Source organism: Pectinophora gossypiella, chromosome 13 (genome assembly GCF_024362695.1).
Source record: "Pectinophora gossypiella chromosome 13, ilPecGoss1.1, whole genome shotgun sequence".
In the NCBI taxonomy this organism is placed as follows: Eukaryota; Metazoa; Arthropoda; class Insecta; order Lepidoptera; family Gelechiidae; genus Pectinophora; species Pectinophora gossypiella.
This window is the reverse complement of record NC_065416.1, coordinates 2682392-2932723: the sequence shown is the minus strand read 5'-3', so window position 1 is coordinate 2932723 and position 250332 is coordinate 2682392. Positions and strand designations below refer to the sequence as shown.

The following is a 250332-nucleotide window of genomic DNA, read 5'->3' as shown; positions in this document are numbered from 1 at the left end:
CGGACCCGCATTGGAGCAGCGTGGTGGAGTATGCTCCATACCTCCTCCGGTTGATTGAGGGGAGGCCTGTGCCCAGCAGTGGGACGTATATAGGCTGTTTATGTTATGTTAAAAGAATCACAATTCTTCTGTCGATAAGCAGCTGAACGCGAGGGATGGTAAGTATAAACCCACAAGGAATGATGCAATGAAAGCTCGATTGTCAAGTTTTCCCCGCCTTTTTGATCAGCACACCAGAATGAGGGACTTTCCAGGCTACGTTCCTCAAAAACAATATAGAGTGCGCTGTACAGATTTTCCTTAGTTTTACCTTTGATAACGGATAAAGATATATGCATCTTTTATCTTTGTTTTTGGGTATACATGATGACCCATTTTAAGTATTACAACCAGCCACAGGCACAATTACATCTTCCTCCCATTATTATTCTGATCAAAATATAGAGAAGCAATTTATTTATTTTATTTATTTATTTACATAGGACACGCATTCGCAGTATAGGTAGTAACATAATACTTCTTCTCTCATTCGGCAGATTTATTAATTAACGCATCGCCTATAACTTGGGTCGTACCATAAATGTTTTATAAGGGTGCGCTTCAAAATTTAATTTTGCGCGCTATGTTCACGATCTGGCTCATTGTTTTTGTAAGCCCTAATTTCGGCGACGAAGCCTTGTCAGGAATGAGGAACTGTAATGCAGGGGCCAGAGACGGATTTAGGATATACCCACATTCACCCGTGCTAAGGGTATCCCGGTTAGAATCCTATCCGAGTCAAGTTTTTCGATCTAAGTACTTTTTATACTCTTTTCAGGATTTAGATTTGGAAGGGGATTTGGCCAGAAATTGTAGTAGGAAGGTACTTGTAGATCTTCTCCGAGCCCACAACCTACACGAGAGACGATGGATCAAGTCAAATAGGTAGATACTTGATTGCATACAAACAGATGTATTGAACCGTTTGGGGAAAAATTATCAGCGTGCGAAAGGACACAATCCCTATAGGGCAGCACGGCAGTGCCTCCGCCAAGTCGAGCATCGGGTGTCCAATGAAATTAGGGTTTGAGAGAAAGAAATAATGATCCTACCCTTAGGTATGTTGTAAATTTTTCACCAGCACGTACGAAGCACTTCGCTTCCTCCTTCCTAATACGAACGAGTAAAATCGGTAATTCTCTACCTATGAATCTGTTTCCCGAAAAAGAAAAGAGAAAAAAATATTTATTATATAAATGGACACCACATACAATAACAATACAAAGACATCAGACTTAAAAACGTTCTTTCAAAAAGCGTGTCCCATTCTCGACCACATCTTATCATCAGGTGAGATTGTGGTCAAATGTTTGTTTTTTGTATCTACCAGAAGAAAAAGTATTAAGTTTTAATTTCAGATATGTCAGGATATTGACCCTCTGGATACGCCACTGTCAGGGACTGGGCTAAACTGCGCTTCCACTTGAGTAAAAGTGTAGCGTAAGTGCCGAGCGCCCGTAAGACTTTCTTGCTTTGTATTCTTATGGGATTGCTACAACTAGGTAGATCGACAAATTCGCGCCTGTTGTAAGTAGATTCCAGGTACGTGTGGTGACTTATATCCCTGCCTATTCTAGTAGGTAAGGATCAAAGACGTTTGCGTCAAAATCTTGCGATTAGGATGCTGGTTTTCCCTTCGCGGATTGGTAGATCAAACAGGCAGTCCTTCAGAACTCCGATACAGACCTCGCTGGCGTCGACAATTTCCCTCATTCAGCGCTTATCGCTATCGACCCACTAGGGTTGATTAATTCTTTAAATATTCTCTCAGACCCGAGGTTCGCGAGGTTAGCGCCCAACTGGGAACCCTCAGGCTTGTTGTCTTAAATGTTGTAGCGGGTGAGAGCCCTCAGCACTTCATTTGTCCGGCCACTTGGCCTTGTTCAATGCCATTTGCGGCACATCTGCAATAAGTCACGTCAAAAACAAAACAAAAAAAGACAGGCAGTAGTTTCTTTAAAAAGTCGGATCTGTCAAATCTTCAGATTAGGGAAGCGGGCCCCGTGAGAAACGGAATAACGCTAAATGATGTGTCACAATAGGATTAAAGCAATTTTCTTCGTTTAAGGGCAATGACTTATCATTGCTTGCGAACGTGAGAGGGTATCAAACAACAAACTTGCATTTGCGAGTGGCGTCTCCTTAAAACAATTTAACACGGTGGGTAGTTAAATGGAATTAAAACAGAACGCAAATAGATCAAAGCAGAAACCCGGCGGAAACTTGGTACAAGTTAAACTTTACCCAAACTGTATGAGGTGTACCTAGATAGGTACAGTGTGCCAGAAAACTAGGTATCTACATCTCCGCTTGGAACGTTGAATACAAAATTGCAACTTGTGTCGCAGAGTGTAAAATATGATATTGGTTTTGTTCTCGTGAAGTTGGGTTGCCAGCCTTTACAATTTTCTTTTACTTAGACATAATGAAAATGGTATTATGAGTCATGTCAGCCGAGGAGCGACTGAAAAACAGCATCTATTTCTCCGGTAATAGACACAGTAGGCTATTTGATAATTTAGTCAAATGAGGTACTTTTAATCTTTCGAACGCTGGAACGCGGATCTCGACCAGACACAATGTAAAATCTATTGTGTCTGGTATCGCGGCATATGAGAGGTTAAACCGGACCTGTCAAATCTTCAGGTTATGTAAGCGGACCCCGTGAGAAACGGGATAACGCTAGGGAGATGATGAGTCAAATGAGATACTTTTTACGAAACGTCAAAACGAAAATGTTCTATAGCTCTGTGTGGAAATACTGGCATGTGACGTCATCAGTAATAACCGTCAACGTCGTACTTATTGTTACTTAATTTATGAATTAAGTTGACGTTTTCGTAATTATGATTACATTTCGAAAATAAGTCGAAAAGGAAAATGAGATTGATTTTTGTTCATTATACTGGCTTCTATTTCTAGATTAGCATTTTATAATTCTTCTGTCGTGTGGGTTGGAGGTGGATGACCAACCTCATCAAGCCTGGTGTCCGGGTTATTATTGAGCCGCCATAGGCCCCTGACGTGATTCAAGTACTTACCGACTTTATAATTTATCTTTGACCCAGTCAAATTACCCTATGCTAAGTTTTGTTCTTTTCATTGTTGTGCCTCATTATGTGCCGAGTAAATCTGCATATTTTTTAAATTCTGTTTCATCAACATGATGAACAATATTATCTCTCTCTTTTTCACTAACACAACTGGCTCGACCGTTAAAGACAGCGATACGGCTCACCATGTTGGTGTAACAGAAAGCTCGGTGAGGCGTGAGTACTTAGTTCATCTTATGGTGGATGTACTTCTGACTACCCCAAATGGCTTTGTGCCTTTCCACTTTGATTGACCATGCGGGGTTGGTCGGAAGTCAACTCTTTTAAGTCTACCTTTTGTACCCATTTTTTGTCATTCATCATCATCAGCCAATTAACGTCCCCACTGCTGGGGCACGGGCCTTCCCTATGGATGGATAGGCGGGAGATCGGGCCTTAAACCATCACGCGGGCCCAGTACGGATTGATGGTTGTTAACGACTGCTAATGCAGCCGGGACCAACGGCTTAACGTGCCTTCTGAGCACGGAGGAGCTCGAGATGAAAACTTTTTGTTTGTGGTCACCCATCCTATGACCGGCCTTTGCGAAAGTTGCTTAACTTCAATAATCGCTGACCGAGCGCATTAACCGCTGCGCCACCGAGCTCCTCTTGTAATTATTAACTGTATTAATATGTACAGTGAAGTGTTTTTAATTGGGATATCGAGAGCTTATGTTATGTTTTCTTGTGGTAACAGCATCCGTGGTCTAGTGGTTAGAGCGTTAGGCTCACGATCTGGAGGTCCGGGTTCAATTCCCGATGGGGACATTGTCGAAATCACTTTGTGAGACTGTCCTTTGTTTGGTAAGGACTTTTCAGGCTTGAATCACCTGATTGTCCGAAAAAGAAAGATGATTCCGTGCTTCGGAGGGCACGTTAAGCCGTTGGTCCTGGCAATTAGCCGTAAAAACACCTCCACCAACCCGCATTGGAGCAGCGTGGTGGAGTATGCTCCATACCCCCTCCGGTTGATTGAGGGAAGGCCTGTGCCCAGCAGTGGGACGTATATAGGCTGTTTATGTATGTTATGTTTTCTAAAGGTTGCGGCAACCCTATAGAAATCAGTGGAGCGACGAGCATTGCGCGCGTTGATCGCATATTCAATATCTATTGCAACCGCTATGTACACACCGCGCACTGATACAACATTGTCTTATTATAAGCAATATTCTCATGATTAAAATGTATCAGCTGTTTAACAGAAAGCTCGATGAGGTGTGGGTACTTTAGTTAATCTTGCGATGGTTATTCCTTTGACTATCCCGATTGGGATATAGTCGTGATCTTATGTAATGTTATATTAATATGTATCGTGATTATGTATTATATTTTAATTATTAATTTATTTAAATCACAATGCAAGAAATTTCTATAGCGTTATTCCGTGTTCACGGAGTCCGTTCACTCCAGTTTTTACAAAAGCGACTGCCTGTCTGACCTTCCAAAAACCTTCCCAACCAAAAAGATACCTCTGAAACAAATTTCTCGGTCATGTGGGTTTCCTCACGATGTTTTCGTTCACCGCTGAGCACGTGATAAACATTTAAGATTCAAACATGAATTCGATTCGCGGTAGAGACTCACTTTGTGATTCCCAATTTGGTTAGGACATTTAGGACACCACCGGACATGGCAGGCTAAGCCGTTGGTCCCGGTCACTACTTTCTTCCTGATGTAAGTAGGTACCTAGTCGTTACAAGACCCATTGCATGGGCGTGTCACTAAAATCGCTGAGACCGAGTTGATGAGGTTGGTAGGTAATCCTCCTCACAACCCACACCATAGAAGATAAGTAGTCCAATTCGCTGGTATACTTACCTAGGTACATTCTCCTGCATGAGCCGTAGAGCTTATCAACTATCTGCAAAGGATAACACAAGTCAGTACGTCATAACAAAAGGAGTGACAATTTGACAGAAGACAATTTGTCAGCCGAGAGGAATCAGTATTCGTCATTTGTTTTGTAAGAATAATGCTCAGTTTCGATCATCACCAATGATAAAAGCAGAATATAGAATGGTAGATTTTATAACATAAACATAAGCTCATGACTATATCCCCATTGGGGTAGTCAAAGGTAAATCCATCGCAAGATGATCTAAGTACCCACACCTCGTCGAGCTTTCTGTTAGGCCAACGTGATAGTACGTGCGCCGTATCGCCGTCTATAATCGTCGGCGTGTTAGTAGATTTTATAATTTAGTTTATTTCGTCCACAAATTACGTAAGTGATTGAAATAAATATGAGTACTTACTTATACTTAAAAAAAAATTTCGTCATCTGTTTATCTTTTCTAGACTTTTCTACTTAGTCTATAACCACCGGACAATCAAAACCCTTCTAGTGACACCTCATTTGTTTAATTCTGACAGGTAGTTTAGAAGTTAGGTTGGAACAGATGTGCATGCATACATACACATACACATAAATAGCGGTCAAACACATATCCCTCCTTTTTGGGACACGAGAATCAGATTTTTTGAAAATGTGCTTTCCAGATTATGGATATTGGATTTTAAAAGGACATTCGGTAGACCGAATATATATTATTAGAATACCTGTTAGCTTAGCACCGTAAGCACGCGACTCTTTCACGCCGCGACAGAGATCATCTGTCTCTTTCTGTGCCGTACTGTGAGAGAATGACGGGTGACGTATGTCGAGGCGACAAAGAGTAGCACGCTTACGGTGCTAAGCCTGGTAAGCTGGTGGTAATTAGGTCTTCTACCTACCCTACACTATATTTTCAACTTATATATTTTTTATGTAAAGTTATTTAGAGATTGTGTATAACTTGCGCCCATATTTGTTTTGTATTTACTTATAATATATAATAACGCTCATTATCTCCCTCTATTGGGGTGGGTTAGGGGTGGGTAGAGACTCAAGTCACCAGAAGAATTTGCAGCTATTTATGTAAAAAAAAGCTGTTACAAATATACTGCGCAGTAATTGCAGAAACAAAATCTTTATAATTTAGTCAAAATCTACCACTCTGCATTTAAAATATTAATATCTTAAAACTACTTATTTTATATAATTAATTTAGTGTACTTAACTTATAAGAAAGGATCCTTTATAAGGGTACGGAAGTGCACGGGACAAGTTCTTGAGACATCACAAACACTTCACGAAGTTTATAAAACGTTTTAAAACAGTGCTCAAATAAAAAATATTTTATAATTTAGAATTAAAAATAATTTCATTTAAAACTTATGACATAATGCTTAATACTTATACTTAACAAATAAATAAAGGTCAAAGTTAATTATTCCACTAAAAAAATATCATTAAGTACTACTTAAAAAAATATGTTCTAAAACTTTTTATATAGTCAGTATTTTTATTTTTTAGTGCAGATGTATTATTTAGTTCTGTAATATTAACATTATAATAAAATTTATTAGGTATTTATTTAGGTGTCCTTTTGGGATACCCTTGTATAACGGAAGACTAACGGAAATTGTATAAAGTTGTGTTTTCCGCTGCGTTCATTTATAAGCAGAGGTTCGCTTTTCAGATCCATGTTGCAGTGCAACTCTGAAAACAGACCACACAGAAAGAACCAACTTCATGCTGGACCAGATACAAACCTGTAGTAGATACAACATTGTATTACAACATTTTAAAGAACTTCTAGACTTCTATGCCGAGATTTTTATTGTTAAACTTGCCAGTCGCAGATAATTTTATTTTACGTTGGATGGTAATGTGAAAATTTTAGCGTTACTTATCATGTGACTTTTTATTTTATTTTTTATTCGTTTAAATTTTTGTCATACTTAATTTAAAAAAATATATGTTGAATTTATTTATTTTCCATAATTGAGGTTTGCTCTGTTAAACAATGTTTTTACTATTTTAGTATTTCGAACACAATTCCTAATTGTTATGCGAATAACTTCAGTCATTCATTTTATCACCACCACTGTCGAATCTCCGGCTAAATAGTTAAGTTAATGCTATTCAAAGGCAAATCTACAATAAGTCAAGAAAAAATACCGTCGTTTGTCATAATCGTTTCACTTATTATGGAATTGAAATGTCACCCTGATATTTTTTATCATTGTCACTCCCGATTGTTATATTCGTTTGCAACTTGGTTAAGGCCCATGGTAGAATTAGGTCGTGTAAGTACTAGGTTAAAGAAAAATTATGTGATTACTAAATAAAGATACTCTTTTTTCTATTTACTTAGGTATTTATTAACTTTATCAAGATGTAAAATTAAGTCCGACATTTTATCACGTTTCTCTATGAAGTCGCAGTGTGCTTTTTCATACAAACATAGTAATTTCGTGTTTTGACGTTTAGTAAAAAGTAACTGATTTGACTAATAACTAGCATATTAAGCATCTCTTATTTCGAAGTGGATTAAAAATAAATACATTATAATATATAGAATATAGAAGTTGTTGTATATGTTGTTGTTATAAACAATACGTTTCAACAACTTCCATATTCAACAGTGAAACTGCAACATACTCGTACTATCGAGTGACTCAGCAGTGAGTTTCCCGATAGGTATAACTCTCAAAGTGCAGTTGTGTTGGAGTTGTGCAAATTGTGCAATATTGTTCAATAAACAATATTGTGCAAACGATTATCTTGTATAGAATTTCTCAAGTAACGATACGATCGGAGTATTAGTCCGGCCAAGTAGTTCATGCCATCATAATCACTAATTTAAGAGCCACGCTCTTGTTGGTGTAGCATTCTCCATTATTGTCTCATCATCATCATCATCAGCCCATTAACGTCCCCACTGCTGGGGCACGGGCCTTCCCTATGGATGGATAGGGAGATCGGGCCTTAAACCATCACGCGGGCCCAGTGCGGATTGATGGTTATTAACGACTGCTAATGCAGCCGGGACCAATGAATTGCCGGGACCAGGGAATTATTGTCTATCAAAGGCAAATTCTTTCACTTCCTTATAAGACACGACGTTCACCTTCTCTTTAATCTGTTCCATGTAAGCTCTACTTGGGCTTCCCTTTCCTCTCTTACCTTGTAGATTCCCTTCTATGATTTTTATAATAAATTCGTCGTACTTATTTTATTAAGTGTCCAATCATCTTGCCTCTTCTGTCCTCAATAACTCTTAATATTTGCGGCAAATATACAATAAGTCAAATCAAAAAGAAAAAAGAAAAAAGACGATCGGAATGTGATTTTCGGGCTTATCTTCTTGGTACCAAAAGAATTGCATTCTTATTCATGTGTTTTCTTTTTAGAATTAACGAAACGTCAAAACGAAAGTTTTCTTGGGAGTTTGTATGGACATACTGTCCTGTGACGTCATCAATAAAAGCGGTCAAACGTCGTACTCATTGTTACTTAATTCATAAATAAAATTCGAAAATAAGTCGAGTAGTAAAATAAAATTGAATTTTGATTATCATATACTGGCTTCTATTTTTAGTCTAGCATTTTATAATTTATCTTTGACCCAGTCATCTTTTATCGTGTGGGGTGTGAGGTGGATTACCAATCCCATCAACCCTGGTGTCAGGATTATTATTGAGCGGCCATAGGCCCCTGACATGACTCATGTTTTTTTTTTGACCTGACTGATTGTAGGTTTGCCGCAGATGGCATTAACTACTTGGCCGGACAAATGGGGAGCGCTGAAGGCTCTCACCCGGTACAACGTTTAAGACAACAGGCCTGAGGGTGCCCAGTTGGGCGCGAACCTCGGCTCAGGGCGTCGTCTGAGAGGAAGAATATTGAAACGATTAATCGACTCTAGTGGGTCGATAGCGATAAGAGCTGAATGAGGGAAACCGTCGACCACGCCGGCGTTCTGAAGTGTTTGGTGTCGCGAGCTGATTGGCCGCGTCTACGGCTAGAGTAATCGGGTCGTCGGGATCGTATATTACGTCCTTCGGACGCTAAGCGGGATGTATTCGGAAGAATGACTCATGTAACGACTACGCACTTACATCAGTAAGTGATAACCGGGACCAACGGCTTAACGTGCCTACCGAAGCACGGATCATCTTACTTTTGGACAATCAGGTGATCAAAAATAAAAAAATAACTATAAAAAAGTTTATTAGCCAGCCGTATTAGTTTAGTTGATGAGCCTGTAGTGTCCTAATTGCATTGCATTTTTGGCACTTTGATTTCCCAGAGGCAATCTGTGTTAGCAACAAACAGAATATGCAACATGTCGCCACACACTCCACTGCGCTCTAAAAGTTACAAATGTCGGTAAAAACTTGTTGATAGGATTTCTAAAAACTTCTTCTTCTATCGTGTGGGTTGTGGGTGGAGTACCAAGCTCATCAACCCGACTACTTACTTACATCAGCAAGTAGTAACCGGGACCAACGGCTTAACGCGCCTTACGAAGCACGGATCATCTTACTTTTTGGACAATCAGGTGATCAGCCTGTAATGTCCTAACTAAACTAGGGATCATAAAGTGATTTTTGTGTTTTGTCCCCACCGGGATTCGAACCCGGGACCTCCGGATCGTGAGCACAACTTATTTATTTATTTTATTTTATTCGGGGAGCTTACAGCATTATTTACACAATCAAAACCTTAATAATAAATAAAGGCTAATTACAAGCTACCACAGATAGAGAAAAGACAGTTAACGGAGGTGAGAACACCACATAATAATTACTTACCCTATTATTGCATAATTATTGGAAAATAAAATACGTAGGCGAGTTTCCTTTTAAATTATGACAATACATTATATTGCGCAATCAATTTAGGTAGGTTAGGAATTACACAACCGAAATCAATAGTGATTCACTTTGTGATAAAATATGAATAGCTTTCAAATTCAAATATACAAACTCACGCTTATTATCCTTGTTAGGGTCGAAGCACTGATTGAGGGAAATCGTCGACCACGCCGGCGGGAAAGCTTATAGCCACTAACCGGGCACAAATACTAGAAACCACGTGATATCAATTTTGTATTATCCAAACGTGAATAACATGTCATTAAACATTTTATTTAGCAACATATTATTATCATTTAGAAGTAGGTACATCGCTTTGAATGGGTTATGCACAGGTTTTAGGATATAACATATCTACCTACAAAAACCTGCGCCAGTATTCGCTTAAGAAGTGAGCTCATCCGAGTATTCAGAAGGCATCTTGCAGCCAATTTTGATAGGAAGTCCTAAGATGGATATTATTAGGATATTAAATAACCAAAATTAAAAAACTATCATCAATGGCCAATGAAAAGTGATAAATATAATGAAATAAAAACAAAACCAATTTCAGGAAATAATACCTGCTAACTTTGTAAGCTAAATATTGTCAGCTCTATAATTGCGGCAACAAAATTGGCAGGAGTTAAGTAACACTAATATTAAATTACCAAAATTATGTTTCATTACAAATAAAACGTTTAATTTGAAACAATGCATTGATGTAAAGTAATAACCAATACAGGGTATTGCTAATTAGTATTAATATTTAGTAAATAAATAATCTAAATATATAAAAGGAGAAACTGAGTGACTGACATATCAACGCACAGCCTAAACGGCTAAACGTAGGCACTTGAAATTTGGAAGGGACGTAGCTTAGGTACCGTAGAGGTGCACTAAGAAAGGAATTCCCGGAATTCTCACGAGAACGGGAATTAGCGGGAAAATCCTTTTACATGAAAAATCTAAACCGCTTAAGTTAGACGCTTGAAATTTGGCATGCAGGTACCTTAGTTAACTTAAAGCTTAGTTGCAACAGGATATTGCATAATTCCCACGGAAACGGGAGTTAGCGGGATAAAACATTTGTATGAAAAAATCGAAACCGCGTAAGATAGATGTTTTCAATCTAGCATGCATGCATACCTTAGTAAATATAAAGTTTAGTTTAGTTGTGTTTAGTTTCACGGCGCATTGGCGCTTCTGCACTGTAAAGTCGTGAAATGTAAATAAATAAATAATAAATGGCTGTAGGTATTTTGAAAAATGGGAGTTAGTGGGAAAAAAAATGTATGAAAACATCTAAACTGCATAAGTTAGATGCTTGAAATTTGATATGCACACACACAAAGATCTCTTTTATAACACGCCACGCGGACGAAGTCGCGTGCAAAAGCTAATAATAAATAAAAAGAGTAAATATTGTCAGCCCATAGCCCATTGCCTTTAGGTACTGCAAAACATTAAGAGAGCTTCGTCATTGGAGTCCTTTAAAGGGCAAGTCAAGGCGCATTTCCTTACTTCTATTTCCTCTTCATCTATATAATCTATCTACTACTTTTCTTCCATAGTATATGTAGTAGTTTAAGTATTGATATTTATTTGTTCTTAATTATATGTGTATTATTATTATGTAGTTTATGTACTCGTAAGTGTATCTAGGTATCTTTGTATTTATTTTTATACGTACAAGTATTCCCATGCTGCACTATCCCGCTATATTACATAATATTAAATATCTCCTATACTTAAAGGTTGCCTGGAAGAGATTGCTACTTAGCAATAAGGCCGTCTATTGTACTCATTCTATTTCTCTTTTGCATCTTCCTGTTTGTGCAATAAAGTATTTGTTATGTTATGTTACTGTGATGATGTGACCGCTTCCAAGTAGGTTCATTATCCTGGCTGATAGACGCGTTAGCGGGATTTTGTGTTGCTCCATGGCGCTTTATTGTAATTTAATCTTTGAATGACGATTTCTTCTCTAACGACCTCCATGGTTCAGTGGTTGAGCGTTGTACTTACGATCCGGAAATCACAAAAATAACTTTGTTATAGTTTGGTTAGGACATTACAGGCTGATCACCTGATTGTCCAAAATTAAGATGATCTTCGGAAGGGACGTTAAGCCGTTGGTCCCGGTTACTACTTACTAATGTAAGTACATAGTCGTTACATAAGCCATGTCAGGAGCCTATGGCGGCTCAATAGTAACCCCGACACCAGTGTTGATGGGGTTGGTAATTCACCTGAGGTTCCTGATTCCAATCGCAGCACTGGCCTATACCAAAGATTTATGAATTTGTTGTTGAATTCTTGTTTGGATCATAACCTATTATCACGCGCTCACGGTGAAAAAAGAGATAAACGTGCAAAACAACATTCATTATTTTTATTGAAATTACAAAAACAATTTATCAGACATTGTACGGTCACGAGCATTAATATGTATACACTTTGGTACCATGTCACATTAACTTTTTTGACAAATTGAACTGTAAGTTTCACTAAATGTCAAATATGTTAATGCGACAGAGTCCTAAAGTGGGTACATTATATTGCTCATGACTGTACTGCATTCATTGACACATCAACATATTATCACGGAGACGTGGTGGATGTAATATTATTGATATCCTGTGCTTGGTTTTCACTTTCTCCACCATTTATACCTTGAGTACCATTATTGGAGTGTGACTCAGGACCCACATCATTCAACTCACTAGCATTATTGTATATATTAAACACAAAGTATATGCTTTTCCCCGAAGTTTCGAAAGTAGCTTTAGGAATTTGCGCATCTATTTTGATCCTAAGCATGCCATTTTCTAGCGCGTCAATGTTACTACTGACTCCAGAATTGTCAGAATTGGGAAGACGAGGTTCTGCTGGTGGAGCACAGTATTCCCACGAGTTATATTTCGTGTAACACCAGTAGTAACTTGTAGTATCTCTGGAGCAAACTCCAAGGCACGGCGCGTTGAATATTGTCTTCGATCCATTTCTCACGTCAGAATTACAATAATCCCATCCATTCGTCGTAATGCACTTTTCGTACGGATTTCCAAAGGTTCCACAGTTACTCACGCAATTATAGCTCTTGTCATCATTTTTTCTACTAGTGTGGAATAAAGGTGGTGGTCTATGTAACCGTCTGCATGGCTTTTTTGTGCCTTCCCAGTTGTATATGCATTCGTTGTTCACGCAATCATTGATACACGGCATGTCTTCAACGGTCAACGCCTCTTCAGTATACTTCCACGACTCCGCTCGCGTCGTCGCCGCTACAGAATATACTAGCAGTCCCCATAGTAACATTGTAATTATTAGGTTTATTCACGTGCACTTTATTTCAGAAATGAAGATATATCAGAGAACGAACATAAATTCACAGTGTTGAGTCAAACTAAGAGGTAATCTTGTGAATGTTTCTTTATTATAACTTACGTATTATCACTTCGTTGAACTAGGGTGAACTACGACATTTGCTTATATAGAGTGATTGTATGGAAGTAGTGACTGACTGAGAAAACCGTATTAAAAGAAAACCAAAACCTTTATTCTTCAATATCACTAACTAAATATTTAAGTTACATTGTTAATTAGAGTTTTATTATTATTATATTTTATGTTTGATTCTTATGTAATTGTAGATGCATATGTAGCACAACAACATAAATTTGCATGCTTACTTGTAAGCTGAAAACACGGACTACTGTATACAATAACATCTGTAAACACTGTTTTCTGGCAAATAAATTATTCTATTCTATTCTAAGTTTTTTATTCAAAACAAAAAGTATAACTCAAAGAGATTCGCCCAATCCCGTCAATCTCGAATGGGATCTACCGTAGATAAACCGTAGTGTGGGTATTGTATGCTTTTAAATATTAATAATTGTTTGATTTGATACTAACTTACTTTATTTAATTTACTAAGACATGTATGGATGGACGAAAGTTTGAAACACCTAAAAATATTATTTTTTTTATTTATTTATTGTAAGTGCTTAAAAAACAAACATCAATGGACAAACATTTTATTCAGTGTGAAAAGAAATTACACAGAAATGAACATGTTAAATTCCATACACAAACCGTTGCCCACATACACAAGTGTTCTATACATAATCGCCCGAACATATAGAAGAAAACATTATTTGGGTGAATATCAAAATGTGCCAAGTTTGGTGGCGAACTGTCACATAACTTTTTCGCGAAAAATTGGGGAATTTGGGAATTGAAAAATTCCTTTTTCATGTCGGAACCGAGGATCCTTTTGGATCTTTTTCATGTCGGAACCAAAGTTTTCACGAAAAAACAACATGAAATTTCGCCACCAAACTTGAAATTCTGAGATTCACCCATTTAAGTTATTACAAAAAATGAACAGTTTTTTAAATATGTATGGATTTCTAGTATCATCATGTAAGTGTATGAATCGTTATCAGTTTTGACTTGTATTTTCCTTCTTGTGATAAATGTGGTTGGAAATATTATTTACTCCCCTTTCTACAATTCTAAAACCTACTAAATAATTACAGAATGGTTGTTAGATAATTATCGCACTAAACGTTTGCCTCTTCTTTTTGATGCGAACAGCAAAAGACTGGAATTGTCTGCTGTCGTCTGTTTTTCCAACTCGTTATAATCTGGGAGTCTTCAAGGCTAGAGTGAATAGGTATTTGCTAGGTAAGCGTGATCCATCCTAGACCACATCGTCACTTACCATCAGGTGAGATTCTGGTCAAACGCGAGCCTATTTTATTTATAAAAAGAAGTTACCACCGTCATTACCATATAACCATACCAATTAGGGAATGCAATCCCGATCTCGCGAAATCTCGGAATTGGGCGGATCTCTTTGAGTTGTATACTTTTTGTTTTGAATAAAAAACTTTAATATTTAGTTAGTGATATTGAAGAATAAAGGTTTTGGTTTTCTTTTTAAACCTCACTAACACAAACAAGCAGTTTTCATCGTTTTCAGCCATCCTAGTTTTTCATTTTTTTATGAACTAGACGAGATCTCGAAAATTTCGGGATCTCGCGGGATTGATATTTCCAATCCCGCGGGATCTCGAATTTGTGATCTCGAGTCGGGATTGCATTCCCTTATATCAATATAACAAAAATCAATTACCCGCTATTACCACTACCACTGAATAGGCTTTGTGAGTTTCAATTCATGTTTGGTTTATTTATAATTGATATCACGTGGTTTCCAGGATTGTCCTTTGTTTGGTAAAGACATTGCGGGCATGAATCACGTGATTGTCCAAAAAGTAAGATAATTCTGTTTAAATTTCTTAGAAGAAGTGTCTTTCATTTTATCAGCAAATCTTTTTAAATTTTGTGAAGAATTACCAAATAAACCTTTAAAATACCAAAGCAAAAGCAAAATTATTTTTGTCATTTCACTGAACCAATTTAGGGATTTGTTCAATTCACTAGATTTGTTTGTTCGCTAGATTTGTTTGTAGATAATTCTGTTTCGGAGGTCACGTTAAGCCGTCGGTCGCGGCTATTAGTCGTAAAACACCTCCACTAACCCATAGTAGAGCAGCGTGGTGGAGCTCCATACCCCTTTCCGGTTTTGGGGATTCGATTGAGGGGAGGCTTGTGCCCAGCAGACGTATACAGGCTGTTTATGTTATGTATGTTATATTTTCCAGGATTTGTGCCTGGCTAATGGCAATTCATTAGCTTTACGTGTCTGGTTGCCGGAGTATTAAGTATGTTGGATACATAATGTCATAAAACCGGAGTATTCATTACAGTAATTAGGTTAAAATCTGGGTTTACGACTAGGCAACGAGAACCATTAAAAGTAAAAGCTGATTACTTATCTACGACTCACACATACACCTCTACCTACTACACTTACTATACCTACATCTCTGTCCCTGATCATCTCGCGTGATGCTAGTTATGTTGTGCCTCTAGTTTTGTTTTAACCCGTTTTGACAACAGTCCTCGCGGCACGACAACTGCACCGCGCGGGACGCGATTTATATCAACGGCTTTGACCAATAGCCATACGACGTCTATCCACTAAAAGGCGACAAGTCCCGTAATAATATATATATATATATTTTTAACACTAGTACTATCGATTGTCTCAATCGTTTGCAACTTGGCTACACCCGGCTATTGATATTTAAAAAAAGTTAGATTGCTGGTTTCCAACTAGTCAAATCAGTTACTTTTTGCTAAACGTCAAAACACAAAATTACTATGAAAGGAGATTGGGCGACTCTGGTCCAAGAACCTCCACTGATGAGACTTATATGTAATGAAAGCTTATCCTTTCTCTATGATTCTGGCAAAGTTCTATCAGATTCTGTCTCGGGGTTCTTTTTCTACGGCCATGTTTGTCCTGGCTAAAAATGTGATAAAATACAGTGGGAGCTAAAGTCGACTGAAGATTTGTTGCTGAATAACTAAGTCTACATAAATAATTATGTATCATAATGTATAATCATAATGCAGAATCCGAAATATAGAAAAAAAAAACAAAAACAAAAATGATCATGTAAGCGAATTATAGTCAATTTACATCTGTAGCGCCATTATTTCTCGGAAGTTAAGTTCGAGTTTCGTACCTTTTACCCCTAAAGCGCAATCCGTGACGTCATAGAAAAATGTGACAAAATGTCACACTTATTATTACATTTTCCTTTCTTAAAATTGATAAATAAGTTAAGTAAAAAAAAAAGAAAAACTTTTTTGCCATCTTTAGATCTGTCTTTATTTAGTAATCAAAACATAATTTATCTTTGGCCTAGGAAACTACCCAATTCTTTCCGAGTTATGCAATTGCCAGCATAGTTCATCCAAGCTTATCTTAGATAAAATACTTTATTGAGCACAATTGGCACAAGATACAGAAAGAACTTATAGCGCGTATTAACGTTTCCATGGTCCAATGGTTGAGCGTTGGGTTCACAATCCGGACATAATTATCACAAAAATCACTTTGTGAGTCATGGTTTGGTTAGGACATTACAGGCTGATTACCCAATTGTCCGAAAGTAAGATGGCCCGTGCTTCAGTTAGCTTTAAGTCCCGGTTACCACTTCCTGATGTAAGCACGCATTCGTTACATGCATTTGCTAGCTCAATAATAACCCTGACACGAGGGTTGGAGAGGTTAGTAATCCACCTCACAACCCACACGGTAGATATAAGATAGAAGATGGTATCTGTGTACTAATGATTACTCGCTTACAAAGCAACAAACGAGAATGAGTAGGTAATTAAAATGTAATCAAATACCGTGGCGGGTGACAGCTGTTAGCTGTGATTGATGTAAACGAACTTTAGTAGCGGATTGCTTCGTCTCTGTAAGTAAAAGACGAGTACACACTCATACATAACACAATTGCATCGACCATTAGTAAAAAAGTAAAAAGTAAGTAATATCTTTATTTACTCTACAAAAACACATGGATACATAAATACATACGAAAATACAATATTTGTAGAGGCTGGAGCCTAAACTAGGATACCCTGTGTTTTAGGACTCCAGGCCTCCACCTCCAGAAAGTCATGGTCTAGAGAAAAATTATTGACGACTGACGGCCATGGTATAAGAAAACCAGGTATGCTCAAAACTGACAGCTAGCATTTCAAGCTTAGCCCAGATAACGTCATCCTACCCTACGTCGCCATTTCGTAAAAAATAAATTACCCACAACCAATGTTTTTATATTATTTACTTTGTAAGGAAAATTTGTACTTTTTAAAAGTACAGTTTTAATGTTTTTTATTTACGTGACAAATAACAGTAACTAAATAATTAGTCACTAATTCTCTTAATTTTCGATAATAAAATTTACGTCCTTGAAATGTTTGAGATACTAATTTAATGGTAACACTTATGTCATCAACGGCTAGTAATGGCGGCTTGTCATAGGATTGAGCATACCTGTAGGCTCTGCACGGAATTATATCAAAGCCTTCGACCAATAGCCATTTGACGTCCATCTACGTAGATACTCGTAGCATTCGTATCATTTATTGGTCAAAGCGCTCGATATAATTCGCGTCGCGCGCGGTGCGGGTATCATGCAGACCCGTCAGGTCTTTTTATACCATGGTGTCTACAGGAAACAGCACCATTATCTAGCTATCACTACGTATATTATGTATTTGTTACGGTAAATCTGATAAATTGAAAATAAATAACCACATGTTTTGGTAAATGTGAATAATCGATCGAAACAAAAAACAAACGCGTCAAACGTTGAAACGTAGTTGCACGGTTTGATATTTTAGTTTCTATTCTGTGTGCTTTGTGAACGTGTGTAGGTAATGTATTACTTTAGTAGTAATTATTAATAATTCACGACACATATTGGTAAAAGTTATAAAGTAAATAAAAACCTAATGTTTTTTGACCAGCCGGTATTTATCTTTAATATTAAACACAGTCTTACAATTATATTAATTAGAGATCACACAAACAAGGTTAAAACTAAGCAAACAACAAAGTAAGAAAGTCCTTCGTGGTACATAAAATTGTAACAAAAATAAAATTAAACAATTATTGTTTCATTAACAAAATCAACACGAATCCTAAAATCAATCATTAACAATCATATTTGATTTGCCTGTAAATCATCTGTAGCACCTATAAATGCAACCTTGGCCACTTATTACATTTATCACTACTAGGGTTAAATTAATAATAATAACCGACAAATGTGATTAATTTATCACTTTAACCTCGACTTTCGGTAAATATTAACAATAATAGATAATTATTAATAATCTTCAATGAGGAGCTCGGTGGCGCAGCGGTAAACGCACTCGGTCTGCGATTGTTGAAGTAAAGCAACTTTCGCAAAGGCCGGTCATAGGATGGGTGACCACAAAAAAAAGTTTTCATCTCGAGCTCCTCCATGCTTCGGAAGGCACGTTAAGCCGTTGGTCCCGGCTGCATTAGCAGTCGTTAATAACCATCAATCCGCACTGGGCCCGCGTGATGGTTTAAGGCCCGATCTCCCTATCCATCCATAGGGAAGGCCCGTGCCCCAGCAGCGGGGACGTTAATGGGCTGATGATGATTAATCTTCAATTATTCGCTCTTACCGTGACATATCTATTAGGTAGAATGATTCTTATCTAAATGTTACCATGAATAAAAAATAAATAAATCAACAAACAAATAAATAGAATCAAAGCTTTCGTCGAACGACAACGATCCCTTTCCTTTGAGCAATCAAATCAAAAGGACAATCCACTTACGACGTCCAAAGTGAAAATGGAATAGGTAAGCATCTTTTTTCTTCGAATCACATCAACAAATCCAAGAATTAACTGATGTCAAACAGTAGCTACTTGATACAGTATGGTTTATTAAGAACAGCCTCTGTGGTCTAGTTGTTAGAGCTAATTCTCTACGCTCACGATCTGGAGGCCCGAGTTCGATTCCCGATGGGAAATTGCCGAAATCTCTTTGTGAGACTGTCCTTTGTTTGGTAAGGACTTATAGGCTTGAATCATCTGATTGTTTGAAAAAATAAGATGATTCCGTGCTTAGGAGGGCTCGTCAAACCGTTGGTTCCGGCTATTAGCTGTTATAACACCTCCACCAACCCGCAGTGAAGCGGGTGTGGTGTTGTGGTGGTGTGGTGGAATACGCTCCATGCTCCTTCCGGTTGATTGAGGCGAGGCCTGTGCCCAGCAGTGGGACGCAAATAGGCTGTTTATGTTATGTAGGTTCTGACCTTCGAGTAGTGGCAAAAAGGTGTAGAACTCATTTAGCTTAGTTTATCTATGACAAAAATAATGTTTGAGAGTGACGGGATTGAGCGAATCTCCTTGAGTTGAATCTTTTTGTTTTGGATATGCTGATTTCCAAAGAAAACTTAGTTATTTAGTTTTTTTGTGACGTGTAATTATTATTATCAATAAATGACTATGACTATTTATTTAGTAATATTGAAAAATAAAAGTGTTTGTTTTCTTTTAAAAAAATATTTATAATTAACATCACTATCACAAACAAGCAGTTTTCATCGTTTTCAGCTATCCTAACTTTACGTTTTTTATGAACTACACGAGATCCCGAAAATTTCGAGATCTCGCGGGATTGATATTTCCAATCCCGCGGGATCTCGAATTTGTGATCTCGAGTCGGGATTGCATTCCCTAGCTACCACGGCTCTACTACACTACACACACATACTCTACACTCTACACTACTACACTTACTTTTTGGCTCTATACTTTATCTCTACGCGTACGTACAGTCATGAGCAATATCATGTACTTACCCACTTTAGAACCCTGTCGCACTATCATATTTGACATTTAATGAGACTTACGGTTTAATTTGTCAAAAAAGTTAATGTCACATGGTTCCAAAGTGTATACATACTCGTATTAGTACTCGTGACCGTACCCCTATGAGAGTTTTATCAAATAATTCCAAGGCCTCAAATCCTAAAGGCACCCGTGACTATCAAAGACGTAATTTACTTAGGCCGCCGGCTAAAAGGATGGGCAGACGGCCACACGTCCTAATATTGTTAGGAACGTGCGAAGGGAATATGACATGAAAACTCACGACTGTTTTTCAACGGATTTTTCTTGGTATTATAGGTCATCCACATACATGAAAGGTCATGAAATAAAAAAGTAGGTAACATAACACCTACAACACATATTATACATAATATAATTACATAGGTTAGTCCCACTGCTGGACAAAAATCCTCAAAGGAATAGGGTCGCTCCGCGAAGCCTGTGCAAACTCCAGGAGGCTACTGAGCTTCTGGAAGGAGTTAGGATGGCTTACGTAGTCAACAATAGCACGCATAATGGGCCATCTTAGAGTCTAAATGCGGAAAACAGAACCCACTAACTAACTAATTAACTAACCCACTACTGGACACATGCCCCCCCTCGCCACACCTCCCTCATTCAGCCGGAGAAAGAAATAAACCAACCAAAATATATTTAAATAAAGAATGATAATTTCGGACCTCCTTTTTAAGTCGATCAAAGGTAACAGTTTTCGAAGCTTGCTAGTAGTGCTTCTATAGCCTAGTGATTGGATCGCTCGGCTCAAGATCAGGTCTTGGGTTAGATTCCCGGGTCCCTCCAGGCACATCCCAGATAAAAAACACATCATTCTTACCGTGTGCCACTTAATGCGTAAGTGCGACTGCGAGGGAGACAATGACTGACAGTGTAAATTTGACAAACTAGTCTGGAGATAATTTGAGACATAGGGAAACACAGAATAGTTTTCTATCCCGGAAATCGCCCACTTAGGGGATGGAAAAAAACATGGCTCGCTATAACTAAAATGCACGCGAACAAGGTCGCGGACGGAAAGCTCCTTTATAATACAAAAACTTCTGACAGCTCTTGCGATACGGAATTATCCAGTGCTCGCGGCAGTATCCGCGCCGAGGACTTCGACCGATAGCCGCACGACATTTATCTACGCAGATAAAATTTGTTGCGTCTATTTGTCGAAGCTGCTGATATGATTCGTGCCGCGGGTGCCGGCGGGTACGGATATGCTTACAGCGCAAGTCAATAACATATTAAATACGTCAAAAAAGTAACCTTGATAGGTATGTGGTTGGTTGAATAATGAAATGGAATAAGCTCTTACCTAACATTTTTACGCATCAGGTGAGAATTTTGATTTCCCTTTGTCACGGTCAAAAATTGGTTCCTTTGCATGCAATATTCCAATCCATTTTGTTTATAATAAGGTGCCTAATTGGTTGACTTTGTCACAAGCGATAAGCTCGAATGTTGACGAAAGCAGGGTTGAATAACTGCAAAACGACGAACAACAAAACGACGCAGATATTCATATTCATATATTTATTTGTATTTATCATACATTTTCAATTCTATACTTACATAGTTGACTTTAATTATATTTATTTGTAAAACATAAAATTCGTATAAAATAAAAAGGGTCGAACATAGTTTCGAAATAGCTAGTTTTCATTTTTTTGAATGCACATTGAAATATTACACAGTGCCTTATGAAAGTATGTTAGCAATGAACGGACACAATTATTGCTATTTTAAAAAGTCAGGTAAGCCGATGAATGGTAATATCAACTTTATATTATTAACTAGCTTTTGTCCGCGACTCCGTCCGCGTGGCGTGTTATAAAAGAAAGATCTTTGTGTGTGTGGGAGAAAGGTTAAAAAATGCTTAATTTTATTATTTTTAAATGAGGTTACAGTATAAGTAGCTCAGTTAAATAATGAATTGTTATTAATTTCTAGATTATTAGTTTATGATTTGGTTTGATATTTTAGGAAAATACGATCAGTTTCGAAAATTTAAACAAAATTTAAAAATTACAACAGAATAGTGAAAAGTTCGCCCGCAAAATTCAATATTTGACACGACCATCAACGACGTCTGCCCTCACGCGTCTGCCGCGTTCCGGTTGCTCACTCGGGTATCTGCCCCCCCTCCGCGCCTCGCCACCGCTGTCGCCGCCCCACAAACGCCGCCGCGGCCGCGACGTTTCTTGGTTGCCACTACCGCGAGCTATAAATTTCAAGCCTCTAACTCGCTTCCCGTTCCCAGGGAAATTTTTAACTTTGCATTCACTAAGGTATATAATATATGCATGTCAAATTTCAAGCATCTAACTTATGCAGTTTAGATTTTTTCATACAATTTTTTTTACCCGCCAATTCCCATTTTTCAAAATACAGCCATAACTAAAATTTATATTTACTAAGGTATGCATGCATGCTTTTATTCGTAGCATGCATGCTAGATTGAAAACATCTATCTTACGCGGTTTAGATTTTATCATACAAATGTTTTTTCCCGCTAACTCCCGTTCCCGTGGGAATTTTGCAATATCCAGTTGCAACTAAGCTTTAAGTTAACTATGGTACCTGCATGCCAAATTTCAAGCGTCTAACTTAAGCGGTTTAGAATTTTTATACAAAAGGGTTTTCCCGCTAATTCCTGTTCCCGTGGGAATTTCGAGATTTCCTTTCTTAGTGCACCTCTACGGTACCTAAGCTACGTCCCTTCCTAATTTCATGTGCCTACGTTTACCCGTTTAGGCTGTGCGTTGATATGTCAGTCATTCAGTCAGTCAGTTTCTCCTTTTATATATTTAGAAGATATTTCCGTCATACATGATTTCTATGTAACTTTAACCATTAAGGCTGCTCACGTGACGGAAGCTTAAAAAATGGAGTAACTTCTCCCGTTTTCCCAAAATTTCCCTTCACTACTCTGCTCCTATTGATTGTAGCGTGATGAAAAGTATACTATAACTTGCCCAGGAGTATGAAGAATAATTGTACCAAGTTTCATTAAAATCCGTCCAGTAGTTTTTGTTTCTATAAGGAACATACAGACAGACAGACAGACAGACAGACAGACAGACAGACAGACAAAAATTTTACTGATTGCATTTTTGGCATCAGTATCGATCACTAATCACCCCCTGATAGTTATTTTGAAAATATATTTAATGTACAGAATTGACCTCTCTACAGATTTATTATAAGTATAGATTATACTACCATCAAGTTTAGGTAAATACTTATGCAAAAAAAATAAACATATTATAGACGATGATTGGCTAATAACCTGGGGCTTCTTCTTCTTCTTCTATCGTGTGGGTTGTGAGGTGGATTACCAACCCCATCAACCATGGTGTCAGGGTTACTATTGAGCCGCCAAAGGCCCCTGACATGGCTCATGTTACGACTACTAACTTGCATTAGTAAGTAGTAACCGCGACGAACTGCTTAACGTGCCTTCCGAAGCACGGATCATCTTACTTTCGGACAATCTGTTGATCAGCCTGTAATGTCCTAACCAAACTAGGGATTTCAAAGTGAGTTTCGTGATATGTCCAAATCGGGATTTGAACCCGGGACGCCCAGATCGTGAGCCGAACGCTCAAACCACTAGACCACGGAGGCCGAGACCTGGGGCTATATATATTTTCATATAATAGCGCCTTTAAAACAAAAAATAAGCTCAGCTATATAAATTTATTCAGGCGGAATTACTTATGTAGCTTTGAAAAATACACTAAAACATTACATGTGCCAATAAAATTTGAGGGTTGCCCTCGATTTCTCTGGGATCCCATCATCAGATCATGACATGCTGACAATGGGGCCACATGGTTACCATACCCTTTTGAATCTTACTAATATTATAAATGTGAAAGTTTGTGAGTATGGATGTTTGGATGTTTGTTACTCTTTCACGCAAAAACTACTGAATGGATTTTAATGAATGTTTACAATAATGTAGCTTATGCATCAGAATAACAAACAGGCTGTAACAATTTAAAAAAATCTAAAATTCTTATCGCGGAAACCGAAAACCACGCGGACGAAGTCGCAGGCGGCCGCTAGTAAGACCAATAATTTTCTAAATCCATTCAGGCGTCATAGAGTAATCGGGAAACGTACATAAATATATCTAGACGAAAATATGATTTTAATTTATTTTTTCAAAGAAAGGTACATTTTTCCCTACAAATAATTTCGCCAAACTGATTACAGTTTGTTTGTTCATTTTCATATGAGAACCTCCTCCTTTTTTTTATTTTGACGTGACTTATTGTAGATTTGCCGCAGATGGTATTAACTACTTGGCCGGACAAGTGGGGAGCGCTGAAGGCTCTCACCCGGTACAACGTTTAAGACAACAGGCCTGAGGGTGCCCAGTTGGACGCGAACCTCGGCTCAGGGCGTCGTCTGAGAGGAAAAATATTTGAAAGAATTAATCGACCCTAGTGGATCGATAGCGATAAGCGCTGATTGAGGGAAATCGTCGACCACGCTGGCGGAGTCGGTATCGGGATCCTGAAGTGTTTGGTGTCGCGAGCTGATGTGCGCCTTTTTTTGAAGTCCGTTAATAAATATGAACAAAGTACGCAGGCAAGTCTTATCATAATGCAACTTATTATTAATCGTACCTACTAAATTGAAATATGTTTAGCATTCGATTACATGAGTCGAAAATTAAATATGTTTAATTTTATCGCTACCTACAAAGAACTGATAAGCGTTTAGCGTACGTTCGTAAATATAAACAAGTACTTAAGAACACAAATAATAATAATGAATTACTACTATGTGTAAGTAACCTACCCATTTATTGTGTAAGTATTTCCTGTGTGTGAAATAAAGTATTTGTTATGTTATATTAAGTTTTAACACGTATTTAACGTAAGAAATTATGAACAGATTTTTAATACATGTAAAATTGTAATTGGTGTGCAGTAGTTTAATAATGTACCTAAACTTTTCAGTGTTTAGGTTGCAATATTAGCATTAGGTAGTTTTTATAAGAAAATGAAGCAGTTATTTTTAATATGCAGTTTCATCATTATAATAAAAAATCGTAAGTATGAAGCATCACCATCTCCCTAACGTTATCCCTGAAGGTTAGACAGGTCCGGTTTTTTACAGAAGCGATTGCCTGTCTGACAACCAGCCCAATACAGGTTACGTCACACACCTCCGAATCGCATTTCTCGGGATTGTAGGTGTCCTCACGATGTTTTCCTTCACCGCTGAGCACGTGAATCATTTATGATCCACGTGAATCATTGGTTTTTAGCGAACCTGCGACCTTTCAGTGGTAATCAGGGAAATATGAAGCATTTTAAAAAAAGACAACTTAAGTCTACAATGCTTATCAAAGTGCACTAGACCACAATTAGTCACTTTTAGCCATACAGACAGCCAAACAGCTTGTGGCATCAATCGTTTCAAAATCACAATACTGAACCCGCCACCCCGCCAGCGTGGTCGACGTTTTCCTTTGTTTTCTTCATTGAGATGTTTCGGCTTTTTTTCTATCGTGTGGGTTGTGAGGTGCGACTCACCAACCCTAGTTCCTCTGGCACCTTTGGCCGTTGGCCTGACAGATGAAAGATGTTTTTTATGTGTCTTCAACGCAAAATCTCAGATTTGCCGCAGATGGCCGGACAAATGAGGAGCGCTGAGGGCCCTCACCCGGTACAAAATTTAAGACAACAGGCCTGGGTGTGCCAAGTTGGGCGCGAACCTCAGCTCAGGGCGTCATCTGAGAGGAAGAATATTTGAAAGAATGAACGACCCTAGTGGCTCGATAGCGATAAGCGCTGAATGAGGGAAATCGTCGACCACGCCGGCGTCGTCGGTATCGGGGTTCTGAAGTGTTTGGTGTCGCGAGCTGATTGGCCACCTCTATGGCTAGAGTAATCGGGTCGTTGGGATCGCATGCCGATACTTTTCAGTATCGCCCTGAGCGGGATGTATTCGGAAGGAAAAAAACTTAGACGAATCCGAAATGAAAGCTATTACCAATAACTGACCGCTCCCGATATTACTTTTGTTTAACTGCTGTTATGTTTTCAGGGACAACTGTAGCATGGAATCAGTCATGTGATCCATTGATAGATGTTAGTGGACCATGCCATCGCTGCGAGTGCAGAGCCGATGGCGACCTTTATTGTGAACTACGCAAATGCGACGCGGCGAGCTTTGCTGGTAATATAAATTCTTAGAAATGAGGAGGGCAAGATAGGAGTCATCATTCAGAAGGTTTAAAAACTTCACATCGAAGTAATTGGGTAGTTTTCTAGGTCAAAGATAAATTATGAAATTCTCAAAAGACAAATCTAAAAGTGACGAAAACATTTTCTTCTTTCTATTTAACTTATTTATGAATCAAAAAAATTAAATAACAAGTGCGACATTTTGTCTCGGTTTTCTATGACGTCACAGGTTGCTTTTTCTTACAAATTCGTGTTTTGACGTTTAGTAAATAGTAACTCATTTGACTAGTTGGGAACTATACCCTATTCATTTTGAACTTTGAAATTTGCATATGTAAAACAGTTTTCCTTCAATGTGGACTTTTTAAGAACCCAGTTATGCTTCATGTCTGTTTCAGCCAAATTATGTCTGCAATTGTCGCGAAGTTGCATGAAATATTATAATCATTATATATAGCGTGTTTCATAACTACAAGTTGTCATAAAATGTGCGAGCTAAAATGGTTCTAAATATTATGATCAACCAAGTGACCAATGTTCATTTTATACAAATCGGAAATTAACTACTAAAAAAAGTACGGTCATAAAGAGATTATGTTGGGCAATCTTGTTGTGGTTATGGTGTGTCTGAGGGTTTCATTTCTTATACGTTATGTCATTAGTGCAGTCATCATGCTCTTTGTCTTTCCAAGATTAACTCCAATAACATTTATGTTCCAGAATACACGTACACTTCACTCGAATGTGCCCCAAATGTGAAATATAACGAAGGATTCATAAGCTGTCAATGCGATCCCTACGGCTCTTGGTTGAATGATGACTGCCGGAAAACCTTTAGCTACGTTGGTGTTCCACTTCATATTTCAACTGCTGTAGCTGACGTAGGAATGACATGCGACAGTTCGAAGGGTTACATCGTCCAATGCAACTTCTGCGTGTGCAAAAGTGGTGTTATCGAGTCAGAATACTGTACAAACAATCTGTGCGATGGAGGACGTACAGAAGTAACTACGGTTGACTTGACGAGGTTCAACTTTATATATCCCGATAGGAAAAAGTGGGAGCTGATTCCGAAAGATCCTGAATGTACTCCAAATGAATTGTTCACCGTCGGTTGTCATGTCTGCGAATGTTCAGATACAGGTTTTGTTAAAAACTGTACCACGGAGTATTGTGGACCGTTGCAGGATCTTATACCTCCTGGTTATTTGAAAAGGATGTCACTCCGGAGTACGAGTGGTGTGGGGATCTTACGTGATAGGAGAATGTGCGAGCCGAATTCAAGTTTCTCAGATGGTGGATGCAACGAATGTAAATGTACTCCAGAAAGATACTGGGTTTGTACGATAACCTGTCCTATTGTACTGAACGGTAAACCGTCTGGTATCGATATAAAATGTACTCCGTCCACAACTTTGACTGATGGATGCAATGTGTGTTTATGCTCGGCTAAGGAACTTTGGGTTTGCAGCATCAAGTGTCCCCACCCAGAAAAGCAAGGCAGCTCCAAATCTGAGGGCTAAGTCAAGTCATACAATAAAGAATAATACTACGCATAGAACGGCAACTCTCCGTTCCCCACCAACGGCTGAGCTAAAGAATAATACTAGGCATAGAACGGCAACTCTCCGCTCCCCACCAGCGGCTGAGCTAGGTTTACCTCACCCCCCCTCGAGCATAGTATAGAATTAAATCGTATGGCGTCAGACGTCACACACTCACCTCACACAGATGCGCGTGTAAGTACGATAACGTACACATTGACGTCATCGTACTTACAGGTGTCTGTGTAAAACTTGGTTGTTTGTATGAAGTGTTCGGGGTGTCGTCAAGTGGCAATTATTCCCATTTCCTAAGCTTCCGTCTTCCAGGTTCGAACCCTGTTAAGAACTTAAACACAAAAATCACTTTGGGATCCGTAGTTCGGCCAGGTTATTGCAGGCTGATCATACGATTGTCCGATAGTAAGATGAAATTTAAATGAAAAATCACGTAAATTTAAGTGTTTTTTTTTAATTATTTTCCGTACCATACTTTTGCGGCGGAAAATTCAGATGATGGTGAAAAATAAACATATACCTACTTACATATCTAAACATAATATACCCACTCCAGCGGGGGTGAGGTCGATACGAATGGTGCGGGGCGGATAGTTACCGTTCTATATATACTACATACATACATACATAAACTGTCTATATACGTCCCACTACTGGGCACAGGCCTCCCCTCAATCAACCGGAGGGGGTATGGAGCATACTCCACCACGCTGCTCCACTGCGGGTTGGTGGAGGTGTTTTTTTTACGGCTAATAGCCGGGACCAACGGCTTAACGTGCCCTCCGAAGCACGGAATCATGTTACTTTTTCGGACAATCAGGTGATTCAAGCCTGAAAAGTCCTTACCAAACAAAGGACAGTCTCACAAAGTGATTTCGACAATGTCCCCAGCCTAACGATCTAACCACTAGACCACGGAGGCTGTTATATATACCTATACTACATAAGGACGCAATCATGAAGTAGGTACGTTATAGCTAACTTTTTTGACGTGACTTATTGTAGATTTATCGCAAATGGTATAACTAAATGGTCAAATGGACAGCGCTGAGGGTTCTCCCGGTGCAATATTGTTTGTGGAATTCCACAATTCGACGGAAGAACGACATTTTTGGATGTTTGGCATTTGAATTACTTTATAATTGGGTAGTTTTCTAGGTCAAATATAAATTATGAAACTCTGATCACTAAATAAAGACAGATCTAAAGGTGACAAAAACGTTTTCTTTCTTCTATTTAACTTATTTATGAATTTTGATCAAGAAAAATATAATAATAGGTGGGACATTTTGTCACAGGTTGCATTTTCTTACAAATTCCATAGTAATTTAGTTATTTGACGTTTAGTAAAAAGTAACTGATTTGACTAGTTGGAAACTACCCTATTTAATCCAACAGGCCTCAGAGAGTTGGGTGCGAAGCTCGGCTCAGGGCATCGTCTGGGAGGATAATATTTGAAACAAATAAACGACTTTAATGGGCCGAAAACGATAGCGCTAAATGAGGGAATTCATCAACCACGACGGCGGGGCAGTATCGGAGTCCTGAACTGTTTATTGTTGCGAGTTAATTGGCCGCCTCTATGGCTAGAGGAAACGAGTCGTCAGGATTGTATATTACGACCTTTGGTGAGAGCTAATTCCATCCAAAATCATTAGCGTCTAGTATAGTAGAGTACGTATTTTTAAGACCACTTTTATTGCTTCAGGTTTTCACAACCAAGGTTACAATAAGTAAGTAAATTGCACGCCATGCGTAATTCAATAAATACTACAAGAGACTTAATGACTAATTTATCTACTTAAACATAATTTAATTTCCTTTTTTGCTTGCAAGTTTTTTTTCATTAAAATTTAGTTGCATAAAAGTGTTATAAAATGCTCACTGGAGTTTTAATATGCAATTTCTTTGCCATATTTATTCGTAAGTTTTTATTTTATTATATTATGTTTTTATTTTTTTATATTTTATTTTATTTTATTATATTATTTCTTCTTAATTATATCTTTCTATTTATTATAGTTTGGAAACCTCTGTTCATTTTGTAAAACTTATAAAACTTATAACTATTGTACCCTACCTCAAACATATATGCCTTCTTTCTTTTTTATATTATTTATTTATTTTTGTTACATGAAATTATGTCGATAAAATAAATTTTATTTATTTCGGATCAAAACACATTACATCCATATATGTTAGTAAAAGTGACTATATTTAAAAGCTATTGATAGTAATAATTATGCAATAATTGTAGTAGTGAAGTACAAATGACCATTACGAGAACGGGTAAGTTTCCGTGATGGTGTCCGGCTCTTTACGAACAAAACACTTCCATAGCGGCGATGTGTAACAACCAGCTGATGTCTTCAGGATGGGTCTTTATTAAAATACATAATTGTAATATATTTAAAATATATAATATATTTAAAAAGTATATCTTTAATATACATAATTTCAATATAAATAACAATAAAAAATATATATAATTAACACCCTTAATTTTAATACCCATAAAAGTTGAAACCCATACTCTTAATATAATATAATGCAAATAATAAAACAGTTTGATGACGTTAGCGACGATATTATTGTAAATGTTGATTTTACCATTACCACTCTTTCAATTCATTCATACCTACCTATAACAACTAAAATCTTTAATGCTATGCTCTGTCCAGAGACAGGTATTAACTACATATATGTAAATATTATGGATTTGCAGATTTATTCCTTTTTATGCTATGAATTTTAAAGTTATAATTTTTAAAGTTATGGATTTTCATTAATATGCTTAATAATGATATATATTTTTATGTTATTCATTCTAATTGGTATGCAAATTACAGTTATGTCAAGTCTGTTATGGATTTTCAAAATAGGGTTATTAATTTTATGCAACTTAAGGGACACCCCTTCAGGATGTTATTGCTGTTCGGAGCAATAGCAAAGAATAAGGAATAAATTAATAACATTATATAGCTATCAAAATTTATAATAAAATTCCAAATATCATTAAAGCGGCCATCAAGGAATCTTCTTTCCGCCATCAATTGAAATCCTTATTGCGGGATAAATTATTATAACATAAACGATTTTTTATGTGATCGTGACTTGCATATTTGACCTTCTTATTTATTATTTTAATTATTTGTATATTCTTAGATGAATTGTATCTTTTTGTTTTTTTAATTATTGTTTTTATTTGATATCTTTTATATTAACAATTCTATAAATAATTAATTGTGCATGCTAGATTAATGACATTTCTCTTTTTTTATGAATACCAGTCAATTTGCGATGCCATATTAGGGTTATGTACTGATTAACTTTAAGACCTTTTTATAATGTACATGATGCAAATAAATAAATTAAATGAATAATACTACGTATTATTCGGCAACTCTCCGCCTGTGGTTATCGTTGTGATCAGAGGCGAATGCCGAGATGAACTCAAAATGTGCCACTGCAAGTGCGGGACAGACGTCGTTTACGACTGCGAACTTCAAAATGATGAAGAAAAAATTTTCAAATATTTTGAACCATACAGTGAAAAGAAAGATGGATGCAATATCTGTTACTGTACATTTAAAGGGACGTGGCTTTGTCCGGTAAAGCGGTGTACAAATTCGAATGTGGTAAGTGGCAAGTTTGTACCAAATACCTACTGTGAAAAAAAAAAAATGTGGCACTCGGGGACTGCCGTGGTAAAGCTATTGCATAGCATTTTTATCAACTTATTCAATTATAATTATTTATTTATTTTATTTATGCAGTATTGCAGTATATTATCGTTTTCGTTCAAGTTACACTTTTTGAGCGTGGTGACCGATATGAAAACTTTTTTTTCTTTTATTAAATAAATGAGAAGTTAATATTGTTCAAAATATTTTTATTATCTTACAATAATGTAGGTTATTCAGGAATATTTATCATTGAAACTATAAGTTTATAGTAACTGAAATAAGAAACATAAGTTTGAGACTTGATATCGTCTTAGAAATATCTGGAAAATACCGCGTCAATGGTGGTCCCATATTTTGTTGTGGATTCTTGTGGATCATTATTCATTTTCAAATTCAATATTTATTTCCACAATCCAAGATTAGTTTCTCAATGTAGTAAGTACTTTATGTTAAATATGTATGTATACAGTATGTTATAGGTACCTATGTATGTATTATTTGGCGGCTTTTTCCATTAGAGCGATTGCTTCCACGTGTAAATGGCGTCCTTGGTTAGCAGTGGTACTCAATTAGTTCTTCCTAGATTGTATATATATATATATATATATATAATAGAACGGTAACTCTCCCCCCGCACCAATTGGTATCGGCGCCGACCTCACCCGCTAAGGAGCGCTAAGGAGCAAGGGGGCACGCGCAGACTCTGTCTCGCTCGCACGTACGCGTTAGGCGGCACACGAGATTTTTGTATGAAGTGTCCAGGGTGCCATACTACTCTGAGAAAAATCCCCACTCGCATAGCCTTTAAAGCCAAAATTATCATCATCGCTAGCGTTATGCCGTTTCTCACTGGATCTGCTTACCTGAAGATTTGACAGGTGCGGCTTTTTACAGCGACGACTGTCAGTCTGATCATCCAACCTGTAAAAACCAGCCCAATACAGGTGAGGGAATGAGGGTTTCCGCACGATGGGTCGGGATGGAGTCTCGACGAGCCAGCTGAGTAGTGGGATGATTGGTAATAACGACGAAAAATAAAGTTTTAAATTCAACAGGAATATGTATAGTTTATTAACAACACTTCACAAACAAATTATAACGATGCTTTGATATAAGATCCAAATCCAAAATTAGAGGGCACGGCCAGAGCTAAGCAGTATAACATATTTATGTTGTTTTTATGAAGGTCGGGGATGCAATGAGTCAGCGTAAAATGAAAGGAAATGCGGAATGGAATGAGAGTTTCGAAATTTACAATGATTGACGGTCAGAACGAAAGGCCAGTATGTGCAGAGTTTGTACTCTGCTACAAAATTAGAAAAAGTCTGTATAGCGAAAGGCCGTAAGGGAGCGAGCGCGGACTATCTCTCTCGCTTGCAGTTACGCGGTAAAGTGACACACGGAAGAACGTCATTTTTGGATGTTCGGCATTTGAAGTGTATCCCTTCATAATTGGGTAGTTTCCTAGGTCAAAGATAAATTATGAAACTCTGATCACTAAATAAAAGCAGATCTAAAGGTGACAAAACACTTCTTTTTTTCTATTTAGCTTTTAAATGAATTTAAGTAAAGAAATAATATGTAATATTAAAAGTGGCATTTTGTCACGTTTTACTACGACGTCACGCATTGCTTTTTTATACAAATTCCATTGTCATTTCGTGTTTTGACGTTTAGTAAAAAGTAACTGATTTGACTAGTTGGAAACTACCCTGTTTATTTATTTATTTAAAAGGTACACACAACAGGTAACAATCATGACATGCGAAAATAAAAGGTTACAGATGTGGGTAATAACTAGATTGAAACCCAAAACGTGTATACACGGTATGGTTAGGAAATAAGCTAATTGCCTATTGTAGATAAGCGTACGATAGTTTGACTACCACAGACTTAAAGATACGAGCCTTATTCATTACTAAAGCTATAAGACATAAATGCCATATTAGTAAGTACGAACATAATGTGACCCCATCTCAAAATTCATCAGCTTCATTCGTTCGGGGCTTTATACATCACCGAAATGGATATTGGACTATCCCGGGTAAGCCTATTTCCGGTCGTACAGGAACTGTCACCGCACCCGGGACGAGTGTTGCCGGGAATCACGTGATACAAAGCGGGACAAACGGGTAAAAAAAACTAACGTTACACGGAATCACATCTGTATTCCTGAATTAGACTTCCTTATTCAGGGTGTTAGTTACATCGTAACGAAAACTTTGAGGGATGATACAGACCATGATTCTGAGTTAATATCAAGTGGATTTTTTCGTCTTTCGTCGTTATTATTATGAAGATTTTGATGAGAATGGAAGAATCGGGTAACGTCTCTCAGGATCGTAGTAACTGGACTTAATCTTTAATCATTACAAAGGGTTTTAGCAGGGACTGATAATGCTACCCCTGATGAAAACCTGAAAAAATCTTTACATCAAAATTCTAAAACTTAAGCCATCTTTTTCCTAGAAGGACCAAATTGGAGATGTCCTTAGAAAAGGTTTAGTACGATCTAATAGCCGCTGAAGCGGCGTGCGAGTATGAAACGATTGATGAATGTGGAGGAAGCAAGATAAGTGTGGCAGGATCGAAGCAAATGGAATTCCATAGTCTCTGCTTACCCCGTTTGAAATTAGGCTTGAGTTTATGTATGTATGTGCACGTATGTTCTTAAAGTACAGTTAACTATTTTATACGAAGTTTTTGCATTATTATACAGACTTTGAAATCGGGACGTCCTACTTCTTAGCACCTGGCACCACTAGAAGTGAGTGCCACAAAGCTGAACCCTACGGGGTCCGTCAAACGGAATCACTAATAAGGCCTTGTCAAACCGTCTCGGGGATCTCTTGGAAGCTCTACGGAGAAATCCACGCCTATTCCGTAACGTCGAAAGCGGAAAGTTGGGTAGGACGCCGAATTAATTGACTTCTTACGCCCAGGGGCGCTGTAAGGTTGTCAAGGGCCCGACCACGCTATAGAAAAAAGTGGTTGGAAGGGCCAAGTGAGCTCGATACCCGCGGCATATTTTTTTATGTTTTTTAGTCTTTTATTTACTTAAGAGCTTTTAACAAAGTTTGTTATGCCAGCCCCATCGATCAAGACTGACTAAAACTGATAAAATGATAAAAATCATATTTAATTCATGCCCCCACCCACAACAGCCTAAGATGTGATGCTGTTGTGAATGAAAGTATAAATCAAATATGATTCTCTGCTCGTAGGCTCTGATAAAAAGGCCTCCAAGATACCTATTTCACTATTCTGACTCTTAATTTTTAGTTGTTTAAATAAAAACAGCCTTTGTGAGGCATTCCGAGTACATTCATATAGATATGGTACGTATCTTCCCTCTTCCCACAAACTTCGCAGTTTGGGGAAGAGGTGTTTTTCATTAAGCAAGCAAAGCTCTTTAATGGAATGTGCCCAGATATTAACCTAAAAGCAATTTTGAGTAGTTACCTCCCGAACTTAACATCGAACACGGCAATATACATTGCCGGTAAAGCGGCAAACGAATTAGAGAAGCAGTAGAGCTATCGTAGTTGTCTGTTTGCAGGAGTAGTAGTAAAAGAGAGTGAGGTTGAACCGGCGACAGCGGTTCTCATACAAAATGGGCATTACGGCCTTTCCAATCCGGGTGAGAGCCTTCACCGGGTGAGAGCCTTCAACGCTCCCCGTTTGTCCGGCCAAGTAGTTAATGCCATCTACGGCAAATCTACAATAAGTCACGTCAAAAAAAAAAAAAACAAAAAAACCTTTCCAACCTCTTTCTAACATCGCCACAATAGGCTAGTTTTCAGTTGGAGTTCCTGAGTAACTCAGGGGTCTTATTTCGAATCGCTTGCCTTCAACCCACGTGTTCTGTTCTAGTTGTGATGTGCTACGATGATGCGAAATGGGTAATTTTCGACCTTGAGTTGAAGGCGAGCTTCAAACTACGATCTTGACACACCACTTTCGCTTCTACCACTCTCATCAAAGTCTTCATTCATGCTCGCCGGTTTAGAGTAAGTACTCTTGATCTGGCGTTTCTTTAGAACTTTCAAGGACAGAACGTCTACGGACGTTCCGATTCCAAGGTAACATACTACTTATTATGAACCATCACAATAGGTAGTATGAGAGTATGAAACTTGAAATCGGAACGTCATTAGACGTTCTGTCCTTGAAAGTGTTAAAATGGAATTTCACCGTCTCTGCCTATCCCAATAGGCGCCACTTTACGTGTATGCAAATCAGTTACTTTTTACTACTTAAACGTTATAACACGAAATTAATTACTACGGAATTTGTGTGAAAAAGCACACTGTGACGTCATAAAATGTCGGATTTATTATTTCATTTTTCTAAATATGTTAAAAAGAAAAATGTAATATTTATTATGAGTATTATATTTTTTAATAAGTTTTAGGCCCGTGTTTATTTAGTAAACAGATTTTCATAATTTATGTTTGATCTAGGATACTACTTACTCAATTTATTGACTTTAATATTTAACATATTTTGGGCCACAGCATACAATAAGGAATAATAAATACTACGTATAGAACGGTCTCTCTCCGCTCCCCACCAGCAGCCGAGCTAGGTTTACCTCACCCCCTCGGTCTTACCTTAGTCTTCAATCGTATGGCCGTCACACGTCACTTACGCGCGTGGACGATAACGTTAATGTGTAGTGTCTGTGTAAAACAAGGTTTTTTGTATGAAGTGTATTAGGTGTGCCACAGAGTAAAGTAACAGCCCCGGGGCACTACTAAACTTTGCTCCTAAATGCAAACCCTACTCCTAACGTCCCGTTTGTTTTGGGAGGTAGGAAGAAGCGAAATGGATTGATGCGGAAGTCTTTTCTTTAACACGCTTAAGAAAAACCTATACGAATAATTGAGATTATCTAAAGAGTGGGAAAAGGAATAATATTGTAGAGAAAACGTTGGTTGCATTTCGTTTTAAATGTTTACCAGATGAGTACGTCAGTACGACCAAGAAGGTAGTAGATGCCGTGAAGGATTTATTTAGCACTTAGCTGCAATAGAAATATATAAACTCACGCCTATTTCGCACCGGGATAAGCAGAGGCTATGGAATTCCTTTGGCTTCGATCCTGACACACTTCCGTTTCATACACGCACGCCAGTTTAGAGTAGATCGTACGTCTAAGGACATCTCCAATTTGGTCGATGTACGTCCTTCTAGGTCTTCCTCTGCCAGCCCTACCAGCAACCTTCGCTTTATATACCGCTTTCGTAATCCTATTATCCTTCATCCGCTCTAAACATTCCTTTCTCAATCTGAGTCACTATATCGTCTTTTACATACACCGGATCTAGAGAGATGGTTTCTTGTCACACTGCTAAAAGCACTGTTATAAGCTCTCTTATCACACTGTATCTCACAACAATAAAAAAAAACCGACAAGAAACCCGGGAAGTAAACAAGCGTCAAAACTAGTATTATGCTTTTAATTTTTCATAAGCTAACAAGCCAACTTGAAAAATACGTTTTCTAAATCAAAGACTGAAAAACACATTTAGAAATTTAATGTAAACCATAATACCTTAAAAGTGATAAAGTTGTACCACAACACCGCAACAGGAACACAAAGTCGAAACAAATGGGTATTATGTTATAATTTTATAGAGTAGCTTTTTCACTGCCACGCCACGTCAGAAATTTAAGAGGCTTAAAAAACCGTTTCCAATTTTGAAAGACAAACGTAAATATTTACGATAAAAAGGAAATTTTAAATTATGAAAATGAAACGTTCTTTTGTTCTAAATGATTAGTCGTAAGTACTTGTCCCGCTTTTTTGACACTAGCAATAGAATAAGCAAAAATAATTTATTAAATTAAATATTTTAATATTGGAATCCAGCACAGGCCTAAACCAATAATTGTAAATTTGTTTTCGAATTCATGTTTGGTTCATAAATGATTATCACGTGCTCGACGGTGAAGGAAAACATCGTGCGGAAACCCACATTCCCGAGTTTGGGTTTGAGTGGTTTTACCATGGTATTCCCACGGTATTCAGTCAATCAGCATGCGACCCTATAAATAACGATCACAGTACAGTAAAAATAAGGCCGATTTTTGTTTTAATCCTAAATCATGATTGACGAATGTTGGATAGGTGTAATAATTTATTAGCATTTTATAATTTATCTTTGACCGAGTCAAATACCCAATTAGGTTTTTGTAAGGGTCTGTCCAAATTTGTCATTTTCATAGACAACTTGTTAATACTGATTAGTACCCCGGTACCGCACTTGCACCATCGAGTTATTAATTTATCTTAAGTTATAAATTTATCTTAAGTTATAAATTTATCTTAAGTTATAAATTTATCGTAAGTTATAAATTTATCTTAAGACAGTTGGTTTGACCATTATAGACTGCTATACGGCTCGCCACTTACCACGTTGGTCTAACAGAAAGCTCGGTGAGGTGTCGGTACTTAGTTCATCTTGCGATTGATGTACCTCTGACTACTCCAATCGGATCGTGTACTACGTTCAAGATAAATTATAAAATTCTGATTACTAAATAAAGACAGAACTAAAACTAAAGGAAAACATTTTCTTTTTTCCATTTAACTTATTTATGAATTTTAATCAAGAAAAACGTAATAATAAGTCCGAAATTTTATCACGTTTTTCTATGACGCCACAGTGTGCTTTTTCATACAAATTCCATGGTAATTTCGTGTTTTGACGTTTAGTAAAAAGTAACTGATTTGACTAGTTTGAAACTAGCCTGAGCTTATGTTATGTTAATAGATTAAATACATAAATGTCCATGTCTCAATGTAATTGCAATCAACGTAGATCCAATCAGATAGGACTAAAGACAGGAGATAATCCCAAGATAATGAAACAGGGAATGGTTGCGACAGACTATTCTCGTCTTTAAATAAGAATAGCGGATTAAGTTTCAATTTCCAATGCATCAGATTAAAATATTGGCAGCTATTGGCGAAACGGATGTGGTAAAAACGTGTTAGGTGCATTTATTTTTAACCCACTTCAAGAAAGAAGGAGTATGTATGTATTATTGCTGGAATTGCATAATATTCGTATAAAGTCTATGTGAGCTTCAAAATACATGTGCTAAATTTCAAACTTCAGAATTTTGATTCTAACATGTATTCAACAAAATATTATTTCTTACTTTTTCTATCTATCTTTCTATTTACTCAGTCTGTGTCCACCCACCGCTGGGTATATGCATCCTATCTTTCACGCCATCCTTTCCGGTCCTGTGCAAGTCTCATCCATTGCTTTCCGGCTTACCTCACAATGTCATCCGACCACCGGGCTGGTGGTCTGTCTCGATATCGCATACCATCCCTTGGCCACCATTCAGTAACAGCCTTAGTCCATTTGTTGTCTTCCCGTCTTGCCAAGTATCCTGCCCATCTCCACTTAAGCCTAGCGGATTTTGAAGTCAGTTGAATTTTTTTAATTTATTTTTTGAGCTGAGTCTCTTTTTAGGGTTCCGTACCTTAAAAGGGTAAACGGAACCCTTATAGGGTCACTTTGTTGTACGTTCGTCTGTCTGTCAAGACTTTTTCTCGGAAACGCGTTGTGTGGTTTGGATTTTGTACGGAACCCTCGGTGCGCGAGTTAGGTTCGCACTTGACCGGTTTTTTTGACGTCACTTGTTGCCGAAAATGGCATTAACTACTTGTCCGGACAAAAGGTTGGATTCCCAAAAATCAAGAATAAGAAAGAATAATAATCATTTATTGTGAAACTGTGTATAGTAAAAGGTCACCTCAAAAACTCACTCACTCACTTTGTGATACCTAGATTGGCTAGTAGAGTGCAGGATCACCTGATTATCAGAAAGCAAGATGATCTGTGCATCGGAGGCGGATCCGGCTACAGCCATATCAGGGGCCTTTGGCGGCTCAATTGTGACGCTGACATCAGGGCTGATGGGGCTGGTCATTGACCTCATAATTCGTAGACGAAACATTGTTTAAGCTTTAAATCTTAAATTAATTATCTGCATATATTATTATTCCAAGTCTAATGTTTCTTTCTTTCTTTCTTTTAATAAATTGAATATTGAATTATTTTTAATATTCGTTGTTTATTTACTAATCACTACATAGCGCATGAATTAACTTAATTAAAAATTTAATAATACTAAAATGAAATAACTTAATTAATATTTGCTGAAATAAGTGACACAAAATGAAAATTAAACAAAATTAGTGTAAATAAAGATCCATTATTAGTTTGGAAATTAAGTCCGAAACATTTTGTAATTTATAGACCCACAGATACACGCCCGTATTTCTTATCGGGGTGGTCAGAACTATTACTCTGCATAAGGTAACTTTCTTACTGTCTCAGGGTGTCACACCTCGGCAATTCCATACAAATATTCTCGTTGTTACTATGTGTCGCCTTACCGCGTAAGTGCGAGCGAGACGGTTGTCCGTGCGCGCTCCCTTACTCCTTAACTGCTTTCGTCTTTCGTAAAGTTGTAGAAATAAAGAATAATAATACGTATAGAACGGTAACTATACGCCCCGCACCAATTCGTATCGGGCGCTGAGCTAGATTTACCTCACCCCCTCTGGGATTTACTTTAGTCTATATGGCCTATTTTTTTTTGACGTGACTTATTGTAGATTTGCCGCAGATGGCATTAACTACTTGGCCGGACAACTGGGGAGCGCTGAAGGCTCTCACCCGGTACAGTCATGAGCAATATAATGTACCCACTTTAGGACTCTGTCACTAACATATTTGACATTTAGTGAGACTTACATTTCAATTTGTCAAACAAGTTAATGTGACATGGTACCAAAGTGTATACATATTAATGCTCGTGACCGTACAACGTTTAAGACAACAGGCCTGAGGGTGCCCAGTTGGGCGCGAACCTCGGCTCAGGGCGTAATTAATCGACCCTAGTGGGTCGATAGCGATAAGCGCTGAATGAGGGAAATCGTCGACCACGCCGGCGGTGTCGGTATCGGGGTCCTGAATTGTTTGGTGTCGCGAGCTGATTGGCTGCCTCTATGGCTAGAGTAATCGGGTCGTCGGGATCGTAGATTACGTCCTTCGGACGCCGATACTTTTCAGTACCGTCCCTAAGCGGAATGTACTCGGAAGCCGCAACTACCAGGGGATTTGGGTGGTGCGGAGCAGAATCGAAAAAACGTTTGGAAGCTAATTTGAGCCATTGGGCAATGGTTGGCAGACCTAGCAGGTTGGCAGTCAATGTGCAGATTTTCATTGCGAAGGAACCACGGAGTTCCCGTGGCTTTCCGCATGAAACGATTGTATGCGGCTAAAGAGTAAGAGGGAGCGCGGGCTGTTTGTCTCGCTTGCACTTCGCGGTTAGGCGGTAATAATAATAACATTTATTGAAATAAGTTTTTACATTTTATGAATTGAAACCCTGTCTCCCAAACTAGGCAAACCTGTGTCTTGTGAGACAGTGCCTTCCCAATCTATGCACTTATAAACTAATTAAACAGTGGCAATACTACGGTATTAAAGTAATAATAAAAAAAAAGAAAAAAAAAGAAAAAAAAAGAAAAAAAAAGAAAAAAAATGTGTAGTGTGAAAGTGATTATGTGGTTTGTGTGCGTGTAGTGTGAATGTGTGCATGTGTGTATGCGTGTGTGAGTAAATACGGTACACTGTACGAACAAGATTTTTCTATGGAATGTCCGGGGTGTGCTGAAGTGAGGGGTTGAGGTAAATCTAGCCTGGAACGGGGCGATGCGGGACGGAGAGTGTTCTTTCTATAGGTACGTAATATTATTCTTAGGTATTCTGTTGCCCCGATTCCTGCAAACACATCCTAAATTTCTTTTAAGTTATACCTGTCATTTTCTTATCCGCCGAAAAGGAACGCGACGGATAATTGACAATTGTTCATTTTAAAATAAATAAATAACCCGGCCGAATAAACAAGGCATCTCGCTCATATGCAACCCGTTTGACGCGTGCTGTCAACTTAATTCTGTCGGGTTATTGGCCAATATAAAATTATGGAAGGGTTTTTTAAATTTCTGCCTAAATTTGACGTGTGTTCCATAAATTTTATGCCTGTCGATAACCCGCCCCTGTCTTTATTGGCGGATAAGAAAATGACAGGTATAACTTAAAATAAAATTAGGTGATGCGTACAGGAATCAGCACTAGTGTCTTGTGTAAATTAAAATAAGTAATTATACCCTTAGCGAATATTTGCTCCCTTTCATCTGTTAGGTGTATAAATCTCTCTATCTAAATACAAAATGCCTTTGCTATTCAATTTACGCGTACATCGTACATGGTGTAGTTTATCTACTATTATTTATTTAACGCATTAGTTATCTTACAACAGAGTTGGAGCGAGATCTAAAGCTGGGTACACACTCACGAACCCAAACGTCAATAACTAATATCGAATATGTGATTAACGCCCTTTGTGGTTAGAGAGTCACCTGGTTGCGCGCTACCAATTTGTGACCGGCAACCAAATCCCGAATAATGTTTCGCTGGAGATGCAACCATAATGGTTTTGTTGGTTTTTGTGGCCTTAATACTTACGTGCTTCTTTTTGTCGATGGCTAGTACTTTCGAACGTGGCTCCAAAATGAAGTTCTTTGTTCAAATATCTGTACCTAGCTTAATACAGGGTGTTATTGTTTTTAATCTGTAAGTAGGTATATCTATGAATGTATTACGTATGCTTTGAATTTTACTAACTCAATTAACGTCTCTACGTACACGATGGATTAGCGTTGGAGTGAAGTGACATCATATTTTGGTAACATGTCGTTTCGGTCTTAACTTTGAATTATATACTGCCGAGACAGACGATTGAAGCTTTTCAAAAATATATGTATTTTTATGCATCAATGATATTAACATTATTTTTAGTACTATATTACATTAACTTTTCAGGCTTGAATCACCGGATTGTCCGAAAAAGTAAGATGATTCCGTGCTTCGGAGGGCACGTTAAGCCGTTGGTCCCGGGTATTAGCCGTAAAAACACCTCCACCAACCCGCATTGGAGCAGCGTGGTGGAGTATGCTCCATACCCCCTCCGGTTGATTGAGAGGAGGCCTGTGCCCAGCAGTGGGACGTATATAGGCTGTTTATGTTTATGTATTACATTAACTTATTAAACATTAAGTTAGAAATTGGATCCAATTTGTCAACTAAGTTAATGTGAGGTGGTACTAAAGTGTTAAAGCTCATAAGTAATCTATTTAATAGAAATCAAGTTATTTTGCGGAAATCTATTACTAAGTACTTAATACAAAATATCACAAAATAAATTTAAAAAGAAACAGAACAAGGCAAATCAATACTGCTTTATTAAAAACAATAATTTTATGAAATATTGTTTTTCCTTAACTATTATTTTCCTTTCCTGTAAAAAATACATCCAATTATTTTCCTCAAAAATATGTTTTTAAAAGGATCCGAAGCGTTTTCCAATAGAACGAATTGCTCGCTGAATCATTAATTCCAAATTGGCTCTTATGAATTTATTCACCGCGGTTATAATAGAGACTTCACTCACGCAGTTATAGTTAGTTGCCATAGTATGTATTAAATATTACCTACCTATTACCTACCTAGTATATAACATATTATACGTTATTACACTAATATACGTACCACTGATGGGCTCAGGCCTCCCCGCACACAAAGGGTCATCATCATCAGCCCATTAACGTCCCCACTGCTGGGGCACGGGCCTTCCCTATGGATGGATAAGGAGATCGGGCCTTAAACCATCACGCGGGCCCAGTGCGGATTGATGGTTGTTAACGACTGCTAATGCAGCCGGGACCAACGGCTTAACGTGCCTTCCGAAGCACGGAGGAGCTCGAGATGAAAACTTTTTTTTTTGTGGTCACCCATCCTATGACCGGCCTTTGCGAAAGTTGCTTAACTTCAACAATCGCAGACCGAGCGCGTTTACCGCTGCGCCACCGAGCTCCTCACTGCGCCACCGAGCTCCTCATACACAAAGGGTATAATGGAAATATTACCTAGTATTTGTGTGATTTTTTTTCTAACCTTTATCTCTTCAAGATATTTAAGCGGTCTCTGTACAAACTAGAATGCTAGACAGGTGATAATATAGATTATAGATATCATATATAGCATCTAAACTCACGCATGTAATCCAATCCAATTGAAAAAAATTGATTGAAATTGATTGATTGAATTGAATTGATTTTTTTTTTGTTATCCAATTGTTTAGGCAGAGCCACAAGTAATCAGGAAACTACTTTTGATACGAATAAGGTGTATTTTTAAATACATAATAAAAATGCTTTAAAAATACTCAATTTCATTTAACTAAACACTAAGTAAATTTTGCATTTTTTTAAGAATCAATTAAGTCCCTCATTGCCTAATGAAAATAATATTATAGATGGCGCTGTCTAGACTTAACGTGTTAATTACGTATTTTCTCATTACCCGGGTAGGTACAGAAATACATAATTATTCAAAAATACAGTGTAATGGCAGAGTATAAAAATGATTTTTGCTTGATATTCGGATCACTTATGTATAGAGTCATGTTGCTACCTATATTGCTTCTCTTTATTTTGATCAGAATAATAATGGATGGAAGATGTATTGGTGCCTGGATATAATAAAAAGTGTTATCATTTATGTAAAAAGATTATCATTTATATAGGGATATCATCTGAGGGTGCGACTAGGAAATGAATCCAAGAAATTTTGGTCCAACTCAGCTGGCCTAAAACATTCGAGGCAGCTGATTAGACCATTTTCTAAGAAATTCTCATCAGAAATCCTTACTTTCACTAGGGGGCAGGTTAGGATTTTAATAAGAGCCCTCACGGGGCATTGCAGACTCAATAAGCACTTACATAGAATGGAGCTGACCGAGTCTCCTTTATGCAGATTCTGCTTAGGGGAAGATGAGACTACGTCTGCTGTGCAGCTGTGAGGCTCTCATACATAGTAGAAGCCGTACACTTGGGGGCCACATTATAGACCCCCAGGTAGTCATGGAGCTTTCTCCCAAAAAGACGTTGGATCTCTTCGAACGGATCGGTCTAGAGTAGGATTTTTAAATGTAGGGATTTAGGTCACAATAGATCTGACAAGGTCGCAGTGATCTCGCGGGCTGTTTTTCAGTCCGGCCCTCACAATTTTCAAATAATAATAATAAATATTGTTCGAGCCACTTGTGCTGTCTTTTTTATTTCTGTTAATACGCCTAGCTACCCAAGGGAAACACCAAAAAGACTTTATAAATTAAAAACAAATAATTAAAAACTTTTTGCTTGAGTGTGTGAACCCCGACGGTTTAGTGACGTTTCTGTTCTTCTTCTTGTTTTTTCTGCCTGCTTATATATATTACGTTTTTATTCTTGCAAACATCATTGTGAATAATAATAAATAGACTGCTGTGATTGCGTGTGCTGTCAACAAAAACCAGGCCTGGTTAAAAGAGTGAAGAAGCTGATCACGTAAGTGTTTCCCTTATTCTTTGAGCTGGGCTATTTTCAGGGTATGGAGACAGCGCAAGTGGTTAGGATTCTTCCTTTCCACCTTTTTTCTTTTTTTGCATGAATGTGTATCAAACACATAAGATGGTCCTTCGAACTACGGATTCATATCCGTGAACCAGTAATTTCTTACCGCAAAATCGCATTCTTTGATTCCGCAATTTGTTGCTCTTTCATAAGTAACAAATGGTAATAGCTTACAGACCGATGGGGCTGTAGTTATTTACTTCTATACTGCTTTATTACTTACTGCATTTCTATACTCAATTTCTCTCTATTCGCTGATTATTTTACCGCATCTTAACCGCATCTGCATTTGAATGTACCATTCTTTTTGAATAAAACTGCTCGCTAATAATATTCAGTAGTGATTTTTAATAAAATAAAACGCAACGCATTACTTTGTCACATTTTTGTCCACAATTTTGTTACGAGTGTTCAAGTTATTCTACTAACTAGATATACTCATCCTACTTACGTATTGAGCGCAGAACCAATTCTATATCGCATCGCATTAATATAAAAATTGTTTCTTATTATTTAATAATTTTAATTTTATTGCTGATACATTTTTTATATTTTATTTACAATGTCTAAAAAGGCACCTGTTGACGAGGATGTCGAGGGCCCCATGCCACCTAATATTCTTATAAATGAAGCTCGAGTGCAAGCTTTCTTTCAAAGACTACAAAGCATTTATGACGTTTCACGGAATATTTCAACAAAAGAGTTGCAAAATCGCTTCATAAGTTCAGCTGCAAATATAGAACAATTACGCGCTGAGTATTTAACCGCGTTAGATAATTTAAATATCGCTAAAATACAATATGATTCCACTTATAAGCCTGATTACTCATCTTTTCTCGCTTTTGAAGATATTTATTCTTCTATAAAAAACAGTTTGAAACAACTGCAAGTCTCAGTAGACCAATTGAGATCAACATCAATGGAAAAACCGCGTCTTAAACTGCCGCCGATTAATTTGCCTACGTTTGACGGGGACATTAAAAATTGGCCAACATTTTTTGAATGTTTTAACAACGCAGTTCATAACAACACAAGTCTAACTGACTCAGACAAAGTCTTTTATTTGACAGCAGTTTTGTCTAAATCTGCGTTAACTACTATTGCTGACATTCCTCCCACTGCTGATAATTATAGCACAATTTATTCTGCTTTGGTTGATAAATATCAAGATATTCGCACGCTAGGAACTACCTATTTACAACAAATAGTTAATTTGAAACCGCTGACTTTGGCGTCAGCTGATGGGCTTAATAACTTTTTAGATAAGTTTGCCGCATCAGTTTGTGCATTTGATCGATTAAAAATCAAAGATAAAGTTGATTTTATCTTTTTATTTTTGGCTTTGCAAAAACTTGACAAGGAAACTGCTTGCCTTTATGAAAATTCTGTACGATCAGAGAAACTGCCGACTTATGATAGTTTGATTCGGTTCATTAAAGAGCAAATTAAAATAATTGATCGCACTAGTAACAAACCATGTCAGGTTTATGACAATAAAAGCAATAAAAACAATCGCTTCCAATCGCCAGCTTTTCCAAAAATTATTAACAACCCAAAAGTTACGAAATCTTTTGTAACTTCGTATAATGCAAACGCAGTATGCCCTTTGTGTTCAAAATCGGGCCATGAACAATTTTATAAATGTCCTGAATTTATGAAATTGAGTCCCAGAGATCGTTATGGTGTTGTTAAAAAACATAATAGTTGTTGCAATTGTCTTAGTTTCAGTCATAGAACATTATCATGCAATTCAAATAAGAATTGTAATATTTGCCATTCGAAAACGCATCATTCATTATTGCATTTTCCGCAACAAAATGATTCGACTACTCGCACCCCCGCGTCCGCACAGACACCCGGTCCGTCGAGTGCTGTGTATGTAGCCGCAGCGTGTGACGTTAAGCCGTTGCTTGCGCAGCCTCTGCCGCAACCTACAGTCACGTCGCCTTTTCCTGCTCCACCTCGCGTAGTCACTGCGCCTGCTACTGCACAATCACCATCGAACGAGTTTTCGCAGTTGTCGCTTTGCTCGCAAACATCGCTGCTTAATCAAAGCGCTAAAACGGTGTTGCTTGCTACCGCTCGCGTTGTAATAAAAAATACTGATGGTAGCGAATATATTGCACGCGCATTGATCGATAATGGGTCAATGAATGACTTTATTACAGTTGAGCTATGCAACCGCTTATCTTTAAAAATGCATACGCTCCCCGGCCAAATTACCGTGAATGGGTTTGATGGGTCTTCAAAACAAGTGAAAGGGGTTACTAATGTTGTAATTCACTCGCGTTTTGATCATAAAGTATCGTTTCCGCTACAACCGCTGGTTGTTGATAAAATCACTGACCGCATACCGACATTGCCTATTGATAGGTCGATGTTACACTATTTATCCCGCACTCCGCTCGCCGATGACACATTTTCTGATCCTGGAGAGGTTGAAATGTTAATTGGTGCTAAGTTATTTCCGCGCTTACTGCTTTCGGGACATATTCAGGGCCCACAAGGGACACCTGATGCAGTTCAAACCCCGCTTGGTTTCATTTTGATGGGTGAAGCTCCGATTCATAATCGGTCTCCCTGCAATCTTGCACAGGTTACACATAATACTACGTTATGTACTTTTACTGGACAGTCGCTAGATACTATGATGAATACATTTTGGGAAGTAGAAGAATTTTCTACCCCGCGCTCTGCTACGTTTAGTAAAGATGAACAGGCCTGTGAAGAGATTTATAAGTCTACCACTACTCGCGACTCGACATGTACAAACGTCGTAACACTGCCGTCTAAAACAGATCCTTCTGTTTTAGGTGACTCAATTACGAGTTCTAAAAAAGATCTTAAAGATAGACTCACCACAAAGACTCGCATGATGTTGGACGCTAGTGCGCCCACAGACACTTGTCTGTCTCTCAATGATGTTTCATATTCGAACCGCTTTCAATTTGATAATATTTTTGGTTTTACGTGGGTTCATTCCAGTCCACACAGACTGAAGACATTCGTGGCGAATCGAGTCACAAAGATACAAGAGTGTCTTAATCCGCAAAATGTTTTTCACATCGCTGGTAACACAAACCCTAGCGACTGCTTGTCTAGAGGACTTACACCTGCACAGCTAGTTGATCATTCAACGTGGATGAACGCGCCTTATTGGGTACGCAATGATATTTTGGAGTGGCCTATTAAAGCTTACGTGGCTAGTCAAAATGATAATGATCTGCCCGAAGTTAAAATCCTAACATTATCTAATGTTACGGTACCCTCTGATGATAAAGAGGAATCGCCTCTACGCTTATTAAGCAAACGAGTCTCCCAATGGTCGAAATTGCTCCGCACAATCGTCTACGTATTAAGATTCACGAAACGTTTAAAAACTCGCGGCCATATTACGACTGATGATCTAAACGCATCGGAAAGGATCATAGTTCGTGCTGTTCAAAAAGAACATTTTCCAGATTTATTAAAGGCGTTGCTACTTAAAAGGCAATGTCCAGCTGCGTTTCGAAAACTTAGGCCTTTTTTAGTCGACGGAATTATACGAGTAGGAGGACGATTGGAAAATGCTAACTTGACTTTCGATCATAAACATCCTATGCTTATGCCTAACAAAAATAGGATTACTGATTTACTTATTGATTTTGTTCATCGCACTACTTGCCATGCTGGACCGCAACACATGTTGTGTTTGCTCAGGCAAAGGTTTTGGATACTTTCCGCACGCCGCACTGTTCGTGCTAGAGTGCACTCATGTGTTCCATGTTTTAGGGCACGCCCTAAACTTGCTTCTTCGCCTGTTATGGCAAATTTACCTTTATGTCGTTTGCAAATGTCCAAACCTTTTGCTCATACGGGCGTCGATTATGGTGGACCGCTGTTTATTACCCTAAATAGGAAACGCGGTGTCAAAAGCCAAAAGGCATATTTATGCGCATTTATTTGTCTTACAACTAGAGCAGTTCATATTGAAGTGGCTACAGATTTGAGCACTGAATCATTTTTGAATGCTTTTAAGAGATTTTTATCTCGAAGAGGTCCAGTAGAAAAACTTTATTCGGACAATGGCACAAATTTTATAGGTGCTAAGGCATATTTGAACGAACTTTATAACTTTTTAGAGTCTGACGCTTTTGATACTGAATTTAAAGCCACTTTGGCTAACAACCGCATTGCTTGGGAAATGATCCCTCCCAACGCTCCTCATTTTGGAGGAGGATGGGAAATTACGATTAAAGGGTTTAAATCGCATTTATTTCGCGTAATTGGTTCTCAGATTTTAACGTACGAAGAATTATTGACAGTTCTTTGTCAAATTGAGGCTTTGCTGAATTCCAGACCGCTAGGAATATTAAGTGAACACCCCAGTGAACCTTTACCTTTAACTCCTGCTCACTTTTTGAATACCGCTCCACTGGCTCATTTACCTTCCGTCAATGATCCTGCAGTGAGTCAGAATTTGTTATCGCGATGGATGTTACTAGACAGACTTGTGCACTCGTACTGGCGAAGATGGAGTAATGAATATTTGCATACACTTCAGCTTCGTGACAAATGGAACACAGATACGTGTCCAGTAAAGGAAGGAACGGTAGTTGTTATGATGAAAGACAACTCACCGCCCTTGCATTGGCCGTTAGGTATTATAATACGCACTTTTTACGGAGACGATAATCAAGTTAGAGTTGCATTAGTCAAAACTAAAACTGGTACATTCAAACGACCTGTGGTTCGTTTATGCCCCCTCCCTCATTTAAATTAAAAACGCATCGCTTTTCATTTCTTTTATTGCTTTTTTGTTATACTTAGAGTTAACTTTCATTTTGTTATATTTCTGCTTTATTGAAAGGAAACCTTTCAAGGTGGGGGATGATGTTCGAGCCACTTGTGCTGTCTTTTTTATTTCTGTTAATACGCCTAGCTACCCAAGGGAAACACCAAAAAGACTTTATAAATTAAAAACAAATAATTAAAAACTTTTTGCTTGAGTGTGTGAACCCCGACGGTTTAGTGACGTTTCTGTTCTTCTTCTTGTTTTTTCTGCCTGCTTATATATATTACGTTTTTATTCTTGCAAACATCATTGTGAATAATAATAAATAGACTGCTGTGATTGCGTGTGCTGTCAACAAAAACCAGGCCTGGTTAAAAGAGTGAAGAAGCTGATCACGTAAGTGTTTCCCTTATTCTTTGAGCTGGGCTATTTTCAGGGTATGGAGACAGCGCAAGTGGTTAGGATTCTTCCTTTCCACCTTTTTTCTTTTTTTGCATGAATGTGTATCAAACAAATATAATTTATACCCAAAAACAAAGATAACAGATACATACGTCTGTTATCCATGAAATCAGAAGTTGAACGAAGGAAAATCTTTGCAGCGCCATCTAGTTTTTGTTGAACGAAGCTTGGAAAGTCTCTCATTAGAAGTTGAGCAACTTCTCTGCGCCACCTATATAAAACAAAGTGATGAATAAGGACCTGATACAAAGTAATATAAACCTCAAGTGCACACTATATTATGCAAATAGCAAATTTCATCAGGCTAATACTTTGTAACAGTTACTTTAGGTCTGAGCTGGGACATCCTTATAAAACAATAGCTCATTTTATTACCATAACAATTATAAAAGTGAGATCCGAATGAATTCTGACATCGCGAGCGAATGTCATTTTGATGTCACGTCACGTAGCGCGTAGAAAGAGCACAGAATAATGAGTGACAGGCAAACAGAATTGCTTTTCCTCTTTGTCCCTATTATTGTACTATAGAGCCCTTTACACACTGCGACCATTTGTAGCGATACAGTCGCAATTCAGTTTCGATACAGTCGCTTATCCAACCTTTACACCCACGCGCTACTAAACCCGATACAATTGCGATGCAGCCGCGATTATTAGCTAGCGGTCTAACTGCAGTGATACAGTCTCGATGCAAACGATCGATAGATAAATCCAGTTGTTTTGTATAATTTCATTAATTTACATTTATTTTACAATTTCTTGCGTTGGACGCGTCTTGCTTGGCCGAATGATGAAAATAGAGAAAAATTGAGGTAGTTACACAAACATAAGAAAAATGAAACGCCTGGCAAAACTATTATAGCATGGGCAATGTAAAATGGTTGCTATTAAAATACTTGTAGGCGCTTGAGCCGGAACAGATACAGCTTCGCAATTATATCGCTACTTTAAGTAGCGCATGCGTGTCACTACCCACTACCCGCGTGTCCTTTTTTTTGTGACTTATTGTAGATTTGCCGCAGATGACATTACTAAACTACTTGGCCGGACAAAAATGGGGAGCGCTGAAGGCTCTCACCCGGTAGCCGCGTGTGCAACGATATATAATATTATACTCACTCCGAGACGATATTTACAGTGTAGTCCGTAGACAACACGTATGTTATGCTCAGCATCATCACTTCACGTCAACACTCGTCTCGGACAAGGAGTTTCGTATAACTGAGATAGAATTTCTCTTACAGGTAAGTTCGTTTAATCTTTCAATAATACAGTATCGATACAAAGTGGGCAAGTATCGTAATAAATTCAATATTAGCTAATAACTGCAGCGATGCAGTCGCGCGGTTGTCAATGCGCGTTTGCATCACTACAAAAACTGGCAGTGTAAACGATCAAAGGTCAAAACGTCTTTCATTAGCAAGAAATATCAATCAATTGGCTTTTAATAAAATGTTTATTTGGTATTTCTTATTTTGTTTTAATAATTGGGTGCTCTTGAATTTTACAATGTTGAAAATCATTATGACGAAATTTTTGGGAAGCGTTCTTTGATTTTCTTTTTATTTTTTTATAAAAGGTACAACAACAGCTTACATAATAAAACATTAAATGAAATAAAAGTTACATTAGTAATTGGACTGTTACTTAAGCCAATTATTACATTTGACTATTTACTATATTTTACTACTATACGTATTTTAAAGTCGTAAGACCGAATGTCCTTTTAAAATCCAAACTCGATTGTTTAACTATTGTGTCTGGAAATCTCGGCCGCAAGAAGATATATAGAGAATTTGACTATTTACTTAAATTAACATAATATAGCAGCACAGGTGTAAAAATGTATTTTTTTTATAGTTTATAACTAATTGGCCGGATAAATGGGGTGCGCTGAAAGTTCTCAGCCGGTACATAAAGCAAACATACCAGATGATGCCCACTGCCTAATTAGGCAGTTGCGTATAACAACAGGACAGCAATATAGAGAAAAGCGTAGTGTGAAAGAGACATAATATATAGTATGTTCTTACTATAATCAGTCCTCTCCATCTTAATATTGGCGCTTTCGGTTTTTGGTCTAAGATAGATTGCTGTGGAGTTACAAACGGCATGACGATTTATACGCAGCCATTATTGGTAAATTGAATCGAACTCTGCGTTCCAGGGAGAGACAATATAATCTACATACATACATTATAAGAGTCATAAGATCTCTCTAAGACAGAAGTTCTAAATCACCTTCAGAACTCCGTGGACCAGTGGTTGAGCGTTGGGCTCACGATCCGGAGGTCCTGGGTTCGATTCCCGGTATCACAAAAATTACTTTGTGGTCCCATGTTTGGTTAGGACATTACAGGCTGATCCCCTGATTGTCCGAAAGTAAGACGATCCGTGCTTCGGAAGGCACGTTAAGCCGTTGGTCCCGATTACTACTTACTGATGTAAGTACGTAGTCGTTACATGAGTCATGTCAGGGGCCTTTGGCGGATTATAATAACCCTGACACCCAGGGTTGATGAAGTTGGTACTCCGCCTCACAACCCACACGATAGAAGAAGATCACCTTCAGAGGGCAAATGTACGATAAGCTGTATAAGTCCAACCAGTTTCCTGCAAAGTAATAAATTAACTGGTATTGGTATATAGATTTCATTTTTTCAAAGAAATGTTTTATGATTTAGACTATGTTTAATTCAAGTTAACTATTACTTTTCAACTTTTTTGTTATTTTCTCTTGACCATGACTTTCTGGAGGTGGAGGCCTGGAGACCTATAACACAGGGTATCCTAGTTTAGGCTCCAGCCTCTACAAAAATTACCATGTATTTTTGTAGAGGAAATAAAAAAATACTTACTTTGCACTTAAGACCTCCTGGGTACATGTCGTTTCTGTAATAGACCCTACACCTACAAAAACATAAATTTTAATAATTGTGACTAACGGTTCATAATTTTATTGTTTACAAATAATTCGCTGCGACGTGATAGGTGGTGTGGTGAGCCGTATCGCCGTCTATAATGGTCGAGCCAACTGTGTTAGTGAAAACTGGCCACATCGAAGCAATTCATCTAAGAAAGCAATATTGCTTTTTGACATTTGTTTGCATTGCACACTTTCTTTTATATGAGCAAATGTCAAATTGCAATATTGCTTTCTAAGATGAATTGCTTCGATGTGGCCATTTTAACCCCCCTGTTGCTGTTATTGTGGGGACATACCATAAAAATTACTTTGTGATCCCTAGTTTGGTTAGAACATAACAGGCTGATCACCTGATTGTCCGAAAGTAAGATGATCCGTGCTTCGGAAGGTACGTTGAGCTATTGGTCCCGGTTACTACTGATGTAAGTAAGTAGTCGTTACATGAGCCAGGTTAGGGTCTTTGGCGGCTCAATAATAAGTTTGACACCAGGGTTGATGAGGTAATCGACCTCACAACCAACATGATAGAAGAACATAGTGACGTAACTAGCAAAAGATGGCGATACTGCCTTAAAGATAAATTATGAAATTCTGAGTACTAATTAAAGACAGATCTAAAACTAACGAAAATACTTTTTTTATATTTAACTAATTCGTAATAAGTCCGACATTTAATGACGTTTCCTATGACGTCACAATGTGCTTTTTCGTACAAATAGGGTAGTTTCCAACTAGTCAAATAGCCATAGAGGCAGCCAATCAGCTCGCGACACCAAACACTTCAGGACCCCGATATCGACCCCGCAGGTGTGGTCGACGATTTCCCTCAATCAGCGCTTATCGCTATCGACCCACTAGGGTCGATTAATTCTATCGCCCTGAGCCGAGGTTCGCGCCCAACTAAGCACCCTCAGGCCTGTTGTCTTAAACGTTCTACCGGGTGAGAGCCTTCAGCGCTCCCCATTTGTCCGGCCAAGTAGTTAATGCCATCTGCAGCAAATCTGTAATGAGTCACGTCAAAACAAAAGATTAAAAGCACCACCAAAATATTGTGCCAGGGTCGCCACGAATCCAGCACTCCCACAATGCAAATAGAGTGACAATATGGCCCCGGCAACAGATTCATCACTGACAACCGCAGACTGGCATCCGACTCGAGACGTATGCTCGTTGACCGCTGATCGATCAAGTATGTACCGCAGAACCACCACAATATGCACTGGACGAGCTTCACTTAAGTACTTTTTTACGTTTGTTATTTTAAATAATTATTTTTTTACGAAATTGCGACCATGGCTTATACAAAAATGTTATTATACTGTAAATGAATTCTTTAATGACATTAATAATTTATTTTAATTTTGTAGCTACTTTTTTTTTAGCTACTTAGCTAGAGATCACACAAACAAGGTTAAAACTAAGCAAACAACAAAGTAAGAAAATCCTTCGTGGTACATAAAATTGTAACCAAAAATAAAATTAAACAATAATTGTTTAATTTACAGTTTCATTAACAAAATCAACACGAATCCTAAAATCAATCATTAACAATCATATTTGGTTTGCCTGTAAATCATCTGTAGCACCTATAAATGCAACCTTGGCCACTTATTACATTTATCACTACTAGGGTTAAATTAATAATAATAACCGACAAATGTGATTAATTTATCACTTTAACCTCGACTTTCGGTAAATATTAACAATAATAGATAATTATTAATAATCTTCAATGAGGAGCTCGGTGGCGCAGCGGTAAACGCGCTCGGTCTGCGATTGTTGAAGTTAAGCAACTTTCGCAAAGGCCGGTCATAGGATGGGTGACCACAAAAAAAAAGTTTTCATCTCGAGCTCCTCCGTGCTTCGGAAGGCACGTTAAGCCGTTGGTCCCGGTTGCATTAGCAGTCGTTAATAACCACCAATCCGCACTGGGCCCGCGTGGTGGTTTAAGGCCCGATCTCCCTATCCATCCATAGGGCAGGCCCGTGCCCCAGCAGTGGGGACGTTAATGGGCTGATGATGATGAGCTACTTTTAAATGTATTTTATTATTTTATTGTTTTTATGTGACATGTACATACTGTTATGACATATATTTGCATGCCAGTGTTGGTGAAATGTACTGAAACTTTACCGTAATTTTAAAAAGATCTGTAAATTAAGTATATTTCTTGCAATAAATGATTTCTTTCTTTCTTTCTTTTACGGTCTCTGTTGTCCTGTGGTTCACTGGCTTGCTTCTCAAACGCTACTCTACCGGACTAGCACCAATGAGATATTAATAACACAACATTTAGATTAAATTGTCTTAAGGGGCCTCTACGTGTTGGCTTCGGCCCCAGGCACGCCTTTCAAAAGTTCTGGACTCCATAGGCTCGAGATATGGAAACGACATACAAATAATAATAATAAAACACTTTATTTCACACTACAAGACATTGCCCCGATTCCTGCAGACACTTCCTATTTTTATTTGAAGTTATATTATAACCGTCATTTTCTTATACGCCGAAAAGGAAAACAACAACACCAAGGTACAATTATAACTTCCACCCTTTATTATTCTGAACAAAATAAATAAAAGTAATATAGGTAGCAACATAATTCTATATATAATGTGATCCAAATCAACATCAGCATCAGTCTATAAACGTCCCCACTGCTGGGGCACGGACCTTCCCTATGGACCCTATGGAGCGCGTTTACCGCTGTGCCACTGTGATCCAAATTATCATCAGCCCATAACGTCCCCACTGCTGGGGCACGGGCCTTCCCTATGGATGGATAGGGAGATCGGGCCTTAAACCATCACGCGGGCCCAGTGCGGATTGATGGTTATTAACGACTGCTAATGCAGCCGGGACTAACGGCTTAACGTGCCATCCGAAGCACGGAGGAGCTCGAGATGAAAACTTTTTTTTTTGTGGTCACCCATCCTATGACCGGCCTTTGCGAAAGTTGCTTAACTTCAACAATCGCAGACCGAGCGCGTTTACCGCTGCGCCACCGAGCTCCGTGATCCAAATATGAAGCAACAATTGGTTTTATGTAGTCTTCTGACATTGCATTATATTTTTGAATAGTTATGTACCCCAACAATGAGAAAATAGGTAATTATCACGTTAAAAGTGAACAACGCCATCTATCGTGTTTTTGGGGAACGTCGATTGGAAAGTCCCTTACTCCCGTTGCGACATTTGCCGTCATTCTGAGACTAAAGCAATTTCGTAATGCTCAAAGACATATTGTATGCTTTATAGAGCCATCCACTTGCATCGTTATGTATTGCCTTGTTTCATTGCGGTCGGGTTCGACTCCCGGGGGAGGCAACAGCAATTAGACGAGCTATAAAAACAAGACGGAGCCACCCGACTGTTCCGGACCTTTTTATTTGTTTTTAACTGCCATTAAAAACGGATTTATTTTCTCTGACCTATATAAAGTAAGGTGGTTTGAAAACTTACATACATACATAAACTCATGCTTTAATTCCTAAGGGATTGGGCAGAGCCACAAGTTGTCCGAAGATAAATTTCAGCCATTTCGGATGCGAAATTCTAATAATGCAAAATTGATAACCTCCTTCATTTTTGAAGTCGGTTAATGAATAATGAAATATAATGGACCATTATGTTAAAAAGGATACAGTCCCTTTGTCGGTTTTTACGACATGCCTGGTGAGATAAGCGTCTAAACGCGTTCTAAGCCACTACAGAGACTGAATAAAAATAAAAATATTTTTATTTCCAGTATGGACAATAATATTTCGTTTCATTTATAATAATAATTTTATTGCCAAAAAAGTGGCTACAATTCTTTCCTTAAACATGTATTAGACACAGATATAAATAGGTAGGTACTATAGTTGACTAAGTATAAAAATACTTGTATTACAGCTGATGTCTCTCTCCTGGATATTTATGTTATGTTAAGCTAGCGAGTATACATACTTATGTTATCGAAATAAAGAAATACAGAAGTTTTAATTAATGGATTATCAAAACAAAAAGAAACATACAGTCTGACACCCGTATTCTGAGATGTTAACTCGAACTTTCCTTGGCTCCGTCCTCAATAACTGAGGCGGCCTTCAGGAAGACATCGAACTCAGTTCAAAATCGGCCGAGTTTACCCCTGTGAGGTAGAGTGAAGGCATGACGTCATTATTTTCGTGTTATTTCGCTAGCAGTATAATAATATGCTCTACTCCAGTGAGTAAAATCCTCAAGTCGAGGACGTAAGTGTCAACTTAAAATACCAAAATACTTAGCTGAGGTGGACTCGAGTGGAGAAAGTTTCGAGCAATTATGGCGTTGAAAGCGACTCCCCAAACGGCGATTCCCGCTACGGCGAGTATCTTTACGGCCAGTGGCTTGACGTAGAAAATAATGCGAACGCCGTAGAGAGACCTCTACTTTTTCTCTCTACGTCGAGCAATTTTTTTGTATAGTACAGTCATTATGAAATATTATGAAATGAAAATGAACCAAAATGCAATTATTTCAATGGAAAAAATATTGTATGTAGATTAAAATTGTGTTATGAACTGTACAACCAAATGTCAGTTTCGACGTCAAGCCATGTATTTTGAACTGTACAACCAATGGCAGACGCGACGTCAAGGCACTCGCCGTAACGGGAATCGCGGTCAACACCCTAATTCATCTTCAAGTCGAGAAAGTAAATGTCAACTTAAAATAGTAAAATACTTAGCTGAGAGACTTACTCCCCGAACGGCGATTCCCGCCACGGCGAGTCTCTTTACGGCCAGTAGCTTAACGTCGTGTCTCTTTACAGCGCGTTCACTTCATTTTCCCTCTACGTCGAGCATTTTTTTGTATAGTACAGTCATTATGAAATATTATGAAATGAAAATGAACCAAAATGCAATTATTTCAGTGAAAAAAATATTGTGTGTAGCGTGATTACAATTGTGTTGTGAACTGTACAAGAAATAGGCAGACGCGACGTCAAGCCATTCGCCATAAAGAGATTCGCCATAGCGGGAATCGCGGTTCGGAGCGTCGTTGTCAACGCTCTAATTCATCTTTAAGTCGAGAACGTTGTCAACTTAAAATACCAATATGATGAATTAGCTGAGTCGAGTGGAGAAAGTTTCGAGTAAACATCTTAGAATACGTGTGTTAGTTTTAAGGCCTCCGTGGTCCAGTGGTTAAGCATTGGTCTCACGATCCGGAAGTCCCGGGTTCGAATCCCGGTGGAGACATATCACAAAAAACATTTTGTGATCCCTAGTTTAGTTAGGACATTACAGGCTGATCACCTGATTGTCCAAAACGTAAGATGATCCGTGTTTCGAAAGGCACGTTAAGCCCGGTTACTACTTACCGATGTAAGTAAGTAGTCGTTACATGAGCCATGTCAGGGGCCTTTGGCGGCTCAATAGTAACCCTGACACCAGGGTTGACGAGGTTGGTAGTCCACCTCACAACCCACATTATAGAAGAAGTTTTTAGAAATCCTATCAACAAGTTTTTACCGACATTTGTAACTTTTAGAGCGCAGTGGAGTGTGTGACGATATGTTGCATATTCTGTTTGTTGCTAGCACAGATTGCCTCTGGGAAATCAAAGTGCCAAAAATGCAATGCATATCTCGTGTCGAGTTTTGTTATGGTTTTATTTCGGGTTTATATTGGCGAAGATGTGATAGCTAGGAAATAGTGGCATGTAAGTAGTATTCTATAACAAAATGCAATTAATTATAAGACTTTGTAATGGCCTATATCGCAGCCCTATATTTGGGCACTGGCATCGTCTGCACCAGAACGCGAACAAGAAATAATGTGCATTGACTAATATACATACCTCCCCTCAACCATTGACTAAACCTAATAATTATGTAGGTTAACATTTTATTTTATTTTTATTTTCAATTTTAATTTATTTTATTTGATTTATTTATTTGATTATTATTATTATAAGGCATTGCCGTATGGCAGCGCTGCGGTCGATGCTAACTTTTTTAAGCGTGACTTATTGTAGATTTGCCGCAAATGGTATGAAGTACTTTGCTGGATAAATGCTCTTAGGGCTTAGGGCTCTCACAAAATTTAATAAGACATACCTGAGGATGTCCAGTTGGGCGCGAACCTCGGCTCAGAGCGTCATCTGAGAGCGACAAGCTCTCCTACAACTTAGTTTCTGATTATTTGTTACTCTGTCCACTCCATTGTGAGTTTATGTTTAGAATATATACGTATGAAATATTTAAAGCTCTTTCCAATACCAGTCGATATAATACGCATACAAAATCGACAAAACGTTCGCCCATCGAATTCAGATACGATAACCGCCAAGCTAGCCTATTGTTGGCAAAATTGATTCCCGAATGAGCACAGATCTCATTTCTGATGGTATTATATGATGAAACCCGCCAGCATGTGTAAATCATATTTTTAACAAGAACCCTTTGTTGGCACAATTGCTAATTTTAAGGTGTGTTTGGTCGAAATCTTTAGGCGGATCGTTTGCGTGGTATTACACTGACATGTGTAACAAGCGTGAACCTTTAACAGTGTGATGTGTAAGTCGTATCTTTTTCCCACGGGGGTAGGCAGAGACTATGGAACACATAATAACGCATAATAACGGGACTCCCGATATTTCGACACTGTTGCAAGTGCCATGATCACGGGATGACTCAAATATCGGGAGTCTCATATCCCCATTTAAACGCGGTAAGAACCCGTTATTATGTGTTTTAATTATGATAATAACCGCGTAAACTTAAAACAATGTAGAGACTATGGAATTCCATTTGCGTCGATCCTGACACACTTCTCTTGCTTCCTCCATATTCATCAATTGTTTCATACACCCACGTCGGTTCAGAGTAGATTGTACCAAACCTTTTTTAAGGACATCTCCATTTCAATGTACGGTCACGAGCATTAATATGTATACACTTTGGTACCATGTCACATTAACTTTTTTGATAAATTGAACTGTAAGTCTCACTAAATGTCAAATATGTTAGTGCGACAGAGTCCTAAAGTGGGTACGTTATGTTGCTCATGACTGTACGTCCGTTTATCTGACCTGTACGACTAACATGCGCGATGTGATAAAATTTTGTCACGGTCATTTTATCGATTCTGACGATGTAATTATGTCGTTTCGTCGATTGCTAATATGTGAACCCAAATAAGTCATGTCGTTCTGTCAAAATACGAACAAAATCATGTGGCACTAACATGCGTTAGGGGAAAAAATGGAAAAAACAATTGGTTTCGACAAAATTTATTGAATCGATCGATAATTTTATCACTTTGCGCATGTTATCCCTACTGGATTGGAAGTAGCTTATTAAGTTTCGTTAAAAAAAACACTTCTGGCTGTGATTTTTTAAATGCCTATTTGAAAAAGAATAAGTGCAAATCCACGTGCGTTCTTCCCTTGTGTGCTGGTGTCAGGGTTATTATTGAGCCGCCAAAGGCCCCTGACCCTGACATGTCTCTTGTAACTACTAATGCTTAAGTAAACAGTATCCGGGATCGAATCAAATCAAATCAAATATACTTTATTGCACAGAACTAAAATTTCAACAATCAGACATAACACATGAATACAGTACAATTTGGGCGGCTTTATTGCTCTAGAGCAATTTCTTCCAGGAAACCACCAAAAGGAAACAAACATTTACAAAAAAACTTGGATGCGGGATGGTGCAATAAAAATAAATATCTAAAAGTAAAACTAAAGTTAATATAATAAATACTCTATACTATACGTACATAATATTAATAAATACTTAATATAATATAATCCATATATACAACAACTAACGACAACAGCTGCTGCTGCTGCTGCTGCTGTTATATCAACTGCTTAACGACTGTTTCACTACACGACGATATATACTTTATCATGTCCATCTTAACACTTAAATTCAAAAGTAGCTGTAAGTTGTTTCATAATCATAATCCTATCGGTTCCTCGTGCCACTATCCATCCTGGTAAGGAATTGCAAGCGTGAAGCATACTATAATAGTTAGACTAAAGACCCATTTCATTACTTCTCTATGACGACCAAGTACAGTCGCAGACTAGTTCCGCAGTGGTCCCCTCGTAAAACCAACATATTATGCTGGAAGGAATAAATCTTGCGACTGGTATATGTGACGTACTGTTGTTTCATTTGTTACGAGGCCTGTGTAGACTTGCGATTGGGCGTTGGTTCTTTATTTACGCCTTCTCCTTCTAGAAGGGTGAATTTCATGAAAAATCAAAATAGGATTGAAAGCATGGACAACACATTTGCGAATAAGTATTTCTGTACTGGGCCGGTTTTCCCCTCGCGGATTGGAGGATCCGTCCGAATCGCCGGTAACCTTGCTAAAATACGTTGGAAACAAATGTCTTGTGATATCCACTAGGTAGCACTAAGTGGGTAGCAACTATTGAGCACCATTTCAACTTAAATAAGGCTGTCATAATACGAGTGACCGCCGAATGAAGTGAAGGCTTCGAGACAAACATAACATAACAAATACTTTATTGCATAAACAGGAAAAAACAAAAGAGAAAACCTGAAACCCAAACCTGCTTTTTTTTTAGCCGGGATCAACTAGAATCCAGGAGAACCGTGGTAGCCAAGTTGGTAGAACGCTTGCCTCTCACTTTGAGGTCGCAGGTGCGAATCCAGCACAGGCCTAAACCAATGATTGTCGAATTTGTTTTCGAGTTCATGTTTGGATCATAAATGATTATCACGTGCTCAGCGGCGAAAAACACATTGTGAGTAAACCCACATTCCCGAGAATTGCATTTTCGGAGGTATGTTACCTAACCTGCATCCCTTCGCGAGTGGAAGGTCAGATAGACAGTCGCTTCTGTAAAAAAAACGGGACCTGTCAACTCTTTAGGTTAGGTAAGCAGACCCTGTGAAAAACGATATGATGCTAAGGATGATGATGATGATGAACGTCTAGGGCCCTGTGCCGAGGTTTTTCTTGCAGCTTCTTTTCCCCGGCTATACAGGTTGTGAGAAGCTGCAGTAGTTTTAGGCGGATGAGACGTTCGTTATGTAAAAACTGACGATTCAAAGTGTAACTATGTTACCTACTGATAAAGATATTTTTGAATTTGAATTTGAATTTTGATATAAGGATGATAATGACCGGCCATTTTGATAATTATTCTAAGCGTGGCTTCTGACACACAAAAACATTTTATACACACACACTCACTCCTCGCCAGCTATGTTTTAAGTCCCATGTAATAGGGGGCGAGTCTATTGCCATTAACCGGCCACAAACCTTGGAAACCTTGTGATATCGTGGAAATTCTGCCTGTAATATTAGTATGGTTAACACTTTCAAGGACAGAACGTCTAATGACGTTCCGATTCCAAGGTGTCATACTATCTATTATGAACCATCAATGTCCGATCTATTATGAACCATCGATGTCCCATCTATTATGAACCATCGATGTCCCATCTATTATGAACCATCGATGTCCCATCTATTATGAACCATCTATGTCCCATCTATTATGAACCATCGATGTCCCATCTATTATGAACTATCTATGTCCCATGGTCTCTGCCCGTGAAAGGGTTAAAGTAGCAAGTGTACAACAGCGGTGTATAGAATAAAACTGAGTTATAGATCCCGACTGCGCTTATGTTTACGTCGCAAGTTTACGAGGCAATAAGTGAGCACAGTCGCGGGCGACATTGTGTCGCTTTGTCGCCGCGACTCGCGACTGTTTGTTATCCGACTTTGCAGAGGCGTAGCTAGGTGATTAAGAGGACATAGACAAGAACACAGACTGGACATTCTATAGAAAATTTCTTGCCATGTGCGTGCGAGTGAGGCTGAAAGTGCGCTCCTTATTTTTTCTCTCGTGTGGGTTGTGAGATCGACGTCATCAAAATAATAAGTGTAACATTCTCCTATCCAGCTTACGACATCGTATCAACAGTGGCTGCAAGTTGTCTTTGATTACTTGTGGCTCTGCTCACCCCATTAGGGATTACGGGCGTGAGTTTATGTATGTATGTAACATTCTCCTCTTCTATCGTGTGGTTTGTGAGGTGGATTACCAATCTTCAACCCTGGTGTCAGGGTTACTATCGAGCCGCCAAAGGCCCCTGATATGGCTCATGTAACGACTACTTACATCAGTAAGTAGTAACCGAGACCAACAGCTTTACGTGCCTTCCGAAGGACGGATCGTCTTACTTTCGTAGTATAACATTAATCCGTGTTATCCTAGTTCGAACAACGCGTGAATTACATTTTAGTGTTACGGCTTTGGGTTCTACTGAATTCGACTTTATGAGTTTCAATTCATGTTTGTATCATAGTTAATTGATAAATCGTGGTTTGCGGAATTCGTACTCGGTTAACGGCAATAGACTCCCCCCTCCCCCCTGTTACATGGGACTTAAGTACAGTTGACGAGGAGTGGGTATATACTATACACCTCCCCCTTCTTGAGGTATAGGCTATTTTATTTTAATATACCATTGGTGCTGATTCCTGTCATTTTCATATTCGCCGAAAAGCAAAGGGACGGGTAATCGACAAGCATAAAATTTATAGAACACACGTCAATTTTAAGCACAAATCTAAAACAACCGTATATAAACGAATGTATTAGCTAATAACCCGACATAATTAAGTTGACAGCACACGTCAAACGGTTTGCATACCAGCGATATAACTTTTTGATTCGCCCGGGTTATTCATTAATTTACTCATTCTTCCTAAAAAAAAAAAAAAACTAGGGATCACAAAGTGATTTTTGTCAAATGTCCCCACTGGGATTCGAACCCGGGACCTCCGGATCGTGAGCCCAACGCTCAACCACTGGACCACCGAGGCCGTTATACATTATCGCTGTATGTAGAAGGAATGTAGCTGAGTGCTACACAATATAGATATAAAAAACACAAAACTTTAACGTGGGTACATTTTAATTACATTGAGTCGCACTAGTCTGTCCGACGCGCTTCTGTCAACTGCAAATTTCCGCTCCTTCTGCGTTCTAATTTGAAGAAAATAGAGAGGCCACCCGTTGCTACTTTTTATTTAACCCTAGTATATAAGCATGTTGTCGAAATGACTTTGTGAGACTGTCCTTTGTTTGGTAAGGACTTTTCAGGCTTGAATCACCTGATTGTCCGAAAAAGTAAGATGATTCCGTGCTTCGGAAGGCACGTTAAGCTGTTGGTCCTGGCTATTAGCCGTAAAAACACCTCCACCAACCCGCAGTGGAGCAGCGTAGTGGAGTATGCTCCATACCCCCTCCGGTTGATTGAGGGGAGGCCTGTGCCCAGCAGTGGGACGTATATAGGCAGTATATGTACGTATGTATAAGCATACCTGTTACACGCAGAAAATTTTATATTTTTGTTTGGGTGACGTTTTGTCAAGATCAATCAATCAATCAATAATACTTTATTACACAACGACATATACGAAGGACATAAACATACTTACAAATAAAGGCAAATTAGAGGAGCTCGGTGGCGCAGCGGTAAACGCGCTCGGTCTGCGATTGTTGAAGTTAAGCAACTTTCGCAAAGGCCGGTCATAGGATGGGTGACCACAAAAAAGTTTTCATCTCGAGCTCCTCCGTGCTTCGGAAGGCACGTTAAGCCGTTGGTCCCGGCTGCATTAGCAGTCGTTAATAACCATCAATCCGCACTGGTCCCGCGTGATGGTTTAAGGCCCGATCTCCCTATCCATTCATAGGGAAGGCCCGTGCCCCAGCAGTGGAGACGTTAACGGGCTGATGATGATGAGGCAATAGGTTAAGATATATTTATGGAACTAAGAGATGTGACGCGCTAGTTATTCAAATTTAGAAGTTATTGGCACTATACGGTCTTTTAGCCCAGACGGTCTTCCCCACATTGACCTTACGAATAAAAATAAGCACAATAGGCAATAGGTTAAGATATATTTAAGGAACTACTATATAAGCATACCTGTTACACGCAGAAAATTTGATATTTTTGTTTGGGTGACTTTAGTCAAGATCAATCAATAATACTTTATTGCACAACGACATATACGAAGGACATATACATACTTACGAATAAAAATTAGCACAATAGGCAATAGGTTAAGATTATATTTAAGGAACAAAAGAACGTGACGGCTAGTTATTCAAATTTAGAAGTTATTGGCACTAGACGGTCTTTTAGCCCAGACGGTCTTCCCCACATTGACCTTACGAATAAAAATAAGCACAATAGGCAATAGGTTAAGATATATTTAAGGAACTAAAAGAAGTGACGCGCTAGTTATTCAAATTTAGAAGTTATTGGCACTAGACGTTTCTTTTAGCCCAGACGGTCTTCCCCACATTGACCTTACGAAAAAAAATAAGCACAATAGGCAATAGGTTAAGATATATATAGGAACTTTAATATGTATATCAATCTGTTTAACACGCATCACGCATCACGCTGCGAGCGTGATGGGCACATTCGGTCGAAAAGTGGTAAAAGGGAGCATTTTTAATTGAGCCTACTTGCATGTACTTACGTTTCTTTTTGTTTTTAGTTTTAGTAGTATAGTTTTAAATATCTGTTTAAAACATTATATTATCTAGTTCTTCCTAGTATTTACTAGTACGGTATTTCCCTATATTTTTTAGTTTTTAAATACAAATGCGTTGTAGGCGCTGTCAGAATTAGGAACTACAGTTACCTAAAAACGGATAAAGTCGATTTTTGTTTTGTTTATTTTGAAAAGTGTTGACGTCATCAGATTTTGTAATTAACAAAACAAAAATCGACCTTATTCGTTTTGTTCTGTGTTTCAAACTGAAAATTCTGACAGCGCGTACGATTTGGAAGATACTTTCACTCTTAGAATATATGTACGGTCACGAGTACATTTTGAAACCATGTCACATTAACTTTTTTGTCAAATTAAACCGTAAGTCTCATTAAATGTTAAATATGATAGTGCGACAGGGTTTTAAAGTGGGGACATGATATTGCTCATGACTGTACATAGTATTTCCTAATACTTCGTAATTAATTTACGATTACCACGTGCAACCCTAGCGACCCTCGGTATGGGACGGGCTTCAAATTGTAACAAATGGCCCTCTTTAATCCTATCTAGACCTGCGAATATAAACTTGTCTTTGTCTACTTCTTTAGTGAATTTAATTAATCTGTCCCTTGGCCGAGCTCGTTTAGAGAATAGTTTCGCTATCGGAAGCGAACTTTACGTTTTAAACGCTTAGGGTAAAGTTACCTGCTAGTTTAAACGTCTACGCTAAAGAAAGAAAGAAAGAAATGTTTATTATAAAGGGACACCACAGTAACAAATATAAAACAAGTAACAAATATATAATATTAAACACGGAGTAACACATAACTTACAATCAAAACACATAATAAAAACAACATACACGAGAAATACAAATAATTGAGTGTATGAACTGGTCAACGATGGTGGAGTCCTTTATAAAAAGCCTCACTCAGCATAAGCCGCTCAGCATAAAGCGAGTGTTGGGCTCACGATCCGGAGATTCCAGGTTTGAATCCCGATAGGGGCATATCACAAAAATCCCTTTGAGATCCCTAGGTTGGGTAGGACATTACAGGCTGATCACCCGATTGTCCTAAAGTGTAATTATCCGTGCTTCGGCAGGCGCGTTAAGCCGTTGGTCCCGCTTACTATTCATTGATGTAAGTAAGTTATCTTTACGTGAGCCATGTCAGGGGCCTTTGGCGGCTCAATAAAAACCCTAACACCAAGGTTGTTGAGTTTGGTAATCCACCTCACAACCCACACGATAGAATATTGACCGACCGAACGTACCCTTATAGACGGACCTTGCTTGCTTCCTTAGGAGGGCAAAGCGCTTTTGGATAACATGTTATAAAACTTAATTCTTACAAGATTGCGAGCTGTGCGGTGCATGCCTTGCAATGTTTGTATTAACCTCTACTCGTCAGTCAATTTTTAAACTAACAAGTAAGTATAGTTGCAACGTCTCTTTTCGTCAAATTCAGATTACAAAATATCTTTACTCAGCAGTATAGACGTATTTGTACGTTGAATGGTAATTTTTTACATAACGAACGTCTCATCTGCGTAAAACTATTAGCTTTTCACAACCTGTATAGCCGGGGTAAAGAAGGTAAAAACATCGGCACAAGGCCTTAGACGTTTGTTAAAAAAATATATAAAATATTATTATACAACTTAGTTATTTGGCTGGCTAATATCAGTTCCCAATCATCAATCACTTGTGGGTGGCGATAGATTCAAGCTTGAGTTTTGTCATTGGGATATAGTTCTTATGTATGGGTATTTACCGTCACAACTTGTCCGGCTGCGACTTCGTACGCGTGGAGTTGCAGTCTCATCCTAGTAAGTTATAGTATTACCACACCCGGACACTTCGTACAAAACACCTCATGTTACACAGACACTATCACACTAACGTCAATACGTTAGGGTACACGCGCATCTGTATGTGACGTCTGACGCTCACACGATTGAAGACTAAAGTAAGACCGAAGGGGGTGAAGTAAACCTAGCTCAGCCGCTGGTGGGGAGCGGAGAGTTGCCGTTCCATACGTAGTATTATTCCTTATTCTATGCTACTAAGTTCGCCCGTGAAAAGTATCTTAGGCATTGATAATATGTTGCTATAGTTGCTCTTAAGTAAATTCTAAATCGGGCTAAATTATTTTGCTATAACCTTTTTAAGTGATTCTAACTTTAAAAATAACAAAGTTTTATACAAACTTTCAATCCCTTTTTAACTCCCTAGGGGAAGAATTACCCAAAATCTTATCTTAGTGTCACTTACATCCTGACGTGAACCCTCATGCAAAATTTGAGACACCTAACTCTTGTAGTTTCTGAGATTTCGTGACCTTTAATAATGTCGTGGCCAGATCTTAGAATTGATCATTTCATGATGTGCTCGATCATTCCATGAAATGGTCATATTTCATAAAATAGAATATTATTATCACTCTTTGGCCACATCATGATGTGGTTTGGACAGATCAATGAACACAAAACGTTTAACGATATGAGCAATTAAATGCATGATTACTTCATGATATGGCCAAACGCTGGCAATCATATCGTAAAATTAGTAACATTATCCACCGGTAGCTAGCGGTGGTGTTGATTATATTTAAAACATGATTTATATTATAATCGACGAATCGATCTAATTGTAACCACATAGCATGGACATCGCCTACATTAACGATATATTGATTTAAATATCATTAAATGTTGACGTTTCAACGATATGGTGAACTTAAGTTGGCTATTTCATGACATATGACCATTTCATGAAATGGTCAATCACATCATGAAATGATCATTTCTAAGATGTGGCCACGAAATAATATATATGGATTGTAGACTGTCAAATTGAATATACGCAAAAAATTTGAGGAAAAAATATTTGGAAATTATTCCTCAGGTCAATGACTCAGGGATTTTTTACCTCAAGGAAAATTGATATAAAAGAATGTAGATGTGCTCTTGATATTTCTGGATATAAGATAAATTTGTGGACGTTTTGTCACGGACAAAAGAGTATCTATTTTTATTTCACTTAGTTTGATGATGTGCGTGGGTGGATTGACGAGTGATTGATGAGTGAGTGGTGTTTATGATCTACAAGATTGCATTTGAAAACCGTACCGGTGTAAATGACAGTTTCTTCTTCTCTCGTGTGGGTTTTGAGGTGGATTACCAACCTCATCAACCCTGTTGCAGGGTTACTATTGAGCCGCGAAAGGCCCTTGACATGACTCATGTAACGACTACTTACTTAAATCAGTAAGTAGTAACCGGGATCAACGGCTTAACGTGCCCTCCGAAGCACGGATCATCTTCCTTGCGGGCGTAAGATGTTTTTTTTTGACGTGACTTATTTATTTGCCGTAGATGGCATTAATTACTTGGCCGGACAAATGGGGAGCGCTGAAGGCTCTCACCCGCTACAACGTTTAAGAACGTCGAACCTCGGCTCAGGGCGTGGTCTGAGAGGAAAAATATTTGAAAGAATTAATCGACCCTAGTGGGTCGATAACGATAAGCGTTGATTGAGGGAAATCGTCGACCACGCCGGCGGGGTCGGTACCGGGGTCCTAAAGTGTTTGGTGTCGCGAGCTGATTGGCTGCCTCTATGGCTAGAGTAATCGGGTCGTCGGGATCGTATACTACGTCCTTCGGACGCCGATACTTGTCAGTACCGTCCCTAAGCGGGATGTATTCGGAAGCTGCAACTACCAAGGGATTTGGGTGGTGCGGAGCAGAATCGAAGACGAGTTTCAGTTTTAACATTTGTATTGCATTCCTTACCGACGCGGCCTTAACAATTTTCCTTCAATCACACGTCGAATCAGATCATTTTCCTTACTTCAAAATAAAACAAAGGATATCTTATTCCACTAGTCGTGTGATACGAACTAGTACATAAAGGTACCATTGACAGGAGCAAAGGCACCTGCCGTACTCGCTATTTAAGTAACAGGAAATCTTCTTTGTTATTTATTTTTCTTTTTTCTGTCGTATGCCTTGTACAGACAGATCGACCAACGTTATTCACTAAGGTAGACAGGGCGTTGCGTCTCAAAGGGCCTTGATACAGGTAACTAAGATTAGTAAGTAGCCCGGATCAATGATTCTATGTGTCATTCTCAATTACAAAATTTCATTTTTTTTACTTAAGCCATGAAATAAAGAATAGTACTACGTATAGAACGGTCATTCTCCCCCCCGCACCAATGCGTTCGGGTATCGCCTTCACCTCCTCTGGGTACTTTAGTCTTAAATGGGTGTGTCTCGCTCGCACTAACGCGTTAGACGGCAAACGATAAGTATATTTGTAAGTATCTTATGTAATTATTATTGTATGTCACAATATGACTAAATGTGCTGAGCGCTAAAAGCATTACTTCAATCTATATACTTACCATATTTATGTCAATTTTTCATTTCATTTTCCAGTGGTTCAGCGTTGGGCTCACGATCCGGAGGTCCCGGGTTCGATTCCAAAAATTACCGGGGGCATATCACAAAAATTACTTTGTGGTTTCTAGTTTGGTTAGGATGTACACTACTGTCTGATCATCAGATTGTCCGGTTACTACTTACTGATGTAAGTAAGTAGTCGTTACGTGAGCCATGTCAGGAGCCTTTGGCGGCTCAATAGTAACCCTGACACCAGGGTTGACGAGGTTGGTACTCCACCTTACAACCCACACGATAGAAGCAGAATTAATTTTTTGTACGAAGTGTCCGGGGTGGTACTTTTGTATATCAATTGGCTGCAAACTTCGACCGGCCCACCTCCCTAGTCGTCACGGACATGAATAATGTAAGTATACCGGATGTTAGTGACATCGTAACCAATACTCAGGGGGATGATTCAGACCATGATTCTGAGTTAATATCAGGTCGAATTTTTCGTCGCAAAATTCATGATTTTTTTTTTAGTTGTTTTAAATTATTTTCAATTCTATACTTTTGCGATGGAAAATTCCACTTGATATTAACTCAGAATAATCAGATGAATCATCCCCCTCAGTATTCGTTACGATGTCACTTACACCCCACACAAGTACAGTAGCCATACAAGTAGGTATGGGTATTAGTGACAACGTAACGAATACACCCTGTATACTTATAATACATACATTTACAAAGACCGTTACAAAAGCTTTAACTTGTCACACCAAACGCCATTAAAACTTTCTTTCCTTACAACCCACACAGTACGGGAATGTTGCCATAATATTTTAGGAGTTTTGGGTCGCAACAATTTGGACCTCAGGGTCAAATGTTGGCGATAGTCAAGGGACAAAGGGACGATTACTTTACAATTGGACCTCTAAAAATAGTTCGCGTGGTGGAACTTTCACGATTTGTGTGAAAGTTTGGGTGTCCATTTCTTTTTAAGAAATTGGTTTAACAAGGTTATATACTGTATTATAAGTACCTATTTGTTGTGCTGGAACAGTGGTTTATGACTGGTGGTCCGCGAACCCTTGGTGGTTCCAGAAACCTTCCAAAGTGGTCCGCAAAGTCATCAATGAAAATCAAGATTATCGTCATTATTAATTTAAGAGCCACGCTCTTGTTGGTATAGCATTCTCCATGCTACTTTTTTTAGCTAAAAATAAAGCAGTGGTTTCCCTCTGAATTTCATACATGTTTTTAATAACAAGATACAACATTATTACTTCAAACATTATTTTTATTACTTACCACCAAATAGTGCTCAATGGCATGTCGTCAATTCTTTCAAGTAGTCACTGAAATTAAAAGGTAAAGAACCACTGTGCTAAAAATATCAGACATAGTGTCATAGTGTACGGTCGCGTGTATAATATGTATACACTTGGAAACCATGTCGCTTTAACTTTTTTGACAAATGAAACAGTAAGTCTCATTAAATGTCAAATATGATAGTGCGACAGGGTTCTAAAATGGGTACATGATATTGCTCATGACTGTACGGTCACGAGTACTAATGTCTAATATGTTTACATTTTGAAACCATTTCACATTAACTTTTTGACAAATTAAACCGTAAGTCCACTTAAATGTCAAATATGATAGTGCGACAGGGTTCTAAAGAAACTACACGATATTGCTCATGACTGTACGTATAAAAAATGTACAACGTCTTAAATCTCAGTGTATCCCATTCGCGAGTAATTTTGCAATGTATGTCTTAGTTATTGGAGATGTCCTTAAAAACGTTTCAGTACGATCTACTCTGAACTGGTGTGCGTGTATAAAACGATTGATGAATGTGGAGGAAGCAAGAGAAGTGTCTCAGGATCGAAGCAAATGGAACTCCAAACTCTCTGCTCACTCCGGTGCGAAATAGGCGTGAGTTTATGTATGTATGTATGTTACACTTAGTCACTACTCTTTCGCGACACATTACACTGCGTCACTATCGGTAATTGGCAATCAGTCGTTATCTGCGACGCAAATCGTCACAGCAATTAACCTGGCTCATACTTTGCGCCTCATTACTTCCGCAGTAGAGTTTCTGGAAGTGAATAAATGTGTTTCTCTCTCTCTCTCTCTCTCTCTCTATGTCAGAGATGCGCTCTTGTCGGTGGAGTAATCGCCATTCCTCTCTTCTTCCCGCCAAATCCTTCACCTCCTAATACGACACGACCTGCACCTTGTCTTTTATTTTTTTCATAAATGTTCTCTTGGGTGGGTGGTGTTTTTTATCATAATTAAAGTTCACCGTGGTTCTATTATACACCGGTTTGTTTCTCAAACGGGGAGCGTCGGTTCGAAGCCCGGTACCGGTATGAGTTATTAATTGAAACGTAGTTTTCATTATCACAGTTGGCTCGCTCGACCATTATAGATAGTGTTATGGCTCATTACCTATTACTCTGGTCTAACAGAAAGCTCGGTGAGGTGAGGGTACTTAATACATCTTGCGATGGATGTACCTCTGACTATCTCTTTGAAATGTAATCGTAAGCTTATGTACAGAACGTGAATGTTGAATGCGTTCACTTAAAAATATATTTTTTTTAACGAAAAAATAATCCGACTTCAAACGCAAAACTAAAAAGCAATAAATAAATCTACTTCGCACAAAGTAATAAGTACGTATTTTCAATTAGTTAATTAATTTTATAATTTTGAAGTCGGTGCCAAGTAAATGCTACACAAACCCTACTACAATATCAAATTACTATGTACACACAATATTGTTGAATACCTATATCAAAGCAATTACAAAACAATGTCAAACAAAAAATCACAAAACAATCAGTATTTGAAAAATATATAAATTGGTACCTCGTTCGGTACCTTCAACCAGGCCCTTTTTTAATGAACCTGCAATGAATAGGCTATTCGCAGGTCATGTACGGTTCACCATATTCTTAGAACTTCGTACCAGAAGCTGCTTTCTGATGATTTGCTCTGCCCACATTGTTCTATCCTGTGGGTTGTCAGATGGATTACCCACCTCATCAACCCTGGCGTCAGGGTTAGCCTGACATGGCTCATGTAACGACTACTTACTTAAATCAGTAAGTAGTAACCTATGTAGTCCTCCTTGTCATATCCGACAACGGCGACCTCAGTCTCTTTTCTCGTGCACTCCAATGTGACTGGCAAAGCCAAACATTGTTTTCAAATTTCATTTCAATTCATTTTATTTCAACACCCGGTCACCTAGTAAGTAGTAGTAACCTAGGCACTAGGGATAACAGGTGTATTTTATATGACATGTCCATAAACCTGTTGTGTCGTGTCTTGGATTTTTACATTATCTTTTTTATTTATTTTGGGTATACATCTTAATCCAAGAATGATCTTGATCGATCGATTCATTTTTTTCACAGATTTAACACACGCGACCCTATAACACTCAAACCCTTTTACCCCAGTGCAGTAAGCCGTCCTAAGGTGTTCTCTCGAGAATGTATTGAGAATTCCTCCATAAGAGGGTAGCTATTTCATTTTTGTCGTGTTTCAGAGGACGACGGTTGCGTGTTAAAAGCCTGATGATTGATCGCGTGAGGTGTGCCTTCAGATGGTTTACCCATATTAGCGACGGTGCGGTGTTTTATAGATAGATTGATAGATAGATAAAACGATCATTTACGTAACGTAGGTCAGCTGGAAAAAATCTCTTGTAACTACAAATACAGGAGAAGCATAATGAATAATTTTACTTTAAATATCGAGTTACAATAAGTAGGTACCTGTATATTGTTAAAAATTCCATTTGCTGTACCATAGTGTTTTTTCTCTCGTTTTCACTATTGTATATTTTTTTTTGCACTTGGTACTTATTTCTTTCATTTCTTGTTTTTGTTTTTTCTCGCACTTGCATTATAACCTCAACACTCAAGCAACAATAATATATGTAAAGTCAAATAATTCGCGGACAATTTCAATAAAAAATGTTAACCTACTACTGTGTAAACATAATGTACTGGTTTTTTTGTCCCCAATAAAAAAAAAAATACAAATTGACCATGAATGAAGTACCGACATCGTAGCGAGCCAATATTATTAAGCATTTTAAAGATTCAAAAAAATAAATAAAAATAGTAAAAACTAAATCAAATTCAGCTCATCCGTTTGGAAGCTACGTTGCAGGACTTCGTAGTAGCTTTGCTATGCCACAGCTACGAAACTCCGTAGCTTAGCTACGAAACTCTACGTAGTTAGGTAGCTTAGCTACGAAACTCCGTAGCTTAGCTACGACATCACGGTCTGTGTGTTGAATAGTTTTCAAACACATTTTATACAAAGTTATCATTCTTCGTTCTAAACGAAGTATAAAGGGATAATGAGGAAAACAACTAGAAGCTCAAATGTAAGGGGCAGTACTTTTGAGTGTTTATAAATTTTGACAGTTCCCGATACTAATATGTTTGAGAAAACACCCAATGTGAGAAATACTTAGGCAGTTTTTATCCTCAATAAAATACATATATCATTTATAAAATTTTAGGACTAAATTTCTTCATTCGGTGTAAACTGGCCCAATCAAATGAAATCATTTAGGTGAATAAACAACAAAAAATATAAAAAGTTTAAAATCGACCGCTGTGAGAGACTTAAGTAACCGAAACAATATCTGTTTGGAATTTATGTGAGTGAACATTATAAAGCCCATCGCCCTTGGAGAAAATATTATCCCTAAGGCGACTTCTACGAAATGTCTAAAACTATAAGCAAATAAACGTACCCTTTTTAGGGTTCCGAACTCAATCGGAAATTGGCAAACGGAATCCTTATAAGAGTAAAGGTTATTACACCTACCTGTCCGTCCGGCTAAATGCGTGGTACAGGTGGTTACCATGGTTACCTCCACCAACTACCGTTTGCCGATCAACATGTAATAATAGCAAATCGGCGGGGCGTAACCATGGTAACGATCTCGAGCGAGTTGGTAGGGAGTAACCATGGTAACCAACTGTGACCTTGACGCATCTAACCGGACGCGCGACTGTCAGGTAGATGTAATAACCGCTTAACTTTGTTGTCCGTTCGTCTGTCTGTATGGCAAGACACTTTTTCTCATGAACGCGTGAAGGTAGGAGGGAACTTGAGAGGTCTTTTGAAGCTGTAAAAAAAACTTCTAATCCAGAGAGATAAGGCCATTTTTGCCTTATTTTCATACATTTCTTAGGAGAATCAAATTCTGGATATATTCCCATATATCTAGAATCATCAGATTTGGCAAGAAGGTAAGTTTTACACCACAAGTGAAAGAAAAAAGTCCCTTAGATTATCGGAACCACGGTACGCGAGTCGGACTAACACTTGACCTTGTCTTTTTTAATTCCCCGCCCAACTTGGTTTGTTAACTCCAAAAACCGAGTTTACAAACCAACGGCTTAGCTCTTATAGTATTAAATTACTTGTTAATAAAAAATGAAGTATTTCTAAATTAATTTTAATTTTCTCCTTAAACTACTTAGACCTACCATATTTTTATTACGCAACTATATAATAATACTTAAGTATTACATTAAGGAGACCTTTTTAAAAGCCCCGAGGGTTAAAACGCTTATATTTCTTCTTTATTTCTTTATAGCTAAAAATTTATTTGACTTTGAAAAATGGTAGTATCTTTTTCGACCACTTAAAAAGGTAAAAAGTGAAGGTAGACCTTTGTAAAATATACGTAGAAAAGGACGATGAGTCAAAACGTCCCCCTTCACCGACAGATTGCAAACATATCTCATTCAAAGCGTTTTAGCAAGTTGATATTTTTATTATATGGCGACCTTTTCCGCCCCGCAGTATTGTCTGACGCGATTGGGATGGCGCCCAGAGTAGTCTATTTCAAAGCCGTACTAGAACTCCTGTCCTTCACTTCTGAATAGTACTGACAGTTACTGCTGCTCTCTGTCTGGTTCCAGGTTACAGTCCCTGTGATTTGCCCCTTCCTTCCTGCATTGCCGTACCGATAAGAGGGAAACCACTGGTCTATTTTTCCCTAAAAAAGTAGCATGGAGAATGCTACACCGACAAGAGCGTGGCTCATAAATTAGTAGTGTGTGGTGGTGACTTTATCGAAGTACGCGGGAATTAGCCGGAATTCGGGATACGATTTTGGGTACCTCCTGGTACATCAATGTTCCAACCAACAGACTCCAGACATATCTCATTCGAAGCGACTTAGCAGGTTAATATTTTTCTAATATGACGACTTTCTTTTTACAGATACTTTTATTATTAGTATTGCGTATGGCACACAAAAATAAAATATCCTGCGTGGATCATACGAGTATATCCAGCTGAAGCTCCCCTAACCAAGTCTCTGCCGCATCCGTCACACAATGCAGCTCGGCTATACCATCTGGGAACCGGCGCAGAGAGCACTCGTTCACTATGTGAGATATGGTTTGATCAGGGTGACCACATTCACAGTGTGGCGACTCCTTTAAGCCCCATTTATGTAGGTGCGTTTGGTTCATAAATGATTATCAGCGGTGAAGGAAAACACCGTGAGGAAACCCACATTCCCGAGAAACACGTTTTCGGAGGTATTTGACCTAATCTGTATTGGGCTGTTTTTCCTTCGCGGGTTGAAGGTCAAACAGGCAGTCGCTTCTGTAAAAACCGGACCTGTCAAATCTTTAGGTTAGGTAAGCGGACCCTGTGAAACACGGGATAACGCTAGGGAGATGTGGAGTCTTGTTGACATTGCGTACTCACTAATGTGTCCTTTATTCTGGTACTGCCACCATCACGCATCGGAATTCTGCCTACCCAAAAAAAAAATTGAAAATTTGTTGCCAAATATCAGAATTTGTCGATCTGCCGTTCAAAAGTTACAAGCATTTCTTGGCGGCAGTGTCATATTATTATGTGCGCAAAGATAAATTTGCAATACAGCTTTATAGATGAATTGCTTCAATGTGGCCCCTTGTGCAAATCATAGTTTGTGCAAAAACTGATTGTGCGTATACGGAACATTACATTGGAACCCACACATTATATTATTGACTATTTACTATCTACATTACCTCGACTCATTAGCAGCGGTAAAGGGTTAACCGCGAGGTTGTTTACCTCCGCCAAAGAGTGAGGTGAAAGGGTTACATTTACATCGTTCGTTAAGAGATAAAGTTTCGAGAGATTTTAAATTGAAAATGTAGGACTGGCTACTAATTCTAGATTACGATTCTACTGAAGAATCGGGTAGTTCTAGGTCAAAGATAAATAAAGACAGATCTAAAGGTGACAAAAAACGTTTTCTTTTTTCTTTTTGTGTCACTTATTTATTAATTATAATAAAGAAAACTGTAATAATAAGTGCACATGACAGGTCCGGTATTTTACAGAAGCGATTGCCTGTCTGACCTTCCAACCCGCGAAGGGAAAATCAGCCCAATACATGTTAGGTCACATACCTCCGAAAATGCATTTCTCGGGATTGTGGGCTTCCTCACGATGTTTTCCCACCGCTGAACACGTGATAATCATTTACGATCCAAACATGAAATCGAAAACAAATTCGACAATCATTGGGTTAGGCTTGTACTGGATTCGAACCTGCTACCTCAAAGTGAGAGGCAAGCGTTCTACCAACTGGTTTTTTTTTTGACGTGACTTATTTTATATTTGCCGCAGATGGCATTAACTACTTGGCCGGACAAATGGGGAGCGCTGAAGGCTCTCACCCGGTACAACGTTTAAGACAACAGGCCTGAGGGTGCCCAGTTGGGCGCGAACCTCGGCTCAGGGCGTCGTCTGAGAGGAAAAATATTTGAAAGAATTAATCGACCCTAGTGGGTCGATAGCGATAAGCGCTGAATGGGGGAAATCGGCGACCACGCCGGCGGGGTCGGTATCGGGGTCCTCCTACCAACTGGGCTACCACAGGGCTACCGGCAGTCGCTGTCAACGCCATAATTCAGCCTATGTAAAGTGTTTATTTTTTAATTTAGCCGAAAACACCTTTACCAATCCGCAGTGGCAGCGTATACATAGTACCTATATTTTTAATTTTTTGCTTTCTTTTTACCTAACTTCCCAAAGTGATATATTCGTTAACCAAACGTTCCCGCGAAGTTTGCCTAAAAAAACCCATTCGAGATTCACCGCACGGCGGCAATGCAAAAACATAAAAAACTGCGTGTACCTGTACCACATGTACTAAGTAAACATAACCGGAATTTACAGTTATTTGCTGGAAAAATTACCTACGTGTAAATCGTCGGGGGGATACGCAACATGCTTTTCTGGATTAATGGTACACATATAAATGTCGTGGCTAGATCTTAGAATTGATCATTTCATGATGTGTTCGACCACTTCATGAAATGGTCATATTTCATGATTTTTGGTTATACTTTTAACCCCCGATGCAAAAACGACGGGGTGTTATAAGTTTGACGTGTCTGTGTAAATGTGTATGTGTCGTAGCTCCCGAACGGCTGATCCGATTTCAATGCGGTTTTTTTTGTTTGAAAGGTATATCAGTGGAGAGTGTTCTTAGCTATGTTTGGTGGAAATCGGTTCAGGTCTTCAAGGTCATCAGGTCGTTTGTTAGGTGTGATAGGAATGTTACACGCTCAGTTTGGTTGCAAGCATATGCGAGATCTGATATTTGAAACACTAATGTCTTCTGGAACCACTGAGCTGGTCTGCTGTTAGCGTACTTTTTTCTGGTCGGGGGATTTTTAAATTTTTAATTTAATACTTTAAGTTATTATTGTTGAGGGTAGAATTTACACACCATTAAATAGGCTTGTTAGCTACGCGACGTCCAAACGAGAAGTGAATTATTTCGATTCTAGGGAAGTATTTCGATTCTATTCCGTTTTTCCGTTTGTCAAACCTAGGACAGACTGGTCAGTTCACAGACTGACATCACCTTTGACTATTACAACATACTTGTACAAAATATACAGTTACAAGTCAATACAAACATTAGAAGACTCGGTTTCTGTCAGGCGTACCCACATCAATGTTCAGTGATCGCCCGAGTGAATAGAGATTGTCAGCTGATTGTCAGTCGACTGTCAGTGTGCGAACTCACGACGATTTCGATAAATTAGGCCGTGTCTAAACTGACTCGTTCGAAACGGTATAAGAAAGGAAGGTCAACATTTATCAAAAATATTTTCTAACCGATTTATAACTTATTAGCGACCCGCCCCGGCTTCGTACGGGTGCAATGCTGAGGAAAAAATGAAATTATTTACGACATCACATTAAAAACCTCAAAAATAGCAGTATTTCTCCACTATTTAATGGATGTTATTATACATATTATAAACCTTCCTCTTGAATCACTCTATCTATTAAAAAAACCGCATCAAAATCCGTTGCGTAGTTTTAACGATTTAAGAGTACATCCCTATGTATGTGTATATCCCTATATAGGGATAGAAAAAGCGACTTTGTTTCATACTATGTAGTGATGATACACAGACCACCTCTTGATCACCTTGTGATACGACACGACCTGCACCATCTCTTTTATTTGTTTCATAAATGTTCTCCTGGGTGGGTGGTTTTTATCATAATTAAAATTCACCGTGGTTCTATTGTACACCATCACCATCACCACCATCGTTCACCAGTCCATACACTCAATTATTTGTATTTCTCGTGTATGTTGTTTTTATTATGTGTTTTGTTTGATTGTAAGTTGTGTGTTACTCCGTGTTTTAAATTATATATTTGTTTTGTATTTGTTACTGTGGTGTCCCTTTATAATAAACGTTTCTTTCTTTCTTTCTTTCTTACACCGGTTCGTTTCTCAAACGGGGAGCGTCGGTTCGAAGCCCGGTACCGGTACGAGTTATTAATTGAAACGTAGTTTTCACTATCACAGTTGGCTCGACTATTATAGACAGTGATACGGCTCACCACCTATCACGTTGGTCTAACAGAAAGCTCAGTGAGGTGTGGGTACTTAGTTCATCTTGCGATGGGTGTACCTTTGACTACCCCAATTGGAATATGTGCCGCCCCTCAATCGACTTAACATTGATGCCACTTGCTTCAGTACTATGGCAATAGACACAATTAAAGCATATAATAACGGGTTCTTACCGCGGGTTATCTCATCAGTCATCCCGTGATCATGGCACTTGCAACAGTGTCGAAATATCGGGAGTCTCATATCCCCATTTAAACGCGGTAAGAACCCGTTATTATGTGCTTTAATTATGATAATAACCGCGTAAACTTAAAACAATGAATAGACACAATTTTATTATTTGGCCTCCGTGGCGTTGGGCTCACGATCCGGAGGTCCCGGGTTCGAATCCCGGCGGGGACATATCACAATAATCACTTTGTGATCCATAGATTGCTTAGGACATTACAGGCTAATCACTTGATTGTCCGAATGTTAGACGATTCGTGCTTCGAAGGAACGTTTATTACTTACTTATGTAAGTACGTAGTCGTTATATGAGTCATGCCAGGGGCCTTTGGCGGCCGAATAGTAACCCTAACACCAGATGAGGTTGGTAATCCACCTCACAACCTACACGATTGAAGAAAAAGTATCTGGCCTCAAATATATTGGACCGCTATGAGCGTTACACTAAGAACTTTTATAAAAGTTATGTTTTTGTACAAAGCTTTTGTTTTTTTTAAGTTGTCGTTTCCATATCTCGGGCCAATGAATTTTGCGACGGAAAATTCCACTCGATATTAACTTAGAATCATGGTCTGAATCATTCCCCTCAGTTTTCAGATGTCACTAAAATTATTATGTATGTATTTGATGCGGCATTGAGGTAATGACTCGTGATCAATTGTAGCGCAATGAATGCGTATTTCCGCATTTCGCATTGCAATCGCGGTTGGTTAACAAGGGTAAAAGTACCAAGTAATGTTGAATGAACAATTCGAATCGATTCAGTTGAAATCAACGAGTGTGAATTACGCTTTACATTGGCTCTGATTTCTGCGTAAAACCCGACATATGTCACGCGGAAAATTGGCGCAATATTTGTCGTGATTACTTTTTTCAAGGTCAAGGACTGATAGATACACGAAACGGGAATTGTTATCAGGGAAGGCTACTGATATTGTAATAGAAGCATATTATATACCGGACACTCGATACAAAAATCTTTTTATTAATCTGTGCCTCCCCGTTTCTCTGGCCAAGTAGTTAATGCCATTTGCTGCAAATCTGCAATAAGTTACGTTAAAAAAAGAAACTGCAGTGCATTCAACTTAGGCCACGTCATTTAATTACTTTTAAGGTGCAATTTCAACTATACAAAATGTATTTGTATTTTTTTTACCATTCTGAAATATTATGGTACCATTACAGTCAGTGACCGGAAGAAACCATTAAAATGTATGTCAAATTGTCTTCCTAAAACTTTATTCAAAAAGCAAATCTGTGACACAAGCAATATGCTGACTGGCCTGTCCTTGATATCCATGAGCGGCAAGGGACGGAGGTTCGAATTTCGGCTACACAAACATATTTAGTCTAGTCGGAAATCCGGCCATATGGACGCAGAGGCCGATGTTTGGGCTATAACTAATAATAATAATAGTAGTATTATGCTTAGAGAATGCAATGCTGTTTAATTTTTCGGGATCAATCCCGAAGCATAATATGACAAGATCCCATTCGATATTAACGGGATTCGGGGAATCTTCTTGAATTGTACTTTTTGTTTTGATTATGCTGATTTCCAAAGAAAACTTAATTATTTCGTTAGTAATATTGAAGAATATACCTACTTGTTTTCTTTCAAAAAATATGTTGTAATAATTAGCCTCACTATCACAAACAATCAGTTTTCATCGTTAAGACATCCAAACTTTACGTTTTTATGAACTAGACGAGATCCCGAAAATTTCGGTATATTACAAGTTATTTCATAACTAGAGGAACAAATTTAATACCAGGCATTCTTGTCATTTAGGTAATCATTAATCTTTATTGTAAGCTATTTTACATAAGGTAAGCTTCACATGAGGTATAAATTTATTTTCTGACTAATTCAAAATACGTATATTATCTGGTATATTGTAAAAACGTAACCCCAAAAAGATTAATGGAATGAATGTTTTGATGAATTTAATTTACTTACTTATTTTACTTTACATTCCGTTAGGGGATGATTTTAACACCTATCATATGTTCTTCTGTAGGTATCAAACTATCTCCGTGCAAAATTAAATTTAAATCGGTTTAACGGTTTAGGCCTGACAAAGTAGCAGACAGACAAAAATTTCGCATTTATAATAAAGCTTATGTCTTGGCTTTACAAGAGCTGCGGGCTCAAATCCCGTCCGTCAGTCAGGACAGTCTCACAAAGGGATTTCGACAATGTCCCCATCGGGAATCGAACCCGGACCTCCAGATCGTGAGCCTAACGCTCTAACCACTAGACCACGGAGGCTGTTCATACGCAAATAAGTCATGTTAAAAGATGTCAAATCTAAACATAACTTTGGACTTAAAACCACTAATATTTGGAGCCCTGTCTCACTCTTCTTATCGTGTGGGTTGTGAGGTGGAATACCAACCTCACCAACCCTGGTGTCTGGGTTATTATTGAGCCATCAAAGGCCCCTGACATGATTCATGTAACGACTACATACGTACATCAGTAAGTAGTGACCGGGACCAACGGCTTCACGTGCCTTCCGAAGCACGGATTGTCTTACTTTCGGACCTGTCTCATTAGACACCATACTTGCTTTAAGCGATAAGGCCGTAATTTGCCATGTACTTAGTTAAGAGTGTTTTTGTAATTATTTCTTTTTATTTTGGTGCAATAAAGTGTATTTATCTTGTATTGTATTGTAGTTGCACCACCAGCGGGTATTATTCGGGATTCGGTTACCAGCAACAAATTGAACAACGTCGGTCTCTATACAACTGTATGCATTAAAAGATTTTCTCGCTAACGACTTTATGACGAATCATTTTATGAACAGCGCAAGTAAGAATAAAAAAATGTTGTTGTTGTTGTTATTCAAAATTGGTAACTAACATTTTATATGAAAATTGCTATAGAGCAATAAGGCCGCCCAAATTGTACTGTATTCATGTGTTATGTCTGATTGTTAAAGTTAAGTTCTGTGCAATAAAGAATATTTGATTTGTTTTGAAAATTATAGGGAGATTCCTACCTACAGGTTTCTTGACCTTTGCTTGACCACTGAGCACAAATCCAAACATGAATTCTAAAAAACGATGGTCATTGGTTCCGTGGTGTATTGAAGTCTGCGACCTTACAATGAGACCAAAGAATTCTTCTAATTAGGCAGTGCCTAGAGTTTATATACGTTAAACAAAGATTATTATATTACAAAACGAAGATAGAATAGAATAGAAATAGTTTATTATAAAAGGACGCCACACACAACAAAGAAAAAAAAAAGACAACAACATCATATCAAATTTCCACTAAAACAATTACAAAAAAGCAAGACGGATGTTTGTCGAAATGACCATAAGGTGGTGGACGTCCTGAGATAAAAGGGCCTCACTCAGCACAAGTCGCGGCGTGAACCACGACGCTGGTATTATGTGGATCCTGTTGGGTGACGCACGAACATCATGTTCCATAAATATGTGTTAATGGTATACATACATTATAATATAATACCAAATTACTTTAAGATAAAATAGGTTTAAAATATTAGTCTGTGCCACGAAGGTGTCGCGCGGCCGCGATGCTACGCGGTTGCTCGGCGAAGCACCGGTTGCGTACCGAAGCAAACTGCAACCCGTGAACAACTCCGATATCACAAATGTCACAGGTTATTGCGGGATGAGACCGTTTTTTCCGTCCGTCGGGACGGTTGACAACAGATGGGCTCGCGACTGTGTGTACATGGGTAAGAGGTAGCGGGTAACACAAAAAGTGCCAACAAAAACTGTTTTTTGCATTTTATTCTACGTCGATTAGGGTATGTAATGGCCCTGATTCCTGTAGACACCACCTAACTTTAAGTTATAGCTATCATTTTATTATCCGCCGAAAAGAAAAGAGTCGAGAAATCGATTCTGATGGTTGTAAGCTGATGATTATATTCAATGAACTAAGATGAACTAAGTATCCACCCGTCACCGAGCTTTCTGTTAGATCGTGATAGGTGGCGAGCCGTATCGCCGTCTATAATAGTCGAGACGAGACAACTGTGTCAGTGCAAAATAAACTCATTAGTACAAATCCGGTATCGGGGACCCTTTTGAGAGGCAAGCCGGTGCCATACAGAACTATATATTTTTTTACTGCCAGTGACAACTACTCCTATTAAAACTATATAATATATATTTTAAAAGAACGTACGATTCCATAGTCTCTGCTAATCCGGGAAATAAGCGTGAGTTTATGTATGTATGTATGTATAATTACTTTACGTCCATGTTACCTACTGAATAAAAATAATTCTGAATTCGAATTTGAACTGTGTGTCTTTGTTGAGAACGGAAGAAGCGAAAGCGGTATGTCAGAATCATAGTAAGTGGAATTCCGTGGTGTATGCCTTCTCCAACGGAAAATGGGCGTAATTCAAATTCAAATCTTTATTCAGTAGGTAATATAGTCACACTTTGATTTATTATTAATAATATTTATGTATGTATGAGTGATCGCTATCTCCTCACTAACATGCAGTAGCCTGAGCCATTTTTCAAGGCTGTCAGTGCCAGGGAAAATGGATAGAAAGTGCGCCTATTCTTTACTACGCGTTCCTTGCGTACTTTACTATACTCTATAACTTAGCTATATATTACTTACCAACACATCTTCTATCGTGGATTGGACATTAGGAAAGGAGAACCGTATTACCCCGAATTTAACGCGAGCGAAGCCGCGGGAAAAAGCTAGTAATATACGTAGTACATAAACAGCCTATATACGTCCCACTGCTGGGCACAGGCCTCCCCTTAATCAACCGGATGGGGGTTTAGCATACTCCACCACGCTGCTCCAATGCGGGTTGGTGGAGGTGTTTTTACGGCTAATAGCTGGGCTTAACGTGCCCTCCGAAGCACGGAGTTATTTTAGTTTTACGGACAATCAGGTGATTCAAGCCTGAAAAGTCCTTACCAAACAAAGGACAGTCTCACAAAGTGATTTCGACAATGTCCCCATCGGGAATCGATCCCGGATCTCCAGATTGTGAGCCTAACGCTCTAACCACTAGACCACGGATGCTGCTAATATACGTAGTACTCTATAATAATGTTATTATACTCCAGTACAGTACGGTCAGTGTGGATTGTGAGGTGGATTACCAACCTCAACAACTTTTTCGTCACGGTTACTATTAAGCCGCCAAAGGCCCCTGACATGGCTCATGTAACGACTACTAACTTACATTAGTAAGTAGTAACCGGGACCAACGCTTACGTGCCTTCCAAAACAGGGATCATCTTACTTTCGGACAATCAGGTGATCAGCTCGTAATGTCCTAACTAAACTAGGGATCACAAAGTGATTTTTGTGATGTTCCCACCGGGATTTGAACCAGAGCGCTCGCGGGGTTGTGTTGCCCCTTTCCTAATGTACCAATTATTAGCTTCCTACATTAAAAACTGTGAAAAGTCCTATATAAAATTTCCCACCTCCGCCTCTTTGAACGGGTTGGGGCAGATTTAAAAACAAAAAAGGATCACGATTTTTTTCTTAATCACTAAAATAGTCCGCATACCAAGTCTTAAGTTTCTATCTTGATAATTGCGAAATGCTCCACAACAAATTTCCACCCCCCATTTTAGGGAAGTATACAGTACAACAGTAGCCTATGTCACTCTTCGTCCCTTCAACTATCTCCACTTAAAAATAATACTTTAATACTTTTTTTGTACTTTATTCGTCGCTCCGTTTTGCTGTGAAACACGGAATAACAGACACACACATACACATTCCCATTTATAATATTAGCATGGATGTACAGTCATGAGCAATATAATTTACCCACTTCAGGGCTCTGTCGCACTAACATATTTGACATTTAGTGAGACTTACAGTTCAATTTGTCAAAAAAGTTAATGTGACATGGTACCAAAGTGTATACATATTATTATTAATGCTCGTGACCGTACCGACCCATTACAATAACCTGAGTAAAGGGAAGGGGGTGTGTTACTGTGCAAACAAATACTCACTTTATGGATATCCCTGATCAGGAAGGCGATACACTGGTGCTAATTCCTGCAGTAACCATATAATTTTATTTTATGTTATTTCGCCCATTTTCTGATCCGCCGAAAAGGAAATGGACGAGTAATCGACATGCATAAAAATGAAACACACACTAGCACTAGTGAATACCTTAATGCTACTGATGTTCCTATTTGAAAAGCTTCCTTCTCTCTTTTAAATTTCTATTTTGTTGTGCCCGAAAGGGTCTATGATGTGAAACTCATATGACGTAACTCACAAACTTGTAAACCATCATAGTATGCAAATAAAGAATATTGAATTGAATTGCAATTGAACACAAATCAATTTTAACCAGAAATCTAAAACCACCCTCTAAAAAATTACATTGACCAATAACCCGACAGAACCTTTGATAAACAAGAATGCTACACCGACAAGAGCGTGGCTCTTAAATGAATAATGAAGATGTTTATGTTATGTAAAGGAATGAAAAGACTCGAAGATATAAGTTAGTAGGAAAGACCATACGACGTGTCCGATTTTCCATTATTTTTCTTTGTGGTAGCTCAGTGGCATAGAAAATTACTTTGGAACACTATCGGGGTCCGCATATTTGAATTTTGAATAAGGGTGTTGAAATATTCGACTAAGAAGGGTCGACTTGTATAAGCATAATGCTTTTAGTTCATTATATTTTATGGGCAAAGGATCGATGGGAATATAATATATAAAGGCCTTTATACCCTGCGACTTTTTGCAGCGGTAGGGTCGCGTTTCACGTCAAAAAAAAGCGCAAAATGTCAGCCTTTTCACAAGCGCTACTAAAAGCAGCTGTACTAGCGCGAGCGTGTTCAATCGCTTGTGCGATTTAATTAATGGACGTCTGTAACCAGTTGCAGTGCGTATATGGATTATTCTTCTTCTATCGTGTGGGATGTGAGGTAGATTACTGTATTGGAGACTAGAGCTATCATTTAGAAGGGTTATCTACTCTTGATGTTATAATAAAACAATCAGCGGACTGTAAAAACTAGTAATTATTGGTTCTAAGAGAATAACAGAAAATAGAAAAGAGGCTATGTCAGCTGTTCCGCCGAGATCGTCGCAGTGTCCTCGTTCTCGTAGCGGCGCGCAGACCCGTTACTGTAACCTTGTAAAGGCGCGCAGGCGCGTTGCGTCTCTTATGCCGCTCGTAAGTCCGGGTGGGTTTAAATGTCATCAACCCTGGTGTCAGGGTTACTATTTATCCAAGTTTTGTATGAAAATTTGTATGAAAAAGCACACTGTGACGTCATAGAAAAACGTGACAAAATGCCGCACTTATATGTATTATATTACATTTCTTCTTATTAAAATTGATAAATAAATTAAATAGAAAAAAAGAAAAGTTTTCGGTCACCTTTAGATCTGTCTTTATTTAGTAAACAGAATTTCAAAATTTGTCTTTAACCTAGAATTGACAAAAGCAATAAAACAAAGCAATTTAATTTAAATTAGCAGTTGTCATCATCCTGCCCGAGAGAAAATCAGACTAATTACACAATTCAAGCAATTAATGTTCATTCAAAGGCTTTAAATATATAAATTAGTTGCAAATTAGTTCGGATGCAATACCTTATTCTAATTAAAACACAATTCCGAGCACTTATTATTCCCTTGCGGTTTCGCGTTGCGCCGGTACAGTTGGCCGCGTAAACAGTGATGTGTTGTTCCCAAAGTCGGAACATTTCCGGCAGTAAAAGGCGCAAAACTTATGTAAAAAAAAGCCTTATTACCTAACCTTTAGGCAGATAAAACCAGAGTACAGGAAATAACAATTTGAAGAAGAAAATCAGCCAGTGGCCCCGATTCCTGCAGACACCTCCTAATTTTACTTTAAGTTAAGGAACGGATGATTGACAGCATTTAATTTTAGGAAGAATGAGTAAATGAATGAATAACACCGTTTAACCGTTTGACGTGTGCTGTCAACTTAATTCTGTCGGGTTATTGGCCAATGTAAAATTTTGAGACGGTTGTTTTAGATTTGTGCTTAAAATTGACGTGTTCCATAAATTTTATGCTTGTCGAGTACCCGTCCCTTTCCTTTTGGCGGATAAGAAAATGACAGATTATAAATTAAAATAAAATTAGATGGTATTTACAGGAATTAGCACCAGTGTCCTTACTATTAAAAATTTTTACAACGGGAACATTCCTTCTTTGGAAACATTCCTGGGACCTGTTTAATAAAACTTACAATTGTAAATTACAATGACAATTTGATGTACATTGCGGAGTGTGTGACCACGAATATTTTGCAGTTTCATATTAGCTACGTAATGAACACCAAATTGTCATTGTAATTTACAATTGCAAGTTTTACAAAACAGGCCCCTGGGAACGGCACATTACTGCGCGTAAACTTACACGTGATATGGCGTAGATTAAGTAATAGTAGTACTCAATATTATAGATAGATGGCGGTGGCGTCGGCTTGATGACGCTACCAATGATACATAGATAGAAAGAATTTCGCATGGACAGGAGGAAGACCGGGCGGTATAATGGTTAACACGCTCGTCCCGGCTTGACAAGAGCTGCTTGTTCAAATCACGTCCGAGTCGGATTTTTTTCCGATTTAATTATCTCTAACAATATGCTGCAATTCAGCAGGGAAGTCTCAACATTTTCTTTCATTCATTCATTTGATTTATAAAAAAAATATAACATTTTCCAGAGCTGACGTTCCTTTTTAGAAATAAGGTTTAATTATTATGTTCACTCCCACTGTGTACCTATTTATATCTAAAATGAATGATTTCTATTCTATTCTATTCTATTCAAACAAAACGGAGATATAAAAATTCCGCCTGACTGTACTGTACAGTGTTGGTAGTTAAAATGAATTATGAAACTTGAGAATTCCTTCCCGAAGTTCGGAATATATTAACGTTATTTTAATGTATTAACATAAATTGTATGAAGTGATTGATTATGTTCCAAATTAAATATTTCTGGGGCGAAATTAGGCCGTTGTTCGGACGGGAATTTGTGACGAGGGAATTTGTGTGAAGTATGATGTAAATAATGTATGTTGTATGAAATCCGTGATAGTCCCGGGACCTTTTTTGAAATCCCTCGTCTGCAACTCGCGTTTGAAAATATAGCCATTTCACGTAAAGCAAGGCCAACTAGACGAGATAAAGAATGTAAACAAAGTTTCAGGGGTTCAAAACATTTTTATTTGAAGTAACACAGTAAAGGTCCGCTTGTTTACGTTTTTTATCACGTCTGGTTGGTCCTACTTTAGCACATCATAACTCAATCATTTGCAAGATGAAAAAGGTATATATTTTCGAACGCAAGTTGCAGGTTCTAAACCACTGAATTCGACTATACGAGTTTGTGTTCACGTTTGGATCATAGATAAATTAATATCACGTGGTTTCTAGCGATAGGTTCGCCCCTTATTACATAACACGTAACCATAACTGGCTATGAGTGGGTGCATCACATTTATATCTATCACTTCGGGGTAGGTTAAAGAACGTTATATCCTACAGTCACATTCAAATTGTATTAACTACTTGGCCGGACAAATGAAAACGCTGAAGGTTCTCATACAAAATTTAAGACAACAGGTCTGAGTTCTCTCGGTTCAATATATGGGCGTTGTCTGATAGGATTATATTTGAAAGAATTAATCGACCCTAGTGGGCCGATTGCGATGAGCATAGATTAGAGGACTGTACCACAGGGTATCAAATATAGTCAATTCGCGGTAAGAGATCCTATACCAATCCATCACATTCATCCAGTATATCAAAAAACGTTATCCAAATCCAATAACAGGGGCACTCCCATCTGCTCGGGAGCGTTAGCACAAAAATAAGTTGTTGAGCGATATTTATTTATTTATTTAAATGGTAACAATCATGGCAATAAATAAATAAAATATAAAAATAATTAATAATACATTTTTGTTTTTAATAGAATTAAATGTCTTACTTCAGTAGGCCGGAGTAAGATGGTGGCTGAGTTCGAATAGGGACCCAGACCTACGGTGTATAACGTAGAACCCTCGCCCAGGGATACGGGTGAAGACCTCAACGGCTGCAGAGGCGGAGATGGGAGCCATCGGTACGGCAATGCAGGACGGAAGGGGCATGTCACAGGGACTGTAACCTGGAACCTGACAGAGGGCAGCAGTAACTGTCAGTACTATTCAGAGGCAGAGGACAGGAGTCCTAGTATGGCTTTGTAATAAACTACTCTGGGCGCCATCCCACACGCGTCAGACAGAGTACTGCGGGACGGAAGGCAAGAGGGATCCCACTGCCCTATTTTTCCCTAAAAAAGTAGCATGGAGAGTATTTTACAGAAATGCTGCACCGACAAGAGCGTGGCTCTTAAATTGATGATGATGAGAATTAAATGTGTTTTTTTATTTGTACGCTCCACTGGCCTATTATTAACCTTTCTTTATAGACATTTGTTGATATCGCGCTTGTAATTTTATATGCGCAAATATCAAATTGCTATATAGCTTTTTAGATGAATTTCTTCGACCTTTTTAACTCATAGACCTATTCTTAGAACTAAACACTTAAATAGAGCAAAGGTCAAGTCAAATATGCTTTCTGTTATCATCTCCCGACCGAATGTGCCCATCACGTTTACTGTGTTACCCCTTTGGATGACGAAGGAAATATGCTGTGCTAGGTAATGCCCGGACCCAGGATCGACACTCTGCTTACCTTACCCTTTCTACATTACCTATTCTACAATATCACCTTTTTTTTGACGTGAGTTATTGTAGATTTGCCGCAGATGGCATTAACTACTTGGCCGAACAAATGGGGAGCGCTGAAGGCTCTCACCCAGTACAACGTTTAACAACAGGCCTGAGGGCGCCCAGTTGGGCGCGAACCTCGGCTCAGGGCGTATTCTGAGAGGAAAAATATTTGAAAGAATTAATCGACCCTAGTGGGTCGATAGCGATAAGCGCTGATTAAGGGAAATCGTCGGTCGGTATCGGGGTCCTGAAGTGTTTGATGTCGCGTGCTGATTGGCTGCCTTTATGGCTAGAGTGATCGGGTCGTCGGGATCGTATATTACGTCCTTCGACTACAATATCACGTGACCTACTATGTGCCTCAGTACGAGAATATCACATAATCAACAGACACCGCGGTATCGAACTAGTTCCGTCAAACATGGAAATCCCCACTGTGCCTCCGATCTTCAGTGCCACACATGCATGAGAGATTTTCACTCACACGAATGTAATCTAAAGTAGCACTCTCTTAAGACTATCCTTAGACTGTTTGATTTGGTACGACGTTGGGAGATTAAATGTACGTAAAGGTCATTAGAATACTAAACTATTAAATTAAATTCATCATTCATTTTTAGGGTTATGTACGTATAAGTTTTTACAATAAAATACCAGATAATATTTTATATTTGTCAGAAAATAAATTTGAAGCTCAATTGAAGCTTACTTTATGTAAAAAGCTTATTATAAGATTAATGATTACCTAAATAATAAAAATGTCTGGTATTGAATGTGTTCCTCTAGTTATTAAATGACTTGTAATGTACCCTCATCGATTTAAAAGGTGTCTTGCTGTTGCAGTTTCTTGTCATTTTTTCTCCTCAGTCATAATACCTTGCGAAATAACGTAAATTCAAAAATGTTGTTGTATGTGTTTGTTGTTGTGTGTGTTTTTGTTGTTGTTCTTGACCTTCAGCAAGTTTATCCATGATAATTACGATGAATAAATGATTCTGATTTCTGAAAACTTTTGGGAATTTGTTTAAATGTAAAACTTACTTTTTGAGATGATTGATCGCACGCGGGACTTTTTCCTAAATAAAAACTATCATAACTGTATTATGCCCTAGGTCTGTCATTATCTCCACATTTATTTTCAGCGGTTTAAGTGTGAAATGGTAACCGACAGACGGATTATTTTCGCATTTATAATTGCAGTTTAACAGATATTTCCCTATCATTCGTAAGTACGTTATTAATAAGTTTACTTTCCGTATAATATTTAGGGTGTTGAAGTTTGTTAACGAACTTTCTAACTATTAATATTATCAGTACGTCATACCAAATCGTCCCGTTTGCGATATATTTTACAGAAACGGAAGCTGAATCGTGTCACAGATAATCCAAATGTCAATAGTCATTGGGAGTACGAGTGAGAGGACTTACCTCACTCCTCCTCTCGAGAGGATGTGTTTACTCGTATAGGTGATGTAGGGATCACGGTATTTACCTATTTATTCATTGTTAGGGAAAAGCTTGTTAAATTTTATGCTGAATTGAAAGAAATAGTCACTAATGAGTGCTTGATTGAGATTTTATGTAGGTTATATGATTATGTTCGAAGGAGAGGAGTAGATAGACAAAAATCTCAGCTAAAAATCGTCGAAAAATATTATTCTTTGTTTGTTATTAATTAATTATTAGGTACTTATTTTTGCTTTTACTTTGTGTGAGTTTACATTTTTGTACCATTTCGTATCTCTCAGTTTTTTTTCTTTTTTTATCCTATGTTATTAAAATTTTGTATAAGTATTAGTTTATATATCGATTTCTCATCATGCACATTAGGTTACGCTGTAATGTGCCTTTGTAAATAAATGGATAATAATTATTACAATAATGTGTATTGTTATCATATAATTTATATACTCGTAAGGTTTCCGTCCGAGTCATAACTTTTTGATTTAATTTTCTTTTTGTAAGTCATCAAAATATTCTCTTAGTAAGTTTCCCTAAGCACGGGTGCGTGCTATAAAAACAAAATTCCATTTTAATGACTTGTTGCTCTGCCCATCCCCTAAAGTATAACTGGCGTGACTTCAATCTGTCCGACAGTCCGTTAGCCAGATTACATCGCAGCCTGTCTCATTTAAAAGAGAGCAAAAGAAAATTACCTACATCGAATAAAACGGCTATTTATATACTTACCTAATCCGAAAGAAGTGGCCTAATGAACGAAAAGATTATTTCCATCAATCACGGGAAAGCCAAAGATTAAAGACCTGTGCAGACGAGAGACAATTCTGAAACCTTCAGAGGGGTAAAGTCAAATAAAACTGATGGTGTAACTTTCAATGTACTGATTTATTTCACTATCACACATTACACAATTTGTTTTTTTTTTTTTTTTTTTTTTTTTTTTTATGATGATCTGTTATGATCTCGTAGTACAACTTGAGTGAAACTACTGAACTGCGTTCCGGTCGGGATGGCCGTTTTATAGCGCAATCAATGGCGCCCTCGCTAAAACTCATAAACGGAATGATAGGGTTAAGAGTGTTGCTATACAAAAAAGAAACAACGATATTTAATTAATACTGATAAGGAGCATAATACTATTACTAAACAACGGTTACAATTCTCAGGGTACTTTTATTGTTCGTGATCTTATTAACTGTGCCTATAAGCGCCTGGGATACTATACAAATATCTCATTCTTACCATATGACGCCTCGTGTAAGTGCGAGCGAGACCGCTCTCCTCATTAATCCTTAGTCGCTTCCGGATATTTATGTTTAACGTAGGACCAAGCTGGGTTGAGGTAAAACTAGCTACGAATTAGCGCGGGGCGAAGAGTTACCATTCTATTCATAGTATTTATTATTACATACATACATAAACTCACGCCTATTTCCCACCGGGATAAGCATAGACAATGGAATTCCATTTGCTTCGATCCTGAAATACTTCTCTTGCTTCCTCCACATACATCAATCGTTTCATACACGCACGCCTGTTTAGAGTAGATCTTACTGAACTTTTTCTAAGGATATCTCCAATTTGGTCAATGTACGTTCTTCTAGGTCTTCCTCTGCCAGCCCTACCACCAACCTTCGATTTATATACTGTTTTCGTAATCCTATTATCCTTCATCCGCTCTATATGCCGCTATATGTGTAGTATTTATTATTATTATTCCTTATTCAAAGCTATAATCTACAGTGAAGTTGTTTTTAAACACGTAAAGCTTGTTTTGAAGAAATAGACGCGTAAAGTTAATTATTTTATTAATATAGTACAATTTATAAAGAAGAGTTTGATAAAGTTCGCGGTTAGAACGTCAGCGGACATACGATCGTTTTCTTCATTTATATTCCTTCCTTGTGTCCTTTCTTTTTCCAATGTCCCCTTTCAATGTCCCCAAGAATTAACCCAGTACTTGCGAATCGCAAGTCGAACGCTCTAACCGATAGACTGTTATAAAATTATAAGATCGCAGACATATAATCCGATTATGTCCCTCGTTTGCACAGACCTTGTACGGTAAGTGAGAGTGGAAGTTATTTTTTACGGAGATTTTGTGCAATTTTTATACTTTCCTTTCTTTAAGCCTTATTCACCCCTGCCTACTAAAACCTTTTCGGGGATTAACATAACACATAACATAGCATCGCGCTTGTATCTCCAAAGGGGAAGGCAGAAGTGCATAGTATTATAGTGAGTGGATTGTTTTGTGTAAGGATTTGACGTGTATTTACTACCAATTAATAACCTACCTACCTACCTCCACCACCACTACCACTTACCTTTTATTATTATTATTATGTTTGTCATTTCCATATCTCGGGACTATGGAGTCCCGGATTTTTGGAAGGCGTGCGTGGGGCCGAAGCCAACACGTAGAGGCCCCTTAAGACAATTTAATCTAAATGGACACAAACCGGCGATTATCCCTGTATGCACTATGGGAGTACACCCAAAGATAATCCCCTGTTCGTGTAGGACTATTGCAGATTATGGGAACAATGGGAACTGGGCTATTGGGTTGGGGGTTAATTGAAGCCGACAACGCTCGAGGCTAGACACACACATTTTCTCTATTCGGGCTAATGATTTGTCCTCTCAGGTCCGCGAGAAGAAGTTTATATTTAAGATCTTCTCTTTCTTATTAAAAAGTGATTGCAACGTAATATATGAGGGTTACTTATTTTTTCAGAAAACGGCCCAATTGGGTAGTTTCCCAAGTCAAAGATAAATAATGAAATTCTGAATAAGTACTCTATAAAGGCAGAGCTAAATATGGCAAAAAATGTTTTCTAACCTATTTATGAATTTTAAGTAAAGAAAAATGTAATAATTAATGCGCAATTTTGTCACGTTTTTCTATGACGTCACAGGATGCTTTTTCATACAAATTTGTGTTTTGACGTTTAGTAAAAAGTAACTGATTTGACTAGTTGGAAACTAGCCTGTTGTTGTAATGTAATTTTTAGGTAGGTACGTACACACAATATTACACTTACCAGAGTATTATACACCTTCTCCTCGCCAGCTATGTTTAAGCCCCATGTAGATAACAGGGGGCGAGTCTATTGCCTTTAACCAGGCACAAATCTTGAAAACCACGTCGTCGATGGGCTTAATATCATAACCTGACCTATCCGAACTTAACCGGACCTGTCCAATCTTCAGGATAGGTGTGTTAATAAAATAAATAGTTAAAATTAAGTAAAAATGATTGTTTAGTATATTTTTAATATGTTAAAACAGTCTTAATGACTAAAAACAGAGATAAGGAAATTGTAGATATAAGATAGACATAGGAAACAGTTGTGATAGTTTGTAGACAAAAACTAATGTAAATAAGAAAAAGAAGAAAATAAAACAAGTGTTCACCCCCTGTTTTCTCCCCACCCTAGAAATAAACATAGAATAGGATTAGGAATGACAAGAATGAAAGATGACGAATGAAAGTACGAGAAGCATAAAAGCGAGAACTTGTATGGTAATAGAGGACAAGAATGAATGTGTGCCAGTGTAGGGCCCTATGTGGCAAATAGATTAATAAGTCAGTAGCAGTAATAAGATATGGAAGTAGTTATATAAAGTCCCTGCCTATCCCGTGCGGCAGGGGTTCTAGGAAAAAATAAAAATCTTCAGGATAGGTAAGCGGACCTTGTGAAAGACGGGATAATGCTAGGGAGATTATGATGCATTTGGTCACTCTTTCTCATTGGGACAGGCAGATGTACCACTGATTTCCTCTTACTATCTTGGCACGCCATCCGTGTCTTCCTCAGACAACGCCCTGAGCCGAAGTTCGCGCCCAACTGGGCACCCTCAGGCCTGTTGTCTTAAACGTTGTTCGGGGTGAGAGCCTTCAGCGCTCCCCATTTGTTTTGTCCGGCCAAGTAGTTAATGTCATCTGCGGCAAACCTACAATAAGTCACGTCAAAAAAAAAGCGCTCGCGTCTTCCACCGCTATCAAAATTTTCAAAATGCTCGTCAGTTTAATTATATTCAGTTGATTGCCTCCTTTATAAACACTCCTAAACATGAGAAGTTTAGGAGTGTTTAAGTTGACAGTCATCGAATGAAGAATATACTATATACAATATTACTATACTACGTATATAAAAATAGAAGTTTAAAAACTAAAACCCGTCTACGGAAAAATCACGCTCTAAAAAGCATGAAGCAAGAAAATAGGTATGTTTTTCAGAAATTCTTAGGAATAGTGATGTTTAGGAGCTCGGTGGCGCAGCGGTAAACGCGCTCGGTCTGCGATTGTTGAAGTTAAGCAACTTTCGCAAAGGCCGGTCATAGGATGGGTGACCACAAAAAAAAGTTTTCATCTCGAGCTTCTCCGTGCTTCGGAAGGCACGTTAAGCCGTTGGTCCCGGCTGCATTAGCAGTCGTTAATAACCATCAATCCGCACTGGGCCCGCGTAATGGTTTCAGGCCCGATCACCCTATCCATCCATAGGGAAGGCCCGTGCCCCAGCAGTGGGGACGTTAATGGGCTGATGATGATGAGTGATGTTTAGAGGATAGCTGTGGTTCCAACACGCTGCCATTAAAAAAATGTATTTAGTGTGACGTCACATAGCCTATAACCACCGAACAATCAAGACGCTTCTTATGACACCCTATTTGTGAAATTCTGACAGGTGGTGTAGAAGTTAGGTTGGGTTTGGTTAGACACATATTGTATGTATACATACATGTATATACATGCATACATATTACATAGCAGTCAAAAACATAACCCTCCTTTTTGCTTCGCTGCAGTCGGGTAAAAACGGAGACTCCGCCGCGCACCAATTGATTTACCTCACCCCCCTTCTGGGTCTCACTTTAGTCTAAATGGCCGTCAGCCGATAATGGCTTAAGGAGGGAGTGCTCGATTTGTCTGTCTCGCTTGGTACCCGGTAAGGACAAGATTGTTGTAAAAAATGTTGAGAAGGGCTGTGACGTAGTGACGAGTCGCTGGTGGTGGAAATAAAAATCAATATAATGATATAATTTAAATATTTATTTATTTATTTGGTAATGTCACTGGAACAACATAAGAGCTGGCGACGGCGTCGGCCTGGACTCTCGACCGACCCCGTCGCGGCTGCATAGACTATAACGCGTAAAAAAAACAATCCTCAACATCATCTATTATATATATACCTTTATATATTATTTACAACTCTTCCACTAAACGTATTTACACTAGCTACCAACGTTGAGTATGTATAACATACATAAAGCATTAAAATATACAAGAGGAGTAACATAGTCCATTCCACCGAGCGCGGCTCAGTTGTAAATATAATAGGGACATTTTTGTTAGAATTTTTTATTACGTCCGCGCCTGTGCGTTCCGAAGAGGATACGCGCGAACGCCTGGCGAAAGTCAGGGCTGAATATCGTATAGATCACAGGGTTGAGCGTCGAGTTGAAGTAGCCGAGCCACAGGAAGAAGCTCGCTAGGTAGTCGCTGATCACACACGTCTGACAGATGGGCATCACCAGCGCCATAATAAAGAACGGCAGCCAACAGAACACGAACGCCCCAGTAATAATAGCTAACGTCTTCGCTGCTTTTCTCTCTCTCTTTGCTTCTAAGGACTCCTTCTTCTCTCTGTGAGTGGGAGCGGGAACGATAGCTCGCTCCTGTTTCGACCCGTTCGTTACGGTTGAGGAAGACTTCTCTGGGGAGACTGAGGGCGGGATTTTTTCGTTGATAGTGAACGCTGTTGTCCTAGGCTCCTCATCTAGCGTGTCCACGGTGGACGTGCTCTGGCCCTCGGTGAGCAGCAACGCAGCGGCGAGGGTCTCGGCCCGAGTGCGCTGGTTACACTTCTTGAGGTTTAAGAACCTTTTCTTCACGAAGCGTCTGTCCCTGGCTGATTGGACAGGTCTTCCGGAAGGCGGAGCTCCGTCTGCTGACGTTGGCCTAGGAGGAGGGGGCTCACGTCTCCTCCGGATTCGTCTTCGGGCGGTCTGGAAGATTTTCCAGTATAAGATGAGAATGACGGCGAGAGGAACGTAGAACGTTGAGCAAGTGGCGAAGATCTGGTAAGCGAGATCTTGGCTCACGAGGCATTTCTGCTGTTGTGTGATCCTGGCGAGGTAGTCTGGGTCCTTCCAGCCGAGCTGCGGGGCCAGGGAGACAACCAGCGCGGCCGCCCACACCAGCACGATCATCGTGAAGATGCGCTTCTCATTTCGAATGTGGATGTAGTCTACATCTGTGACAGCCCAGTATCTGGAAATAATTAGAAAACATTAAAAACTTTGTTGGAGACCTAGACAAACGTACGATCCAATTGGGGGCCTCCTTCAATTGTTTTGGAAGTATACATACACGCATACATAAACTTTCACCTATTTTTTATTTGGAGTAAGCAAAGACCATGGATTCTCATTTGTTTTGATTTTGGAATACTGTTTTTGCTTTCTCCGTATTCGTCTATCATTTCATTGTCATACTCAAGCACCGGTTCAGAGTAGATCATATTGTTTTTTAAGCTATTATTACTTAGCACTTTCCACTTAACTTGAAATTAAGCTCGGAAAGGGTTACATTAGGTAGGCTTAGTTATTAAATTACTAAATTTTGGGAAATACTCGCACTAAGGATCGGATCAACGTGGATTAATCTTAATGATGGTACACAAAATTACCAACATGTATAGAAGACCCTTCGTCAATTGGACAGGGGTACGGATAATGAATGGTTATAAGTGTCTTGTCTAGTCTACCAATTAATCGAGTGGAGAAAATAATTACAATTATATATAATTACAAATGGCAAAAGAATAATGACAATAGGCTAAAAAGCTTTAATTGGTCATTTATCATGAAGAAGATGCTTTCAAACAAACTATTGATGTTGCATTAGAGGCAGAAAACATAGAGCAACACGGACCTCTGCGGGGGAGAAGATGATGATTTCTTTCTTGGTATAAGGCTAGTTAGTACGTATATGATTTTCACGTAAAAAGAGCTGGCCTTTTCCGTTTTGAGAAGAAGTGAAGGCGAGTAATTTTATACATAATATGACTAGGCTGTATGGCACCTTATGTCAATCCCATAAACTTATCACTGTCAGCGCCGCTTCTACTGTATGCAATGTAAACAAATGTCAAATAGTAATATTGCGTTTTAGATGAATTGCTGTAATGTAGCCTTTTTCAACACCCCCCCCCAGTGAGTTGAGTCTGCTCAAACTTTTTATTTTATTTATATTTCACAACCTGTTTGTGTATGTTAAGCCGTGGTAGCCCAGTTGGTAGAGCGCTTGCCTCTCACTATGAGGTCGCTGGTTCGAATCCAGCACACGCCTAAACCAATGATTGATTTGGATCTTAAATGATTTTCATGTGCTCGGCGGTGAAGGAACACATCGTGAGGAAACCCACATTTCCGAGAAATGCATTTTCGGAGGTATGGTATGTGACTCTATTAGACTGATTTACCCTTTGCGGGTTGGAAGGTCAGACAAGCAGTCGCTTCTGTAAAAAATCGGACCTGTCAAATCTTCAGGTTAGGTAAGCGGACATGGAAAACGGGATAACGCTATGGAGATGATGATAATAATATATTTAAAACCTGTTTTCAGGTGTGCAAAATGTAGGTCATGTGTAATATAAAAAGATAAGAAGTATCAAAGATAATGAAACAAACCTGTCAGTAGCGATAGCGACGAGGTGAAGAATGGAAGCAGAGCTGCAGAGGACGTCGCTGGACGTCCACATGTCACACAGCTCTGGGCCCAGGATCCAGCCTTGACTGACCTGAAAGAAATGTACTTCATCACAATTGGGTCGTGTACTAGGTTCAAGATAAATTATAAAATTCTGATTACTAAATAACGAAAAATATAAATAATAAATCCGACATTTTATCACGTTTTTCTATGCTATCACGGTGTGCTTTTCCATACAAATTCCATAGTAAGTAATTTAGTGTTTTGACGTTTAGTAAAAAGTAACTGATTTGACTAAATAGTTGGAAACTAGCCTATTTTAAATCATTTTTATAAAACCAACATATTTAAAGATAAACTTTTATTTTTCAAGGGATTTGAATGAAAAATGGCGAATGGGTATGTGAAAACCCAAGAATAAACATATTATTATACTTTTCATTGCGTGGCTTATTATACCAGGTATATCTTTTCAGTCAATTACATAATAAAAGTGAGATTGAATTCAGAAATGCATCGTTACATTATTATAGAAGAGAAGAGGTTAATTTATGGAAATTATTTTTTATAGATAATGGTAATAGGTACGGTAATGGTATTCTTGTTTGGCGCGTTTTTTGCAGTGTGGGCGCCTCTTTCTTCAGTAGGCCGGAGTGAGATGGTGGCTGAGTTCGGACAGGGACCCAGACCTGCAGGGTATAACGTAGAGCCCAGGGATACGGGTGAAGACCCCAACGGTTGCAAAGGCTGAGATGGGAGCCATCGGTACGACAATGCAGGACGGAAGGGGCGTGTCACAGACTGTAACCTGGAACCTGACAGAGGGAACCAGTAACTGTCAATAGTATTCAGAGGCGAAAGACAAGAGTCCTAGTACGGCTTTGAAATAGACTACTCTGGGCGCCATCCCACTCGCGTCAGACAGAGTACTGCGGGGCGGACGGCAAGAGAAAACCACTGCCCTATTTTTCCCTAAAAAGCAGCATGGAGAATGCTACACCGACAAGAGCGTGGCTCTTAAATTAGTGTGTGTGTAAGGTAATAGGTTCCTTAATCTTACAACTATACGAACCATAACTGCTAGAGTCAATGGTCGGAAACCAAACTGAAAAAAATACAGGTTGAGACAACTAAAACCTTAGTGGACAGGTTTACCAAGAACGATTCAAATTACGTGCAACAACACAAAACCGGACTTTACCAGTTAAGCATTATGGAAACTTCTCTAAATTGCAATACTTGGAAACCAAACCGAAATTACAAGTTGTCACAACGTCAAAACAATCCCCGCGCACAATGTAAGTGACAAACAAATAGTTTGAATATTGTTTCACATTTCTGATCGAGTGACAAGAACAATATCCAAGAAAAAGGGATTCTCATCTTCAAAAAATAATATAAGTACTTTTATTTTTAGTTTATTCATTCGGAGCAGTCATATTACGCGCGGTCGCGGGCGCGATACAAGTCGAATTAAAGTTTTAGGTTTAAGTAAACTTACTTCTTTAAATTATTTTCGTATCCTCGAATAACCCCTCCATGATCTAGTGGTTAGTTAGGCTCACGGTCTGGAGGTCCGGGTTCGATTCCGGATGGGGACATTGTCGAAATCATTTTGTGAGACTGTCCTTTGTTTGGTAAGGACTTTTCAGGCTTGAATCACCTGATTGTTCGAAAAAGTAACATGATTCCGTGCTCCGGAGGGCACGTTAAGCCGTTGGTTTCGGCTATTAGCCGTAAAAACACCTCCACGAACCCGCAGTGGAGCAGCGTGGTGGAGTATGTTCCATACCTCCTCCGTTCGATTGAGGCCTCCGCCTGTGCCCAGCAGTGAGACGTATATAGGCTGTTTATGTATGTAAATGTATGTATGTTCACCCGCCGAACATCCTTTTTCAACTTATTTTTTTTTAAACCGGCCAGTGTTGACGACTTTTTTTAATATTTTACTCGTTGAGAGTTGACCTTAAATTTGGTATCTGCTTCGCTCTGGGTTGGTACCTACTAAGTTTCAGTCATGCTGTCAAATTATTCAAATACAGTAAAATTGGGTAGTTTCCTAGGTCAAAGATAAATTATTAAATTCTGATTACTAAATAACGACAGATCTAAGGATGACAAAAACGTTTTCTTTTTTTATTTCTTTATGAATTTTAATTAAGAAAAATGGAATAATAAGTGCAAAATTTTTACACGTTTTTCTATAACGGCACAGGTTATTTTTTCGTACAATTTCCAAAGTAATTTCGTCTTTTGACGTTTAGTAAAAAGTAACTGATTTACCTTAACCTCAAAACCTCCTCTTCCCTTGAACATAGTTTAAACTTGAATCGTATAGCGTCAGACGTCACACACACAGATGCACGTGTACGAAAACGTCAATGTGTGGTGTAAGTATGTGTAAAACGATCTTTTTTCTATGAAGTGTCCGGGGTGTGCCCGTGTCGTCATATTTCCATACGAAGCCTAAAAAGTGACTAATAAAATTAAGTGACTGAAGATCGAAAAAAAAATACTTCGCTCTCGCTTCCGCGCTCACTGTGAATGCAGCACACGATTCCATTCTATTCTGTGGTGGTATTCTTTGATACCGTTTACTTATAAATATCAAAACATCAAAGGTGTCCTATCGCCTTGGGAACATCGAACAATATTTTTGTTTTCATACTGAATGAAGTCACGTTTGTAAAGATAAATTCATATTTTTTTTTTCGTAACAGGTGGCTTTATTCCAAGAAACTGTCATATCATGTCGAGCTTGGAAAAAATAAATGACTTAATAAAGATTAATGTGAATGAATTTTTTAGGATGATAGCGTCAATGTAATTAAAATGATATTTATTTAAGTACTTAATGTCTCCTATACTTAAAGGGTGCTTGGAAGAGATTGCTACTAAGCAATAAGGACGCTTATTGTACTCTTCCTATTTATATCTGTTTTGTATTTAACTGTTTTTGCAATAAAGTATTTGTTATGTTAAGGTTTAAATTGGAGTATGATAAAATTGCTTCGGACTCCACAACTCAGACAATGGAAGAATGACTTAGATAATATGATCGTCTCTGTTGGCAACGTCTCTTTTCAATATGATTTATAACATCTTAATCAATTTTTTTGACGTGACTAAAACTGTAGGTTTGCTGCAGATGGCATTAACTACTTGGCCGGAAATCCATCTAGTTGTGGCTGTAAGGTGTCTTTTAACGACTTGTAACTCTCTCTGCTCACCCCTATTTACATCGTCGCTACACCGGCCGCTATTATTATTTTTAATTATAGATTCTTCACTCAAAAATTGCCTGGAAGAAATTGCTATTTAGCAATAGGGCCGTCTATTCGTCTTTGTAAATAGTACAATAAAGAGTGTCAGTCGATCTACTTAAATGGGAGTCAAAAGCCCGGTTTTACTAACATATCTGCCTACATTGATAATGTTTGTTTTGTATAATGCTGTAGGAGGGAAAATAAACGAACCCTCACGGGAGAGCGTACTTGGAAACATGCGAGAGTGCTTTAAAACTCAAGTTTGACGCTTACGAACATTGCTACCCCTTTGTTCAGTTCCAGGAAATATTTTACAAGCCTTTTACCAATCTACAGACATGCCAATTGGCAAGAAATTGGCCAGGATCGAGAAAATTGGCGTGTTTCTGTGTCAGGCCAAGTTTGGATATTGCTCGCTGGGCTAGCGAAGTAATCTAGATAAGTTTCTTGTTTTTATTTGTGAGAACACAACGTAAACAGCTTATATCTTACACGCCTCGCTGGACACAGGGCTCTTATATTGGATATCTTACAGACTGCGCTCCACCAAGATCCGTAAGATGATCCATGTTTCGGAAGGCACGTCAAATCGTTAGTCTCGGTTACCACTTACTGATGTAAGTAAGTAGTCGTTTGATGGGTCATGTCAGGGGCTTTTGGCGGACCACAGTAACCGGTAACCCTGACGCCAGGGTTGATGATTTTGGTAATCCACCTTGCAACCCACATAAGAGAAGAAGACCACGCTGCTCCTGGAGAAACACAGTTCCGAGATAATTTACAAAATTTCGGTTTTGCTCATCTGACCGGGAATCGAACCCGGAATCTTTTGGAGCTGTTGTGCTCCCAGGTATGTCGTAAAAGCCAACGAAGGGTTGCGCCATTTCTAACATTATGAACTATTATATTATGGGTGATGGGGTGGTAAACTCATATGAATATCAAGAGTAACTGCGGGATGATTTTTGGTTCTACCCATCCGGGCTGATTTTTGACTTTCTGTTGATAACCATAGCGTAAAAAAATAACTCAAGCAGGCAGGCGACCGTTAGGTCAGCGACCACTAGCGACGCGACCATATAGTTGGCCACGTTCTCTAGGAACCTCTCAAAGATACATCATATATAAGTTATCTTACAGATAGCTCCGAGCGGCATGACCAGGTAGGCGATCATGACGCCAGCGACAGCCAGCGACGCGACCAGGTAGTTGGCCATATTTTGCGGGTGTTTCTCGTTGATTAGAAACATTATATTAGACTTCTTCTTTGCGAGTAGGTGGCGATCGATGCTATATTTTTGCTGACCAAGAGTTGGCCACGCTTATAACATTGTCAGTGGCTTCGTGAAGATTTTTAATAGTGCAGGTGTTAGGGTTCTTTGGACAGCACAAAAGGTGAGTCATAGTTTGTGGTGATACTCAACACTCGCACTCATCGCAACATCATCCAGGCATCCCCGCCTGCAGAGATTTATCTTTGCAGCGGCCAACCTGTATCCAGAGCCTATTTAAGGGAGAACAATTCTGCCAAATATAATCTTTTATTAAGTAAGTACATTATATTATATTAGTTACCTCATAGACGGCTCCAAGCGGCATGACCAGGCAGGCGACCATGAGGTCAGCGACGGCCAGCGACGCGACCAGGTAGTTGGCCACGTTCTGCAGGTTCCTCTCGATTATTATAGCTGCGATCACGAACACGTTTCCTGAGGACAAGGTACGAAGGTTCATTTTAATTCGCTTGGTCTCTATGGCTACAGTAATGAAGTCTTAAGGATTGTATCAGATGTATTTTCGTTTTATTATGATTTTATAAGTGAAAGGATGATGAGTCAAAAGGCCCCCCTCCACCAACAGATTCCAGACATACCTCATTCGAAGCGTCTTAGAGAGTTGATATTTTAGTTATATGACGACTTCCTCCAAAGACGCGGGGTTTAGCCGGAATTCAGGTTTTTAAATATGATTTTGGGTACCTCCTAGTACATCATTATTTCAAGTTTTCAACCAACAGAGTCCAGACATATCTCAATAGAAGCGTCTTAGCGAGTTGATATTTCTAAACTCCATGGATTTTGAAGCTGAAACTAATTGGTAGTTTTTTTATATACTAATGAAACTACTTACATATATAAAGTATCTATTGGAAGGGGGGGACGGGTCTCATACAATTACGGTCATTGTCCTTTCAGATTGCGATACCGTTCGCCACCTAACACGTTGGCTTAACAGAAAGCTTGGTGAGGTCTGGGTTCTTAGACCATCTTTTGATGGGTGTACCTCTTTAATGCCGTTTCGGCATTAAGTATAATAATTATTAAGTAATTTAATTACCTAATAAGTAATGTTATATAATGTTATGCCGAATAAATAATTTTTATTTATTTCTTTCTTTCTTTCTCAATAGTAACCAGGGTTGACGAGGTCGACCATTGATCTCACAACTCACACTAGAAAGGAACTAGGTACTTATAGCAAGTTTTTCACACTTCCGTTTTACGCTGGAATATTATCATATTCTCTACACTGATTAAAAACTCACTTTTATATCAACGGTAGTAAAGAACGTAATTTACAACACCCCGAGAGCTTTTAAAAAAGTTGCAGTATTTACAATACACAAGGCAGCTATTAATTTGGCTGCAGATTTTATTCGGTAGCCCGTGATAAAATTTTACAACGCCTATTTAAAAAGCAATAGCAACTTCGAACTCCAAACTGTTTGAAAACGGCAAACTTTTAAAATAAATTGTCTATAAACTCTCGCAACTGCGTTTATGACGGAAGTTGGGAGCTATTTTTAATTAAGAAAAGTTAAGAAAACCCTTCTTAAATAGATGATAGATTAAAACAAATTCCCTCAATGGGTTGAAATAAAAGAGTAAACTGGGTTGAGGAGCTTGGTGGCGCAGCGGTAAACGCGCTCGGTCTGCGATTGTTGAAGTAAAGCAACTTTCGCAAAGGCCGGTCATAGGATGGGTGACCACAAAAAAAAAGTTTTCATTTCGAGCTCCTCCGTGCTTCGGAAGGCACGTTAAGCCGTTGGTCCCGGCTGCATTAGCAGTCGTTAATAACCATCAATCCGCACTGGGCCCGCGTGATGGTTTAAGGCCCGATCTCCCTATCCATCCATAGGGAAGGCCCGTGCCCCAGCAGTGGGGACGTTAATGGGCTGATGATGATGATGATGATGATGATGATGATGATGGGTAAAGATATCACGTGGCTTCCAGGATTTATGCCCGGTTAATGGCAATAGCGGCCGCCTACTATTACACGGGCCTTAAACATAGCTGGCGAAGAGTGGGGTGTCTATTCTTTGCTATGTTATGTTATGTGTCGGATGAAGATGAATTAATTTTAAAATTCTTCGTATAGTTTTTTATAGAATGCCTCACTACATGGCCGGACAAATGGGGAGGACTAAGGGCTCTCATTGCTGTGCCTGAGTAGCATTATAAGACACAAAGACAACAATAAAGTTTTTAGTTCCGAATTCAAATTATGATACATGATAAATCTAATAAGAGGCTATAGTCCGGCAATCTCGTGCGCGACCCTCCTGCGGGGCGACAGACGGTGGCGGGGACGGGGTAGCGCGTCATCATCTTGACATTCTAGAACACGGCTGCACACGTAGAGAAGTGTGCCAGAATAAATCTTGCGATAAGTTGTACTTACTTGTGACGTAATATATGTAGGAGTGAATAAAAAGATAGAACTATTTTATTTTATTTTTATTATTATGCTTGACGACCAATTATTAGGAAAACTAAAATATTAATAGATTGTTTTATTATAAATCAATTTCCATATCGCTCTCATTTTCACTCTCCGTTTGATATTCTTCGTCACTTCTCTTTGATTTCTCCGTGTTTTGCTCATTAATTATTTATGTACAACCTCCTTAAGTTGTCTTGAGATCGCCTCACTCATCCTCAGATATTAATCACGTGTGCGTCGCCCTCAAAGTAGTACAGATTATGAAGCACGTGTTGCCGCTTCGGCTGCGCGGCCGAGACTGCCGTACTTGACGCGCAGATGCACGCGTTTCCCTTCCCCGCTACACCACCTGCTACCCGCTGACATCTTAGCTACCCCGTCCCCGCCACCGTCTGTCGCCCCGCAGGAGGGTCGCGCACGAGATTGCCGGACTATAGTTTCCAACTAGTCAAATCAGTAACTTTTTACTAAACGTCAAAACACGAAATTACTATGCAATGTGTATGAAAATGCACACTGTGACGTCATAGAAAATCGTGATAAAATTTCTGACTTATTTTGATATTTTTCTTTATTAAAATTCATGAATAAGTTTAATTGGAAAAAGAAAACGTTTTTGTCACCTTTAGATCTGTCTTTATTTAGTAAATCAGAATTTCATAATTTATCTTAAACCTAGTACACGACCCAATTGATGACTTTATTATTATTATTAGAAATTTGCATTCGTTTGCATTCGGAAATTGCGATAGTTGCCGAAAGACATTAAGAAAAAAGACAGTTTAGCGTACCTACCACATATCACAGAAACAAGATTATACACCTACTCTTAATCTGAGCTATCTATTTATAAATCGTGCTGAATGCGCTCGCAATAAGTTCGCCTAGGCCAAAGCATATTCCTAATAGAAATAAGTACTTACAAATGTTTTCTTGCACGAAGAGGTTGAAGAAAGACGTTGGAAATGTCCTAACGCGCATTTTGTATGAAAACTGCTATCGCCCGCTCCAAACTCACTCTCTTTAGGTAACTACGACAGCTCCGCTTTCAAATTCCATAGCCAATTTACTGGCAATGTATATTTTATTTGACTGACTGCAATTTTATCATTACTTTTCGTAAGATACTGCATACAAAAGTACTTTTTTGATAAATAGCCGATCATACTTATAGAATTTTAGCTTTTCTGTGATATGGATGGATCTCCTTGCATGATTTTTTTATTTATTTATTTTTTAGGAAGATTTACAGACAAATAACATTAGTGTATAAAACTGATTGCTTAACTATGTGCTAACAAAAAATCTCCACAGTTAAATAATATTAATTGTATGTAAATTAAACAGTTCATGCTTATGCCACAAACTTAAATAATAATAAAACGAATGTACCTATTCGGTGGTTTAAACCGGTATAGGTGCAATAGTGAGGAACCAACTAGTCACTAAGAGATGCTGTGTTATATGTCTTCTTACAGTTGATGTGCTTGGACAGAATAGGTCGATGTCAATTATACCCGAAATATCATTAAATTGCTTGATGCTGCGTAACAAGAAAGAGTTTCGCCTATAATTAGTTATATGATAGTTGATATTTGACTTTTTTTACACAGACACTACACATTGACGTTATCGCACACGCGCATCTGTGTGTGTGACATCTGACGCCACCAGATTAAAGTCTAAACTATGTTCGAGGGGGTGAGGTAAACCTAGCTCAGACGCTGGTGGGGAGCGGAGAGTTGCCATTCTAAACGTAGTATTATTCGTTATTCTATGCTAGCGAGGGTTATGCATGTCTTAGGCTGAGTTTCACTGTATATACAGAACTTGACCTAATTCCACTGACACTTAGAGCTCCCTATAGTTTACGTAAACTGATTCCCCTTGCCTTTCACTATATTACACTAGTGATGTCCCTCTGTCTTACATAAGTAGGATAATGCAGCAAAAAGTAACAACTTTTTGTAGCTGATATTTATACTTCTGTTACTTTTTTCCCGTTGTCCCGGACTACTAGTCCAATCAATTCCACTAACCTGCACTGGAGCAGCACAGCGTAGTGGAGTACGCTCTTTTGTATGTTATCTTGATTTGCCAATGAAAAGGGTACATCACAAAATAACACACGGTAATACATCTAAGTAAATAATACATCATCATCAGCCGTACGACGCCCACTGCTGGGCATAGGCCTCCCCCAAGGATCTCCACGACGATCGGTCCTGCGCTGCCCGCATTCAGCGGCTTCCCGCGACCTTCACCAGATCGTCGGTCCACCTTGTAGCGGGTCTACCCACTGAGCGTCGTCCGACACGTGGTCGCCATTCTAGAACCTTTCCGCCCCATCGGCCATCGGTTCTCCTCGCTATGTGTCCTGCCCACTGCCACTTCAGCTTTGCAATTCTCCGAGCTATGTCGGTGACTTTAGTTCTCCTGCGGATCTCCTCATTTCTGATTCGATCGAGCAGGGAAATACCGAGCATAGCTCTCTCCATTGCCCGCTGAGCGACACCGAGCCTCCTCACGAGACCCATAGTAAGCGGCCACGTCTCACTGCCGTAGGTCATCACTGGCATCACGCACTGGTCAAAGACTTTCGTCTTGAGACACTGAGGTATTTTGGACAATACATACATGTAAGTAAGTAAGTAAAATATTTATTTCCTCTACAAATAACATTGTTCTTATACTAATTTACAATAATTTTAAAACATGAACATTAATAATATTTGTAGAGGCTGGAGCCTAAACTAGGATACCCTGTGTTATAGGTCTCCAAGACTCCACCTTCAGGAATAGGGTCATTAATAATGTTATCAATAGAGCAATACAAAGAAAGTAAATAACAGAAACTCAAGCCTATTTCGCACCGTGGTAAGCAGAGACTATAGAATCCCATTGCTTCCATCCTGACACACTTCTCTTGCTTCCTCCACATTCATCAATCGCTTCATACACGCACGCCAGTTCAGAGTAGATCGTACTAAACCTTTTTAAGGGTATCTCCAATTTATTCAACGTAAGTCCTTCTAGTTCTTCCTCTTTGCCAGCCCTACCATCAACTTTCGCGTTATATACCGCTTTCGCATTTCTATTATCCTTCATCCGCTCTACGTGTCCAAATCAACCTAACATTCCCTTCTCAATCTTAGTCACTTACCTATATCATCTTTTACACCATATTTTTGTCTTATAACACTGTTTCTTATTCTATCATTCAATTTAATATCTTATTATTATTGCGTATGGCAGACAGAAATAAAATATCGTGCGTAAATCATATATCCAGCTTAACCTCCCCTAACCAAGTCTCTGCCGCATCCGTCACACAATGCAGCTCGGCTATGCCACCTGGGAACCGGTTTAGAGGGCACTCGTTCACTATGTGAGATATGGTTTGATCGGAGTGACCACATTCACAGTATGGGGACTCCTTTAAGCCCCAATTTAACACCTAAGTAACTTAAACTTACTTAAGTAAATAGTAGTGAGCGCATCATGCACAGTTCAGTCGATTAGTATACAGCACCAATCAATAGCGAGCTCTGAATAGACCCTTTTAACTGTAATAATTTGTGGGAAGCACTACAGTGCTGAATATTTGATAAATAACTAATTAACTTGCATGCATAATATGTGCCGTGTTCTACCGACATTAGTTGTTCATATAAAGTGGTATAAGTATTTAATTAAGTAATTTTAAAAAATGATTACAACAAGCGCCACAGCCTTGTTGCGTGCGCTAACGGAAGTTTGAACAGCGGTGTAAGGAGGTTTCGCCTCTTAAGGCTATGCGCAGGCGTAGGCGTAAAAGGCGCAAAACTTATTAAAAAGAGCTTTATTACCCAACCTTTACGAAAATAAGACCAGAGTACAAGAAAAAACAATTTGAAAAAAAAAAGCAGCCAGTGTTCTTGCTAATAAAGAGTTTTAGCAACGGAACATTCCCACTTTGGGGACATTCTCAGGAACTCTACATCACTGGCTGAGAATTGCCGTTTTAAACGTATTATTCCTTAATCTATGATTCCAATACAACACATACACAACAGATTTACAGCCTCGGTGGTCTAGTGGTTAGAGCGTTAGGCTCACGATCTGGAGGTCCGGGTTCGATTCCCGATGGGCACATTGTCGAAATCACTTTGTGAAACTGACCTTTGTTTGGTAAGGACTTCATAAGGACTATACTATTGAAACACCTGATTGTCCGAAGAAGTAAGATGATTCCGTGCTTCGGAGGGCACGTTAAGCCGTTGGTCCCGGCTATTAGCCGTAAAAACACCTCCACCAACCCGCAGTGGAGCAGCGTGGTGGAGTATGCTCCATACCCCCTCCGGTTGATTAAGGGGAGGCCTGTGCCCAGCAGTGGGACGTATATAAGCTGTTTACGTTATGTTATGTTTATGATTCCTGTTGCAAATTCAAGAAAATTATAGTGTGTTTAATTATCTACTTATTTTGTTTCATACTTTTGCGACGGAATATTTCACTTCATTTTAACTCGGAATAATGGTCTGAATTATCCCCCTCAATATTCGGTGTCACTACACCCTGTATGTAACAATACTAGAGTGCTGTGGTTGATCGATTTCCTACTAGATTGGGTTCTAACTCGATGGTCGGCGGTGATGGCGATATTTCAATCAGGCTCAGTGTCAGGGTCGCGCCAATTATTACACATAGGGTGGTATTAATAAACTAATCTCAGCTTCGAGACTGCTCTCAAGATCTTGTCAATGTGACAGTTCTTATATAAAAACAGGGACTTGAGCATGATCTTGAGGTCAGTCTCAGCTGAGATTAGTTTATTAATCCCGCCCATAGATAGATAGGTAAAACCATGGTATAAGAAGACCAGGTATGCTCAAAAGTGACAGCTAACATTTTAAGGTTAGCCCAGCTGACGTCATCCCTGCGTTGCCATTTTGTAAAAAATAAATTACCCACAACCAATGTTTATAGGTACATCCTATAGTTTTAAATATTGCTAGTCGACAGAAATTGATGGTGAAAATAAAAACGGTCTTTGCATTCAGAATGTTCAGACCTTTTGCGGAATTTCAACTTTTATGGCGATCTGCTCATTCGTAGAGCAATAAACCGTGAAATATTAGTTCTCGATAAAGCTAATGTTGATTGGGTGAAGGGGAAATTGGGGGAAATGGATGGAATCTAGTTGATTACCAGTTTTATTTGTCAATAGGTATTCCTTGCAAGTTTGTCTGTGTGAACGTGGGCTAATTTTACAGTGTCAGCATAATAATTCGTGTTCCACGCGTTGAACAAGCTTCTAATGTACAAAATTAAAAAAAAAAAAAACACCAGTGTGTGATGCGCGAACAAACCCAGATTTCTTACAGTTTTATTATTATGTACTTATAGATATTGATAATAGAGGTATATAACATATAAATACTTTTTTGCACACACATAAACATAAACACGTATTATAACGTAACGTATTATAATGAAACTACCCCGATACGGCAGTGCATCGGGCATGTGCGCTGGCGCGCGAGTGCCTGACTTTTACTCCATTCTAAGAGCTAGAACTGCCTCCTTCTGGGACCGGCTCCGTAACAGCCAGAACGGTATCCTGATGACTATCAGTGAAGACTTCGCAAAACCTTTTGCGAAACATTGGACGTCCCTACATCGGCCTGGGAAAACATAATAATAATAACATAATATTGTATTACCTATTTTATTTCATATTTTATATCATTTTATTGTATAATTTTATTTTATTGTATCTTTTATTTTTGTATATGGGTTTTTTATGCCTGAAATAAATGACTTATTATTATTATAAACAGCCCATATACGTCCCACTGCTGGGCACAGGCCTCACCTCATTCAACCGGAGGGGTATAGAGCGTTGTCTCCGGAGCACGGAATTAGCTTACTTTTTCGGAAAATCTGGTGATTAAACCGTGCAAAGTTCTAACCAACTAAAGGACAGTCTCATAAATTGATTTCGACAATGTGCCCATCGGGAATTGAACCCGAACCTCCAGATCGTGAGCCTAACGCTCTTATCACTAGACCAGGGTCTACACACACACATTATTGCACACAACATTTGTAGTTTAAGTAAGACAATAAAATCGTTCAGGTAGGTATATAACTAATTTATACAAAAATCTAAAAATGTTAAATTATGCCGGAGGACATAAAATTTTATCTTTATACTGTTTATGAGTTCTTCCTAGAGAATCTTATCACACATAGTTTATTTCAAACATAATGCGATCACAGATATCTTGACATCTTGACAGTAATTCAACCTGAAAATGCGACTAAGGCATTGTGTCTCAAAAATTATGTCCACCCTTTGTGTGGACGAGGTTATTGTCGCTGAGTGAGGGTAAGGTTGAGCATCCATTTGAGCGGTAACGCAGCGGACGGAGTAGTCTCCTTCTATGTGGGTTGTGAGGTGGATGGCCAACCTTAGAAATCCTGGTGTCAAGGTTATTATTGAGCCGCCATAGGCCGCTATCATAGCTCATGTAACGACTACGTACTTAAATTATTAAATAGTAACCGGCACCAACGGCTTGACCTGCCTTTCGAAGCACGGTTTATGATACTTTCGGACTATCAATCAACCTTCAATGTTCTAACCAAGCCTTCAGACTTTAGTGTATCACTACCCTAAACACGACTATCCCCGACGTCATCTAAAATATAATAGTACAGTGCTACCGTCAAGTTAAATACGCTATGCTGATAGTAAGACGTTCGCAAGTTTTTTGAATAGAATTTGTTCTTTCCTGTACCTTTCTCGTAAATGGAATTTTATATCAGTGAACACAGTTAAGTAACTTTGCAGAGGGTACTAAAATGGCTCTGAGAGTGTAGATAACATTGTATCTAGGTACATACTCAATTATTTTTGCATTCCTTTCAGAGACCACATTTCACTCGTATAATCTCAAAATCTTATAGATTTGCCGCACGTGGCAATATGGCAATAACTACCTGGCCGGACTAATGAGGAGCACTGAGGCTCACTCGGTACAATTCAATTAAGAATTATGGTGTTGACAGCGACTCCTCGAACGGCGATTCCAGCTACGGCGAGTCTCATTACGGCCAGTGTCTTGACGTCGCATATTTATGCGATGCGTTTCATTTATTTTCCCTCTACGTCGAGCGTTTTCAAGCCAGTAGCGGAAATCGCCGTTCGGGGAGGCGCTGTCAACGCCATAATTCAAAATTAACACTACAAGCCTGAGGGTGCCCAGTTGGGTGCGAATCTCCACACCTATGTCAGTCAAGGTTCCTTTCTTGTACTTCAAATCAGTAATCCCTTACCCTTGCCATCATCATCATCAATTTAAGAGCCACGCTCTTGTCAGTGTAGCATTTTCCATTCCTGTCTATTAAAGGCCAATTCCTTGACTTCCCTATAAGACACGACGTTAACCTTCTGTTCCATGTAAACTCCCGCTCCACCCTTGCCATAAACCTTCTTAAACAACTTGACGATGTTTACAAATCGTGGGTGAGACTGTAACTGCCATCGGCATGACCGATGGAAGTCGTTTTATTTGTGTAATTTTCTAATCAAATCCGTACAAGTGGTGGGTTTGGCACGCTTTGCTGGGACGATGCCAAATTGGAGGTACTTACTTACTTTATGTGACGAGGGAAATAGTGGGCATGATGGTTTGTTTACACTGTGTGAGCTGCTGACTCGCAAGTTGACAGTTACTTGCATAAACTAGTATGTAACAGTAAATAAAATAGTTAATAAGTATAATACTAGATCAATGGCCTCAGGCAAACTGGTTGTTCCGAGAGTATACAATTATTATGGGGATAGGACCCTAAGTAAGCGCATACCTTATCTCATCAACAGTTTGCCTGAGAACATTAAAAATGAGTCAAAAATGTTTGAAAATAAGTTAAAAACATATTTATTAGATTTAATTTAGCACGTACTTACCTATTTTTTAATTCCTATTTTTTTTTTTAATTCTTAATTATTGTAATTTAACCAAGTGAGCGAGACTGTGATCCTGCAGACAATTTTGTAGGACATTGCATTTAAACTAATGTTACATTTAAGGCTTAATAATAATAAATAAATAATAATAATAATAATAGAGACTAAACAGACGGGATTCTTAAAATGGAAGTTTACAAGTTACAAGAAGACAAGTTGTTGCTTATGCAGATTTTATTTGCTGGGACTGAAGAAAACCCGCTCTGCAAGTGAAGATCCGGTTTATTTGTCAAACCACATTAAAAATATAAAGTTAAAAAGTAAAATACAAGTAAAAAATCTTAAGTAAAAATTCGTAAATAATCGATGTAAAATCAGTGAGAAGTAGAGAAGAAGTGATTCGTGTCGTGTCCAATCGGATTCTTATTGGGAATTTTCGGTCCGGAACTAGCGGGCTGTCCGCGCATTACGTCGGCCAATCAGGAGCGCCGCGCCATGTATCTGCTTCTCGCGTCGCTCCCCGCGCCTTGCCCCGCGTCGCTGCTCCGTTTCGCGACGCAATTAGCGGGTCGTGCGTGTATTATCTTAGCCCGCGACCTCCTCTTCTCGGCTGTCCGTAACACAAGTGTTGGCTATACAATCCGTTGTCGATTTTTATGAAGTGCTCGAGATGATAAACAATTGCAGTACGTTTTATTTTCTCAGTTCAAGGGGGTTAGGCAACCTGTAAACGATTATGTCAATCGACGAGTGATAAAAATGTATGGCATTGACATAAGGTGCAGCATCCAAGTTTTTTATGGCCGATTCCTGGGGCCTGTTTAATAAAACTTACAATTGTAAATTACACTGACAATTTGATGTACATTACGGAGTTAGTGATCACAAATTATATATTTTGCAGTTTCATATTAGCTACGTAATGAACAGTCATGAGCAATATCATGTACCTCCTCTAGAACCCTGTCGCACTAACTTATTTGACATTTAATGAGACTTACGGTTTTATTTGTCAAAAACAATGTTAATGGGACATGGTTTCAAAGTGTATACATATTAGTACTCGTGACCGAACACCAAATTGTCCTTGTAATTTACAATTGTAAGTTTTATGAAACAGGCCCCTGGTAGTAGTTGCACGGAATACATGAGCGGAAACGGAAGAATGATACTTCAGAGCAATAAGGCCGCCCATTTGTACTGTTGCTAAATGTTTTGTTTGTGTGCAATAAAAATATTTTGGTAGTATAAGTAGCCATTCATACTAAATCACATCGTGTAAACAAGTCATAAAGCTATTATATGGAAGTGACAGAGCCTGAGCATACAAGCGGTTAATGAGTCATTGACGACTGTTCCATGTTCTTACCGTAAGTCTCATTAAATGTCAAATATGATAGTGCGACAGGGTTCTAAAGTGGATACTTATAGTGGATACTTATAGTGGATACTTATAGTGGATACTTATAGTGGATACTTATAGTAGTACCACTATAGTGGATACTATAGTGGTACTTACATACACACATTATCTAAAATACTTTCATCATTGATAGCATGTAACGTCACATAGGCTATAACCACCGGACAATTAAGACGCTTCTAGTGACACCTTATTTGCCAAAGTTGGTAACCTTTGCGTGGTAACAGACGTGCATACACACAAACATACCTATATAGCGGTCAAACACATAACCCTCCTTTTTGCTTCGCCGCAGTCGGGTAAAATCCATCTTATCTGTTCTCAAAAGTGTTAACAATCCGTACTAATATTATAAATGTTACCTGTCTACCTGTTACGCTATCACGCTAAAACTACTTTTTGTACAGACATAGAGTAGACCTTAGGAAAGACCATAGGAAAGTTCCGGAAAAATGAGAAGCTGACTGCCGTAAAAAGTACTTCACACATAGTAAGATTGACCTTTTGGCAGTCACCGCTTGGCCGGACAAGTGAGAAGCTTTATACATATATACATACATAAACTCACACCTATTTCCCACCGGGGTAAGCAGATACTATAGAATTCCATTTATTTCGATCCTGACACACTTCTCTTGCTTCCTCCACATTCATCAAACGCTTCATACACGCACGCCGGTTCAGAGAAGATCGTACTAAAGCTTTTCTAAGGATATCTCCAATTTGGTCCATGTACGTTTTTCTAGGTCTTTCTCTGCCAGCTCTACCACCAACCTTCGCTTTATATACTTCTTTCGTAATCATATTATCCTTCGTCAGTTTTATGTGCTGCCATAGGTATGTGTAGTATTATTATTATTCACCGGCACGCCGGTTCAGAATAGATCGTACTAAACCTTTAGGAATAGAATAGAAATAGTTTATTATAAAAGGACGCCACACACAAAAAAAAAGACAACAACATTATATCAAATTTCCACTAAAACAATTACAAAAAAGTAAGACGGATGTTTGTCGAAATGATCATAAGGTGGTGGTGGACGTCCTGAGATAAAAGGGCCTTTCTCAGCACAAGTCGCGGCGTGAACCACGACGCTGATATTATGTGGACCCTGTTGGGTGACGCACGAACACAAGGACGTCTCCAATTTGAGGAGCTTTATGTAACTCAAGGCCGGTCATAGGATGGGTGACCACAAAAAAAAAGTTTTCATCTCGAACTCCTCCCTGCTTCGGAAGGCACGTTAAGCCGTTGGTCCCGGCTGCATTAGCAGTCGTTAATAACCACCAATCCGCACTGGGCCCGCGTGGTGGTTTAAGGCCCGATCTCCCTATCGATCCATAGGGAAGGCCCGTGCCCCAGCAGTGGGGACGTTAATGGGCTGGTGATGATGATGTAACTCACCAACAATAGTAGCCAAGATGATGAGCGCGAGGACGACGGAGGTGACAGCCATGAGCACGAGGTTGGTGGTGTCGCCGCTGGTGGTGTTGGTGGCGGTCTCGTTGACGGTCACGTTGCAGCCCCACTGCACCGCGTCCGCCCACGAGCAGTTGGTGAACCACTCGGGGGGATATGTGGATGCATCTGGTGGTAAAAGAACTTTGGTTAGTTATCCTTCCTTTCCTTGGAAGCATGTTTTGTGTATGCTATTATAGGTTGTGTTTGTCAAAGGACTGTTAGACTTCCTTGGGGAACTAGGCTGACTTGAGTAATCCAGCCGTTTCAGGTATCACGCGAAATAGGCGCACAGACGTCGAATTGCGGAAATCGGCCCGCGAATACTATTAAGTGTTAAATAGTATTAAGTGTTCTGAAGTGGATTATGTTATGTTAGTGGGCTATGTTTTCCGCATTTAGACTCTAAGATGGGCCATTATGCGTGTAATTGTTGACTACGTAAGCCAACCTATCTCTTTTCAGAAGCTCAGAAGCCTCCTGGGGTTTTCACAGGCTTCGCGGAGCGACCCCATTCCTTTGAGGATTTTTACCCGTTGTGCTGACACTCCCGTGCATTCCAGAATTACATGGGGGGCAGTTTCTTCTGCGTCCAGACAGCCTCTGCAAAGTTGGCTGTCCGTTATTCCTAAATTAAATAGGTGTTTGTTGAGTGGGCAGTGACCCGTAACTGCCCACCACTATTCGGAGGTCATTGCGGTTTAAGCGAAGCAGTCGGCGAGTGAAGCTCTTGGATATCATAGGCATGGCAGGCTCCTACGACTGTCTGCATGTTGGGCAGCTGTGCCCATCTGTCGTTGTGTTGTTGCTGGATATGGTCCCGTACCCACGAGCGTAACTGACTGAAAGGTATCGGCTTCTGAAGTGGATACGTGGAAGATAATTCAAAGTCAGAAATTATCACATATAACTGTTTTTTACGCACGGACATAGTACCGTTACATAGCCCAATTTAACCGTTACGCATTATGCCAGGGATGGGATAATGGACGACACGAGCTGAGGTTCGCGCCCAACTGGGCACCCTCAGGCCTGTTGTCTTAAATTTTGTACCGGGTGAGAGCCCTCAGCACTCCCCATTTATCCGGCTAAGTAGTTAATGCCATCTGCGGTAAATCTACAATGTTAAAAGATAAAGAGAATGCTTCACCGATAAGAGCGTGGCTCTTAAATTAGTGATGATGGTAGTCAAGTATTTTTAAACCCAAATCTCATTATAGACTAGGGCCACGAGTAGCCCCAAAAACCTTTAGGGACCTTTTCCATTTTCCTTATTTCGATCAAAATCTTTTCTATTTATAGCTATTCTACGTGTAGGCAGGTTACCTTTGGTTAAGCTTGTCTTTAAAATTTGTGACGTAACTAAACTGGATTATGCCCAAAATAGGTTATTACAAAAACAAACTTTTGTTATAAAACTTTAGGTGTTTTATCAATAAAATTAAATCTGTCGCTTATATCCACGGAATACGCTTCTATTCCCGGTGGAATTGAAGAATATAAGTAGGTAGGTACGTATAGATGTCAATGCATAAATATCGGACTATCCGTGCGTGGTGAGTTTTATTTTTGACGTAACTTATTATAGATTTGCCGCAGATGGCATTAACTACTTGGCCGGACAAAACGTGGTGAGTGATTTCTCATAATTAATAGGCAGACAGACTTAATAATGTATGTCCTACTAACTGGAAAAAGAATTGGAAAAATGACTCGTTTTTCCACCGTGTGGGTGTAAAAGTTATTATTTGGCCGCCGAAGTCCCCTGATATGGCTCATGTAACGATTACTCACTTACATCAATTAGTAGTAACCGAGACCAAATGCTTAACGTGCCTTCCGAAGCACGGATCATCTTAATTCCGGACAATCAGGTGATCAGCCTGTAATGTCCTAACCAAACTAGGGATCACAAAGTGTTTTCGGGCTCCTGGCTAGCAGATACACCTAAATATACATTATATTATATGTTTGTTTGGCGAATATAGCAAATCAAAATTCTTCCGTATCGCACTGCGCTTTCAGAATTTTCTGTTTTATATGCAATGCTAATCACTAGCACAGAACAGAGAAGGTCCATTGCTGTTTTGTTAATTTGAATTTGTGTCAATATGCGGTGAATTTATCTGTTGACGTCATCAGATTTTTTCAAATTAACAAAATAAATGTTATGTGTTGTGTATGTACGGCAATGAAGGACGGAAGGGGTGCGTCACAGGGTACTGTACCCTGGAACCTGACAATACTATTCAGAGGTAGAGGACAGGAGCCCTAGTACGGCTTTGAATTAGACTACTCTGGGCGCCATCCCACTCGCGTCAGAGTACTGCGGGGCGGAACGCAAGAAGGAAACCACAGCTCTATTTTTCCCTAGGAAGTAGCATGGAGAATGCTACACCGACAAGAGCGTGGCTCTTAAGTTAGTGATGATGATGAAATGTCTATGATAAGTGTCTGAGTATCTGTTCTGTAACGGTAATATTGCGGAAACTTGAGTTATAAAACTGTCAATTTTGACAGCGCGTACCTATGACGATAAGGAAGATTTTTGTTCTGCCATAGAAAACATGAAAAAGTAGGACTAGAGCCCTGTGCTGGGAGGTTTTCTGGCCACGTCTTTCCCTCAGCGTTACAGATTCAGATGTGGTAGTAGTTTTACAGCTAGTTACATAATATGTTATTAAATTTTTTGACGTTCAAAAAGCGCTAACTTTGTAAGCCAATTTTGAAAAATAAATGTTCTAAATGTTAATAAGGAACTTTAGCTTCTATCTCGGACGCGAATTTTTTTTTTTATAAAATATCTTTTCTGGATTTTTGTGCATCAAGCCCTAAGAAATTCACTGGACGTTGTATGTTGTATTTACACCCCCCTCCCACCTTTTATTACACGTCATTAGTCCCTCCACCTCTCCACACTTACAGCCAGACAATAAACCCCTAAATATTTACATTTCCACTAAAACAATTCTGAGAAAACTCAAATAATTTCATCTCCGCATGAACATATTATTTAAAAGTATTTCTGGCCGTTGTTTACATTTCGTAAGGGTACAAATTGTTTTGTTTTAAGGGTAATTGACCTCAAATTGGTGCTTTAATGGTTAAGTTTTGTTTATCACTCCTAAAATTTGTTAATACACGAGAGTTCCATTAGAAACAGACTTGTTTATAAGGTTGTTATTATACATTGAAGAAAACAAAATGATGAAGTATACATAATATACAGGTTAGTGACATCGTAACTAATACTCAGGGTGATGATTCAGACCATGATTCTGGGTTAATATCAAGTGGAATTTTCCGTCGCACAATTCATGACTTTTTTTTAGTTTTTAAAATTTTCAATTTTATACTTTTGCGATGGAAAATTCCACTTGATATTAACTCAGATAAATCAGCTGTATCATCCTTCTCAATATTCGTTACAATGTCACTTACACCCCGTACAAGTATATACGGTAGCCATACAAGTAGGTATGGGTGTTAGTGATACCGTAACGAATACTGAGAGGGATGATTCAAACCATGATTCTGAGTTGATATCAAGTGGAATTTCCTGTCAAAAAATTCATGAAAATTTTTGTGATTTTTTATATTTTTTTCCTATCCATACTTTTGCGACGGAAAATTCCACTTGATATCGACTCAGAATCATGGCCTGAATCATCCCTCAAAGTTTTCGTTACGATGTCACTAACATCCTGTATAAAATAACAAAGAATTTTTAGATGCTATGACACGTGTTTATACTATACATATCTACGGGGATGCAGGCGTGACGTTATGTTATGGCGGTTTTACAGACAGATATAGAGCTTATTTTAGGTCGGCATGGCCCGCAGAATACCAGGGTCGTGGCTCACGCCGCGACTTATGCTGTGCGAGGTCCTTTTATTCCGGACGCCACCGCAGATGATCGGGCCGTCAGTGCGTTGCATTTAAGATACTTAGTTTTATTACTTATTATTTTTATGATTTTGGTTTGTTTTTGTTTTTTTTTTGTTAATGATTTTTGATCTTGGTTTTCTTTTTGTTTTGTTTTTTTTTTTCTTTTTTCCGTGTATTGATTTCCGTGTGGTTTCTGTCCTGTGTTGAATGTAATGTACCTGTCTGTCTGTCTGTGTGTCCGGGAGTAATAAATGTTTCTTTCTTTCTTTATTTTCGATTTATTGTAAGTTTTTGTCACAAAGCATTAACTACACTTGACCACAGACTCTATATTACTCTATATAACCCTACACGTGTGACGTCGAAATAAATAATACAATAAACAAATGATTAAATAAAAAACACACTAACACAGTTGGCTCTACCATTATAGACGGCGATACGGATCACCACCTATCACGTTGGTCGGCAAGCTCCGTGAGGCGTGGGTACCTCTGACTTACCCAATCGGAATATAGTTGTCAGTTATAAATAATAAAATAAAGAAATAAACGATTTCATTTGACTACTTGGGGGTTGCAAGGCTTGAAAGTTAGGCGGAAGGCAAGAGGGGGAAACCACTGTCCTATTTTTCCCTAAGAAAGTAGCATGGAAAATGCTGCACCGACAAGAGCGTGGCTCTTAGATTGACAGTGATGACCTGGGGGTTAAAAAGGTCACATCGAAACAATTCATCTAAAAAAGCTTAATTGCAATTTGACATTTGCGCATAGTAAGTGCGCAATGCAAACAAATGTCAAATAGCAATATTGCTTTTTAGATGTGGCCTTTTTTTCACCCGCCTCGGCCGGAATTCACCACGCGAATTGATCAGAATCCGTTATTCTCCCGAATAAAAAATATTCAAACTCCATTAAAGTAGTCGAAGTCTAAACAGGTTCGGTTTATCTCATAAACTCTCGGCGAAATACTACGTGCCCGCCATACGAAGTCTGGCTGATAAATATTTCGTGGATTGGCCCTAAACATTTGCAAACTAAAACATGAATATAGGGCTTGAACCGGGAATGTGGAGTCAGTATAGCTCGGTGTGGCTAAATAAAAATACTATATAACCGAAGGTTGTCTGGAAGAGATCGCTCTTAGCGATAAGGCCGCCTTTGCCCACCTTAGAATAAGTTTACCCTGTAAATGTTTTGTGAATTTGTGTGCAATAAAGTGTTTTATTATTATGATTATTATAACATAAATAGCCTAACGTCCCACTGCTGGGCACAGGCCTCCCCTCTATCAACCGGAGGGGGTATGGAGCATACTCCAACACGCTGCTCCAATGAAAGAAAGAAAGAAAGAAACGTTTATTATAAAGGGACACCACAGTAACAAATACAAAACAAATAACAAATATATAATTTAAAACACGGAGTAACACACAACTTACAATCAAACAAAACACATAATAAAAACAACATACACGAGAAACAATGCGCAATGCGGGTTGGTGGAGGTATTTTTACGGCTAACAGCCGGGACCCACGGCTTAACGTGCCCTCCGAAGCACGGAATCAACTTATTTTTTTAGACAATCAGGTGATTCAAGCTTGTAAAGCCCTTACCAAACATAGGACAGTCTCATAAAGTGATTTCGACAATGTCCCCATCGGGAATCGAACTCGGACCTCCAGATCGTGAGCCTAACATATATACATACATAAAATCTCGCTTTATCTTAAGTGCAGTTTTCACTAACCGGTCGGTATGACCGTCAAAAACGGCGACACGGCTCACCACCTATCACGTTGGTCTAACAGAAAGCTCGGTGAGGTGTAGGTAAGGTAGGTTGTTGTGTTACTTAGTTGATCTTGCGATGGATGTTCCTCTGACTACCCCAATTAGGATATAGTCGTGAGCTTATGTTATGTGACGTAAGGCATACCTACATAGATAAAAAAATATATTACACCTGACTGAGATGTAACACTGACTGAGGTGGAAGAGATTGTTGCTTCCGTTTTCATGCACTTCTCTCACAAACCCACATTTTACACGGTTTTTTTCTCTCGTGAGGGTTGAAAGATCAATAACCAATCACATCAACTCTAGGAGTTCCTGTTGTTCTGCCAAAAGCCCCTGTGATGGCTTATGTAAAGACTACATACTTACTTAAGTATATAGGAAGCGGGACCTTCGGATCATTGTCGAATAATGGGGTGTCCATCAGCAACTAGGGATCAGCAAGTGATTTTTGTAACTGTCCCCACCGGGAATCGAAGTCGGGACCTTCGGATTGTTAGCCCAAAGTTCAACTAGACACAACACAATAGCCAGGTTCAACAAAGGCTGCCAGCTTAAAATTCGTAATTCAAAATCGAAAATAGGTCAATAAGAAAAAAATAATAATTTTTGATCGTAAAATTCGTAATTCAAAATCGAAAATAGGTCAATAAGAAAAAAATAATTAATTTGTGATCATCTTACGATAATGGTTACGTTATGGGTCGTTTAATCTTATAAAAAACATATCTGCCAGTATCTAAGGCCAATATTGAAATGATCGGAGAACAAACAGAAAATTTTACAGGATGAGAAATCATTATGTAAGCGCATCTCAATATTTCGTCAATTAAGCTCACTCCTTAAAGCCATCTCTTCGTCAATGAATCAAGTAGGCCCCTATTACGTAGTATCCTGGCAAGCAAGTCACGTTTCCCAAGGTTAGTACCTGATGATTCCGGCTGATACTCCGCCTTTTCAATCCATTCGCTGATAGACAACACCGGAATAAATCTACATGTAAATCTAAAATATACCATTCGCGTTCCGCTGGAATACGATACGTGAAACGAATGCTATGCGACCGTTATTGTGTTCCGTGAGGTATCGAGGAGTTCCGAAGTGGGTTTAAAGGAGGGTTTATCTGTTTATTGTATACTATAGACTGTAAGCTATTGGTGTGGACATCGGTATGTATACGATATCTACTTTAGCACACCCCAGACACTCCATAGAAAAATCTAACATTTACCGTTTGGCTTATTGTATGTTTTTAAGGATAAGAATAAAATAAATTTATTGCCAGTAACACTTTATATTTTTGGATAAAAACTAGGTAATTATGAATATAACGAATACGGGCAAAAGGAAATGTCTCAGCGATGTTTTCCTTCACCGCTGAGCACGTGGTAATCATCCCATGATTTTATTCGATGTCACAATCGTTTCTTGTAATCGTTTGTTACTTGTTTAAAGCCTCAGAGGTTCATGAAAACGGTCCCTCATGTTGAAAAAGAGGCTATATTTAAGTCACATGTAGTATGAAGATCGAGTTTTTACAGGTACAAGGGGAAATCTAACAAAATACCTAGAAAGTACTGACCATTTTTCACATTTACTTTTTAACTACAGCCATCCAGTTAAAAGTGTCGAGTGGGGTAAAAAATAGCACTGGAGCAATTTCAACTTTACAACGACTCACTGAGACTTTCATTGCATTTTCCTTTTGAAAATTTCTATGAATATACAACACAATGTAATCTCACGACTATATCCTAATGGGGTAGTCAGAGGTACATCCTTCGAAAGGTGAACTAAGCACCCACAACTCACCAAGACTCGTTGGTCTGTTAGACCAACGTGATAGGTGGTGAGCCGTATCGCCGTCTATAATGGTCAAGCTAAAATTTACTGTCTTAGTCATCTTCTTATCGTGTGGGTTGTGTGGTGGAAAACCAGCCTCATCAACCCTGGTGTCAGGATTACTATCGAGCCGCCAACGACTCAATAGTCGACGACAATCGACGAATTGACCTGATGTATTATGTACAGATAGTTTAACGAATGGAGAGTGACGCAGGCTATTTTTTGTCTCTTTCTAACTCTCCGCTTCCCTAAAATGGGGGGTGGAAGCTTGTATGCAGCAATATTGAAGGTATAAAATCAAAGATTGGTATGCGAATAAAAACAGAACATGTCCTGAATTCTGCTCCCAGTCCAAAAAAAGTTCATAAACTATTACAAAAAAGTAGATTTGTTTATAGTCTACTAGCTTTTGCTCGCTGCTCCGGTCGCGTTAAATTCGGTTAACATGGTTCTCCTTACTAATGTACCAATTACTGTACCAATTAAAGTTCAATCACAAATGGACTATTTGTGACTAAAAAAAATTACACACCACATTTTTTTTTAAATTTGCCACCAACCCCTTCCAAGAGGGGAAATTTTATATAGGAGTTTTCTCAGTTTTAAAGGTAGGAAGCTAATTATAGGTATATGAAAAAGGGAAACGTGTTAACCGAATTTAACACGAGCGAAGCCGCGGGGAATAGCTAGTTGACTGTAAACAAATCTACTTTTTGTAATAATTTCTTTTTGGACTGAGAGCGGATATACAGAATATGTTCTCTTTTGTATTCGCTCCCAGTGTAACTTAGAAGAAGAGTCAAATTCCAAAGTAATTTTATAATAACCACCGCATGTTTTCCTCTACTTTTAACGCTCGTGTTATCAATTATGATCATAATTTATTCGAAAACAATCTAAAAGGTAAGAGCCGGGATGCCTTTGAACCAAGATTTTTGTAAAAGAATAAAAAGAAACAAATTACTTTTTAACAATTTTGAAGACAGCCATCTTTTCGTAATTATATTAAGTCTACCACAGTCCACGGCAACGGAAGGCCCGAGTAACAATTTATTAAAACCAGCAAAAACTTTTGACCAGATTCGAGCACGAAAAGCGAACAAAGATAATTCACTTTAAAAAAACCCTTAATCTTCCTTTAAAAGATTTTAAAAGAAATAGATAAAGTTTTGGAACTTAGCTTTGAGAGGTGTTAAAAAGGAGTTGGGAAGGGTTAACAAGTTTTGCCAAAATTCCTTTGATCTTTGCTTGGACTGCTGAAATTCATTCAAGGTTGACCTGGTCGAATCCGTGACCTCAGAAGTTAGTCCCGACCCTTATCTTATTAACGTGTCAAATTAAATTGAAACTGATTTGACTTCATTAACCTACTTTAAAACCAGCCTTTTTGGTGATATTTTAATATATTATGTTGGTATTCAACTGGCCAAGGCGCCAAAACGACACTGGCCAAAGTCGCGTTTTCAAAACTACCTTCGAACTTTTTGCACAGCTGTTGTTATGTAGATTATAAACACAAAATGTTCTTGTTATAATTCCTTTTGGGAACCACAAAAATCTATTTTAGGCATGGGTTAATTGAGTCTTCATCTGTCGTGTGAATTGTGAGGTGGATTACCAACCTCATCAACCTTGGTGTCAGGGTTACTATTGAGCCGCCAAAGACCCCTGAAGTGGCTCATGTAACGACTACTAACTACTAACTTACATCAGTAAGTAGTAAACGGGACTAACGGCTTAACGTGCCTTCCGAAGCACGGATCATCTTACTTTCGGACAATCACGTGATCAGCCTGTAATGTCCTAACCGAACTAGGGATCACAAAATGATTTTTGTGATGCGTCCCCACCGGGATTTAAACCCGGGACCTCCGGATCGTGAGCTCAACGCTCAAACTGCTGAACCACGGAGGCCGGTTGATTCAGTGGAATATGGGAAGTGAGACACAAGTCCAGGACTATTCCTTTTCAATCGTCAATTAATGAATCTAGTATATTTTCTCAACAATAATAAGAATATCCATCGCAGGAAGAAGTAAGTACTCACACCTCTCCGAGCTTTTTGTTACACCAATGTGATAGGTGGTGAGTGTCTTATTTTCTCTTCATCCACGTTCCAGTAGAGAGGAAAAGAAGAAGGGAGATAGAAGAAGAACTCACGGTCGGTATCGTTGACGTCGCGTGCAAGTTGCGCATTCATATTCGCGGCCCTGACGCTCGCCCTCCTGAAACAACGAAACATATTTATTATTTAAAAAAAATATTTATGCATTAATTCTCCACTGCGAAAAGCGTGGTGGAGACTCCATGCCCCCTCCGGTTGATTGAGGGGAGGCCTGTGCCCATCAGTGGGACGTATATGTGGGATAAGTAAGAGGCTGAATGTTGATTTCTGAACGAAGACGAATAAAGAAAAGATGGATGAGTGACTTGAAATGAACGGAGTGAAATGAACGGTGTGAACGGATTGAGATGACTGATTTTTAAAAAGAGACGTTGGGTGAGAGTCGAGGTGGAAGGGTGTTATTTTTTGATCTGCGTTAATTGTTAATATTTTCAATTAAAAAGTGTAATGTCTGCGTGCTAGTTAAGAAGAAAAAATAAAAAAAAGTGTTAAAGGTGCTAACGTGTTTAATTCTCGCCCGACGATCCCACAATTTTGGGGGCTCGTCTAAAGAAGAGGGCGCAGACATTCAGCACGTGTCGGAAAGGTGGCGGCGCGGCGAAATATATTTGATAATTACAAGGCGATCAACAACTGTTTTACGACGACAAGGATATTTGTAACACGGATTAATGATGTCAAGGGAAAAAGGTGATTATTACGAAGCCACTCAGCAACCACAATCCACCATGTTAGCAATGACGGCAGACCTGGTGAACCGGTTTAATGGACAAGATGGAACGTATTCCGTGGATAAATGGATATCTGAGATCGAAGATAATGCAGAAATCTTCGGATGGACTCCATTACAGCAACTGCTCGTAGCGCGACGTTCACTTACCGGTACTGCAGAGTTGTGGCTAAAATCAGAAAAAACTTTCAAGACATGGGACGACCTAAAAACAGCTATATCCAAGGAATTTTCAAGCACATTAGATGCTAAGGCGATACATGAGCTAATGAGCGCACGGAAAAAGAAAAAAGATGAAAGTTGTTTGGACTATCTTTTAGTTATGAAAGAGTTGGGAAAAAGAGGAAAACTTCCCGACTATGTCGCTATAAAATATATAGTTGACGGAATTATGGATTTAGAATCGAACAAAATCATGCTATACGGAATTAAGACCTATGGAGAACTCAAGGAAAAAATACAAGTGTACGAATTATTGAAAGCTAAGACAAGAAAACAATATCAAGAACGTCAAGAAAAACAAAATCATCATGAAAACAAAACTACTTTCATACGTTGTTACAACTGCGGAGATAAGGGTCATTCATCGACGGATTGTCCTAACAAAAGTAAAGGGGCAAAATGCTACAAGTGCAATGAGTTCGGACATATTGCTACATCATGCAAAAATAAGACGGAAATGACGAATAATAGCCAATCGCGAAGCAACGGAAATTATAAGGCATCATGGAATTTCGGAAGACCGAATGTGAACGGAAGATCGCAGTGGCGCCAATCTTATCAATCTCAGAATGAACCAGCGTCAAGTGCGACAACTTCAAGAAATACAACGGCGATGTTCGGAGCGATGGAATCGGCGAAACTCATTTCAAGCGAATACGATGACAGCGGTGATGGCGGCAATATGCAAAATCAAGCTGACAACTTTGACGTTAGAAAGAATGAATGTATGGAGCGGAATGTCAAGATGACGTCTTCATTTTTGAACGAGAGCGAGATATGCGTATCCGATGTTTCAACAAACAAGATTGAGGTTATGAAAAACGAAATTATTGCGCGTAAGCCGGAAAAAAATATTGAACTGTGCGGTAAACAAATAAATGCATTAATCGATTCGGGTAGTGACATGAACTTGATACGTGACGACTTTTGTTCAACGATTTGTGTGGAAAAATACGACGAAACATAACAATGCGTGGACTTGGCGATTCGTGTGTAAGATCTTTGGGACTTATTAAGATAGATTTCTGTGTAGATGATCGTAAATATTATCAAGTGACCTTTCATATTGTTCCAAAAGAGTGTATGCCATATAAATTGATAATTGGTCAAGAATTTTTGAAAACTGTAGTAATGGTTATGAAAGAAGGATCAGTGTGGTTATTTCCGAAAGACGAAGAGTGGTTGACGAATGTTAATTGTTTTCCTTGCACTGTTGATCTATTAGGTACCGTCAGCGATCCAGCTCTGAAACAAGAAGTTATCAAGTTAGTAGAAAATTACCAGCCAAAGCAGACCAAAGAAGTACCAGTGGAATTGAAGATCATTCTCAAGGACGACATACCTGTGGCACAGCGACCGCGGCGTGTTTCTGTTAAGGAGCAAGAAGAAGTCGACAAGCAGATAGAACAGTGGTTGAAAGACGGAATTATAAAGGTTAGTTACTCTGATTATGCTAGTCCTCTGGTTTTAGTGAAAAAGAAGGATAATACCATAAGGATTTGTGTGGATTACAGGCTACTGAACAAGAAAATAATAAAGGATGAATACCCATTACCAATTATAGACAATCTTATTGACAAACTGACTAATGCAAAAGTGTTTTCAGCTCTTGACTTGAAAAATGGTTATTTTCATTTGAAGATTAACAAGGAGTGTACAAAATATACAGCTTTTGTTACCATGACAGGGCAGTATGAATTTTTAAGGGCACCATTTGGTTTGGCTACGTGTCCTAAGGTTTTCATGAGATATATCACAGCTATTTTCAGGGATTTGATATCACGCGGTATTGTAATGATATTCATAGACGATTTATTAATTCCAGCAGATAACGAAGAAGAGGCGGTTCAGCGTTTAACAGAAGTACTTCAGATTGCATCAGAATATGGACTGAATATTAATTGGCAAAAATCACAACTTATGGTGAAGAAAGTAGAATACCTTGGACATGTTATACAGAATGGAATAGTAATGCCTTCTCCAGAGAAAACTGAGGTAGTATTGAAATACCCAGAACCACAGAATATCAAACAACTACATAGTTTTTTGGGGCTATGTTCTTACTTCAGAAAATTCATTCAAGGATATGCACAGATAGCGCAACCATTAACAGATTTATTAAGAAAAGACAAACAGTTTCATTTCACAGAAGAACATAAACAAGTTTTTAGAACTCTCAAAGAAAAATTAGGAAATGATCCAGTACTAAGAATATATGATCCCACGGCGATCACAGAATTACATACCGATGCTTCTTGTACAGCTTACTCAGCTATATTGATGCAAAAGTGCAATGAAGATGGAGAGTTGCATCCAGTTCATTACATGAGTCGAAGAACAACAGAAGCAGAAAGCAAGTACACAAGCTATGAGCTAGAGGCTTTAGCCATCATAGAAGGCGTCAAGAAATTCAGGCACTACCTACATGGAATATGTTTCAAGATAGTCACAGATTGTAAAGCCTTTCAAATGACATTGAACAAGAAAGATTTGGCTATGTCTACAAGAGTTGCACGTTGGATTCTGTTACTCCAAGACTATGATTTTACTATTGAACATCGAAGTGGTATAAAAATGCGACATACTGATGCATTAAGTCGTATTCCATATGTTGCTGTTACAACAACAGACCTACACAAGGAGCTACAGTGTGCCCAAGAAAGTGATGATGGTTTGAAGGCAATTAAAGACGTACTGACACAAGGAAAATCATATAATGACTACTATCTACATCAAGGCTTACTATGTAAAGGACCAGATCAGGCATTAGTGGTTCCCAGGAAGATGGAAAATGAAATCATAAGAAGAGCTCATGAAAATGGTCATTTTGCAAAAAAGAAGACTATGGAATTGATTAGAAAAGACTACTACATAGATAACCTAGAAAGGAAAATAACTGAGTTTATATCAGCATGTGTACCTTGTATTTTAGGAAACAGGAAAGAGGGAAAGCAAGAGGGATTTCTACATCCACTAAATAAAGAAAATGGACCATTACACACATTACATGTGGACCATATTGGCCCTCTAGCAGAAACTAAGAAGAAATATAACCATATATTGACTGTTGTGGATGGATTTACAAAATTTGTTTGGATTTTTCCAGTGAAAACAGTAACATCTAAGGAAACTATTGAAAAACTATTGATTTTACAACAGACATTTGGAAATCCAGTTAGAATTGTCAGTGACAGGGGTACAGCATTCACTAGTAAGGATTTTGAAGAGTACTGCACTAATGAAGAAATTGAACACTGTAAAATAACTACAGGAGTGCCAAGAGGAAACGGACAAGTGGAGCGTATTCACCGTACAATAATATCAGTACTTACCAAGATGAACATTGAAGATCCATCACACTGGTATAAGCATACTAGTAAACTACAGAGAGCTTTAAATAGCACCTACCATAGAAGCATAAAAACAACACCATTTGAACTACTTACTGGAGTTAAAATGAGACAGAAAGAAGACCTACAGCTTATAGATATGTTAAAAGAAGAATATATTAGTAATTTTATAGAACAGAGGGAAGAAACAAGGAAAAGAGCTAAAGAACAAATACTAAACATACAAGAAGAAAATAGAAGAAATTTTGATAAGAAAAGAAAAGACAGCACAAAGTATAAAATAGGAGATTTAGTTGCTATTAAAAGAACACAGTTTGGAACAGCTATGAAGCTAAAAGCAAAATATTTGGGACCCTACAAGATAACAGGAATAAATGGAAATGATAGATACAATGTAGAGAAGATAACAGATACTGGTGAAGGACCTAAGAAAACCACTACATGTGCAGAGTATATGAAGAAATGGGAGAGAAATTAAACACCATATTTTAGGTAAATGTAAAATTTAATTATGTTTTTTTTTGTTCCAGGTTTTCACAATTTACTATACAGTATGAAAGGGATGAATGTCGGTTTTTTTTTTGTAATTTCTTTTTATTATTTAACACTATTAAAAGAAAGTCACTAGATAATAGGTACTTACCAATGGTTGTTCAGTTATAAATTATATACTTACTTGTAAACAGTTCCTATAATGATAAGACTTAAGTGATAAGATCTATTTTTTTTTTTTTAAATTTAAAAAAAGTTTACTTATAACATAAAAATAGTTTATGTAGTTAAGACTACAACATTGTTTTGTTATTTAAAAAAAGCTATAATACTTTTATGTCATACTTTAGTGTTTAAAGAATTTACTGTTTTGTTAGTAATATTATGATAATTACTACAATTTGTTTGCATTTATAGTACTCTAAAACATAAACTTACATTTAATTTTGTATATGGTTAAAAACATAAGACTGTATAAAATGTATAAGGAGTTATAATGTACAGTGTGATAAGGTGTATGTGTATGTAAGTTGATAGGTATATAAGGTGATAAGATTGTTTTGTGAGGTTATATGTGAAAGTGTAAGAAGTTGGATGAAAGATTTTGTGTGAGGTGTTGTGATATTATGTTGTGATAGTTATTGTTTAAGTAAAGTAAAAGTTGTAAAGTTGTTAAGTGTATTATTGTAGCGTGTATATGGGTGTGTCTGAGGGCAGACATTGTTCAGGACGGCCGAGTGTGGGATAAGTAAGAGGCTGAATGTTGATTTCTGAACGTAGACGAATAAAGAAAAGATGGATGAGTGACTTGAAATGAACGGAGTGAAATGAACGGTGTGAACGGATTGAGATGACTGATTTTTAAAAAGAGACGTTGGGTGAGAGTCGAGGTGGAAGGGTGTTATTTTTTGATCTGCGTTAATTGTTAATATTTTCAATTAAAAAGTGTAATGTCTGCGTGCTAGTTAAGAAGAAAAAATAAAAAAAAGTGTTAAAGGTGCTAACGTGTTTAATTCTCGCCCGACGATCCCACATATATAGGCTATTTATGTATGTTATGTTGTATTGTGACTCGATTGAAACAGTAGCTGTAATCTCGATGGACTTCTGCCCGCGAAAGGATCTTAATCCCTTACACGATATAGCTTTTAGCCTGTTTCCACCTACTTTAGCAAGCCCAATTTGTTTAACAACAGACCCGTCATCTATAATTATGATAATTGAAGAGCTTTTTTTCCCTTCTCTGATATAAAAAGTAAAATAATAGTAGGCATTTATCACGTAGGTTTCAGTCTCGCCCTACTTTAGAAGGCCGTGTGTCTTTTGTGTTTTGAAATACAAAGTGAAAATATGAAGTATACTTTGTAATATAAAGTGGGCTTGTGTTTGACCGCAATCTTACCTGAGGGGTTAAAATGGCCACATCGAAGCAATTCATCTAAGAAAGCAATATTGCAATTTGACATTTGCGCATATAAAAGTAAGTGCGCGATGCAAACAACTGTCAAATAGCAATATTGCTTTCTTAGATGAATTGCTTCGATGTGGCCATTTTAACCCCCCTGATGGTAAGTGAAGGTGTAGCCTAAGGTGGTACGAACTTACCTAGTAAATGCCTTTTCATTCAAGTTTTGAGGACAAGTGATTAGGCAGAGAGAAAGCAGTCGGGTATGCGAGCACTAGTAGGGATAAAATGCGCCACGTGATAAAATTTTATCACGGACCTTTATCGATTCTGACGATGGAATTAATTTATTTTTTATTGGAAGACCAACAGCTAACGATACAAAATAAGGGTTTCGTACTCTACTTCGAATGACTGCTGGATACCTCGATAGTACGTTTTGCCGGTGGGTCGTTACCTCGAAAGTTCAGTACTTCGAGCAGTTCCTACATCGATGGGTCTTTACCTCGACGGTACATTTCATCGATGGCTTGTCACCTCGAAAGAACCAACAAAGCAAATTTTAATTATGACGTAAGGTGTAATAAATAATACTACTGGACAATCAACAATAATTATTAATTATTTCACAAACTCTTCGATTAGACAATCGATCGATTTCGACAAAAAATATTGAATCGATCGATTATTCTATCACGTTACGCATGTTAGTCCTGCTAGGTACTGTGCAATCACAGTGCATGTGCCAATGCACATGCGTAGTACAACTATCCGGACATCTGTTTCCTAGTAGCTTCTCCAGACAACGGGATCAAAACGGCCCTCCCTGCTTGAGAAGGAAACCCGTGACCCACAGAATGACTGTGAATTTTTACTTAGGTACCTACATATTTATTAAAAACATCATAGAAGGGAAGCTACAAGGAAAGAGAGGAAGGGGAAGACCAAGAAGAGCTTACATGGATTAAAGAAAAGGCGAAGGTCGTGTCTTATAAGGAAGTCAAGGAATTGGTCTTTGATAGACAAGAATGGAGAATACATTGTTTTAAGTCTACGCGGTTATTATCATAATTAAAACACATAATAACGGGTTCTTACCGCGTTTAAAATTACGGATCTACCTACTCCACTCCAATCTCATCAGTCATCCCGTGATCATGGCACTTGCAACAGTGTCGAAATATCGGGAGTCTCATATTCCTACTTTAAACGCGGTAAGAACCCGTTATTATGTGTTTTAATTAAGAATGGAGAATGTTACACTGACAAGAGCGTGGCTCTTAAAATTAGTGATGACCTACTTATTTACATAAAGTAGGCAATTATCTGACTATTATATCACATGCACAATATGAAATATTTTATGAAAGTTTATATTTTGCATCTTTTTAAAAAAGCTTTTCAATTGTGTTCACAATAGCGTGTTATAATTTCAGAGAGCAGAAACCGCTTAAAACCAGTTTTATATTTTAGCGCGGGTTGCTTTCAGTTCGGTAAACTTTTCGGTCCCAATGTCAATAGGAGTTTAGCCGTTTTACTTTAAAGCTTCACCGTATTGCGAGTTAAACGTAAAAATACAATAGAATTTATAGTTTCACAGTCAAACTTAAGCTGCGAGAATTTCCGTTATTTTCGTTCTTATATTGAAAGAAAAACTTACAAAAATTTAAAGAAAATGTAGAATTTTTACAAATGTATTAAGGAGGTTGTATGTATTAAAAATTAAGTACTTATAATAATTAATAAATAAATTATTAAGAGGCCAAATTCAAATTCAAATTCAAACCCCCCACACTAGCGTCTTTCGAGCATTGTCGTTGTACCAGCGTCTGCGCAACTTCTACGCGACGACGACGCTGCGGCGACGCGCGACGTGATGCCAGCGCTGACCGGCTGCCGAACGCCGAGCGTGCGCGGCGCTGGCGGCGGCGTCGCAATTGAAAAAAATAGTTTATACAAACGATAAAACTTTCACAAAGAAAACCTTCTATCATGTGGGTTACTATTGAAAACCCCATAGAAGACTACTCCAACGAATTTATTTTACACTTTGCACGGTATAAAGTTCATGAATACTAGAAATAAGAAAGCCAATTCAAAAAAATAATCCATGGTTTTTTCCAAAATGGCAACATCCTGGCAGTTCCAACGAGATGTTATTACGATTTAAGCACAAAGTTCTCTCGTAATTTAGTTACGAAAGGACTCACAGTTTTTGTTGCGACATTTCGTAATAGTTCACAAAAGGGTACATAATTTAGTTTTCTCAGTTTTTTTCAGCTTTCAAAAGGCAACGTTCTTTTTACAAGTTGCAGTTCTTAATTTAAAATAAAGAAATAAAAAATATTCCATTCGTAGAAAACAAACTATTTTATTTTATTCGTAAATTTTATTCTATTCGTACGTAACTCGTTAGCGAATAGGTACTTAACACGAAGTAAAGGGCAAAAGGGGACGAAGTTATAACTAATTCTTTTACGTAAGTAAATGTTTTGCGTTCTGCTTTTAATTCTGGGAAACACTTTCAGCTGGTTTTAATTAAGTTTTTAATGACCTCTGTATATTACTTATTTATAAAAAGAGAGTTTCGTTTCAATCAGTTTTCCCGGTCACTTTATTATGGAAAGTAAAATAGATGTAATTAAATAGAACATTGAATGTATTCTTAGGTTAACACTTTCACGGACACATAACATAACATACCACGGGTCATTGACTTTTCATCCAATAGTAGGACAGTTGAAATCGGAACAACGCTTGTAGACGTTCTGTCCCCGGAAGGGTTAAGGATGCTTTTATAAAACCTTTTTTTTATTATAAAGTTGCACCACCATGGTGTTGGAACGGCCTCCGTGGTCCAGTGGTTGAGCGTTGGGCTCACGATCCGGAGGTCCCGGATCCGAATCCCGGTGGGGACATATCACAAAAATCACTTTGTGATCCCTAGTTTGGTTAGGATATTATAGGCTGATTACCTCCGAAAGTAAGATGATCCGTTCTTCGGAAGGCACCTTAAGCCGTTAGTCCCTGTTACTACTTACTGATGTTAGTAAGTAGTCGTTACATGAGCAATGTCAGGGGCCTTTGGCGGCTCAATAGTAATTCTGACACTAAGGTTGATGAAGGTGGTACTCCACCCTCACAACCCACACGAGAGAAGAAGAAGACCATGGTGTTCCAGTGAAATAGCACCCTAATTGTCGAGCTAACTGCGTTTTGTATTTCATCCATGTATGTTTATGTACAATCAAGGTCCGCGGAGGTCCGTGTCGCTCTATGACAATCAATGATGAATGTGGAGGAAGCAAGAGAAGTGTGTCAGAATCAGGGATGTTACGGATATGAAATGTCGGATACGGATTGGATACGGATTTCAGAATAATTATTATACCGGATACGGTTACGAATAATAAATTATTTCGGATTATCCATTAGTTTCGGATAATTCCGGTTACGGATATTTTTTTAAGGAATTTCTAAAGTAATACAAGTAGATAATAAAGTGGTTTTATTTATAACGACAAATTATATGTTTCATGACGACAAAAGAAGAAAAAATAAACAATGCGCGCGGCTTGTGTGTCGGCAGTCGGCACTGGCAGCGGCCAGCCGATCAAAACAACTTGTCATAACGTGTCTCAATTAGGCTCCGCCCCTATCCGATATTATCCGAAACTTTTATTTCGGATTCGGTTACGCCGGTTACGGATGATTTTTTTATAGCAGATAGTTTACTGAGACTTTTTGTAATTATTTCTTTTTATTTTGGTGCAATAAAGTGTATTTGTATTTGTATTGTATTGTATAGTTTCGGTTACGGTTACGGAGCTCCCAAACATCCCTTATCAGGATCTAAGTAAATAGAATTACATGTTGTCTACTTACGCCGGTGGGAAATAGCCGTGAGTTTATGTATGTATGAATGTTTATGTACAATAGATTATAGCTTGGCCACAATGTTATTTCATGTAACATTTTGGTTAAACTATAATAATGAATTCAGGGCCGACCCAGTACAATATTTGTTTGTTGTTACGAACACACGAAGGGCTTTGGCGCGCGGTCTAATTTTAATAGCTCAACACTTTTGTTTGGAGATGTATAAACTATTCTAGAGAAAAAGCACACCCAGGACACTTTACACAAAACACCTGGTTTACAGACACTACACATTGACGTTATCGTAAACGCGCATATGTGTGCGATTGAATACTAAAGTAAGACCGAGAGCGGGGGTGAGGTAACCCTGACTCAGTCGCTGGTGGGGAGCGGAGAGTTGCCGTTCTATACGTAGTATTATTCCTCATTCCGTGGTAAAAGATACTTATTTGGATGCTTCCTTTGATTTTAGGTCATCATTGGGATTTTATCCAACTCATAGATTCAAGCTAATAATCCCTACTTTTCGCAGCAAGATGAACTAAATACCTTCACCTAACCTGATAGGTGGTTTACCATATCGCCGTCTATAATGGTCGAGCCAACTATGTTAGTGACAATAATTGCAATTGCATTTTTTGTAATTAGTTGACATGATCTAGAATTATTATTTCAGTCACACCATCTTATTTTATTTTAAGTTATACCTTTCATTTTCATTGACGCGTAATCGACAGGCAATCAGAAATAAAAGCCCTCCCAAAATTTGATATTGGCCAATAACCCGACTGAATTAAGTTGACAGCACACGTCAAACGGGTTGCATATCAACGAGATGCCTTTTTTATTCGCCCGGGTGATTCGTTCATTTACTCATTCATTTTTAAATTTACAGTTGTCACTGGTCAATTATCCTTCTCTTTCCTTTTCGGCGGATAAAATAAAATTAGGAGGTGTCTGCAGGAATCGGGGCCATTATGAATGTATGTTCTTGCCTTAGATTAAAGTAACTGAACTGTGCCATGGACTGAACTAATTCGATTGTATGATCGTTATAATAGAGCCTAAATAATACACCAACTTCTGTTAAACATCAAACTTTACGAGTAAGTACTTAAGTACGTGTAAGTAACATCAAACTAGTTTGTGATATTGAATAATAATTCAATATTGGAATTTAATAATAAATTATAAATTATTGTTTCAAAGAACGTTATAATAATAATAATAATATTTATTAAAAACAACACAGATCTATTTATTTTTGGGTGAATATCAAAATGTGTCAAGTTTGGTGGCGACTGTCATATAATTTTTTCGTGAAAAATTGGGGAAATTGGGAAAATTTGGAATTGAAAAAATCCTTTTTCATGTCGGAACCGAGGATCCTTTTGGATCTTTTTCAGGTCGGAACCCAATTTTTCACGAAAAAATAATTTGAAATTTCGCCACCAAAATTGAAATTTTGAGATTCACCCTCTTAGTACATTTCATTTAACTTATGTAGTACCTTAGAAGGGATTTGACACGCTTTATGAGGTCCATGGGTATAAGAAAACCAGGTATGCTCAAAACTGACAGCTAACATTTCAAGGTTAGCCCAGCTGACGTCATCCCGACCTGCATTGCTATTTCGTAATAAATAAATTACCCACGACCAATGCTTTTATATTTACTGTGCAAGGAAATTTTGAACTTTTAGTAAAAGATTTAGGTACTTACAAATTTTAATAATTTTGATATTATGTGACAAGTAATAGTAGTTAAATACATTAGTCAGTAATTCACTCAATATTCAATAATAAAATTTATGTCCTTGGAATGTTGGAGATGCCAATTTAATGGTAACATATACGTCATCATTGGGCTAGCAATGGCGGCTTGTCATAGGTTTGAGCATACCTGGTCTTCTTATACCATGTTGAGGTCCAGTATGAGAGGGCTGTCACACCTATTTGCAATTGCCGCCGGGATCTTATTGCTACTGACTCGCATTCTGTTCAGCACATAATACTTTACTTCAGCAGGGAAATAAGTAATGTGTTTCATATTAATAGGTATATTATAGTCATCATAACTAAATTAAGAGCCACGCTCTTGTCGGTGTAGCATTATCCATGCTACTACTATAGTCGTGCGCTTATATATACGTATACATATTGGCCCCGATTCCTGCAGACGCCGCCTAATTTTATTTTAGGTTATATCCATCATTTTCGTATCCGTCGAAAAGGAAAGGGACGGATGATTCACAGCTCTTAATTTTAGGAAGAATGAGTAAATGAATGAATAACCCGGGCGAATCAAAAGGTACGTCGCTGGTATGCAATCCGTTTGACGTGCTGTCTACTTAACTGTGTCGGGTTATTGACGGATGTAAAATTTTTAGACGGTTGGTTTAGATTTGTGCTTAAAATTGACGTGTGTTCCATAAATTTTATGCTTGTCGATTACCCGTCCCTTTCCTTTTCGGCGGATAAGAAAAGGACAGATATAACTTAAAATAAAATTAGATGGTATTTACAGGAATTAGCACCATTATGTACTTATTTAAGAAAAATATTACAAATCATAGCGTCCCAAAGCCAGTGCGAAATAGTAGTTTGGGAGTTTATATATGTATGTAGTATGTATATTTATACTTATGGCCTATCTCACTGGCTAACAAGACAGTGAAATAGAGCTCTCTATTTGGAGGAGAAATATAACTTACCATAAGCTTACTATATTCTACCTCTGACTACGCTAATATACTTAACGGGAATACGTATAGGCAGTGGATATACCCATCCATCGCAAGGTGAACTAATTACCCACACCTCACCAAGATTTCTGTTAGACCAACTTAATATGTGGAGGGCCGTATCGCTGTCTATAATGGTTGAGCCAACTGTGTTAGTTAAAATTGCACTTAAGAGCGCCTATTATTACCTATTAACGTATTAAGTATTATTATTGTGGCAGCGGTAACCTATTATTTATCGTACTTATACGATGTCTATAGATTCCCACCAGATCCATTAAAACTTTTCAAGGGGACGTGGGTAGTTTTACGAATATGGATAATGAAAATGCTAGTAATAATAGAAAATTGAAATAGGGTAGTTTGGTCTTCTGTGTCACCTACTTGCATTTGAAAAGGGGAGCGTAGAGCGCAAACCTCGGTATACATTTTGAAACCATGCCGCATTAACTTTTTTGACAAATTAAACCGTAAGTCTCATTGAATGTCAAATATGGTAGTGCGACAGGGTTCTAAAGTAGGTACATGATATTGCTCATGGCTGTACATGACGATAACTCTCCACCTCGCCCCGATTCGTATCCGGCGCCGCAACCTCACCCCTTCTGGGTCATACTTTAGTCTTAAATGGTCGTAAGCCGCTAAACTTGGTAAAAATGTGATTTTTGAAAGAAATGTCCGGGTGTGATCATATTAATAGACTCATATGCAACAGGGTAATAGTAACCTTGACACTATTTAGGGCTTTGACCTTTGGCCTTCAGAAATGTCTTTCGATTCGACATCATTTTCTGTCGTTTGTCATTATTAATTCATTCGACAAAGTGTAGATAGTACATAATTACTGACAACTGGTGTCTATACATTCACTACGCTATATAGTCTATGTCGTAGTTATTATATTATTCGCTAACTCTAGTCCAACCCGCGAAGGGAAAACCAGCCCAAAGGTTAGGTCACATACCTTGTGAAGTTTTCCTTCACCGCTGAGCACGTGATAACCATTTATGACCCAAACATGAATTCGATTACGAATTCGACAATTATTGGTTTACGCCTGTGCTGGATTCGAACCTGCGACCTCAAAGTGAGAGGCAAGCGTTCTACCAACTGGGCTACCACGACTCAGTACATATAGTTCTATATGTATAATAATTATTTGCCAAATTCGCAGGTCGTAACCACACCTACACATTTACTAAAAAAAAGAAATTAAAAGCACAAAAGTCATTAGGGACAAGGTAGGTAACGGCGTAATTTGGTAATCTGCTTTTGGTAGGTCGTTAGCTTGACGATCCCAGTGTAAAATTGATGAAACACTAAAGGGTTTATGATCTTCTTATCGGGTGATGGAGGTGGAATACCAACCTCATCAACTCCTCATCAACATCTTAGCTGCCTGTTCTACCGCCCCATATAGGATCAGTGGACATTTTTTGTATGTATATCGAGGTGTATCTCAATTATCAAGTTGAATTTCCGCTAAGATTTTATTTGGAATGCCATTAGGGTTTCCCACGTAACGTAGAAGGGTTGGGTTGGGTCAAACAGACCTCTGAATTTGAGAACGCTTTGTTTAACACGATAATGCGGGTACGGTTTTAATGGTTTATTTCGCGAATACTCAAAAGAAACGACCTCGGTAGTCCAATGTTTGAGCGTTAGGCTCACGATTCGGAGGTCCCGGGGTCGAATCCCGGATCCCCACCTGATTGTGCACACATCGCAAGAAGATACATCGAAACATAGTGTATCGATGATTTATTTCTTCGCGTGCAAAGCAGTGATGAACATTCGCACTGAAGACCATAGCAGATTTGTTTATCGCCTTTAGGTATTACACTCAATAATCGTCACTATTCGTAATTCGCTGCCATTTGAGACTAAAGTAAGACCCAGAGGGGGTGTGGTCGGCGCTCGTTACGAGTTGGTGCGGGCGCAGGGAGTTGCTGTTTAAACATACTGTTATTCTGTAGCAAAAGTACTGAGCTGACATTTCTCAGCGTTGACCGCAGCACAGACAAACGTCAGGGCCTTAGGGAATCACCCTAGGGCATGGGGTCATGACCTCTTTTCTATTTCCGCCACTGGGAGCGAATAACATAGAATACGCTCCTTATACTCCACGGGAATGTTGTAAAAACAGATGTACCTATAGGAATAGGGATTCTCTCCATCCCGCACCAATATGAGCTTGGAGCGAGCTTGATTATTTTATCCACCCTTCCCGATTTGGGCAACAAGTCTACTTAAGCAGTAAGCCGTTGTAAAGGAACGCGCGTGAACTGTAACTGTAACAGTAAGGCCGGCGCGCCGCGCGGAAAAAACAAGCGTATGACAATGTACTGAGCGTTCACGGAGAAGCGATTTTGCAGGCGTTTGTTTGAATTGTAGCGTCATATATGGCAGATAACGCGGCTTGACGCACCGTTTGACGCGCCGCTTGATGTGTTGTGATTCTCTCGCGCGTATTACGTGCGACCGTTGCGTCCACAAGGTACGCACCAACGCGCGAGCGTTTGGGGAGGAATTCAGTTAGTACGAAATATGGAGTTGAACGAAGCGGTCTCGCGTCTTGAAGTTCGCGCATTAACTGGACGCAACAAGGCGTCCCTAGTATCTCACCTCGCGCGCAATATGCGCGAATCAAGCGCGAGTCGAGAGTCTGGCGTAGTGCACGCGATTTACGCGCGTATTTTGAATTCACGCGATGCTTGTGGACGTGATGTATTAGTGTCTAGTATCTCACTAACGCGCGAATCATTTCGCGCGAATCGTTTCGCGGTAAATTCGCCCTTTGTGGACAAGGTTTTAACATGCCGCTTAATGACCGCGTGTCTCTGAACGCGCCCTTAGACACCAAATGTTTTTTTTATAATATGTCTGCACTGCGTCCGTCTTTAAGGTTTACGGGAGTGAGTTTAGTACCGTACGAAAGTGTAAGTTTAAGTATAGTCTTAAAGAGGTCTAGATTCCAATTTTCAGAAAAACAACAAGGATTTTGTCGAGTTAGCTGTCCGTATAATAAATTAAGGACCTTATCTCCCGGTGTGATTGATGGAATATTGACAAGGGTACACTTTATATCGGTACGGGTCAAACCAGGTCAAACCCGCAGAGCATCTAGTTTCCGAAAAGTACGTGAGTTAACACTTATTTACGGCTTGGCACAGGCCTCCTTGCAATCAGCGGGGAGTATGGAGCATATCTCACCTCACTACTGCGAGAGGCGTTTCGCTGCATCACTTTTTTTCTTTTCTAATTGTCAATTTGTGTAAGTTTCGTGTCTGATCTTTTTTTATTGTTGTTGTGTGTGGTGTCTCAAGTACCCACACCTCACCGAGCCTTCTGTTAGACCAACGTGATAGGTGGCGCGCCGTATCGCCGTCTACAATAGTCGAGCCAACTGAGTTAATAAACTTATAACTCATTGGTTCAAGTTCGAGACGGTGCTCCCCGTTTGGGAAGCAAGCCGGTGAACCACCTGTGGTTCATAGGTCCTGACCTATGTCAATGAATTAAAACCTACACTTTTCTTCTGTCGCGTGATGGGTGATAAGGTGGATTACCAACCTCATCAACCCTGGTATCAGGGTTATTATTGAGCCGCCAAACGCCCCTGACATGGCGCATGTAACGACTTCATACTTACGTTAGTAAGTAATAACCGGAACTAACGGCTTCAATTGCCTTTCGAAGCACGGACCATCTTACTTTCGGACAAGCGGGTGATCAGCTTGCAATGTCGTAAGCAAATCAGGGTCCACAAAGTGCTTTTGTGATATGTGATATGTCTCCACCGGGATTCGAACCCGGGGCCTCCGGGTCGTGAGCCACGGAGGCCGTTATAGTCTTGTCTTACTCCCAGCACACGCAATTTTATATTAAGAGATTTATTTACCTTGCAAATAACACTTGTCGACCGGTACACAAGCTTACAGTGGACACCTTGACAAATGATTCCAACAAATGAAATATCAATTCGAATGGTTCGACCTCAAAACAAATTAGTACAGCAGAACCACTCGTGTTCGAAACGCAAAACGATTGTCGTTTGTTTTGGGTATTTGTGAAACGGAGTTTCAATTTCTTTGGCCATAAATAAATTCGAAAATCATTGGTTTAGGACCGGGCAGGGATTCAAACCTGTGACCTTATAAATAAGAGTCAAGCGTTCTTCTAACTGGGCTACCACTGCTCCTCAAATACTGAGTAGTCTAAATCGTGTGGGTTCTGAGGTGGAATACCAACCTCATCAGCCCTGGTGTCAGGGTTATTATTAAGCCGCCAATGGCCTGACTCATGTAACGACTACATACATCAGTAATTAGTAACAGGAACCAACGGCTTAACGTGCCTTCCGAAGCAGGAATCATCTTACTTTCTGACAATCAGGTGATCAGCCTGTAATGTCCTAACCAAACTAGGGATAACAAAGTGATTTTTGTGATATGTCCCCACCGGAATTCGAATAACATAGTAACACAGTTGGAGTCACATTCAACTGACGAATACATAACATAAACAATCTATATACGTCCCACTGCTGGGCAAAGGCCTTCCCTCAATCAACCGGAGGGGGTATAGAGTATACTCCATCACACTGCTTCAGTGCGGATTGGCGGAGGTGTTTTTGCGGCTAATAACTGGGATCAACGGCTTAACTTGCCCTCGGAAGCACGAAATCATCTTACTTTTTTCGGACAATCAAGTGATTCAAGCCTGCAAAGTCCTTGCCAAAGAAAGGTTAAATAGTTTAATATTTTAATGATAATTGTAATATTGTATGTATTCTTAGGTTAAGGTAAATATTGTATGGGCCTCAGTTAACTGAATTAAATATAAATAAATAAAGGACAGACGGAATAATAAACTCAGTAAAGTGACTAGACAGAGTGTATACCTCCTACAGGGTGTTAGTGACATCGTAACGAATACTGAGGTGGATGATTCAGACCATGATTCTGAGTTAATATCAAGTGGAATTTCCTGTTGGAAAAATCATGAAAATTTTAGTGTTTTTTTTTTTAATTATTTACTGTTCCATACTTTTGCGACGGAAAACTATACTTGATATCAACTCAGAATCATGGCCTATATCATCTCTCAAAGTTTTCGTTACGATGTCACTATCACCCAGTATATCAAGACTCCAGACGCACTGCAAACATGGTGATTGTTTTCGCTAGACTAGACAAACAGATAGAGTATCATTTTCACGCAATAAGCTAGAACCAACAAACAGTAGGAGAGACAAATTTATATCCTTCGATTCTACGCCATCTTTGTCTCTGGGTGGCGACCAGTATTTTTTTGAAATTGGAATTTAGTCAAAAAAATAAAAATCTGTAAGTATTTTTATAACGTGTATTTTTTATGACGTCATTGAAATGTAATCGAATAGTCTCCGTGGTTTAGTGGTTAGAGCGTTGGGCTCACGATCTGGAGGTCCGGGTTCAATTTCCGATGGGGACATTGTCGAAATCACTTTGTGAGACTGTCCTTTGTTTGGTAATTACATTGCAGGCTTGAATCACCTGATTGTCCGAAAAGTAAGATGATTCCGTGCTTCGGAAGGCACGATAAGCCGTTGGTCCCGGGCTACTAGCTCAAATACCTCCACCACCCCGCAGTGGAGCAGCGTGGTGGAGTATGCTCCAGACCCCCTCCGATTGTTTGAGGGGAGGCCTGTGCCCAGCAGTGGGACGTGTACGTATAGGCTGTTTATGTATGTATGTTATGTCATTGAAATGTGGCATGCATGGCTTGTTTCGGTCGAGATATTTGAATTACATTTTTTTTTACCTCCATATACTAATGCATAAAAGCATTTATCTTATGCAGCCATCGTCTTTGCGAGTCGATGGCGAACGATACAAAATTTTTGCTGACCAATAATTGGTCACGCTTACGGCATTGTCAGTGGTTTCGTGAAGTTGCGTTGCAGCCATTATTTACAATAAATAAAAATGCAATGTGCTAGCCCAGTTGGTAGAACGCCAGCTTCTCACTCACTCAACTCTCACTATTCGCAATATTCATAATTAAGTACTTAGTTTATATAGCAAATGTAAATTGTTACTGGCAATCATCATCATCATCATCAGCCCATTAACGTTCCCACTGCTGGGGCACGGGCCTTCCCTATGGATGGATAGGGAAGATCGGGCCTTAAACCATCACGCGGGCCCAGTGCGGATTGATGGTTATTAACGACTGCTAATGCAGCCGGGACCAACGGCTTAACGTGCCTTCCGAAGCACGGAGGAGCTCGAGATGAAAACTTTTTTTTTTTTGTGGTCACCCATCCTATGACCGGCCTTTGCGAAAGTTGCTTTAATTCAACTATCGCAGACCGAGCGCGTTTACCGCTGCGCCACCGAGCTCTTCACTACTGTAACTGGCAATAAATTTATTTTATTCTTATTCTTATTCTTCTTATTCTTTGCCTCTGATTAGAACTTGTTTGTATGTATAACTAAATACAAAGTTCCAAATCCCAAAACCATTACGAACTCCACCAAAATCCGAGAGAACAACTCCAAACGAATTTACACAGAGTTCATGCGAGCACTTAAAATAAATTGTCAACGAGGGAGACGGCATTGGAATATGAACAGTGGTCTAAGACCACTTGTTTTTAGGTATTTTATCAACATCAACATCAAGTACACTTTATTGCACAAAACTAAATTTTAACAAAATAACACATATGAATTTGAAGATACCCACATTGCGAGACACGCGGTGTATGGCATGTGGGGCACCATAGCGTGGCATGTGCTACGCTGATACGTGCTACGTATTAGTGTGCACGCCGAGCGCTCACGCCATGCTATCATGTGGTCACGACTATATCATGTATCATGTATCATGGCATGAGCATTCGGCGTGCGGGGCACATGCATCGCAATGTTTGTATCCGCCTTAATAATACAGGGTGTTAGTGACATCGTAACGAATACTGAGGGGGATGATTCAGACCATGATTCTGAGTTAATATCAAGTGGAATTTTCCGTTCATGATTTTTTTTTAGTTTTTTGTAATTATATTTTCAATTCTATACTTTTGCGATTGAAAATTCCACTTGATATTAACTCAGAATAATGAGCTAAATCAGCCCCCTCAGTATTCGTTACGATGTCACTTACACCCCTTACCAGTACATACAGGTAGCCATACAAGTAGGTATGGGTGTTAGTGACACCGTAACGAATACTGAGGGGGATGATTCAGAACATGATTCTGAGTTGATATTCAGTGGAATTTCCTGTCGGAAAATTTATGATTTTTTTATGTTTTTTTAAATTATTTTCCGTTCCATACTTTTGCGACGGAAAGTTCCACTTGATATTAACTAAGAATCATAGCCTGAATCATCCCTCAAAGTTTTCGTTACGATGTCACTAACACCCTGTATAATTACTTTATAGTCACTGCTGTAATCCGCAATAGAATGGACAGAGCCATCAGTAACTTGAAGGGAACTTGTGGCCATGTTTGATAAGACATCATAATAATGGATAGGTATGATGGAACAATGATGGCGATACATATTCAGTCGTATGTCACTATATTGGCCTGTTACTTTGGAAGGACACATCCACCTTCGCGTAAGCGCGAAATAAATCGAAGTCTATGCAATCCACAGACAAAATAAAATATCTGAACGCTTATATGATGCTTTTTATAATTATTTCACCTCCCATCCCCAGCATACTTAAAGAATAATTTAGAAGGTCCATTAGTTCACGTTTGAACCTAAAAACTTTCAGAGCAGAAAAAGACGATTTATCTTTAACGAATCTGTAAACTTTAGAAATCATAATTACGGGTACGTGTTTTAAACTAAGAAACTAATTTCATTGCGGTTTGCTTTTTCAAAGTTCAGTAAATTGTAATGTAAAAGATACGATCGAAGTGTAAAAGGCATGAAAGGTGACATTGCAATAAAGTCATTTATAACAAAATACTGAATTCGACTTTTGACTTTGAATCCGTGTAATTACTTATTGAAAATTTTAAATGATAATAAAATTATTGTCTTGTTTTTGTGTGTGGTGTCCTTTTATAATAAACTATTTCTATTCTATTTTATATCACGTGGATCCCATTTTGGGCCCGGTTAATGGCAATAGCTTTGCTTTGTAAATATCAGTATTTTACTCATAAAATTGTAAAACTATTACGAGATGAGGTAATTCTGGGATTTTTCTATCGAGTGAAACTGACGATACCGTGTTACTGACTGCGACTTTGAATCGATCCTTTAACTAATAGACATCTTGTTTGCAGAATCTAAAACACTATATTCTTTGTCTGAGATGGTTTTAAAACTCAAAAGCGAGACTGGAATACCTCGCCTTAAACATAGCTGGCGAGGACTGGGTGTGTATACTATATACCTCAATTCAATTCAATTCAATTCTCAATTATTTATTGCATTCCGTGTAGGACAATACCTCTGCCTATCCTTTTGGAAATATACGCGTGATAGTATGTTATTTTCAATTTATATCGATCTGGAATCCGAGTGGCGTAATAAATTTTATGATTACAAATAAGATGAAGCGACAATATATTTCATTCGTTCGTCCCGACCTCACACTCCAAAATAAATCATATCACGCGAAAGGGTAGGACCCTTCCAATCTTTTGCAATCTACTGCTACTCTTGGTATAATGGCATTGATATTAATACCACATATTATTATATATTATCACATTCATATTCACGTTATCCCATATTCTGTCACATGATATGATATCTACAAGTATACAGGGAAAAGCGGCTTATAGACGGCCAGAAAAATCACCCTTGCTCATTTCACACATTCCGTTGATATACTATTTTCTTTTATTCATTATGTTTGTGGTCTTCGCCTACGCTAACAGGAAATAAGTCTGTATTTATTTACATGTACGCATGTGCGTCGTTATTTACTTCCGAAATATGGATATATTCGCTCATTCTTTTTTGTTTTTCACGCTCTAAATACGAATATCGTCACCTTTCTGAAAATCGCATTCGGATGTGATTTTTGTTAACAAAACAACAATATGACAACTGAATTCGGTTGTAAGTTATTGTTTTAAACAGGACACTGGCTGTTTTTGATATGACGTTTATTTACTTCATCATCCCCCTAGCGTTATCCCGTTTTTCACAGGGTCCGCTTACCTAAGCTGAAGATTTGACAGGTCCGGTTTTTTACAGAAGCGACTGCCTGTCTGCGACCTTTTAATTCTCGAAGGGAAAACCAGTCCAATACAGGTTTGATGAGGTTTATCTACTTGTTTTTTCACTCTTATAATCTGCCTGAAGGATGGGTAATAAAGATCTCTTTATCATGACTTTTGCGCCTTTTGTTATTTTTTTTGGTTATGGGCCCATAATGGAATCTGGAATGGTATGTATTGCTGTGAACAAGCCTGAGGTACACTGGCTTGCTGCTAAAGGAGCCGATACCTTAAAGGCACAAAGTCGCTAAAATTGACATAAGAGTCCATGACTTTGAGGAAAGAGCCTTGTTCTGCAATATTGTTTTTTTATATGAATTGCTGCAAATATTAAAGATCTTCTGGCCTAAAACTATCACAAACACAGAACTGTAGAGATTGACTAGGCAAAATACTGGGGACGCTGATATCGGCATACGGAAATGGCGGTGGATTGGTCATGTTCTTAGAAGATCTGTGGAACACCCGTCCCGACGAGCTCTGACCTGGTGTGCGCGTGGAAAATGCAAAAGGGGGCGGCCTAAAGAGAGCAGGCGACGCTCGTTTTGTCATGGGAGCAAGCTACAGAGGCTGCGAAAGATCGCGAGGAGTGGAAATCTGTTATTCGAGCCCTGAATACTTTTTTTTGACATGACTTGTTGTAGGTTTGCCGCAGATGGCATTAACTACTTGGCCGGACAAATGGGGAGCGCTGAGCCCTCAGCGCCTGTTGGGATGCAGGGCTCGCTATCGACCCACTAGGGTCGATTAATCCTTTCAATATTCTTCCTCTCAGACAACGCCTCTCGTCGTGAAATTAGTGAGAAGGCTCTCACCCGGGACATTGTTTAAGACAACAGGCCTGAGGGTGCCCAGTAGGGCGCGAACCTCGGCTCAGGGCGTCGTCTGAGAGGAAGAATATTGAAAGGATTAATCGACCCAAGTGGGTCGATAGCGAGCCCTGCATCTCAACAGCGGATAAAAGTATTAGAAGAAGAAGCTGTAACGCGGTCTTTTTTACCCCCTGCTCCTGTTTTGGTGTGCAGAAACCATAAGTATTAATTATATCCTATAATTATGTCCCCAATTACTCCCCGGACAACTGTTATAATGTCACGAATTAGTCTCAAGTGAGTAAGTATTAAGTAATAATAATAATTCGTCATAACGTCGATCTAATTACTACTATTAGCACATTAGCTACTAGCACACCCCAGACACTTCATACAAAACAACTCGTTTTACACAGACACAACATTGACGTTATCGTACACGCGCATCTGTGTGTGTGACGTCTGACGCCCTTACGATTGAAGACTAAAGTAAGACTGAGAGGACGAGGTAAACCTAGCTTAGCCGCTGGGTGGGGAGCGGAGAGTTGCCATTCTATACGTAGTATTTATTATTCCTTATTCTATGCTATTAGTTGAGTTAGTAATGACGTCATTCCGAGAACTAATTTTTTTATTATTTCTATGCAAAATATAGAACTCTAAAAACTAGCTGAGTATCTTTCCGGGCTTGAAGTCTGGTGTGAGTGGAAGAAGCGAGTGGTCTGTCAGGATCGTATTAAGTGGAATTCCGAGGTCTCGGCCTAGCCCAAAAGAGAATCATCATCATCAGGCCCCATACTCATACGAGGTTTGTTTTGCAGCTTCTTTTCCCCGGCTATACAGGTTGTGGGAAGCTGTACTTTCAGGCGGATGAGACGTTCGTTATGTAAAAAAATACGATTGAAAGTTATGTTATCTACTGAATAAAGATTTTTTGAATTTGAATTACGATATATTTTTTCCAGATGATTTATACAGTGTCTAGGATATACTTTTTTCATATCGGCCAGCGTGAGAGCGGCAACCGCAGTCTACCATACGTTCGAGAAATAGGTGTGATTTTATGTATGCGTGTGCGCTTATGTACTGTATGATACAAACGCTTTAAAGACGACAGTTAGTTCTCTACTTGCGTGTAATGCAAAAGAAAACTCGGGGCGTGTCGCTAAAGTACTGACATATTGAGTCCCCGCGTCTCGTAATGGTCGTTAAAATACCACATCCATCGATTTGCCATCACCAAAGCGTATTGAAAAACGAAACGTACGTATAATGTGACAACCAGTCACAGTTGGCGCCCCGCCAAAGTGATACTCGCGGATAGAGGTTTTATCGCTGGATAGGTAGAGAATTATGGATAATCGTCTGGAATGATTATCATTCCTCACATACAGAAATGAATGAATTCGGCTGTCATATTCAGCTGTTTGTCTTATGTTACGTCTTTGAATCGTCTGAGTGATTCGGTCTATGCTATCATGATGAACCATTTTATAGGTGATAGGTTGATTTGATAACCTCACTACCGTAGTTACAAATCTCTCCAATGATTTTCAAATTTAATTTTTTATTCGCAGGTAAATATAGCTCAGACGCTGGTGAGGAATGAAAAGTTGCCGTTCTGTACGTGGTAATATTCCTTACCGGGGTTCGAGCCGGTGCTTCCCGTTCGAGAAGCAAGCCGGTGTATTACAGGACCACAGATGCTCAAATGCTAAGTTATCAAATCTTGGAAATGCACATCCAAAGACATTAAGGTCACTGCTCAATTCGTGGTTGGTAGTTTAAAAACGTGTTGGAACTAAAACTGTTGTGACATTTAACCGGCTACATGTGATTTATCTCGTTTATAGTTTGAACAGAGTAAATATTAGTGCGTGAAATATGTGCCGCGTCCGTTCTATATCCGTCACTATATATAATTTTGTGATTTGTAATGTTGAATTTTTTGGTTTGTTGTGTCGGTTTTGAATTAATTCTTTGTAAGGTTTAAAAGCGTTTAAGCACACAATGGCCCGGATTCCAGCAGACACCTCCTAATTTTTACTTTAAGTTATACCTGTCATTTTCTTATCCGCCAAAAAGGAAAGGAACGGATGATTCACAGCTCTTAATTTTAGGAAGAATGAGTAAATGAATTGATAGCCCGGGCGAATCAAAAAGGTATCTCGCTGGTATGCAAACCGTTTGACGTGTGCTGTCAACATAATTATGTCGGGTTATTGGCTAATGTAAAATTTTTAGACGGTTGTTTTAGATTTGTGCTTAAAATTGACGTGTGTTCCATAAATTTTATGCTCGTCGATTACCCGTCCCTTTCCTTTTCGGCGGATAAGAAAATGGCAGATATAACTTAAAATAAAATTAGATGGTATTTACAGGAATTAGCACTAATTAAAAAACATGGTGTTTATGTTTTCCCTCATTCAGCGCTTATCGCTATCGACCCACTAGGGTCGATTAATTCTTTCAAATATTTTTCCTCTCAGACGACGCCCTGAGCCGAGGTTCGCGCCCAACTGGGCACCCTCAGGCCTGTTGTCTTAAACGTTGTACCGGGTGAGAGCCTTCAGCGCTCCCCATTTGTCCGGCCAAGTAGTTAATGCCATCTGCGGCAAATCTACAATAAGTCACGTCAAAAAAAAAGGTGTTTATGTTTATGTGGATGTATGTATGGTTAATCTATAGAGGGTGTTAAGTTTAGTGACATCGTAACGAAAACTTTGAGGGATGATTCAGACCATGATTCTGTGTTGATATCAACACTAATACCCTGTATATATTAAAGCGAAAGATCACTAACTGCCTGACTCATTTACTCATAACGAAATCTCAGAAATGGGGATTGCTAGGAGTCTCAAAATTTTCACGAGGGTTTATTTTCATGACGTAGGTGCATGTCAAGAAGTGGTTTTGCGAAAATCAACCCTTAAGGGGGTAAAAAGGGATGACAAAGTTTGTATGCTTAGTTTTAATACGAGAACAAAGTCGTGCGTAACAGCTTATAATCATTTAGAAACGGATTCCCACTCGGAATCGTACCTGGTGCAACGCATATCGCTGGCTATTCAACGCGGAAACGCAGCCAGCATTATGGGTACATTTGCACCAGGTACGATTCGAGGCGGGCTTCTTAATTAATATAGTTTAGTTTAAGTGTTAATTGTACATAATTTATTTTTTCTACTCCTCTACTTTAATCTGGCATTTAAATAACCAAAAAGTCTAATATAAGTACATACATAATTAAACTCTTTGAAAAAGTGTACGCTCTATGGCCTATAAAAGCATTGTTTACAAAGTGTAACTGTACTATAATGTCGCCAAAAAAGCATTGTTGTTGTTTTTTTTTTTTGACCTGGAAACTGGCACCTTTACTTTGTTTGGTGCCATAGATATACTATAAAAAAAAAGTATACATTTGCCGCCATTTTCCCGCGCGTTGGAAAATAATTTTTATAAATAAAATTTTTCTTTGTATAATTTTTGTTTCATTTAAAATTATGTCGTCGTAGAAAAAGTATTGTATGCAACGTTGTATAACTAGGTCAAAAAATGCTCGTGGCGTCTCTTATTGCGATGTTCGCCAAGGCTCACATCGCAACTCACGCCACTCGCATTTTTTGACCCTTCTTATACAACTGTTGCATAAAATACTATTATTTTAGAAACCTATAGGAATCTGCCTAGATGTGACGCTCCGTTGCGACGTCGGAAGTCCGTCGTTTTACGACATGCCACACGATGCATAGCGAGACGTTGTGAGTCGTGGTGCTTAGTGCATTGAAATCGTAGCTAGACATCGCAATAACTCGTATTTAGTCCAATAACAAAAAATACCAACGGGTGTGGTTCTTGCATAGTAAAATACTTTACGCAGATTGGAGAATGCTTTTATCTCAATCATCATCCCCCAAGCATTATCCCGTTTTTTCACAGGGTCCACTTACCTAACTTGGAACAGGTCCAGTTTTTTACAGAAGCGACTGCTTGTCTGACCTTCCAACTCGCGAAGGGAAAACCAGCCCAATACAGCATAGCTCACATACCTCCGAAAATGCATTTCTTGGGAATGTAGGTTTCTTCTCTGAGGAGCTCGGTGGCGCAGCGGTTAACGCGCTCGGTCTGCGATTGTTGAAGTTAAGCAACTTTCGCAAAGGCCGGTCATAGCCTCGTAAGCCCTGGGGTCCTCTGAGAAGGACCAAATAATTGTAGTCATAAAGGCCGAAGGTTTTGAAATAGTTTGTTCTAATAATCAACGAAGGTACTTTTAAAAGTACCAAAACTTTGCCTGTCAATTTAATTCAAACCTTTGCGCCGATTGAGAAAAAAAGTATTTTGTCTATGAACTAGTTCATTCAATTTCGTGAATAGGTGGCTTTAATAAAAAAGAAATATGTATCACTTGTCGTAATTTGTCATTTTATTGGTAAAGATGGCGCGCACACGGCGACGAGGTAAAAAAAAAATCAAGTTAATAATCGAATTTCGTAGTTTTTCATACACATTATTTTCAGAAATCGCAGGTAAGATAATAATCAACAACATGACATAGTTATTTTATCAATTTTGTATCGATATCGTTAGCAATATGAAAGCAAACTTTTTTAGTCCTTTGCAAGGGACTTTAGGTGTCATGTCCGGATATTTTTCAAAAAGTTTTTTAAATTGTTATATGTTATTAAATCATACCGATATAGACTGACTTGCTTACGTGATCTTATGATTAAAAAAAACTACCGTCTTCATTTTATTTCCTTTTTCCTACTAATGATGATCTAAACTGACACCATGAATTTTTTTTTTTCCTAATAATATAAACCTAATGTACTTCCAGAGGGACTAATCACAAACTACATCATAAAAACTAAAACTCGTTACTTATTTTATATTTAAATATGTAAGTATATACACATATTTATGACGTACAAATAGGTATGTATATTAATGAAAAAATACATAACCCTTTATAATAATAATAGTTTTCAAATTTTACTAAAAGTAGTGACTCAAACCGGGAGTCCTTCTGGAAGAACTAAAAAAAAAACGTATTTTTTTCAAAAATGTCTTCTATTCATCCTTACATAGGTCTCCACTTAATTTGAACCCGATCGGATAACTCTAACACTTTAAAATTTGTACTTGAAGTGCTCGGCCTTTACGACTACAAAAATTTGGTCCTTTTCAAGGTACCACCGTCGTTTATTACTTCGAAATCGTAATTATGCTTCGGCGTTACGAGGATAGGATGGGTGACCACAAAAAAAATGTTTTCATCTCGAGCTCCTCCGTGCTTCGGAAGGCACGTTAAGCCGTTGGTCCCGGCTGCATTAGCAGTCGTTAATAACCATCAATCCGCACTGGGCCCGCGTGATGGTTTAAGGCCCGATCTCCCTATCCATCCATAGGGAAGGCCCGTGCCCCAGCAGTGGGGACGTTAATGGGCTGATGATGATGATGATGATGTAGGTTTCTTCACGATGTTTTCATAATCATTTATGAAATCCTTTTATCTCAATGACAAGTAAAATTCCATATTATTCTAAAAAATAGTTTTATATGGAACTTAAACAAAGCTGGCGAGGAGCGGGTGTATGAATATTGTAGTACAGTTCTGCCTTAGGATATATAGTTCTAAAATGACATCTTTTTATTGGCTGCATTTATCAGAGCAGGTTCTTGAAAAATCCCATTTGTCTGGCTATTTAATGTAGGTACACTATCTGAGACAAATCTACGACAAAGGTCACATCAAAAGACTAAATTGGCCGTTTGCAGATTAAATAGTGTCTGAGGAATCTTCAATGAATTTGTGATAGAACTAAAAACTTTTCTTGCCTCGTCGTGGTTGCAAGAAGTTTAAAGTTCATAAAATTTTCAGTATCATGATTTTTGTGAAGTACCTACTCAAGCTCAATACAAAATTGATAAGAAAATTAAAATATATTATATTGTCGTACGTTTGGACTGCATTCGAACTGCAATCCAGCTGCTAAATAGCTGTAATGTAACTTTGTACGGTTGCAATGACTAACAGAGATAAATGGAAAAGTACATTTTGTGCCGACTCCACTTGAGTGGTATAGAGAGGATGATGATGTACGGTTGCTATAAATGTGGGAGGGAGCGGAGAAAAACATTCAAGCCCAATTCCCACTGTTTATTTTTTAAAGTTTCAACACAAAATGCACACACAATATTATTTTTGAGTAATTATCATAAAACATTTGTAGTACCACGCGCACACACTTCCGCCATCTTTTTCAATCTCCCTTCCCTTTCACTCCTTACCTCTCACTCTTCCGCTATATTCAGTTCCTTCCGTCTTCGCTCATATCTTCCCTCCTTCTCGTACATCTGTTCCTCGCATATCCTGTTTCTCTGTCTTTCAATTCCGTCTCATTCCTTCTCCTTTATCTTACAATCATCTTACTCTCTTACACCTACACACACTCATACCCCACATAAATACATCAACACTGCAATGTAACAGTAATAAAATATGGTCAATATAATAATACGTAAAATGTACGCGGCGAAGCAAGGAGGCGCAACGTTATAAAAAAATAAGTCCACTCTAATATTTTTACAATATTTATATTGTTTTCTTATTTTCTCGTTTATATAAAAGAAAAATATAAGCTCATATTTACGCCTAATAATTAAAAAATATTCTAGTGTTTATAGACTTCTGTTAGTTTACATTGATGTAAAAAGTGAATATTAATTTACTGTGAAATTGGAAACAATTTTGCATGTTTATTAAGTAAGGGAGTATTAATATTGATTAATTGGCCTATTGACTATGTCAAGGGGTATTTAACATGAGTACATTAATATAATAGCCGTGGTAGCACAGTCGGAAGAACGCTAGTCTCTCACTGTGAGGACATAGGTTCGAATGCCCAACAAGGGCGTAAAAAAATGATTTTCGAATGTGTTTTCAAATTCCTGTTTTCGAATGTGTTTCGAAGGTATGTGATCTTACCTAAGTTGGTCCCGGTTACTACTTAATATTGTAAGTACGAGGTCGATTGGCGGCTCAATAGTAACCCTGATGCCAGGTTTCCTGAGGTTGGTTATCCACCTCACAACCCACACGATAGCAGAAGCTGCTGAGTTTCACGGGCCTCTCGTTAACATTGATAGAGTAATTAAGGTCTTTACAACATGACTGACCATTATTATGGGCTTCGGACTTGGTATCAGAACGGGTTGCCAGTTCTTTTCTAATTATTTGTGGTCTCTCCCACCCCATTAGGGCCCTATCTCACTGGGACACCAAAATATGTATGCAGTTTATAAACGCTACCTTATACATTTTGTAGCTGGCGTGACCATGGTTGTGCCAACAACAAAATGTATAACATAACATAAACTCATGGGTCAAACCCAATCCAATGCAACGAAAAGAAAAGATAGAGAGGTACATTCATCGCAAGATGCACGAAATGCCCATACTTCACCGAGCTTTCTGTTAGATCGAGGCAAAAAAATGTATACACTTATATAAACCCTGCCTCATACATTATGTTGGTAGTGTGACCATGGTTGCGCCAACAACAAAATGTATAACATAACATAAACTCATGGGTCAAACCCAATCCAATGCAACGAAAAGAAAAGATAGAGAGGTACATTCATCGCAAGATGCACGAAATGCCCATACTTCACCGAGTTTTCTGTTAGATCATGGTAAAAAATGTATGCACTTATATAAACCCTGCCTAATACATTCTGTTGGTAGTGTGACCATGAATGCGCCAACAACAAAATGTATAACTTAACATAAGCTCATGGGCTAGTCTTCCCATTGTACCGAAAAGAAAAGGTATGATACAGAGGTACATTCATCGCAAGATGCACGAAATGCCCATACTTCACCGAGCTTTCTGTTAGATCGAGGCAAAAAAATGTATACACTTATATAAACCCTGCCTCATACATTATGTTGGTAGTGTGACCATGGTTGCGCCAACAACAAAATGTATAACATAACATAAACTCATGGGTCAAACCCAATCCAATGCAACGAAAAGAAAAGATAGAGAGGTACATTCATCGCAAGATGCACGAAATGCCCATACTTCACCGAGTTTTCTGTTAGATCATGGTAAAAAATGTATGCACTTATATAAACCCTGCCTAATACATTCTGTTGGTAGTGTGACCATGAATGCGCCAACAACAAAATGTATAACATAACATAAGCTCATGGGCTAGTCTTCCCATTGTACCGAAAAGAAAAGGTATGATACAGAGGTACATTCATCGCAAGATGCACGAAATGCCCATACTTCACCGAGCTTTCTGTTAGATCGAGGCAAAAAAATGTATACACTTATATAAACCCTGCCTCATACATTATGTTGGTAGTGTGACCATGGTTGCGCCAACAACAAAATGTATAACATAACATAAGCTCATGGGCTAGTCTTCCCATTATACCGAAAAGAAAAGGTAAGATAGAGAGGTAAATTCATCGCAAGATGCACGAAATGCACGATATATATGTGTTATTTGTTTTATATTTTGTTACTGTGGTGTCCCTTTATAATGAACGTTTCTTTCTTTCCTTCTTTCTTTCCTTCTTTCTTTCTTTCTTTATTTCTTTATTTATTTCTTCTATCTTTCTTTCTTTCAAATGCCCATATGTGGTGTCTTAGTGAGATAATTACGGTTCTTAGTAGTTAAACAGATTTTTTGGCGTGACTTATTGTAGATTTCCCGCAAATTAACTACTTGGCCGGACAAATGGGGAGCACTGAGGGTGGGGAGCGCTGAAGGGGTTATGTATGCGGCGGCTTAAGTGCATCAGTATTATAATTACGTTTATGTTTGAAGCAGATTGTCCTTAATGTCTATTGGATATGCCGAGTATGCTACTAATTAATTTGTAATGCCAGTTTATTATCATGAAAATTACTACAGATATTATTAGTAATTCCGTTTGACGTAGGTATTAGCAAACACAGTAATTATCTAGGCTAATATCGTAGAATATACAATAATATTACGTACTGATATTCTAGGGCGGTAGGGCTTTAATTTACTTTTATTATTATTATTATTATTTATTTTATTTTCAGACATTTACTACTTACTTTATTTTTTTATTTACTTTTAGGTATTTATTTCTTGTTGCACCATCCCCCATCCAAGTTGTTTGTAAATGTTTGTTTCCTGGTAGTGGTTGCCTGGAAGAGATTAATCTAGAGCAATAAGACCGCCCGAATTGTACTGTATTCATGGGTTATGTCTGACTGTTGAAATTTAGTTCTGTGCAATAAAGTATATTTGATTTGATTTTGAATTCATGTTTGGATAATAGATAATTCGATATCCCGTGGTTTGGTCGCGCCCTATTTAATGGGACTTAAACATAACAAGCGAGGAGTGGTTGTATATACTATACACTTCTGTATGTATAAATATGTAAACGGAAATGTATATAATCCGTCATTGAAATGTATGTAATTCCTAAAATCGCACGGAAATGTGTGAAATAAATTATATTATACTTACACATTACACATTCCCTAGGAAATCTATACATTTCCTGAATAGCAATCGGAAATGTAAAACATTTAAGATATTGGTGGGTACGCGGGGACGCATTTACAATTACTTAATTATCAGACTGATAACTTGCCAAATTATTATTTTTTTATAAGAATAAAATATAAGTTGATTTTGTGATACGTGAAAAGTTAACAGATAGTTGATTTTAGAAGTTTTAATTAATAAGATAATATGAACATTTATTATTATTTTATGGTATGACTGTTACCCGATTGTCTCAATAAGTGCTATAATAAAAAAATATTATTAACAACGTGTTTTATTACGGAAAGCATTTACTTTATACATTTCCTAGGATATCTATGCATTAAATAGTTTTTCAAACAATATTTTTTACATTTCCTAAATAGCATCAGAATTGTATACATTTCCTAGGATTTGTATACAATTCCATGATTTCATACATTTCCAGTAACATTATATAAAGTAATAGTCATTTATAACGCTTTGGCAATCATGAATAGAATTTGTATTATTATTGTGACATTGTCATAACTCTATGTCTCTACAACGTGTCGTTTGTTTAACTCAATTAGCAGCAGTGTTTCCCTAATAATAGCCCCGATTCCTGCAGACACATTCTAATTTTATTTTATGTTCTACCTGTCATGTTCTTATCCGGCGAAAAGGAAAGGGAAGGATAATTGACAACTGTCAATTTTAAAATCTAGACACGCAGGTTCGTGTCAACCACCGTTCTACACGCCCTAGCGCTACGAGTAATGAAGGCGATTACTCCACCGACAAGAGCGCAGCGCAATAAAGAGAGAGTGAGAGGTTCGTGTTAAGCCAAGTTCAAGTAACGAGCAGCACCGTGTGTAATATTACACAAACCATTTGGAGCCACTTTTGATCCCCTCATGATTCAAAAACTATTTCACATAAACGTGTCAAGTTGTGTATTGAGACTTGCGAGATACATATATTATGTACTCTAAATTTCATAAACACTACTCAAACGGTAATTTAGATATTATAAATGAATAACCCGGGCGAATAAAGTAGGCGTCTCGCTCATATAAACCCCTTTGACGTGTGCTGTCAACTTAATTCTGTCGGCTAATATAAAACTTTGACAGCCTCCGTGGTCTAGTGGTTAAAGCGTTAGGCTCACGATCTGGAGGTCCGGGTTCGATTCCCGATGGGGACATTGTCGAAATCACTTTGTGAGACTGTCCTTTGTTTGGTTAGGACTTTTCAGGCTTGAATCACCTGATTGTCCGAAAAAGTAAGATGATTCCGTGCTTCGGAGGGCACGTTAAACCGTTGGTCCCGGCTATTAGCCGTAAAAACACCTCCACCAACCCGCAGTGGAGCAGCGTGGTGGAGTATGCTCCATACCCCCTCCGGTTGATTGAGGGGAGGCCTGTGCCCAGCAGTGGGACGTATATAGGCTGTTTATGTTTTTTTTTATGTTAATATAAAACTTTGGAAGGGTTCTTTTAAATTTCTGCCTCAAATTGACGTGTATTTCATAAATTTTATGCACGTCGATTACTCGTCCCTTTCTTTTTCATTGGATAAGAAAATGACCGGTGTAACTTAAAATAAAATTTGATGGTGTGTACACTCAGGAATCAGCACCAATGTAGGAGTCCTCTAGCCTGGAGTGATTACATTATGTGACTTAGGGCCAACTCACAAGTCATGTACACGTTATGACACCGTGTTGAGTCATGGAAAACCAACTGTAATAGAACAGAATTCTGTTTAAAGCAGTCTGTTGTTTTGCGGTTCAAAAGCTTTGTATGTCTGTATTACTCTAAATCCCCCATAAACTGGTCGCAATAAAACATTTCTTATTTTTATATTTCCGTCACAAGAATACGCCACCAGTCTATAACATCAATCAAAGAGTGACTGAAAGGACGAATGACAGAAATACGTGTCGCTACGTATTATTGAGGGCGTTGGTAAACGAGACCCCAGATATATTGATTTTGTGCTTTAAATTTTTTATTTTTTGAGCTTCTTCGTTGAACAATTCAATAACCTTTTGCATTGTGCTGTACCATATTAATAACATTATTATTATTTCTTGTGTACCTATTTTGTAAGAGCTGTTTATAGCATTTTTTTTTAGTTAAGTTGTGTCCATTGGTGAGGACCTATAAATGGCTGTCTGTTTTTTAGTATTAACTATTATTTTGTATCGTTAACTGTTGGTCTTCCAATAAAAAATAAATGTATATGAAGGATGAAGGATAGAAAGATGTTTTTGACTGTTAACAAAATCTCGCAGTAAACACACTAGTTTCAATACAGGTGAGAAGTAGTTTCATTTTTTACTCGGAAAGAAATTAATGAGGGACTGAAGTAAGTAAGTAAGTAAAATGTTTATTTTTCATGACAAATACAGAAAATATGGGTACAATAAAAACCCCACAAAACCAATTCCTCGGTTTGTCTGTGGGAGTGGAGTTCGCTTAATGTTATTATGTTTAAGATACTTAAAGTTAACTTACAGCTAAGAGATCTTTTGCATGAGATGTTTAAATAAAGATTTTCTAAATTTCCAGGCTACGTTTCTTAAAAAAAATATATATAAATGGCGCTGTTCACATTTAAGATGATTTTCTCATTGCTCGGGGAACATTATTATTCAAAAATAATTGTTGCTTGATTTATAAGGATCAGATAGGTATTATGTTGGTAGGTACTTATATTGCTTCTCTTTATTGATCAGAATAATAATGGATAGAAGACGTGTTGTAATAACAAGGGTCTTCATGTATACCCAAAAACAAAGATACATGCATAATATGTCTGCTATCCATGTAATTAGAAGGTTAAACGAAGGCAAATCTGTACAGCGCCATCTGTAGTTCTTTTGGGGAACGACGAAATCGTGCTTTTATTGAAAAAAATCACATTGAAAGAAGACATTGGAATGTGGTTTTTCAAACAGGCACTTAGGACGTTTTCACTAAGGTGACACTACGTACTCGTAAACTGAGTTATGTTAGTGGCCTTTGGTGGCTCACACCAGGGTCGATGAGGTTGGCACTGCACCTCACAACCCACACGATAGAAGTAGAAGTAAACTGGCTGCAATAAGCTACTTCCTAATGACAATAAAAACCCCACAAAACCAATTCCTCGGTTTGTCTGTGGGAGTGGAGTTCGCTTAATGTTATTATGTTTAAGATACTTAAAGTTAACTTACAGCTAAGACATCTTTTGCATGAGATGTTTAAATAAAGATTTTCTAAATTTCCAGGCTACGTTTCTTAAAAAAAAATATATAAATGGCGCTGTTCACATTTAACATGATTTTCTCATTACTCGGGGAACATTATTATTCAAAAATAATTGTTGCTTGATTTATAAGGATCAGATAGGTATTATGTTGGTAGGTACTTATATTGCTTCTCTTTATTGATCAGAATAATAATGGATAGAAGACGTGTTGTAATAACAAGGGTCTTCATGTATACCCAAAAACAAAGATACATGCATAATATGTCTGCTATCCATGTAATTAGAAGGTTAAACGAAGGCAAATCTGTACAGCGCCATCTGTGTTTCTTTTGGGGAACCACGAAATCGTGCTTTTATTGAAAAAAAAATCACACTGGAAGAAGACATTGGAATGTGGTTTTACAAACAGGCACTTACTAAGGCTTTTTACGTTTTCACTAAGGCGACACTATAGTGTCTACGTACTTGTAAACTGGCTGAGTCATGTCAGTGGCCTTTGGTGGCTCACACCAGGGTCGATGTGGTTGGCACTGCACCTCACAACCCACACGATAGAAGTAGAAGTAAACTGGCTGCAATAAGCTACTTCCTAATGACCTGAGACCCCTCCCTAGGAAGTTGTTACCCGGAAGTTTATGTTGCAAACAAAGCACAAAGCCAATATGTTGTCGCTCTTCCCGAAAAGTCTTTAAAAAAACGTCAAGGGGAATTGGTTATTTATTTCTATCGGGTTCGCGTTATGCATACTAACGCGCAATTTACATAGACGTGATGGATGATGTATGGGTAAGTGCGTCTTGTCGCATACCGCTCCTGTACAGTGTGGCTATAGCCACAGCGCGGTACTGTTGCCGAACTTTGACCTTGAAAACTTATATACTGTGACGGAGTGACAATATCACATTGCATGAACAAACTCTGCAACTAGAGACTTCTGGAATGTCACCGTAAATTCTTTCTTTTAGCGGCCTCCTTTTCTGACGCGTAGCAGCGTCCTTGTTTTTTTACTAGAAGTTACCACTCGAGATTATTCGACAAAAAAGTCTACTATTCTGGTACGAGACCATAGGGTATATATAAAGAGCGGGAGAAGCAAGGAGAGCCAGTTCAGTTTCTAAAGCGATCGGAGCAAGAAGTGAGAAAATGAAAGTAAAGAAAACGTTGAAGTGAAGGACAATGTTTTAAGCAGTGTTAAGTGCAGTGTCAAGTGCAGTGTCAAGTGCAGTGTTAAGCGCAGTGTTAGTACAGTGCTAGTGTAGTGTTTCGCACTGTGTTCGACACATACATAAACTCACGCCTATTTCCCACCGGGGTAAGCAGAGACTATAGAATTCCACACACTGTGTTCGAGTGTCGCGAAAAAAACTGAAGTGACGATGACGGAGTTATACCGCGAAGCCCTGTGCGGAAGCTGTACCGTGTGTATAGTGAATAAATTCGTTTTTTCTTGGACTCATTGAGTTTCCTTCCAATCCCGAAACCCACTTCCATAACAATACTTTCAACAGGACTATCTATAGCTCGATCTATCTATATCTATCTATATCTATCTATATCTATCTATATCTATCTATATCTATCTATATCTATCTATATCTATCTATATCTATCTATATCTATCTATATCTATCTATATCTATCTATATCTATCTATCTAAATCTATCTATATCTATCTGTATCTATCCATATCTATCTATATATCGATATATCATTTAAATCAATATTACTTCTGAGTATTGCAAGGACTATCGACTATACATGTTAGTCACTATCGATATTATCGATTGTTTCTGCAAAAGTTAGAAGTAAAACTATATATTTTTTTGTTATTTTAGCACTCACACGTGCTAAGGGAAACGCACATAGAGAAAATGAAATCGAAAACAAATCTGACACGGACGGGACATGAATCTGCAACTTGTCAAGCCGGGATAAGTATGTTAACCATTACACCACTGGGTCCTTTCTGTCAAGCGAAATTCTTTCGATCTATGTATCGTCATTAGCCCTATAATAAGAATATTATTGACAGTATCGATAATTAGTTACTATTGATATACAAAACTATCGATAATATTGCTTCTGACTTTGCAAGAACAATCGATACTATCTGTTTTGTCTTCAATAAAACACCGGAATTAATTAATCCGTTTATTATCAGGAAAACACAGTCTAGAGCCTTTTTATCGGCAAAACGAGAGAGCGAGACAGACAACCGGAGTGACCAAAAGGGAAAGCAATTCGGATACACAACACTATCGATAGCGACTCACATGTATAGTAACGTATGTGTCGATAGTCCTTGCTATAGCAATTGTCGATAGTATTGAACATATCTATACTACCTATCGATGCGATCGATGCGATAGCCTATCGATAATATTGTTATTTAAGACCATGAATAGAATTAAGTAGGTTCTTCTTCTATCGTGTGGGTTGTGAGGTGGATTACCAACCCTCATCAACCCTGGTGTCAGGGTTATTATTGAGCCGCCATAAGCTCCTGACATGAATCATGTAACAACTATGTACTTACATCAGTAAGTAGTAACCGGGACCAACGACTTAACGTACCTTCCGAAGCATGGATCGTCTTACTTTTGGACGATCAGGTGACCAGCCTGTAATGTCCTGTCCAAACTAGGGATCAAAAAGTGATTTTTGTGATTTGTCCACACCGGGAATCGAACTCGGGACCTTTGGATCGTGAGCACATCGCTCAACCACTGGACCTTAGAGGCCGTCGTTATTAAGTAGGTACTTACTCTGCAATCATTTTCATTTTTACATATTTCCTCGCCTTATGGTTGTCTGGAATAAAACATTTTAATCGATAAGCTGGCCGTTTACCATATACGTGGTCAAGTCTCTTTTGTAAAATTTTATTTTTTTACAGCGCAATAAAGTATATTTGTATTTGTACGTTGCGTTGGTTCTGGTTACTATTTACTGATGTAAGTGAGTAATCGTTACATTAGCCATGTCAGGGGCCTTTGGCGGCTCAATCATAACCCTGACACCAGGGTTGATAAGGCTGGTATTTCACCTAACAACCCACACGATAAGAAGAAGAAAACTAAATTCTTTAATAAAAGGAAATTCTTTGTCACTTTCATGGCCCAACGAAGACGGTTGTATGGAAAAATACGATATTCTCCGTGTGCCTACAATTTCACTGTCTGACGCTGGCGTATTTGCTCGACTGCTATACAAACTTTTCTATTGTACGCTTATCTAACAATAACCTACAGAATTTTAAAACACGTATAATATTACTGTTTGTATTCTAGGTCAGATGCATATTACTATAACATAAGCTAGGATAGTCAGAGGTACATCCATCGCAAGATGAACTAAGTATCTATACCTCACTGAACTTTCTTGATAAGTGGTGAGCCGTATCGCCCTCTATTATGGTCGAACTGTGTTAGTGAAAGCTGCACTTAAGATAAATTAATAACTCATTGGTGCAAGTTCGGTACCAGAGTTCGAACGAAGAAGTAATGTGGAAATAAATATCATGTACCTAAGTAAGTATTTTCTTACTTTATTATGCGAACTCAACCGATTGCTAATTTAATCATGTAAATAATGTAATGTATATGTGTGGAGCAGCGTGGTGGAGTATGCTCCATACCCCCACTGGTTGACTGAATATACGCTATTTTATGTTTTTTATTTTTTGTTTTTGAATAATGTAAATGTAATATGAGCGCTAGGTATATCGCAGCAACATTATGTGATTCAAATTCAAATTTAATAATTATTTATTCGAATCGAACAACTTTAAAAACTTTGAAAAACGAACATCAACCGTTCCAATTTCGGATACAAAATACCTAATTGAAATACTACACGAACCAATCACAAGCTGTAATTTGAAAATCGAACAGGGTTCGAGATGCTTCCATTTAAAACTGGCACGAGGAGATAAAAGGGGGCCTTTCCTAACAGACCCCCTACCCAGGGTTGCCATAAGTATTATTGATTGTTGACTATTTCGAATTGAGTAAAATTACTAATAAAAAACCGAAAACGTATAGTTAAACCAGAAAAAACTACATGAGTCTGTATTTAGTTCGATTTTATTAGATGTTAAATGGATGGATGGACTGACAAACTACAATTTACATTTTATAGAAAGTCTTTATGTCCAATTTTAGTTTTTGTATGGCAATAGGCTCGTGTCCAGGATATACTATACGTCTCTGCCTACCTCTTCGAGGATAAAGGCGTGATGCTGTATTAATTTATGTTTGTTTCGTACTTTACGCGCTCTAGCGTAATAGACCCACACGATCAAAGAGCTTACAAGATAGTTTCTTAGCAAGTTCTGATATTTTCCAATATTTAAAATAGGTATACCTAACAATAATTTTGATAAATGCTATGACGTGATATTATATACGGTATCTGTAATGATATTTTTTCGGAAACACAAAGCGAATCCGCCATTATTCAATCATATGAAACCAAAATTCTAAGTCTAAAAATTGCCTGTCAATTAAACTGGAAATGTCATATGGAATTTATCTATGCCCTCAAACGTCTCCGTCCTCGTATGCGTCGAAATCTAGACAGATTGGTATCTGATGAAACACCAATTACTGAACTTTTTAATAAAAACTGCTTTACTATGTGCATTAGAATATATAATAAAATACCGACTGATATTAAAATGCTAAAATAGCTATGCTAGTTTGATGGGCACCTTTGCGCCGGGAATGACACGAGGTGGATTATTTGAACATGACGCACGTGCACATAGACGTTAATTCACTGATGTTGGATTAATTTAAAATTCATTTAATTAACATTTTTTATCTATGTGTAATTAGACTAAGTTTTTATAGTTATAAATGCTAAAATTGATATTATTTAAGACAAAATTATATAAATGGCTTATTGAACGTAATTTTTATTCTGTCAGGGAATTTCTGTAGTAATGTATTTTTTTGATATTATATTAAAGTTTAGTGTAAATAAGTGTACATTTGTCTACATATAATGACATTTGCATGCCAACATTGTTATGGCGAAACATGTATTGTACCCACTTGTCACCATATTCACCATGTTTGACGCAAATAAAGTTTCTATTCTATTCTATTCGACTTCTAAATTCTTCCATACGCATCCAATAGAATAATTCTCTAACTGGAGACACCAGATCTATTATTCGGGACATGTCCCACTCTGCCGGGACGTGTGCCAACCCTGCCATAGTCGGGGTGACCTAGAAACTGGGATGCAACGGGACGCATTTTTTTTTTGCATTCCACGAGACCGCACAGTCTTTTATTGCACTCATTAGTAGAGCTTTATATTCTCCGGCTGTTTTAGATTTCAATGGCTGCACGTATATTATAGCCTGGTCTCTATCTGTGTCATTAAATATAATTTCTATACTTATCGCCTGGGCTGGAAAAAAACATATAATTAGGTATCATCTCGAGCGTGTAGTAAAAGTCAACTATGATTGCGTTTTTTCAATAATATGGTCTCTGTTATGTAAAATGCCCTAACATACCGAGACACCATAGCCACGGTGCCATGGTAACGGTCGCTAAATAATTTGTAAGTGAGCATATGGCGACGCTTTGGCAACGAAAACTTTTGAAATCCAATCAAATATTCTTTATTGCGCACACATAAACGAAGCATTCTTTTTTTTCAGTTTTCATTTTAATTACCATAGTTATTAAGTAAAAAGTATATTATTGTACCTCAAATAATAATGAAGTATGTCAACTGAAATACAGTTATACTAGTTTACGAGCCAGGGCCTTATATATCAATTGTTACTTGTGTGTTGTACTGAATAAACTTTCTCTCTTTCTTTCTTTCATTTTGTACCATGCTCAAGAAATATACATAAACACTGACACAAGGTATTCCACCTCACAACCCACACGATAGAAGAAGAATACTCCCGTCTAAGGTGGACTGACGATCTGGTGAAGGTCGCGGGAAGCCGCTGAATGCGGGCAGCGCAGGACCGATCGTCGTGGAGATCCTTGGGGGAGACCTATGCCCAGCAGTGGGCGTCGTACGGCTGATGATGATGATGATAAATAGAAAGCTCAGTGAGATGTGGACACTTAGTGCATTTTCATCCTGCGATGGATGTATATCTGTCTACCCCAATTGGGATATAGTCGTGAGCTTATGTCGTGTTGTTATGTAATTACAATAGAGTAAGAAAGATCTTACAAGCCTAGAAAGCACATTGCAAGGCAATAAATTCAATAGGAACACAAGTTGTATATCAAATCTCGGTGTGTGTTACGTATAAAGACATATGAGCATCGGATATTGCTTGCGTTCAACGTTCAACCTCTTACGATCTCAACTGTAATGTCAGCCTTGTGTTATTAAAACACTGCTCTTGTCTATGAACGACTGAGAATGTGAGAATGTGAGAATAAGATTGATAAGAACCACCAGATAATTTATTACTTTGCAAGAAACTGATTGGACTTTGCAGCTTATCGTAAATAACCTTTAGGTACAAGACAAAGAGTCAGAAGACAAAAAACATTGGGACACAGGTCAGTTGTCAGGCGGACAATAGCGACATTAGCAAGCATGTAATTGTTTACGGAAATAGATACTGAACAACATGCCCCTATTCCCAATAGTCTTACCGAGTAGTCTTACCAGTTGAACTACTGGGAATTTCCATCCCAATAGACTTACTGGTAAGACCACTGGGACATTTGTACCAATCTAGACTTACCAGTAAAACAAAATTCTCAATAATCCTACTCATCATCATCAGCCCATTAACGTCCACACTGCTGGGGCACGGGCCTTCCCTATGGATGTATAGGGAGATCGGGCCTTAAACCATCACGCGGGCTCTAGGAAAACTACTCGGTAAGACTACTAAGAATAGGGTCTTAATTGTCAAGTCTGTTTTTGAAAGAGTCATTATTAACCCTTTCACGGGCAGAGACCATGGGTCATTGACGGTTCATAATAGATAGTATTACACCTTGGAATCGGATCGTCATTAGACGTTCTGTCCTTGAAAGTGTTAATACACTTTCATCCCCTAGCGTTATCCCGTTTTTATCAGGATCCACTTACGTAACCTGCAGATTTCACAGGTCCGGTGTTTTACAGAAGCGATAGCCTGTCTGATCTTCCAACCCGAAGGGATAATCAGCCCATTACAGGTTAGGTCACATACCTCCGTATGTATGTACGTATCGCCATCTGTAATGGCTCTGACTACCCCAGATAGGACTATATTCGTGAGTTTTATATTATGTCATGATCATCCTAGGTACCTACATGCAGGTTTGGTTTTAGTTAACGAAAAACGGACACAAAGGAGCAATTTTGAACATGTCAAGCTATTATTATCTCCTTAGCGTTATCTCTTTTTCACAGGGTCCGCTTACCTAATCTGAAGATTTGACAGGTCCGGTGTTTTACAGAAGCGATAGCCTGTCTGATCTTTCAACCTGAAGGGAAGATCAGCCACCTGCCGTCTAGCTCTGCACACCAATAGCCCACTAGTTATGTCAATCAAAATATATAACCGCCTTCCTGATACTACTAAAAATGAAACCAACGTTAATTCTTTTATAAAACAACTAAAGCTACTACTTATCACTAAAAGCTATTACACAGTCAATGGCCCCGATTCCTGCAGACACCGCCTAATTTTATTTTAAGTTATATCCGTCATTTTCTTATCCGTCGAAAAGGAAAGGGACAGATGATTCACAGCTCTTAATTTTAGGAATAATGAGTAAATGAATGAATAACCCGGGCGAATCAAAAGGTACGTCGCTGGTATGCAATCCGTTTGACGTGCTGTCTACTTAACTGTGTCGGGTTATTGACGGATGTTAAATTTTTAGACGGTTGGTTTAGATTTGTGCTTAAAATTGACGTGTGTTCCATAAATTTTATGCTTGTGGATTACCCGTCCCTTTTCTTTTCGACGGATAAGAAAATGACAGATATAACTTAAAATAAAATTATATGGTATTTACAGGAATTAGCACCAATGAATATATAAATAATAAACTAAAATGAATAAATCTTAATAATATTTTATAATTTAAATCATAATAAACATATAAAACAATACTTAAAATATAAGTGCAATAATATTGTTAAAATATAGTAAGTACTTATAATAAATACAAATTGTATCGCTGACTAATAATTAAGTATGTTGTCCTCTCTACCAGTTGCAGTGCCCTTACCGGGTCCATGTTGATACTATAATACTAACTTCTGAATTTTTATAACACCACCATTTGTACGAACACATAGTCGCAATAAAACATTTCTATTTCTATTTCATAACAGGTTAGGTCACATACCTCCGAAACATATTTCTTTCATCGTTGAGCACGTGATAATCATTTATGATCTTAATAAGGATTCGAAAACAAATTTGAAAATCATTTGTTTAGGCCAGTGCTGGGATTCACACCAATGACTTATTAATTTATCTTGAGTACAGTCGTTAAAGGCCAGTGCTGGGATTGACTTATTAATAAGTCATTGGTGTCATTGGTGTGATAAATTAATAAGTCATTGGTGTGAATCCCAGCACTGGCCTAAACAAATGACCTGACTATTATAGACGGCGATACGGCTCACCACCTATCACGTTGGTCTAACAGTGAGCTCGGTGAGGTGTGGGTACTTAGTTCATCTTGCGATGGATGTACCTTTGACTATCCTCGGGATATAGTCGTGAGATTATTTTATCGTCCCCATCAAGTAAAGTCACTCACCAACGACGGTTCAATAAGAATGATTGTCAATATTGGCTGAACATAATAGAAATTGATGGTTTCTCACATAATGGAGCGAGTGCTTGTGCCGTTGAGTTTCCTATCATAAACCTGTCATTGATGGGATAATGCTCTCCTTAGAAGCCAGTTGATTGCTGATACCAAGTGACAGAGAGACGATTCGAAGATTGCTAAGTGAAGTAGAAAACGTAAGTTGGATTCTGAAGAATATTAACTATATCGTCCGAAAATAACATAATATAAACTGTTTATAATATATACAGGGTTGTATTGACATCGTAACGAAAACTTTAATGGATGATACAGACTATGAATCTGAGTCGATATCAAGTGGAATTTTCACTGTGGTTGAGTGGTTTGAGCTTTGGGCTCACGATCAGGAGGTCCCGGGTTCAAATTCCGGTGAGGATATATCACAAAAATCACTTTGTGATCTCTAGTTTGGTTAGGACATTACAGGCTGATTATCCGAAAGTAAGATGATCCGTGCTTCGGAAGGCACGTTGAGCCGTTGGTCCTGGCTACTATTTACCGATGTAAGTAAGTACTCGTTACATGAGCCATGTCAGGGGCCTTTGGCGGCTTAATAACCCTGACACCAGGGTTGACGGGGTTGGTAATCCACCTCACAACCCACGTGATAGAAGAAGTTATTGTAAAGCCTCGTCTTTACTGGGCTTTTATCGAGCGAGATGTATCTCCCTCCAGAGACATCGGGTGATATCAGCAACATATAATTCTCATATAGTTGGAACGTCGGGTTTCCGGTCAAGTAGTTAATGCCATCTGCGGCAAATCTACAATAAGTCCCGTCAAAACAAAAAAAGGAACGTCGTGCAAAATTTGGCGACTCCGTAGACATACCTCTATATCGCCCGACAAATGTCACCTAGTGGAGACGAAGCCTAAATATAAGTAGGACACCCTTAATGCCAATCCCTGAAACATGCCTATAGTACAACTTTTACTTCGCCTTATTACGCCATTAAATTGATAAGACTGGATCTCCCTTAGCGGGTCGACCATATATTTTTACGAGAATCGCCGTGTCCTTTCCGTTTCCCTTCAATTTACGATTACGTGTAAAGTCGTAACTCGAAATGGACTTCCAGAAACGTCTCTGTGGATTCTGTGTGTTTTTACATCACTTTGCATACTGTGTAAACTTTGGCGTACTGTGTAAACCCCGCGTGCAAAAAATTACAGCAGGAACACGAAGTGTACGATGAAAAATTGTTTGTGGTATCCTAAAATAATAAATGTTATTTCATTTTTTATTTGTGAGCCCAGTTGGAAGAACGATTGACTCTCAATGTGAGGTCGCAGGTTCGAATCTAGCACGAGTCTCAACCTGATTTTCGAAATTGGTTTTTCGAATTAATGTTTGGATCGTAAATGATTATCACGTGCTCAGCGGTGAAGGAAAAAATCGTGAGGAAACTCACATATCCGAGAAATGAGTTTCGGAGGTATGTGACCTAACCTGTGTTGGGCTGGTTTTCCCTTCGCAGGTTGCAAGGTCAGACAGGCAGTCGCTTTTGTAAAAAACCGGACCTGTCAAATCTTCAGGTTAGGTAAGCAGACACTGTGAAAGGGGATAATGATTATTTATTTCTTTGTATTACTTTGATGATTCTTTATTTATTTGTATAAAATTCTTTTCTTTATGACTAAGAGTGCAGAAAGTGTAGAATCTGTTTAGCTTAGCAGCCGGACCTTTCCGAAGCAAAGACAATCAGGTAATTTAAACGTTTTTAGTCACCTTCAGATCGTCTTTATTTAGTAATCAGAATTTCATAATTTATCTTTGACCTAGGAAACTACCCAATTATCTTTTGAAAAGAAAATATTACACTGTGATATTGTAGTATAGATTAAGTATAGTACGGACGATGTAGATGGTCACGAGTACTAGTATGTACATACACTTTGATACCATGTCGCATTAACTTTTGTGACAAATGAAACCATAAGTTTCATGAAATGTTAAATATGATAGTGCGACAGGGTTAATATTACTCATGACTGTACTTTCATTATTGATAGCCTATAACGTCACATAGCCTACCACCGGACAATTAAGACGCTTCTAGTGTGTTCTAGTAAATTCTGACAGGTGATTTACAGTTAGTTGGTAACCTTTGCATGGGGACAGACGTATATACACCAACACAATGAAGAGGATGCCACAACAATCTTGAATAAGTAAATAAAGTAAGGACTTCTCATTCTCGCCATATTTGCAACGAAACGGCTCTTAATAAATTTCATCTCATGGAGACCACACTCAAATTCATAAAGGAAGCCCAAATGAGTTTTAATACGAGCTTCCTTGGGTTAAGGCCTTGAAATATACGGAAAATTATAAGCAAATCGTGGCGGAGTGTGTTATAGAAGGTTTATTACGTGAAACATAATATAATACGTCGGCGGGAATTTCATCCTTATGTTGTAGATATACCACCAATCTCTACTAAACGTTTTGCTTCTTCCTTTTTGAAGCGAACAGCAAAGGACTGGAGCTGTATTCCGTCGTATGTTTTTCCAATTTGTGATAATCTAGGAGTCTTCAAGGCTAGAGTGAATAAGCAGTTGCTAGGTAAGCGTCATCCACCTTAGACCACATCGGTCACTTATCATCAGGTGAGATTGTGGTCAAACGCGAACCTATTTTTTTTTTCATCTATCTCAATTGCGCTTCACCGTCTATAATGATCGAGCCAATACTGTGTTCGTCTAACTGCAACGAAATTCGAACCGGTCCTCCTCGTTTGAGAATGTGGGTTTCCTCACGATGTGAATGTTTTACTTCAGCTCTGAGCACGTGATAATAATTTATGATCCAAATTTATAAGAATTAGAAAACAAATTTGAATAATGGTTTAGGCCCGCGCTGGGATTCAAACCTCCAAGTGAGTCTCAATCCTTCTTCCAAATTACCTCGCCTCTAACGATATTTTTCACTTTAAACAAAAAGAGTCATGTATCTCCTAAACGCCTCTACGCTAATTTCGCAGCCACAATTTTAATAAGTCAAGAGAAGCACCAAACATGGCGACAATCACTTCGCTAATTTACATACAGAATTAATTATGCGGCATAAAGTAGTCTGGATCAAGACAGCAGACGTTCACGCTTATTACTGTCACCCCGACTTGGATTCTGAGACTTTATTATAAGAACCACAGAGCATAGGACTTAATTAGACTGTCTAGAGACTAGAGATGATCTCTGAACCTATTAAGTGCGCTTACAGACCAACGACACTTGGTCGGCGACGACGCAGCGTAGCAACGCAACCGCCTCCGTGGCTCCGTGAACAACCTCCGTGGTCCAGTGGTTGAGCGTTGGGCTCACGATCCGGAGCGCCCGGGTCCGATTCCCGGTGGGGACATATCACAAAAAATACTTTGTGGTCCCTAGTTTGGTCAGGACATTACTGACTGATCACCAGATTGTCCGAAAGTAAGATGGTCCGTGCTTCGGAAGGCACTTTAAGCCGTTGGTCCCGGTTACTACTTACTGATGTAAGTAAGTAGTCGTTACGTGAGCCATGTCAGGAGCCTTTGGCGGCTCAATAGTAACCCTGACACCAGGGTTGATGAGGTTGGTACTCTACCTCACAACCCACACGATAGAAGAAGAAGAACGCAGCCGCCTTTACTTTTCTTTAATTTTATTGAGGGTTTATTCTGATTAGAATATGCCACCCTCATAGTATTCACAGGTTTGTCAGTCGCCTTGCTGACGACCGTGCGCGACGACGTCATCCAGTTGTGACATGAGTAGAATAGTCGCGGAGATCATCTGTTTAATAAAACTTACAATTGTAAATTACAACGACAATTTGATGTTCATTACTTAGCTAATATGAGACTGCAAAATATTCGTGATCACGCACTCCGCAATGTGCATCAAAATTTCATTGTAATTTACAATTGTAAGTTTTATTAAACAGGCCCCTGGACTTGTTTTTTTCCTTTGTCGACCGAGAGTCGGTAGTTGCGGCTTCCGAATACATCCCGCTCAGGGGCGGCACTGAAAAGTATCGGCGTCCGAGGGACGTAACATACGATCCCGACGACCCGATTACTCTAACCATAGAGGCGGCTAATCAACTAGCGACACCGAACATTTCAGAACCCCGATACCGACACCGCCGGCGTGGACAACTTAAAATTATTAAAAAAAAGACCGAGAGTCGTTGGTCTATAAGTGTCCGAAGAGAAGAAATAAGTCCAATAATATTGTGTCGAAACTTCTATGCCGCAATCATAGTATTTAAACTTCAGATATAAACTGAAACTTAAAACTTTTTTGCGGTTTGAAATGCTTGATATCGTACTGTAGAATGTATAATAATATTATAAGTACCATTAGCATAGGGAAGGCCCGTGCCCCAGCAGTGGGGACGTTAATGGGCTGGCGATGAAGTACCATTAGTAAACTAAGAAATTAGAACAATATCAGATTCATCAGGGGATTAGGGCCCCAGTTACTTTTGAATGGGTCTAGAGTCCTTTACTCCCACTTGATTCGCTACTAACCGCACCCTCTGACCCCCTGGTAGCCAAGCAGATGTAGCAAATGTTTTGTACAAGGCATATCTAGTACAGACTGAGCGAGATTTGATTCCTTGCTCTAAAATATGACACGAAACAGATATAGGACTAGACACGGGCACATTATTTTTAGATTTGACCATTTGTTTTTGCATAATTGCCATAGATGTACTAAATGGTCGATTTTATATAAGAATTGGTTCAATATCGTGTTTCTATATATATGCGTAGTATCGACATCATTTTTAATTAGATTCTTACCAGCTTTCACACGTTTCGTAGATGATTTGTATAACAACATACCTGTAAATAGAAATGAAAAGGCTTATTAATATCTATCTCTAAAAGTATGTTACTTACTTCTTATACCTATGCAACTTATTATATTATCTAATACGTAAAATATTCTTTATTGCACTTAATAATTAGTTACATTTCCCATGAAATGGATGTTAACAAGGGAGGACTTATCTCTAAGAGATATCTCTTCCAGCCAACCCAGAGGTAGTATAATGCTGCGGGAGAACAATAAAGGTACAATAAACGAAATACGTATGTACCTATTAATTTTAAAACGTATGAATAAAGTAATAATCTAAATATATAAATAAATACTTAATTCGTGAGGATTCTTCATTCAATGAATGCCTTAACCGAATGACGAACACAACCGAACTGGAACGACGATCCAATGAATCGTTGGATGTTTTATGTCATTGTTTTTCTTTTTTATTTTTATTATTTTTTATCGTTTTTTGTGTATTGTTTGTTTTTTTGTGATGTGTAATTTGAATCATTTTATTATTTATTCATAATTAATATACCTAATGATTGACATTTAAATTATCAATTTTATTTTACTATTTGCATGTTATAATTTAAATAACTAAAAATGTAGACCAAATGTTAAATGCTGACCATAAATGATTTACGAATGCGAATAAATGATTATGAATTATAAATTATAGACTCCGGGGAAATAAATACATGCCTAGGCGAAAAAAATACTACATATTATAGAGGTATATAAGCCTTGTTTCAAATAGAACATGATTTAAAATTAAAAATACTAAAATCCGTTCTAATTTTGAAATACCGTTGTATTTTTGGTCGTGTGGGCACTTTTTGTACAACATTTTGTAGAATTTTTATTTTAAGTACATTCTAGATGCTAGAAATAAAAAGCGTACCTGTCTATTTTGAGGCGCCGGTTTTTATTTTTAGGTTTTTGATCCGAGTTGTTCAGCCGCTGCTCTTGGTTACTGCTTACTAATGCAAGTATGTAGTTATTACATGAGCCATGTCAGGGGCCTTTCGCGGCTTAATAATAACATTGACACCACGATTAATGAGGTTAGTAATCTGCCTCACAACCCACGGGATAGAAGAAGAAAATCCGAGGTAGTGATCAGGCGACTCTGGCATACTTACAACAATGCATACTGAAACAGTTTGGTGGAGTATGCTTCATACTTTCTTTGGCTGATAGAGGGCGTATTACTGCTGTCTGCGGGCTGTTTATGCTGTGGCATGGCGTGGACTGTATTTTAAAGTTTAAATCTAGTATTACTTTTAGTCTTAGAACCCCGATAATGAATACTACGTATAGAATGGCAACTATCCGCTCCCCACCAACGTCTGAGCTAGGTTTACCTCACCCCCCCCCCCGAACATGTGTGGTGTCTGTGTAAAATGAGGTGTTGTATATGAAGTATCCGGGGTGTGATACAAGTACGTATGGGTGTTAGTGACACCGTAACGAATACTGAATGTAATGATTTAGACCATGATTCTGAGATGATATCAAGTGGAATTTCCTGTCGGAAATTTTATGAATATGTTAGTGTTTTTTTTTATTATTTTCAGTTCCATGATTTGCGACGGTAAAAATCCGCTTGATATCAACTCAGAATCGTGGTCTGAGGTAATCCTCAAAGTATTTGTTACGATGTCCCTAACACCCTGTATTTATAAAACTGATGTGAGGTAGAAAAAGGGTATAAAAACAAAAGAGAGGCAGGGTGGGGACATATTCCTTTTTATAGCATACAAATCACTGCCGTGTCTCATTCCCGTCCCACTTTACAACCTCGCCGTTTCACATGTAATTTACGGGGGAATGTTTCAGAACGAATGATTTCGTATTCACAGAGACCGTAGCAGACAGTTGTTGCAAGCAATATTGTTTTGTTTACATAATTCTACTCCGTGCTATGAATGTTGGGTTGCGAACAAAATAGTACTAAACAGTACCTACTAATAGGGACGGGTTTATTTAAAGAAAACCAATTTCTTCTTCTCTATCGCGTGGGTTGTGTTTGTAAAGTAAATTATCAACCTCATCAAACCTGGTGTCAGGGTTATTATTGAGCCGCCAAAGGCCCCTGACATGGCTCATGTAACGACTAATTACACACATCAGTAAGTAGTAACCGAGACCAACTGCTTAACGTGCGTTTCGAAGCACGGATCATCTTACTTTTTGGACAATCAGGTGATCAGCCTGTAATGTCAAATATAAAAAAAGATAAAAGATGCATATTATGCCTGTTATGCATGAAATTAGAAGGTTAAACGAAGGCGAATCTGTACAGCGCCATCTGTATTTTTAGGGGAACGAATTTGGCGGCGGAAGTGTTCTCCCATCCCTTTTATCGCGCCATCGGAGGGTCTCCCGCCTAGAAGTAATCTAGCGTGGCCCACATGGAAGTCTTTAAATAGGCTCCGGACACAGGTTGGCCGCTGCAAGGATAATCTCTGCAGGTGGGGATACCTGGTTGATGGTTGCGATGATTGCGAGTGTGGAGTATCACCACAAACTATGGCTCACCTTTTGTGCTGTCCTAAGTGCCCTAACACCTGCACTATTGAAGACCTGTACGAAGCCACTGACAATGCCGTAAGCGTGGCCAATTATTGGTCAGCAAAAATTTAGCTTCGATCGCCATCGACTCGCAAAGAAGAAGAAGGGGAACGAAGCCTGGAAAGGCCCTCATTGTACTGAACTAGACTTTTCATTATAATGTACATTCATTATAAGAATCAAAAACCATTCTCTTTTTAAATTTTTACTCCCAGTTGAGTTTATTGCATGATAAACCGGAAGTCGAAACAAGATGTTCTTTGGAAATTCGGAAGTCATCGAAGCGTGACACAGCGTGACTGAGATGGTTGAGTAACTCTTTGAAAGAGTTGTTATGCATGAAGCCCGGGTTCTTCCAATTTTATTAAAACTTGTCAAGGGTGAGTATCCCTAACTTTTCCACTTTCGCCTTCTTTGACTTGTTACTGTTTACTTTAGCCTGCATAGACTTATTTAGGGATCCGAATTAGTTAAAGCGACTTTGGTTCCGAAAGCTTAATGGAAGATTAAGAGTAAAGAATATGCGGGTGTTAGTGAGATCGTAACGAAAACTGACATGGCATGATTCAGACCAAGCTTCTGAGTTGATATTAAGTAGAATTTTCCGTCGCAAAAGTATAGAATTGGAAATAATTAAAAAACACTTAAGTTTTCATCAATTTCCGAAAGGAAATTCCACCTGATATTAAATTATACCATATCAGCTTATAACTTTGAATTTTTGGTCGTAAAATTCACAAGTTTTTTTTGTTTTTTTTTTATTATTTATTATTTTCAATTCTTTATTTTTGCGATGGAACAGCTTATGTAGGGTGTTATGTGTATATATACACTGGAGGATTTGTACATGCTAGGGTATGTAAATTGCAGCCTTATCACCCGATTGTCCGAAAGAAGATGAGTCGAGTTAGGACGCGCTAAGTAATAGAATGCGGCTTCTATTTAATTAAATACGTTTTTAGTCGGGATTCAAACTCGGATCGTGAGCCCAAGCGCAACCTCTTTACTCTTTTAGTGATGTGCCGTTTCCTGGAAAGTTCCTAAAGTGGTAATGTTCCTATTTTAAAAACTCTTTAATAGCTAGCTGCTTTGTTTTCGTATTATTTTTTCTTGTATTCTGAACCTATCTTCAAATCAAATCAAATCAAATATACTTTATTGCACAAAACTAAAATTTCAACAATCAGACATAACACATGAATACAGTACAATTTGGGCGGCCTTATTGCTCTAGAGCAATTTCTTCCAGGCAACCACCAAACTATGTTCATAAAGAATAAGTAATAAAGCTGTTTTTACATAACTTTTATGTCATTTTTCTATCACAGGAACGGCAACTTTTGATATGTGTTAACACTTTCAATAGGTAAACCGTATTCACAGGTTAACCTTTGATATGTGTTAACAGTTTCAATAGGTTAACCATTTTAAAGGTTACCGAATGAATTGGTAACCGTTTATAACGGTTTACCTTTTATACGGGTTTTCCGAACACTGCACAACACTGCCTAGGTCGTCAGAAATGGTCTAGATTTATATTTTTACACAGAAAGGGTTCCGAAGATGAGTTTCAAACACAAAAGTTTGTTTCCTTGAGATTGAAGGACTTGTTGAAACAGATTATGAACTTTTTATGGCCTCTTTTATGAAAGACACTAAGGTGAAAGTAGGACAATGGCCCAAGGAAAATGGCCGCTGATATAAAAATGTGGGTTATACTTCATTGTTGAACTGCGAACGAATAAAAAACAGGGGAGTTAAAAAGGCCACATAAAGCAATTCATCATCATAAACAGCCTATATACGTCCCACTGCTGAGCACAGGCCTCCCCTCGATCAACTGGAGCGGGTATGGAGCATACTCCACCACGCTGCTCCACTGTGAGTTGGTGCAGGTTTTACGGCTAATAGCCGGGGCCAACGGCTTAACGTGTCCGCCGAAACACGGTATCATTTTAATTTTCAGACAATCAGGTGATTCAAGCCTGAAAAGTCCTTACCAAACATAGGTCAGTCTCACTAAGTGATTACGACAATGTCCCCATCGGGAATCGAACCCGGACGTCCAGATCGTGAATTCATAATATAAAAAGTAATGTTCCTTTTTAACCACACAGAATGCGCCTAGTTGCTTATCAAATCAAAAATCAAATATACTTTATTACTTAGAACTAAATTTTAACAATTAGATATCATACAATGTATCCAACATTACAATTGGGCGGCCTTATTGCTCTAGATCAATTTCTTATCTTCACGGGTTTGTCGTGAAAACCGACTGACGGATAGTGTCCTTTGCTCCAGTTCGTCGGAGGTTGCTCTATGGTCCATTGTAATATATTAAAGTTTATCGAGAGCGTCTAGACATGCCAATAATAGAGTTCTGTAGTCACTACCAAAATTGTAATACGTATTCTATCACTTTTACAAAAATATAAAAAAAAAACACATAAGTAAGTACATATTGTTACGGAAGTTAAATGAATTACTCGTATTAATAATTTACTCAGAAACACATTTCATTTTTGTTCGAAACTCTGCCTTTTGAAATAGGTTTTAAGAGGTGTTATGGAAATCGGTATTTTCTATCATAATTACAAGTTTTATTTTACAAGAACTTTTTATTATTTTATTGTGGTAAGTAATATACGTAGATACAGTTAGTGTTTGAAATATCTTGTCTATCTTTCATCGTAAGTATTAAGTATTATCATTATATGTTTATAGCGCCCATTTCGTAAGTTCGAAAGTAATTCCTGTTAGCGAATACATTCGTGTAGACACATACTTTTTTTGTTTATTTATAAAAGGTACACCAACAACATATTTATTTTCCATAACAAGGGGTGCATATTCAAGGCTAAAATAGCCAAGGCAATCATAAAACGATGCATCAAAACTTTCGTATGGAGTATAGCCCTTTACGAAACTTGGACATTGACACAGAAAGACAGAGTGTGATGTTGGAGGAGGATGGAAAGAATAAGTTGGACTGAAAGTATTACTAATGCGGAAGTGCTAGTAAATTTCAGAAAAAAAAGACAAATATTGAGAGTTATTGAGGACAGTAGATGCAAATTGATTGGACACTTAATTAGACGTAATAAGACGCGACGAATTTATTAAAAGGGTCTTAGAAGGGTACAAGGAAAGAGAGGACGGGTAAGACCAAGAAGAGCTTACATGGAACAGATTAAAGAAGTGAAAGAATTGGCTTTTGATAGAGAAGAATGGAGTATGCTACACCGACAAGAGTGTTGCTCTTAAATTAGTGGTGACTTATTTATTTAACAATTCACTGTATACAGAAACAAAGAAGTATGTTGATTACACAAACGGTACTGCATATTTCTAGTAGAAATATGCAATACAATACAACACTCGTTTTTGTACTTAAATCATCAATTATAATCTGTTAGGTAGTAGAACAGGTAACCTTTAATATATATCTTCCCGCAGATCGAGAAAAACACAAACTCAAACTCCTTATCGGTACAACGATAAAGGAAAAATATTGAGCCCAAACGGGTTTCGTACCTGCGACGTCACGGAGTTCAGAATTATTTGTTCCTTTCCCTTTGTAAGCTCTGTTAACTTTAACTTAATAATGAATAAACGTTTTGAATTTTCATTTCGTTCTTAGATAGCGTGTGAACTGACTCTCCCACGTGCCATAATATCCCCGTGACCTTGAATATTAAAGCATTTCGTCGTTGCGTGAATAGAATGCCTTATCCTATGAGTTTCTTAGCTTATGAGTTTCTAACATTGGCTTACTGGGTATAAACTGGTTTAAATTTTCGGAAACAGGGTTACGTTAGTGAGCTTACATCTGCTCAGTACAACTGAATATTGTCACCTTATGCATACTGAAAATCAGAAATCAGAACCATTTATTCAACGTAATTAAAAACTGATAAACTTGTTGAAGGTCAATTCCCACGCAATGAGGTCATACTAAACGATCACATCCTTTTTTGAAGTGACATATTGTAGATTTGCCGCAGATGGCATTAAATATTTAGCCGGACAAATTTAATGAGGAGTGCTGAGGGCTCTCACCCGGTACAAAATTTAAGACAACAGGCCTGAGGGTGCCCAGTTGGGCGCGAACCTCGGCTCGGGGCGTCGTTTGAAGGGATCATATTTGAAAGAATTAATCGACCCTAGCGGGTCAATAGCGGTAAGCGCCGAATGAGGGAAATGGGCGATTACGCCGGCGGTGTTGGTATCGGGGTCCTGAAGTGTTTGTTGTCGCGAGCTGATTGGCCGCCTCTATGGCTAGAGAAATCGGATCGTCAGAATCGTATATAACATCCTTTAGCTGCTGATACTTTCTTGTACCGTCCCTAAGCAAAAATGTGGCAAAGCAAGAGACAAGTCAATTCAGGTAAAACAGTGTGTCCTCAATTATGAATTATGGCGTTGACAGTGAAATTTATAAAACACACATATAAAATTTATAAGCAGGAATTTAAACGAGCCTCTCAAAATTTTACTTCCGGACAATAAGGTGATCATCCTGTACAACCAAATAACAAAGTGATTTTTGTGTAATGTCCCCACCAAGATTCGAACCAACGATCAAACACTGGACCACAAAAGTCGTTATTACAGTAATAAAACTTTGGCTAGAAATAAAAGAAAAAGGCAGATTTGCTTCGTGGTAAGTCAAGAGGGTAGTTAAGAAAGTTTTGCTGTCAGGGGCAGCCCTCGCTAACTTACACTAATATTAATGAGCGAGCCAGTCGATACGGAACTTTCAACGTTTGGGATAAGACTATAATTACATTATACATAATAAAACTATGTTAGGACACAGATCATATAATACTAACGTACAGATGCCTCACGTCATACAACGAAACTGTGCCGTTCTAACTCGGGCAATTCTTCGGGCTATTTTTAGTTCTAATAAATGACCACTAGATGCCGCTAAAACGCCCTTTTTTTAGCGGCATCTAGTGGTCATTTATTGATGGGATCGAACGAATCGAGCGACATCTAGTGAAATTTCAGCTTACTGAGTGCAAGTTATTGCAAGCACAATATATTACTTAGAGTTAGAGTAAAATTAAGATAATAGATGGCGCAAACGGATTTTTTTTTCTCAACGTTGACATATTAGTATTATAATCTGTGACAATGATCTGTGACATTGTCAAGGTGACAGTTGTTAGTTGACATACGACAACATACGATTATTTCTGATGTTTGGTGGTCTTCATTTTGTATTGACAAAAATATATCTCCAACTCCTGTAAGTATCTAATTAGTTACTAAAACTGGAAGATAATTAAAAACATAGCTAAGGTCCTACCTAGAACGCAATCGTCCCTTATCATCCCGGGCGTTTCGTAAAACCGACTGAGGAGAACCTTTATAAAAGACAAGTCTTTTCTAGCATGATGAATCATTACATTGGACCACCGGTTAAGCACCTGAGGACTTTGTATAAAGTGCTTCCAAATTGGTCTCTGCTTACTCGTGGCTCTGCCCAGCCTAATCGGGATTACAGGCGTGAGTATAAGTATGTATGTAGTAGATACTTTTTTTGTGTAGCTGTCACCTATCTATGGTACAAATCATAATATACTGTTTGTTGAAAAAAGTTAAATAAGTCTAGTTAGGCAGTGAGCGTGTTGTGAATTTAAGCCTGTAACTTATTTCAGATCTCTAAAGACGATGATAACCATTGTGAAGAATGACATGCAAAGGCTATTAGAACCACATATCGACAATTTTCTGACCATGACCAAGTGATGAATATGATAAAAGTCTACCTCATGAAAGCCACACTACTTTTTAAAGAAAAATATTTTCTTTGGAGTGGTAGGTATTATAGTGAAAACTTAATCTTGACTTCTGTTCTGCATAAATGAGAATCGCACTATGCCAGGTATGTATGCTTAAATTATTATCCCATTAACCCATTTCTTTGAGCCCGAATATCTAAATGTTCAATAAAGTAGATAAATTTCAAACTCATCAGATTACATGCATAATAGGTCATCCATGTGTCTAAATGTAAAAAATAGAACCTACTATTACTACTCCATTCCACCAATCTACTCATTGGTATAAGAGAGTATTAACTCACACTTACTCTCCTTAAGTCTCCTTCTCAGGGCGGACAGAGCAGAGTTTTGGCACACAAGGTGTATATACATTGCAATATACCTACTATTATTATATAGTCACTATTACTCTAATATAAAATAGGTCATAATGGTACACTTGTTTGCATCTCAAACGATGAACACCAGTTCAAACCCTGGTACCGGACTTGCATTAATTTATTTTAAACAGTTCACATCTAGCACAGTTGGCTCGACCATTATAGGTAGCGATACGGCCTATCGTTAGCCTAACAGAAAGCTTGTGAGGTGCGTGTGCTTAGTTCATCTTGTGATGAATGTTACTTTTGACTACCTCAATGGGATGCAAGATCTTGTTTATGTTATGTTATTATATTATCTGTGATACATAGATAAACTAATGCCTATAATACCTGACGGGTGGTAGAAATGTTTTGTTCTGAATATCATTGCCGATCAAAATTAATGTGCTCTTTTAATAACTATTATATTTTCATTTGTAGGTAACATAATGTAGCGAGTACCCTGGTTGAGTCAAGATAATATAAGTGGAAAGATAATGTGGCTCAAGTAGTAAAGGAAAGGATGTGCAAACAGCCGAATGTGAATCTGGCAATAATGTGCCTGTTTAAATGAGTTTTAGTTGAGTACCAAATAGTTACCTAGGTTTTCCTGGGAAAAACACTGATCCAGCCTTTCTGATTCAACTGAGTTTTTGTATGGTTTTGAATAAATAACTAAACAATAGAAATGTGTCTTTTTTATTTTACTATCCCCTTTCCATTACATAGATAGGTATCATTTAAAGTAACTATAAATAATTAATTGTTCATTACAATTTATATACAAATAGTATTAGTTTATGATAATTAAGATACCTACTTGATTATTAAAATTAACAAATTTAATGAAGTTGGATTTTTTTTAATGACTAGAATGAAAATACAATAAATATTCAATTAAACTACTTCTTTAATTCAAAAGGTATTACATTTTGTTTTTGTTAGATACAATACTAATTTCTTTTTTAATACTTCGCATTTTGGCGTGTCTTCAGTAATTGACAACCGTCTTCTCTTCGGCGTGTTACACTGGTATGCTACTGCTGGCGGCTCCACGAGCTCTTCAAGTTCGCAGTCGCGAAGCCGTTTATTTTTGTACACCTTTTTCGGTGTCAGTACTTTAAAAGTACCTGATGAACCTAAAAAGAAAAATAGTATGTATTAAATAATGTCGTGAATCTTATTTTCTTGTCGTGGGTGGAATACCAGCCTAATCAACCCTAGTGTCAGGGTTATGATTGAGTCGCCAAAGGCCCCAAAAGGTGAATGTAAAGCAAAGTTGTTGGAGGTAACATACCTAACATAAAGGAAGAAAAGGGCAATTATAACATTCATTAAAGTAGGTAGGTAACTAACGTATTAACGTAGCCATTTTATAAATATTAAATAAAATGTGTATGATAAGTGATTCCTAAAAGATAGACATAGGTAGGTACTTATAAAATTCCACAATACATTGTTTTGTTATATCTCAAAACCATTAGGCAGCTTTTTCGATGAAAGCTCCCACTAGTCTTGATTTTTTTCGGACATAGATTGAACATCAGCGCTCAAAAAGTGGGACGCAAAGTTACTGTTTAATATAGCGACGTGCGTGAGTGACAGTATCTCTCCGCGGTGCGCGATTAGGCGCCGAACTGGCAACATGCGAAGTGCGTGGTAGAAAGTTGCAAATATAGAAGCTCAAAGAAAAAAATATATAACACTTCTTATAAGTCATGACATTGGTGCTAATTCCTGTAAACACATCTAACTTTATTTTAAGTTATATCTGTCATTATTATTTTTTTTCTTTTGAGTTAGCCGCCAACAAACAGACGAGCGAATGGCGTGGGAGCTTTGTTTTATAATATTATTATAATGACAGATAGAATAAAAAAATAATAATGACAGATATAACTTAAAATAAAAATAATGATTAGATTGCTGACGTGTTAAAGGCAACCAGACGAGATATAGAATGTAAACAAAGTTTCAGAGGTTCAAAACATTTACATTTGAATAAATTATCATAGAGTTCGAATTTTAATCGCTGTCGTCTGTACTAGACAAAGATGATTCGTCGGAAGAGTCAGCTGTGTTTATGATAAAACTATCTATCGTATTATCAATCATGTTGTCAATACTGTGTTTAAATCAACAACTACTCACAATACTAGCAAAAATCAAAAATAAAAGTAACAGAAACGGAATAATAAGAACAAAAATCTAAGTAGGTAAATACGGGGACGAAAAAATATGTATCACTTCGAACGCAATCCAAACAGAAATGAACTTGTTCATAAAATGGCGGTCCAAATGTTGACAGCTGCGGTACCGACTGCTTTCCTGTACCTACCACGAAACACAACGACAGCTGTCGTTGATTAACTGACGCCATAACTGCGCGTACGAGTGATAAGGACAGAGATGATAATCCCTGGTTATCGCAATGTAACTCAGTAATGGTCCGTTTGTTTACGTTTTTTATCTCGTCTGGCTCCGCTGCGGTATAGGTTTTGCGTTAAAGAGCTACAAACATAGTAGGTACCTACCTACTTAAGTAAGTGGAATGATAAGGCTTTATTAACTACATTAACTCGATTCATCTGCCACACACACACACACGATGCGTCAGGTCATCGTGTGTACCAATGTAACCTACCTACCTACCTATAAAATGTATGACGAAATCGTGGGTCGCCCACCAATGAACTATTTATAATTATTTTCGTCACTCCCCGATCCCGATGCCCGAACCCGCGATCTCGAGTAATCTCGACGCATCGCGTTTGGGTAGTGTAATGTATGCGTTCATTCATTCATTCATTCACTGACACAGACAACACAGTCTCGTGCGCACCACGTGGTTACGAGAGCCGTCAGGCGAGAGTAGACGTGTCAGGAGTCTGTCTGTTGAGTGCGTGTACGAGCCTGTGATATTCTACTATCGGACTGGTTTTACAATTGGCGACGAGCAAAAAGGTACTATAAGGTTGATTGATTAATCACAAAAAAAGGGAATGGAAAAGATAAAAAGAAACAGTGTAGGTAGGCACTTTAAAGATTGTAGGTTATATCGCAAAATGAAAATACATACAGAAACTTATTATACATCTAGTAAATTGTAAAGTAAATAACTGATACTTAATTGTTTACATTAACGTTCGTACCTATCTATTCACTTAAATTCAGTCCCTTGATAGATCGAAAATATTACGTACTTACATTATTTGAAAGTTACGTATGAAAATTTTATGTTAAGAATATTTTTGAGAGTTTATGATTTAACCAGTCTATACGTATGTAATAAGTATCTACAATAACTTTTGTCATACCTAATACTTTAAAACCACCACGTTAAAACAAACTATAAGGGATATCTGTAATATACTTACCTAAATTATACAATAATGTCAATAATCCTACTACATATTAAATTATGTTACATATTATGTGAAGCTACCTATTGATTATGGTATTATATGTAATATTGTGTTGTAGTGTGGTTAGCAGTTACCTATATCACAGAATAACAAACCATGGCAAAGTAACACAGATATAAAGAGTTAGGACATAAATTAGCTGGAAGTGTACTTACTGGAAATGTTTCCTTCACAATGAATAATAATAATAACAACTTATATACTTATTTATAGTGACATATACCTATTATATTGTAATGTACCTAATATTAATTTTATTTGTACTTGTACATAGTATAAATCCAAAAATGTGTAATAGCACAGGAGCTTAGTACATTGACACTATAATTATAAATACATATTTATCATATTGATTAAAGGTAGACTAAAACGTTACCATTCAATTAGTAGGTTGCTGCCATTAAATTGGTAGGTTATACAAAATGCTTCGGTTTTGTTTGTTTTAACTAGGTTAGGTAGGCTATTCTAGAATGGATTTTTGCATTATTTTCAGATCACACTATCAAATCCGTGAAGTAAAACTATACCATGGCGAATTTTATGCCTGGACCGGATAGACTTGATCTCGAAGGGGACACTTCGTCTGTTGGCGTTTGTTGGGAACGTTGGAAAAGGTCGTTGTTAATTTATCTTGAGGCCATCGACATTCAAAACCCTATAAAGAAGAGAGCTACTCTGTTGCACTTTGGAGGCCCAGGACTTCAGGAAATTTATTCTAATTTACCCGGAGCTAACGCTGACGTTAGTGTACGAACCGAAGCACCACCAAATGCTACAGCGGAGGTTCAAGATGTTTTCAAAGTTGCTTTAGAAAAACTTGACGAGTATTTTCTCCCAAAACAAAGCATGGTCTACGAGCGGCATGTATTTAGACAATTGAAACAGGAAACAGGAGAAAATATGGAAAAGTTTCTAGTACGTTTGCGAAACCAAGCAGATAAATGTGGATTTGATAAACCAGAGAACTGTATAATCGATCAAATTACGGATAAATGTACGTCAAGCGAGCTACGTAAAAAGATTTTGACAATGGGAGATAAGACTACTCTAGATGAGATAATTTCAAAAGCGAATACCTTGGAATTAGTAAGTCATCAGATGAACATATACGGAAATAGAGGAAATGGAGAAAAAAACCTGGAAGTGAACCAAATAAGAAATAAAGGAAATTATAGAAGGGATCAGAGTAGTTCAAACGAAACGAAGAAACCGCAGAATATTTTGCGCTGTACTAGATGTGGGAGCAGGTTTCATAAATCTACCGATGAGAAATGTCCAGCTAAAAATAAAACCTGTCATTTTTGCAAAAAGGTGGGGCACTTTTTATCACATTGTAGATCTCGGGTTTCTGAAACAAATACGCAAAAGAGAAAATATAGCGGAAACTCTGGTACAAGCGCAGAAAATAGGAAGAGACCGAAGAATAGAAATGAAAATAATATAGACATGGTAGATGATGAAGAAGTGGATTATGTTTTTCAAATAGATAATGATTCTACCATAAGTTGCATGGTGGGAGGAGTCGAAATCGATTTACTGATTGATTCAGGTTGTAAACCCAATCTTGTAACTGATAAAACGTGGGAGAGATTGAAAAATAGTTGTGTACGGGTAAAGAATCAAATTAGAGATCCTAAGAAGGTTCTACTTGCCTATGGAAGTCAATCTCCTTTAACAGTCAAAGGATCATTTGAAGCTGAAATTCAAGCAAATGGCCAGAAACACTTTGCTACTTTCTATGTTATAAGCGGAGGAACAAGGAATTTATTGGGAAAAACATCAGCACTGAAATTAGGAGTTTTAAAAGTGGGTATTGGTATCAATCATATGGAAAGCCCGATTTCACCATTTCCAAAGTTCAAAGATGTCCTCGTAGAGATTCCGATTGATGAGTCCGTGAAACCTGTTTCTCAACCATGCCGCAGAGTGCCTATTCCTTTAGAAAAGAAGGTGGATGATAAAATTAAGGAACTTCTGAACGAAGACATAATAGAAGAGGTACAAGGCTCTTCTAGATGGGTTTCGCCTATAGTCCCGATTCTAAAAGAGAATGGAGAGTTGAGATTGTGTGTCGATATGAGACGTGCAAATGGTGCGATAATGAGAGAGAATCACCCACTACCAAATATGGATAAGTTGCTTCCGAAGATAAACAAGGCTAAGTTTTTTACCAAGCTTGATGTTAAGAATGCCTTTCATCAGGTGGAGATCCATCCGGACTGCAGACACATAACCACTTTCATATCTCCAAACGGTCTGTATCGTTATAAGCGGTTAATGTTTGGTATCACATGTGCACCGGAGTTATTTCAGAAGATTATGGAGAGTATGTTAATTCAATGCGACGGAGTTATAAATTTCATTGACGACATCCTGGTGTATGGTGATAATGAGACGGAACACGATAACAGGCTTAAAAAAGTGTTGCAAACACTAAAGAACAACAATGTCTTACTCAATGAAAGCAAGTGCATATACAAAACGCAGAGCGTAGATTTTCTCGGACATCACCTCGAACCTAAAGGCATAACACCTTGGACAAGTATGTAAAGAGCATAATGGATTTTCGTGTGCCTAAATCCATAGAGGAACTTCAAAGTTTTTTAGGTCTTCTAAACTACATAAATAAATGGATTCCTAACTTGGCCACTATTTCAGAGCCTTTAAAAGAATTACTAAGAAAGAAGCTAGGTAAAAATGCCAATATTGAAAAATTGTGGTTAAAAGAGCAACAAGATTCTTTCGATGATTTGAAGCACAGGCTTACTAAGATTCAATCTTTGGGGTATTACGATGTCCGAGATAAAACTCAGGTGATCGCTGACGCGAGCCCAGTCGGTTTAGGGGCTCTTCTGGTTCAGATTGATGCAAATGGACCTCGAATAATTGCATATGGAAATCGTACCCTTACAAGTTGTGAACGGAGATATAGCCAAACGGAGAAGGAAGCTTTGGCTCTAGTTTGGGGGGTCGAACATTTTAATATCTTCCTGTTTGGCAAGGCATTCGACCTGGTCACTGACCATAAACCCCTAGAGATTCTTTTCGGGAAAAAGTCAAAACCGTGCGCAAGAATAGAACGTTGGGTATTACGCCTCCAATCATACAAATATCGGATTATGTACAAGCCGGGAAAAAGTAATATTGCTGACCCTTTGTCACGATTATGTAAGTCAACTAACAACCGACGACATACACGTATGTCAGGTGGTTAATTTTGCGCGACCACAGGCAATATCCATGAGCGAAATTATGAGAACATCTGAAGTTGATAAAGAAATTTGTGACGTAAGGAAAGGACTTCATCAAAATGATTGGGCTGAATCGGTAAGGGGTTACAAAATTTTTGAGAATGAGTTGTGTTTCTTCGAAAACATTTTGTTGCGAGGTAACAAAATCGTAATACCACATCGACTACGTAAAAGTGTGTTAGACGCTGCACATGAAGGCCACCCCGGGATAGTGGCGATGAAAGGCCGTTTAAGATCGAAAGTGAGGTGGCCACGCATTGACAAGGACGCCGAAAATTTGGTTAAATCATGCAAGGGCTGCACCTTGGTGGCTTTGCCTAACCCACCAGTGCCCATGAAGAGACGGGAAATGCCTGTAGGACCGTGGGTAGATGTGGCTATGGACTTATTAGGACCACTTCCAAGCAATGAGTATATATTAGTTGTCATCGACTATTATAGTCGATATAAGGAGGTGAAAATGACTAAGACAATCACAAGCACACAGATAATTAAAATTCTGAAAGAGATCTTCAGCAGACTTGGCTTCCCTGTTTCCATAACTGCTGATAATGGGAGACAGTTTGTAAGTGAAGAATTTCGTAAATACTGCAGAGAATGTAACATTCGCCTTTATCATACGGTTCCATATTGGCCTCAAATGAACGGGGAGGTCGAGCGACAAAATAGGGACATTTTGAAACGATTGCGTATCAGTCAAATATAACGGAAGGATACGAAAGAATGTTTGTACGAATACATGATGATGTACAATAGCGCGCCCCACTCTGTCACTGGCCGAACACCATCGGAACTATTTTTTCAAAGGCAAAATAGGGACAAAATTCCTTCATTAGAGAATGCAAATACAAAGCTAAATGATTCAGATGTGAGAGATAGAGATAGGACACAGAAGGAGATAGGAAAAGAGTTTGGTGACAGGAAACGGAAAGCGGTTGAGTCAGACATAATTGAAGGTGATAAAGTTTATGTAAAAAGCATGGAAAAAGCAAATAAATTGGCGTCAAATTTTAATCATACTCAGTATACTGTAGAAAGCACTAATGGAGGAGACTGTCTTGTAAGAAATGAGGAAACCAGGGAATCATATAGAAGGAATATAATTCATTTGAAGAAGGTAGAAGGAGAATGGAAGGCGGTAGTTCCGGAGGGAGAGTCAGGAAAAGAGAATCGAGAAGAAAGTACTGGAGAATAAAATTATTATTAAACTTAAAATTAAACTTATTTTGTTTGTTGATTTTGATGTTGTAGTATCGATTATAATAATGTTTCAAGAGGATTTGTATTTGTTGAAGTAATTGACATTTAATTGATTGTACTTGCTGATTTTGTTTAATTCATTAGTTACCTGGTTGATACAAATAAAATATAACAAGGAAGGGATGTAATGTATGCGTTCATTCATTCATTCATTCACTGACACAGACAACACAGTCTCGTGCGCACCACGTGGTTACGAGAGCCGTCAGGCGAGAGTAGACGTGTCAGGAGTCTGTCTGTTGAGTGCGTGTACGAGCCTGTGATATTCTACTATCGGACTGGTTTTACAGGTAGTTTAATAACCGCTATAATATATACCTATAAGCCCTGTAAGCGCGGTGCACTGTTTTGTACAAGATTGTAAACAACTACGTCTCAATTACGTGTGTCGAGCAACTATAGACTTTATGTCATTATAAAGATAAGATCCATTCTGGCTTGTTGCGTTGCGCGAGGTCACGTGTTATTACGATTGTAGGTAGGCAGGTACCGACCTACTGGCTGAGTCGCGCAAACGCAAATGATAGGTCCGATGCGATGCGATGCGTAGTAGGTATGTAGGTAAATCTGCCTATATGTTTGTTACCTCTTCAGACTTAAACAAATGGTTACGTTATGGTAGGTTACATTACCTACGCATCTACGACAATCGCCGTCTGCATAAAGTTGAAAGCGAAAAGCTACTTTTTCTACCTATAGCTACCTAACTTACCTATTAGGGTATTAAGTAGGTATTATAGATAGTAGGTAGGTATCTTGGTATAGGTACAATAAAGTCGTAAATTTCTGTTTTCATAATATTTTACGTCTTTAATTATTTTAAACCCTACAATTTATGTTAATACGGCTTTATTATAGTTTAGTTACTGAAAATGGTTCGGAATCGAGACGTCTATAGGCACCTATGGAACCTAACTATCATCACAGCCCGGACACTTCATACAAACAACCTATCCCCTACTTTAAACATTTAACTAGGTAGGTAGGTACCTACATTAACTTGTCTACATCTAAGTAGTAGGTAAGTTGTAATTAGCTAGGTACCTAACATTTCAAAAAACTCAAGGTCGGTAGGTATCATTCACGTAATAACTCACTATCACTATACTAAAACCCAATATTATGTAGATATTCAAGCAATAGGTAGGTACCTAAACTACAATAAAAATTTGATTGTATTTGTATTAATTCGGTGGTAGGTAAGTACCTACCTACCCAATTGTAGGTAATAACTTGACAAATTAATTGTGCTTACCTGGTGAGGAAGTGCTTGAGCGATTTTGAAGGTCTTGAGTCTGATATGGTTCTGGAACTGCACTTCTCTGGAGTCTTTTTCTATGACCAGTCTCATTTCGTACATATGTACTTGATATTGAAATGGTCAATGCATAAATACCTTGACCGCAAATTTTCTGCAGGCAAGTGGGCAATGTTCATATTACCTACAAGAAAAGAATATCGTCACTGGAAAGGCAAAATTACGTAAGCGCCAAAATAGGTATTTTGGGTTTTTTATATATTCGGAATCAGCGTTTCATTCTGCGTCGATCTGTCTGGGTAGCATTGCGATACGAGCACTTTTTTGGCGCTTACGTAAATTTGAAAATAGTTGACTTTTTTCAATTCCAGTTTCTTAAACGACAAGATTTTGGTGTTTTTTTCGTGACTGGTGTATAAGTAATATTGTGGTCCTATATAATAACTACATATTAACTTTAAGTAAATTTGGCATTCTATAGTTTGAAAAGTATCATTTTATTAGTAATTTTGGACTACTGAAAATAAAAAATAGACTATGTATAAGTCATTTTTATTTACAGCTTTTAAAATAAGTAAGGCGTATAAGAAAAAAATGTCTTAGCATGTTTATGCAGTGAATGGCGAATAAGTAATTTTGACTTACAGTATTTAGAATAAGTAAGGCGTGTACGTAAATTTGCCTTCGCATTTTTATGCTGTTATTAAGCAAGTTTGTGGGCTAGCAGTAAGTTTCCCAGGAAGTTATTTTTTAACAATAGATCTAAAAGTAAAACTATTTTAGAATTGATTTTATAATTTATTAGCGACCCGGCTTCGCTCGGATGCAATGCTGAGGAAAAATGAAATTATTTACGACATCACATTAAAATCCTCAAAAATAACAGTATTTCTACACTATTTATTGGATGTTATTATACATACCTATAAACTTTCCTCTTGAATCACTCTACCTACTAAAGAAAATTGCATCAAAATCCGTTGCGCAATTTTAAAGATTTAAGCGTACATAGGGATATAAGGACAGAAAAAGCGACTTTGTTATACTTTTTAAGTTCTGTCGTTTGCATATTTAGCGCCAATTTTGAATTGAGAACTCTAAATTCAAATTTGTTGGAATTTCGAATATCAAAACAATTGAAAGCATTAGGATTAATGCAATTGTTTAGTCACAGCGTTGGTTTGAATCTGTCAGATCATGTCCGAAAATGAATCTTACAAAGAAAAATTTTCTATAACTTTCGAAGAGGCCTACTGCGACTTCAGTGTTTCAAACAGTTAAAATCTCTATATCACGATGAAGTGCCATGTCTGCGAGCCATCGAACGCTGGTATTTAGAATTCGAGCGTGGATATCCGCCTTCACTGAAGATAATATCGTTGCTGTGAGACAACTAATCCTCAAAAATCGTCATGTGACATACCGAGAATAGAGGCGTTATTAGGCATTTCAGGGACAACCATTTAAACGATATTGAATGAGGCACTTGGTGTGAGAAAACTAGTTTGCCGTTGCATCCCGCATTTTCTGACGATCATAAGGTAGCCCGCGTCAGATGGTGTAAGAAAACTCTTCAGAGGTTCAACCGAGGAGAGTCAAATCACGTGTACGACATCATCAGTGGTGACGAATCTTGGATTTATGCTATTATCCTGATTCCAAACAATAATCCACAGTTTGGGTCTTCCAAAACGAGTCAAAGCCGACTAAAGTTGTTCGCTCTCGAAGCACTTCAAAGAAGATGGTGGCTACCTTCGTGGAGAAAATCGGTCATGTTGCGACAATTGCACTTGAAGATCGTAGGACGGTTAATGCAGATTGGTATACCACAATTTGTTTACCACAAGTCATCGCCGAACTTCGAAAATCTAACCCAAAGCGACGCATGATGATGCGCAGGAGTGCAGGATGCTGCACCATGACAACGCAAGCTCACACACCGCTCGTCAAACGATTATTTGAAGCAGGAAAACGTAGAAATTCTTGACCATCCTCCATAACCTAAGCTCCAATGATTTCTTTACATTTCCTAAAATTAAAAAAGAAACTCTTCGCGGTCAAAGGTTCCAGTGCGGTGAAGAAGCGGCCAACGCTTTCAAGTCAGCCATTTTGAACACTTCTACTTTGGAGTGGAATAAATGTTAAATAATACCTGGTTCGAGCGAATGGAAAAGTGTATTAAACTTCGTGGTAAATACTCTTAAAAACAATAAGGGGAATTATTGAGGAATTAAAAAGACTTGACCCTTCCAGAGACTTGACTCGACTTAGAGCCACGTATGCTTGTCCAAATTCAAACAATTTTGAGCCCAAATATACTACTGCATGGTCGACTGTGCTGCCCTGCATATGTTATGTTATGTTAGTGGGCTCTGTTTTCCGCATTTAGACTCTAAGGTGGCCCATTATGCGTGTAATTGTTGACTACGTAAGCCAACCTATCTCCTTCCAGAAGCTCAGAAGCCTCCTGGGGATTTCACAGGCTTCGCGGAGCGACCCCACCCAGCGATCCACTGTGCTGCCCTGCATATTATGGACGGTGGATGACAATGACAAAATTAAGGGCAACATCCTTCTTTCAGTCATTTTGTAATATCGTCCATCTTGGATTTGAAATTTTGACATAATGACAGTATTCTACTAGTGTAGTCCTATCTTTGATACCCATATTGAGGGGGTTGTGGAAAAATATATAATCCCCCATTATGTACCGGCTGCCATCTTAGATTTATAATGTTATTGATTTTATTATATTGTATTGACATCGGAATTAAAGGTGCGTACCAAATTTCAGATCAATCTGACAACAGGAAGGTACTTAAATTGCAATATCTAATTTTGATACAAATATACCGTACGGGTTTAGCTAAATAAAACCGTTTAACCCTTTCACGGACAGAGACCATGGGTCATTGGTGGTTCATAATAGGTAGTATGGCACCTTGGAATCGGAACGTCCGTATACGTTCTGTCTTTGAAAGTGTTAAAAAGAAACTTTTACAAACAGATAACGGGTTGTACGCTATTATTTATATTTTATGAAACTTTATTTCTGGCACTTCAGTATTTTAATAGCCATTTTTATAAATCAATTGAAGTAATAAGTAGTTTAAAGAGGTATTAAGAATAATTATTTGTCTCTTACGTCTTTTTACCCATGTAAGATATTACAAAAACTTACTTTAAAGAATTTTTGGTGAACTGACATAATCAATCGATCACTTTGTAGGCAATTTTTACATAATGAGAGCAGATGTGTAAAAGTCGTTACAGTAACTTTTACTCCGCTAACATTACAGTATTATTATATTTAAAGAAATATTGTCGTTCTCGTATGCATTGTCGTAAGAGCTGTAAGTAATTTTGCTTCCAAATAATATTTTAACCAGATGGCGGTTAAGTAAATTTGCTTTACTGTAAACTGAAGTCATTTTTACGTAAGCGCCACTATATCCTAAAATGGCAATCCAACAGTTATAATATGTATTGCTGGACATAGAAAATTAAAAAACAATGTAACCTTACTTTGACATCATCTAAATTGGATAATTGGGTAAAAAGTTATGATAAAAAAACGAAAAAATGAAACTTTAAACGGCTTTTTCTCGAAATGGCCTTTTGGCGCTTACGTAATTTTGCCTTTCCAGTGACGATATAATGTTCAATAAAACATAAATAGCCTATAGATGTTCCACTGCTGGATCGTCTCTACCCTCTACCCTCAAATAACAGGAGGTAATCGTTTTGGTGGTAGCCCGGACCAACTATATAATTTCTGAAGCAAAGCTTACTCTTACTTTTTCGGACAAATAAGTGACTTAGTCCACAATGTCATAACTAAACAAAGATTAATGGTTGGATCTTGGTAGTGGTTGCCTGGAAGAAATTGCTTAAACAGGCCTCCCATTTGTACTGTAGTAGGTATGTTGCATAAATTTTTGTATGTTCTAACTGTTTGTGATCATTAAAAATATTTGATTTGTGATGAATAATCTCACAAAGTAATTTTGATAATATCAGGAACAGTATCCGGACCTCCAGATCATAAGCCTAATGTTCTAATCAATAATACACAGAGGCAGAATCCACTAAAACAGCAACTTTTGACATGTCTTATTAAGTTCTTGTAGGTACCTACCTATACATAATGTATGTATAGATTGGTACCTGCTGAAAGGTGGTCAGGCGTGAGCGAGACCAAGATACTAGGTATACCTCATTTGGGTTCCTGGCTTCTGTACACAGTCCCGATGTGTGAAATTGGTATAAAACTGTAGGTTTGGTAGATAGTAATTTATCTTAGGTATCTATTAAGACTGTATAAGAAGAAATAAATTAATGTTTTATTTTTATTTATTTTTAACTTAAAAGTAAATGTGTAAGTAGATATCTGGGGGGTCAAAATGGCTACATCAAAGCAATTCATCTAAGAAAGCAATATTGCTATTTGACATTTGTTTGCATCGCACACTTACTTTTATATGCACAAATGTGAAATTGCTTACATAGATGAATAGCTTCAATGTGGATATTTTAACCGCCCTGGTCTATAAACTGTTCAATAAAACAGTCCAAAATTCAGAAATAATTATGTACTTGATTGACTTTTTTAACTTTTGTCCCTTTTATTCCACAGTTCACTTGGAAATATAAATGCATCGCATACAGTATTGGCATATAGTAGGTACTTTACAAGTTTTTGACTATTCCAGTGCTTTAGTAGTTCCCAGTAAGAATATGTTAAAAATCACTAATTAAGATTTTCAAGTTTGATTAGTATATCTATATGCCATGCTAAATTACCCAATTGTACAAAAGTTAATTTAATAATTCCAAATTGACATTGAGCACAATACCTAATTATATTATGTTCTTCAGACAGAAAACCTGTTCTACTGCTCTAAACTGTTGATCTCAGCTTGATTTTAAGTATTACATTAATTATGGTAAACTAAATGGTGACAAATGATAAACCGATTGTCAAAATAATAGTCTAGCAAATAGGGGGAGTGGCAATAACTTTACCACCATGTTAAGTAGGTATTTCTTTTTATTTTATTCCAGTCTTGATTGTCATTGATTCTTTCAAATTGTTTGTTTGATAACTTTTTGCAGTTTAATATTAAAAATAAATAAAAGTAAACATTTAACTACTTACCGCAATTCTCAAGCCATACTTTAAGGCGGTTGACGTCATTCCACGGAAAACGGAACATTGACTTCTGTTCCGAAGAATTTGTACAATTATAATAAGAACAATTGTCTGCAGGCATTTTTTATAACCACTGTTCCTGTGTCGCTACGTGAAAGCAGGTTTCATGAAGCCAAATCAAAGTCCGATTTCAGTCCAGGGTCAGTTTGTAAATCACAATACACAAAACGTAGAAGGCGTTCGACTCGGAATTCAAACGAACGAAAACAAACATTTTCAAACATAGGTAGGTAGGTACTAACCTACCTACGTTATTTGAAAGTTGCGTTTTTTTTGTTCTCAAATTTAGTTTCTAATGATATCTATAGGTGGTTATATTATTTTTAAAAGGAGAATGGGCGAATCTGGTCCAAGAACCTCCACTGATGAGACTTATATGTAAAGAAAGCTTATGCTTTCCCTATGATTCTGGCAAAATTCTATCAGATTCTGTCCCGGGGTTCTTTTTTTATGGCCATGTTTGTCCTGGCTAAAAATGTGATAAAATACAGTGGGAGCTAAAAACGACTCAAGATTTGTTGCTGGATAACTAAGTCTACATAAATAATTATGTATCATATTGTAAATCATTTTAAAGAGGATCTTTTCCAGAATCCGAAACATAAAAAAAAATAAAAAAAAAGTCTTTATGTCAGCGAATTATAGTCAATTTATATCTGCAGCGCCATTGTTTCTCGGTAGCTAAGTTCAAGTTTCGTGCCTTTTACCCCTTCCAAAAGTATCTAACCGATTTTTTTTTATATTGCTTCCGGAATTTGATCTGAGTGATAATAACAAGAAAAATAAATAGACACCGCTCCGATAGAGACCACCTAAGCTATTACCTATTGCAAGAAATTGTCATTATTAGCAAGTCATTACGGTATTGCATATAAGCTTATCAGCAACTTGGAACTTGGTCCAAGAACCTCCACTGGTGAGACTTGCATGTAAGTAATGATAGCTTATACTTGTCCTATTATAATGACTAGCCTTTGAGTACGTTATCTTGCAATAGGTCCATAGCTTACGCGGCCTCTATCGGAGTGGTATCTATTTTATTTCTTGTTGTTGTCACTTGCGTCCTCCCGCATTCTAATCATGTTACGTCTGTTGGATTATAATGACTAGCCTTTGAGTACGTTATCTTGCAATAGGTCCATAGCTTACGCGGTTGTCACTTGTCAGGTTAAGAATGTAATATCAGAAGAAGGAAAAAATGATTGGGCTCCTTTGGAAAGGTTGGAAGGCGCGAAACTCGTACGTAGCTGCTGAGAAAAATGGTGCTACGGACGTGAGTTGGCTAAAAGTCGTTTACATAATGCATTTTTTTTTATTTGTGTTTCTGATTCTGATAACCTTCCCCTTTAAAATTGATATACATTATGATATATAATTATGTATATAGACTTAGTTAAATAGTTTTTCGACAACAAATCCTGAGGTGATTTTGCAGTCCACTACTGTACATTCAGGACAAACATGGCCGTAAAAAAACCCTAGGACAGAGTTTGATAGAACTTTGCCAGAATCATAGGACAAGTATAAGCTATCATTACATGCAAGTCTCACCAGTGGAGGTTCTTGGACCAAGTTCCAAGTTGCTGATAAGCTTATATGCAATACCGTAATGACTTGCTAATAATGACGATTTCTTGCAATAGGCAACAGCTTAGGCGGTCTCTATCGGAGAGGTGTCTATTTATTTTTCTTGTTATTATCACTCAGATCAAATTCCGGAAGCAATATAAAAAAAATCGGTAAGATACTTTTGGAAGGGGTAAAAAGCATGAAACTTGAACTTAGCTACCGAGAAACAATGGCGCTGCAGATATAAATTGACTATAATTCGCTGACATAAAGACTTTTTTTTATTTTTTTTATGTTTCGGATTCTGGAAAAGGTCCTCTTTAAAATGATTTACAATATGATACATAATTATTTATGTAGACTTAGTTATCCAGCAACAAATCTTGAGTCGATTTTAGCTCCCACTGTATTTTATCACATTTTTAGCCAGGACAAACATGGCCATAAAAAAAGAACCCCGGGACAGAATCTGATAGAACTTTGCCAGAATCATAGGGAAAGCATATGCTTTCATTACATATAAGTCTCATCAGTGGAGGTTCTTGGACCAAGTTTCATACAAAAGTGCCCATTGTCATTTGATATTGTATCTCCCATAATTATTACAACGGAATTACAACTAAACATTTAATAAATTCAATAAAAATGTATTTTGCAAATAAACACAAACTTTTAAAAACGTAATATTTTATTATCTGTGGCAAAGCTAGATCGATGTTGCAATAATTAACGATAGATGGCGCAACTTTAAGCGAGCTTCTTACACACAATTATAGATGGCGTTGATAAAAACGAGACCGTTCAACCCCTCAACAAGCTCCATACTCGACGTAGTTCCGACGTAAATCCGCTAGAGTAACCACTAAATTTAAAAATATAAAAATCTCCATTAAATGCCAATATCTTTGATTAACTTTTGGTTGGAGTATAACTTTTAAATTATAAAACATAATTTTAGTGCCTATTTATCGATTATTGGCTTTTAAAGAAACTTTAATTCTTTATCGGTACTATTAGCGTCATCTATTGAAATTTTTTTGAACAATGTTTCCTAATGTTCGCGATGAGAACCCATGGTTAGGAGATTGATACTTGTTTCACTAACAATTGCGCACATACACACAATATGTGTAAACCCAAGTTCGTAATCCCTAATAGAGTGGGTAGAGCCTGAAATAATCTGCTAATAAAACACTTTACCGACTGTCCCTGTTTGGTCGGGATATTGCGGCGGACCTAACTAGTTGACCAGATAGTTCCACCTACATACAACAGATGGCGCCACCATACGATAATGCAGTTCTAAAACGCGCTATCAAAGTTTACACAGCGTGACGCATAATATACTACTTCCAACATAACACCGTTGGATCGTCGATCCCTAGTCACTCTACCAACTTGTGGAAAGCGGGCTACTATGCTCTGTTTGGTACCCCTTTGGCCCTTTTTATAGTCTTCCCCCTCAGTATTCGTTATGGTGTCACTAACAGCCATACCGTATGTACTTGTACGGGGTGTAAGTGACATCGTAATGAATACCGAAGGGGATGATTCAGCTGATTATTTTGTGTTAATATCTAGAATTGAAAGTAAAAAAACTAATAAAAAATCATGAATTTGGCGACGGAAAAATTCCGAAAAAATTCCATTCCCAAAATTCCACTTGATATTAACTCAGAATCATGGTCTGAATCATCCCCCTGAGTATTCGTTACGATGTCACTAACACCCCGTATTATGTTTATTTTCAATTATCACCTTAATCTCTTGCGGCTTAGATTTCCAAACACAATAGCTATGTAATGGCGTTTGGATTTTGAAAGTACATTCGGTCTTACGACTTTAATACAATACAATAAGTACAAAAAAATCTTTAATATTGTCGGTCATTCTAACGAAAGTCACTAATGAAGCTAAACGTTTAGTTGAATCACAACACTCGCCAAACTCATTACTAAAATTCAGATTTAATTATAAGTAATTAAGTTTCTTGTAGATTTATTTTCTTTAATTTCTTTGAAAATGGTTTTGTGGGGAGAAATAATCTTTTAAAAGGTTAGAAAGCAATTTTCCGTTATTTATTACTTGTGATATTAAAGATAGTAACGGCCTCCGTAGTCCAGTGGTTTGAATGTTGGGCTCACGACCCGGAGGTCCCGGGTTCAAATCCCGGTGGGGACATATCACAAAAATCACTTTGGGATCCCTAGTTTGGTAAGGACATTACAGGCTCACCTGATTGTTCGAAAATAAGATGATCCGTGATTCGGAAGGCACATTAACCTGTTGGTCCCGGTCACTACTTGCTGATGTAAGTACGTAGTCGTTACATGAGCCATGTCAGGGGCCTTTGGCGGCTCAATAGTAATCCTGACACCAGGGTTGATGGGGTTGGTAATCCACCGCACAATCCACATGAGAGAAGAGAAGAAGAAGATTAAAGATAGTCACTGTGGTCCTGTGGTTCACCGGCTTGCTTCTCAAATGGGGAACGTCGTTTCGAATCCCGGTACCGCACTTGCAGCAATGGGTCATTAACACTTTCAAGGACAGAACGTCTACGCACGTTCCGATTCAAAGGTGTCACACTATCTATTATGTATGAACCATCAATGACCCATGGTCTCTGTCCGTGAAAGGGTTAATCTGTCTTAAGTGCAGTTTTGACTAACATAGTGTACGGTCACGAGTACTAATATGTATTTATAAGCGTAACTTAGGTACTGGCAGAATATCAGTGTTGCTAAGAGTGGTATTTCTACTATCCTTCGCAACAACATGCTGAGTCAGTCCCTTTTCCCTGGCAGTGTATTTTTGATTTGTATACTTATCTTTATCTTCTCTACTATTGTACTGCACTGTTTTGGGAATAAAGTTATTCTATTCTATTCTATTCTACACTTTGAAACCATGTCACATTAACTTTTTTGACAAATGAAACCGTAAGTCTTATTAAATGTCAAATATGATAGTGCGGCAGGGTTCTAAAGTGGGTACATGATATTGCTCATGACTGTACGGTCACGAGCATTAATATGTATACACTTTGGTACCATTAACTTTTTTGACAAATTGAACTGTAAGTCTCACTAATTGCGACAGAGTCCTAAAGTGGGTACATTATATTGCTCATGACTGTACCACCTATCACGTTGCTAGTTCATCTTGGGATGGAGGTACCTCTGATTACCCCGATTGGTATATAGGCATAAGCTTATGTTATATAATAAAACTCTTACACACGGTCTGAGATTCGTAGCCATCTGAGCATAAAAATAATTTAAAAACTTAACATGAACTTTGCTACGGAAAATTCCACTTGATATTAACTGAGAATAATGAGGTGAATTATCCCTCTCAGTATTCGTTACGACGTCATTAACACCCTGTATATTATGTTTATTCATCGGATTTTTGTACATCGAATCGTCATTTAAATTCAGTGATAAAATATTGATTTACATTATCCATGAATAGAAACCCTTTCAATATCAAAGCGAGATTAACATAATGGAAATAATGATTCATTTGTTTTTCTCGTTCAAATAATCGGTTTTATCAGGGTCCTTTATCGAAAAAGCGGCATCCGTGGTCCAGTGGTTGAGCGTTGGGCTCACAATCCGGAGGCCCCGGGTTCGAACCCCGGTGGAGACATATCACAAATACATTGCTAAAATAAACACGATCCAGTTGTTTTGAGAGCTAAAAATAGATAAATAAAGCTAATTACAGACTACACAATACACATTCATGGAATTCGTATTTGTTTATATTATTACATTTGTTTACTAGTTTTACCTATATTAATAACTTTTTTTTTTATTCTAACCTTAAGTATTTACATATACATCTTTGCGATAATATTTGTCTATGTACACTCTAATTCTATTAATATAATTTGGTATATATTATAATGTATATTTTCGTATCAACAGTGGCTGCAAGTTGTCTTTGATTACTTGTGGCTCTGCCCACCCAATTTGGGATTACGGGCGTGAGTTTATGTATGTATGTATGTATAATGTATATTTTGGAATTGAATTTGAATATATACACCATTAACACATGTTTATGAAATACGATGTTCGTGCGTCACCCAACAGGGTCCACATAATATCAGCGTCGTGGTTCACGCCGCGACTTGTGCTGAGTGAGGCCCATTTATCTCAGGACGTCCACCACCACCTTATGGTCATTTCGACAAACATCCGTCTTGCTCTTTTATAATTGTTTTAGTGGAAATTTGTTGTCTTTTTTTGTGTGTGGCGGCCTTTTATAATAAACTTTTTCTATTCTATTCTAATTAAGACGAATCTCGAAATAGTTTTAGAATTCGCGTAACTTTTTTTCCCTCACATGCCGAATTACATCTAGTGTCACGAGTTCGAAACTCGGTTCGGTTTCTATACCACTGGATGCGAATTTATGAGTTTGAATTAATATTTGGATCATAGATAATTGATATCCGGTGGTTTCCTGGATTTGTTCCCGGTTAATGGCACAAGGCTCGCCCCCTATTACATGGTTCTTAAACATAGCTGGCGAGGAATGGGTGTGTATGCTATACACGTCTGCCTACCCCTTCGAGGATACAGGCGTGGTGCTGTTATGTCACAGTCTAGACTTGTCAGTGTACTGATCTTCCTTCACCTATTTAGTCTTCGAGTAAGCCTAATATCTTCCTAAATTAGTTTATGTCTCGTCAAAGTGTCTCGAAGCCATACAAAATTACCATAGAAACAAGTCTCATAATACTTTATTAGAAGGGATGCCGGCAAAATTTATGTAAAAACTTTCAGCATCGTAATTAGATCTCGCTAACTGAGTAGGACAATATTTTGTTACTTTGCATTAATAACGACTGGCTAAATCATCGTTTTGCAACTACTATTTTATTTTTACTTATATGTACCATTGTATGTATATATACGTATCTATGGTAAGTGTATAATATATACATTTAGTATATATGATTGTGTATGTATATATAAAATGTGTCTATTATTTTATTTTATTCGCGCGCTACATTGCAGCTGTACAAATGTACCATATCCTTTGCCGAAGGTTGTCTGGAAGAGATCGCTCTTAGCAATAAGGCCGCCTTTGCCCACCTCAGCATACGTTTATTCTGTAAATGTTTTGTAAATTTATGTGCAATAAAGTGTTTCATAACATAACATTATAATTAATAACGTAATAATATTTTGTTTCTCTTACTCGTTCACGCGTTCCTTTCAAGGATATCACGAATTTACAAAATTTGGGATTTTTTAAACTATCTATTTATCATCTCTCTACCATTATCCCGCTTTTACAGGGTCCGCTTACCTAACCTGAAGTAAGTGATACATATACCCTGTATATAAATGTATAATTGTATACGTTACATACAGGGTGTTAGTGACATCGTAACGAAAACTTTGAGGGGTGGTTCAGGCCATGATTCTGAGTTGATATCAAGTAGAAATTTCCGTCGCAAAAGTATGGATTGGAAAATAATTAAAAAGAAAAGAAAAATTTTCATGAATTTTTTGACACGAAATTCCACTTGATATCAACTCAGAATCATGGTCTGAACCATCCCCCTCAGTATTCGTTACGGTGTCACTAACACCCATACCTACTTATATGGCTACCGTATGTACTTGTACGGGGTGTAAGTGTCATCGTAACGAATACTGAGAGGGATGATTCATCTGATTATTCTGAGTTAATATCAAGTGAAATTTTCCATCGCAAAAGTATAGAATTGAAAATAATTTAAAAAAACAAAAAGAAAAACATGAATTTTGCGACGGAAAATTCCACTTGATTTTAACTCAGAATCATGGTCTGAATCAACCCCCTCAGTATTCGTTACGATGTCACTAACACCCTGTATACAGGGTGGCTCAGAAGTTCAGGTTCAAAATGAAAAATTAGAAAGAGGGGCTCATTAGCTACCAGAAACATCCCCATGTATGTTCAGCAATTATTTACGGTTTGGGAGATATGACCCATTTTTTACCTTTTTCTAGATTTTCTACCTTACTTCAGAAATAATCATTTTGTCGCTATCCCTTTCTTAATAATTATTTTATTTTACTTCACAACTATGCCTAAGTCTGTGTACCGCTCAATCAAAGATAAATCAAAGATAAAAAAAAAGTTATCGGAAGTCAAAGTGAGAATTCGACCAAAATTGTTACAGTTGTTAAAACTTCGCCGAAGAATAATAAACACATGTGATTGTCATGGACCCTGAAAGTATTTTTGAAAACTGCTCCATTTAATAGGCTTTAAGAAACATTAATAAAAAGTACCCTTAATACCGGCAAAAAACTAAGTAATTAGCCCTCAAAGATTGCAAGACAGACAGATTTGAAGGAAAATTTGAGATCCCCATACAATGTAGCTGCTACTTTCTAACGTTGTTAAAGGTGCTCAAAGACACATTTTCAATTAAAAGTAAATAAAAATAACGCTTATAATCGCTAACAGGGTAGACATAGCAACAATCCGAAGACAAAACTTGCAGTAACTTTTGGTATTCGTATTTTAATGAAGGTATCTACATAGATTTCAAGGAAAAAGTTATCCCCAAACACTGTTGGTGATTCATACTATTGGATACTATGAATACATCTATGATAATACATCTAATGTATTATATGTCTATATATATTTTGTATATTTCTATCTATTATACTACACAATACATTGGTGCTAATTCCTGTAAATACCATCTAGTTTTATTTTAAGTTATATCTGTCATTTTCGTATCCGCCGAAAAGGAAAGGGACGGGTAATCAACAAGCATAAAATTTATGGAACACACTTCAATTTTAAGCACAAATCTAAAACAACCGTCTAAAAATTTTACATCAGTCAATAACCCGACACAGTTAAGAAGACAGCACGTCAAACGGATTGCATACCAGCGACATACCTTTTTGATTCGCCCGGGTTATTCATTCATTTACTCATTCTTCCTAAAATTAAGAGCTGTGAATCATTCGTCCCTTTCCTTTTCGACGGATATGAAAATGACGAATATAACTTAAAATAAAATTAGATGGTGTCTGCAGGAATCGGGGCCAATACCAAGATAAATATCTTTACGAAGAGGCGGTAAAGTGAATGTCCGTACTTAAGCAAAACCCTCCCCTTTGTTTTACCTCGATTACTACAATTGGGGTACCTTTAGGTGAAGAGGCAGTGGCTAAGAGCTTTCCATCTTCAAACGCATCGTCAGTTTCCATTAGGGATGGTCACCTATACCTTTGATCTTTACTACATACATAAATGGAATAGGGCGCCACAATAAATCGGAAGATTTATTGTATGCTGATTTTCAACCCTATACTGGACTTTAATGTTAGAAAACACAATCTATTTAACAGTTTACCTACAATAATTCTCCGCCAGACTCAAATGGGATTGGGCCGGAAATGTTTGTCGCATGCACTTTGAGCGGTCGCCACGCATTGCGTGCCTCATGACGGGTACAGGCGTCGTGGTAGACCTCGAACGAGATGGCGTGACGACTTGGACGCTTGCCGGAGGGACTTGCCGGAGTACGCACAGGACCACAGGAAGGGGAGGCCTTTGCCCAGCAGTGGGATCTTGTAGGCTAGATTAGATTACCTAGACAATAACTCTCACAAAGTGATTTCGACAATTTCCCCATCGGGATTCGAACCTGGCCCTCCAGATCGCGAGCCCAACGTCCTAACCACGGGGGCTGTTTAGCACAGAAGTTTATTATTTATTATTAATGTGAAAGTAAAGTACAAGCTTTTAACAGTGATGGAGTTTTGATGGAATCGATTAGTTTACAATATTTAGCGACGGGGTAAGTATTAATGGCTGCTGAAACCGAGGGGAAGGGTGGGGGGTTGAAACCAATGTTCAAAGATTGGTTTTAAAAAATAAAACTTCAGAAGAACGCCAAAGAAATCTCTTTGTTTAGAGATAAGTTTACCTGTACTATCTGTTTTCTTTGTATGTTTCCTGTGTCTGTTTTGTTATGTACAAATAACAAATACTTACACTCCCGTCTGTGGTAGTTTATCAAATTGCTGTGTACGTATACACACATATTGATGGGTATCGACTGCGCGGGGACCAGGCCGTAAAAATGCTACGGCACGCGAATAGACTCCAACCTGTCAGACACAGACTCGCCAGGTCCAGCAAACTGACTCATGTGACAGGACCAACCGTGTATAACAGATTGCCTAAATCAATCGTTGACGCGCCATCATTGGAATGTTTTAAAAGTAGGCTTAAATGCTGGCTACTCGAACACAATTTCTATAGCTTTGAAGAATTTTTTATTTCAAAATTTACCGCTTAGTACTTAAGTACCATTATTGTATTATTATATTTTCCATAATGACATGTAATATAACTATTACGAAATAAATGAATAAGAATACTGCTTAAGAACGGTAACACTCCGCCCCGCACTAATTCGTATCGGGCGTTGACCTCAACCCCTTTGGGTATTATTTTAAATGGCCGTAAGCCGTTAAGGTGTAAGGGAGAGAGCGGAATGTCTGTTTCGCTCGCATTTACTCATTAAGCGGCACACGGTACGAATAAGATTTTAGTATGGAGTGTCTAAGCTGTGGTTACGTGTCTTTGACCTTACAATTGAGGAGACAGGGCTTTCAATTTTATTTAATGTTTTGTAAACATTAGAGATTTGATATTAATGTTCATCTTATATTTATTTAGTTTTTAACACAACGTAAAATGCATCTCGCTTGTATCCCAGAAGGGGTAAGCAGAGGTGTTATTATATTGTGTGGGTTGTGAGGTGGATGACCAACTTCAACTCAAGTAACCGGAACCAATTGCTTAACGTGTCTTCCGAAGCACGGATCATCTTATCTCTGGTCTGGTGATCAGCCTGCAATGTGACCAATCTAGGGATTACAAAGTGATTTTTAATGTACCTACCGGGACTCGAACCAGGGACCTCCAGATCGTGAGCGCAACGCTCAACCACTGGACCACGGAGGTCGTTGTTAAGCAAAGGCGTATACGCATACTATACAGCTACTCCTCGCCAGATACGTTTAAGTCACATGTAATAGGGGATGAGCCTATTGAATAGAATATAAATAGTTTATTATAAAAGGCGCCACACACAAAAAAAGACAACAACATCATATCAAATTTCCACTAAAACAATTACAAAAAAGCAAGACAGATGTTTGTCGAAATAATCATAAGGTGGTGGTGGACGTCTTGAGATAAAAGGGCTCTCACTCAGCACAAGTCGCGGCGTGAACCACGACGCTGATATTATGTGGACCCTGTTGGGTGACGCACGAACTTATTGCCATTAACCAAGCACAAATCTCTAATCCCTCTCTATCTATCCATTTACTTTTTGAAGTGATTTATTGTTGATGTGCTTTATATGTCATTGTCACTGGCTGCAATATTTAGTCAGATGTTTTTCATAACAGAACAATTTATAATTTTCAAATTTAGTTTACTTTACGTGTGTAGTGGTGAGGTTAATAGGGTGAGCCACTAATTAACCACCACTTTTAGTTAATCCGCTAAAATTTTAGCAAAATTACTTACTAAGTAAAATAGTTGGAGAATTTTTAAGAGACAAGACACAGTCATTAAACAAACGGTTTTTTTGCGTGACTTATTGAAGATTTGCCGCAAATGGCATTAACTACTTGGCTGGACAAATGGGGAGCGTTGAGGGCACTCACCCGGTACAAAATTTAAGACAACATGCCTGAGGGTGCCCAGTTGGGCGCGAACCTCGGCTCAGGGCGTCGTCTGAGAGCTTAATATTTGAAAGATTCATTCGACCCTAGTGGGTCGATAGCGATAAGCGCTGGATGAGGGAAATCGTCGACTACGCCAGCCGGGTCTGTGTCGGGGCTCTGAAGTGTTTGTTGTCGCGAGCTGATTGGCCGCCTCTATAGCTAGAGCTTAGTAATCGGGTCTTCGGGATCGTATATTACGTCTTTCGGGCGCCGATATAAACAAATAGTAATACTACGTATAGAAGGGGGGAAAGGGGGGCGGTTACTTAGTTCTAGTGATGTTCCGAATATCCGTATCCGTATCCGCGGATATCCGAGATAAAAAAAAATCCGTATCCGTGTCCGTTACTTTTCACGCGGATCTTTTACGGATCTTTTTCAGGTGATTAAGTAGAATTATTAAATAAAAAAAAATTGCACTTCGCACATTCATCATTTACTATCAGAAAATATTTCCAAATTACACTAGGAAATTTCTTAGTAGACATTATTTTCAATTTGTATCACAATAATACACAAATGTTATGTACGCGGCACAGTGTCACATTAAACCATAACCAAAATAAAAGTACTACCCGCGCAATGCAAGTTAAAACGTGTCCTGCCTGACGTTGCGGCGAGCGAAGACATCAACTATCGTTTCAAGGTCGCGGGCGCCGACACCAATCGAATAATATCGAATAAGAAAATAAAGATCCGTATCCGTATCCGCGGATCTTTACACTAAATATCCGTATTCAGATCCGTATCCGCGGATATACATTTTTAACGATCCGGCACATCACTACAGTTCATCTTACGATGGATGCACCTCTGAATACCGTTATTACGATATAGTCGTAAGCGTGATATGGGTATCTGTAATATTTTTTGAAAGTGTAACTGTCTTGCAGCTACTTTTCGCCGGCTATACAGGTAGTGAGGAGCTGCAGTAGTTTTAGCCGGATGAGACGTAAAAAAAAATACGATTGAAAGTGGCACTATGTTATCTACTGAACAAAGATTTGAATAAAGAAAACCTTCGAATTTTCTTTAACGGTGCCTCCATAACGTAACAAAGAAGGTAGGACTCTCATGACGAAATACGGAGTGAAATATAGTTCTATCTCATATCTCGGATGAAGGAAAGTCGTTTGTCACCGTCAGTCGGTTGACGACAGAATCTCAACACAGATCAAAGCTGTCATAATTAGGCTTTCCACGTCTCGAGAGAACTTTAATTGGCTCAAGATGGGTCTGTGCTCGTTTTGTCTTGCATACGTAGATATAGATCTGTGTTTAGGTACGCTAAATACCTAGAAGCTAGCAGCAATGGCGAGTGGTTAACTTTTTTATTTACCTATACGCGGGGGGCATGTTAAGCAGTCAGTTCTGGCTAAAAGGAGTAAAAAGGGGGTTATGTGTTTGACCAGTATGTATAAACAGCCTCCGTGGTCTAGTGGTTAGAGCGTTAGGCTCACGATCTGGAGGTCCGGGTTCGATTCCCGATGGGGACATTGTCGCAATCACTTTGTGAGACTGTCCTTTGTTTGGTAAGGACTTTCCAGGCTTGAATCACCTGATTGTCCGAAAAAGTAACATGATTTCTTGCTTCGGAGGGCACGTTAAGCCGTTGGTCCCGGCTATTTGCCGTAAAAACACCTCCACCAACCCGCATTGGAGCAGCGTGGTGGAGTATGCTCCATACCCCCTCCGGTTGATTGAGGGGAGGCTTGTGCCCAGCAGTGGGACGTATATGGGCTCTGTATGTATGTATAAATTGTGCTTATCCGCGTCTGTTAATCACCTTCTAAACGACGTGGCCGAATTTATCAAATGATATATCACTAGAAGCGTTTTGATTAGACAATGAAATGTATAGTAAGTACTTATACGTAAAATATACTGAAGCTGCAGTAGTTTTACGTGGATGAGACGTTCGTTATGTAAAAGTTGATGATTCAAAGTGTAACTATGTTACCTACTGAATAAAGATATTTTTGAATTTGATTTTGAATATAAGCATCTGTTTGTTATACTTAATAATACATTGAATGTGGTGCCCTCTAGGGGACAAAAAACTGATGGAAAAAAATGCGATACTTAAGTAAGACAGGTCACAATTTTATTATAATAATACAATTTGTCACATAATCGAATTGCAAAAGCGGTATATAAAGCGAAAGTTGATGGTAGGGCTGGCAGAGGAAGACCGAGAAGGACTTACGATGACCAAATTGGAGATGTCCTTAGAAAAGGTTCAATACGATCTACTCTGAACCGGCGTGCGTGTATGAAGCGATTGATGAATGTGGAGGAAGCAAGAGAAGTGTGTCAGGATCGAAGCAAATGGAATTCTATAGTCTCTGCTTACCCCGGTGGGAAATAGGCGTGAGTTTACGTATGTATGTATGTATGTCACATAATCAGTAACATATGTAACTTCGTCACGTCCAACTACGCGTTCAAGTGTTCTGATTCTGACCTGTTCCAAACAAACCCATTACACTAGCGGCATTGCCCCGTTGCACAGCCATTGACAGGCATTGGACCAGGTAAGACGCAGACCTAGGGTCAAGTCAAGTATTTCCTTTTAGGCGATAATGGCCCCGATTCCTGCAGACACCGCCTAATTTTATTTTAAGTTATATCCGTCATTTTCATATCCGTCGAAAAGGAAAGGGACGGATGACTCACAGCTCTTAATTTTAGGAAGAATGAGTAAATGAATGAATAACCCGGGCGAATCAAAAAGTACGTCGCTGGTATGCAATCCGTTTGACGTGCTGTCTACTTAACTGTGTCGGGTTATTGACGGACGTAAAATTTTTAGACGGTTGGTTTAGATTTGTGCTACAAATTGACGTGTTCCATAAATTTTATGCTTGTCGATTACCCGTCCCTTTCCTTTTCGGCGGATAAGAAAATGACAGATATAACTTATATTAAAATTAGATGTTGTGTACTGGCATCAGCACCAGCTGGTTTCCTCTAAGTTAAAACACTATCAGAAAACCAAACAGAGCAGAATGCCGATTGGTTCACTGTTAACTTAGGGCCACAATTCACAAGTTCAGAATCAACTTAGCAGGGCGGAATTAGTTAAAACTTTGTGTTTACCATTATTAATTTATTCAGTGAATTGAAATAAGTGAATTCTGTTAAGCGAAACACGGAATCTGGGACAAGTCTATGTACTTACTGTGTAGGTTGTCTGAAAAAATGCTATTTAGCAAGAACATTACAGGCTGATCACCTGATTGTCCGAAAGTAACACGATCCGTGCTTCGGAAGGCACGTCAAGCCGTTGGTCCCGGTTATTACTTACAGGGGGGGTTAAAATAGCCACATCAAAGCAATTCATCTAAGATAGCAATATTGCAATTTGACATTTGCGCATATAAAAGTAAGTGCGCAATTCAAACAAATGTCAAATAGCAATATTGCTTTCTTAGATGAATTGCTTTGACGTTTTAAACCCCCTGATGTAAGTGCGTAGTTGTTACATAAATCATGTCAGGGGCCTATGGAGGCTCAGTAATAACCAGGGTTGATGGGGTTGGTAATACAACTCATCGATAGAAGAAGAGAAGTAAGAAGCCTTTTTGGTTTAATTGTCCTATGTATTGTAAAAGTATATTATCGTTAAAACATCCCTAGCATTATCCTGTTTTTCACAGGGTCCGCTTACCTAACCAGAAGATTTGACAGGTTCGGTTTTTACAGAAGCGACTGCCTGTCTGACCTTCCAACCTGCGAAGGGAAAACCAGCCCAATACAGGTTACCTCTCAGACAACCTGAACCTAAGTTTCCGCCGATCCCTGACGCGTGTCATCAAAAAAATTAAAGGATGATAAGGAGCATCCCAGCGCTCCCCTTTTGTCCGGAAAGATTTCAACGCTTTCTCAGTATTTGTAGAATGTAAACGATTTGAAGATAAGATAAAATTCATTTACATTGATCCGAAACGGTTTGTAAACATGGTTTTACCTTTGGACACAATACGTTTTCCAACAACGCTATAATTTGATGATACCGAAACACGTTTTCCAATTGAATTAAGGATTCCGCATTGAATACGAAATCAAACTTTACAGTTCAAGTATGAAATTGCGCGCACGAATATCTTCACATAAGTTCACGATTATATCCCATTTGGCGTAAACAGGGATACATCCAACGCAAGATGATCTAATAAAATAAAAGTTTTAAAACTTTAATCCGATTACGAAAAATCGCGCTCTGAAAAGTAAGGAACAAGATTATATTTTCTCAAGCTATAAATAAAAGAAAATAAAAATAAATACATTTTCTCTGTCATTCTTCCGAATAATACTGATGTTAAGGTGAGAGCCTTCAGCGCTCCCCATTTGTCCGGCCAAGTAGTAAATGCCATCTGCGGCAAATCTACAATAGGTCACGTCAAAAAAAAAAAAATATAGCCGTGCTCCTATGCCGGTAAACAAACTCTTAGGACAGATTGGCATTCGAACACGCCTATCTCCTGAACATGACTCTCCGGAATAATGTCAGAGAATTTTTTTCTTGTTTCATACTTCTCAGAGCGCTAGTGTTTCAGCGTGTTAGTGTTTAAACTTTTATTTTCATTTTTATTATTTTGTTCATAATGTGCTTCTATTATGTCTCTTATGCAATATTTGGACATATTTGAAATATGGATATTAAGCCCTTTCATTTGATACCTAACACGATACCATAAAAAAAAACATGTTTTTCGCCCTCAGTTTATGTCCTCTAAAGGGCGCCACGTTGATTATTACGCAATCTCACATAGCCTATAACCACCAGACGATCAAGACGCTTCTAGTGACACCTTATTTGTTAATTTCTGCCATGTGGTTTAGAAGTTAGGTGGTAACAGACGTGCATATACGCATACATATATAGCGGTCAAACACATAACCCTCTTTTTTGATTCTCCGCAGCCGGGTAAATACCTACACCTCTCCGAACTTTCTGTTAGACGAATATAGTAGGTGGAGGCGTATCGCCGTCTATATCCCTACAACGGAACCTAAATACTTATGTAGCTTTTCGTCGCTATTTTGTAGGCATATTTCCAAAAAATTACTTCTTATGTTCATCTATACGTAATTAAAACGAAAAACGGTACATGCAAAATTATTTTTTAGACTTTTTTCTGAGATATTAGACTGCCCGTGATAGTGCGCTCTCGCTTTCTTTGTAAATGAGGCTCCGACTTACACGAAGGGATGAGAAAGCTCCATTTCCTGGAAATGGGGATACGGAGGGATATGAAAGAATCGATTATCGATTATAATCAGACATTAAATCGACCGTGCTGCCGGTTTAACCGCCGTTGAAACATTATCAGCCATGGGGGCGGAGGGGGGAATCATTTCCTTTTAAGACGTGTGAATGGGAAGATTTGATTACGGATCGTAATCGATTATTTCTCGCTGAGCATTTATGACTTCAATACGTGAATTTCGACAATCCGCGAGAATCAATCCACATCCAAATTAATATTTAATATTATAAATGCGTGTTTGTTTGTCCGTCTTTCGCGGCAAAACGGAGCAACGAATTGACGTGATTTTTTAAAGTGGTGATAGTTGAAGTTATGCAGAGTGACATATGATATTTTTGTCTCTTTCTAACCCCCCAATTCTTGAAGTGGGGGGTGGAAACGTATCAAAAGATAGTTAATAGTTATTCATAACGGCACGGCGTCTGTGGTCCAAGGGTGGAGCATGGCTGACGATCCGTAGGTCTCGGGATCGAATTACTTTTTGATCCTTGGATTGGTTAGGACACTGCTGGTTGACTACCAAATTGTCTGCAAGTAAGATGATCCGTGTTGATCCACGTTAAGCAATCGGTCCCGGCTATTGTTTACTTAAGTAAGTATGTAGGCGTTACATGAGCCATGCCAGAAGCCTTTGGCGGCTCAATAGTAACCTTGAGCGAGGCTTGACGAGTTCAGTCATTGATCTCACACTCGCACGAGAGAGGCGAATAATTTCGTACATCTAATATATAAAGCAAATACCTATTGTAAATGCTGTTGGATATCTGAACAAATAAATATATTACATAAAGTTCTGCATACATAAGATATTACAGGCATTTATGTATAAAATATTTCTATTGCGGTCGACAAAGATACATCCATCGCAAGATGAACTAAGTACCCACACCTCACCGAGCTTTCTGTTAGACAGGCTGTTAGGTGAGGTGCCGTGTCGCCGTCTATAATGGTCGAACGAACTGTGTTTATTTATTTAGAATAGAATAGAAGTTTATAGCAAGTCACAAGTTATACAAGGTGTTGTAGTTAATATACGTACATGGGACGCCCTGATAGGACAAAACAAACAAGAGGGGCGACTAGTTGCCGATTACTTAAAAATAAATAAAAGGAATCTTATAAGCTGACGGTCACAAGTCAATAAATATTTATGAAAACATTATGTATGTACGTAAAAATGTATCTCTTCTTCCGAGAAACTGTGAAAGGCATACTTACAATACAAGATATAACAATAAAATTAAATCCTATTCAAAATTCTAGATTAAGTAAATTAAATTCATCTTTTTTGGGGTCCTTTTTGGGGTTTTTACAATAAAATCAGATAATATTTTAAATTTGTCAGAAAATAAATTTTATGTAAAATGCTTACTTTATGTAAAAAAGCTTATTATAAGATTATTGATGACCTAAATAATAAAAAAATCTGGTATTGAATGTGTTCCTCTATTTATTAAATAACTTGTAATGTATACCCTCATTGGTTTTTAAAAGATGTATTTCTATTGCAGTTTCTTGTCATTTCTTCTCCTCAGCCATAACACCTTGCGAATTGACGTAAATTCAAAAATGTTACATTGACCTTCAACAAGTTTATCCATGATAATTACGTTGAATAAATGATTCTGATTCTTATGTACTCTTTAGAATTTTTTACACTTAAATCTATATAATGTAACTGGGTTTATGTATGTATGTTTGTATTCTAGGGCTGCATAGGAAATTCAACAGTGCAGCGCCGGTTGCATAAATCAAGGCGGTTCAATAATGGTCTATTCTATATATACAATATACGTGTAGTGATTTGTAGCCTGTGTAGAGCAACGTTTTATCCAATAGCAATTAGAGCCACCTTTGAATCCGAAGGCAAATGTGTAGTCAACGAATACATTGAAACGTGATTAAATCTGAGTCGCTAAGATCTCAAAGATCGTCTTACCTGCATTGAGGTACTTAGTAACGGCTTCCGTGGTTCAGTGGTTGAGCATTTAGGTCGCGATTCGGAGGTCCCAGATTCGGATCTGGATCTACAAAAATCACTTTGCGATGTTATTATTTGTATTTCTCTTATTATGTTTTTTGATTGTATCTTTTATTATGTGTTTTGATTGTAAGTTATTTGTTACTCCGTGTTTTATATTATATATTTGTTTTATATTTGTTACTGTGGTGTCCCTTTATAATTAACGTTTCTTTCTTTCTTTCTATACTTAGCTTGGTCAGGAAATTGCAGGCTGATCACCCTTTTTTTACATTAAGTTTACGCGGTTATTATCCTATCCCCATTTAATCGCGGTAAGAACCCGTTATTATGTGCTTCACGCTTTTTTTACTTGAATTATTGTAGATTTGTCGCAGATGGTACTGACTACTTGGTCGGACAAATGGGGAGCGCTGAGGGCTGTCACCAGGTATAATATTTAAGACAACAGGCCTGAGGGTGCCCAGGACTAATCACCCGATTGTCCGAAAGTAATATGATCCGTACTTCGAAGGGTACGTTACGCTAAGTTGTCTTTCCTGGCTGCTGGTTATTCCACGAGTCTTATTGGTGGCTCAATTAGTCATCCTGACATCAAGGTTATTGAGGTCGATCATTGTTCTTACAATCCACAAAAGAAAAGAAGATATTTTTTTAGTTATCAATGTTGGACGAGGGTTAGGAGTGTTTTGTTAATAATTTATGTTGTTTTCCGCGTAGTAATAGAACTAAAACGAATTCAGACAGTTCAATACATATTCCTTGTCACTATATAGCTAGATTAAGTTGAGCGAACTGTTGAGCTAGCCTGTATTGAACTCAGCCGGCTTATTGTATTGAGCGTATACAGACCCCCCGCTTCATCTTATGATCTATTTGAGAAAGTTATTGATGAAGCTTTATGCAAATTATGTAATAAAAGCAAACATGTTATCGTCTGCGGTGATTTTAATATTGATATTCTGGAAAATTGCTCATTAAGTACTACATTCAAATCTTTATTTCTGTGTTATAATCTTGTAAATCTTTTTTCAGAACCAACCCGAATCACGTCACAGTCCGCGAAATGTATCGATAATATTTTTAGTAACTTAGAACCTTGTGATAAATTAATAATTAATAAATTAAAGTCAGATCACTGTGGTCAACAAATATCTTTCAACTTATTTGTTGACCGCTCACTGAAAAAGGATGTTACATGCAATCCCATATCAAGTAGTCGTTTAGAACAATTCAAAGATAATATGTCAAACAAATTACCAGAACTTCCTTACTGTGATGACCCAAATTTGTTATATAACTCCCTATTTAATCTAACAAAATCGGAAGTTAGTAAAGTATTTAAGGCAAAAACAATTAAGAAAGCAGACACACCAATCTTTAGTGACTGGGCGACGGTAGGAATTTATAAGAGTAGAAACAGGTTGTATGAACTTTATGAAGAAAGAACATACAATCATAGCGTAGCTTTTCACGACTATGTAAAACGGTATTCAAAAGTTTTCAAACGTGTTTGCGTTACCGCGAAGGCAATGTTTGTTAGCAGTAAAATTAAAGGTAGCTCAGATATTATTAAAATGACTTGGAAAGTTATAAATAGCGAAAATGGGAAAGTCAAAGCACGCGATCTCGAGTATCAATTACAAATTGACGGTAAACTACTCACAAATGATAAGCAAGTTGCTGAAGCTTTTGAAAAATTCTTTACTGACATTCCATTTTCAACTACCAAGGACTTGAAGTCATCTCCTGCACTCGCTCAATCACTTGTAAGGGAGCACATAGATACGTCCAAAGTAGATAAACTAACATTTACACACGTGAGTCCTAGGGACGTCTTAAGAGCTTTTAAATCTTTAGAAATCAAAAAGACTGCAGATCTTCATGGTCTCTCTGTTAAAGTCATTAACTCCTTGATTGATTGCATAGCTCCCTATCTATTATGCATATTTAATAAATGTGTAGACAATGGTGTGTTTCCAGATTTAATGAAGCACAGTAAAGTCATTCCATTGTTTAAAGCTGGTAGTACTTCTGACCCTACTAATTTTAGACCAATATCTATACTACCCACGCTTAGTAAAATATTTGAAAAAATTTTATTACTGCAATTACTTCAACATTTCAATTTAAACAATTTAATGTCTAATAAACAATTTGGTTTCTCAAAGGGTCGCTCTACAACCGATGCTGGTGTTGAGTTAATAAATCATGTTTTTCAGGCTTGGGAGGAGTCCAAAGATGCTATTGGTGTCTTTTGTGACCTTTCCAAAGCCTTCGATTGCGTTTGTCATGATATATTGATCGCGAAACTTCGTCACTATGGAATAACAGATAATGCCATCGCTCTTTTGGAGTCGTACCTTAGTGGCCGCGTTCAGAGGGTTGATGTGCATGGCTCCAGATCGTGTGGATCTAACGTCACTATAGGCGTCCCGCAGGGCTCAATTCTAGGTCCATTTCTATTCCTAGTTTACATAAACGACCTACCTAGTCTTGTAAAACATGAGGTGGTGCTGTTTGCAGATGATACCTCCTTACTTTTTAAAGTAAAGAGACGACAAGATTCCTTTGACGATGTAAACAACGCCATTTCAGAGGTAGTGGATTGGTTTACTGTAAACAACCTGCTACTTAATGAAAATAAAACAAAATATGTTTATTTTACGTTATCGAATGTTAGTAGGCCCCTCGATTCTATTATTGTAAAAAATAAGGAATTGGACCTCACGGATACTGCTGTATTTTTGGGAATTACTTTGGACGCTAAGCTGCAATGGAGTCCCCATATTGATAAGTTGTCCAAAAGGCTCAGCTCAGCAGCATTCGCGGTCAAAAAAATTCGTTTAATAACCGATGTAGAAACCGCGCGATTAGTTTATTTTGCCTACTTCCACAGTCTAATGTCGTACGGCATCTTGCTGTGGGGTCATGCTGCAGATGTGAACAGCATTTTTGTTCTGCAAAAGCGGGCCATTCGGGCGATTTACAAATTGGGACCCAAGATGTCACTTAGAAATAAATTTAAAGAAATTAATATTTTAACTTTGGCATCACAATATATCTTTGAAAACTTAATATATGTAAAAAAACATATAGGATTATTTGCAAAAATAGCGATCGGCACATTGTTAATACCCGGAATAAAAATAAACTTGCTTTACAAGTCAGTCGATTACATAAGATTACTAAATCTTTTAAGGGGCAATGTATACGTTTTTACAATAAGATTCCCATTGACATTCAGAATTTGCCTTTCAACTGCTTTAAGACACTAGTTAAACAAAAACTTTACAAAAAAGGTTATTATAAAGTTAGTGATTATTTAGAAGATATGAATGCATGGGATTAACTGTCTGAGAACTGATATTAGGCAGCTAAATTAATCAATTGTATATCAATATTTTATGTTTATATTTATTTTTTTAAAGAACGTCTAGGGCCCTGTGCCGAGGTTTTTCTTGCAGCTTCTTTTCCCCGGCTATACAGGTTGTGAGAAGCTGCAGTAGTTTTAGGCGGATGAGACGTTCGTTATGTAAAAATTGACGATTCAAAGTGTAACTATGTTACCTACTGAATAAAGATATTTTTGAATTTGAATTTGAATTTAAGAGTAATCGATGCAAGTTTGACGTTTTTTTTTAGAATTTAAGTGTTTGTAACTAACAATCATACACATAAATACATAATCTCATCTTTTATCGTACGAGTATGTTATGATCGATGGGCTATCCAATATATGTATAATCAAGAATGCCTATAAAACAAAACACGCACAATATACATTAACTCAAGACTGTCAGGGGTACCTACACTCATAAATAGATGAACTAAGTACCCACACTTCACATTAGACCAACGTGATAGGTGCCGAGCCGTATCGCCGTCTATAATGGTCGAGCCAACTATGTTGGTCAAAACTACACATAAGATAAATTAATAACTCATTGGTGCAAATTCGGTACCGAGGTTCGAACCGACGCTTCCCCACAGGACTCCAGAGACAGTGCATGTATGTATAGGTATGTGGGATAAGTATAATTTCAATAAGTTACGACATCAAGAGAAAATTAAATCCCTTATTGCCCGATTATGTGGGTCATGATACAGCCAATTTAATTATACCAGGGCTTAGACCAAGAGGACGACTAAGAACATGATGGGCGGATGTGGTCAAAAAGGACCTGTGCTTGTGTCACGTCTGTTAGAGCGAAGTGGAAGAGAAATGCGAAGAAGGCAGACCCCACCAGCAGATGGGAATAATGAATGCCAAGGAGAGAGAGAGAGAGAGAGAAAATGGAAAAAAAAATCGGACTCAGACGCGACTTGAACCCGAAGCTCTTGTCAAGCCGGGACGAGCGTGTTAACCATTACACCACCAAACCGGTTTTTGTGAGTTTCCCTAAGCATGGGTTAGTGATATAAAAACAAAAATCCGTTTGAGTTACGACATGTTACATTATCGTTGTGTACATAATCATTATTCGACCCTGTAAACAAATCAAATGAAATATACGCCCATTAGAGATGATCATTTCAGTTACGTAATAGCCTGATACATTTTCAATAAGTCACCTTCAAGTAGTCACCCTTCAGGCCTTCACATACAAAGTGCATCAATTCATTTTCCAGTCAATATCAGTGCATTCGATTAAGGGCATACACCATGTACACGATACGACGTCGCGTCGCGTCGTTAAAAATTACAACTGTCTTCACCGGCATTCGTGGGTTTTGTTGACTGAGGACTTCTTCGACGAGTGCCTGCATGCCAGTAAGCAGAGAACTGGCCACCAACGCGAGTCAAGTTTGAATAAAGAAGGCAGATGGCTGCGTGCGCAGTAACAAGAGGCACTCCAACACCGTCGTCCAGTACACTCGCGTCAAGAATGTTATAGTAAACAATACAAAGTGTGATGTGACAGTAATAATAAAACAAACGTGTGAATCAGAAATCGTCCTTACTTAAAACCATGAAGTTCCTGCAAATAAGCGATACTGAAAGAGGTTATGGGCCCAGCACGTTTCAACTGCGCTATGATCAACAATCAGTATCGTTTATGCTGAATCAAAATCATTCTAGGAAAATTGAAAATGATAAAAACTATAAGTTGCACCTTGAGCTTTCCTGTTTTAGATATGATATTATTTACAGACCCGGAAAAGGAAATATTCCGGCGGATGCTTCGTCTTCAAGAATTACAGTCATGATCTTCTATGCCACCCTGAAATCACTAGAATGATGCATTGGGTGAGATAAATAGCCAAAATTTCATTAATAAGTAATTTATGGTACATGGTTATGGTGGTTTTAATAGTGCGCTTAAAGTTAGACATAAACCACAGGATTCTTTTTCGCACAATCATGTCAACTTTCGCTTCAATCCTGCTCGCCGGTTTAGAGTAGTTATGTATTCTCCAACTAGCTTTCCTTACCAAAATATTAAATTAGATTTCGCATTTTTTTTGCCGGTACTTATACGAGTAGTAGACTTGTATCACACAGTATTCACTACGAGAAGATTTCAACATGGACCGTCGTAGCTTTTCACGACACGACAACATACTAACACGACACGACGTCGCGGTCGTATCGTGTGCATGAGTCCACGTGGCAACCTTCGCGGTCAATCTATGCGCTATAAATATATTGCCCTAGACCTGAGCTCGACTGAACACCTGTATACAAAGCAGGCGATGACTGTAAGAAGCGGCATTTGTCTCACCGTCAACGATAAGCGAGAAGCGGTTAGAGATAGAACTGGATTCGAATGGCAAGCAGTGAGAACTAATGCGTATATCTGTTAGGTTTGTCGCCAGGCTATTAGCGAGTGTTCCTCCTATGCAACGGGTGATTCACGATGCCAGGATCCCGCACAGATTAATGAAATGACAACTAGTTGGTCACTCAGCATCGGTTTTGAGCGAGCATCGCTGAGCGTGTTTCATCTGTGATAGCTTTTGACGCTGCGATTTGACAAACTGGTGAAGAGAGTTTGTGAACCGCCAGCGCACAAGCTTATGATTTTCGAACTTGTTTTCATAATTATATTTTCTTTGCTTCTGGAGCGAGAAAATAGGCGATAGATAATCGCTTCCTCGCCAGCGGTGGGTCAAGCGCCTATATGGGCGATATGGGAGCGCTTCAGATTATCTCATAGATTAAAGGGCTTTGTGGCTATTGTTCACTGTTCTTCGTAGAGAGAACCTTGCGATATGAAGTCGTGTTAAAGACGTTTCGCTCAGCTGAAGAGCAAAGAACAGGCATAGAATGCGTTGCGCTGCTTATCATCCATGACTTTATTGAAAAAGCCGGCCTCTATTCATGGTTGGTTATGTCAGTGTTCAACCGAGAAACTTCTTATCCTATAAGCCAGGTCTTGTACTTTTAGGATATTTATGATGTTTTAATTTACAGGGAGTTAGTGATATCGTAACAAATACTGATAATCCAGACCATGATTCTGAGTTGATATTAAGTGGAATTTCCTGTTGGAAATTTCATGACTATTTTGTTTTTTAAAGTTATTTTTAGTTCCATCCTTCGCGACGGAAATTTCCATTCGATACCAACTCAGAAGGAGCTCGGTGGCGCAGCGGTAAACGCGCTCGGTCTGCGATTGTCGAAGTTAAGCAACTTACGCAAAGGCCGGTCATAGGATGGGTGCCAACAAAAAAAAAAGTTTTCATCTCGAGCTCCTTCGTGCTTCGGAAGGCACGTTAAGCCGTTGGTCCCGGCTGCATTAGCAGTCGTTAATAACCATCAATCCGCACTGGGCCCGCGTGATGGTTTAAAGCCCGATCTCCCTATCCATCAATAGGGAAGGCCCGTGCCCCAGCAGTGGGGACGTTAATGGGCTGATGATGATGACCAACTCAGAATCGTGGTCTGAATCATCCTTCAATATTTTTCTTATGTCACTAATACCCTGTATACTAGAGACATTGTACAATCACTTTTTTATTTTATGTTCCATGTACTTAGTTGTTGTAACAGTAGTAGTAAGAAAGATGTACTACTTGAAATAAATTTATTATTATTATATGGGAGATGGGATACCCCAATGCCCCAATTGGGATATAGTCACGACCTTATGTTATGCTTATGTGGGAAGCGAGGAAGACCTAGAAGGACGTACGTTGGACGGTCTATAAATAAAATTTCATCGATAAATAAAAAAAATGGCTCACGATCCGGAAGTCCTGGGTTCAAATCCCGGTGGGGACATATCACAAAAATCACTTCGTGGTCCCTAGTTTGGTTAGGATATTACAGACTGATCAGCTGATTGTCCGAAAAGTAAGACGACCGTGCTTTGGAAGGCATGTTAAGCCGTTGGTTCCGGTTAATACTTACAGATGTAAGTGAGTAATCGTTACATGAGCCATGTCAGGAGCCTTTGGCGGCTCAATAGTAACCCAAATACAAGTTGGTAATCCTCCTCACAACGCACACGATAGAAGAGATCACGAATCTTAAGTTTATTAAGGGCTTCGAAACGGTTTAATTTTCTCGCTTTGATTCGTGTGAAATATTTTCAAAGATGGCGTCTACGGAATGAAATACCGGGTAGCATTGAAGGCCTTTGTAACTGTATGCTTTTTCATTTCATTTCCCTTGGGTACGGCGTTTGTCGACATAATGTTGTGCTACTCGTTTTTCTATACACGAGAAATAAATACAGATTTAAGAACGTTTTAGACGTCCGGGAATTTCTCTGTTCCAGTTGAATTAAATGCGAAAAGTTTTATGAGAACTGTGACTAATTAATATATACGTGGGATATAGAAATAACATGGGATATTTTAAATATAACAGCCTCCGTGGTCTAGTAGTTAGAGCGTTAGGCTCACGATCTGGAGGTCCGGGTTCGATTCCCGATGGGGACTTTGTCGAAATCACTTTGTGAGACTTTCCTTTGTTTAGTAGACTTTTCAGGCTTGAATCACCTGATTGTCCGAGTAAGATGATTCCGTGCTTCGGAGGGCACGTTAAACCGTTGGTCCCGGCTATTAGCCGTAAAACATCTCCACCAATCCGCAGTGGAGCAGCGTGGTGGAGTATGCTCCATACCACCTCCGGTTGATTGAAGGGAGGCATGTGCCCAGCAGTGGGACGTATATAGGCAGTTAATGATTTTAAATATCTTTTTTTGTTGGTCCCGGCTGCATTAGCAGTCGTTAATAACCATCAATACGCACTGGGCCCGCGTGGTGGTTTAAGGCCCGATCTCTCTATCCATCCATAGGGCAGGCCCGTGCCCCAGCAGTGGGGACGTTAATGGGCTGGTGATGATGATGATTATGTATCCGAGCAATGACAAAATAGGTAATTATCATGTTAAATCTGTCCAACGCCATCTATGTTTTGTTTGACGAACGAAGCCTGGAAACTCCGTCATTACCTGTGTTTTGGCGTCTTCCGCGCCTGCGCGACGTCACGACACGTCAAGTCTCTATAATGTTGCGTCGTTATATTTTATATTATACCTACGTATGTGTTTAATTCAAATTTTTGATAAGATACATCATTTTCTACGCGTGTTCTTGGCAACTTGTTAAAGAAGAGTTACTGAGTGTAGGTAATTGACATATTTCGGGACCAAATAATGTTCGAGTCTTTGAAAGACTTCCAATAAAATGTTGGGTGTCGATCTCCTTTACATAGCTTTGTAAAATTGAATGGGCTTCATTCGTGGAAGTATATTTAGGTAGCATTTGTTTGTTCGTTATTAAATATCAAACGTTTTTCGATGCTGACGTGTGTATTTCAAAAAGGAAAACTTACAAATATAAATAAAATATGACATTTTGAGAACAAGATTTATTCCAAGTAGGAGCAACTAATTTATCCAATCAAGTTACAACAGTTTGGGCATAGTTCCCGAGCAAGTGAATCGGTAACGGCAACGAAGACAGTTTATTATGAAAGTTTGTGCCAATATTAATATTATACGGTAGGAAGTATCTAGTAACCCAAGTAGAAATGGAAGAATTATGAATATTGTCAGAAACTGCCCGAAGATCGATCCCGCTACGGCGAGTGGCTTCACGTTGCGTGTGTCATCATCATTAATTTAAGAGCCTCCGTGGTCCAGTGGTTTGAGCGTGGGCTCACGATCCGGAGGTCCTAGGTTCTAATCCCGGTGGGGATATTATATCACAAAAAAACACTCTGTGATCCCGAGTTTGTTTAGGACATTACATGCTGATCACCTGATTGTCCGAAAGTAAGATGATCCGTGCTTCGGAAGGCACGTTAAGCCGTTGGTTCCGGCTACTATTTACCGATGTAAGTAAGTAGTTGTTACATGAGCCATGGGTCTTTGGCGGCACAATAATAACCCTGACACCAGGGTTGATGGGGTTAGCAATCCACCTTACAACCCACACAATGAAGAAGATTTAAGAGCCACGCTATTGTTGGTGTAGTACTATGCATGCTCTCTCTCTCTCTCTCTCTCTCTCTCTCTCTATTTAAGAGCTGCGCTCTTGTCGGTGGGGTAATCGCCATTCCTCTCTTCTTCCCGCCAAAACCTTCACCTCCCGATACGACACGACCTGCACCTTCTCTTTTTATTTGTTCCATAAATGTTCTCCTAGAACATTACTACTATGCATTAGTACTATGCATGCTACTTTATGGAAAAATGAGGCAGTGGTTTCTTACCTTCCGCTCCGCAGTACTCTGTCTGATGCGAGTGGGATGGCGCCCAGAGTAGTCTATTTCAAAGCCATACTAGGACTCCTGTTCTCCGTCTCTAAATGGTTACTGCTGCCCTCTGCCAGGTTCACGTATGTATCATGATTAAAATTGTGTTTTGAACTGTACAAGCAAATGTCAGACGCGACGTCAAGCCACCCGCTGTAAAGAGACTCGCCGTAGCGGGAACCTACGTTTGGGGAGTAGCTATCAACGCCATAATTTTCCTATTTCTATGTCAAACCATAATTCAAATGGGAAAACGCCGGAAGAAGAAGAGGAAGTATCTAGAACCGAGTGCGCCGAGGTTTTCCTTGCAGCTTATTTTCCCCGATTATACAGGTTGTGAGAAGCTGCAGTAGTTCTAGGCGGATGAGACGTTCGTTATGTAAAAATTGACGATTCAAAGTGTAACTATGTTCCCTAGAGAGCAAAATTATTTTTAAATTTGAATTTGAAAGTATATAGAAGGAGAGATTTAAGAAAGTGTGGTTAGGTACTGATATGACAACTAACAGAGACGGCTAGAAGAAGAAAACATGTTGTTCTGACTTGATGTTATTTACAATTATTATTTTCGTAGCCTAGAGGTGCTGATAGACTTGTGCATTCACTTGTACCAGAACGTCGAGCATTCGCCGTTTTTATATTTGTCGAGCTGAACAACGAGCCGAGCCAAGCATATAAACATTGCTATGAACGTTTTCATGAGCAAGAACTCTCGATAGAACGCTCGCTAAAATTTACTCGTATTGTAACATTCGCACAAATGCTCATTACAAGTGAATAAAGTTTATCAGCACCTTAACACGATTTCCGAAAGTCTGCCATCGACTTGAAAAGAAGGTGAATATTTATACAAATTGTGACGCGCAACATTAACGCGACTAATTTAAAGCCTTAGAAGAGGGTATATTATAACTATTACCTAAGTTATACTTTCTTCTTCTATCGTGTGGGTTATTGGGTGGATTACTAACCTCAGTAACTCCGGTGTCAGGGTACCTATCGAGCCGCTAAACGCCTCTGATTTAGATCATATAGTGACTACGTACTTTTTACATTTATAAGTAACCAACGGCTTGATGTGGCTTCTGAAACACGGATCATCTTATTTCGGACAATCAGCCGAAACAAAGAGATTTTTGTGATATGTCCCCAACCGGATGCGAACCTTCTTTTTATAAACTTCAATTGTACATTTTAAAACTACTATAAAAATATACGACGAGGTTCACTAAAATTATGTACATATATGTATAATAAATTGCATACCTAAATTTTTTAACAACATATTTTTAATATATCCGGAGCTACGACCCTCTTCCATCTGAAGAAGAATATTTAAACATTACATTACGTACACACATTATTACATTTTAGGTTCACTAAAACATTACTCAAACGTGTTCTAAGAAAGACGATATCTTAGTGTAAAATACATGTCTAAAATAATGATGAGAAACTTTGATATGCAGACTAAAACTGAATTTAGATTCTAGACTTCGGTATTAAACCTAGCCTGTTATATCCCACACCGTCGGTTTCGGATTACTTCTACGAAAGCTTTAAAGGCAAATAACATCGCATCGGCGTTTGTAAAATTCAAATAAAACCTAACTTTTGGGTGAATTTAAGCCTCGTTTATAATATTTGACGCGAAATGCGATGACAGGTTGAAAAACATTAACTATTAAAGTTGTAATAACTTTTTATTCAAAGTAATATCATTGAGTAACGAATAATAAATACTACGTATAGAACGGTAACTCTCCGCTCCCCACCAGCGTCTGAGCTAGGTTTACCTCACCCTCCCTCGAAAATTAAGCGTTGGCATTTAAAATTTCATCATCATCAGCCCATAAACGTCCCCAATGCTGGGACACGGGCCTTCCCTATGGATGGATAGGGAGATCGGGCCTTAATTTATCACGGGAGCCCAGTTCGGATTGATGGTTATTAACGTCTGCTAATGCAGCCGGGACCAACGGCTTAACGTGCACGAAGCACGAAGGAAAAGATTGAAACATTTTTTAAAACATTTTTTTGTGGTCACCCATCCTATGACCGGCCTTTGCGAAAGTTGCTTAACTTCAACAATCGCAGACCGAGCGCGTTTACCGCTGCGCCACCGAGCTCCTCTCATTTAAAATTTATTTTACTAAAAAGATAATAACACATAAAGGTACCCATTTATCTCCGTTTATTATCTTTCCGCAGCAAACCGGGATATATTCACAAGTGAAGGGCCCTCCCCATAATACCATTTTCTTTTCGCTGACACTTTTAAGTGGCCCTTGTTTGTCCTTTTTTATTTTTAATAGCTTTTATGGCCAGGGATTAAAGGCCGGATAAATGGAAAACGGATCAAAATATTTTGGTCCAAAGTCATTATCTAACTGGCTGGTAATCCTAATGGGTTATTTTTGAGGGTACTCTGATATTTATGTATTGTGATTGATGTTATTTTGTTCAGGTAACAAGCAGCCGATATACACATTGCGCCCGTATTCCTTTTGGGGGTAGCAGGTTAACAAGGCAGCAGAAAACAACACAGTTTTGGAGGCTGATCACCTGTTACCATACGGTTCATTATATCCATTTTAGAACTTCGAAAGTGGTGAAAACTATTATGTGATTGTTTGTGACTCTGCACACCTTATAAGAATTGCGGGCGTGAATTTTTGTTTGTGTAATTAATAACAGCATGAGTGTACAAAGCATATAGGTAGACCCCTCCCCGCCAAGTATGTTTATGTCCCATAGGAAGCGAGTCTGTTACCTGGCACAAATCCTGGAAACCACGTAATATTATTTATGATCTAAACATTTATTTATTTTTACAGTTTTACATTCAGCCATTACAGTAAAAACCAATTCGACTGAAACAAACACATATAAGACATAACAATTATTATTATTTAACTTGAACAATAGCGAAATGCCACATCTGTGAATTTGGCCACCGAACAGCTGTACAGGTCAACGTCCGGGTTGTCCTGGGCCAGGGCGTTAAGCATCCGCATCGCGCGAGAAACCGGCGAGTACCAACCAAGATTGGTTCTCGACAGCGGGACTTTAAACATTTGCGGTTGCCGTCACACGTTGCAATAATTGTCCGGTACATACAGACATAGTGACGACAAAATTTCCGGATTGGTAAATTGTCCTCTAAATACTTTAAAAATATATTTTAACAAAGTCACATCCCGTCTTTTTTGTAACTGGTAGTACCCAACCATTCCTAGTAAAACATGAATTCAAACTCATAAAGTCGTATTATAATTAACGGCCTCCGTGGTTCATAGGTTAGCGTTGGGCTCACGATCCGGAGGTCCCGGGTTCAAATCCCGGTGGGGACGTATCACAAAAATCACTTTGGGATCCCTAGTTTGGTTAGGACATTACAAGCTGATCACCTGATTGTCCGAAAGTAAGACGATTCGTGCTTCGGAAGGCACGTTAAGCTGTTGGTCCTGGTTACTACTTACTGATAAGTACGTAGTTGTTACATGAGTCATGGCAGGCGCCTTTGGCGGCTCAATAGTAACCCTGACATCAGTGTTGATGCGCCCGTGACACTATCCACCAGCATTATCCCGTTTTTCACAGTCTCCGCTCACCTAACCTGAACAGTCGACAGGTTCAGTCTGACCTTTCAACCCGTGAAGGGAAAACCAGCCCAATACAGGTTAGGTCACATACCTTCGAAAATGCATTTCTCGGGAATGTGGGTCTCCTCACGATGTTTTCCTTTACCGCTGAGTACGTGATAATAATTTATGATCCAAACATGAATTCGAAAACATTCGACAATTATTGGTTTAGGCCTGTGCTGGATTCGAACCTGCGACCTCAAAGTGAGAGGCAAGTGTACTACGAACTGGGTTGCCACGGATTGTAATTATAAAAATTATAATGATGATAGAACTTATCTTCTAATGCATATTATTATACTTATCAACTTTTCCATTCGTCTGTACTAATTTTACGCATTCTAAGGTGGGGCGACTTTTAATTACTTGGCCATAATATATTTCTAAGCAGCATTAAATTTTCATCCATCGTGCGTGGTAATACCTACTTACTCACATATTTTATTACAGGAGGGTCGGAGTTTTAACACACTCCTACTTTTTTATTTTTTACCCGACTGCGACGAAGCAAAAAGGACGGTTAAGTGTTTAATATTAATTTTCAGAACAGTGAATAAAAATGCAAATCTATTTTTCACGATTTACATGAATGTGTTTAAAATTGAGTATCTGCCTGCTACAGAAGTAGTCATAAATATTGTAGTAGATCCCGGAGGTTCTTGTGTCTCTGCCCACCCTATAAGGATTACGGGAGTTATTTTTTATGTTTGTAATGAGGATAAAACCTAGAAGCTCAAACGTAGGCGGTAGCACTGTTAAATGTTTTTAAATTCTGACTGTTTTCTATACTGCCCAGCTTAAATGCTTGATAAATTGCTATAAAATGTGAACCAACGTGGAGTGTATCCCGTGTCAAGGATGAGTTACGAAAAAGAAAAGCAACTAGTTTGAAAAAGGCAGTTTTTATTGAAAATAAGTTTCTTCATTCTGATCTTTAAGGAATAAATATAACACTATGATTTTACAGTCAAACTGTTGTACCTGACAGGAGACGAGCCAATTGCCACTAAGCGGGCACAAATCCTGGTGACTACGTGATATCAATTAGGTATCTATTCAAACTTGAATTCAAACTCGTAAAGTCGAGAATGTAATCGCTTGATCGACTGATGCGGCGTTGATTCAAGCACCCAACTTGATTGCCGATAGCATTCATATAGTATTTAGTGCCATAACTTGCCGACACGTTGTGGCCACGTCGCCGGCGACTTTCGCCAGTAATTCTTATTGAAATACAGTTACTAATTTGCCCAGGTTTTGGTAACTTGGCGACGCTTGGCATCCAAGTTATTTTAATATAAATTGTTCGGCGACGTCGCCAGCGGCACGTCCATGGCTTCTCGGTGAGTTATGAGCTTCAGTGTTTGCATATTTTAAATAAGCGAATATTTTATTAAATATTAATTAAAACGTAAGTACTACGTTACTTTTGTAAAACTTTATTCGTAAATGGTTGAATTTTCTTCGAAGTAGGTACATATCTACTAAAATTAATGTTTGTTCATTCAAACGTCACATTTTATCGTTTAAGATACAGTATTTTCGACCTTAAAAGGTCGTTAGTTCAAGGTCAATCATAATTACACCGTGCTGAAAATCAAAACGTGTCAAGGAAATGAAGTGTCAGAATATAAATTAGTTGATGAATTTCCTCAAATTGGATGAGAATGAGAAAGAACAGCGGACGTTTGCTCAAAGAATTCTTTCGAGAAAAAACTGGAATGCCGTGAAAGCTAACGAATCTTGTTACGCCGCTTTAAGGAATTTCTTTTTAAGACAGCTGGCTTTAAATATAAAATAAACTTTCCAAAGAAAATATCAACAGGTCAAAGGTTAGCTTGGAACAATAGTACAATAAGATTATTTTTATAAAAACATACCTGGCCTTTGAGATTTCAAATTTTCTTCTCTTCTGCGTTCATTATCAACTGGCCAGTGACAGTTTCAGTCACTAGCCCACTTCGGTCATATACCACATCATATACGTCTCGCTTCCCAAAACACTGGCCACTTTTTAACACTACCGCGAAAAAAGTTTTGATATCAAATTTCGAACTTGACTCTAGTTACCTATTCTATTGAAACGGCAGTTGAATTATGTTTGATTTTTTTTTAAAGAATTATTTGAATGTGTTCATATACGTGCTATGTACATTGATTTTGGTTGGAACAGACGTGCGTTCACTTCAGCAGGCTAGGGTAGACTGAGGGGCGGTCCTCGGTACAGACACGCGCAAAACTGTTGAATCTTCGCAGGCTCCGAAGGTACAGTCAGCAACAATGTAAAAAACGACTGTGGGCTTGCAACTGGGAGCGTAAATAGAAATACGTTTGTGACGTAATAATCTGAAAGTTTTCTTGGGTAATTTTGGGAGGGTTTTGATATTGAATTTATGGTGAACTGGGACGCACAACAATAATTCAATTTTGGGGAAAGCTTAATTCGTCTGTCATTATGAAGTGTCGAAATATAAGGGCCTTACTTTAAGTTTCATTTAGAGTATCAATACCTACCTAGTATCTATACATTTTTTTAAATTATATAAATATCTTTAGTGGTCGTAAGTAGAGGGCAGTATGTGCAGAGTTTGCACTTCTATACAGTGTCTTAGGCTAGTTGCCCAGGACCAACGGCAAAACGTGCCTTCCGAAGCACGGAGTCATCTGACTTTTCTGGACAATCACCCTGCCATGTCTTAATCAAGCAAAGGAAAGTTTCGCAAAGTGATTTCGACAATGTCCCCATCGGGAATCGCACCTGGATCTCCAGATGTGTGTGTGCTTGCAGAAAGTTTTCCCTATTGTGGTTTTTCTTGAAGAAAACCGAATCAAAATGTGATTTTTCAAAATTGTTTGTTTTTGTCGGAGGTTATGTAAGTACGTCGTTTTAACTATAAGGCGAATAGCTGAAGCAACTTCATCGTAAATCCAAATTTAAGAAACGTTCGTGCTTGAACATCGTCTAATTAAAGCTAAGAGAATGTATGAGATCGTAATTCACCGGGTAGGATTTGAACCTGTGACCTTTCGGTTACAACTCGGTCCCCTCAGTAGTTAAGATACCGTAGCTTTAAATTTACAGCTGGACTTAGAAAGTCCTCCGTACTTGAGTAATGGGAGATAATTTCTGTCTTCTAAATTTATAAAACATGGTATTGTAAAGCATTTTTCACGTACTATTAAGGTAAGCGAGAATTTTATGATAATTAAACTACATAGTAACGGGTTCTTACCGCGTTTAAATGGAGATATGAGACTCCCGATATTTCGACACTGTTGCAAGTGCCATGCTCACGGGATGACTGATGAGATTGGAGTGGAGTAGGAAGATCTATAATTTTCTACGGGCAGACATATCTGTCTACCCTCTTTCTTTGCCGCTTGTTTATGTTTTTGATATCGGAATGTTCGGAACTATCTGAACTCGCACCAAACTCACTACGACAAACCGCACTCACTGTGTCCTCACGTTTTTAACCACATTAGGCCGTTTCAAGCTTTTTACAACACCTACTACTGGATTCCACATGGTCGATAATTTGAACCCGTCTTCCCTGTTGAAATTTTTATGTTTACCCGTTACTGTGTGCTTTAATTATGATAATAACCGCCTAAACTTAAAACATAATTTTATGATAACACTTGAAAATCAACATTATCACCATTGTCATAAAATGCAAACTTCTCCCTCACAAATATTGGCTTGCAGTGCCTCGAGACGACGCGAACAGTTTGACGTTGTCAAACAATACTTTACGGGAATTGTAATAAAGTTATTTTTTCAGTGTTATCAAAAAGTGCTCGCCTTGCTGCTGCTCTTAATCTGGGGGTTAAAATGGCCACATCGAAGGAATTCATCTAAAAATCAATATTGCAATTTGACATTTGCGCATATAAAAGTATGTGCGCAATGCAAACAAATGTCAAATAGCAATATTTCTTTCATAGCTTGCTTCGATGTGGCCATTTTAACCCCCCTGTGCTGATATCTATGGCCCCTATAGCCACCTCAAATGACCTCGAGCATTCTATCAAAATCAGAGAATTGAATATTTATAACAAAATAGTAAGGCAACTCCGTGACGTTTCTATAAACGTCACGGAGTTGCCTTACTATTTTGTTATAAATATTTTCTCATAGAGAATAATTTATAATAACCGCAAGTGTCAATTCGTAAAAAAATCTCAAGAAGAACTGTATGTTAATACTAATACCACGGTTTAACTAAATACTTAACTACTAATAAACTACTAAGACAACAAATAATTTGACTAAGCCGACTTGGTAGATTTTTTTTACCCTGAAATCTAAATTATTCGCTGCACCTGAAAATCAGCGTCATAGTCTTCTGCGACGCCAGCGCCGTGCACGCTTGGCGTTCGGCAGCCGGCCAACGGGATTCTCTTAAAATGCATAAATGTTTTTGTCATAATTTTAATTATCATAATCCTTTTCGCATAACGTTTTAAATCATAATAGTACTTTCCCATAATAACATCTAAGAATACTGGTTTGTTAGGTATAACTTATTTTTGGACTAATATTTGTTGGTATAAATTTGATTCGCATATAAATAGGTATCCATAATTCTTTTTTAGAATAATAGTGTTTTTTCATAATTTTACAAGGCATAACAGTAGGTTAGGGTGCGGCGGGGGTGGCCCAAGGGCCACCAGTATGTTTATCTTACACACGAAAAGTATACTGAATGATCACCAACAGCATGAAATAGAGTCAAAAAATATAAAAAGTCACAATCATGAATTAAATGCAACCAAGGAAAAGGTAAGTTTCGGAAATGTTCAAAGTGCCAAAACTTTTCTTATTCGGAGTATAGTTTTTATGCTTATAATACTTATGCTTATATGTGTGCGTCAAGCTAGCGGCCTCAAAAAAAAAATGGGCACGAAAAAATAATTTGACCATACCAAAAAATAGTACTCTTATTGAAAAAAATTGTACCTGTTGTAAAAAAATTAGTACCATCACGGTTCTGGATTTATAGCCATGTTTTATTGCACTTGCTAGCTTGACGGTGAGCGAAATTTGGCGAGAGTTAACGACAAGGTCTTTCGCTTTGATTTAAACGCCAAAAAATACTACCGAAATAGTACTCACCCCCTGCAAAATACCGAAAGTAGTACTTCAACGGTTCCAAAGTTATAAAGGCAGTTCTTTGATCCCGCTAGATTGACGTTTTGAAAATACCTATTGTCTGGGGAACGCTTGCATACTTCAGTATGTAACTAATGTCAATAAACTCGTATGAAATAGTACTCCCTAACATCATAATTTTGGTCCGATTCTCTTTGTAGAAATGTTAAAAAATCATCATAACCTATGTCATACATTTATCAATATGTAATGTAAAAATAAAATTTTTAACAAAAAAAAACCGACTTCAAACGCAAAACTAAAAAGCAATAAATAAATTTACTTCGCACAAAGTAATTAGTACGTATTTTCAATTAGTTAATTATTTTATAAATCTGAAGCCGGTGCCAAGGAAATGCTACAACGAAGTACCGATTCATATATTTTTCAATACTGATTGTTTTGTAATTTTTTGTTTGACATTGTTTTGTAATTGCTTTGATATAGGTATTAAACAATATTGTGTGTACATAGTAATTTGATATTGTAGTAGGGTTGTTGTAGCATTTACTTGGCACCGACTTCAGAATTATAAAATAATTAACTAATTGAAAATACGTACTAATTACTTTGTGCGAAGTAAATTTATTTATTGCTTTTTAGTTTTGCGTTTGAAGTCGGTTTTTTTTTGTTAAAAATTTTATTTTATTTTACGATTTTAAGTGATGGTTAGACCGAGCAAGGATGCAGACAGACAGATTTTCTGATTTATATTCATATATAATAATATAATATATTATTAGTAGTGATCACAATTATTATTGATGAACATGTTTACACACACACATGTGTATGTGTACATACACACATGTGGTTGTCAGTGGAAGCTGCTATCATACACACTCACGCATACATATAGATACAGTAGATTTCGCGTGGTTCGCTCGCTGCTAAAGCAGCTCGCGTGTCCTGTTTATTCGAAACTGTCCCTCTTCGTATGGCGGCCATCTTGTTTTTCCGCCACTTTGTTCTTTTTCACCGGCGACAGAATTTGACCAAGATTAAAATGGGTGTCGTGGAAACAAACAAAATCCAGGTGCAATAGGTTTGCCAGGCCGTAGGATGTCTCCCTGATTGGGAGCAGTTTTCAAAGATGACGTTCTGATCACACGCCTATACATCATTTTTACCCCCAAGACATTTTCTGGAAAAACAAAATTTTGTATGGCGGCCATCTTGTTTTTTCGCTATTTTGTATTTTTTTCACCGGCCATTAAATTCGACCAAGATTTAAATAGGTTTCGTGAAAGAAAAATTGGTTCAGGTGTGATAGTTTCGCCAGGCCGTAGGGTGTCACCCTGATGCGGAGCAGTTTTCGAAAATCGGGAAGTATTTCCATACTTAACATGACGATCCGACCACAACCCCGATATATATTTTATATCCCGAGATATTTTCTGAAAAAACAAAATTGTGTATGGCGGCCATCTTGTTTTTCCGCCATTTTGTTTTTTTTTTACGCGCTATGGAATTTGACCAAGATTTAAATAAGTGCTCTGAAAGAAATATTGGTTCACGTGCGATAGTTTTGCCAGGCCGTAGAGTATCTCTCTGATGCGGAGCAGTTTTTGGTGATCAGAAAGTATTTCCGTACTCTACATGACGTTTTGAGTAAGCGCCCCATACATTAGTTTTACCCAAACGGGCTTCTTCCAAAATCGACAAAATTTTGTATGGCGGCCATCTTTTTTTTCCGCCATTTTGTTTTTTTGCACCGGCGATTGGATTTGATCAAGATTTAAATACGTTTCGTGAAAGAAAAATTGCTCCAGGTTGTATAGTTTTGCCAGGCCATAGGGTATCTCCCTGATGCTGACCAGTTTTCGAAGGCCGGGAAGTTTTCCCGAAGCCTAAAGATCGATCCGATCAATATTACTTTACAAACGCACTAGTCGCTCCTACGATTTTTAAAAATTCCCCTCGATTTCTCTGGTCTTCCATCATCAGATCCTGACTTCCTTGACATGGGACCCCCTTGGATATATCTCCTTTCAAACAAAAAAAGAATTATCAAAATCGGTTCATATACGACGAAGATATGCCCGAACAAACATAAAAAAAAAAAAAAAAAAAAAAAAAAAAAAAAAAAAAAAAAAAAAAAAATATACGGTCGAATTGAGAACCTCCTCCTTTTTTGAAGTCGGTAAAAAATAAAGAAACTTCCACCCAATATGAAGTCTTTTAAGTGTAATGCAAATTTTTCCTAACTTAAAAGTGTTTCAAAATTATCGCAAACATATATAAATTGGCATCAACAAATATTATTTTTCATAAAACTTTTCCGTGAAAAAAAAAATCGCTATCAAACCTGCCAGTCACCAATACTTTTCCCCGTGTTATCGGAGTTAAAAAACTTATTTCGTAGTTTTTTCGCTGTCGGTGACTGTACGAAAAAGTGCAAAATTGGGTGTCGTTGTGTTAAGGTTTTCGTTTGTTCTTATAAGATTGTTACAAAATTGTGTCGTTTAATGTACTAGGGGGTTGGGTAATACCCTAGATTTTTTTTTAGTTAGCCTAGATTCTTCCACTGCTAGGCAAAAGCCTCCTCTCTGAGCTTCCATTTCTGCCTCTCTTGAGCGATCTCTCTCAAATCCGTCTGAAAAGCGTCCAGGTCTTCTTTCCATCGCTTCTGGATCTGCCTCTGCCTCTGCGTCCAAGAGATGTTCACTTCGTAGTCCAAGAGGTGGCCCGGAGACTTCATAAAAAAATCTCGTTTAACAGAGACTCCCATACGATTGTAGACTAAAAAGTAAAACCGAGGGGGTGAGGTAAACCTAGCTCAGCTGGTGGGGAGCGGAGAGATGTCGTTTATTTTTAAATAAACAAGCGGAGAACATTATTTAAAGCATTTGACAACCAAGCAAAGTTCAACCGAATCCTTTGATATTTGGATTTCATTTTGCTGGGCTGTCAATCGAGAAGAGAAGAATATAAAGACGAAATCTCAAAAACTACAAGTGCTTCGAGTCTCAAATATTGCATCGGGATTCCTTTAAAGACGTAAGCGCTTAGTGAGACGGATTTTGCGAAATTTAACCTCTAAAGGGGTCAAAAGGGTTGGCAAAGTTTGTATGAAACTCTCATCAAATTATTTAATCATTTTCTTAAACAACCCTTACAAATGGGGGTAATAAGGGGTGTAAGTTTGTACAAAACTTTTGTGGAAAATATTTTATTTGAAAGCTATCGACTACAAATTCACATAATACAGTTTATGTGCGAAGCCGAGGCGGATTGCTAGTACCTTTATGCAGGATGTTAGCGACATCGTAACAAATATTGAGAGGTATGATTTAGCTCATGATTCTGATTTTATATCAAGTGGAATTTGCCGTCGCAAAGTTTATGTCTTTTTGTATATTTTGTATAATTATTATCAATTCTATTACTTTACATTTGCGATGAAAAATTCCACTTGATATTAACTCAGAATCGTGTCACTTTACACCGAGTACAAGTACCAGTACGTGTCGGTGTTAGTCATACCATAACGAATACTGAGGGGGATTTTAGACCATGATTCTGAGTTGATATCAAGTGGAATTTCCTATCGGAAAATTCATGAAAATTTGAGTGTTTTTTAAATTATTTTCAGTTTTATACATTTGCGATTGAAAATTCTACTTGATGTCAACTCAGAATATTGATCTGAATCATTTCTCAAAGTTTTCGGTACGATGTCACTAACACCCTGTTCAAACGGGTTTCTGTTTGTGTATGGGTAAGAGGAATCTGCAATAGTTCAGCGTGGTAGATTATGTTTCATGCCCTCTCTATTACCCCTGTATTATATATAGATCGAGGGAAGCGAATGAGTTTATAGTAAAAAATAGGCGGATGAGACGTTCGTTATGTAAAAATTGACGTTTCAAAGTATAACAATGTTACCTGTTGAATATAGATATTTTTGAATTTGAATTTGAATTCGAACATGTTATAATGAACAATGCAGTATCTTCGTTTTTTTTCTGCTGAATTGGGAGTAATTAAGGGAAGAACATTATTCATATTCATATTCATATTCATATTCATTTATTTCGTAATAGTTATATTACATGTCATATGGAAAATATAATAATACAATAATGGTACTTAAGTACTAAGCGGTTAATTTTAAAGTTAAAAATTCTTCAAAGCTATAGAAAGTGTGTTCGAGTAGCCAGCATTTAAGCCTACTTTTAAAACATTTCAATGATGGCGCGTCAACGATTGATTTAGGCAATCTGTTATACACGGTTGGTCCTGTCACATGAGTCAGTTTGCTGGACTTGGCTAGTCTGTGTCTGACAGGTTGGAGTCTATTCGCGTGCCGTAGCGTTTTTACGGCCTGGTCCCCGCGCAGTCGATACCCGTCAATATGTGTGTATACGTACACAGCAATTTGAAAAATTACGATAGACGGGAGTGTAAGTATTTCCAGCTCAGCAAAATACGGCCTAGCGGACACATCCTGCGGAACGTGTACTATGGCTCGGATCGCCCTTTTTTGCATTCGGAAGGCCCGCTGCCAAATCCGCTGCACGCCCCCATAGCTCGGCACCGTACGTCAATATTGAATGCACCGTAGCAAAGTAGCAAGATCGCGCCACATGTCGTGGAACGACACGAGCTACCCGCCACAGCGCAAAACACGCACTCCCTAATTTGCCACATAGCTTCCCTATATGAGGTTCCCAGGTTAAGCTGCGATCCAATTCATAGCCCAGAAATGTGGTAGATGTCATCTGCTCCAGTTTCGTGCTACCCACGTAGGTTGCTATAGGCATCGGTGACTTACCGCCCAGGTGGAAGTGTAGGAAGTGTGTCTTGCTTAGATTTAAAGCTAGGCCGTTGATACCGAACCACTGCGATAACTGAGCTGCGCTCTGGTTCAACCTTTCTTCCAGTTGTTGTAGACTAGGAGCTGTAACGACGCAAGCGACATCATCGGCGTACATCAACACCTCTCCAGCGTCAACAGCCTCGGGTAGGTCGTTTAGAAGCAACGAAAATAAGATATTTGACACCGAGGAGCCCTGAGCCACACCCATAGCAGTGCAAAGCGGGTTAGACCTCACACGACCGCCACAGGCCACCAACACTTGTGACCTTCCTTTCAGAATGTCTGCAAACAGTGCTTGTACCGGGCCTCGTATGCCGTAATGAACCAGCTTGTTACCGAGCACGGAGTGATCAGCAACGTCGAAGGCCTTTGAGAGGTCGCAACACAGCACCGCCACCTGCAAACCACGCTCCCGCGCGTCCATGACGCGTCGCACCACCTCCCTCGCTACTCCGGTTGTCGAACGACCTGCGCGGTATGCATACTGACGGTCAGAGATGGCTTCAGTTGCTTGTAAGAAATTTGTGAGTCTCTCACTCAGTCCATTTTCTAATATTTTGGCGACAGCCGGTATAACTGAAACGGGTCTGTATCCATCAATATTTTCTCTCCTTCCCTTACCTTTAAAGAGCGGCGATATTTTGCTCCTCTTCAAAGACAAAGGAAAAATACCGTCCCGAATGCACCGATTGAACACGCAAGCTAGCACCGGAGAGATCTGATCGGCAACCGAGTTCAACAGAGCCATAGAAACCTCATAAATATCTTTAGTGGGCTTATGCGGTATGCGTGTTTTAATAATTTTGCGTACTTCATTTGGAGTAAAATACCGCAAACGAAGAGACCGATCAGATGGTGGGCGCGCGGCGAGCAGCATGGTAAGCACGCGCGGCAGGTTCGCCGCAGGCGCTGCGCAAGCAGCCGCAGCACTCACAAACCGTGAGTTCATGGCATCCACGACCTCCTTCCTACACTTGAACTTCACACCGCTAGAGTCTACGGCTATGTCTGTGAAGTCAACTTTAGGCGTATTGTCTTTCCCTCTTTCTTTATTCACAACCTCCCATACGGCTTTACAACGATTTTGGCTATTGCTTATTAACTTAGAATAATGGTCTGTCTTTTTATTTTTTAATAATAAATTATATTTAGAATCGGTATTTTCAATTAAATTTTTAATATTGTCACAGTAAGGAAATTTATTCTTTAATTCTATCAATTCAAATAAAAATTCTTTAGTATTTAATATGTCGTCTGAAATCCAATTATTATTATTACTATATTTTTTTATATTATTCTTTCGTTTCATAGGAAAACAGTTGTTAAATTTGTTATAAATTACATTTATCACAGTGTTAGCCATAGATTCCGCCGAATTTCCATTCGAGGCAAACACATTTGTCCAATCGACGCTTTCAATTGCGGCGACAAAAATTATCATCTTGGCGTCAGAATAATCTCTAACAATGCGAGTTAGTGGCGAAGGTACTCGGCGAGAGCAAATTAATTCACCGCGGATCGCGTGATGGTCGCTTATGTTAGTTATAACGGGAGACGTATGTACTGATGCTTTGGGTAAATTTGTGTATAAGTGGTCTATCGACGTACTCGAGTGAGCGGTTACTCTCGTCGGGAAATCTACCTCACACCTAAAATTGTAGTAAGACAGAATATCGTACAACTTTTTGGCATCTGGGCACAGTTTGTCTAAACAGTTAATGTTAAAATCGCCAACTATAATACACTCGCAATCGCTTACACTAGCTTTCTCGATCACACTTTCCAAGCAAACTAGAAACCGTTCTGTAGTCCTGTTCAAAGACACATTAATTACACCCGTTCTATAAATGCATATAATGATTAAATTGTAATCTATAAGACGTATAGCGGACACTTCACACAATGGTTCTACTGATAACGCAGTAAACTCCTGCATTTCAACGGCGTTTATGTCGGTTCTTATATATATACAACTACCACCATGTTCTTCCCATTTCCGACAATATTGGGATATTAGAATATACCCGTTTAAGTTAATACATTTTAATGTATCTTCCGTCAACCAATGCTCTGTTAAAGCTAACACGTCACACTTGAGGTCGGAACTGAGAAGAACTTCGAGTTTATCAGTTTTATTATTTAGTGAACACATATTTTGATGGCATACGATAAGTTGTGTAGTAAGTAAACTATTCGAACTAGTGAACGCAAGCGCTGGTGATCTATCACTGGGCGGCTGTGGACAGTTGTGGTACGACCAATGTTGCGCAGGATCCCCGCGCTGCGCGGGGGCGGAAGCGAAACCAGTCCGAGAACCGGACACCTTGTGGCCACGAAGTCGGTGTGGTTAGGAGCGGGTACAAGCTCGCCGGCATTCCGATGACGAATGCAGCGTGCCTATCGGTTCTAATATCTCGTTTCTCGACTACGTAATCGTTACATGGCGAAATCTTGTTTATATAATTTTTAAGCTGTTCTACAGAAGTGTCGGGTTTAAACGACCAAGCTTGAATAAACTTGAGCTTTTCCACTGTTTGGAGGGCTCCGTTATCGGATCCCGTTCCTGAAATTACCGTTGCAGGCTTCGACTTTCGGTTTTTTCGTCGAACATCTTGCCATCCTTCGCAATCTGTTTGATTTAGCCTCGGAGTCCGCAGGTTTTGTGGCCTAGCAATATCGTCATTGCTGGTAGCCACTCGGATAGTTGGTATAGGTGGGATAAGAGACGGCGTAGCATTATTTGCTGCCGGTGTCTTTTTCTTACTTGGGGCGCGGGAGCCGCACGGTGGGGTTGGGGCAGCGGTCCTGCTTGCACGTACAATAGCTCGATACTCTCTCGCGCTCATCGCCGCTGTCAGTTCTGGTTCAGGTGCCGGTGATTGGGCGCTGCTCTCGCATTCGTCGTCATCGTTGTTGTTTGCGCATGCGCTCAGCTTGCCGGCGGGCGATGCACACATTGATGTTAGTGTACTTACAGTCGATTTAAGTTCTTCGATTACCTTCTTGTGGTCGTCAAGGAGTTTTTGTTGATTCCTGAGTTTCTGATTTTGGGCTTCAATCAGTGCTGTCTGAGCTGTAATTTTTTCCGTCAATGTTGAGATAGCCTTCATCAAGTCTACCAGTGCCACTTTCGGATCTTGTTTCGCCATTTTTGCCGGTAAAACCATTTAAAATTGCAGTATGTTAGAGAACACGTCTAGTCTCACACGTCACTTCCTTATAATAAGGCAAACAGTAAATATGAGAATTTCCTATGGAGTGTCCGGGATGTGCTAAATTAGTCTGCTCCGTGAAACTTAAAACAAACTTCTTGAACACAAAAATAACTCTCAATCTCAATGTTGGGTGTTGGAACATGTCATATAAGTTATTCAACTAAACAGTAGTACCTCAGTGTATATGTATCATAGGAGTCATGAAAGTTCTAGCCGTGTAGGTGAACCGTGGGGAGAACAGTCGGACATTTCAAGGTCGCTTGTGTCCAATTGGCATGAACGATCGTGCGGTAAGTTTTGGACATTGGGAATAATTTATAATATCGCTATTCCTACGGAACATCTATTTAATATATATAATGTTACAAAAATCGTGTTTGCGGGGTTCGGAGCAGCCCTATTCAGCAGCAGTATTCTATTTTACTTTTTAAATTTACTATTTTAAATGACTAGTGTTGCCACAATAACTGAAGGCGGATTTATAGTTGAATCACCCACTTCAGTATTCGTTACGATGTCACTTACACCCCGTACAAGTAAGTACGTACATACAAGCCATACAAGCACGTATGGGTGTTAGTGACAACGTCGTCATCACCAGCCCATTAACGTCCCCACTGCAAGGGCACGGGCCTTCCCTATGGATGGATAGGGAGATCGGGCCTTAAACCACCAAGCGGGCCCAGTGCGGATTGGTGGTTATTAACGACAATGCAACCGGGACCAACGGCTTAACGTGCCTTCCGAAGCACGGAGGAGCTCGAGATGAAAACTTTTTAATTGTGGTCACCCATCCTATGACCGGCCTTTGCGAATGTTGCTTAACTTCAACAATCGCAGACCGAGCGCGCTTACCGCTGCGCCACCGAGCTCCTCAACAACGTATCACTAATTATATTTTACGAAGGACTGGGTGCAAATAAAAGATGTTGCTCGCGTTCGAGTGTGTAAAACAAGAGTGTAAAGCTATTTATTCAAGTGAATCTTAATTCTTGAGCCGAGGAAAGCGGAAATGTTTTTCTGCTTAGAGTTTTAGCGGAGTTTTGTTTAAGGTGTTCTTCTTTATTCTTCTCCCTAGCATTGTCCCGTTTTTCACAAGGTCCGCCTACCTAACCTGAAGATTTGACAGGTCCGGTTTTTTACAGAAGCGTCTGCCTGACCTTCCAACCCGCGAAGCGAAAGCCAGCCCAATACAGGTAAGGTCACATACCTCCGATAAATGCATTTCTCGGGAATGTGGGTTTCCTCACGATGTTTTCCTTCACCGCTGAGCACGTGATAATCATTTATGATCTAAACATGAATTCGAAAATAAATTCGACAAGCATTGGTTTAGGTCTGTGCTGGATTCGAACCTGTGACCTCAAAATGAGAGGCAAGCGTTCTACCAACTGGGCTACCACTCTTAAGGTGTTTTTCTTTATTTTTATGAGTAAATCCAGATAAATACATACATAAACACTTATTTGTAATCAAATCTTGTAAGTTTTAGGGTCAGTCTCAGCATCTCTTGGTAGTTACTGTAAAGCTTTTTTGTAGTATTTTTTTTATTCTTTTTGACGTGACTTATTGTAGATTTGTCGCAGATGGCATTAATTACTTGGCCGGACAAAGTAGTAAGTACCTATAAGTATCAAAGAACTTATAGCCAAATCAAACTGTTTTCAGGTAATTGAAGTTACTTAAATATATTTAAATTTTTCTAGCAGTCATTTTTGTTACGTGGTACTGGCTTGCCTTTCAAACGGGAAGCGCCGTATAGAGTCCCGGTACGGGACTTGCAAAAATAAGTTAATAATTTAACTTAAGAGCAGTTTTCACTAACACAGATGGCTCGACCATTATAGATGGCGATACAGTTCAATATCACATTAATCTATAAGAAAGATCGGTGATACAATGGGTACTAAGTTCATCTTGCGATGGATTTACCTTAGACTACACTAATTGAGATATAGTCCTGAGCTTATACGTATTATATTATGTGTAATGACGTCATGGCAGTCAGCCACAGCGTTGCAACGACGCAAAGGAATGGCAACCACAGATTAATAAATAGTTTCGGCTTCTCTCTTAAGCTAAACACAGACCAAAATTTTGACAGAATTTTCAGTTTTTGATGCATATTTTCTGTATATAATTATATACAGAAAATATACCTCAACGGCAAATAGGCGTGATATATGTATGTAACTGATAAAATGTCGATTTTTCTATTGTTTATTTTGAATTCTTGATTAATGACTTCTGTGTGACACGCAGCGTGCGGTGTTTGACATTACACGCCGTGTTTTCAAAAATAAACAAAACAAAATATTCTGTAATAGTGATTGATATGAAACTGAACGGACAGGCTCGGCCCCTGTTATCTGGGGCTTAAACATAGCTGGCAACGAGTGGGTGTATTACTAAAAATATGTAAACTTTCGGGGATATAGACGTAATGCTATGTTATAAAACGGAAAATTTTGACAGCTTGTAGGATGCTTAAATCCTCGTATCCACTAAGCGACAAATGACGCGCAACGCGTGACACTCAACATGTACGGCAACGTTGCACAACAGCGCGTGACGTTGCCAGCTGAAACGCAACATGTTGCGTGGCTTGTTGTTTGTTTAAAGACCTCCGTTACTTGAGCATCAATTGTTGTCGAGTGGAGACGTGACGCGCAACAACACTAGTTCCTCTGGCGACATGTTGTAGGTGCGTGGACAGACAACGTTGTTAAACAAAAGTTCCGCGCTAAACATATCGGGCAAAATGTTGTGCAAAATGTTGCGTGCCAAATGTTGCCAAGTGGAATCCTGATGAGCTTGTAGCTTTGGGACGTCGAAACAAAAGTTATAGAACTGCAGTCGAATTCTCAACTGTTACGAATTTGCAAACCTCTTAAACTATAAAGACTTAATGCGGATAAAGCCAGTTTGTACTAGAAACTTGTGGAAATACTTGGGAATACTTCTGGTCTGCGGGTGCGTGGACAGACAACGTCGTTAAACAAAAGTTCCGCGCTAAATTTAAACATATCGGGCAAAATGTTGTGCAAAATGTTGCGTGCCAAATGTTGCCAAGTGGAAACGCGGCTTAAGAATCCTGATGAGCTTGTAGCTTTGGGACGTCGAAACAAAAGTTATAGAACTGCAGTCGAATTCTCAACTGTTACGAATTTGCAAACCTCTTAAACTATAAACTCTTAACCTCTCATATGCCGAGATACCAGACACAGTAGATTTTACATTGTGTCTGGTCGAGATCCGCGTTCCGGCGTTCGAAGGGTTAATGCGGATAAAGCCAGTTTGTACCAGAAACTTGTGGAAATACTTGGGAATACTTCTGGTCTGCGGGTTAATGGTTAAACGCGCTTAGCATCGAGATAGGACGTTGGCCAGGGTAAGTAAGTAATCCTCGGCTAAATAAGTAAAATCTTTATTTGCTCCACAACAAGGTAAAGGACGGAAGTCACATTACTCTAACAATGAATAAGAGATTTTCCTCAAAAACATAACAGATGGCGCTGTAAAGATTTTCCTTCGTTTAACCTTCTTATTACATGGATAACAGACTTTTTGTTCCACGCAGGCACAATCACATCTTCCACCGATACTTCTGATAAAAAAAAATGCAATATAGACAGCATCATAATTCTAATGTAATTATAATGTGACCCATCAAGCAACAATTTGACACGCTTGTGTTGATGTCGTGGCCAGATCAAAGAAATTGATCATTTCATGAAATAGAACAACATTCGTTGGCCACATCATGATGTAGTGTGGCCAGATCAATGAACACAAAACGTTTAACGATATGACCAACGAAATGCATGATTACTTCATGATATGGCCAACCGTTGGCAAACATATCGTAAAATTAGTAACATTATCCACCGATAGTGGCGCTGGCGTCGATTATATTTAAAACTTGATTGATATTATAATCAATGAATCAATGTTATTGTTCAATTTTCCGTATCGAATAGGTACATAATTTTAAACCTAAGAAATTAATCGACTATTCGCATTTTTATTACACCACATAGCATGGACACCGCCTAAATTAACGATATGGCCAAACGTTGATTGCTATATCATTAAACGTTGACGTTTCAACGATATGGTCAACTTAAGTTGGCCATTTCATGAAATATGACCATTTCATGAAATGGTCGACCACATCATGAAATGATCAATTTTACGAGCTGGCCACAACATAGACAATAATTTGGTTTAAAAAGTGTGGGTTGTGAGGGCGACGACCGACAACTCAAGGTTACTATTGAGCTGCCATATCACATGGCTCATGTAACGACTACATAATGAGTAACGGGTGATCAGCCTGAAATGACTTAACCAAAGTAACGATGTGATTTTGTGATAAGTCCTTCGGGATTCGAACGCAGGACCTCCGGATCGTAAGCCTAAGGCTCAACCACTGGACCGTTGTGGATGTTATTTCTAATAATAGAAAGTAATAATACATATTAAAATTCAGCGGTTACTTCCACCGTAATAACGGATATAAGAAGGTCCTTCGTCAAAAATAAACAGAACAGAAAATGAATCTTGAATAAAATGCAAAACAGTGTTATATCTCGGCACGAACAATAAGGCATCTTAATTTAACTTAAGAGCTTTAACTTTAATTAATTCTGAGGGGCTAATTGGTTTGTGTGTTGACTTGCTTTTTGGCTCAAAACTCTTAATAATTTGAGTACCCTTTACTGTATAATGAGAACAAATGCGCGGCAAGGTCGGGGTTGCTAAATGTAAAAGTAGGCGCCGGTCCCAAGTTATGGGACGCGAAAAACAAGGTAAAAGGTTTGCTGTCAATTTTTCTAGGCTCATTACTTTTTAAATTTCCATACATAATACATGTTACTAC

General features: G+C 38.3%; 2 protein-coding genes across 3 annotated transcripts; one reads left to right on the top strand and one right to left on the bottom strand.

The window, feature by feature from the left end:
- The first annotated feature begins 25101 nt into the window (after positions 1–25101).
- Positions 25102–29684, top strand: LOC126371756 (uncharacterized). 2 transcript variants are annotated; one of them, XR_007567070.1, is made up of 4 exons: positions 25102–25205; positions 26207–26338; positions 27067–29533; positions 29614–29684. XR_007567070.1 is itself a non-coding variant. In XM_050017112.1 (3 exons), exons 1-3 carry the CDS (start codon positions 25157–25159, stop codon positions 27867–27869), a joined length of 984 nt encoding a protein of 327 aa, XP_049873069.1. In that variant the 5' UTR covers positions 25102–25156; the 3' UTR covers positions 27870–29678. The 2 variants fall into 2 exon arrangements, 1 of the variants encoding a protein (XP_049873069.1); XM_050017112.1 differs by having other exon boundaries at positions 27067–29678.
- A 68001-nt stretch (positions 29685–97685) lies between these two features.
- LOC126371735 (5-hydroxytryptamine receptor) lies at positions 97686–234432 on the bottom strand. Its single transcript, XM_050017074.1, has 6 exons — positions 234139–234432; positions 127895–127959; positions 118151–118333; positions 105215–105348; positions 100352–100461; positions 97686–98930 (listed from the first exon to the last, which is right to left on the bottom strand). Exons 2-6 carry the CDS (start codon positions 127932–127934, stop codon positions 98009–98011), a joined length of 1389 nt encoding a protein of 462 aa, XP_049873031.1. The 5' UTR covers positions 127935–127959; positions 234139–234432; the 3' UTR covers positions 97686–98008.
- Positions 234433–250332: the final 15900 nt, after the last annotated feature.

Coding starts and splice junctions, on each gene's coding strand:
- LOC126371756 (XM_050017112.1), top strand. CDS start 25,157: ATGAAGCAGTTATTTTTAATATGCAGTTTCATCATTATAATAAAAAAT. Junction 25,206..26,206: donor CATCATTATAATAAAAAATC/GTAAGTATGAAG, acceptor TTATGTTTTCAG/GGACAACTGTAGCATGGAAT. Junction 26,339..27,066: donor CGACGCGGCGAGCTTTGCTG/GTAATATAAATT, acceptor TTTATGTTCCAG/AATACACGTACACTTCACTC.
- LOC126371735 (XM_050017074.1), bottom strand. CDS start 127,934: ATGAATGCGCAACTTGCACGCGACGTCAACGATACCGACC. Junction 118,334..127,894: donor CGACGTCAACGATACCGACC/GTGAGTTCTTCT, acceptor TTTTACCACCAG/ATGCATCCACATATCCCCCC. Junction 105,349..118,150: donor CATCTTGGCTACTATTGTTG/GTGAGTTACATC, acceptor CCTTGTCCTCAG/GAAACGTGTTCGTGATCGCA.